Source organism: Anolis sagrei, chromosome 5 (assembly GCF_037176765.1).
Source record: "Anolis sagrei isolate rAnoSag1 chromosome 5, rAnoSag1.mat, whole genome shotgun sequence".
NCBI classification, from domain to species: Eukaryota; Metazoa; Chordata; class Lepidosauria; order Squamata; family Dactyloidae; genus Anolis; species Anolis sagrei.
This window is the reverse complement of record NC_090025.1, coordinates 31,715,899-32,004,256: the sequence shown is the minus strand read 5'-3', so window position 1 is coordinate 32,004,256 and position 288,358 is coordinate 31,715,899. Positions and strand designations below refer to the sequence as shown.

The 288,358-nt window shown below is 37.8% G+C and overlaps 1 long non-coding RNA gene across 1 annotated transcript; it reads right to left on the bottom strand.

Moving 5' to 3' along the window:
- Positions 1-75,003: 75,003 nt before the first annotated feature.
- Positions 75,004-243,002, bottom strand: LOC137097064 (uncharacterized). Its single transcript, XR_010909948.1, has 5 exons — positions 242,808-243,002; positions 236,120-236,278; positions 207,644-207,698; positions 75,930-75,971; positions 75,004-75,277 (listed from the first exon to the last, which is right to left on the bottom strand). It is a non-coding gene; the product is annotated as an uncharacterized lncRNA (long non-coding RNA).
- Between the last annotated feature and the right edge of the window lie 45,356 nt (positions 243,003-288,358).

Here is a 288,358-nt window from a genome sequence, read left to right as displayed (position 1 = left end):
ATTTTGTTACTGTATTCATATGTTTTTTCTTTTTTAATGTAATTTTAATGCTGTTGCTTGTTGCTTATGTTTTGGTTTTATCTTGTTGTAATATGTTGTCCGGGCTTGGCCTCATGTAAGCCGCCCCGAGTTCCCGTTGGGGAGATGGTGGCGGGGTATAAATAAAGTTATTTATTTATTTATTTATTTATGCTCCTTCAGATGGTGTTGCTTCCATTGAAATAAGCATTTAGAATGGTGCCTTAATTTAGCTTCATTGAAACAGTGTTGTTTGGTGTTTTGAGTTATTATTAACATGGTTTGTGTTTTATTTTTCCTTGATTTATTTTTCTTCTGATTTTCTGTTCTAGTTTTAATTTTCCCTGGATCATAAATGTGATTACTATTGTTTACATTTTTTCCCTTGTAAGCCACTCCGAGTCCCCTTGGGGAGAGGGGTGGTGGAATATAAACAAAGCTTTATTATTATATTAGTAGCTGTACCTGCCACGCGTTGCTGTGACCAAACTTCCCTCCCTCTTTCTCTCCTTCTTTCCCTCCTTCCCTTTTCTTCTTGCCTTCTCTCCTTCCTTCTCTATCTTTCCTTCCTCCCTTTTTCTTTTCCTTCCCTTTCTCTTTATTCCTTCTCTGCCTCTTTCCTTCCTTCCTTTGATTTTTGCTTCCATCCTTCCGTTTGTCTTTCCTTTCCTCCCTCCCTCCCTCTTTCTCTTTTTTTCTCTTCTTCCTTTGCTCCCTCTTTTCCTTCCTTTTCTTTTTTCTTTCCTTCTCTCGTTCCTTCTTTCTCTACCCATTTCTTTCCATCCCTCTTCTTTTCCTCTTTCTCTCCTTTCTTCCTTCTCTACCTCTTTCCTTCCTTCCTTCATTCTTTGCTTCCATGCTTCATTCTCTCCTTCCCTCCTTTCTTCTTTCTTCTTCCCTTCCTTCCTTCCTTCCTTCCTTCCTTCCTTCCTTCCTTCCTTCCCTCCCTCTTCCTTCCCTTTTTTCAGTATGTTATTTATCTTTTCGTCATTTATCTTTTGGGTTTTTTTAAGTCCTTTCCACAGTTTTTCTTTGGGGGGAGGGTTATAAGTGATGGGCACTCATTGGTCTGTTAGCGTTGCTGTGGCCAACCTTCCCTCCCTTTTTCTCTCTCTCCTTCCTTCCTTCCCTCCCTCGTTCCTTCGTTCCTTCCTTTTTTCTTTCCTTCTCTCTTTCCTCCCTCCCCCCTTTTTTTAACCTTTTTTCTCTCCTTTCTTCCTTCTCTACCTCTTTCTTTCCTCCCTTCCTTTGCTCTTTGCTTCCATCCTTCTTTCTCTCTTTCCTTCTTTCTTTCCTGACCTCTTTCAACCCTTTCTTCTCCCCCTTTTTCCTTCCTTTCCTTCTCTACCTCTTGCCTGGGCACTGGTAGTAAGGGAGCCTTTCTGTAGCCATCAGCCTTGCTTGGCCAGGCATGGGACAGGTGGGAGGTGCTTTTCGAGGCAGGCCTCACTCACCCAGCACCATCCCTTCTTCTTTCAGCCATGGCTGCGGGGCACCTTCCCTGTTTGGCGGGAGGGCACACAGGCAGGGTCATATGGAAGGCACCCTGTGGCTGAGGCAGAAAGAAGGGGCCAATGTGGGTGAGCAAGGCCCACCTCAAAAAATGCCTCCCACCCCTGCTGGGTCCTGCAAGGCTGAGGGCTGCAGAACTCCGTTTTCGTCGGCACCCAGGCAAGGGAAGGTGAAGCCTGGTGAGCAGCATCCACACAGAGCAGCCACCTGCCCGCCTCTTCAGGGGGGGGGGGGAAGAGGAGGAGAGGTCTGTGTTTGGTGGGGCTGACAAAGAGAGGAAGGAGACTGAGAATGAGGGAAGGAAGAGGGGCCCACGCATGGAAAGGGACTCCATGGCAAGGCTTCTCTTCTCTCACAATGGTTTGTGCTTCATTCTTCTCACGCAATGGGGCGAGGGGCTTTTGCACATGCTCTGTAAGGCATTTTTCTTTTTGGGGAGTTTTAAGTTATTTTCCCCTCATTATTTACAGTTTTTTTTTGTTTGAAAGACATAGATCAGATTAGAATGTGTTTTGCTGCCAAATTTGGTGACATTTTGTCCAGTGGTTTTTGAGTTTTGTTAATCCCACAAACGAACATTACATGTTTCTTAAGCCTGATGCATTTAACACCTTTCTGATGTTTTCTGCAACGAATATGGGAACAAGTACATTACTCTCATACATGACTAGTATACTTTGATTGATTGATTTTAGATTTTAACAATTTCTGATAGAAGAAATATCTGGGCATATATTTGCCACGCAATTCTCTTGATGAAAATGCTGATGACCTAAACTGAGATGTTTATTCTAAAGTGTGAGTCTGTGTGTTTTGTTTTTATTTGTTTGTTTGTTTGTTTTTTAAAAAATCATATCTTATATTACTGGGTCTCAAAGTAGTGTTCAGAAAAAAAATTAGAAACAAATTGAACAATTTAAATGTAAAAATAAAGAAATCTAGGAGTATATTAACAATTTAACATTGAAAATACATTGAAACACTTTAAATCCTTTATAAAAAGTTCCCTGTACTTCAGTAATCACATCTTCAACTGAAGGATGTTTTCTCATTTCATTGTTTAGTTAGTAAAAATAGTACATTTTATTTAAAAGGATATGTTATGAAATATAATTTTGTTGTAGGAAAATGCATTGTTTTACCCTTCATATTGCTGTTGTTTTCCCAGTCTACTGTTATCCCTTCTGTGACATTTTTGTCTTCTAATTACAGCTTCTTCTTCCTTCTTTCTGGATTAACCATATGGGCAACCCAATAGAGGGCAGGAAGGAATTGGAGTATAATTATGCTGATACACAGCCAATCACATTTAACCATGTGATAATAGCAGTAGGACCAACTGATGGAACAGAATACAAATGAACCAACATTTCTCAAAAAAGGGAACCAGTTTCCAAAATGGTCAAAATTGTGCCTGCAGAATAGTGCCTTTCCTTTTGTTGTACAAATTACACAAATAATTTAAATAATGAAACATTCTCAGAGCTCCCTGTATCTTTCTTTATTATTACAATGAAAGTGTAAAACAACAGTATAAAGGAAAATGCTTCTTTTTGGCACAACAGAAATGTAAAAACTTCCATTGTTAACCTGAAAAGAGCTGAGCTTGGAAAAGACTCAGGACATTTGTCCATTTAACTGCGGCTGGAGGCTTGCCACTCCCATGGAAGAGAAGGCTCAACAAAAATGAATTCATTAATTTCCTGAATGGGCAGCTGTAATGAACTATTCTACCTTGCAGGACCAGTGTTAGCTCTTTAAGAGGCCCAACAGCTAGGCATCCATTTTGTGTAGGAGCCCCCAGGCATCCATCTTGTGAATCCATCACATTGCCAGGAGGGGGTGGTGCCAGGAGGCAGCCTGAGGGAATGTGTGTAACTACCTGATTGGATAAGGAGAAAGTTGGCAGAGCTAAGATGAAGCAAGGGAAAAAAGGCAGTTTGAAAATGACAGCGGTTTGGAATTTGAAGAAGTCAGTTGACAGTTGGGGTCAGTTGGCGACTGTGGGAGCTAGGAGTCAGTTAGGGAGAAGTAGTTAGCAGATGTGGAGAAAGAGTTTGACAATAGTTTTAAAAACAGACCCTGGAAATTGGCCTGTTTGGGAATAAGGAACTATTTAGTTGAAGGCTAATAGTTTCCTGTGTATTTTGAAGGTTGACTGGAACCTAAAGTCTTAAGTGTTGAACAAGTTTTCAGTAACCATTAAGCTCTGTAACCATTAAGATTTCAATAGCTGTTCTCAGTAAATAAACATCTTTATTTGTTCATAACAACTAAAAGCCTCTGTGTGCCTCATCCAAACTACACACTTAAAGTATACTGTGGAAGACCAGTTGGTGGCAGTGTGCGTTACATATAAAAAGGGTCCCTCCTTACAGAATTTGGAGGCAACCTAGTCTATTAACCCCAGTATCTTTACATAATTTGGAAGCAGGGGTGAGATGACTAAAAGAAAGGTCCCCCCTGCCTGAAGATTTTTGGGTTTGCCCTGTTAATTGAATAATCCCTTTACAGCAGCCAAGCCCCTGGAACTGTCACCTTTGTTCTCTTGAGTCTTACACCCTTTGTTTTAATGGATCTGGACACTTAAGTTTATGGAGAAATCATCTGCATACCTACATCACCACTTCCTCCAGTTTACACCCTCCCAGGGATTGTCTCTACAATGGACTGGGCCTTTTAACTGTCCAACCACTAGTTGTTCTTCCTCCCTCCATTGGGATCTCTTTCTTCTTCCTGTGATGTCAGGGGAACCTCCGACCAATCCATGCACAGATCTAAGCCGAACCCACTCAGGAGAGAAAGTGGAAGTCTGAATAGCTGTCAGAACTGGATAAAATGTCACATAATTTTCTGTGAATTTGTGCTTGTAACATTTGAAACATATTGCTTGTACTTGCATCCCATTTGGTCAAATCGTAATAAACCTGTGTAGCTTTGCCTTCAACCCAGAGCACTTGTTCTCAATCTTGGCTCTGGTTTAGTGGTAGCTCACCAGGCATGGACCTCTTTATCTGCAGTTATAACAGAAATCTCTGCACTTTCCCTTTTGAGTGTCCCATCTAAATGGATGCAAGATCTCTAAAATGAAACTATCATTTTTGGGTAGAACTATCTCAGGAAAGACCATGACACAATTCAGTGCCACTGTTAACTAGTATACAAGGAAACACATTCCCTCCCCATCGCACCTTGCCCACGTTTAACTGCAAAAGTTCAATGATGTGTAAAGTGAGCCTTGAGCAGCATTATTAGATGCTATCAGCTTCTGAATGTGTGTGAGACAAGATCTGATAATATGTTGAGGATCAATGCCCTTTTCTTGCTTTTCTGCTCCCCTGAAGAAAAAAGCAACTGTCAGACCTAGTGAAGAGATCATCGTTGCCGAGCAACAGGAGCAACACAAATATGCTCTTGAATCAACTTGGAGAAAGAAAAATATATGATGGTTTTTGTTACCCTGTAGAAATGATACTCATTGATTGAGGAGGTGGGGAGAGAGAAAATATTTGAACCTGAGGATTGTTAACACAAAGGTATTAGTGAAACCTTTCTAAAGAAATATAAAGCATGCCACAGTTGTATCATCACTTTTGTATCCCTGCTGTTTGTTGTGGCACAAAATGTGTGCAATAACCAGGAGTGCTGCAACAAGGGTTGACTTAAAAGTAAATATTAACAACAATGTGACAACAATCTTTAACTAGGCATTATGTTAGAAAAATACATATGAAAATGTCTGTAGGACTTCTTGACATTTTTTTTTAAAGAAATCAGACCTTATGTAGTATAGCATGAACCAATGAGACTGGAAATATTTGTCCACCCTTAACAGGGATGCAGAAATTGCTTAGGGTTGACTTCCTTGCATTACCAGACATATGCCTGGAGGGAAAACATGGTGAAAGACATCAGTTCTGGTCATGCTAGAACAGTTAGGTATCAGGTCTCATTTTTGCTAGCAGGAATTCCCATAGTAATGAATATTAATTTTGTATGACAACCCAGTAAACTAGATTTTGTCATTAAGATCATTCATGGTAATGAAACAGTAAATGCAAGGAAGTCAGGTTATCATTTGTGTGATCTGATGCCTCCAGATGGAGGGAGTGACTACTGTTGTCACCCAATTTCATAATGATGATTTACTATAACTCCATCTATCTCTCTGTGTTCAGGTGTATTATGAGCCAGGTATCTTTTTATCCCAAAGTTCTTCTCATGAATATAAAGTGAGGTTTTATGAGAGTTTTACAAGTAGCATTAACATTAGGAGACTGAGCACTCAAATGTCTGGTATCTTTCTGGCATCTGCAAACTTGTTTAATGTTAAATCTCTTACTCTCATGTAAAGTCTCTTTGGTTGCATAACAATACGTGAACTACAAAGTCTCCTGCTTTTCAGAACCTCACAGTTATGTAATGATTACCCCTTAGCCAAACCTTCACAGAATGTTCCAAAAACTAGAACTGGTAGTTTTGTGTTTGACCAGAATCCAGTTAGTATCATTTGTTGTTTTTGTTAGCTGACATCAGGTTGACTTAAATTTTGATGACCCCATAAATGAAAGATCTCCAAGTCACCCTGTTGTCAACAGTGCTACTCAGGTCTTGCAAGCTCAAGGTTTAGCTTCCTGCCTTGCATCTATCTACCTTTTATTTATTTTTTCATATCAGAAGCAACTTGAAAAACTGCAAGTCACTTCTGGTGTGACAGAATTGGCCGTCTGTTAGGACATTGCCCAGGGGACGCCCAGATGTTTGATGTTTTACCATCCTTATGGGAGGCTTCTCTCATGTCCCCACATGGGGAGCTGGAAATGACAGAGGGAACTCAACCCACTCTCCTCGGATTTGAACAGCTGACTTGTCAGTCAGCAGTCCTGTCGGCACAAAGGTTTAAACCATTGCATCACCGGGGGCTCCTATCCCCTATAATGCGATTTTTCCTACTGCCTTATGTCTTGCTAAATTAAACATAATTTAAGTGTTATGTTTTCTCATGATATATCTGAAATCTCAGCTCAGTCATCTTGGCTTCTAGATTCATTACCCTTTTTGGCAGTTCATGACGGATGCAGAATATTTCCAGAAGCACATTTCAAGTGAGTTGATTCTCTTCTTATCAGCTTTCTTCACAGGGCAGTTTTTATAACAATGCAATTGGAACTATGATGGCGTGGACAATCTAGACTTTCATTTTCAAGGAAATTTCTGTATGTATCACTATCTTTCTCTGGTGGAGGATTTCCATGTTTCTGTGAAGCAAGAAGCTATGCCAGATGTTCCACCAAAGGTTGACCATGTAATCATGCTGGAAGCCTAGTCATTTTCTATGTTCTCCAGAATAATTCAATGGGATGTGTTTGGACACATCCCATAGAATTTTTATTATTTCAGATAATAAAAATAGTATTTCCGATTATGCAATGTAAAGGGTCCTGGAACTGATCCTGCACATAATGCATGGGTCTACTGTACTACACAAGTTCAATGTCAGATCACAGTAATTCTGATGTTGTCCTCTCTTCTTCATGCAGTTTCATATCTCTTCAGCAAAAGTTCAATATGCTAACCTCTATGGTATCCTTTGTTTGATGGTAATTGTATGCCCAATAATGGATCTGCAATGCATGTATGGCTGCTGCTTGATGTGTACGTGTATGCATATTTGCAGGTGATAGGTAAATTCCCTTCTCTCTCTGTATCTGTGCTCACAGAGTACATGAAGCTTCCCCAGCCATTGGTTCTGCTGGCTGGTTGATTCCATAGTCCAAAAATTTTCTCAAAGCTCAGATCACCTTACTCTAAAAAGTATTTTTAGTTCTTGATTATCAAATCCTTCTAAAATACAGAGAAATAAAGGCAGCTAAGAGTAATGATGGCATTGGAAAAGTAACTTTTGGAGTATAACTACATAATTCCTTAGCTGGCTGGCTATGCTAGTTGGGGATTCTGGGACTTCTACTCCAAGATGTCACATTCTTTTATCCTATTTAAGGTGGGACTAAATGTTGTATAAACTTCTTTAAAGTCTCTTTTTAAGATTACATCTTTAGGAGGTGATGAAGAATGTGTAATGCAATGCCTTTCTTCAGATAAATATTTTACACTCTTCATCACACTCTAAAGATGATACCTAATAGACTTAAAAGAAGTTTATGCAACTTTTAAGTCCCACCGTAAATGCCACATTAGTAGAAAATTTTGTAATGACTCTTTAAAAGAAAAAGAAAAATGAGGGGGAAAGGTCTGAGAGTAGAAAAAAATCAAACAGCTCAGTCTTGCACCTAATTCAATCCATTTAGAAGCTCTCTGCCTAAGCCAAGGATTACTGGCGATACCATCTACTTCAGGTTGCAGTGCTAAAGAAAGCATCCTTCTTATTTAAAAAAATGAGAAAAGACAAAGTTTAAAGCCAAATAATTCAGGCTTGCATAAATCTTTAATAGGACCTGCCCTCCCAGGATTGGCTGCATGTTCTTTTCTCTGCCCAAGGGAAACATAATATGTCTTAGAAGAGAATAATAGTAACCCCGTCTTGTGTGTTATATGATATCTTCAGGTAATCCTGAGGATTTTGTCTTTGTCTGCCGTAAACAAAGGGCCACCCATACATATAGTGTCCAGGCTTTTCCAGACTCCTTACCTTAGCAGGTGACACCTAGAAGATGGACGTGGAAGAGTTGGACAGGTAGTTGCCAGAGGCAAGTTACCTTACAAGGCTTTGGGGAAATATGAAACACATCAGCCACGTTCTGTCTCCAGTGAAAAAAGTGTGACTAGCTATTGTCCCAGTTTTCTTGTGCTCTGTTTCAAAATGCTGGGGGACATGATGCCAAGTAATTAGTCTACATTTCTTAGAGTAAATTAACTGAATGTAATTGTAATTAATGGAACATAGTATAGATGAAATTAAAGGTGGAAAGCAGGGGACACCAGAAAATCAACTATGTAGACTTCTGTCATAAGAGAGCCACTATCTAGTATACGAAAGGACAATAATCCAGTATGACAGCTTTGAGCTGTAAAAAGTATTACTTTAAAAATCATAAATGAATAACAAATACTTATGAGTAGTGTTACCTTTGATATTCTGGGATCAAAGTACTTTAGAAGGCTATGTTGAATGAGATACAATTGTCTACATCAGACAATACAGAACTGTCAATAGTCAATTAATGCCTACAAATAATGAACAGTGGCCTGTAGTGGCCAATATCTTATAGAGTGGCAGATTCTCCATAGGTATTTTTTTTAATTCAAGACTAGGCCTGTATTCATCTCAACATGGACATCCCTGTGAGTGGGATGTAACTATCCAGCTGTTGTACATATTATTGCTGATCTCTTACTATAGAGTATTGAGCAAATGAAGCTAGGTTGTGTGTGTAAGATCCTATGTGAATGGAAACATATATTACAAATGGTAACTTTAAAGTATATTCTAGAAAAGAAAGAACAGTTGGGTTGTGAATTTTCTGGCCATGTTCCAGGCTGGAAAAGTCACAGCAACCCAGTGATTCTGGCCATGAAAGCCTTCGACATCAAGAAGAACAGTTGTTTTGATATGCCAGGAATAAGATATCAACTGTTGAGAATCAGGTGACCAATGTGGCTTCATTAAAAAAAATGATTCTTAAAAATGAGGGAAAGGGGGAAATAATTAGAATTAAAGCCGAACTCCTTCGAAACCTTTGTGGAAATACACTGTGAGGTGACATCCTAAAATCTCACTGTGCATTTTCGTTATTGATATTATTATACTGTTATTTTTGCAATGCCAAAAATAACAGTATGAATTTAGCCTTAGAATCAAATTGCTGCTCATGAGTTCTTCGTTCTTACCAGCAGTTTGAGGTTCAACATTATTCTCTGTAGATATTCTGTCTACAGAGCTATCACTGCACAGACATACATGGAGCTCTATTACCCTACAAAGTTAACAGCCTGGAAACCTGGGATTTGTAGTTTGGTGAAGCAAAAGAATTCTCTAGTTGCAAATTCTAGATACATCATGAAATTACATATTACAAGATTGCAGATGCAATCGTCATGGTTGAGCAAATGGAATTATAGTGTTGTAATTCTTTCATGTGAGAAGTCCATAGAAAGTTAACCCCAGAAGTGCTAAACGTGTTTCCCAGTTATATATTGTTTGACTGCATACAGAAATGGCAGAGCAACAGGGACATTTGGCTTTGAAATTTCATGTAAAAATACTATTGGCTAGGGGATTCAGAGAGCTGTAGTCCCAAAAAAGCAACGTTTCCAAGGTCTTTGGGATTTTTGCCCTAACTCCCAAGTTTGCTCACAGAATTGATGTAGATATTTGTATCCTTTTGGCTACTAGAGAGTAGCTGATTTCTGTGACCTTTTGTCCAATCTGAACCATAGGCAGCTGCCAGAGTTGAGCCAGCAGCTGGGAACCAGGACCCAAAGTTGAGCCAAGAGATCAGAGTCAAAGACTAAGCCAGAAATCAGGCTGAGAGATCAGCCAGAGGTCTGAGCAGAGGAGAAAAAACAGAGTGAAGAAGATGTGCGGGGAAATAAATTGCATTGCAAAAATTGCAAAAGTAACATAGCCAGTAGATAAATTTGGTGTGTGGTTAACACATTCTATATTCCAGCTACTCTTCCTAAAAAATTAATGGACATTTTCAGTAGAATTTACACAAGGGGTGGGGTATTTTTCTTTTGAAAGTATCCTCTAGGTTCCAGTAGTTGATAGGAATGCTTTTTGAAGTTCATTTGAGTAGAAGATGGAAAGAATATTCAGAATCATTCTCAAAATGTTTGAAAAGTGTCTTTCATTAGTGTTAAGAAACCCAGGTGAGAAGAATAAGGAACTAATGAGAATCTTCACAGGCTGAGACATAAAATGTGTAGAATTGGCATAGGTTATTTTTCTGAACAAAAATACCATTTTCAAATGTTGTATAAAAGGACCCCCAAAAATATTAGAAAGGGCATTTTCTGAGCAGAAGGGTTTTCTACAAAAATCAAACACACAAATTTTATATAAAGTCCTAAATTGTTGAGGCAATTTGCAGACTGCTCAGCTTTTGTACTCACTATGGGAAGCAGGTGCTAAACTTACTGGTTCCTTTTTCAAATATAAAATTATCAAAGTGGTAATTAAGTAGTTCTAAGGCTACATCAACATGATAGAATTAGGCATCTTGACACCACTTTGACTGACATAACTCAATTCTGGGATTTTTAGTTTGATGAAGGAGCAGTGTTTTTGGGGAGAGAAGGCTAGATACTTTGTAAACTGCAACTCCCATGATTCCATCACTTTGAGCCATGGCAGTTAAAGTGCTGTCAAACAGCTTTATTCTACAATGGAGATACACCTTTAGTTTGTGTCTATACATATGCGTGGGCTTCAAAATCCAGAAGCCCGGCCACTGTGGCCGATGGTCATAGACTTTGGGGGGATGAAATCTTAAATATCTTATCAAAACTTGAGAATCACTGAGTCATCCATTTGGCTGATTTGGGATTACCTCCATTCTGCTTTCTAAAATTTCATAGTGACTGTGCAATATAAGCTAAAAGATATTGTCATATACATTTGGGACCCACTTTTGCTCATGAATGAGGCATATAGAAATGTAAAAACAAAGAAAATGGAACAAAAAACCCCCAAACAAAACACTGTTAGTGCATGGGAACATGTAATATTTGCCTAGCTGGTCTCTTCTAACAACCTAATCAGATAGGGTTTTATTTTCCCCCATCCTAACATACTGCTGGGATGGAGCTCATCACATGACACAGGGCTACTTCCAGCGGGGCTCCATTAAGCTCTGTCTAAGCAGTGTGCTACCAGCATGCTAAGAGGGAGCCCTAAAGATATGGGTGACTGCCCGTATCCTCATTGAAGAAGATGGAGACAACAGTCGAGGAAGCTGGGGACAATTGGGAAACATTGGGAGATGGCAGCTCATGACCAACCATGGTAAGGGGACAAATCTGGGTGCTACCCCACTGTTTCCCATATTGTCTCCCAGCTTCTGGATCTCCATGTGATGAGGTCCTTAATGAGATGAGTCTTGATATGTTGGTCCTTACCTTTTCATAGAATAAACACTCAAACAAATGGCCCAGATGATTTCAGGATGCATTAATTTTATGATTTCTTTCTTGATCACCCATAATTTTTTACAAGTGAAAAAACCCTTCTGCTTCTGTTCAGCTCCATAGGAGTGTGTGTGTATGTGTGATCTTGAGTCACTAAAGTGTTAATGGAGCTCATTATCTCTGAGAATATTCACCATTCTCTGCTTTGAAGCAGACAACTCTATCATTCATTTAATAGAACTCTGCTGGAAATCAAACACAATTTTTATTCAGGGGAATGATTACTGTGTCTTGTTTAATTCTCGCCTAACAAATGTCAGCACTAATGTATTACAGATTATTCAGTCAATTTGATGGTTCCAGGTGAAAGAAAGGAACACAAATCTCCTTTTTTTAGTGTAAAAAGGGTCAGCTGGATGACTTTCCACTGCATGAGCTGAGATGAGGCTTGACATGAATCAATCAATCAGGCTCAGTTTTACAGTTATAGTGCCTAATGCCTAAACATGAGCATATGGGTGGAAATTAGCACCCGATTATGAGCATACATGATCTTCCCCTGGAAGACAATAATATTGGCATTAAGCTCCTCAAGAGGGGAGATGCTGCTGGTTTTTAATATGTCTTAAATTATGTCAGGAAAAACACTGGAACATCACACAAAAGCCACAGTCGGTGTATATTGCTATCTCATAGAGCTGGAGATCTTTACAACAATATTGACACAAGAGCAGGCAAGCAAATGTCAGCCAATATAACATATGAAATACTTAACGTAACCAATTTTCAGCTGTCAATCAGCAGGGAATAATGACTGATGCAAGGAATCAATACACCACAATTGAATTCCAGCTCACAAACTTGTTTCGTTCGGCGCTATAAAAGACTGTCAAATGTCACACCCCGGGAGATGCAACAGGATTCCAAAGATTTATTTATTTCAAGCTCTGAAGTCTATTAGCAATAGTGCTCCTTTTTGCGAGTCGAAAAGGAGTTTTGATGGCATTACATTTTCAGCAATGACAATTTATTCTTGCTGGAGCCAATAAATAATTATGGATACCCCTGTACAGCTTTCCTATGTCCATTTCTTGAGTTTGCTAATAAGAAATGTCATCCAATAAAATCAGGCTGCAATGATCAAAACTGGACTTATTGTCTGCAATAGGATTAAGTAATTGCCTTGGTATGTTTCAAATATAAACACTGATAGAAAATGTTGGTCTATATAACCAAGTCTCATGTACTGAAAACTTATAATCCAATGTTTTTACCATTTGTAAAATGAAACATTATAGTATAGGGAAGAGAAAGCACAAATAAAATGGAAGAGTCAAAATAATCGCCAAAACAGTTGGTTCTTATTCTACAAGAATTTTCTTTATGGCTGGTAGGGATCACTTTGTAATGTTTTTCATTGAAAATCTGTTCCTGGGAGTTTCTTATCGCTAAAATCCCTGTTAACTAAAAGAAAATCCAATTAGTCCCTCACGTTTCCCCTTCTTTTCTGTAGTTACTTAATTCAGTATTTGAACTATTGCCTTTGGCCTGTTGAGTTAGTAGATTGGCCCCAATAAAACTATATGTGGACTGTTACCATTAGTGACATTATATTTACACTGTTTTGCAAAGAGATGTGATAGGCCTGAATCGAATTAATGATCCCAACAAAAGGGGACACATGAAATCAAATGGTTGACCTACATTATAACAATTGCTCAAATGGATCTAGAGTATAGTCTTGCTTATCCAACACAAATGGGCCAGCAAAACGCTGGATAAGCGAAAATGTTGGCTAACAAGGAGGGATAAAGGAAAAGCCTATTAAACATCAAATTACGTTATGATTTTACAAATTAAGCACCAAAACATCATGTTTTACAACAAATCGACAGAAAAAGCAGTTCAATACATGGTAACATTATGTAGTAATTTCTCTATTTACGAATTTAGCATCAAAACATTGCGATGTATTGAAACAGCTGTGGATCCGGGCAGGAGGCAGACTGTGTTGGATAATACAGAATGTTGGATGAGTGAAGGTTGGATAAGTGAGACTCTACTGTACTTCAGTTGGGACCATAGCAAAGCAGGCATTTACTATCTGGAATTAAACAGACTTTAGTCTGGAGACTTCATATAACTGTCATATGGATTTGGTCAAAAAATTAGTTTGGCCTCTACAAATATAATTCAAATGTATAGATTTTACCCCTCTCATCCTTGCTTATTGAACAATAACATTTTTGAAGTTTTCCAGCTAATATCAGCACAACATCTTGTAGAAGCTGCTTACCAAGAATAAGCATGTGTCTCACACTTATTGTAAAAATATGGTTTTGGAATTAACATAACTTCCTCAACGGGGATAAAACTTAATTAAAGGCTGTAAATAAATAATTTATTTACAATGGAATTGCTCTTTTGTATTTATTCAAAGCAAGCAAGGAAGGCAGAAGCTGGGCTTCATTTCATTGGTTCGTTACCAAAAGTGATATTGGCAAATTGCAAAAGTTGATATTGGAAGATCATGAGCTGGTTGTCTAATTTCATCCACTGAAACGGCTGTGCCCTCTGTGACTTTATGAGGGAACAGGATTACAGGTCACAAGAGCTTCTTTATTTCCCACCTGTAGCTTCTGACAACATTTTATTAAGGATTTTCCCATCTTCGCTCCCTGACCTCGAGGGACAACATTCTAACAGCTGTTGCCGGACCCTTACCAAAATGGCATTAACACAGATTAGCAGTTCCAAAAAGTAGTATCATTTTATCAGGGCTATATTTATGTCAGTCCACTAATATTTTCACAAGGCTTCTAAGATAAACACATGGGACCATTATATAAACAAGTGAAAGGATTTTTAATGCACCTAAAGATTTAAAGTGATTCAGCACTTCCTTTAAAATAAAAATAATACAAAACAATTGTTTAATGATCTGTTGTTTTTATGCAAAATAGGACATAAGATGCCATTCCCAGCATTGATACTGTAATATAACTATTGAAAGTTCTATAGGCAGAAAAGATCCAAAGAGAAGTCATTACAAAAGTAAGAAAATATATATTTAAAATAACTGAATTTTTAAATAATCTTCTGAACAGGGCACATTAACATCAAACCATAGCTATGAAAAGTACAAAGTATTATGTGAATGAAAATAGCTCTACCTTCCCACAGAGCAGAAGGAGTTTTTTTTGTGCAGTGGCCATTTTTGCTCATGGAAGGCAAGAATTAGTCATTTCTATGAATTCCTCCATTCCCAGTGCCATTTTAAAACCCACTCCACAGGGTTGGAAATCTCTTGGCAACTATGGGAAAGATGGCAATGGCTTAGAGCAAAGAAGGGGAAAATTAAAGGAAGAAGCACATCTTTCCTTCTCTGTAAACCGAGGTCTCTCCTATCTAAAGGACCCCCAAGGAAGGACTGAAGAGCATCACTGTATACATTTGATCCTCTGTATCATGGCATCTGTATCCACAGTTTCAACCATCATTTTGTGTAAGGGGCAATATCATTCTACTAATCCATTGTATATAATGAGACTTGAGCATTTGGATTGGGGTCATGGCACAGTTAAACTTCTTCATCTCCTATGGCTTAGGGCTACTTCTTTAGGAGGTAAATTACCTCAGGACCTCCAAATTTCTTTTTCGAATTTGTGCCAATCTCAAAAATGAATGGAGCTTATATTGTTGTTACTTATGCCAGCCTCATGGATCAATAGGTGCACCTGTGGGACCAGTACCATAGTTTGCTTCAATGAAATATACACTCTGCAGAAATGTTTGAGGTCATCCAGATGATTCTGTACAGTTACCCAGGAGGACACACTTCTATCTCTTGCATGGTAACTTCCAGCAGAAATCATTCATTTCAATAGGGTTTGCTATTTTCTATGGTTTGCTGTTTCCACAATAAGTTCAGAAATATACCCCCATATATACAATTTATATGGCTTTGTCACAGAATCCCCATCCCTTCAAAACTAATATGTCCAATTCTTGCTTTTGATATCATGTCAACTAAAGGGACAGATGGAGAAGAGAAGAAGGTTGGTTTGGGGTTTTTTTTTTGGGGCGGGGGGGAGTATGACCTTAAGTGTTGGGTTGACTAAATAACCTATATCTTAATTCTACCATTGTGCCTATTGCACCATTGCAGATGATTATTGTCATCAGCCTCACCCACAGATCAAGTACAAAACCTTTAATTCAAGATTACTGATTACTGTAGAAAATAGCAATTATGATTCAATGCATTTAAGTGGATAAGGCATTGTGTCACATCATCTATCTGGTTTGTATGTGGGGGATGTGAAAATACTTTCTTTAAGTCTGAAGTGGATATGATATTTATATTGTCACGGCTATATTCATCATTATAATAATAGCTCCTTGCAGTTATATCTGCATAACTGTAGCACAGATTACTTCACAGTTTCAACAGCTTTGCTTTATTCCAATTAATTTAAACCAATCAGAATATTTTTTTTCACTGGAGGGAAGTATTTTGTTTTTGTTTTACACTGCTTTTTGAACAGTAATGCTCAGAAGTCATTTTATTTGGGGCTAAACAAGTTCTAAAATGTAAATCTTAATTATTAGGGAGACATGTAGAAGGTTTTTAATTAATGAACAAACCTGCTGTCAAAGTGGATTGCGATGTTGCACCAGCATATCTAAAATTATAATGATGTGAACTCCATTGCATAATGGCAAATTGGAATGATAAAGATACAGTCGGGGAGTTATAGATTAGAACTTTCAATCAATAGGGACTTAAGATGTCCAGTCATTACTCTGATTACATTAATTATGCAGTGATCAAAAAAGTACAACTGCTGGTACTGCTGGGAGAAAAAAAGGTTAAAAGGGGACATGATAGCCATGTTTAAATATTTGAAAGGATGTCACATTAGCTATGTTTTTCTACCAGAGATATAGAATGGAGATCAATTGTCACATCTGCTCCTCAAGAATTTCGGGCCTTGTAGTTTAGGGAAGCTGAGGTTATCTCTAGTTGAGAATTCTAAAGGCTGTGTCCTGAACTACATTTCTCAGAATTCTGCAAGAGCAACTTCGAAGATTCGCAGACAATAGCTTCCATTCTATAACACTTGTGGGAAAATATCAAGGACATGTAGAAATGGGTTCAATCTATGGGGGGGGGGGGGGAGGACCCCTTTGTGATGGTAAAACTTATTTGACAGTGGAATATGTTGTGGAGTCTCTTTCTCAGGAGGTTTCTAAACAGAGGCTGGATAGCCAACTGCTGGAAGTGTTTTGTTTATGTGGTCGTACATGGTTGGACTAGATGGTCCTTGGAGTCTCTTCCAACTATATGAGTCTATTATTCTTTGAATTATTACAGAGGTATCTTCCCAGATTTACTTGCAGATAGGAAGAATTGAACCAGTCCTTTTTGTGTGGCTATAAATAACATGCTCTCCAGATTGAACTAAACAGAACGTTATTATCTTGATCACAGTACTCCTAATATGAGAATCACTATTTTTTTTAAATAAGTGTATTACTTTAGATGCCTCAAGAAAATTACTTTTCTCATTGCAAATTTGAATTTTGTCAAATGTTAAATATCTGACTGAATGCTGAATGTTCAATATGTCATTTGTCCCCCATGAAACATGGCATTTAGTGAGGACTTAGCTCTGTCTATAATTCAGGTTTAATGCTATCTTTGATTTACTAAAGAAAATGAAAGAAACTATATTAATTTGGGAAAGAAAATGCAGAGAGGCATAATCTCTTGCTTTTGAATGAGATCATTTCTTTTTCCTTAATAAATGGATCAGAAAAAAACCCTTTCACCATGTCCCTCAAATGACATGTATTTAAAATAACCCCAATTTGCTTGTAAACTATAATATTTTTTAAAAAAAGTTATGGTGATGCCTACACAATCCACTGTATTCCATGATGAATGTTGTGTGACTAAAAACCTATATGCAGCCATAATCTTGAGAAATGTGTGAATAAAGAGGCCTGTCATAATAATCTTACTTGGCCACAAGTGATAATCTATAATATGATGAATAATCTTAAGATATGGTTTGCTCCTTGCATTTGGTCAACCACACATGATTATTGTTGACATCACGCAGGATCACTGTGTATATGGCTCAGCACAGATTGAGACAGCAGAGGTGAACAATGTGTGTTATAAAACCTCTTTCCCACTTTTCTCCCAAAAGATTAAAATAATTAAAACAGGTAAAAATAAGCTGAATAGTTATAATGGTAAAACATATAAATAATCATAAGCATAATCATAATGCAGCCCAGGAGCAAGCCATCAGAACAAATGCAATTAATCCAGGATTGAAAAATCAGCTGATGACCCAAAATGCAGACTGTAAGAAAATTGAAGACAGACTACAAACAGAGGTACAACTCTGTGGCCCAAATTATTCATTGGAACTTATGTCACAAGTACCACCTGCCAATAGTAAAGAACTGGTGGGATCATAAACCTGCAAAGGTAGTGGAAAATGAACATTCAAAAATACTGTGGGACTTTCAAATCCAGACTGACAAAGTTTTGGAACACAATACATCAGACATCACGATTGTGGAAAAGAAAAAAAAGTTTGGATTATTGATGTCGCCATACCAGGCGGCAGCCAAACTGGGTGACAGTTGCATTGAGGGAAAACAACAGGAAAAACTCAACTGCTATCAAGACCTCAAAATCGAACTGCAAAGGCTCTGACATAAACCAGTACAGGTGGTCCCAGTGGTCATTGGAACACTGGGTGCTGTGCCAAAAGATCTCAGCCAACATTTGGAAACATTGACAAAACCATGGTTCATCAACAGCAAAAGGCTGCCTTACTTGGATCTGCATGCATCGTTCACAAATACATCACACAGTCCGAGATGCTAGGGAAGTGTTCGACTTGTGATTTTGTGATACGAAATGCAGCATATATATCTTGTTGGCTGGAAAATACTGCGTTTTTGTGTCAGTAAAATAATAATAATGAAAAACTATTCACTAAACACTTCTGTACTGCCATGCATTTTTAACTTCAATCAAGATTTATCTGATCTCCCATAATTCTATTCAGCCTTTGTCTGATAATCTGCAAGCCGAGTAGATGATCTATGAGAGAGAATTGGAAGCAGACAGATAAACCATACTTTGCTGTACTTAGAGCATAAAGAGTCAGTGACACTCCACGACAGGGCTTTACTCAAGTGTATATCAAAGGATATAGCCCCAACCCTACCAATAACGAGAATGACACAACTGCTGTATAACAGCAGCTCAAGCTGGCCTTTTGCCTCTCATAGACTACAGAAATGTGTGTACCAGATCCCTCAGGATTGTCAGGTGTTCCTTATAATAAGGAATGTCCCTTATTTGACGTCTGGAAAGCTGGTCCCTTACAGGACTGGCAGATATCCTTTATTACAAAGGAATGTCTTCTGTTTGAGTGTTGGGAAGCTTTTCTTTTTATATCGATGAAACAAGATGCAAAAAAATAAAAATCCTGTAAATTATGAATGTGGACAATGTGTTAATTTTATAGAGAAATATGGCTAAGTTAATAGAAACCAATGCTTCCATTTGGTATTTTTGGTAGAACACAAACTTGTTAGCAGCTACTTCCGGATTATCCAGGTTGCATGTCATGAATTTAGACTGCCCCATACTGCTCTTTTGAAAACTTGACAGCACTATGTGCACCTATACCAATCTAGGTATGATGCAGGTCTGTATCCTATTGTCTGAGTGGCCATCACATCAGTGATGTTTAAATGGGTTGCTCACATAACCAGCAAGAAGTGGGAGCAGCGGCCACACTGACACAGAGAAGGTGACAGCCCAGCAGAGCAGATGTAGTTGTGGCCCATCGGGACAAACAGCCTTGATTCAGCAATTATCATCTATAGCAGGTCTACACAACCTGCAGCCCTCCAGATGTTTGGGCTTCCAACTCCCAGAACCCCTAGTCAGCTTGTTCAATGTCCTAAAACCCCTGGAAGTCTGATCTATAGGATCACCTTCTTTTGCACAATCCACACCAGAGACATAGGTCCTCTGCGGGACAGCTAATCCAGCCAGCCAATGCCTGACTGGCAATTGTCGCCCATAGGACCTTTATATCAATTCTCCCAAGACTGTGGGATGACCTGCTGAAGGAGCTGTTACAGCTAAATCAGCTGTCAGAATTTAAGATACCACTGGAGGCCTTTCTCTTCTGGCAGACCTATCCAGTTAATTTTTAATGGGGAATTTTAAATTCACATTCTATGTCTATTGAATTCTAATCTTTGTTCCATGTATATTAATATGTGTAATTTATACAAATATGTTTTAATATATGCATTTTATTGAATATATTTTATTGATGATGATGATGATGATGATGATGTATTTTAACTGTGTTGTGCCACCACTTGACATGAGGCTGGTAACAAATAAAAAATTATTATTATTTATTGTATTATTATCTTAAGTCTAGCTGGAGAATTCTGAAAGTTCTACCCCAAACTTTACCCTATATCTATTACTCAAAATCACTTATGTCAGTCAATCTCCTCATGTATCTCTGTATCATTTTGCTTTGAGATTCTTGAATTGTCCCGCCTATGCACTTTTTTTCTGAAGTCAATCCCATTGAAATTACTAGCACTCACTGCTAGTCAGGTGAGTATGCCGAAGGATTGGAAGAATCTTAATCTTGGCCCACTTTTTTGTATCTTTCCCATTTGTTGACACATTCAATATCGGTGCTTTTGACCTCTCTGATAGATCTGCTTATTTCTGTAAGTTACCCTTGTCTTCCGAGTTGTATCCTGCACCTATGTCCACTTTAGTGCTGACAGTAAATAAGATATACACAGAGTACATTGTATATTTTTTCAGCTGTTCATGAATAGTAAATTTTACCCCAAACCTGTGAAACAGGTTTTATTTAATGTTCTTTTTCAAATATTCTCATTTCTGGGATCCTTCAATAAAAGAAGAGCAATAAACATGCCAAAAATGTGTTGTTATGATATTTTGCATGAGTCTTGTCACTCTCATGTGTGGGTCTATACTTCAGAGTCAGTCAGATTAAGATAAAGCACAAAAAGTACAGCTGTAGAGTCTCTTTGGGCAGCATGGCAAAATATGTGCAAAGTACTTCCAGGTGCATGAAAAAATATATTGGGGCAGAGCATAGAAAATAATTGGGACCAGAGGGGGTGGAAAAGAACATTTGTGCAAAATTTTATTTCCAGATAAAAATGTGAAAATGTAAAGCTAGTTTTCCCCCTTTCTCTCTCATTATGAACACATGCATTTCTATAAATACAAAATGTTACTTTACTTACAGTTGAGCTTTGGGTTTTGCGTCAAGATGATCACAGCCATACAGGCTAAACTAGAAAATAATTGCATAAGATGCTAGTACAATTTCCCCTTTTTATAGATGAGTGCATTCTCAGGGCCACCATAGATGAGTAGAAAGAAATTCTACTCATTTCCCCTCTAACCTCCCACTTGTGGGCTCTAAAAAAAGAGAAGGGACACTTACACCTGGTACAGATAGAAAACCCACTGAGTTATTAGATAATTTGAAGGTAAAGAAAACTTAACTAATAGTTTACACATTTAAAGTAGCACTTACGAGCAGGCCTGTAGCGAGGGGGTGGTTTTAGGGGCTCAACCCCCCCCCCCAAATGTTTCCGATTTTTTAAAAAAACCTGGTTTACTCATGAATTTTAACTGGTTAACCAAATCCCCATGCTAAGTCTATGAGATGCAAAAAATTAAGAGTCCCTCCAGAACTGTAAGCACTATCTCAAGCAAATATTGACAATTTATTCACACTGTCATTACTTGCAGCAATAGCCGATGTAGTGAAGCAACCAAGTTGGGGGTGTGTGTGTTGAATGCTCTCATTAAGGAGGCCAGACTTGGTGGAGATGGTTGACAGGGGCGGAGCTGCAGGCTATTGAAGGTTGCTCTGCCCCCTGCTGTGCTCTTTGCTTCAGCGTGAGCTAGGAGGCAGGTTTCAACCCCCCCCCCACTGAAATTTTCAACCCTCCCCAAAATTTTCAACCCCCCCCCCCGAAATTTTCAACCCCCCCCCCCCTGAAATTGTCAACCTTCCCCAAATTTTTTTTCTGGCTATGGCCCTGCTTACGAGGTATCTGAACTGTGGAATTAATGCAGTTGATTTGTTTTACATATACATGAATGCATACATTAATCCCCTATAATACAACTCAAAGTGATGGCTATGATTATATATCATAGAATCATTGAGTTGGAAGAGACCTCATGGGCCATCCAGTCCAACCCCCTGCCAAGAAGCAGGAAAATCGCACTCAAAGCACCCCCAACAGATAATAATAATTATTTGTACCCCACTAACATCTCCCCAAGGGACTTGGTGCGGCTTACACAAGGCCAAGCCCACAGCACATCAATAAAAAAAAGCAATAACAATAGTCAATACAAAACAGTTAAAATAAACTAAAAAACAGAAAATACACAATAGGCAATAAACAATAAACAATATTGAAACATACAGCATTTAAAACCTATGGCCGGGCCAAATGTAATAATTAAAATTTAGAATTTAAAAATGCTGGCCATCCAGCCTCTGCTTAAAAGCCTCCAAAGAAGGAGCCTCCACCACACTCCAAGGCAGAGAATTCAACAGCTAAAACAATAATTCATTAATTATTGGTTATGTGTTGCCTGAAGAAGTACTTCCATATGTCTGTCTTGCATCTCCCACCATTCAGCTTCATTGGGTGAATCCATGCTCTAGTGTCATGGGAGGTTGTATTCAAAACTAAAGAATTCCAACTATAACAAGCTTTCTTTACAGGAAACTTGCTCCTGGTCTATGTCAACAGTGTACCAGGATTGTCACTTACACACAACATGGAGGCATTCTGATAACTGGTATTTAAAACATATTAGACACATGGACATCATGCATGACAAATTGCTGCATTGGCATAGGAATTACATATGACGTTAGTCTTAGAATTCACATGGTACCAAAGTGGACTTCATGAGCTCTAGTCTTGGAAATCTGTAGTGGTCTTCCAGGCTTGATTTTGCCCTTGTTTTCCTGGAAAGTGTTGTCTCTTCTGAAGGTGAAAAAAATTAGCATTTTTGAAGGTCATGTCATCATCACTTTCTTTTGGGAGCCAATGCTTTTGTGAGGCCTGGCAGCACTTTATCATTGGTTCACAATCAGAATGGAAGAAATTATGTTTAAAACTGGAACTTACAGATTTCTGTTCCCCAGTCGGGATAACTAAAATACATGTATATCACTACTTACGTATATTGAATTGTACCAATTTACCCTGAAACCCTGGTTAGGAACACAATTGTACTTTTCTCCTAATAGCCCTGATGAAATGGACTGATGTTCATCCAGACTGACAGTATTTTATGAATTTAGCATCACGTGTATATTGTATGGTGTCAAGTGTGTGGCAATGAATTTAGACTATGTGCACTCTTGTCAGCGAACAGCTGGCTCTCTGCTTTCATCGCGGAAGGCGCACATGCTGGGTGTAATGACAGCCTGTTCTGTGATACCTGTATTGTACAGAGTTTGGAGAAGGACCAGCTGTTTGCCCACAGACCAAATGCTTTGGGGGGCATTGTTAACATGGTAACACTTTTGGCTCTTCATCAAAAGTCATTGGGGCCTCTTAATAATAGGCTGACTACAAAGCTGACAACTAAACCAGTGCTAGTGAATCTAATACATCTCTCTTAAGTCAAAAAGGAAAGGTTGTATTAAAGGAAGTTGATGAGAGGAAGAGGGTTTACCTACTGCAGCAAAAAACCAAAGCTACACATGATGTTAAATGGGGCAGAACAACATAACATTGTGTCATGAATTACAAACTGAAGTATTAGTTTCATACAGGGTTTTGTCCTACCACTACAACTGGCATAATGTGACAGAGTAACTTAACAAGGGTATTATGGAGTAGTAGTAACATTTTTTTTAAAGCTTAAGGAAAGACTTGATAAAATGGGGATGGAGCACAGACATGGGATTGACTTCCAGGAGCAGATTATCAGAAGCATATATGTGTTTAAACATACCTTTAGATCCTTAAGTATACACAAAATAAAAATTTCAAAGTAACTTGTGATAAGATTGTAAATGTCAAACTTAAGTGGAGAATTGTGTGCGTTGAGGAGTTTATTGTGAATTTTGAGATGAGCTCACATTTTCTAAATTAATGGAGAGATCAGCACAAAATAATCCTTCATGTTTTTTCAAACTTCACATTAGACACATTTATTTTAGTTACTGTGTCAGAAGCAAATTACAGTTATAATGTACTGAAAAATCACAAACAAAGTAAAAAAAAATGGCATACTAAATTTCCTTTGACCAGAAGCTGGCCACTTGGAGTGCCTCTGGTGTCGCTGTAAGAAGGTCCTCCATTGTGCATGAGGCACAAACTGCATTGTAGTAAATGGTCTGTGGTCTGCTCCTCTCCATACTTACATGCTGTGGACTCCACTTTGTAGCCCCATTTCTTAAGGTTAGCTGAGCATCTCATGGTGCCAGAGTACAGTCTGTTCAGAATCTTCCAAGTTGCCCAGTCTTCGGTGCACCCAGTGGGGAGTTTCTCATCTGGTATCAGCCACTGATTGAGGTTCTGGTTTTAACCTGCCACTTTTGGACTCTTGCTTGCTGAGGTGTTCCTGCTAGTATCTCTGTAGATCTTACGAAGCTATTTCTTGATTTAAAGCATTGGCTTGCTAGCTGATATCTAAACAGAGGATGGGCCAGAGATGTCTATGCCTTGGACCTTTCATTACAGGCTGCTACTTCCCAATGGATGTCAGGTTGTGCAATATCAGCTAAACAGTGTAGGGCATAGAAATCCTGTGATAATGTGGCATGTCTCATTAAGGGCCATATCCATTGTTTTAACATGGGCATGCATATTCAGCAACAGAGTAACAAAGCATAAGGGCAGATGTCTTAACTGTGTCTGGTTGTGATCCCCAGGTCATGAGAGAAGCGTCCCCACAGGATAGTAATACATCTAGTCTCAATCCTCTTCATTAGTTCAGTAGAGCTACTGAATAAATTTGGAAAGGTGAATTGACATGTACATTTCATCCATTTAATGATTCTATTCTTGTAGAAATTCATAATAAGATTCAATTCATTATCTTCACATAGCCAAAAAGAGCACCTCTGTATCACACATAAGCAAACAGAAATGGAAAGCATTTGCCTAACCCTTTCCTTTAAATTAATGGGGCAAAAGTCCACAACTATGGATCAATCACCCCTGTATTTTTCCATCAAATAGCCTTATGATCAGGACGTCTGTGTTTTTTCTCTTGTCTTTTCCTGTACTTAAAGACCAAGCCTATGTTTTAACACTACCACTGCAGGACAAAAAGACAGAGCAATATACTAACAACCCGACCCCACAACTCTGATTGCAGATACAGCTGTTGTAACAGGTGAACATTATCCTGTGTTGTGTCATAAAAGAAGCTTGCCAACTACTCCTTTTGTCAAGCTCACATTCATAGGTGAAGTTTGACTACAACAGTGCCTTCTGTCCAGTAAATTCTCTTCCCTACCTTCCAGAGATGGATTGGTTTTCACAAAGCAGACACAAAGGGGTATGCTTCCAAGCATTTCTGTTCAGCAGTGCCTAGATTTTTTTTAAAAAAATATATTGACCTTCCATACATGATAATTATACTTGTAATATGGTCTTCATTGTTCTCTTCCTGCTTGTATTTCAGTTAAGAAAATTCAGAGACAGATGTAACAGCTGCTGCAACTGCTGGAAACTAAGCCTTTTTTCATATTATTTTTTTTATAAAAAATTCCACCCCTACCAACCATCCATGCACTCTCCTACAGTTACAACACGTTCAGAGAACACAGAGTTCAAAGGCATACTGAAAGGTCCAATGTTAGGGAGTGGATATTTGAGTCCTTGCATCCAGACTTCGTGCCGTTACAGAACTCAGGTCAACTGTAAGCTTCAAATAACAATTAAAAATAGCACCTAAAAGCATTCTTTAGGTGCTTTCTTTTCTTGTTCTTTGCCTTTTCTTCAGTGTTGCACACCTGCTATGGAAAATGTCAGCTATGAATTCAGCACCAGACTTCAACACATGATTTCTCACATAGTCAGTGGCACATTTGGTTGATGATATCCAGAGGAAGAGGAAAGTCAAGATACCACTCATATCCTCTCGGGTTTCATATTTACTTGGATATGCATACAGCTCAAGGATATCTCAAAATCACAATTCAAATGTTACATTTCTGTAGTACAAATCTATTTGTGTGTATGTTATGATTTTCATTGATATATCTATCTGATCCAGATAAAACAGAGCAGTTTTGGCCAAGATTCAGTTTTTAAAGGTCTCTCTGCACTGAAGGTTGGATTAATTTTTATATCTTATACATCCCAGAGCTACATGTTATTATATTGTGCATGCAATTTATATATGCATTTATTCTTCCCAAAATAAATAAATAAATGACAGTGGGATTTTTTTGCCCAGGTCCATACTTTTCTCAGAAACCAATATGGGAGGGACACCAGCTTCTTAGTGCTATTGCATTATGATCTAGTGACCCTGAAAATAGGGTCACAAGGAGGTCTACCTGCTAACTGGAAAACTAATCAATATAATTCCACTATGGAGTTGGCACGTGCTCAACAACGTAAACACTCCCTCTCCCCACTCTTCATCCTTGTCTATGGGTCTCCTTTGACTGAATATAAATGCTAAATTGCAGCATTTGTGGGGAATATACTCTGTAATGTTTTTGCTTTGTACACTCAGGTGAAGACAAGCAGTAGCATAATTTTGCATTGCTATATATAATCATTTTTCTTCCTCTGATAGATGGCCTTGATTTGATTTGATTTAAGCAAAAGCTGGGACTTGACATCTTTTTGTGACAAGTACCATTATTATTTTTAAAATCCCTTAAATGCTGAAAACTCTAACAGTGCAATAATTGTGAATTTAACTACATACACTAGAGAAACTCCATCAAATCAACCTGGAGTTGCATTTGATTCAGATCAGGTGCTTTGACTGTGGAGGAGAGCAAGACAAAGGGTAAAAGGTCACTGGTGACTAATTTTCTGAAAACTAGCAGCTTGTGTAAGTAATAGAACATTTATTGCATTTCTCTGTCATCCCAGCAATGAGTTAGAAAATCCATAAGAATTCCCAGCTCTAGCCTTTATTAAGGTATAGCCCTGGATTAGTTTAATGTCCAATTTAAAGTCACTACTTGGTCCTACTTTGCTTACTTTTCTATACATGAATCATTTTCTCATCACATTATTTCCGCCAGCATCAAGTTACCCCACCTCCACCTGTAAAGAAAAAAAAATAGTTTAAATGTTTTTCATGAATAAGGTTTGGTTATTTTAAAAGTTCAAACACAAGTTTTCAGTAGAATATTATTCTGAAGTATACTAGAAAATATATTTCCTCTGCTCTACATAACATATAGGCTTTAAAGTATCTTGCATTAATTAAAAGCTATAACAGCTAGCTATTTTTGATTCAGGGTGGATAAATAAATGGTAAACATTATAATTGGATTTTGGAATTAAAAAATCAGGAATGATTTTTGAGTTATAATGCAGAAATACAGAACTCCAAGAGTTCATTAGCCTTCAGAGATTTGGCATCTGGGCAAATACCTTAGCTTTGAGCAATCAAACTATCTGTCTGCTTTACAGTATGAAGGATGCTGAGGTTATATGGAAAATAGCAGACAATATTGATAAATACTCACCCAGTCCTCCTTCCATCAGTCCCTCAGACTCCTATCCATCCAATTTATCTGTCTGTTTTAATTGTTTGATTTAGATTCCACATTGCTCCCAAATCAAATTCACATCAGCTTCTATGAATGCTATTTCTGGAAAACAGTGAGGTATAAATTATGATGTTATTACTACTAAAGGTAAAGGTTTTCCCCTTACATTAAGTCCTGTTGTGTCTGACTCTGGGGGGGGGGGGGGGAGTTGGTGCTCTTCTCCATTTCTAAGCCAAAGAGCTGGCGTTGTTTGTAGACACCTCCTCCAAGGTCATGTCACTGGCATGACAGCATGGAGTGCCGTTACCTTCCATCTGGAGCAGTACCTATTGATCTACTGCATGTTTTCGCACTGCTAAGTTAGCAGAAGCTGGAGCTAACAGCGGGAGCTCACACTGCTCCCTGGATTCGAACTTGTGACTTTTTGATCAGCAAGTTCAGCAGCTCAGTGGTTTAACCTACTGCACTACCAGGGATTCCACTGTTACTACTAATTCATCATTATCATAACAATAATCATCAAGTTCAGCTCTACCTAAAGTAACACCATCCCATCCTGAATGCATTTGATCTCTACCAATTTGAGAAGATAAGCAGGAATATACTTCATTAGAACTTGGTTATCAGTGATCTATAGGTACAGCTAGAAAGGAATTCTGGGTGAAATTCTGAAGAGTCAATGGATGATACCTGGCCAAGGTAGCAGTACTGGGCTAGATGGAGCTGTAGCCTGACTCTATGAATCAGTTTCCTATGTCCTAACTCCTAAGATGTGGTCACAACATTACATGCATGATATAATATTAGTCATTTGTGATTAAATAATTTTAAATAATGAATAATAATTTCTCCATCAAAGTGAATGGACTGTAATCCCAATGCTAAGTTATGGGGCGACATTTCAGTTCCTAATTTACATGCAATGGGGCATGCCAACTAAACATACAATAAAAATAGACCTCACAACCTCTGAGGATGCCTGTCAAAAATAGACCTCACAACCTCTGAGGATGCCTGCCATAGATGCATGAGAAACATCAGGAGAGAATGCTTCTGGAGCATAGCCATTCAGTCCGAAAAATTTACAGCAACCCAAAAATAGAGAGATTTTGGAGTGTAAAATACTCTATTTACTAATGTGTATGTGAAAAATATTTTCCAATTTTCTTTTAAAAAATGGATCAGAATACTTCTCTTGAATCTATGTAAGTGGACCTATGTATGTGCGAGTTAGAATTGGGCAATTATGTAAAACTCTGTATCTAGTAGAGAGCTGTTGTTATGTCTCTATATATCACAGTTGACAAAGTGTCCAATGACCATTGCAAACCAACATGCATTGATGTGCTTCACACACTTTAGCTGATGTATGAATAAGCATCTTCACAATTCACTGAGTAGCCTTTCTTAGTGCCTCTGAAACATAGTGAAGTATACATAAAATTGTGTTTGGTAAATGAAAATATATGATTATAGCAATGTTATGTAATAAGCTAAACACTTTAATTGTTGTCTATTAATGAACTATAGGGAAAAGATTAATGCTGCCCCATGATAACATCACTGATTAGGCATCTCGTTATTTTAAAAGGCTCGCCCTCTAGAAAAACTGGGTAACTTACTAGACTGACTTGGTAAAACCCTATTCCATCACATTTAGCCCCGATAGTGCATCTACCAACTAGATCCTTAGCTCAAAGGTAGCAAAAAATAATTTTATCAAGTTTTTCCTTATTGAAAGAATGTATTTGAAAACCACATAATTTGAAGACTTTTCACAATTGTGAACTTAATTTTTGCAAAATTTGCATGTGCTTGATTTTAATTGAAAACAGCATTTTCTGTATGGAAAGCAATATTTCAACACAGAAATATGAATTCCCTCACAGAAAATGCTAGATTCTATAAATGAATCATTATTCATTTTACTCTGAATTACAATTACAGCATTTTCTGGGGAGAAAACAGCATTTTCTGAGCAGGATTTAATATTTCTGCACTGATATTTTTTTCATGCAGAATGCTGTTTCCTGTACAGAATAACCATGTGCAAATTTTGCAGAGAATAAGTCCCAAATTGCAAAAATTCTTGAGTCTCATATTCTTCTCTTTAAAGTTTTTCAACACTTAAAAATGTTTTTCAACCTTTTGAAGGGATACTTTCAAATGCTCTTTCAATTTCTACTCCTAGCTCTAAACATATAATTCTGTCACATTGTCCCATTACTAGAATCTGTAACCTGCTTCATTCCAGAGAATTCTTTCATTTCCTCCCAAAGCAGTCCCCAAAGACCTGGTAGTTGCATATCTAAATTATTTAAATAATGTTGTTAACTATCCAAGGTTGTCCTTTCAGTCTTCTGTGTCTTATTGAGAAGTTGTGGATGGTGGTGTAGACTGGCCTTCCATGAAGAAGATTGGGCAAAGAAAGCTAATTCCACCAAATCAGTTATAATTTGAATCCATCTCAGTGTATTTGTTCTCTGCACAGCAGTTATGTCTGCTGTTCTCTGCACAGGACAATGAAATAACAGAATTGGGCAGCTAGGTAAAATCTGTATCTAGTAGAGTGCTGTTGTTATGTCACTATATAACACAACAGAGAACAGCAGATATAACTGCTGAAAGGGACAGCCCCAGTTAGTTTTGTATCACCCCATTTTTCTGCTGCTGACTGCCAACAAAGTGCAAAAATAGTTTTCACTCAACTGATCCATCAAGGAGGAGGGAAGGGGGGATGTCATCTTGCCCTTCCAAGTAGGCTTAGACAAAAGCAAGCTGCTGTAGCTTTTCCTATGTCAGGGGTTCCCAAAGTAAGGCCCATGGGCCAGATGTAGCCCTCCAAGGTCATATCCTCAGCCCCCGTCCTAAACTTTAGACTTAGTGATACTCTATGTCTGAAATGACTTAAAGTCACACAACAACAGCAATCCTAATTAACTTGACTATCTCATGAGCCAAAAGGAGGCCAATGCTTTCCACTAAAATACTGGTGAGTTCATGTTGGTTAAAATTGGTTTTTTTTATTTTAAATATTTCATTGTTCTTTCTTTCTTTCTTTCTTTTGCACTACAAGTAAGATATGTGCAGTCTACATAGGAATTTATTTATGTTTTTTTTTCAAACTTTAGTTTGCCCTCCCCCTCACCCAACAGCCTGAGGGAGTCTGAACTGGCTCTCTGCTTAAAAAGTTTGAGGACTTATATCATCCTATATCATCCGTTCTTTCTCATTAAAACTTTTGCCATTTTGACAAACTCTGAGGTTGCTTGGTCAAATATGTCCTAGTTTTTCTGTGAAATATTGGAGGGTATGCAGAAGTCTAAAAATTAAACCTCTATGTTTCTGACTCTATCAAATATGCACACACATTCAGAGGAAAGGGGGAAAGGCTTGCTGATGTTGGCTTAAGGATGTGGATCTGGTTATTTTTGGCTTTCTGCAGAATCCTGAGCATTCTGAACAACAGCATTCCAAACATAGTCAAAGTCGTACAGAAAGGAAACCACAAGCATCAAACCTGTTGCTTCTTAATAAGGAATAGGGTTTTGCCAATATGTTAATTTGCAACCTAAATCAAGGCACATCAATTTTCAGTTTGTCTCTAGTGGCCCAGTGATGCAAAGGAAGGAAAGAAGGTGTAGGTACCGATATTTAGTGGGCTATTAATAGCAGTAATTGAGAGCAATTTTATGAAAACCTCTCTAACAGTATTAATTAGAATGCAACATTAATGCTACTGAGAAATACCACTTATTAGTTTATTTCAGTAAAGGGATGGAGGGAGACATGGCACACCACATCCTGAACACTAGACCTTTTGCAAGGCAAATGAAAGGAAGTAGTCTCGGATTAAGAAGTGTGGAGTATCAACACCTCCATTTGAACTCAATAGCAGCTACAGTTGCCCAGCATCTATGAAAACTAAACCAATATTATTTAAAACAACCATTGATTTTGGATGGCCTTCTTAAAATGCTGTTATAGAGCTTGGGTTTTTTTTTCAACCTTAGATTGGAAGCACTCAGCAGTTTTTGAAAGACAGACCTTAATTCAGTGCTGTTTCTTTTTGAAATGTTGACCCATCCACTAATTCTAAAGTTTGAACTGGGATGCAGCAGTCAGAATTACAGTTTGCTTTTGATTTACTTTCTGGTTGAATTCAGCATACTTATCCTTAAGCTGTTGTTGTGGAGAGTGCAATAATATCCATGTTAGGTGTCCCCATTGATTTTTCAAAGATAAATATAGCCTTAGTCTGAATTCTGCCCCTAGATTCCTTTAAACTACCATCACTTGGGTTAGTAGTTGTGGCCCAAATACAATTATATTTACCTTTACAGAAATCCATGGCAGAACTGATCCCAAACCTGTTGGTTCAGAAGACCCATCCTGATGTTGGTTTTGAAGAAAGAACAGTAAATTTATTGTGAGTGTTTACATATTTTAAGACAGAGTTCATACAAAAATAGCATGTGGAGTACAATGGTGGGGGAGGGCAATATCGGATAGGGAAAAAAAGTAGCATGACTTGGAAAAATTCAGCCTGCAACTTTGCTGCAATTCCAATGTCTAAAGAGATTGGGAAAATATTTTTGAACAATTCCCAGAATCCTGTCCATGGTAGCAGCAATATTTTGAAACATTTACAAATTTCCTCCCCATTCTTCTAAACTCTGCATTTATTTTTCTTTTTTTCTCATTGTTATCTTAGCTTTTGCACCAGGGCCAGACAGGTTTGTTTTTTGTTTTTTTTTTGAAGATGCATAACCTGATGTATGTATAGGGTGGAAATATTTTCCAGGGTTATTTCAGCTATCAATAGTCTTATAAGAAAGGTTTACATTATGCCCATTTTACATACATTTTTTCACACCACATCTTTTTGCGGTCTTCTAGAAAGCAACAAACAAAGGACAGCTTCAAGCCTATTGCAGGGATGTGGATATCATGTTTTTGATTAATCAAAAGATAACTCTAATCACAAAATCTATGTCACTGGATTCATATACTATTAGTGAAAGAAGTTAGAATGGATTCCGCACTTCACATAATTTATTATTGCCAACTGAAACAAGAAGTTATCTGTTGTATACAAAAAATCCTGAGGTTTTAAAAGAATTTGGCACACATACTGACATTTGGGAAGGCTAGGCAAAAGTTTCCTCTTTTTTATACAAATCTCTCAGAATGCAATAGGAATGATTCGGATGATGGCTTCTTGCCTTTGATCAGTGTTTTTTTTTTTTTAAAAAAAAAGCGATAGTCAACATTTCATAAGACATTTTACTGGGATGTTAGGTCTCATAATAAAAAACACCTGCCACTTGGTTAACTGACATTATTAATAAAAGGAGCCCATTCAGTAAGATCAGTTAGAGATGGATGAAACATGAGAAAGTGTATGATAATAGTGCAGTAGCTCTTTAATGCATTTTTAAAATAAAATAATGCTATTTTGTTTTGTTTATTGTGCTGCAGAACATATATGGTCCTATACCAAATCATGCCTTCCATTGAGAGAGTTTCCTATTCCAAAACAGTTTGTAGTCTAGAACAATATTCATATCTTATTCATATGAAAAGGTCTCCTAAGGTTTTGCCTGATCCCAGGGTACACATATTAGGCATACCCAAGATAGATTTTCATGGGAAACTTCTATGAGAGCTAGAAACCTCATTGTGAAAATGTGTTGTTGAAGTCTTTCACGGCCAAAATCACTGGATTGCTGTGATTTTTCCAGGCTGCATGCTGTGTTCCAGAAGCATTCTCTCCTGATGTTTACCCACATCTAAGGCAGGCATCCTTAGAGGTTGAGGAGTCTGTTAGAAACTCACAGCAACCCACTCTTTGTGGGTTGAGAAATCTAAACATCAAGGCTTCACAAGAGGAATGCAGTTCAGAAAAGCTATGTCACTCCAAAAGGCAGTAACATTTGAACTAGGTTGATAACATGATCCTGGGAAATTAGAGTGAATTGTAGTTTAGGACAGAAGGACAAATGGTAGCAGAATAACATTAATTGGAGACCTAATAGAAGATGAACAAAATGGTAGAGATCTCTTGCTCAACGGGAAGATTTTGCCTTTATATTTGCCTACAATTTTTGCTCCATGGAAGTAGGAAAATAACTTTTTTCCCCAATTTTATTTATTTATTTTATTGTTTTACCCCACACTCACCTTCCACCCTTCACCTTGGACATACAGTTTGTACAATAAATTACAGAAATGGCATTTGAAATATCAGTCTTAATTTCATTTTTTCTGCTCCATATCTTAATACATTCTCTAAGTAATTCCCAACTGGATCTCACATACTCTTAATTATTATAACATTTTCTATTTTATCTATATTGTTCAAGAATAGTAGATAAAGAACTTGGCACACAAGCAGATTCTCAGTAGGAGTCATCTGCCTTGGAGCAGCTCCAAATAGTGATAAATCTGGGGCTGTTGACTACATGGCCTGAGATTACACTCGCTCTGTTGGGCAGTCCACATTTTAGCTCCTCTGTGTTGCCAACAACATTGTCCCTAGCAGGCTATAGTGCTCTAACCAACCTCCTGGCCCTCACATCTCTGATGTCCGAAAGAGGTGCTTGTATGACCAATAAGAAGCAAACTGTCAACAGTGTTTTGATTGTGTATTGCTGCATAGAAGGAGGTTGTACTGGAACGCCTTGGTGTTCTCTTCTGATGCTATATTTCTATGGTCTGTTTACCTGAAACCCTTTGGGTCTCCTTATGGAGAGAAAAAATGGGACATAAATAAACACAATAAACACAACAACAACAACAGTCCCAGTGGCTGCAGTACTTCTCTCATGACAACACTCGATAGTGCTGCTTAAGCCATGACTCACCTTGAAACCACTGTGAGCAATACACATGATGTGTTTGGCAACTCCAGAACAGAGTGTTTCAAATTATTTTGGCTGTTGTATATTCAGCCTATGTCAAATGAAAAAAAACACCTTAGGAACATATTTTAGGTTTCCAAAATCATCTGCTTTGTGACCTCTGGTCTCTCCAGATTCTAGACTGTTTAATTCTATATATGGTTGAAAATGGAGGATGAATTTACTTTTAGGTGTTAAAACCACATCTCTTTTTTAAACAAGAAAATTGGACTTCTGCTCACTTCTGGGACTTTGTTTTGGGGCATTTGGGGCAATCCATGATGATCTCAGAGAGTTCCATGGGGAAAAATATGAACCTTGGAACTGCTTCATGCTCATAGAAAGAGTGGCTCCAGATAGCTAGCCAGGATTATACATAGAATTAACTTATGGTTATTGACTGTTTCTCACATGTTTAAATGGAAATTCCATCAAATAACAACAAAGTCACAACAGAGCAAAAAAAAAAAAGTCAGCTCTAAACCAATGAGCTGGGTCCTAAAGGAAATTGCCCATAATACCAGGAACCAAAAGAGTCGGATTCCGAGTTAGTGTGGTTACTAAAGTTTGAGCACAGATAAACATCAAAACCTTTGTTGATTTTGAGTCATGTAAGTAAGTATTTAATCAACTATTGGGGTTTAGCATGTTCCATGATGCTGTTTTTCAGTTTCTGAGTTAGAAATTCCTTTGTAGTGAATGAAATAACTCACTTTACAAAAGCTTGACCTTAATTAATCCCAGTTTTGAAGATCCCTGGCAGCTTATAGCATCCTGCCATTGTTTTTCTTCAGCTATTGACAAAATTAAGGTTTTCTGTCAAGCCAAATCCAAATTACCTTCTAGGCTGTCATCCAGGTATTTTAGTAGGAATCACAACACTTTTCATGATTACTTTCAAATCCCAACTCCATCACAAAGCTTGTTGGTTTGGCTGATTAAAGAATGCATAAAACTACAAAGCCCATGATTCCATAACATTGAACTATGGCGGTTAAATTCTGGTTCTCAGCCTAATCTATCTCGTAAAGTATTTGTGAAGATAAAATGAGTAAAGAAGTCTTGAGCTTATCAGAGGGAAGTCAAAACAGATACATTACAAAGGAATAGGGCAAATAATGCAAACATTTTTATGGCTAAAATCATACGCTGTCCAAAGTACCTCTTTGGATATTTTACTCATATTTTAAAAGGGAAAATTACATGAAGGTAGAACAAGACCATTAACATTGACTACAAAGCACATATAGAACTTTAAGCTATAAAACTTTTAAGAAATTCTTTGGAAAGAGGTGTATTCTGTAGAATCCAAAGAAAGCAAAACAATAGTGGATAGACAGGAAAGTTCTAGTGAAGATTGGAAGTTCTGATTTCAATGCACAATTAGTTCACATATGCACTCTAATTCAATTAAAGAAAATGTAAGTATCTGTCTTTGCATAGTAGCAGTAGGCATTGGGATCATTTCCTCTAACTGGGCTGACTTCTGATCAGACATTTGAATCTCATCTACATGGAATAATATTGACTAGAATTGTACAAAGATCCGTTTTGAAAAATGGGCTCTGCCTGGTTTGGCTGACTAAAGAATGTATAAAACTACAAAGCCTATGATTCCATAACATTGAGCTATGGCAGTCAAAGTGGTGTCAGACTGCATAAATTCTACAGTGTATTGAAGGTGGTATCAAACTGCATCTTTGTTGAAGTTGTCCTAGAACTGGTATGAAAAGAAAAATTCAAATGGGATCAAAAATGTATACTGTTTACTTTCCCACAATTTACTTAGGATGCATTTGAACTAACCTTAACCAAGCCATATTGCTTTGTTAAGGTATGTTTTTCATTTTAAAAGAGAGCCAATAGGACCAGTTACAAACTGTTGTAGTAGAGAAAGAGTGAGAGAGAGAGAGTTCTATTTCAGGTTTCTACTCTAGCCAGCTAGCCAGCTAGAGTATCTCCTGAGTTTCTCCCTCCTCCAAAAGGTCTGTAACCAATGTGCAAGCTCATTCCCCACTGGGCTATTTTGGGGAGAGACAGCTTCCCATTAGAATTTCTTCCAATATATTTGGCAAGAGGGATACTTCTGCAAATTTGAATTCTCCCCAAAGCCTCTTCGGTATAGATGGTGCTGGTTCGGTTACATGAGGAACAGTATCCAGAGAATCAAGTTCATTATTATTACATAAGATGCTCTCAACTGTTATAGGATGTTTTAATTTTGGATTTTTGAATACTTTTTGTATGGGCCATGATTGTTTTGCTTAGTATTTATTGGGTTTTTTAAAAAGGCTTTTATGCCCAAATCCCCTAGGATGCCATTAAAAAGTGGCTGCATTCTGAACTCCTGACCAAAAGAACAAAGGCAATCGCTTGGTGGCTGCATATTTATGATCTGTTTTCACAGCATGGAACTTATTTCGAACCACCTCACTCATTCAGTTTTGCAGTGAAGTTTCCCTTCCCCTGGGCACAAGTCTACTGTCTCACTGGCTTCAATAAGTAACTTTTTATTGTGTCTAATCATGTGCAAATGTGTTAAAATTGGTAGTTTTTAGCAAACAGTTATGGAACATATTACCGTAAGGCATTTGTTCATGGCGTGACAATTATTGGCCCTTGGCCATTGAAATGTTTTATTTAATAATGTGGGAATTTCAGTGTGTTTTCCTTTCATTATTTTTAACTTGAAAACAGAAACAGAAAGCTCCTTCTTTAAAGTTAAAACTTTACCGCTGAGAGTCTGTCAAAAGCAATATAAGCATCTGGATTTTAAAAGGGGAGCTTTTGCAGGATGTTAATTTAATATACTGGCATATTTCATGCATACTTTTTATATTTTGTATGCTTCAAGCTACCTCGAGAGTGACCACCCAGGAATGAGACAACTTCTTTTCAAGATTCCAAATTTAGGAGCAAAAAAAAAAAGCTGTTCATGAAATGTTGTGACTCTAATCTAAGGTGATACTTGCTAACCTATGGGACTAAATTACAGTGTAACATTTCATCTGACCCCACATTGCATCTATAAAGGCCATAAACCAAGAGGAAAAAAGAGGGAGGGTGGTATAACAAACATTCTAAGCTCGGATTTCCTATTAAATAGACTTCCATGACAATCCCATTTTCAATCAGGAACTTGTACTGCTATCTTCAGCAAATGCTGAAGTGAGAGAACACTTCTCATTATTTTTTAATATTTATATATTTATTTATTATCTTTTTGCTGCTCTGCCAGCATTATGTGCCTGCCATGAACCAAACTGTGATGGAAACTCCAAGGAACTGACTACTCCTGACTACACATGTTACTCCTAATGTCATTTCTGTTTATCTTTTTGATTGTGACAGATAGAAGGTTGCTATCTTTTAATACACTTTTTGTTTAACTATTTCTACTGAGAAGTCACCTGTACATATGTTTAAGAGCATAGTGTGAAAATGGCAGAACTACATCATCTGGTCTCTTCACTGATGCTTTGTGTATCTTCTTCTCCCAGAATCATGTTCAGGGAATTTAGTATGAAAGTGTGAAGTCCCAGAATCTGAAAACATTCCTTATTATGTTCTAGGCTGTACAATGTAGTCCGTACTTGGCTGAAAAAACTCTGTTTGCATATTGAAATGATGTGTAATAGGACATCAGCAAGAGTGCCCCAATGCACATCAGACTCTACCAATGGGCAGCAGGATTGTTGTAGATTATATCACATTGTGTATCAGCTCATCAGTCCCTTTGTTGATTCACCTATAAAGTAATGCAAAAAAAAAAAAAAAAAACAACCCTTCCTGAACAACAAAGAATTCCTATCTGAATTCCTACTCCAGGTTAGCTGCCCCAACCCCAATTCAAGCATAAAGATGCACCAAATGTCTCCCCCCATTCCTCCATATGGGCAATAGCATGTACATGAACACAAATCTGTGAGTCCTTAGAATGCCTTTGTTTCTACAGAGCACAGAAATGAAGGCAAGACTTCTTCCATCACAAGGCCTGTGGTCGTTGGTGTAGGAGTGAATTTTCAACTCTTTTTTTCAAACCAAGGGGATATTTGATCCTTCATTGTCCAACCTAATGGTTGGCATTATCATTAAGCACAAAATAATCAGGCAGCAGATACTGTGAGGTTGCAGCATGATGTTAGAGAAGAACACAGGAAGTCACATGACTTCCTCAGGAAGTAAATGATACTGCACAATCACTAAGAATGAATAATAAATCACATGCTACTCTAGTCAATTTTTGTACATGAATTGGGAGGGCTACCATCATGTCATCTAATCTAGATTTGGATGGCTCTATTGTTCAGACAGATATAATGGCTCTATGTTTTTCTCTCCCTCTTTGTGTCAATTCCCTCTCTTCCACAACACTACCCTTTCCTTATTTCTTAAACATGCAAGTATTTTGTTGTTTTTTTTAAAAAAAATTAAGAAGTTTCATATAGAGGGAAAATACTGCAGTAGTCCAAGTAGATAGAAAGGGAATAAATGGGACACACTCAATACTTCATCCTTCCAGCAGCTCACTGAGGAGTGGAGAAGGACTCTCAATTTATATTTGTCCTAAACAAAAACAGATATATATATATATATATATATATATATATATAGGCAACATTATTTATAGAGTAGGGATATCCAATTTTTCTGGAGGAGCAACTTGCCAAGAGGGAAACAGCTGCATCTGATTTCCATAAAATAGAGCAGATTGTTTCAGCTGCCCTTTTATATGAAGGCAAGGTTCTCTGTGAGCATGCAGTTTTTGAGAGTCTCTTCTCATTCAAGTATTCTGGTATTTGATGATCCACCAGTGAAACAATGAGACCATACCAAAACATTCAATAAACTGGGCTACTTTTATTGAGTTACTTATTGTAATTGTGAATCAGAGATATCCTCAACCAAAGAAGGGGACTAATGTATTGATGTGAAAGGTGGGGGCAACACCTGTGTGCTATCTAACTCAAATGAAAACACCAGAGCTTCAAAGTAAGCCCAAACTTGGATTGTTCCCCAGACTTTCGACACGTGAAAGGCTTCCCTGGGTTCTCCCCCTTCCCAAGTTTCAAGCCTCAAGATCAGGGGAGTAAGCCTCAGGGTTACTACAAAGAAAAGTCTCCATCCTTGCCTCCTCAGTCCCAAAACCTAAGGGGTGATTTCAGTGAACTCCCTTCCACCATAAAGGGGTGCCATGGGTGTTCACCAATTTCCATATCAACAAAAACCTGCCAGTGACCAAAAGCTAATCACAGACCATACCTGAAGTCAATTTACTAGTTCCCAGATCACAGTGTTGAGTAGGCAAAACCCCTCTTGAACAGGGGAAAAATTCCAACCTGCCCCCTAGGTGACTAGTCAGGCTCACACTGTTGCAGAGGTGGGTGGGTTAACATCAAGATTGGATAGAGGGGGAGTGAGGCTGCTTTCCTTAAATAGCTTCCCTAAGCCCCATTCCACTATTTCATGGCCCTTCCGGACAGACCCCATATCCCAGGATCTGATCCCAGGTTATCTGCTTTAAACTGGATTACATGAGTCCACACTGACAGATAATCTGAGATAAACAGAAAACATGGGATAAGATCCTGGGATATAGGGCCAGTCTGGAAGGGCCCTCCAGAATCCTATACTCTACTCCCACAGGTGGCCTCATCTTCTTGTAAGCAATCAAATAAGGCTCCAGCTCAGCATGTTCATGCTTGCAGAACTGGATCCCAGTTTTCTTCTGTCCAACTAGGAAACTATTTCCAATAGACTGAGAGCCCATGCATTTAAAAAACTGTTATTCTTAAAAATTGCCATTCTCTGCCACAGATTCCAGTTGGACATACAACTGAAGCAATGTTGAAAACTAGATGTATGAATAACTGTTGCTTGTGTAGAATGGCTTTTGAAAAGATTCTCTTGGATTCATACACCTTTATGAAATTCTGGCTCTTATCACTACACTATGGATCATCTGTCTACACAAGGTCTATCAACATCTCATCAAGTTGTGGAACAGCACGCCATAAACTATGACTGATGATATTATGTCCATGGTGACTGACCACTTTTGCAAAAAGGGAAAGGGAGACGGGTGGAGTGATGATAACTGAGAAATACATCTGTGGCTTTATACTTCTTTCAGTTTTCCCCCACAAACACCCTCATTCCATGAAGCCTTTGCTAAAACAAACATTATCCACATATTCTCAAACTGATTGAACTGAAGTAAATTTCTTCCTGCCTAGTCCCATTTCTCTATCTTTTTTCTCTCTTCCCCTGTGTTCATTGTGGGTATTTTTTTTTTTGGATCAGGAATCTGTCCCTTTCTTCTTTGTTCATCAATAAATGCAAATATGTATTAATATATGTAAAACAATACATACATAAATAAAATTAGGAAATTGTCCTGTCATCTATTAACAGTGTAATACATTTCAACAACTGTTAATAGATAGGACAATTTTTATTTGGAAGTCAGCCTCACCAAATTGAACAGGATGGCCTCTCATGTAAGTATGTAGTCATTTTTATTTTTACATATTAAAGAAATTACATTTTAATCTACATCAAATACAATACATTGGTATAATGGTGTCGACTTCCTCCCCTCCCTCCCAAAATTTACACATATAAACACAATGTTATGTAGTCATTGGCTGTTTAATCATGTCAGAAAATGGAAAATGTGATTTTTTGACTAAATCTCCCAATATTCGTGTCCATGTTTGCTGGTGAAGTCCCAAAGTATACTGAAATCCATAGCACTTCTTGATTATCATAAAAAAATTGATTTATTTCAATGGGTTTACTATAGATAAAACTGGATTTGCTTTAACTAAAAAATAGCTACCTGTGGAAATTTCTAGAACATTTCATCTCGATATCATTTGATATCATTTGATGTGATCCATTGCTTTGGCACCTTGTCTTCTTTCACTCACCAAGCAGCCATCTTTTTAAATATTTTATATAGACTAAACTAATTGGTATGTAATATCATAGATTGTATAACAGTTCAAATGTGCAGATCAGAAGAATTATAGAGCAAATATCTGGATTCACTTTTACAAGCCTACAAAGTATTATTTATTGTTCCATGGCTGCTACCAGTTGGTTGATGATGTCACACTTGGCTTTTTCCACATCTTTTTCTGTCACCCTGATTTCAACTGAGGGAAACTTGATCCTGGAGCAAAAGCAGGAAAATGTCAAAAAGCATGTGCTCTGATTTATCACACCCCAAACATTCCAAGAACACAGACACTATGTAATGTGCCTGATAGAGTGCTTTTGCATACACGTATCAGCAGTTCTCTCTCCTTTTGTCAGCGGTGCTAGATAAACGGGAGAGTTCCTGTTCTCTAGTGTCTCAGTCAGGAAACCTGTCAGCAACTCCATGATGACCATCTGGGGGGAACAAACTCTTGGCCCAAAGCACAATGACGTAACACACCAGGAGCTTTGGCAAGGACATGGTGGATTAGGTTAAAAACCTATCATATTTGTTAGCTAACTGTGGATGACAGCATTGGAGTGTACAATAAAATGCTTTCATTGATGCTTAGTAAATCCCCCTGAGTTCACCACATTACGTACATGTTGAGCTCATCTATTAGGCTGGAATGAAGCATAGGGAACTCAGTCCACTTTTGTTCCTAGAATAAAGCAACTATTAAGTCCTGTTCAGGTGTTCAACATAAGACCTAAATCCAAACTGACGTTACCTAAGGCAACTCCTCTAGAGGAAGAGTTACAAATACCTGCCACCTCAACCCTCTCCCTTATAGCAAACCATTAGCCTAATTCACAGCCATGTCTCTTAAATCAGAGTCACACAGAAACTCAGATGTATTTGGATGTCACAAAGTACCGTGGTGTCTCCCATGAACAGAAGTTGAATGCTGGCTATGGCATGGCTTGCAATACCACATCTAAAGGCATCAAGCAATAGAGCTGGGGAAGGGTGTTTGATGTGTATGTGTGTCTTTGAAGAAAATATAATAGTCAAGGGGCACATCTGTCACCTGAGGTGGGTGACACACTGCTAACTGAAGGACCAACCCTAGTCACACATCATACACATCTGAGTTTCAGACGTTCTTCAGTGCTAAGCAGGATACTTAGCTATGTTTTCATCACTGGAAAGCTGAACTCTAAACCACATTCAGAAAAGTTAATTAGAGTCCTTATTTGTTCCATATGGTTGTTAGGTTGTTATTGAAACAGATTTTCTTTTATTTGAACATTTGGGCAAGTATAATTGACTTTAAAAGCAGTCCTGCTGAGCTGCATTTGCATAGCCTAATTAGTTTAACGTGTTCAATTTCAGCTAATACATTTTTCAAATACATCTTTGGAAAAAATAACAAAATGTAGAAAAAATCTAACATCTGTGGCTTTAAGGTCGCACACAAAAGAGTATTCTCTGCATGCTGAGTAAGGGAAAAAACACCATTTCGGAGTGAGGTAAAGAATGCATATTTTGTTTCTTTTTACACAACAGAGAGAGTCAATCAATGTACCAAGGAATTAGGCAGCTTTGGGGTCAGATTGCAAAAATCCATAACCCGAATAATTTGAATGGGAGGGTGGGATAAAATAAAAGTTCTAAAAAGTCAATAACACCACATGAATTCATTAGATCAAGTGCCCATGGGAGAAAAGGAGCATAGAAAGCATACACAGGAGGAAAAGCAGGAAAGATATGCATAAATAGATGACATTTGCTACACAGAGACAAAATGTTAGAAATCAACATCTTTCCTGGATATTAGGTGCACCTTTATTCAGGCACGGCACATGACTGAACATAAAATGTTTAATATATAGGACTGAACCAGGAAGCACCATTTTTTCCCCATGTAGCATTTTCTAAGATTGGTTCTGAAGAATAGGTGGTCATGTTGATTGGTGGGCACATCTGTCAAGGTTTTCTTTGCAGTGAAAATAGTAAAAAAAAAAAAAGAGAGAGAGAGAGAGAGAGAGAGAGAGATGTCATTTCAGCCCAAAGGTCTTTGAACTTTAAGGTCATTTGATGCTGCCTGGTTAATTAAAAAAATAAAAGTTTAGTATTAAATGGGTTTAACAGATCTTCACAACTTGTGATTTTGTGTGTGGCTGATCATGGCATCAAGACAATAACAGACTGCTTGGTCACAATTATCGTAGGTGACTATATATCCTCTGACTTGAAAGTTATCACTGATGGATAAGTCAATCCATATATCCAATTTGAGCATTTAGGCATTCAGTGTGAACCATGCATATATAGAGAAAGAGAGGATAGGGTTTTTGTTTCTAGATACTTTTCTTAGACTTATCCATAGCAATCTTTCACATCTTAATATCTGGATAAGATTGGGAGTAATGGTAGGGTGTCTAAAATCTCATCTACTTGTACCACTACAATCCAAAGTCACAATACCCCATACTGGCCCCAGGGACAGCTACACAGTTTATGTCCATCCTGCAGTAGTAGCAGGACAAATTGTGTGGGGCCAAAACTGGTTCAGCCCTGTTCCTGGCACTGTTGCTGGATAGCCATGGAGTTTTGAAATAATTGTTGGCCATTGCTCTCTTCCTTTGTTGACATCGTCAAAGGTGCCTATGTAACCAAAGAGATGGTGAGGGGCAATCCTCCCTATTTCTCTTTGATCATTAATGACTAGGAGCTTTCCAGAACTCTCGAGCTGTCTGCCACTTGGATTGAATGCAGAAGATGAAATTTTCTAAATTCTACTTTGATAGATACAATATTTGCACAGAGGTATGGAAGATCAGTTTACTAGTAAATACATGAAAGATCAATAGTTAATTAGGGATGATCAACCTAATTTTGGGCCATGATAGTTTTGCTTCCACATTAGTAAGCCTTTTCCATTCCATCCCTGCAATTTAAAAAATAGTACAAGAACTGTAGCAGAAAATTTAGAAAAATCCAATCTATAATTGTGTTCAAATCTGCACATTTGTCAGGAAAGTATGTATCAGCTTCCAATAAGGCTGAATTAAACATTTGCAATCCCTACCTGTTCTTAATAAAGCTTGATCCCCAATTAAATTCAGCTTTGTTGGCCCATCTCTTTATTTTGGAATACACCATACTTTCAATGCAAAATTCTCAGAGCAGTAATAATAACAGCACCATAGCTTAGAACATAAAAAATAGTGAGATTAAAAACTAAAAAAATGCATACAATCATGTACATATATGCACTTCACAGTTCTGAAATAGTTTTTATGCAATGCGTAAGCAATCCGCTAACGTACACATTTTTTCATAACATATACCCAGAAACTAGTCTTTACCTTTAGACCTTTTCAGTGTCAAACTGTGTGTGTATGTGTGTACATATGCATACATGTGCACATGTGTGTTTTGCCTGACAACTGTATTGGAATACAATTTTAGGAAGGACTACTTGATGTTGAGGCACTTACCAAAATAAACTATAGGTAAGTTGGACATAAGGACTGACATTTCTGTAGAAAAAACCTGCCTAGCCATTGTGTGTGGATTACCCAGAAATAAGCACCAATAAATACCCTTAATGTGAGGAATTCTCTGTAGGCCTATAAATAATTACATGAAAGGCCTGTAGAGTCTACATAAGGCCCTGTGTTATTTACCTAAGGGGTCATCTTGCTTGAAAAAAGAAAGGGCCTTTGCTTAAAAGCAAACAGACAAACAAACAAACAAACAAATCCACCAATTTATGGGGCAATCAAATAAAATGAAATGGCATGTGAAAGTGCACAAGCCCCTTGCCATGATAATATGGTGACTGTCTAAAGCACCATCTTTAGTCTTCCAATAATTTTGATAGATCATTTTGGCTTTAAAAACAAATGGGGGGATAGAATTGTTCAGGAAAATCTCAGAAAGTTTTTCTTTCTTTCTTCTCATAGAAATCTGTGCAAACTTTTGAACATACTTTTCCTACATGTGCATTATTTCAGCAGTACCATTTGGGGAACAGGTGCACTAAGGCATGTTTACATGTATTTCAGCAACATTTCCATTTCCATGCATGTATACTTTCCTTTTTCTCGGAAGACAACACAAGCCTGGAAATGTATATATATATTCAACAACTAATTGTGCTGTGCATTGTCAAAGGCTTTCATGGAAAGAATCACTGGGTTGTTGTTTCCTGGAACATGGCTGTACAGCCTGAATAACTTACAGCAACCCAGTAATTGTGCTGTGTTTGCTCTCATTATATTAACAATTTCTTTCTTTTGAAAAAAGATTGCCAAAAAAACAACAAATTAAAAAGTAGAGTGAGCCAGCATGATGTAGTGGTTTGAGTGTTGGATAATGATGACTCTGGAGACTAGGGTTGAATTCCCACTTGGGCATGAAAACACACTGAGTGACCTCCTAGCCTCAGTGATAGATTCATCTCAGTACCCCATAAGTTAAATACAACTTGAAAGCATACAACATTATTATTATTATTATTATTATTATTATTATTATTATTATTATTATTATTTTACTGACACAAACACAGTATGTCACAACAAACAAGATATATATGCTGGATGTTGTATCACAAAATCACAAGTCAAACACTTCCCAAGTGTTTAGGACTGTGTGATGTGTCTTTGAATGATGCATGCAGATCCAAGTAAGGTGGCCTTTTGCAGTTAACAGATTGTAATTTTGTCAATGTTTATTGTTTCCAAATGCCAGCTGAGATCTTTTGGCATGGCACCCAGTGTGGCAATTACCACTGGTACTACCTGTACTGGTTTATGCCAGAGCCTTTGCAGTTCGATTTTGAGGTCCTGATAATGGCTGAGTTTTTCCTGTTGTTTTTCATCAGTTTGGCTGCTGCCTGGGGACATCAATAATCTGATCTTTTTTTCTTTTTCACAATCATGCTGTTTGTAGTCTGTCTGTGCAATTTTCTTGCAGCAGCTGAGGATATGATCAATGGTTTCATCAGCTTCCTTGAACAGTCTTCATTTTAGGTCATCAGTTGCTTTTTCAATCCTGGCCTTAACTTTCCAGGTAATTATTCAAAACCCATTCTTTGACCTGTGAATAACAATTCTCAAGGCTTAATTTAGCCAGCACATAGACCACTTTGTTAGAATAATTATTCAATCAGACTAATTGCAACCTGATTCTAAAATAAAACTCATAGCTTAAAACATTAACTAAGGGAGAAGAAATTAAGATGTTCCTGGTAAGTGCAATGAGAAATATCCAATTATTTGTTCACCTTAGACTTAATGGGATGACTATAGCAACTAAACTTGAAGTTCAGAATTTTTGGAAACAGTTAACATTCACTGCAAGAAAAAGAAGACAAGTATCTATTGTTAGTCATGAGGAGAAGTTCAACTCAGACTATAATTTCATTTTCTGCAAGGATTACACTGGCCAAGACACATTTTGATACCTCAAATGTTAAACCTGTTTCAGGGTATATTTGACTTGCTGATTATAAAAATGGCACCAATATTCCCCTTCAACTCTAGTTTCTGAGTTGAAGGAGAATTTTCTAAATCAGCAACCCAAATAACCCCAGGAACAGGCCTAGAAACCATGACACCATTTTTTTAAAAAAAAATCGGCTTGTATTATGATTGTTTTTTTTAATTCGTAGATTTGTGACTGGAGATCAAGGATAGATTGCTTCTTTTTGTTTTATGGCCACCCTACCTCCCAAGACTGGAAAGCAGAATATATGAAGAAAAACAAGACATGCTGCAGCATTCTGAAAGAGATGGGATAGGATCCTCCATTAGCAGATGTAAAAATGGTGATAGAGACCCATAGCTGCAGTTAAATCTGACAATGCCACCCCCAAAATCCTATCTTTTCATCTTGGAAACATCCTGCTACCGAGGTGCTGCAGATCAGGGTTCAGGAAAATGTTTGCATTCACAAGGGGGTGCATAGAAAACAGAGAGCTGGAGAAATCTTTCAGGGTGCTGTCATGGCTGCATCTCTCAATATGCTCCCAAACTGGGAGAACACTTCATCTCCCAGTGCCTCAATTTGCAATACCTTAGAGTAATGCCAGGCTGACAATGTAGGTTTTCAGGGTCACATTCAACTATAATTACATTCAGTTACAAGATCACAAGCCTCATATATGTTCTCATTAAGTAATGAATAGGATGTCAGCCATGGTCTTTTTTGGTTAAAAAAACAACGGTGTTTCAGCCTGTGATTTTTTCAAGATCTTCTTCATAGGCTACTTCAAATCAAAGCTATAGCCACCTCAAAAGGTCCAGATTAAAACACTGAAATTAAATTAAAACACTGAAAGGTTCACTACAATTAGACATATTCTCCAACACAACAATTGTATTCCTGGGTTAATGCAAACCATAACCAGCAGTTTTACTTAGAAAGAGACCCCACACAGTGACTCACATTGGAGAAGGGCATTTTGGTATATTTGATGCTTGGAGATTCTTCCCAGAATTCCGGCAGCCTTCTAATGGAGGCTGGGTAAGTTCTTTTGTTTTTTTACATTGTTTTGGGGGTCTTTTGGGGAGGTGGTTAGAGTGTTCGGATGTTCTCCAAGAAAGTTCTGAGATAAAATCTGGACACTCACCCCAGAAAGCATGTGCTTTCTGGGGTGTATGTGGATAGGGGCCCAGGAACATCTGCATTTTTTAAACTCGGATGCTCCTGGCATAAAGGGCTGTATGGAAGGGCCATCGGAGAAAAATTAAAGCCCTGCCCAAGGAATTAATGTGAGTAATGAGTTGTATGCTTCTCGTCTGCTCTTCTAAGGGGGAAGACTGCTGTGTAGTTCCAGCTGAACAAATGATACAGCTCTCTGTTCTGCTGAAGGAAGATAGGGAAAGGGTAGTTCCAGATTTAGACATACTAACAAGTGATTGGTGATTTACCCAGTCTATCACATGTATAAACAGAGAATCAGAACTTAATAGAGGGAGAAATGTTATTCACAGGTATGGATCCCCTTTGCTGAATGGGAGCATCTGCATTCAGATTTTATAATGTGCATGTAACGTCCTGAGGATTGAGCTAAGAATGTGGCTTATAGGCAGGCGTGTAGAGCCCTAAAGACAAATCTCACATATCAAGGAAATCTCTGGTTTATAATTCAGTTGAACAAAAATAAATTATAACTTTATTCTAGCATTAAAGCTGCCAACTTATTTGGGACTTAACCCTTTCTACAATCAGTCCCCATGAAATTGTTATCTGCCTATTACCTTGCTCAAAGCATTTGTCTCTCCATTACTCATAATTATTCCAGCGTGCCCCTTCCATGCCCTTTTATTTCCACTAAGTCAGCTATAATTACTAAGCAGTTCTTGTATCAGACATCGCTGCATCACTAAGAGCAATAGACGATCATCAGGCTGTATCGTTAATCTTACCCATAATGACAGAACTTATAATATTCTAACATCAAATCCATTTTACAGCTCATTTTACAGCTCCAGGGTTAGTTGTAACACTGACAGCTCCTCTGAGCTGAGATTAATATATCTTTAACGAAATATGTAAAACACTTGTTCCACTAAGTTTTACAAGTGATTTTAATATTACATAGCACTTCAGCCACTGTTTTGCCAATATTGCATTATATGATGATAATAAAGTAATGAGATTGAGGCAGTTCTACTTTTAAAAGAGATGGTTGCATGCATATTCAGACAGACAGAATGACATACAAGATAAAGAGAGACAGACAGGCAAACAGAGACAGCTCACACTGGCAGCTGGGAAATTTGCAATGTCATTGTGTCAGTTTACAATTGAATTGTTCTTAACTCTGATCAACAAAAGAAAAGAACCCTTCTTGATTTCTCCACAACCTAATGGCCAGTTAGTTGTGTTTAAAATTGTTTTATTAGCCAGGCATGACGGAAAACAACATGAGACAATTGAGGCACTTTCTTCCAGTTGCTCAGAGAAAATAGTAAAACAATATATGTTACTGAGAAGCTCAATCTGAAGGAGTCATTGGGATGGCTGAGCAGGGGGACCAAAGAGGAGGAGTCATTGGGATCGCTGAGCAGGGGGACCCAAGACATAGCTCAATATAATGCAGCTGCATATACTCACAATGAGCCTGCGGAGTTGCCTTGCTCTGTTAAATATTTTTATACACTGTTCTTTGGCTTGGAAGGAGGGGGGCTACCTTTCCCAATATAAATTATGAAATCTATGGAATTCACTTTAAGAAGATATCATTGGAGCTCCAATGCTTTAAAGGGGAATTTTACATTTTATAAAGGTTATGGCCACCGTTGTTGACTAGCCAAGGTGCCTATATAGCATCTCCACTATGACAGGTAGTATATCCTATGTATTCATTGATATATAATGTGAGAAAAGGATTCCGTAATTCCATTCAGGTTTTGCTAGTGGATTTCCCATAAACAAATTAATGGTCACAGTGTGAACAGATTATTGGACAAAGGGGGCATTGGTTAGATCCAGTATTAATCTTGGATACACAGTGGAGGATATGCAACAGGTGAATTTTAAACCTGTAGTCTGAGCCTCAAGTGAACTTTGATCAGGTAAATAGATTCAAATGACAGGAAAAGAGATTTCACCTAAACATTAGGAAATGCTGTTAGGCAGTGGAATTTGCTGATTCAGGGTATGGTGGAATCTCTTCTCTTGAGGTTTTAAAACAGAGATTGGATTATTATCTATCAGGAATGCTTTGATTGTATTTTCCTACATGGCAGGAGGTTGGATCTCTTCCAAATCTATGGTTCAACCATTCTATGAAATGTAAGAGTAAGCACTATAGATAACAGTTTGATACATCCATTTTACTCTGAAACAAGATTAGAGCTTCTACATGGAAGCTGAACTAAAAGCTAAGGAGAAATGTGAGAATTTTTCCCCAACTATACAGCAGAATAATTTCTCATGCATTTTTTATTCCCATTCAACAGGGGAACACTTGATAAATCACACTTCTTGCCTATTGTAATTAGAAAACATGCAATCTCCAAAGGCTCTGTGAATATAATCAATAAAAGTCTTGACTCAGCACTTTCCCCAAGGGAGACAGAGAGGTGAGTGATGTTTTAGTGTATGTGTATGCATGAATGGTGTGTCATGCGATTATTGAGGCAAGTATGTTGGGACTGGAAGATTTGGCATGCCAGATGAAGGCATGTCCTCTAGCATGTTTGCCTAGATGTAGTTTAGTAAAGCATAAGGATAAAAGATAGACGTTTTTAAAAAAAAGTCAACCTATTTCAGAAATCAAATAATGGAGCTACAACACCCCCAGTTTCAAAATTTGAATAAGAACAACTATTCACTTATTTCTGAGACTTGGAAACCCAGCAAATAAGGCCCATCATAGAGCTAGATCCAACTGTTAGTCCCAACTAAGGTAATTCCACTGAATCAATGCAATTTCCATGCATTTTGACTATCCAGGTCCCATTGATTCAGTGGTTTACTGGATTTGGGATTACAACTGGGCCTAGATCATAATGTCCCTTTTCTAATTTGTCAAAGAAGACTGCGTCTACTTTTTGTGCTTCATTTTACAATATAAGACACTTCTGGAATCACAGGGGGAAATACATTTTAGCTTGACATTTTACCAAGACCCAGAGCATTTGTGTATATATCCAAAACCTGAATGCTACTATGAAAAGAAGCTTAAATAGCCACCCTGAGCCAAAGGTCACTCAAATTTGAACACATACAATTTATCTTCTGAATCAAATATATTTGTACATGATTTTCAAAGGCCTATTTCAAATGAGTATGATGAGTCTATCCATGCACCCCTCAAATCAATTTCAGCTTTAGTAAGGTTTTAAAACTGTACAACTTTTTGGGAATATGCCACTCTATGCAAAAAAACAAACAAACCAAAACAAAACAAAACAAAACCCCAATCTCTCAATTTAGACAGCCTGTCTAAAAAAGCCCAGTTCAAACTATCATTTTAAAAAGCTACAGCTAACAAGCAAATTAGCTACAGAACCTGAATGACAGCAGATCAATACTGACAGTAAAACTACAGACATCTTGCTGATCGCATATTGTCTGTAAATGCAAACTGTAAAAGAGGTCCCCAAAGACCTCACAACAATAACCTAAAGAAGAATGAGACACAAAGGGTTTTGAGCTTAAAGATGCTTCAATTTCCCTAGACAGTTAGCTCTTGTCACATCAAACCACCTATTAGTCACAAACTCGTACAACTAAGAGTTTTCAGGCCTCTTGAGGTCTCCTGTCATCTTGGAAGAGGCAATACCGATGAAAGGCACTAGCTCCTCTTGTAACTTGTTCAGTTTATTGTTTTTCAATGGGTTGAGCAATTTATGATGTCGTGTCAGATTCAGCATGACAGATAAATAAGTTTGGATGGCCGTTCCCCAGGAATGGATTAATCCATCCATTGCTGATGTTGGCATACTGAGAGATAAGGCAAGTAAAAGAACAGAATATATGGGAAAGAGAAACATGGCTGCTAAAGGATATAATAACTGCAGTATCTTCTTTCAGCTGGGTTTGTTTATGATGGCATATTCAACAAAAATGTATTGATAAGATCATTGCAAATTAAAGAGATTTTTCTGAAATGGAATTTTCAACACAGGCCAACTGACAATATCTTAATATAAAACTAACTCATCATGACCTCATAGGAAAATTTACCCATTGTGGTCGGTCACTAAAAAAGGAACGATCAATTCTCATGTGATTTGATGCAAGAAGTGCTGATTTTTTTAAAAAAAGAAAATGGACACACACATTTTTAAAATATATTAAGTACTGAAGAAAGGAAAAAAGTGGTAAACAAAGAAGAAAAGCCACATCCAAACCTACAGATATTAGGCAAGGTCAAACTTCAGAAACAGGTCTTTATTATGATGAGGTGCCATAATTGAGAAAATCTGGTTACGTTACAGAAAAAGGCAGATGGATTAAATGTGTTTGATTATGGACCTCATCACATGGAGGTCCTTAAGCCAGTGGACAGCAGGGGAATCCATCAGGCAGCAGGGCGAATCCGTCGGGCAGTGGCCCACGTTGCACCCTTTCAATCCCACACATTTTCTCATCTGTCCTGGATAACTCAATGAGAACATGGGTAGTCACCGATGTTTTCAGGGCTGTGTCTTAGCATGCTACTGAGATACAGCATGCATGGTGTCAGGATGGAGCACTGCTGGAAGTAGCCCTGCATCATGTGATGGGCTTTGTCAGGCTCCATGCCGGATGGCAAAAAGTCCCATGTGATGAGGTTCTATATAAATGTAATTGTAAATACATTTAGTTTGTATTCCTTTTAAAGAAGACAAAGCACATGTCTTTTTCTCTGCTAAACCCTGTGTTTATGTGGGTGGGTATGGAACTTGTTTGATTTTTTAAAGCTTCCATCTTGTAAATTTGATCACTTGGCTTGAGAGATCCAGTGCTATGTTTTACATTTGGGCATTCTCAAACAATGAAATAATGTCCAACCTAGCAGAGAAAGAAACAAGGCAAAATATTCTTGTAAAACACATGAAAATAGATTTATTTTCTGTCATTTGAATCAAATGGTCTAATAGAGGAAGTGGAAGGGAAAGAATGGCTGCAATTTAGAGTAATGCAGGAAGAGAGGAGGTGAGAGAGAGAAAATAAATAAAAAGCCATAAATGTACATTATGCCTAAACTTCTATTTTCTTTGGATTAAGTTTAAGCGAATTAGCTTGTCCTCATCCCAGTCATTACTGATGGCAGACACTAGTTTAAGACCAGGATAGCCTCTTTGGGTTGGATTAGAAAGGATTATTATTATTATTATTATTATTATTATTATTATTATTATTCAGAGGTAGGCTTACCATCTGTCAAGGGTGCTTTGATTGTGCTTTTGCTATATAGCAGAAATAAGGGGGTTGGACTAGATGGCCCTTGGAGTCAACCAAAGGAGGAGGATGAGGAGGGAAGGAGGCATCTGGGGGCTCTCCCTTTGCCACCATTCCGGCAATCCTCCTCCTCCTCTCTCTCTCTCTTGGAAGAAGGAAGGAAGGAGGGAAAGAAGGAGAGGAGGAGGTAACACATGGCACACACAACACAGAGAAGGAAGGAAGGAAGGAAGGGAGGGAGGCAGGCCACCAGAAAGTGAATGGGACAGAAAGGGACACAACATAGTGCCAATTTTCCCTCCTCCATGAGCAAAAGGTAATGATGGAGCTTTTTCTCAAAGGTACATTTTGGATCCTCCCACAAATTGTGTAATCGTATCATTTAAAAGCTGAGGATGACGAATACCATCACATGACAGAACTTGCTATTTTGCCCATATCTTTCTAGATCAGTGATTCTCAACCTGTGAGTCCCCAGGTGTTTTGGCCCACATCTCCCAGAAATCCCAGCCAGTTTACCAGCTGTTAGATTTCTCGGAGTTGAAGGCCAAAACATCTGGAGACCCACAGGTTGAGAACCAACTGATCTAGATAATTATAAAAAAGTCACTTGCTAACCAGCTTAGAAAGTGCCTGAAAAGATAAGCCTCTGCAATTCTTTTTAAACACCAAGATCTCTCTGCCCTATACTTGAAGTCTATATCATGTGATGAACACAGAAGGTTGCTGTTTTCTAAGTGGGTGGCTCAGTAGTATTTAATGAATGTGATGAAGTGGTATGTTAAACAGCATGAAGGACAAAACAGAACCCTGCGGGGGCCATATGTTATGGAATGCTTACCACCATCATCAGCCTATCCTTTGAAACAGCTGCTGCTTTTTCTGAAAGGTGGAGTGAAAATTTTACACAATTTTTTATTTTTTGAAAACCCCATACTTCTTCATGGGATTTTTAATTTACACAGTGGAGTGCAGTTTATAGGCCAATCACAAGATTTGGAATTGAGTTTGCTCTCTAAAATATAGCAGTGAAAATAAATCACACTGTAGATTTTCTGCATATATTTAGGATTTGCTTTTGCTTCGTTCTCAATGTCTTCTCATGACACTAGATAAAATAACATTTTGCAGCTTGAAAAGTGATAGCTATTTCATCATGTGTGCCACCGGAAGAGCCAAAATAAACATGCTACACTGCATGTTTATTTTGTAACAGCAACCCAAAATATTTCCACTATTCCATTTGTCCAAAATGATCATTAAACAATTTAGACATTTTGACTTGCTTTGCTCTGAAGATTTCAAAACAGTCTCATTCCACCTCCACCACACCCTCTGTCCACCTGAAACATGTACAGAGACCACTGTTCGGCACTGAATTTTATCATTTCGCCTGGTGTACGAAAACAGCAGTCTCTGTGAAAGAAAAAAAAACCCCTACATGGAGTAAAAGGTGAGGCTTAACTGGTAAAAGCACAGACTGAGATTAATTTTATGGTGGAATGTCACCACAATAAATGAGCAGCAAGTTCCTGTGGCTAAATCAAATTATACTGAGGCTGCCTTATAAATGGCATCTTAATTGAGTGGTGGAAAGGGCTTTGGGAAGAAGAAGAAAAAAACCCTTAGCTATCAAACTTTCCCAATAAGGGAGACATATTTCACAAGGAATCAGATAAACTTACTTCTGGCATACTCTTTAACCTAAGTGGTCGGGATCAGAATCATCACCAATTGTAGAACATTCTTCTTTAAATCCTTGTTATCAAACCCAATTGATGCAGAACAGAATGCCCTTTTAACGTTGTGAAAGGAAGGTTGTCAAAAAAACATTGTGATGAGCCACCATAGGGAGACATCCCTATATAATCAATCGTCAATCAGTCAACAAAACTGCTTATTCTGCTTTTGCACAGGGCTCTTCATTACTCTCTTTGTATAGTTCTCAAGAGGGAAAAGATAAAGTGTTTTTCTTCAATGAATAATAAAGCAATTGTTTCCTTGCAGTGGGAAAAAGACCTGCTCAAATGTTTTTATTCTATCTACAGAAATATCTTATGGAATACAATATAGACCAAATCTAATGTTTTTGGAATAGCCAACTCAAGACACCAAAACATAGGAGCAATGTACGGTATATCTCACTAAGTCAACAGATGAATTATTCCTACAAGCAAGAAAGGTATAGTAACGACTGACAAAAACGAGAGATTGATATGTGTTTTATAGGCAGACATTTATCCAAATTTTGAGAGTGGAAAATGACTCAATGCCTTTTTAAAAGTCAGGAAATGGCATTTTTAGATCTTTGTGAGAAACATACATTTAAAGTTTATTAAAAGGTTAATAATAACATTAGTTTAAGGTAAAGGTTAGCTAGCTAAATTAAAAAATGTATGATTCATCAAAGTAAATGCAACTGCAAAATACATAAACAGTTTGAATTTACAGGATTATTTTTTTAATGAATATATTATAATTCATTTCTCTTCAGAAACCAAATAGACTAATATTCAATCTCGCCAGAAGATGGGAGAAAGCCATTTCTTGTCTCCTTTGCTGTTTATTTTAAAATCATATGTGTTTTCTTTCCTATAAGTGAGCCGACCACCAATTTGGCACCCAATCAGCACCACTAAATAACAACTGGATGCTGATGCTCTGTAAGGGAAGGAAAGCAATTTTAAATTTATTTTCATAGTGGAAAATAGGTTTGCCAAAACAGCTTCAGTTTATGGAAAGGGAGGAACAGCTGTATTTGGTTTATAATAAATCTTTGACAAATCAGTAAAAGCAAATAGACAGCACAACTGCAACCCATAAAAGTGGAAAAATATTAAACAGGCAGTGAAGTTGTTAAACTTTCCCACAGATGCTGCTGGTAAAAGCCTTCACAAAACATATATCTGAAATGTTCATGAGGAGAGGAATCTGGGAGCAAAGGGGCATGAGAAGAAGATGAAATTACTTCTTATTAGAGGACTATCCCATTAACGTGATGATTCTAGGTATGTGGATGAAGCTATCTCTAGCAGTTTCCTCCTCCTATTATGGAATGTTGGTCCAGAGTAATTACTTGCTTGCTTGCAAAAAGAAAAAAAATGACAGGACATTGACACTGCAGACTTATTGAATTTGTATTGCGTGCCTCCAGGCCATATCGGGGTTATTCAATTTTGCCTGAGGAGGACAACCTATTATGAGAGATGAGTCAAGAAGGCACCTTCTCTGATTGCCCACCAAAACCATTATTGCTGCACTGAGAGGGCATCAGCAGCGAGTGGACAGACCAGACAACACTGATCTCGATTACCTGGGGACAAGATACAATTTACATTACTTGAAGCAATAGCACAGAGGGCAATCAGCCAAGGGAATAGGGCTACAGACCCAGAGAGTGCAGGTATTAACAATCCCGGGGAAGCTGAGCTAATTGCTTATGCTGGGCCTGATGACCTCTAGCCTGACAAGATATTAACTGATTGGCTTGATGTGTAATTAGATGAACTGGTTTTACATGACTAGGAGCCGATGTTTCCAGTGGAGATAATGGATGTGAAACGAATCGTTCATTTATAACCAGATGCATTTCTTCTTCTCATTATAGATTGTTATATGTCATATACATTGACACCTACTTGTTTTAGAGGCAGAACAATGCAAAGTTTAGCCCAATATTTCAATTCTTTAATTCCATCACAGCTGCGGCCACAGAATTAAATATGGTTTAATATCAGCATTAAAATCGTTCACCACAATGTTACTAAAATAAAATTGATTATGGTTATAGCAACATATGTCTAGATCAATAATTTTCTCCATCAAGTCAGAGTTTTCTGGGTGCAATGGGGTTCCACTTCACATTAGTAGATTTAAAATTAGATCTAGATTTACAACCCAAGATGCAAAACATATGCAATTTCTAGATCACTCCAAAGGAAAGCATATTCTGCTTCTCTGGGCTGCTTACACTATATTTAGAGGCTGAATTCCTCTTACTGTCTTACACACTTTTGCAAAGTATGCTATAGAAATTAATACAGCATCATGTGCAAGCCAGTATAGGAGAAGCATCATGACTGAAAGAGCTGGAAAGTCTCAAATGGATTCATCAATATCTAAAATATTGTTTCTTCTTATGTAAGGCACTTTGAGCATTAAGATATGATGAGAAGGGTTTCCTTTCTGTCCCACCATCTTTGTGGGCACAGCTGTGAAGGCCTGGGAGACAGCCTTTGTCCCGGCTGCTTGAATCATGTGGTATCGCCTTTCTACCACTAAGGGTGCATCTACACTGTACAATTAATGTGGTTTGATAACAATTGAACTGCCATGTCTCAATGCTATGGAACCCTGGGACATGTAGTTTTACAAGGTCATTAGGCTTCTCTGCCAAAGAGTGTCAGTTCCTCACCAAACTACAACTCGCATGACTAGAGAAGCAGAAAGCAATTGGGTGTTATGAAAAGATGTGGCGAAGGGAGGTAGAAAAGATGATTAGTCAAGAATTGGTTGTAGAAGAGAGGACAAAAATTGAGAAAGAAGACAAAAGAGAGAGAAAAGTATAAAAATTAAATAGCTATAAAATAGGAAATTCAGCCAAAATGTAGAGAAAGATGTATGCCTTGCCATTTGAAATCAGCATATTATTACAGTTTTCCCCTCTAAGGTGCTAGTTCTCAATAAAGCCCAAAGAAAATGTATTTCATATCAACTTTCAACTTAAAATCTTAAGACTAAAAAGAGAACATGTGGCAGAGAGAATCTACAAAGACTGTTGACAGGTTATCTAGGGAAATGCAAAATGACTTGTTATTTAAGAATCTCTGGTCTGGGAGCGGTTCCAGGAACTTTATAGGATAAGCAGCCTCCATTCTTCAGCTAACTTATTAAATATCCACTTTGTTCAGGAGAATAGTATAGAAATTTGAAGGTATAGAGAAAAAAATGGTTTCTGGCTGAATTTCACCATAAGATTGGAGTCACAAACATACTAACATAATAAGACCCACTGAAGAGATGGCCAACATAAATGTTGAACTATTCCTGCTGTGAACAATTGCATGAATGAACTGATTTACCCTGTCCTTTTTCATCACACCTCAGGACAGCTGTCTACATAAAACACACAATTAAAATCACAACCCAGAAATACCTACACTCACAGAAATATCAATATCTAAAACAGTAGCTTATAATTATAGATTGGTATATTACATATGTCAGGATTATTGAAAGTATGCATGTATGTTTTTCAATGTCTTCAATATGTTTAACTATGGTGTTCATATGTATTCAAAATGGATTCAGTTATGTTCAATTGTATGCTAGAATTGTTGTTGCTAGAGGCAGAGAGAGTAACGACCTTGACAGAAGTTAGATAACAATTTTTCCTGCCTGGGAAGAAAAAGGGAGGATCCACCCAGAGAGAAATGAGATAAGCACATGTTCTGGAAACTGCTGTGTGCTGTGCTTTGTAGTGTTCATGATGTAGCCCACTGAGAAGTAGATGTGTAGAGATGGATGTACTAAGTAAACTTTGTTATTTTTGAAACTGAAAACTGCAGTGAGTCCTATTTTGCGTCTGTGTGATCTGGTAACCTCAATTCCGCTGCGCATAGACCCCAGGGTCTTACTCTGACAATATATATATCTAAAATGACATAAAGCAATTGTTGGTGCAGAACCTAGATCACAACCACTTGAGGAGGGGACCTTCTACACAGCACCTAAAACATGGCATTTACTGGGTTGAAAGGAGGGATGGCTACATGATGCTACTGGTAAATCTGCACTGATTTGCTGCAGTGGATGAAAAACACATGTTTAAAAGGTTTGCTTATATCTTGATTCAGGCTAGAAAATGTGGATATTCACATCATCGTATTTTCCTGAACTTGCAAATTTCCTTCCCTCACCCCTGTGGAAACTGCTCCAGTACACATTCACTTTTTAAAAGCCCCAAACAGCTGATCAGCTGATTACGCTGTGAAATGGACACACAGCTGCTTTAAATGAAAGCACAAACTGAGAGCAATTAGAACTCTCTGAAATGCTTTATTTTAAACTTTATAATATATATAGAGAGAGAGAGCTTGAATTGGGAACAATTGGGATAGACAGAAATTTGGTGGAAGTTTTTCTAAAAAAATCTTTCCATTATGCACTGAACCACATACGTGCATATGTGAATCTGCTTGCATTTATATTAAAATATTCACATGTGTGTATGTACAGTCCAGCACATAATGGAGTGATTTTTTAAGAAACAAAACCTTCCTCCGGATGTTCCCTGTACGTCCTCCATCTTGTTCCGATACAGAGGAAGCAAACTTTAAGCTCTTCTGGGGAGGCCCTCCTCTCACTCTCACCACCATCAAAAGCATGGTGGGTGGGGACGAGACAGAGGGCCTTCTCGATGGTGACCCCCCGCCTCTGGAATGCCCTTCCTAGAGAAATAAGACAGGCCCCATCCCTCTCCTCCTTTCATAAGAATTTGAAGCCTTTGAGAACAACTAGTTCTAGCTCAGCCCTGATATTATTGAATATGGCCATATTGTTTTCTACTACTTATCCAGGTCACTTCCTCCTATTAGGCCCTGGAAATGAACAGCCATAGACTATACCTATTATTGTTGTTGCCTGCTATAGCAATGCACCTAATTTCCCGAGTTCTGTAGAAATTGCACTAGCCGCAGCCCGTCCTTTTTAAATTGCCATGAATAGGCAGAATTATTTTAAATGTATTCGTGCTATTGTGATTTTTTATGCTTATATTGCTTTGTTAATTTTATGTTTATGTTGTTTACTCTGTGTGTATTGATGATGTTACTTGGAAACCACTCTGAGTCCCCTCGGGGAGATAGAGTGATATATAAATAAAGTTTTGTTGTTGTTGTTGTTGTTGTTGTTGTTGTTATTGTTGTTGTGAGGACAGTGAGGGACCCAATCCCGGGACATACAGGTCCATGTGGGGACCTGTAATCAGGTCCCGGGATTTTTTAGCCCCCATTTAAAACCCACATTTTCATGCTGTCTGAAAGCACCTGAGGTTAGTAAGCTTTTACCTTTTGCTCCCTGCTGCACTCATTCTGTCTATAGTTTTAGGTTTGATGCATGTATTGGAAGGTGTGCTTCCATTGGTGCAAATGGGAGCATTCTTTCCAGTGCAGAAATGTGTGTGGATCTTGATCACACTGGGACCACATCCAAGGACAAAAGAACAAAGAATTCTTCTCTTCCTTCTGGCTCAAATCATGGCTTCAGTATTTATGCGTGATCCAGTGTCACCATTCCTAATTGCTTGAGAAGTGTCATTTATGTTGTTTTGTGCCTTCAGGTTGTTACAACCCTAATGTGAACCTATCATAGGATTCTCTTGGCAAGATTTGTTCAGAGAGGGTTTACCTACTGCCATGACTTTGCTAACCTCACTTTTGGTGTTGCAACCTCCTGGACTGGACCAGGTAGCAGAACCCTTTCTCTTAGTAATTGTTGAGTTTTTGCACTGCTTGATTCAGCAGTTTCCATGGTCAATCACATAAGACTGTAGTCTTTTAATTTGTTATGTGATCCTTTCATTGAATGCAGTCCATCGCTTTAGAAAATTTTCCTCCTTCAATTCTGGGAAACCAATGGAACTCAATCAGCACCTGATCTGGAAAAATTGACTTGCAACATTGATTCTCGAGGTGGAGGCTTAAAGGACCAAATTGATCATTTTTGTAGATTAGTGTCATGGCCTCTTTTTATATGAAACTTCCTTTAACTTAGTCCACTTACCAATACAACAGCATGTCCTTCAGTGAGGTCATGCTGAAGTTCTAAACAGAAATTATTGTCAACATGTTGCAAACCCCACATAATAGCTTGAAACTTACTTATGAATAGAATCGCACTGTAAAACATTTTTTTTGTTAAATACAATGTTTTTAAGAATTCCTGTATTTAAACCATATATGACAAGTGTACACTAAATAATTTAAGATAAATCCACAGTTTTATTTTCAAGATGCTTTGCTCATCAAGAAACCATGGATTTTAGTACTCTCTTACTGTTCATGGTATGGACCTGTCTTCATCTCCTTATCTTAGTTGTCAGCTTCTATATATTGAAAATGGGGTATATGGAGAGCAATTCTGACAAGTTCTTCTTTTTCAAATCTAAACAAAGTATCCAAGGCCAGGGACACAGTCAGAGGGAGGCACCCCAACCCGACTGGAGGAGGACCCACAGCCTGGACAAACTTGCTACTGCCTACCCACCCAGATGCCCCCTCACCCACCTATGCCTTCCTTGCCTGCCTGGTGGTCACACTCTCCTTGCACCCCTCTGTCTGGGTTGCAAGGTTGCCCAAGAAGTTGCTGGGACCTCCAAGGCCATTATTGCTGACCAGGTCCACCCGGGTACTCCCCTCCTCCCACATGTCAAGCATATTTCTTTCTTTATTTCTTTCCAACATTTCTACCCCATCCTTCTGGAGCCCCCGGTGGTGCAGTGGGTTAAACCCCTGTGCCGGCAGGACTGAAGACCGACAGGTCGCAGGTTCGAATCCGGGGAGAGGCAGATGAGCTCCCTCTATCAGCTCCAGCTCCTCATGCAGGGACATGAGAGAAGCCTCCCACAAGGATGATAAAACATTAAATCATCCGGGCGCCCCCTGGGCAATGTCTTTGCAGACGGCCAATTCTCTCACACCAGAAGCAACTTGCAGTTTCTCAGGTCGCTCCTGACATGACCAAAAAAACAACAACCCCATCCTTCTCAACCCCCGAGAGGGGGGGACTCAGAGCAGCTTACACAGGCAACAATTTGGTGCCACAATGTACAAAACAATTATAACAGCTATAACAGCAATTTAAAACAGTAAATAAAACAGTAAGTTAAAACAATTTAAAATATTAAATTGGTCAAGAAACCAATGGCTTTGCTCCCATGGGTTTCTTGATCTCTCGGACTGCTGAGGCCCCCATCCCTTCCACCCACCTGGGATCTTCCCCTATATCTAATTTTGTATGGCCTGCAAATGGTGTTATAAATATCCAAATGGTCCTTGGCAGAAAAAATGTTCCCTACCTATACTATCTAGGGCTACTGAACAAATGGAGAACCATGCTGCCCATCCCAGATACAAATTTCCAGCTGCACTGACTGCAAAATTCTCCCTGAATTCCATGAGAGTCTTTTCTTCTTTCCTAACCCACTATGCATTTCTGATATTCAACTACACAATGCCAGTTAATTCTATCCAAACCTGGTGTCCAGTATATACTTCCTACATACATATTAGCATTTCACCATGTGCTTCTGCTGTTACTGTTATTGCCAAGATAATGATAATATGGTGTTTGTGGTGGTGATGATTAGGATTTTCCTCCTGAAGGTAACTTCATTTACTAGAGTTGTCCCCCCAGCGAAAAAATGCCCAGTAAATATTACCTAGAATCTCTTTGACCAAAGATTTATTGCTTCAGCTGTCAAGACTATATCCTAGACAGCACAATACAAATATTCCATTGGTTCCTTGTGCTAAACTGTTTGAAGACACATTCAGATTAGCCATTGCCACTCAATTGCCTTTCTCCCACAAAAGCCAGCCAAATAAGCAGCAGTCCAGCCCATAGAAACCAACCAGTTATAGAGCTTTGTATAAACCTCTTTCTTTTAGTAATGAATAAAGATCCCTCTGTAACTCAGTGGCTCTGTGTATCCTGGCTACAGAGCTGAGTCTTTCCACTTGGCTGCTCTCATTAAGAGACCTGACATGACTAATGTGACTAAACATGATCTCATTCGCTGGTTGGCAGATAAACCTATTAAACACTGGCAAGAACCTCATTTCAAGAATAGGATCATCATCTCTCTTGCCTGGTTTGGATGACTTATTTAGAGAAAAACTTGGGATGTCTATTCCCACTCTCTCTTTCCACGCCCACAAAGTTGGCAGTGGTAGCCTGTACAATGCAGAAAATTTTAAAATGTAAGGATGTGTTATAGATCTGGCAAAGCTGTATTAAAGAAGAAATGGAAATCATGTTGCCCTCTGGATAATTGGGTACTACAACTCCCAGCATTTGTCACCATTCATTATATTATATTGACAAAGCTCTGGGACTGATAGTCCAAAAACATCTGTAAGACTAATTCCCACAACTGCTGTAAAGACTTTGAGGGTATATCCAGAATGAATGACATATTTCCAAATTTGTTCCTGTTCCTTCTGATTTTAAACTGCGTTAAATTAACTGACCTATGGAGTTAGTATTTAAAGAATCTATAATCTCCAAAATAAAATCAGAAAGAAACAGAATAAAATCTCAAACTTTTTTTAAAAGCTTGATAGGTTTTGGAGAGTTGTAGTCCAAAAATGGAACTTGGGAACTTTGATTGCCACCTAAAGACACCTACTTGAGAAGGAAGCCCAATAAATTTCACTAGACTTCTCCCCTGTGTAAATGGCTATCTGATGGAATCTTCATGAGTAGACTGGGGAAGTGAGTGAAGGGAGTGGAGGAGATGGTTTCCCTTAATCTCCTACCAAGAAATGGAGTATTGGCTCCAATTTGACTTGATGAGATGTGGACCTTTAAGAGGGTTGGCTGAACTCCCATAGCTTGTCATTCTGAAAGGCAGGAATGGAAGAATTTCTGTACCCTCCCTGGTACATAAATGAATGGAGCATCTGGTGAGGCACCAGAATCTCATGCCAAGCTGTAGTTGTGCCCTTCTACCAAGGACTGATATGCTTTCCACTATGAAAAAAATATTGGCCTACGGCCCTTGACCTTTTGCTGAAAGACAGATGCTTCTGTATATTTGTCATGCCTTATTATGAGTAATACATGAGAGCAAATGATGCCTGGGTATTATATGCTTTCACGGCCCTCTCTCTTTCATCTTTGCTCATCATCTCACTTTTATGAATGTTCTCTTCCTGTCTCCCCACTCCAAACTATCCCGCCCACATTTTTCACTATTCAAGAATCCTTTTAACTGCTGTTGTTACTTGTTTCAGCTCTGTTCCTATGTTTTTTAATGGGAAGTTGACACACACAAGAAATGGAGGCAGTTGTTGTTCTTTACCCCTGCATTGAAAGGCAATGAAATAAAATGTAGCACAGACTCTGCTTAAAGGCAAAGAGAATAGGAAAATGTGGTGGGATGATGGAACTGAATTGCACCACTTTAGAATGTATCTGCTTTTTCCCTTAAATATCAAACACAAAACTTCTTTTTTTAAAAAAAAAAATGTAACAGTTATGTCTGTAAACTGCATCCCTGAATGCAATGTGATAAAAAAGTAAAAACCTGGCTCTTTGAACATGGAATGGCTTGGACGATGCTACTGGAAAATGAGATTAACAGAAAGACATTGGTTATTATATGTCTTAATAGTTTTTGTATGGATTTTATAATGTTGTTTTAAATGTTTTAATTGTATATTGTGGATTGTTGTGGCATTGAATTGCTGGCAACTTGTAAGCCGCCTTGAGTTGCCTTCAGATTGATAAAGGCGGGATAGAAATAATTAATTAAATACATAATAAACTAATAAGTGTTGAAAATGAAATATTTTCCTGATGTGAAGAAGTGTAGGATTTAATGACCATCTTCCTTTGCAGAACAACAAGCATAATAATCACTGATGTTGCATGGATATATTTAGAAACACCATTTGAAGAAAGATCTCACAATCTATTGAATTTGAAGGTGCTTTCCACCAGTCTAATTCTCCAAGGTAAATGAATTAAAATATTTTGCTGGAGGGGATACTTTACTTTCAAGATTCAAGGCTTTGCAAATGGGAAGAAGAGAAAGAAAGACTCAAAGATAACACTATCTATCTCCTGGGATTAGAAGCTATTTTTTAAAAAAAGTTTTTTCAGCTTTTAAAATTCTAGGTGTATGTTAGTATTCAAACACATGGCCCTTAACAAAACAGATTCTTAACAAAATTAAAATTGATATTCCCATGCCTTCTGATACCATAGTAAGGAAAGAAAATATTCCTTGCTACTCATTTAAGACATCTGCTCTAGACAACTCCTCTGTTAATTACGGTGAAAAAAAATGAGAAGAAGCTTGTTTTGATGTGCTGTTATTCAGAGAACTGGGTTAACAGAAACAGATTAAAATAACCCAGAAGGAATATCTTGTTACTTCTTTGTAACACCATGTTTCATATTTCTATTATATTTCAATAGCAGGATCTCCTAATACCCAGTTTATCATAATTGGAAATAGAACTGAGATCAGCATTGGTAATATCCTAGCATGGAACTGCATACTGGGCCAATGTGTAGATATTAAAAATGCAGTAAGACAGTCTCGAGCAGATTTTTCTGACCATTTTGCTACCTCCATTTCATTTTTCTCCTCAGCCCTGCTGCAGTATCTCACTTTACCCTTAAACAATTATATTGAAAAATAAGCAATGCATGCTATTATTAAAAGGGATTCTTGCCAGGAGGTAAAGCAAACAAATAAAATCAAGGAAAATTTGCTCCCAGAAGATTTGCTTACATATTCTGTGGAGGGAAGATAGTATAGCTTTACACTTATGGAAATTATCTTTCTCCCCCTCCCTTTTTCTGGGTTCTAAGAAAATGTGCCTAAAGCTATTATCGTATCTATCGACTCTGTGGGATTTAACGGACGTGGCTCCTTTCCCCAAGTGGCAAGAAAATGACCTCTATGAGGCAAAGTTCAAGCTAAGCAAAAGCTCTGAGACCGACATTAGAGACCTGTCAGTTGCTTGGTAGGATAAAAGTGTAAAATTATATGGGACGCACAGTTCAGTCACATCAAACAGTACAGAAATGTTTACTGAATAAGCATCACAGTTGCTAATTACACTTTCCCCTTAAGTATGCACATTATCATGAGCAACAAATACCAAGAGATTCCCGTTCAGGAAAGCTTCTAATAAGTATGCAACAATTACACTGGGCATGTTTTTGCACCTTGATTTCTAACAGTACTCATTTATGTTAGACAATTTTGACTGGCCGTCATGTACACTATGGTTTACCTGCAGACCTCCTATGCAAAATCACACATTGATTTTTCTTTACATTAGAAAAAAACACATTTGTCTTTCACCTAAATTAGCCAGTAATGGGAAAAGAAACAGATTCCTCTCTTGCTCCATGTACAGAATATATAAAACCTTTCAGTAATTAAGTGACCTTCCAGTGTTCAAGCTATACAGACAGTGAAATCTGTCTAATAACCATGGAGACATTCAAATGAATAAATAGATGACTAAGATGACTACACAGAGAAAAAGATAGAAGGAGAGAGAAATGAAGGGAGGGGAGGGGGGGAGAGAAATTGAGGATTTTGTGCAGCACATCCTTCATGGCTTGCTAGTTAGCTCTGCCCTGAGTTTCACTCTGTTTTTAACTACAGTGGAATTTCTAAAACTAATGTTAGAAATTTAGCTACAAATGATGTAGATATTATTTTCTCTTTCCATTGATATATTGCCACTTGCTAAAGTGATATATTGGATTGCTTCAAGATTCCTTTCTTGGGATATTTTGCTGATACACAAGGGGTTTCTGCACTTTGGCAAGACATCAGTTTCCAAAGGTAGCCCCATGAAAAGCACAAAATAGTCCAAATGGGATATATCAGTAAAGACACTTTAGGAAAAGTTGTGGGATTTCTACCTCAATTGGCATACTACTACTTTTTTTTTGGAAGGAAAGTTCCATTTGGGACTCCTTCTTAAGGAGCTAAGAAGCTTGGGACAAAACTAAAGAAGCTCTTGTTCTGCAAGCAGAATGCAAGATGCAAATGCATTGAACACAAGTTGAATATCACATAGCCTCCAGAAGATGTTTACTTGAAGTTCCCAGCATTTTTCATTACTGTCTCTTCTGGATATAAGCAAGTATTTTAGCAACATCACAGTGATGTAAAGATGGTACAGTAGAGTCTTGCTTATCCAATCTTCACTCATCCAACGTTCTGTATTATCCAATGCAGTCTGCCTCCTGCCCGGATTCACCACTGTTTCAATACATTGCGATGTTTTGGTGCTAAATTTGTAAATATAGTAAATAATTACTACATAACGTTACTATGTATTGAACTGCTTTTTCTATTGACTTGTAAAACATGATGTTTTGGTGCTTAATTTGTAAAATCATAACATAATTTGATTTTTAATAGGCTTTTCCTTAATCCCTCATTATTATCCAACATTTTCACTTATCCAACGTTCTGCCGGCCCGTTTATGTTGCATAAGCGGGACTCTACTGTAATAGTTTGTTTCAGTCAGCCCACAATATCCACTCATTCTTCATCCATGAATTCAACCAACTCCAGCTGGGAAATACATGGGGAGGGGGATAGATAAAAAATCTTGATTTTGCCATGTACTGAAAACTACACAGAAGTATGGACATATGCAGTGTAGCCTCCTACTATTTCAAAAATCATCAAGGTTCTCTGTGCATTCATTTAAGTTATTTGTCATTACATATTTGAGTAAAATAATTTAATATACCATTTCACATAATAGGACATGAGGATCCATAAATTTTGGCATCCATGGGGGCTCCTGGAACTAAACCCCAGAAGATAATGAGGGCCCACTGTGTAATAAGGAAGCTAAAAGAAGCACACAAGCTAGGAGAGGCCACAGCAGTTTGCTTTTTACGTGAACCTATTGGAAAATATAACACTCTGCCTCTTCCACTTCTCTTGCGTTGAATTCAAACTACTTTTGCATTTTGGACTCAGTTTGCATCTACTGAAGTAAGTGAGGATGAAGGGAGATAGTGGCAGGTGGAGAAAGAAACCAGGGCATTTCAAAAGCAACAAAAAAGAAAGTGGACACAGTTTTAATCAAAACTGTCCCTGCCAAATAGAGACAGTTGGAGGGATATGGCATTCCTTCTACTCAGTGATCACCTGGCTGCTTTTTGATTTTTTTAATCATCTGAAAATGGTTATCTATTTATATAAAGGGAAAACATATGCATACAAGAGTCAACTAACCACGTGCCCATGCAACATTTAGTTGCCTAAGTACTTCTGGCAGTCATGATTTGTACTTAGTTTACTTAGTTAATTGGCACAGGCTAGCTTAAAATTACACTATTCATCCCCTGCAGAATATTTATTAGTCATGTACACACACACACACACAGTTGAACAACATATTAGAACAGCAACACACATGCAAGTTCTAAAAAATTGTTTGATTAGCCTGTGTATTGGAAAACATCTTTCTCTTGGCGAGTACTTAAGCCTGTAAGAGCTGCCAAATTCAGGCTTCTATGGTTCATGTCATAAGTCTTCTTGCCGTCCTCTGGGCCACTCTATAACAACAGCTACCATTTTGCTGTCCCTGTCACTTCACACATTCAGTCTCTAAAGCTCTGTTTGTTGTTTCATTCGGTTCTATGTCTCCCTTAGGAACTTCTTCATTTTAATATAAATAGAGCGCTTTATCATGCAGTGGCAAAGAATCGCAGAAGACACAACTCTCAATATTACTGGAGATGATGCATACAGATGAATTTGGCAGGAGGTCACAAACAAAGGAGCATAATGAAAGAGAACTCTGCAGGCGGTAGAGAGACAGATATGACTTCATGTGATATATGGTTATAAGGGACTAAATATAGCTATTTTTATATGAATTGATGTTTTATGCTTCACCTTTATCATTTAGGAAAAGTTTATGAAAAATAAAAAGAGGGGATATAAAATGCCTTGGTCACACCAATAATTCTTTTTTTTAATGGCACTCACAAAGATCAGAGTTATGACATATTTAGTGAAGCTTTTCTGAGAAGAACTTGCAAAGCTAACAAGCAACTCTTCTCTCTGCGAGGCAAAGGACATCTCAAGAGGCAGTGTGCAGAGAGGTTGCATCTATACTGTGGTATTAATGTAGTTTTACTCCACTTTAACTGCCATGGCTTAATGCTATGGACTCATGGGATTTGTAGTTTTATGAGGTCTTTTTTTCCCTTCTCTGACAAAAGAACAAATTCTAAAATTCCATGCCATAGAGCTACAGCTGTTAAAAAGGTGTCAAACAGCATTCTATCTACAGTGTAAATACACTTGATGTTTTCAGTCATCACCTCTCAGTCAGTAACTTTTCTAAAATGCATGCATCATTATTTGGTGTTGAAATGAGTCAAGCTCAAAAGGCACAGCCATGCAAACAACAAACAGAACAAACAAACCAAAAACACTCACCATTTCCATTCAGTAGTATTGTAATAATTGTAGTACACTCATCATAGCAGTCAACAAAACCAGAAGAAACAGGACTTCTTGGTCTTAATTTCCCATTCAAGATCAAGCTATTTCAAAGGACTACATTATAACAGAAGAAGCTTCCCAACAGCATATACTTACTGGTGAAAAATCACAATCCCATCCATCAGTTACTATGAGAACTTCAGCTAATCTTAAAGGAATTATAGAAGCAAATTCTGTACAAATTAAAAAAATAAATCCTGGGACTGAAATACTGTTGCTACACATGCCACCTAATTAAATAAATTGCTTTGAATGCAATTTTCCTGCTTCTTGGCAGGGGGTTGGACTGGATGGCCCATGGGGTCTCTTCCAACTCTATGATTCTGTGAAATACACGTGTTGTGATTTTTTTGTTGGTTGACTCAGTTATTCACTGTGTAAGGTATGCTTAAATCACATACTCCCAAAATCATATTCCTAATATATCCAAAACCCTTTTCTATATGCCATGCCTTGCCTTATAGCAAGAAACATCTTGGATGAGAGAGTCTCACACATCCAGGAACTATTCTTTTCATACAATCGTCATCCCCAATTTTTTAAAAAAATAAAATATTTTCATGTATATTATATAAAAGAAGTTATATTACTGAGCATTACCTTAGTAACTATTATTGTAGAACTCTTAGCAATATGTCCTCAAATACCCTTTAATATTGATTTAGGATTGTCTGTGCACCCTCATTTTCTCTGAAAACCCTATCCTAGTTTACCCTATCTTGTTCATGCCCAGCTTTTTAAATTTAAATTTTAATTATTACATTTGGCCTGACCATAGGTTTTAAATAATATATGTTATTGTTATTGTTTATTGGTTATTGTGTATTTTCTGTTTTTGAGTTTATTTTAACTGTTTTGTATTGACTATTTGTTATCGCCTTTGTTTATTGATGTGCTGTGGGCTTGATATCATGTAAGCCGCACCGAGTCTCTTGGGTAGATGGTAGAGGGGTACAAATAAAGTTTTATTATTATTATTATTATTATTATTATTATTATTATTTAACTGTAATATTATTATGCATTAATATTAATCACTGTAGGTGTGTGATATTAATATATCACATACTGTGGTATGTTTTCAACTAGAAATTGGCAGCCATGTAGAAGTATAAATGCTGACTTGTTCTACACTTGCATGGCAAAAGCAGGATAACATTGAAAAATATCTTCCTTGATGTAAGTGCTGCAAGGCAGTAGTTATTTAGTAGTTAATGATTATAACATTAACACTATTGCAAAATGCAGTGGCAGTTGCCTTGTCACAGATATAGAGGCACTAGATGAGTTGTCTGTTTGTTTCTAATCCACATGTGTCAAACTCAAGGCCCACAAGCCAAATCTAGCCTGCCACACCATTTTATGTGGCCCACAAGGTCCAGACGCATTTCATAGACACAGTGACCACAGGAAAAGAGTAAGCATTTTTAAAACCTTAATTTCAATCCATATGAACAGTTGTGAATTTTGCTTTGTGTTTGTTCTTATTTTCAGAACATGATCAATGGATGAGGATGGTATCTCAGGTTATTAAACTACTTGTTACATTTATAATCTTACAATTATAAATGGCCCTTTGAAGGCAACGTAAGACTGATGTGGCCTTCAGTGGAAATGAACTTAACACCCATGTTCTAATCAATCAGCCCATACTAATATGCTTTTTGCATGTGCCTGTAAACAAGCAAAAAAGAGGTGGTAGGATGCTGGTTCTGGGCAGAACCAGGAATTATTGCATGACTGCCAGAAGCCTTAAATTGGAAATGAGATCTCTTGAGGGGTAGGGTGATGTGGAGCCTAGAATCATGGCAATGGTGAGATTGGAAGTCGCCAAACCACTAATGCAGCAAATCTGGCCTGAGACCTCAGACTCAAAAGGTGTTATCCAAGGTACTGTTCGTATTTATGGGGTAAGTTAAGCACCTTGCATAGATCCCTTAATATCTGGTGGTGGTAGCCTAAAATCAATTAACCACATTTAATGATATAGAAACCACCAGATGTTCCTGATGGGATTTCATAACATCTCTATAGATTCATTTTCTGGTAATCTAAAGGTTACACCCTCTTGGACCCATGTGAAAAGTTATTAGGGCAAAAAGAGAAAGATCCCAAACTCACTTTTTGTTTACAACAGGTGGTTTTAATGATAAATGATATAAAAGAGCCTTGCAAGTTATATAAAAGGTAAATTGTTGTACTTATAAACTTTTTTTGGCCAGAAGAAGGTCTGGCTAAAGTACTGTTTCTCAATCTGGTTGTTGAAACCCCTGGGGGGGGGGGTCACAAGGGGTTGTCAGAGGAGTCACCAAAGACCATCAGAAAACACAGTATTTTTTGTTGGTCATGAGAGTTTTGTGTGGGAAGTCTAGCCCAATTCTTTCGTTGGTGGAGTTCAGAATGCTCTTTGATTGTAGGCAAACTATAAATCCCAGCAACTACAACTCTCAAATGCCAAGGTCTATTTTCCCCAAACTCCACCAGTGTTCATATTTGGGCATATTGATTATTCATGCTATGTTTGGTCCAGATCCATCATTGTTAGAGTCCACAATGCTCTCTGGATGTAGGTGAACTACAACTCCAAAACTCAAGCCTTCCAGTATTTTCTGTTGGCCATAGGAGTTATCTGTGCTTACTTGTGGTTCCAACTCCGACATTAATATTATCCCTCAAGGGAAGCATATGTGGTCAAAATAATCATTCTTTGCTGAATTTGAGGCTTTATCATCTTTCCCATTTTGCAAAAAAGCTGATGCTAAATATGGCAAACTAACATCTGAAAGCACCAGCTGTGAAGCTCTTCATTCTTCTTCTGTCTTCTCTGTGCAGGAAAATAAAAAGACACAAACCTCTAGGATCACTTCCATTCTACTCTATTTATACATTGATATCATTACACTTACTGACCGAGTAGTAAGTGCCAATTGGATTTACCTTTGATATTGGACTATAACAATCATCATACAGAAGCTGTGTCTTTACATTGTAAATAATACACTCAGATGACAAACCAAAAGATAATTTACCATTAAACAAAAGTTACAAGCTATTTTTCAAGGCTTCAATTTTTCTGCTCATAAACAGTGTTCTAACATCTTGAACAACTGTGATGCTTATATTTGTATAAAGTGATACAATATTCTGAAATGATATTGCATGCTTATTTCTAAGGAAAGAATGCTTTTTAAAAAAGAAAACTGCACAGCTGGCTAAAACAAATGCAAAATAATTTGTGCTAATTTAAAAACACAAGATAAAGTTACACTGTGCATCATACCCCAAATACTGCATGTGTATACAAATGTTCCAAATATTTGGAAAATGCCAAGATCCAGTTACAAATACAAAAGTAGAAAATATGAGACCATGAAATTCAGGCGTTACAATGCAGAACATTTGTATGTTGTAAATACCACAAGACTTCTTGTATTGCATGAATAGAATTGGCAAGTGGTTATTTTTCTAGTTTTATGTTTCTTTAATCTTTAGGTTTATTCGTTTAATGATTTCAGCTCCACCATCCCAAGGATCAGAGCAGTTAATAACAAAATGTACACATAAAAAACCCCAACTTGGATTTCCTGAAGAATATGATTCTAGGTTACAATTATCACATTGGAGAAAAAAGCAGAATGTATAGAGAGAAGAAACAGCAAATAAAATTTCAGTTTCTCAGAACATGGTGAAACAACAAGATCCAAAAAATACATTTTGGACAAAACTGCTACTTGTTTGTTGAGTGTCTGTTAATATTAATGTTTGGTTGTAGCGAAGCAAAGGAGTAGGGCTTTTTACATTGTAAATAAATCTTTGAGTCAATTTGGTTTTTTCTTTATATATAATATATAGGGCTGTCTTGCACTTTTAAAATATCTAGTGAAGTAGACTATAGTCCATGGAATATCATAAAGCTGCAAATCATATATATATATATATATATATATATATATATATATAGTGTACAGATTCATTATGGACGTCTGCCTTCAGCTTGTTTTGTTAGTTCAGAAGCCCGTAATAGCATGGGGTCCACCAACATTTTTTTACCAGCCACAACAGAACAGTGGCTGTCGAAAACCAGCTGCTTTCAGTTACACGTGGAGTGTGGGAAGGGAAGCAGCAGCTAGAAGGAAAAGGATCCCAAGAAGTGAGGTTTCTTCAACCCTCTCTTGATTTGGAAGCAGAAAGGAGACTGAACCATGGGGGGGGGGGGGAAGGAGGTACTTCAATTCTCTTTTCCAGTCCAGTGCCTCCAAATCAAGAGAAAAGAGAGGGCTTTTTAAAGGAAGCCAGAGTAGACAGCTATAAGTCAATCCCTCTTCCTTCCAAGGGAAGTGGGAGCCTCCTTAAAATGCCTTGGAAACCTGCCTCCTATAGGGAGAGAGAGGGCACGTGTGCTTGAAGTTCCTGTCTCCTCTAGAGTAGAAACAGCATAAACAAAGCATTAAACCCAGTCTCCGCTACAGATAGTAGGGAAAGGATCACAGAAAGAGTGGTATCTTAACTTTGATGCTTTTAATTGAGGTCTTAATGAGGGATATAAGGACAAACCATGCCTAAAATGATGGGGGAAGGGCAGCCTTTGGGAAGTGCCCCCCCCCCCCCCATTGCCACCAATGGGCTTAATAGAAAATAATATTTTTGACTTCCAAGATTGAAAATGGATTTATGTCCTCCCCAATTCAGGAGGCTCCCAAAAATGGATTCACAAACCTAATATTTATACTACCCGCTTTTCACTTTTTAAATGCTATTCTTCCTGTGAATATCATTCTAATTATCACAAATTATTTTGTTTTTAAAATTTTAAGACAATTAATACCATCTGCCAGCAACAAAAGAAGAAGCCTATTGCTTTTAAATCTAATATAGCCTTCTTGAAAACGTCTGTTTGACTCCTAGAGTTAGCAGGATGTGCAACTAGATATACCTTTGCTCTGGTCTAATAAAGGTCTTCTCAGATACTTTTATTCCTAAGCACTATTGTTCAAACAGTGAGAGGTTATGAAGCAGGGCTCTAATGTCAATTATCCTTCATGGTTATGAAACATGGGATTCTACATGGTGACTTAGGGACACTAATCTCCAGCCACACTCACTTCTAGATCCCTTGGCTGCCCTACAGCCCACCTGGGCCATAATGAGCTGGAAAAACAGGCTCTCTGGTGAAGCTTATTCCTAGTTGGGGTGGTCAGTGCTTTTATAGACTCATACAACTATAGAGCTGGAAGGGATCTCAAGAGTCATCAAGTCCAACAATCTGCCAATGCAGAAATCCACAGCTAGAACATCGTTCACAGATGGTAATCTAAAACCTCTGATAAAAAAGAGGCCACACTTTCTGAGGAAGTTTTTCCACTATTAAAAAAGTACTGTTTTGTCCCAAAGTATTCCTAATGCTTAGTCAGAATATTTCTTGTAATTTAGATTGATTGGTTCAGATCCTCTCCTATGGAGCACCAGAAAACAAGCTAGTTCAATCTTCCATGTGATAGACTTTCAGACGTTTGAAGACAGTTATCTCCTTTATTCCAGCTAACTATGGTATACCTACATTTCTCATTCTGTTCCTCATAGGGATTGGTTTTCAGAACCTTTGTCATCTTGGTTGCTCTCATGTGGATATGTTTCACTTTGTTGATATCCTTCTTGAATTTTGGATACAGTTGTCCAGAAGAAGTGTGACCAAAGCAGAGTAGAGTACCATTCCCCATTGAAGACATAGCTGTGTTATTTCAGATAAGTACGCCAAGGCTTGTTGCACTATCTTTGGGGCTAGGTGAGAAACAAAATAGTTTGTAACATAAGATGAAGTGATGAAGTGTACTGAGTCTACAAACTTCTTTCTCTCTGTCTTAAAGGTGCTACAATATCCCTTTGCATTTTTTCTTAAGGCATCTTTGTACAATATTACATCTTTCACACATGTTTAGCTTCTGATCTATTAAAATATCTGTATCCATTTTACATTTAATGCTGCCAAGGGATGTGGCATTTATTTTATACTTCTACATTTGATTTTTACTGCATAAATGTTGAAAATTTCATTTGTTCCTGTTGTAGTTTAAATACAAAATATGTACATATTTAAAATGTCCCAGATTCATGTGGCAATATGATGATCTGAACACAGGGTTGTAGTCGGTGGGGGGGGGGGGGGGGGTGTTAGGGGTTTAACACCCTTCCCCCAATTTTTCAGGTTTAAAAAACCTAGTTTACTCATGAATTGTAACTGGTTAATCCCCATGCTAAGTTTATGAGAAGCAAAAATTAAATTGATTTAATAAGTCTATATAAAATATAGAATGAACCATACTATTTATATTATTTTGTGTTATGAAACTACTCTTCATGATTCACTAAAAATATTTTCAAGCTGATTTTTTTCATGGTTATATACATATACATAAACAGATGTGAAACTTACATGAAGAACAAATTGATTGATTCAGCCATCCTTAGGAAAAGTCTGAAAAACAAAGCAATTCGACTGTTTTCCCCAAAAATAAGACATAGCCATAAAATAAGCCATAGCAGGATTTCTAAGCATTTGCTCAATATAACCCATACCCTGAAAATAAGACATAGTGATAAAAGCTGAGGAATAGAGGGAGATATAGAAAGTGAAATGCAAGAACTTTCTACAGCAGTGCCGAGGCGAGTACGGGCCTCTCTCCCTCTCACTTCCTCCTTTTCCTCCTCCTTTTCCTCCTTCTCCTTCTGTTCTTTCTTCCCTTCAGGCCAGGCAAGGCAAGACTTCCTCCCTGAGTGAGTGAGAGACGAGTGAGTCACCAGCTTCAATGGGGCCATGGTTGGCGGTGCTGCTTCCCTTCAGCCTGTCCCCTGGAAAGTCTCTTCAGTGAAGTGAGGAGCAGGACAGTCTGATTTAGGTATTGTGTATCCTCAGGAGGAAGATGTAAAGTTGTGGCTGCCATTTTACTCAGCACTATATTTGAATAAATCCAGATTGTTATACCATACTTTATAAAAATAAAGCATCCCCTGAAAATAAGCCATAGTGTTTCTTCTTAAGGTAAAATAAATATAAAACAGTGTTTTAGTTTTGGGGAAACATGGTATATGCAAAATACAGGAAGAAAATCAAAAATTGATGTAATTCCTTATCCATTCTGAATTATAATCTGCAAACTTGAGCTTGGAAAAGCATTTTCCCAGCCAGCATGGTTCTTGAAAATTCCTGGAACTGTAGTCTTAAAAGTAAAATTTCCATGTTCTGACACAAAAGATTTAGCACCTATAATTTCAAAAAAACAAAAACAAAAACCTTTTACTCTAAATATCAAAATGAAAATTATCTATAATAACAAAAACAAACTATATGGATAAACATGTAAAAATTATGCTATGAAATATGTACAATTAATTTTTTGGTTTCTTGATTTCTTTCATGTCCAGTTACTTCTCTTTTTTGGTGAATTTTGGTGCCTTCCTCTCTCTTCCCACAACCCAAAAAATTTGTAGTGAACTCCAACATATGAACAATTTTCACAACATGAATCAAATGAAATCTCACATTTAAATCTCATCTGGTAGCCAAATCCATAACACGACATATTCGTGGGTACAATAACTGTTTGGCTGTATCCAAAGCAAGAGAGAATTTAACATTGTGTACTACAAAAGAGTTACTTTCTTAAGCTTAACCTTTCTCTGGCTCTCAGGTTTTTTTCACCTGTGTAAAAACATCATCCCAACACAGCTGTTAACTTCAGCACAGAGGCGCCCTGAGCTATTTCTGTGGTCAGCTCAAGATGACATCTGACATTGTATGGCACAGTTTTCTTTTACTGGAGCCTAGTCTATGCTGAAAGTTTACAGAAATATCTCCCCTGTTGATTTAATGGGTAGATACAACTATGTCGATATAATCAACCACATATAGTGCTTCATAGAAATAGTGCTTTTGACAACATGCAATGCTAAAATTAGCTTAAGGATTAATGGGGATAATTCATCATGGTTTGTTTAGTCATATAACACAAAGCACAGATGCAACAGTAAATGACTGTTAAGCAGAACATGGATTGTCAAAGAAATGTGAGCTGGAATATGCTTTCTTGAAAATTGTAATAGATTATATTAGGAAGGGGGAGCGTCTAGCAAATGTGACAGTCTTTGGATTCCAATATATCCCTTATCGGTTTCGCCAGATAGCCCTACCTCTTTCTTATGACACCATTGTTTCAAGTCCCTTAACATGAGAAAAATCATGCTATTTTTCTCATATTAAAAAGTCAGAATGTTTCATCTCAGACTTAGTTATTTACAGTGGGAGTTTTAAGTTGAAAATGTAAAGGGTATTTTGGGTCCCACCCTTTTGCCTTTAGCACCACCCATAATTGGAGTGTGCCCAAAAAGATTTCTCTGAAACGAAATAGGGCTGAGAAAGATTCTCCTTGCATGACAGTATGCTAATTATGTAAATTGCTAGATTATCCATCCATGGCAGCAATATAATAAAATGGAACATTTCTTTGGTTACTGCTGCTGAATAATTGGAATCAGTAATATTGGGCTGACACACACTATACAGTTATAGCACTGTGAGTCCACTTTGACTGTCATGATTGTCTCCTGTGGAATCTTTTGTTTGTGATTTGATTGCGCATTAGAATTTGCTTATTGAGAATTCTAAATATATACCCCAAAATGTAAATTCCAGGGTTGCATTGGGTCTTTTAATGGCAGTTAATAAAGTGGAATCATGCAGTTAATCATGTGATGTATACAGGCCCACATTTTCTAAAGAGAAGGAGGAGAGTCACAGTATAAGCTGCCAATGCAGAAATGAAGGCAGCATATAATAGGAATCATAAAGGAGAAACCATGCATCAGAAGGGAGAAACCAGCAAACTTAAAATGCATATTCAATTTTTAGAGGGGGGCTTTTCTAAGTAACTAAAAAGTTCATTTGTAATATTCAGCAAGTAGAACATGTTCTTGACTTTTGTGAGCATGTTATTAAGGACTTTAAAACAAGCTCTAGTCTTGAGGCTATATGTGTCAAAACTTCAAACTTACCAGAAAATAATATCTTTTTGCCTATAGTGTGAGACAGGGATAGAAAGAATACTCACAGCTATTCATTTGTAGGTCAAAAAAAGTTTCCCTGGCATCTTGTTGTAAAGATTAATAGACCAGTAAGAATTTTGTGCAGTTTTCTCCTGGAGCTGAAATATCCAAAGTGATGTGGAAGAATCAATTTAAAGCAGAAAGCACAAAAATTTTGTGGGAAAAACAGTTTTCTGTTACTTCTGCAGAAAACACTATTATCTGTATAAAAATTGTTCTTTGAACAGTTTTTTTTTTCTCCACATATATTTTTATACACATTTCATTACATTCTGATACAGGGAGAATACTGTGAAGGAATATTCCTTTTCTCCCATGGCAGAAACAAAGCCATCATAGTTATTCATTCTTGCATCCAGGCGTAGAATAGTCAAAGACTTACATCCATAGTGTGAGATAGAAGAAGACATAAAAAAGAAGATGGAGTGTAAGAAGACAGATAAAGCTTCCTAAAATTAGTAGCATTCCCTAGGAGGGCAATATCTTCAGATGACCCACCTGGTGTTTGAGTCATGCCCATTGGTAAACATGTTTTCTGATTATCAGTACTAGAATGCAGATCAGGCAGATTTGAGTGCACATATGGGAGTTCAGAAACTGGACAAAAATTCAAAATCTCAAGCTTTCCAAAGGCATCTTTCTCTAAATTGTAAATAAAACTTTTCTTTTCCATTTTTTTTTAATCCATGGATGAACTCGAAGCATGTCTATTTGCTGGAGCCCCATCTTGTTCTTTGGTTAAGGTATGACTATCATCTCCTTTCAACTGATGTAAGCATTGAAGCACTTAAAAGAGGTCTAATTAGTTATTTGCTATACTTGACAGACAAAAGATGTATGCAAGCATGGGGAAAAGACTGCAAATACAGATATCCCTGATTATGTTATTGTCCAACATTTTAATTAATTTCTTGTGTTATCTGTATATAATTTAAAGGGTTTCTTAAAAGATGTAATAATAACAGGACCGTAGTGTTACTTTAACTAATCACTGTCACTGCAGGGTGCTGGAAAATTATGCATCACTTCTTAGATGTGCTCAAACCCTCTGAAGAGAATTACTTTTGCTTCTCCTGGACTTAATTTCTCTATTTGCAGAGCTGTGCTAGAAAAAGTGTGACTTGACTCAGTTAATGTACTGACCAGAAAAAAAAATGTTTTAGAAAGTGTCTCCTCTTTGGAAAGTGGGCCAATGGATGGTGCAGAAGTTGTCTTGGGTCTTCACTTCTTCGGTGTGAAATTTGTGTGCATCTGTGCTTAAGGGTTAAAAACGAACATTATTTTGCCTAATGGATAAGCAATAGAAGAAAGGCACCACATATGCATGGGATTAAGAAGGAAGCATGAACATTAAACATGAATATTCTTATGTGTTATTATCTGTTGGACTATACCAGTACTCTCCAAACTTTGATTCTCCTGATGTTTTGGAATTCCTCTCAGTTGGCCAAGCTGACTGGAGCTCCTGGGAGTTAGAATCCAAAATACCTGGAAGACCAAAGTTTTGGAACAGCTGAACTATACTAATGAATGCTTGAATGTTTCTCCACATCACAAACACATTTATAATTTCCAGGTCTGGTTATTAGCCAATAGCAAAAATAATATCTACTCTTCTATGTCCTTAACAAGTATAGCAATCCCTCATTACTGCAAGGAAACATAATTGGATATTCAAAGTGTTGTGCTGACATGCTAAAATTGTGTCAATGTTCTTGAAGATTAGCTCAATTTTAAGCCTTCCTCTTACTAATGTGTCCTTAACTGAAGGAATAAATATTGCCTGAAAGCGGTTTCACTAGCAATTAAAGTTAAATCCACTCTTAGGCCTAAAATGCTGCCTTTTAAGGCTACTTCTTGAAGTTACAGCTTCACATATTTCTCAGAATTGCACCACATTGATTGTTTTATAAGAATAGTAATGAGACATTGCAATTCTTATTTGTGATCAGAATTAAGTCACTATTTTTTCTATCTTATCTAGATTTGAAAGGGACGACATACTAGTGAAATATAACAATCTCTAGATTCACTTTTGGATTCAGGGACATCTAAAAATAGGTGTCTCCCAACCCTTAGAATGGCAAAGTAACCATTCAAATATTTTACCAGTCAAAGGATACTAACTTCATATGTAACTCAGGGACCTTCTACACAGCCATATAACCCAGAATATCAAGGCACTGTGCCCCCGGTGGTACAGTGGGTTAAACCCTGTGCCGGTAGGACTGAAGATTGACAGGTCGCAGGTTCGAATCAAGGGAGGGACGGATGAGCTTCCTCTATCAGCTCCAGCTCCTCATGCGGGGACATGAGAGAAGCCTCCCACAAGGATGATAAAAACATCCAATCATCCAGGCGTCCCCTGGGCAACGTCCTTGCAGACGGCCAATTCTCTCACACCAGAAGCGACTTGCAGTTTCTCAAAGTCGTTACTGACACGACAAAAAAAAAAGCAGAAAATCCCACAATATCTGCTTTGAACTGAGTTATCTGAGTCCTCACTGCCATATATTCCAGTTCAAAACAGAAAATGTGAAGTTTTATTCAGCTGTGTGGAAGGGGCCTCAGACACAATAACGATTTTCCACAATGGTCCTAAACAGAAGCAGAGACAAACTTCAGGCTTGGAATATCTGCTAGAATCGCTAGTTCAACCAACCTGTTGAGAAGAGATTAGCCAGACAACATCTGTTGCCTCTTACATTTAGAATAAAAGAATTCTAAGGAAGTCATTTTCAGTTTCTACAAAAAAAATTCTGTGACTGGTTTATTTAAAGAGTTTGAGTTCACATTCCATATCATATAATGATTTCTGCTATATTGCAGCATTGTGCTGACTAGCAATGGGTATGAATTTCAGTTCAGTTCATTTTTATATGAATTTTCCAACATGTACTAAATTCTTCACATTTCAATAAAAAGTGGAATCTAGAAGAAAGTGGAAAGGACCGATGAATCCATCTCCTACCAGGGCTTTGTGTGCTTAAAAGTCTTAAAAATCTGGGTTCAAATCACTAAATTTCAATCTTGTTAGTAAAAACTCCTTATCTTTAAGGCACAAAACAGCCATTTGCATATTGGGAATAGCTTAACCAGTGTTTCTCAAACTTTGTTGTGATTTTGATACAGCTCCCAGAAATCCCAGCCACTTTACCAACTGTTAGGAATTGTGGGAGCTGAAGTTCAAAACATCTGGAGGGGCACAGTTTGAGAAACTCTGGCCTTAGCCTATTGCATCTGGTTGGTGACAACTTATTTCTGTTTGCTTTTGAAGATTTTATGGCACTTCCACAAAACCATTTATCCTGTGCTAGAAAAAGTGTGACTTGATGTTAAGAAATGCAAATGTTCCCGAATCCTAATCTACACATGTCTCTGAATGCATGTGCACATAGAAATGACGTGCCAGGAGAATGGGGGAGAGAAGAAAATCACTCCCCCCCCCCAACTCTAATGGAGGCTGAGTAAGTTATTTTCATTTTAAAAGGGCTTTGGGGGGCTTTTGGGGAGTGAGGTTGGTCTCCTCTCAGTTTTCTGGGATAATTTAGCTTGGAAAACCACTGGACTACTGTCTGGACTGTCCCCTCAAAAGCCCAGGGCAGACCAGACAGCAGAAGTAGGAGGTTTATCCTGTGCCTTCCAAGAAGGCGCAGAATAAACCCACTAACAAATTAATTTGTCACAAACCTGGTTTGTGGTGAATTAATTCATGTTTGCCTAGGACATTATCTGGACAGCCCCTTTTTAACTGTGGGAACTCCCGTGTTAAAGGGGCTGTCTGGAGGCATCCTTGGTCAGATCTGTGAATGTCTTTGTGAATATTTGGTGTGGACACAGTGGCTGTTCTCAGGTTCTGGAATTTCCTCCTGTGAAAGGTTTTGCTGGCCCTTTCTCTCTTCTCTTTCTTTCTCCCCAGATCTGATTGATTACTCATAAAAACATAATATTAGAAAGTATGCAATAATGAAAATATGAAGTATAATTATTTTATGGATTCATGATGGCTTGATCACTAATGTTTGAAGTGGTGGAGTCCAGTGATAAGATAACATTCCAAAAGTCCTTAATCTCGTCTCTTCTCTGCTGGCAGGGAAAGATGTTTTTATTGGTAGGCCAGTTACATAATTAAAATTCACATGGAATTACCTTTTTAAGTTGGCTGTGTTTTTAATTTTTTTTAACATTGTGTTTTTAATCTAATTGTCTCATTGGTTTTTAAACTTTTGTACAAATAGACTTTTGTTGTTGTTTAGTTGTACTTTGGTTTTAGTTGAATGTAAACTGCCCTGGGCCCTGTGCAAGGAGAAAGGTGGGATGTAAATTAAATATATGTTCCAGAAACACAAATATGGAACATAAGGAAAGCCACAGATTTTCCTAGCCCTACCGATGACCAAATATACAAAGAGTGTAGTGAAAAGAGGAGGCCTCTACTCTGTCCCCATAACTGGGAGGAGTGAATTTCTAGACTAGAGTAATCAAAATACTCTTGGCCATGCTCACAGATTTTTGATTGTAGAAAAAGTAACTAATCTAGGCACTATCTCCCTCATTATGACACTTTTCATACAGTCTAAGAAAAAAAAGAACAAACAAGTGACTATATGAAGTTATAGCTATGCAAAATCAGTTGCACACTTTTCATACAATATTACCAGTCTAAGAAAAAAATAACAAACAAGTGACTATATAAAATTACAGCTATGCAAAATAAGTTGCACACTTAATTCTAAGCAAGTATTCCCAGCACTTGGCTTTCAGACCATAATAGCAATGAACACACACACACACACACAAATTGCTTTTTGTGGATTACACAACTTGCTAACAACAAAGAAAGGGAATGCTTTCAAGCCACAATTTGTTTGATAACAGATTGATATCTGATGGGCTAGTGACAGCCTCATTGTCAAGAGACTCCTGTTATAGCCTCAGCCTGCGACTTTAAAACTTCACTGGGGGAAAAATTACAACCAAGCAAGCAGCAGCAGGGCATAGCCCAAGGCACAATCTGCCAATAACAAAGTCCCCAGGAAAACTGATTTGTGGCTTCTGATCGCCTGCTCCTAAGAGCCTTCACTATTGACTAATTTTGGTTCATCTGGATGTAGATCTATCTTGGCTAACAAGAAAGCACTCGAGGTCTTCATTTAGCCATTGAGCTGGCTCTCTTGGGACTGTGTGTGCAGCTGTCTTTACCTTCTTCCCAATCGACACATCAAAAGCTCTGGAATATATTTTCATTTTCAAAAATGCAAACGGCAAGCAAGATAAACTTGCCAAACCAGTCTTGAAAAGGAGTGAATCATTATAGCTCTGTGCCAGATGCAAAAGATAAATCAGTTAGTGCTGTACAATTCGGTTCCATATATAAATCCAGGACAGATACAAGAGAATCCATTTATACCTTAGATGGGCAAATCATTTTATTGCATCTATGAAGGATTAAATCATTTTGTACTGAGAAAGCGGGAGAAAAGAACATAGAAGCTAATAAAATACACTTGCTCAGGTTATGGTTAGAGGACATGACTCTTTCATTTTTAAATGAATACATGTTACAATAACATTCATTTCAGCAAAGAGTAATGCATCTGACTATGCTGTGGTACTCATGACCTTATTCAGAAGAGTTTGTATCAATTACCCCCAAACTTCAGTACTCTTAATGGTGTTTTCACTCACATGGTGGGGAAAAAGTGGGAAGGATGCATTGCACCCAGAACAAAGCTTTTAAAAAATGTGTCTACCAAGAGGTCCAAAGCAAAGGATTGATGAAAAAAAATCTCCCTTCCAGAAGGGATAACGTAGCTTGTTAAAATGGATGCCAAATGGACTAGAAATGTCCCAGTCTTGCAAAATGTTTAACTGATAAACAAGTTATGTATCCCGTGTTCTTTATCTGCGAGGTAACGAGAAGACAATGTGATTTGACACAGATCAGACAACAGGAAGATCGATAAAGGAAACATCTCCAGACTAAAGGGAGAGTGCTAGAAGACTGAATTTGTTCCCCCCACCACCACCACTCCCCCCCCCACCACTACCACTCTTTGGCCCCCCTTTTATGCTTTGTTTCATTGCTTTCCCACAAACCCAAAACCTATCCCAACTCCCCCCTTAACCCTTACCCCATCAATACACCCTACCAGTTTTTCTTCCTTTTTTGTTATTCTTTCCCCCTTTTCCTTTTATGTATCATTGTCAAAACTTTAATAAAAAAAGAAATGGAAAAAAGAAATCCCTTTCAAAAGTCTCAAACTATATTTTCACTTCACTTCACTTTACTTCTTAATTAGTCGCTCTCCATCAAGGTGCTCTGAGCAACCTACAATTTAAAATAGCATTTCACAATATAAAAATATTTTATCACTATTTACATTAGATTACCACACCCGTAAGAGAAACTCATGGGAAGGAAGACATATTCAAATGTGCAGATAGTTTGGTGGCGGATTGAACAGACTATATACCTAGAAAGATCTCCCAGCACTATTAACAGTTGAGACTCCAACACTAACCCTAAGCTCACCCTGGCTAGCTCAGGAAGGGATACTGTTCAGCAGCAGGGTGGACAGTACACCAACAGAATCTCTATTCTGTCCTAGTTACTCACCTACAGAATTCAAGTTCCTTTGTATAAATAGGCTCCTAAAGAACCAGTAATGTGAACTACTTAGTTTTTGATTCCACATCACAAGATCATGTTATATTTATCTATTAGGACTCTTGTACCATTGATATATGAGAAACTGATTTTAACCATTTGGTAAGTAATTCCTTATTTGACCCCAATCCTGTCCCATTCTTTCCTAAGTAAGAACAAGCAAGGTGAATTTCATTTCCCTTTCTCCTACTTAATAACATTAAGGGATGGCAGTATTTTCAGTGAGATGTAAGGAAAGTATAAACGTTTTTGGTACTTTAATACATGCCATATCCAGTGAAATCTGAAAGTGTTAGATCATGTATTGTTTCTGGCCATGAATAATAGTAATTCAAAACAAAAAGCCATTAATCAGATCTGCCCTACTGCTCTGCGGTAGGGCACTTACCTCACATTTCTTTGGTCAAAGGTATTAAAGGTCGCTGATTCAACCTTCGCCATGTGTGTGACATATTGCCACTGTTTCCAGACAGCTTGCTCAATTCAGTTCCCCTTGAAGAATGTGCCCTAACTGTATGCACAGATTATGATACAACTGATTGTAATTTACTACAGAAAGGTTTAGTTGACATTGCAGGAATCAGCATGAAGAGTCCAATTACCAACTGTGATTTTCAAAACAAGTGCAATGCTCTTTTGAAGCAAAAGAGAGGTACTGGTGAACTCTGATTTCTTTGTAAGTTCTCCCCCCTCCCATTTTTCCTTTTTGATATACAGCTCTGTAATAATATTCAATTTTCCCTTACCCCTATGATTCCAAAGGTGGGTTCATTCCATTATTTATCAGGCTTTTCCCCATTATATTCCGGTTTGAAAATGATGAGTGAAATAGTGTCAAAGCAGTAGACGCCACCTTTTTTGTATAGGAGTCCCATTTTACTAACTTTGCTAAGATTATAGCCAGATTTCACAGTAACAGGAAAACAAAACACCTCAAATTGAGCAGTTTATTAATTCAATAAATCCAGCTGCTCTCAAGTGCCCCTGGGCAAAGGCAAAAGTTAAAAGCAGCTGCTCATTGTCGACATATGTGACATGGCCAGGGTAAGGTAGCTGGTTTAGCACATCATTCACCACTTTTAAGGCTGACTGCACTCAATTTCTTAGACAATCTACACACCATTTTCAGTTCTGTACCTCTATAATTTATCACAACAATACCTCAAGCATACAGATTGAGGGCGGGTTGTGTTGGGGGAGAAATGAAAGCAATTTACAGTATCAAGATGAAAGAAGCTGGCTGGATGGAGAAGACCTACTATGTAAATCATATCCACAACTTCAAGGAATGTTGACATAATATTCTGGAATTAATTTTTCCAACATTCCTATGCAGGTCACACAGAGGTAAATCAAGTGTCCCTCTCCCCCCACCCTTGATGCCAGACCCTATATCTGGAGTTGTTTATCAATATGTTAAAGAGGAAATTGATTCTGCCTCCCCTTTTTTCTTGCCTGGACAATAGAAACCTTATGCACAACTCCTGTTTAAAAATAGCAGCATGTGACTGGGGGCTTCACATAGTTGAACAATCTGTGCATTGGTCACCCAGTAATGTATGTGAAGCTGTATCTTGATGTTGCCCATGATCTGAGATATTTGAAATACAATGAATTGAAATCTATAAAAAATCAACTTGTAATAGAAAATTATATGTTGCTCACTTCTATTCATAACTGGTCTATCATAAGTCAACAGAGATCCCACTTAATTGGATCAATGCAAGTTAAAACCTCAACCTGAGGTTGATATGATCTTCTCCATTTAAAATTTATCTTTATTTAATGTAATCCTATACCTTTCCAAACTTTCCTGGCTAGTCAATTCCCATTAGGTGATAATAAATAAGTCTGCAATGCATATATTCTCAAAGAAAAAATGAACTGGTGCTGAGATATCATCTCAAAAACATGTTGCCAAACTCATGACTGCTCAAAGTAAAGTGAACGAAGGAATGGTTTGCCACATGGGTGGGGTGTTGTTCAAGTCATATTCCCCAGCTGGCTATAAAATAAAAAGACCATCTGGAAGAAACTATTCATAGGTTGAATTTTTAGGGCAGAATCAGTAGGTGATGGGAAGGGTTAGGAACCCATTCCTTCCTTTGTACTCTGCTAACATTCTTGTCCAGCATTTCTTTGACAAATGAAATACAGGCTTAGGAACTGCATTTTCACTTGTAATTTACAATTTCTAATACATACAGAGGTAATAGATTCATTGTTGGAAGTTGTATGTAATGTTCAATGATAAGCAAGCAATGAGAAATGTAGTTAATTGGTTCTTTTTCTTTTCCATACCTTGGATAAAGGGAACTAAAACACAGAACGGGAAGTTATACTAGCAACAAACCATGAGACCAGTCAGCTTCTTGAACAGAATACCTTTTTTGTCTATGTTTAGTCTTGTATTCAGAAAGGTGCCAGATACTGTTTCACTGCAAAACCTTCTCCTGCTGGTATCATACACTCGAAACCAGGGGTCCTCAAACTACAGCCCGCGGGCTGGATGCGGCCCTCAAATGTCATTTACCCGGCCCTCGGTCAGGGTCAACCTAAGTCTGTAACAACTTGAAAGCACACAACAATAACAACATGTGTTTAGTCTTGTAGTAATAGATGGATTTCTTGGGAATGTGTGGTGGGAAGTCTAACCTTCACTCCTTTCAAAATCTCATCAGCCAAAAGCAGGCCCACACTTCCCATTGAAATACTAATAAGTGTATATTTGTTAAAATTGTTCTTCATTTTAATTATTGTATTGTTTTTACGTGGTTTTTGCATTACAAATAAGATATGTGCAGTGTGCATAGGAATACATTCATTTTTTTTTCAAATTATAATCCGGCCCTCCAACAGTTTGAGGGACTGTGACCTGGCCCTCTGTTTAAAAAGTTTGAGGACCTCTGCTCTAAACCTTCAAATTTATTTATTTATTATGTCAGGAGTGAACCAATGTATTTGAGAAAAAACAAAGTTTAAAAACGTGACATTCTATTCAATGTCCTCTGGCCAGTAGATAGCCACTTGGAGTGCCTCTGGTGTTGCTGTAAAAAGGACCTCCTTTGTGCGTGTGGCAGGGTTCAGGCTGCATTCTAATAGGTGGTCTGTGGTTTGCTCTTCTCCACACTCGCATGTCGTGGACTCCACTTTCAACCTTCAAATGAACCTTTCAAAGTGCTTCCATAGATACTCAAATAAGGTTATCAGGATCAAACTTGGTTTCACAACTGAATCAAGACCCAGTCTCTCTACAGCACCTGCCCAAAGAGGTTCTTCAGCCATTCCAGGAAAGCAATGCTGTGATGTCCAATAAGACCAAAATGATAATCCTTCCTCCATTGACTTTAAAAACAGGTCAGTGACTACTAATCAAATCTCAGCACCATGACCAACACAGATATTTTAAGATTACAGAACTGTATAAAGCGTTTAAAACATGCCCCTTGAATTCAAATAAAACCTAATCTTTGGGAGTCTGGTTGAGCTCAATGAAGATTATTTCTCAAGGATAATTTTTTTCTTTTGTATTTTAAAGATATGTATAGAAAAATAGAGAATGATTGGGGGTGGGGAGGGAAACATTTAAGATATGAAGAAAGAAAAAAACAAGCTGTTTATTCCTACATGGATGGATATTGGACTGGATGACCCTTGTGGTTACTTTCAACTCTGTCTTTCTATGTTTATATGATAAGTGTTATTAATTTGGCTTCATAACAATCAACACAGGCAAACTTACTTCCAAGTAAATGTACATGGGATTGGGCTTTATGTGAACGAGCTATAGGATGACTGGTTTAGAGAACTGTGTATATTTAGCCTGATGAAAACAAGTTTGAGAAATGAAACCATATTTAAATACCTGTAGAAGCATCATGTAGAGAAGATTATGGTTTTTTTCTGCTGCTCTTGTAACTAAAACATTAACAAGTGAATTCAAATTACAACAAAATAACTTAAACGTAAACATTAGGAATAATATTTTGATTGTCAGAGCTGTTTGAGGGTAGAATAAATTACTTTGGATTGCTGAACGTTCCAACAAATGGTTGTATAGTCATCTTTTTGGAGTACTTTAGTTGTGTGTGCCTGCATGGCAGAAATTTTGACTAGATAGCCCTTCTGCTCCCTCACAGATCTATGATTTTATGACTTTATAATTCTACGGCAAACAAAGTTTTCTCTCTATTGCATCCATATTGGACTTCACTTCCATGAATCCAGAAGCCAATATGGTCAGATTCTGGGTGGTATAGTAAAAAAAAAAAAAGCAACTTCTCAAAGCTTTGGCTTTGCTTGTGGCTAATTAGTTGTCACAAAAAGGATAGCATTGAAATATTTATATCTTGGGACAAACTTTGGTATCAGACCATCTTTCAGAAATTATTTGTTTGTGTGGATATCCATTGTGGTCTATTCCAACTATGATCTTTTTATGAAATAATGTGATTCTAGGGTTCAATACTGCTTGGAAACAAACTTTTCTGTCCTAAAAAGCCCTGTGTCTAGCTAGATACTAGTGGGTGATGTGTGTACAAAAAAAGCAGCATGACCTGGTAATGTTAACAGGTTAACTCCAAATTGGACCCTTACACACAGTCATATAACCCAAAATATCAAGGCAGATAATCCACAATATCTGATTTGTGTCAGAATATAATGGTTTCTGGTGTGAAAATCGTGGATAGTTTAAAGTGCATGGTTTCAGAAATGCATGGGTTAAAACAATAGAGATGTGTAGAATTGGTAGAGTGCCACATTTGGAGTTTCCTGTGCAAACCAGAAAAGAAGGTCTGCACTGTGCTCCATGCAGTGTGCTAAGATGTGAACAGACATAACCAGAGATAGTAGTGTACATATTTTGTAAATAAAGATAAAGTGCCGCTTTCATTGAAAGCGGAATTGATAAGTCTGGTGTTTTTCTAACTTCATGCCTTCAGGAAGTTCCTTGTAAGTTTGAAACATCTGAGATAAGAATGGTGATTTATCTCAACTTTTTGTGATAATTTGAACTGGATTATCTGAGTCCACACTGCCATATAATCCCGTTCAATGTGGATTTTATGCAGCTGTGTAGCAGAAACAAGACTAGTAAGCAGTGGTTCTCAACCTGGGGTCCCCAGATGTTTTGGGCCTACAACTCCCAGAAATCCCAGCCAGTTTACCAGCTGTTAGGATTTCTGGGAGCTGTAGGCCAAAAACATCTGGGGACCCCAGGTTGAGAACCACTGAGTAAGAGCAAACAAGAGCATCTTTTGTTAAAGCTCATCAATGGCATTGTCATATTGGTTGGGTGATATATTCTGGCAGTCTGATGGTATTGCTAAAATATTTACGATTGTGTTCCAGGGTTAAACCATGTTTGATAATAACTGAAACGAAGATCTGCAGGTTTGTATGGAGCAAAGACCATTATTTTGAGAGCTTTGGCAAAATAAGTCTGGGAATCAGTTTGGAACCTCTCTCACACACATTATAATTCTGTATAATTGTTTTTGTCCCTATTCATAAAAATAGGGACAGATTTTATATAGCAATTTCACCAAGTGCTTCTGGGTTATTATGTGTTACTGATATTTACAGTCAATACCCAACACCTGCCTAGCTGTTGCTATGAGTAGATTTCTCAGACTTTACTGCCTCTTGGTAGGAAAGTGATATTAAAAATGAGAAATTTAGCTGCTCTTTTCCCTATAACTTACACTGTTTCGTAGGCCAGGAGGGTCATTCAAAAATTCTGCCCTTAATGTGATAAATTGCCATAAAGCTTAGTGTGAAATACAGTAAAGCATTTGTCTTTCTCATGCTCACTTTTTGGATGAACTATTAAAACATTTAATGCATTTTAAAGAAAGGAGGATGGAATCTCCAATAGCTGAACAAGTCATCCATATATTAAAGATGTTCTGTTCTTGATTGAGCATGTAGTTGTAAGTTTTCTTTATTTCTGAAGTACAGTGTTGCTTTTCTGACAACATGGATATCCCTCAGTGCCATTTCTTTTTATATGCAAATAGAGGTAATTGAAGATCATTTCCGAAACACAGCAGAGTAGGAAATTATAACACTGCTATACTGCAGCGGATTAAAAGACAGTAAGGCTGGAATTCAGTTTTTCTGCACTTCAAGGTCTTTGGGTCTTCTTCAGTAGTCATTTTAAAGGCGCAACTGAAAGTGGGTTTTTAAAAAAGCACAACTGTCATGGCCAAATCTCCTGCCACCTATAAATCTGGACTTTGGCTGCTTCTACACAGCCATTCAAACTGGGTCAGGTTATGGATTAATGAGAACCAGTTCACTGCAAAGTGCCTGCACATCCACCCCAGGAACTAGCTAGAGGCAAGAATGGTGGTCACAATGATCTGCTGATTGTGGGTAAATCCAATTCAAGGAATATTTTCCCCTATCTCATCTGTAGGGATGCACTGATAAGAAGCAGCCTGTTCAGTGAGGATCACCACTAGATGAAATTGGGACAAATGAAAGGAAAAGCAATGATTTCCATGGGAACACCATGGTTTCTTCCCCAAAGGGAGGTGTTTGTTTACCTCCTGGCCAAGCTGTGTTTTGGGTTCCAGCTCTGCTGTTCATTGATTGGCTGCAGAAGATTTTATGGCTTGATCCAGAATTTTTGATGAGTTTTTAAAAATATGCTGTTTCTGACTGAATGTGCATTGCAGCACACATCAGGGATTGAAATGCCTGTGAGGAAACACTCTTTGTCTCCTCTTAGGGCCCTTTCAGACAGGCCCTACATCCCAGGATCATCCCAGGATCTAATCTCAGGTTTTCTTTTTATCCCAGATCATCTGGCAGTGCAGACTCATATAATCCAGTTTAAAGCAAAAAACCTGGGATCTGATCCCTGCATATAGGGACTGTCTGGAAGGGCCCTAAGTAGGAGTAAGATTCTAAAAGTAAACTTGAAATGTGGGAGAACATTTTGGATCCTGGGGAATAGTAGTGCTGTCATTCCACAATTCTTATGGAATCCTGCAGTTTAGGGAGGTGCATTTAGTATTTCCAGTCAAAGTGCTCCAGTGTCTAACTAAACTACAAACCCCAGGATTCCCCAAAATTTAACTATGGCTGTTAAAGTAGAATAATAGCATTATAATTTTGTGAATGGGCCCCATGTTTTTTTTAGCAGCCATAATGCTTCCCTTGAAGACTAGATAAGTAGCTAAACCTTTGAATTGCGTGACATTTGCAGAGATCAGTGTTGCATGTTTCCATTCTCATCTATGTTCTGGTGTTCCAGGTAGCTCACTAGATTAGGTTTTAGCCTCCAGATTACAAGGTTCAATGATAGGGTTCCCATGCCACAAAAGCATATGAGAGTACAGTATTTGATTAAGAGTGGAGATAAATTTCAATGACGGAAAAGTGTGATACAAATCAAAAGACACCACAGGCTGTTGCCTATTACTCAATAGCCTAAAACCTCTTATTAGTCTTGACAAGAGTAAACTCACTGAATCCATGGGATCTGTCTATGTTTTGAATGAGTCTCCTCTAGTTAAGAGGAGCCAGCAGACTGCAAGCCATTGTTTTTCAACCATATAATTGTGTTTTGACATTGTATTTGAAGTGACATTTTGGGGGTGTGTAGGGGTGGGATAATGGTTTCCTCAGTAACAGTTACCATTAGCACGCAATTTGAAAGAGTATTAGTGAGGTTTCTTCTCACCCACACCAAAATCCAGGCCCACTGGATTCAATTTTTGGAGTCCCTGACAGCTGCACTCCTCCCCATCAATAGCAACATGAAATGAAATATTGGTCAATTTGTGGTATATGTGACTATGTGGGTTGAATGAATCCATCCTTTGCTGGCCCACAATTTAGGCTGATTTATCCCCTTCCTGTTTTGTCTTCCTTACCAAGTAAGTATTATTTTGACAACAACAATAATATAGAGTCAGAACAAGGAAACATATGAAAGAAATGAAAGTAGCCAAGGAAAGCACAACTTTAAGTGTGATGTTTCACATGTTCTTTTGACTTTAGGGACTGTTCTGTCATCACCTCTGTAATGTGACAGCTTCTTAAAATGTTTTGTCTTCAACTAAGGTTTTGATTTTCATATTGGGGGGAAGAGACTTTAGTCAAAAGCAGTACATGTGGTTTACACGTTGGCTACAGAAATCATAAAAATGAGTGAGGCGCATCTTAGAGAAGGAGGTGATGTGACACAAAAAGAAGAATAGCCTGCAAAGCCAGCACATTTATCTGATTTTCTGTTCTCTGCCAAGCAAGCTGCTTTCAAATTTGGCAATATAAGTTATTTTAGCTAAAAGCTGCATTAGACTGTATTTCATTCAGGTCTACTTATTATGGCTAATAGTTCACCTCTCATTATTTCTTCAGACCAATCTGTCTTAACAAGGCTGAATCATGACAAAAGACTGTTAATTCAGAATTTCCAAAGAAGCTAAAAAGAAAAGAAAAGACTTGGAAGTTCATCCTTGGATTTGTTGAATATTCTCTGAAATTTAATTGAAGTTTTTCCAAATTGACTCTGCTCGGATATTGAACAGGGTTAGGTGGTATAGTCTTCCTATGCAAAAACATTAAAGATGAAATGTACATTATAATAACATGGAATTTAGAAATGAGTAAAAGATTTTAAGAGTCATAAGCATGTTTGATTCCCTTTGACAGGCCCCATCGCCCAAATTATAATAGCATAGGTGGTCCTCCTTTTCCAACTCTGAAGTTAGGAGAGGCTGCACAGTTTGTTTGTTTTTTTAGTCTGCAGGGAAGGGCCAAATTCCACCTCTCCTCTCGTCTCCCTCCTGCTGGCTTAACTGAGTGCACACTACTTTTGCGCTTCGAATTCTGTTTGCAGCAAAATAAAGTGAGCTAAGAATGAATGGAAAGCAGGAAGAGAAAAGAGAAAAGGGGGACATTTTAAAAGCAGTTGAAAAGAGATACAACAGATGGTTAATCTGGACTGTCCCTGCCAAATTGGGACAGTTCTGGGTTTGTGCTGGTTGTTTTATTGCAGCTGCAAACTAATTTACCCTTCTTACCCTTCTACAGCCCTGTAGTGGTTATGATGGCTTCAAATCATCATTGAGGTATAAATTTAGGTCCTAGTATAAAACTGCTGCATTTGTAAACTGAAGTGTCTAAATTAAAACTTTGGTCAGCATTTTTTTTAGCATTGAAAAAAATGAGTTAGTGTAAGTTTCCCCTTCTTTGCTTTTTTGATAAGTATGAAATGCTACAATATATCACACAAATATTTTATTTCCCCACTAAACATTTTAAAAATGCATTTTTAAAGCCTTCAGCAAAATTAAGTGCAACATGAAGAACTGTAACCAGGCCTATCATCTCTGAAATAAAGGTAAATATCTGAGACACCAGATAGCTTGAACTATGACTAATCTGTTCATTTTTTCATGGTTGTCTTAGGTCTTTACTTCTTTCCGAGCTGTCCATGGGTATTAAATGATCATTTTGTCTGGCTAGCAGTAGGATTTCTCCCTGCAAGTTTATATTTTCCTTCATACTGTTACTGGATTCCTTGAACAATAATGGAGCATGTTTGGCAAGCATCTAGAGTCAGAAGTTGTCAGAAAGATTAAATTCCTTTTATTGACCCACCTCTTGAGTCCCACATAGTGGGTTTGCAAAGAGAAGTAGTATCAGCATAGATATTTAGTTACTAATAGATGACTTTTTCTAGCTAAAACTAAGCACTAGCAGTATTTCCGTTCCTTCCTGACTGCATCAATAATATAAAGGATAACGCAAATAAAGGTAATGCCAGTTAATGACACATCCCATTAATGATACTTAATATTTATATTGTAGTGTAGAGATTTCAAGGCAATTCAAACATATTGTCTTTGTAATCCTTATAATAATTTCAAAAGATAGGTCAGTATCATCAAAATGCAGATGCAGCAAAGGAGGATTCTGAGGCAAAGATCCTTGAATGTGCAAAGGGGTAAATAGGCACGAGGAGGTACATATGACTCACCGGACAACTCACACACCTAGAAGCATCAGTGAATATGTTCAGGTGAACTCTGGACTTTATTATGTGAGGCTGAAAAAGCACAATTGTGGCAAAATAAAGTGCTTTTGCTTATGTTGTTGTTGTTGTTGTTGTTGTTATATTATTATGGCTTATTGCATAACATCATAGCTGTCTTGCTTAATCATGCTTGGATCCTCTCTTTTCACTGATCCAATGAAATCCAGTTCTATCATTATTACTTGTGCAATAGTTTATTTCTGATGCAGTCCTGATAATGCAAAGTGAAGGAAGGTTTAGAGAGAACATTGAAGCTGTGAAACTGCATAATGTGGCAAATTGGATGAGAACGGATAGGAAGAAAGACTTGGTGGAATTTGCATTACCAAAGCAGTAGAATAGTGCGATTGTAGCAAGGTATGAAAATTATTGTTTTTTATATATTTCCATTTGGTTGGACAACACATTTGCCAGAAGACTATGGGCTGGTGTAATAAAGTTCAGAATGTTCATAATATGGAAGTTCAGAACTTCCATAATTCTGAACCATGGTAAGGCAAGATCCCAAACACCAGAGCTCTATATTCCTAGATCGAGATCCTCCTTATTATTTATTTATTTATTTACATTATTTCTATCCCGCCTATTTCAGCCTGAAGGCGACTAAGGCACAATTTGATGCTGAAACAAAATACATACATTAATAAAGCAAAAACATCAAGTGCAATTAAACATAAACGACAGTGCATAATAAACAATTTAAAAGAAACGATGTCCTCTGGCCCTTTAAGGTGTCTGTGATTCCAACATCTTCACTGGTTAGTATATGTACAATCACATACATGACAGAACCCACACAACATTATTAAGCCTACCCTGAAAAATGTGTAATAACATATTTTGTCCACCCTGATAAATGTGTGCCAAAGAATAATTATTCTAAATTAAGCAACCTTGAGTCTTAGAAATTAAAAAGACCCTTTAGAGAAAGAAAGACCAGTGAAGTATGGAAATGTTTGATATATTGCCATAACAAATAGGAAAATCATTATTATTATTATTTTGAGAAGTGATGAAGAAATAACTTAGAGGAGCACATTTGGCTGGAGTTAATATTTTATTTGAATTTGCAGATATCCTTGACCATTAAGAAACACAAACTAGATTTATGCTTGTGTCTGCAGGTGTCGGCATCAAATGATTTTTTTGCTACAGAAAGGGTGAGTGAGCCTTACTATAGAGAAGACTCTGCTCTCTTTCTCATACATTTTATACATTTTAATTCAAAACTACAGAGCCATATAATATTACTGACTGCAGTGTACGAGACCAGTAGACTGCCTGGCTCTCAGTTTGTGACAGTCGGCAGCCGTGCAGAAGTGCTTACAGCTGCAGTGATATGGTACTAAGCATGTTTTAAGAGGAGTCCCAGTTGAGCAGCATCTTATCCAACCAGAAACAATCCCACAATCCAGCTCTTTTTAACTGATCATCCTTGTATCATAACAGATTAAGGTTGCAGCTACTTTGGATTATGGTTAATCTAACCTTTATCCATTCACATCTTCACCTGAAACTTACAAGGACCAAGAGTCAATTGCCGGGGCATAATTCACAATGACACTGATCTTTGCTTCCTCACTCTAATTATCTGGATTAAGAATAACACTTTTGAGTAATTATTTTCACATTGGATAAACATTAAGCTTTCCTGGATTTATCTGAGCTTTTTCTTAACATGAAATAGATCCAACCAGGCTTATAAGACCATAACTGACAGCAGTGACAGCTTAATCAAGCAAAGCCTAAACAACTAAAACAATAGGGAATGTTTGTTTCACATTGTTTAGGGGAAATAAGAAAGTGGGGGAAATGCAGGGAAAAGCAAGGACTTGAAATTTGATAAACCCAAAGGCTAAAAGGAAAAGACCAGGGAGACTGATGGAGTGTTAATAAAGATGCAAAATTATCCCCATGTGGAAGGAAAGGGATGATTCTCTAGATCAAATGGAAGAGAGTGATTGTTTGTAATAACGCTAAACAATACAAGTGTCTTCATTTACAGTGGAGCTTGGCCAGTAGTCTGTAGCACTATTTCCATTAGAAGAATATGTTTGCTAAATTTATAATTAAAGTGAACCGAGTCATGGCCTTCTGACTTGAGTTATCTTCCCTGCTCTTGCTGAAGCAGCAGCATTGTCCATCAGAGGCTTTCATAGACTGCCCAATATTGCTATCACAAACCAGCTAGAAAAATCTTCCAAGCTTGTCTTTGAAACTAGCTAAGATCATATACAATTACACACTAAAATCACATCACAGAACCCAATTACACTTTGGCTTTGCAGATCCACAGATAACCTCTTAAAGAGCAAACTCCCTTACTGTGTCGACCTCTGACCCTAAGCTCTTTTTCCAATCTTCAGCAACACTGTGTGTTTCTCTTCCAGAGCAAATGGCCAAGGCTTGGAACAGGGGGAGAGAGAATATGTTTTGGATGGGCAGAAAATCTTTCCAGTGACCATAATGTTCAAGTTCCAAGGGGAAAATGTTAAGATATCTTATGTCTGATCATTTCTTTTAAGATTCCAAACAGGCCTGTTTAATTTAATACCAACATTATTAAACAGGAATCTTTAGTAAGTAGTTTTCCATTAACAAATGGTTTTAAGAATTTATCAGCAATTATTTTATTTGGCATTTTAAGAAAAATGCTGTTGAGAAAGAACTTTGCCACAATTGAATACTTTCATACATGTAGAACTGGACATTAAGATACTTTTATATGCCACTGACGTTTCTTATTCAAAATTTCACTTGTATATCCAGACCTTCATAGCAATATAATTATATTAATCATAATGATATAATAATTTAATATTTATAACAATATTTAAACATCATCATCATAAAATACTGATGCTTGAAATAAAATCTATTTTACCCAGTTCTATAAGGATTGGAAATATTTCAGGAAATAAAGCCCTACTGCTCATTGGAGGGAAGGATATTAGAGGCAAAGATGAAGTACTTTGGCCACATCATGAGAAGACAGGAAAGCTTACAGAAGACAATGATGCAGGGGAAAAGGGAAGGAAAAAGAAAGGGGCTAACCAAAGGCAAGATGGATGGATGGTATCTTTGAAGTGACTGGCTTGACTCTGAAGGAGCTGGGGGTGGTGACGGCTGACAGGGAGCTCTGGCATGGGCTGGTCCATGAGATCACGAAGAGTCGGAAGTGACTGAACAAATAAAGAACAAATAAGGATTGCTTGATTATTCCTTTTGCCAAAGATATTGCTTGTTGATTGTATGTTTTCCCTCTCATTTTCAATGGCAGTGTAAACAGCTGCATCCACTTCCTGAATAGGAAGTAGCATAACAGAGCTTGTCCCAAAATGTGGATGAACTCTGGAGCATTCTGCATCTTTAGTTCACACAGGTCAAGTCAGTGTGTATTAACTCACACCAGTACCATGCAGCTGTCATAGAGCTGATCCCCTCCTTCCTCAAATTTCGGGATATAGGGTCCCCATTGATGGGTTTTCAGGATCTGTTCCTGGTACGGGAGCTTCATTTTGGCAAGCAGAACTTTTAAAATGTTGTTTCAAGGGGGGGGGGGATTCTTGTTTGTAAAATTGCTGAAATGCAGTTTTACTTCCTATCAATGTGGCAACAGGGGACATTGCCCAAGAACCTAGGACAAAAGTACACAGTAGTTCAATTATATCCAGATTCCAATATTAAACTGAATTACCTTAATTCTCTATAGCATTTATTATTTCCCCCTCCAATTGTATTTGGAAATGGTATAAATTCATCACAATAGAGGTAGAATGGGAAACCTAAGTTCTCCCAGACGTGTTCTGACTCAATCTCTCATCATCTCCATTCAGTATGATCAATGAGTATATGGTGGGTGTTGGAGTCCAAAATATCTGGAAGGCTGCAAGTGTTCTGACCTCTGTATTACAGAAATGTTATGAATCATCAATGGAATGACTCACTGTTATTTTTGTGCTCTAGCCTGTATTTTGATATGTTTTTAATATGTTTTGTACTCACTTAGGCATTGAATGTCTGCTTTCTTATGTGTAAACCACCCTGAGTCCCCTTGGGGAGAGAAGGTGGTATAGAAATAAATTATTATTATTATTATTATTATTATTATTATCCTATCTATTATTATCCTAGTGTTCTACTTATCCACCTAGCATTTAGACTTAGGGCCCTTCCAGACAGAGCCCAAAATGTGGGCCCTGATGGACTTTTACCTGAGGCATCCAAACCCTGCTTTTTTCCCAAATTAGATACCCCTTTAGGCCATCCAGAAAGGCTCAAGTCTAATGGAGTATGGGCCCTGTGGGGACTGACCTCTGGGTAGTCCTGGAACTACTAAAGGGTTGGTTCCCACAGCCCAATTTGCTTCTTTGGGCTCCATGAGCCCAGAAAAGCAAAGAGGGCACTCTCCCTCTCCTCAAACCTCCCCCAAAAGCCTTTAAAATAAGAAGAAACTTACGAAGTGTCATGAGGCCTCTCCAGCAGGCCTCCTGGCATGTAAAATTATGCGCCAGGAGGCAGGGGTGGTCCAATCACTTCTCCCCCTGCTTCCTTGCACCTGATAAGTTTATTCTTGTTTTAAGGGCTGGGGGGGGGGGGTCAATGACTCCATGCCAACACAGAAGTTACCGTGCTAGCATGGGGACACCAACCGCAACAGCCCGATTGTTTTGTGCAGGCTGTGGGGACTTAAACTCACTTTGGACAGGTTAAACCCTGTCTGTAAACACCCGCAGGGTTTAAAACCTTTCAATATTTGCCCGAGGAAGTAATCGGAATCTTCAGTACCAAACTAGGACAGCAAATGGCACCCAGAATTGTATTTCAGTTTCTTAGTTAACCTTTACCATGACCATGAATGATATTGCCTTGATCACAACTCCCACTTTCAAACCCATTTTACCAGGCAACAGCTACATGTGTAGAAGAAGATCATCTTCCTGTCAATTGGAGCATGGATGAACTATGTTTCTATCACGTTGGAGTGCAGATTGGACTGGGATAGGTTAGTTAATTAGATATATTTCAGTTCCAGTTGAGCATACTTAACTGTCTGGTATAAGTTTCTCGTATCAAGCCATCTTCATCCAAATTCACTTGAACATTTGTCCAAGACTAATTTGAATGTTATAGTGAGCGTATGCAAAGGAAGAACTATATACAAATAGCACCCAGATGCACACTCTGAACGTTGAAATTAGGTTTTTTTAGTATTGTTTTCCAGACTGCTAAATGGAAACACTAGTAACCATAATATACTTCACAGAATTGCAGTAAGGATAAATAGTGCAGGGAGGTGTCGTTACCTGTCCCTAATGACAGGATGAGCTACATGTAAAGAAAATAATAAATGCAGCAGAGCAATTGAGATTCCCATGGGCTTTAGTGAATAAAATGAGCTTCAAAGCAAAAGACCAATAAATCAAGAGCCAAGGGATATATAAGCAGCAGCTGAAAAGCTGACTTAATATCCATTTGGCAGGAGAGTTCTTTTTGCACAAGACAGCACCATCTTCAGAGCCACTTCAGAGAAGAAATAGTACCCAGAGCCCAAGAAGGGATCCGTTTCAGGCATTTGCTACAGAACTAGAAGATGCCAATGATGGATGAAATAATATTTCCTAGAGTCATCTTTGTATTGGAAAATAGGAGAGGGAGTAACAGCGCAGTCTCAAGCAAAGTAATCAAATTAGCAAGGCAGAGGCAAAGCAACAACCAGTCCCACTTGGTCACAGGAGGAAAGAGCCTAGTTTTTCATGTAAAACACACAATAGCTTTACTTTCTAACATTTATGATACATAAAAATATGCTTCTAATATAGAAAAAAGAAAGAAGAGATATTCACTGCAGGTTAAATTGATACTGGAAGGTAGTGGTTATCACAAAACAAGAAGTCACCGTAATGCAGACAGTGAGAAAAGGCTGGACCACCAGTGCAAATCTATGGTAAATGACAATGTCCAGCAGAAGCATACCATAGAATTAGGGTGTTAGACCTAGAAAATGTCTAGAGAGAACACATTTTTGAGATGTGGTTAAGTAAAATCACAGATACCTGTCCCACAGTGGGGCTCAGACTTAATGTGAAAGTAAACATCCTTAAAAATGGGAAATGTATTGCAAAATCTGTGCTAATTCAGTTACTGTGCAAGATAACATTCCAGAGTTATTCCTGCCATGAGTAATACTTTAGGGTAGTTTTGGCCATTGTATATTACAAGCAGTCCCCAAGTTACAAACATCCAAATTACAAATGATTCATACTTAAGAATGGGGATGAGGCAACAGGAATGGAGAGAAATCTCCATCTAGGAAGGGGAATACACTTCAGAAAGAGTTAACACGGGGAAAAAGTGTCTTCACTGAAGCTTTAACACTAATCCTTGTTTCTATAACAAGCCAAATTTTTCAAAATCAAATTATCACAAGGACAGAGTGTGAGGTGATATTTTCTAAACAAGGGAACAGACAGCAAAAAAAAAAAATCCACAGGAAGTTTTGACTGGAGTTACACTTAAAAAATGTATCTGTTCCAACTTACATACAACTTACATCTCCAGCCAACCCCCTGTTCGGATATCAGCCAGCATGCCAATGCCTTAAATCAAGAAATAGTTTTCTAAGATATCTTCTTATCTTGTTGTGCGAGTAAGATTGTCCTCCAAGTTCGCTGTGCTGGCGGTGTGTACATAGGTGACTGTGGAGCCCTGTTCTTCATCCGCATGTTCTTCAACAGTGAGGGCATCGGTTTCCAGGTGGAAGGTGGTCCCAGTCAGGATTGGCTTGACGCGCCTTCCTCTTGGCACATTTCTCTATTTTGTCCTCCATTCATGTCTCTTCTACAGCACTGCTGGTCACAACTGACCTCCAGCTAGAGCACTCAAGGGCCAGGACTTCCCAGTTCTCAGTGTCAATGCCACAGTTTTTAAGGTTGGCTTTGAGCCCATCTTTAAATCTCTTTTCCTGTCCTCCAACATTCCGTTTTCCGTTTTTGAGCAACTGCTTTGGGAGACTGTGGTCGGGCATTCGAACAACATGGCCAGTCCAGCGAAGTTGATGGCGAAGGACCATTGCTTCAATGCTGGTGGTCTTTGCTTCTTCCAGCACACTGATATTTCTCTGCCTGTCTTCCCAAGAGATTTGCAGGATTTTTCAGAGGCAACGCTGATGGAATCATTCCAAGAGTTTCATGGGACCCTGTAGATAGCCCACGTTTCACAGGCATATAGCAGAGTTGGGAGGCCAATAGCTTTATAAACAAGCACCTTGTCCCAGTCCTCAAACACTCTCTGCTTCATTCGGAAAAATGCTGCACTCACAGAGCTCAGGCAGTGTTTTATTTCTGTGTCATTGTTGACTTTTATGGAGAGGTGGCTGCCAAGGTAGCGGAAATGGTCAACATTTTCTCATGTTATACCATTAAGCTGTATTTCTGGCATTGGATAGGGGTTGGCTGGTGACTGCCAACCCTTCAGTGTTCAATTCTTGTATGCTTCTGTGAAGGTGTTTAGAGTGGCTTGTAAGTCTTCTTCTGAATGCACACAGACATTATTATCATCAGCATATTGGAGTTCTATAACAGATGTTGTTGTAAACTTGGTGTTGGCTTTCTAAGATTTACAGAGATACTCGCAGGAACACCTCAGCTAGCGAGAGTCCAAAAGTGGCAGGTTAAAACCTGGAACCTCAACCCATGGCTAATAACAAATGAGAGGCTCCCTCCTGGGCACACATAAGACTGGGCAACTTGGAGGCACTGAACAGATTGTGCTCTAGCACCACGAGATGCAGAGCCACCCTTAAGAAATGAGGCCCTAAAGTGGAGTCCTCACATGCGAGTTTGAAGAGCAAACCACAGACTACCTATTACAATGCAGCCTGAGCCCTGCCACATGCACAATGGAAGATCTTTTTATAACACCAGAGGCACCCCAAGTGGCCAGCTACTGGTCCAAGGATGTTTAGTATAATGCAAAGTTTTTTTAAAAAAAAATCTGTTTTTAAATACATTAGAATTGTACCCTTGGTTAACTCCTGATACGATATATAAATAACTTACATACAAATTGAACTTAAGAACAAGCCTACAGAATCTATCCTGTTCATAATGGGATGACTTGCCTTTACATGTGCTTTCCTTTTAAACAACCTTCCCCAAACAAGTTTCATTCCTAGCTCTTATTTTTTACCCCACCATTGGTTTATTATATCAACATGACCTAGTCTTGCTCAAATTCAGCCTCAGGAAGTTGTAAAACCATGATCTTGTTTCAGTTATTAGGAATTCCAAATTGCAAATTAATCTTCCCCCTGGACTTTTAAGAAGTTCCTGTTATCATGAAAATAAATTTTGAAATCAAGCTTTTTCATGTCCACCTGCCATCTTTATAAAAGTCAAAACCATATGTGCTTCCTCTTTGAAGTTCAGTTTTGTCCTAGAACGATCACTCTTACATACCAATCTTTTTCCATTAGCACAAACCTTTCCTTAACTGTCTGAAACAACGAAAAACAAAAGACACAGCCAGGCCGATAAATGCTTGTAAAAATGCATGACAAAAATGTAACAAATTATTTTAGTCCATGGAGTGAGAATAACAAAATCATGTCAGTGAGCTGAAACCGGGATAAAAACACAAATGCACACAGACAGCATATGAAAACTTCCAGTATATGTTTCAATATCCAGGGCAATTTCTGGTTTGGATTATCAAATCAATTCTTTACTCTGCTTAAATTACTTATGTTACAGAAGAGCCATTGTTTATTCCTTTTTCAATGGATGTCACAGACTTCAGATTAGTAATTATGATTAATGTGTTCTGATTCACTCATTTTATACAGCGGACACGTTAGGTTTCATGTTTAATATGAGGAATGTAAGTGTTGTTGAGTTTGATAAGCCCACCTTTAATTTGTGATGAATGAAATCATCATTGCCAAAAGGTGTGTGTGTTAAATAGTCTTACAGCTCTTCCCAAATAAAATACACTTCTTTTTTAAAAAAGGCAAGAAGAAAAAGAAATTATTGTGGCATAACAGTAGCAATGTTGTAAGTTAAACACTCCAGTCTTTGCAAAATATTTAACACAGTTATAAGTTGTCTATCTTTCTTTAATAACATTTAAAGAAAGATAGTACTTTAAAGAAAGATGGTATTAATACCATTTAATACCATCTTTTAAATAATGGAAAAGAAGTAGGGTAAGAAAACCAAATCAACCTCACAAATGAAATGTCATGCAGCATACCAAAATGTGCAGGAGTCATAGGTGTTTTTGTGCATTTATAATCACTATAGAAATGTTAACAGTCTGTTCTATAGATATGTGTCTGCCACTACTGTTGTAATATTATATGCTGGAAACCAGATAGCTTTTGGAAGCTGATTATTTTTAAATGGAACTTGATTCTGCGGTGACAATACACATTCAAATAAAATGTATCTGATAAGCTGTAGTAGAAAGAGTCACATACTTACAAGACATCCATTTTACACTTCTGAAGTACAATGATCATACTTGTTTTCTAGCCATATAAATTCTAGCATTTTGCTAGTGTTCTCCTCACTTTGGAATATTTTCCTGATATCTTAATGCAGAGGAACCATTTACAGAGAAAACCTTGTGGTTTTTGCAATCACACACACCCACACACACCAGTTATATCTCTGAGCAGAAAACAGCTGTTTTAAAAGCGAAATCAATGTTTTTTTTCACCTACAGGTATTTCTTTTTATGCAGAGAAAACTTTATTTATTTATTTATTTTGCACACAGAGCGCTCATAATAATTTTTCCAAAAAACTTTGGGACATTTGAACCTTAGGAGTGCATATATATGAAAAAAAAACCCTGCATTCCTACTGTCTTCAGTGAAGATTGCTTTCATTCATCACATGTCCATGTTCACTCCAATGTAAATCTTAGGGTGCATCCAAATTGTAGAATTAATGTAGTTAGACACCATTTCAACTGTTGTGCCCCAATGCTGTGGAATCATGGGAGCTGAATAGTGTTGGTTCCTCACCAAACTACAACTCCCAGGACTCCATAGCATTGAACCATAGCAGCTATAGTTGTATCAAACTGCATAAATTCTACAGTGTAAATGCACCCTTATTTATTTGGAATAGACAAATGTTGACTTCATGCATAAATATACTTTCCACATATTTCCAAAACTAGAACAAGCAGGTTTGGATAGACAGGGCCACAATTTTAATAGAGTCCCAAATACTGACTTTATTTATTGCTGTGGGGAAGTAAAGGTCTTTTCCTTCTCTTGAACAAACCCATAAAGCATCAGCGCCAGGGAAGTGGTAGGGTAGAGATTCAAAACAACAAACAATTTCTCTTATTTGGAAAAAGGAGTACATCTTCTGATCCCCAAAATTGCTAATTTATTGCCTTTTACTGTGCTTGTCCCATTTTTGTTCTCCACTTGCTCTCTCTTTAGAACAATTCTTGCTATGTTCACTTCTCAGAAGCATATATGCCTTGTCAGCTCTGTTTCTCACCTTTTTCTGTTCTCCACATTATGCCTTTTGATGTATTAAGTAAAGGTAAAGGTTTCCTCTTGACATTAAGTCTAGTTGAGTCCGACTCTGGAGGGGTGGGGGGTGCTCATCTCTATTTCTAAGCCGAAGAGCTGGCATTGTCCATTGATGCCTCCTAGGTCTTGTGGCCGGCATGACTGCATGGAGCGTTGTTAACTTCCCTCCTATTGATCTACTCACATCTGCATGTTTTCAAACTGCTAGGTTGGCAGAAGCTGGGGCTAACAATGGAAGCTCACACAGTCCCATGGATTCAAACTGCTGACTTTCCAATCAGCAAGTTCTGCAACTTAGCGGTTTAACCCACTGTGCCACCTCTCGTGTATCTCACATTTCCCCCTTTCCAAGTATGAAAGTAGACTGGTCCCATGGACCCTGATGTAGCAACTCTCCCCTTCTCTTCTGTTATTCTTTTTAATCAGTTGAAATGCTTGACTTGATATAGAAAAGCCTTGATGAGAAGATAAATATCTCCAAATAACCCAAGCTTGCAATTGTGCATTGGTATGTGCATTAGTAACTGTTAGTACTTTAAAACCCATAAAGTGCACCCTTGCACTTCAAACCACTATTCCACTACATTCATGCTATCATAGATGATGGATACATAATGGGTTGAGCACCTTTGATATTGCACCTCTCCAGTGACACAATTGTTCTGCAATTATACTTCCATACACCTTTGTAAACCCACCCCCTTTTCTGGCACTACAGTGATGTGTGTATGTATAATGTAATCATTAAATTTCAGCATTAAAAACAAAAAAAGAGAGAGAAAAAATCCATATAAAATTAAAGGAAAAAAGTCACCTTAGGAATCACCTTGTGTGACTGCCAGCATGCTGTCATAGAAGTGCAAGGGACACACAGCATGAAAGTAGGTGATGAGAACTTTGTGGGATTGTTGTTAGTTATTTATGGGTCTTACCCATAAGAGGTGGAAGAATCACAGGGGGAGGCAAACTGGCAGCAGGACGGACAAAGCATCTTGTGATAAGAGCCATCATCAAAATTAATGCTGCAAAGCTTCTTTGTCTGCCTTGTGTGATAAACTCCTCTAAGTGCAGTTTTTACATTTTTCAGCTCCTGAGGTTTGATATATTTTAATAAATAAACCAGTTGTGCAAAATGTATTCATTCTTCAATAGTTTCATAAAGCAGCATATCAGGAACACATTTCACTCAAATATAAAGCTAATTATATATACAGCCCTCCGAATGCTGTTAGGAGGCTTCTCCCAACAATTCTAGCCAGCAAAGTGAGGGATGTTGCAACATCTGGAGGGCCACATTTTGCCCTCTCATGATTTAACCTGTCATCTTCCTCTATTAAAATGTAATTTCCTGTACTGGTGGCTCTCCTTTGCAAGAGGTTATGAGGTCAATACTGACAAAATTGCTGATGGGTGTTTTTTTTTTCTTTCTTCCAACAATTTTTGTAACATTTTTGGGTTCTCTCTGAAGATGGCCCATTTAAGCACTGAGTAGGCATGATCTTATTTGGTTTATACGTTCTGACAAGATCACTGCCCAATGGGCTGTAGTTGTTCAAACATCTTTAACAGAGCATTAAGTCATCACTGTGACAATATAAAGCTTCTGCTTGTGTGACACTTACCTTTTATGATGTATGGGTATTTTCAGTTCTTTCTTTCATGATTAAACTCATCACTTTTTTTTAGAAGTCGGGAAATGTAAACAGACATGATGTTGAAGAAATGTCTTTGGCATTTCCTTTCTGATATTCAAGTCTGCAGCCACACCTAAATATGCCAAATGGAGACTGGCCCCAACAAAGTACCTCACCAAATGTTCAAAAAAAAAGACTATCAACAAAGGCATTGTCTTTAAGAAAGTGCTCAAGCAATGGAGTTGACATTTGATACAAAGTAAGCCCAAGAAAGGATTTTGAAGATTAAACTTGCCTTCTGCTATAATCCCCTAACTTCTTGTTTCTAGTTTGTAATCCACTATCATGTCTAGACTGTTTCTTCTTTACCTCCAACAATGATCTGGAAGAATCAACAGATGATAGAATCATAGAGTTAGAAGAGACCTCAAAGGCCATCCAGTCTATCCTCCTGCCAAGACAATCAAATACCTCAAACCAGGCATGTAGCCAGGGTGGGTCTTGGGAGGGGCTTCATCCCCCCCCCCCCCCCCAAATTCTCATAGTGGTCTGCGAAAAGGCCTTACTGGTACATTATTTAAACTGTTATGTTTATTAATATCATGATCTGATCACCATGCTCAATATATTTCATATGCATGGGGGTATTGGGGTAACGATACAAAAGGTTTGCTAGGGTAGACCCTCTTTCACTCAGACTCACCCCCCCCCCCCCCCGCTCCCGAATCAAAGTCCTGGCTACGGGCCTGCCTCCAACAGATGGCCACCCAGCCTCTGCTTAAAAACTTCCAAAGAAAGAAGTTCCACCACACTCAAAGGAAGTGTATTCCCATGTTGAAAATCTCTAAATTCTTCCTAATCTTTAGGTACAATCTTTATTCCTGTAGTTTAGCTCCATTACTTTGTATCCTAGTCTCTGGAGCAGCAGAAAAACTTGCATCATCTTCTATATGACAACTTTTCAAATATGTAAACATGGCTGCCATGACACCTCTTAATTTTCTCTTCAAACTAAATTGACAAACCTCCCTAAAGGACTCCTCATAGGATGGGGCTTCACAGGTCCTTTACCATTTTGTTCACCCTGCTATTGGACACATTCCAGCATATAAATATAATTTTTGAATTGTGGTGATCAGAATTGGACATGATATTCAAGTGAAGCTTTACAAAACAGAACAGAATAGTACTATTACCTACATTTAAGTAGACACTATACTCAAACTGATGTAACTTTCTACTTTGTCACATGGCTGCCGGAAATGTTGTATGTTGTCAGGGGGCGTGGGGAACCTGACGCCCCACACCCTGCATCACCAGGCTCCGGCTGAGGGCAACCCCATAGGGGAAGCATTGATCACAAGACTTCCCCCCATGGATTCCCATGGCAACACAGGAAGCCTCCCATGTTGCTGTGGTGGTGACATGCACTGGCTCCACCCTACTTCACCCACAGAGCCCCACAGGCATCATTTGATGGAAGCCAGTGGGCTCCATGGGTGAAGTGGGGAGAGCCACCATATGCTGGCAAAATCCACCCTTTGTGATGACATCCCTAGAAACACATTGGCATTTTAGCTGCTACATCACGCTGTGCACTTATGTTCAATTTATGGTCTACTAAGAATCCTAGATCCTTTCACACATACTCTCATCAAGCCAGGTGTCACTCATCCTATATCTATGTATTTCACCTTTTCTGCCTAAGGACCTCAACACATGGAGGTCCTTAATGTGGGGAATCCACAAGGCAGTGGGGCAAATTGTGGGGCACTGGTGCAAATCTGTTGCCCAGCGTTCCACATCACCCACTTGCCCATCACACACTGGAAAACGTATCTTTTGGGCTTGCTCCTATGCTGTCCCCAGCATTTTCAGTCTGAACATTTTCAATCTGAACAGTCTCCCATGTTCAGAGTTCCCTATCCCAGAACAGTACACTGATGCAGCCAACACGGAGCCCCGCTGGAAGTAACTATATCATGTGATAGGATCTGGCCAGCTCCATGCTGGGTGTGCTGGTGAACTGTTCCAGGATGGGGAAACTTGTCAATGCGATGAGGTCCTTTGAGTAGTAGCTTAAATTTATCTCTACTGAAATTCATCACATTTGTTTTGGCTCAATTCTTGAATCAGTTAAGGTCATTTTGGATTCTGATCCTGTTCTCTGTGATATTAACTACCTGTGATAATTTGGTATCATCTGCTAATTTGATAAGCATGCTCTCTATTCCATCATTCAAACCATTTATAAAGGTATTGAATAGCACTGGACCCGGAACGAAATCCTGTGGTACACTACTGGTCACTTCTCTTCAGATGAAGATGAATCATTGGCAAGCACCCTTTGGGTGCAGTCAGTCAGCTGTTATTAATCCACCTAACAGTAGCAATGTTTGGTAGCCTTACTTCTTTAGGTGACATCAAGAGCCAAAATATATAAATGGTTTGCATAGTTTGAGTTTATACAAGTCATATTTAGGGTTGGTGATTGTCAGGATGAGATGGTGGATGCGAGAGAAAAAGTGTATCTATTCACCTCGTATTGCCTATTCCTGATATAGAATTCTAGATACCTAGAGATGGAAGATACCTGAAAAGACCATCCAGACCAACCCCCTTGCCATGCAGGAAGGCATAATCAAAGCACTCCCAATGGTCTGCAGAAAAGACTCCAGAGAAGGAGACTCCGCCATACCATGAGGCAGGCTATGGCATTCTCCAAGAAGTTCTTCCCAATATTTTCAGTCAAATCCTTTTCCCTGCCATTTGAAACTATTGCTCCCTTGTGCCTTAGTCACAAGAGCAGCAGAAAATCAGCCCCCCTCCTCCTCAATGGGACACCCTTTTAGATCTTGAAACATGGTTCTCATGTTTCCTCTCTACTGTCTCTTCTCCCAGCTAAACATCCCCCAGGAAGAAAGCAGGAGGGGGAAAAGAGAAGGAAGGGAGGGAGGGAGGAAGAGAAAGATGGAAGAAAGGAAGGGTGGATGGAGGGAGGGAGGGAGGGAGGAAAGAGAGAAGGAAAGACAGAAAGGAAAGAAGGAAGGAAGGAAGGAAGGAAGGAAGGAGAAAGCGGGAAGGAGGGAGGAAAGAGGGAAAGACGAAAGAGTGGAGGGGAGAGAGGGGGGAGGGAGAAATAGGGAGGTAAGGAAGGGAGGAAAGGAGGGAGAGAGGAAGGGAGGAAAGAGGGAAGGAAGGAAGGAAGGAAGGAAGGAAGGAAGGAAGGAAGGAAGGAAGGAAGGAAGGAAAGAAAGAAAAGGATAGGATAGGATAGGATAGGATAGGATAGTGAGAAAGAGGAGGCCCTAAGAAAAAAGCCCAAGGGGCCGCATCCAGCCCCCAGGCCTGGGTTTGCCCATACCTGTTTTACAGTGTTTCAAAATGGCTTTCTCCTCAAATGATTTTAAAATGAATTTTTAATTCAATATTTTATGTAAAGTCTTCCAAATTCCACTTGGCAATAGTCTGATATATAAATAAATTTATGATCATTATTAATTACATAGTTTTTTCTAGGACAACAACAATAGTGGCATATCAACATGCACATCACATTGTTAAATGGATGTTATTTTGCCACTGAATCCCTTTGTTCCCACTCTCATTCTGCAGGCAGGCTGGCTTTGATTTTGCTTAGAGGGAATTCCCCATTTCCCTCTGGCTACAGAAGTGCCTTTTCTTTGGCTCATATAATTCCTTCCAGATTTAGCAGGGTTATAAAGGTGTTAAATGTTTCCCTGCATACAGTTTGGCATCATGCCGACATTTCTCAACCTCCAAGGCCTGTTCACGCTGCCTCTGCACATTTGCAATATTTGTTGCCCATTGTACAGCTGTACTCTTTCATTTAAAACAATAACAGGGTTTGCTTGACAGTATGCATAGATGCAGTCTATGGGGAAACTGGTCTCATGACACTGTGATTTCACATGAATGGCAGGAATTATCAGAAAGGTTCCACATGTTTCAGTGCTATGCAAACACAAACAAGCAAACAATGCCAAAGTTTTTCAAATGCTTCTAATGCAGTCTACTGCATTTTAAAATGTTAGTCGAAAAACAATCAAACTTTTGTATTATTGATTACAACAGGAGGTGTTAAATTCACCATAGATCTCCATAGACCTGATGGTATTGAACAATGGTTTGACTGTTGCCTAAATCTTCGTTATGGCAAAGGTGTTCATTTTTCTAACCTTTAGACATTTATCTTATTTTCAAACCTCTTCCATCGAATTCTACAAACCCTAGAGTTTATAATGAGATCATGGTCTATCTCATAATGACTTTATGATTTATATGTCTTTAATTGTATTTCATGTGTATGTGTTTCTGCTATCTTTCAGCCTACAATGTGCACACAAATATTTTGTTAAGGATAACAGGTTTTTATCTTTAAGTTTTAGTATTAAAGAACTGAAGGGATTTAAATATGCCAAACATTTCTAAAATCAAACAAACAAATAACAATAATTAAAAGTTTGATACAGGAACCAAGTAAATTAGATTTGAAAATCAAAGTAGTGGTAAGAAATGGGTTCGTTGGACCATGTTTGACCAGGGTTTGATACTAATTGCTCTCTTTTTTGTGGGATTGATAAACTTATCTGTTAAAAGTTAAATTATGGAAAAAGCTTGAAAATATAGGAACAAGTCTGTGGAAGCTTCTTTTTGCTTAAAATCACATAGATGTCACTTCAAAAATAGCACTTATTACATGAAGTGCCACCACATTACTATAATTTTCATCAAAATGCATTCACAGTATATTTGAGTCTAGATGCTTTGTAGACCTTGTCTATAGAGAGTTAAAGATGGGCTTAAATCTAACCTTTAAGTCTGCGGCATAGACACTGAAAACCGGGAAGCCCTGGCCCTTGAGCACTCTAACTGGAGGTCAGTTGTGACCAGCAGTGCTGTGGAATTTGAAGAGGTACAAATGGAGGGCAGAAAGGAGAAATGTGCCAAGAGGAAGGTACATCAAGCCAACCCTGACTGGGACTGCCTTCCACCTGGAAACTGATGTCCTCACTGTGGGAGAAGATACAGGTGAAGAATAGGATTCCACAGTCACCTCAGTATCCATCATCAAGACACTGCACTTGGAAGGCCATCATACTCAGACAACAAGGGATCACCTATCTATTTATTTAATTACTTCATTTCTACCCCACCTTTCTCACCCAAAGGGACTCAAAGTGGCTTACATTTCCAGCAAAAATTCAATGCTGATAAAAACCAGTACTAACAATAAAAATTAAACTGTTAAAAACAATTAACATTAAGCCATAATAAACATAAATCAGTATACAAAATTTGAAAAGCATATAAGTGCATATTTGAAAAGCATATAATCCATAACCTTGCTCATAATCTTTAATCCAGACTGCGTCGAAACCATAGAAACTTATTCTTCAAACACTTGTGTACAGAGCCACAACTTCAGCTTTTTCCTAAATCCCAGAAGGGATGAGGCTTGCCTGATGTCGCTGGGGAGGGAGTTCCACAAGACCTTGTAACAGAATGAATAGGGTGATACATGGTGTGCTGTGTGGTTTTCAGGCTGTATGGTGCTGCTCTAGCAGCATTTACTCTTGACATTTTGCCTGCATCTGTGGCTGGCATCTTCAGAGAGATCCTCTGAAGATGCCAGCCACAGATGCAAGTGAAACATCAGGGGAAAATGCTTCTAGAACATAGCAATGCAGTCTGGAAACCACACAACACCCCAAGGATCATGGCTGTGAAAGCTTTTGACAATACAGAGTCATACATTTTTTAAACTATATAATTGCCATTCTGCCTATGCCATTCCAATAGCACTTCATCTTCTTTGACCATCTTATGGGTAAGAAGAATTTATGCAGAATGCTTGAAATATAAAAGATCATGCAAATTATGCTTTAGAGTGATCAAATAACTGTAAATATTGCAGTTAATCTCTGGTGTCCTACTTGCTTTAGATTGATGCTTGTTTTATTTTTTTTATCTAGGTATGGTCTTCTTTTCTTGTTACTGGCTTCCAAGGAATAAGTCTTTCTCTGTTTGCTTCCCAGTTCAGATCAAACTTCATAAACAAGTGCAGTGTTCTGTTTTTCAAAGATGTCATACAGCTCCTCTTAGTGATGTCAACAGCAGCTGTAGCTGCTTGACATTTCTGTATATCGTATTTTAACTGGCATAGTTCAGTCACTCAAGAATTGGTCTCTATATTGCTTTCCTTTGTAGCTAAGAGTTTTTGTTCAGAAAAGCAGCACTAATGTGTCATTTACCAACATCTGAAATAGGTTAGGAAAGGATGAAAAATCTGACACCCAGATGCAGAGAGAAAACAAACATTTTCACTTAGGTGTTGTTGTTTTTAAAAGAAATCTGTTTATTAAAAAACTAACCCCTTCCTGCTAATTGTTTCAAGCTTGGCGTTTTCCTGTGGGCAAGTCTCTTAATTGATGTAATTGGTTGCTAATTGTTTTTCTGTAAGGGATTCCAACAGACCTGGAGTTTCTGAAATGCCTATAGTATTTTCAGTACAACTAGAAAGGGAGGAAGACATTTAACTTGTAACCATGGACTGACGAGATGAAAAAGAAGGCATAGGAGGAAAGAAAAAGAAAAGTTGTCCCAAAAGCTCTTTGCTTTGTACTTTATGATTTACAATCCTACAATCCTACATACCTCCTGCCACATCAGCACTTTTAATCTTGTACCCATTACTCTGGCCCGGCCCAGTTTTATAGTGTCTTGATGTATTGTTTATTGCTTGTTGTTAATATTGCTTTAACTGTTTTTAATTTGCTTTTGGTGTTGTATTGTTGTATTGTGTTCTGAGGCCTTGGCCTATGTAAGCCGCATCGAGTCCTTCGGGAAATGCTAGCGGGGTACAAATAAAGTTAATAATAATAATAATAATAATAATAATAATAATTTATCTGAGTGATCAGAGCAGCTGAATCACTGCTGATGATAGGAAGAAAGAGGAAGACATTTAATGGTGATCCATTAGAAAGGAAGATAAAGCCATGCTTCTTTCCCATGTATCTTTCTGAGGATGAGAAAGGAAGTATATGTAATTAAAGAACAAACAAGACATGTGTGTTATGATAGCATACAGCATAGTGCAAAATTCTACTTTTCTGAAAATACATTCCTATTTCTATGCCAATAATACCACTGGATTCAATAAGGTGATTGCCTCAGGCAGCAGATGATGAGAGGCAGCAGCATGGTATTTGAGGATAGAGCTTATGTACCATATGGCCTGGCCTTCAACCTGCTTTGCCTAGTCTTCAGATTCAGTGAAAAATGTTGTCCCATCACCAGGCTTGAATAAAGATTCAATGACCAGTCGAGTTAGCTTATGCAGGTGGTAAGAGAAAAGATACCATCTTGTTCTTTGCCTCAGATGGCAAAATGGCTTGGGTCAGCTCCATCTCTATAAATGCTTGGGGGATTCCACTTGTGAGATGTCTACAAACCACTCAGAGAGGGAAGGGAAGGGACAGCCAGACCAGCAGCAAAATATGCTGGAATGAGAGCATTTGCTGTTGTCCAAATTTCAGCTATCTCTTTAAAAAGCTTGTGTTTGCCCCCACAGTAAAAGGCCAAAAAGAAACATGCATAGTGATATAAGGAGGAAGAGTAATCCTTAATTTCTCTGTTCCAATATGTGCTAAGTCAAGTTACAGTTTGCAGTCCAGTAAAGTACAGATTCTTGGGATGTCACAGAGGACCAATCCATAATGATTGGGTTTTCACTGTGAGCTAGCTGGACTGACAGGAACAAACACTCTTTTTCAGTTGGGTTCTGTTAAGCCCCTTTCTTTCTCTTATAGTTTTTTAAAAAAAACCCTGCCTTACCAACTAGATGTGTTTTGCCTTTCTCAGATACCTTCCCACTTATTGTCTTGGCCTCTCCTCTTATCTAGCATCATTACTTCAGTCAGTGTAAATATTTCCCCATTCTAACAGAATGGTGGTCATTTCTAAATTGCTAAAATGAATGGAAATAATTTCCACTATATTGTGTCTCATCGAAGCTGAGAGGTAAGCACCTGTTCCCCTTAGCTATTAGAATGGAATGTCTACAGGAAATTGACATATGCTTCCTTCATCTTCTCCTCTTCAGAAAGTTACATTGGAAAGGAGCATGGCTTTACCTTCCTTTCTGATTGATCACCATTAGGTTAGAAGTTAAATTTCTTCCCCTTTCTGTCTTCCACCAGCAATGGCTCAGCTGCTATGACTGAGTTATTACCCTACATAGAGCCAGTCTTAGGAGTTGAGATACCATCAAAGTTCAGAAAAGTCACTTTCTGGGAATTCTGGGAGTTATGCTCCAACTTTCCAAGCTAAATGATAACTCGCATAACAAGGAGCTGAGAAGTTAGAAGTCTCAAAGTACTCAATAGAAAAGGAAGTAGTATCTAATAGAGATGATACACTATATGTAGTTCCTTATTTTTGACCTTTTCAGCTATTGTGATGTGACATTTCGAATACTCAGATGATACATCTGCCAGCCTTTGTTGGCTTACAGAGAACATGAATAGGAAACTTTACAATTTCAAGAGGTAATTCTTACTCTCCTAGTTTTAAAATAGGGAAAGGGAAGAGGAACTAATGCTATACATGTAACATTTTTATATACTCCCAGTTGGTGAAAGATAGATTGACAGTAGCAGCTGCTAACAATGTCAACAATCAAGTGGGATGAAGTGTGGCAAGCCCCCAACTGTTTCCCATTCATATGAGTTATGAGTTCTCACTGTTCAGAGACATTCGGATAAAAGACCATATGAGCAAAGTTGTGAGAATTTGGGAATACCCACCTGGCAAGAAAATCTTGCCCTTCAAAAGAACAGTCAGTGTAAAATTTCTGAGTGAGAAAAAATAAAGCAGAAAGAATTAAAAATGCTCACTCCATCGAAATCTAGAAATGTGTGACCTCTGAGTGTTTGTAGGTTCAAGAAACAAGATGATGTGTTAGGGATGGAAAATTCCAGAAAAAAATGTGCTGGCATAGTTTGAAGTGACAGGAGTATTTCCATCATTGCTCATTGGAGCCTAACTGCTGAAAATGCTTGCTTTCTGTTACAGTCTACTGTGATGGAAATGTCATAATACCTTATTGTGTTGATTGTGATATATAATCTACATTTGGTTGTTACTCATTCAATCAAAATAGCAGAATAATATCCAAAGAAGATTTCTGACATGTATCTGACATACTTATAGATCCCAAATATTGAACTGCGACCAATGTGTCTGTTATATTGTTTAATTTTGTTTCTATTGTATTCAACTTTGAAATTGTACTTGAGCAAGTTAAACTGTCTTGCTAAAGCATAAAGTCCAGGCAAGAAGCTTATTCCAAAATCCAGTAATAGGATGTCATCATACTGACAGGGGGAGGATTCTCCAGGTAGCATGTTGAATCCATGGGGCAGCAGGGGAAACATTCGCCCTAATCACCACCACCTGGCTTCTCCCTGAGCTGTCCCCATTCTATCTAATGAAAACATGGGAAGTCCCCCATGTTCTCTGGGCAGCATCCTAGGACACTGCCAGGATGATTCCTGTATGCCAGAGGTAGCCTTGCATCATAAGATGGCTTGGTATTGACTCCATTAACAAATTATGTCAAACAGCCCCAATTAAACTTAGGAACAGTTTTGCTTTCTGAAGAAAGGATTCTAGGAGATGAAGCAGGTGATGTATATATCCGACACATTGGGTTCTGGCATCTATTTAGTTCCACAGAGCTCCTCTGTTACCCTGCCATGTACTATTTATCATCTCCATTAAAGCATGGAAAGTGTCCTATTTACAACATAATCCAGAAATGTAATTAAGAAATAGTTAGTACAATCTGTGGACTGGATGTTTCTAAACATATTGAAGCTGAAACTAGACAAAATAAAGGATAGTTGCCAAGAACTGCCATCTAGTAGAATAGCTGATCAGGGAATAGCAGTTCAATCTTTCTTAGAGGACAGAATTTCCTTGATAATTTAAGGAAGACATACCAGTTGTATTTCTGGCCAGATGTCCATGTGGTTGTGGAATGTCACATCTAGCCATTTAACAGCAACTCATGCTTTTAATTACATTCTAAATGGTTTGCTGTAATATGTTCTAGGAGGAAAGGGTTTGGAAATTGTAGATATCCCAGAACCTTGTGGTCAGGGTGACAACTGAAACTGACTATTACAGTAGCTCTAGTGGCTTATAGTTTATTTCTAGCTTAGCTGGCATTGTCAGGTTTTCAAAACAGCAATAAGAGAAAGACAAAAATAATGGCATGCATGGTAGATCAGGAAGGAACTATCAACAACCCATAGATCAATTTAACCTACAGACCATAGCATATTGTGCCACTATTAAAGCTCTAAATCAGTGATTCTCAACCTGTAGGTCCACAGATGTTTTGGCCCTCAACTCCCAGAAATCCTAACAGCTGGTAAACCGGTTGGGATTTAGAGCAGTAGTTCTCAACCTGTGGGTCGCCTGGTGTTTTGGCCTACAACTCCCAGAAATCCTAACAGATTGTAAACCGGTTGGGATTTCTAGGAGTTGTAGGCCAAAACACCTGGTGACCCACAGGTTGAGAACTACTGCTCTAAATGATTCAAGAATTGATAACGTCAGGAAACCCAGTCTCTACTACAGCCCTAACATTTCTAGTGAAATCTGCACAGCCAGTGCATGAGGCATGCATGGCTAGTATGGTGAGTCCTTCCACCCAGCCTCTGTAACTCCCTTACCGAAGAAGCCCTTTCTAATCCTCTCTGTGATAGCCTCCCAGTGCTAGGAAAAAACATTTGTTGGGTTGCTGTGAGTTTTCCAGGCTGTATGGCCATGTTCCAGAAGCATTGTCTCCTGACTGTTCAAGTACATCTATGGTAGACATACTCAGAGGTTGTGAGGATGCCTGCCATAGATATGGGTGAAATGTCAGGAGAGAATGCTTCTGGAACATGGCCATATAGCCTGGAAAACTCACAGCAACCCAGCGATTCCGGCCATAAAAATCCTTTGACAGCACAAAAACAGTTGTATTTCTATACAGGTTTGGATAATGAATTTATTATTTAAAAATCTTAGATGATGAATTTAGTTTGAACAGGGCTATCTGTGTTTGTTATTATATAATGAAAAAAATGGTTCTTAAAAAATCCAGGAAGTAAACAACTTCCTGGGGCAAAAATAGCATGAAATGAGCAACAAGATGACAAAATGCCATTCATACCCCTAAGAAGCATTTGGGACCAAAAATGACACCCCCCCCCCCCCAATGATGTTGTACTCTAAATTCTTCTGGATAACTAATGCTGACCTTAGCATCCAAGAATTTCCCACCCCTGCTGTATATGTATGTTTTATGGATACTGTATAAGTTGTTGGCTGGTTTGTATGCCCAGTGTTGAAAAGTAGCCTAAAACGTACATGGTAATGAATGTAGAATTCATCTTCTACTCATGAGTTCACTGATAATCCCATCTGAACCAACCACATAATGCAAAACAGTATTGAAGAAAGTAGTTTTGCTGTGCAGTTGATTACATAGGAAATCCTGGAACCAGTTTAAGGTCCAGATAAACAGCAGAACACTGATGCGCATTATGGGCTTTTTCATGCACTTTCATGAGCATTTATTGTCTGGCCTCCACAATTTGAACCAAATTTGAACTGCATTAAATGGTTAGTGTAGATGGGGCTTTAATATCAACTATAGCAGACCAACTGTGTTGATGGGATTACGTTATATGTTGAATTATTGATTTGGTGTGTTTAACTTTAGCTGAGCTTAACATTTAGATTTAGTCCTGCTCATGTCCACCTACCAATTATTCTAGTGCTAGTCCTGAGCAGAAATATTTAGACATTCCATCCCCATAGTCTCCATGGTCCAGCTGGGCCACAACTGATTTGTCCAACTGTACTGTCACCCTGACCTTTGCAGTTAGCCTCATCACCATGGCAGATGTCTGCAGAGCTCTAGAGAGCTCCTGACCATCACTAGATACTTTTGTTGACATCAGCAAAGATGCCCAAGCAACAAGGGAAAAGGGGGGGGGGGGTGACCCTTTTTCTTGTGCTGATGGGGTTAATGTCAAGGTGGTAAACGTGTAAATGTAGGAAGAAAAAAGCCAACAAAGCCTTGCAATTTGATATTAATGAAGAGGAACATTGGAATGCATTGTAAAGTTATATATACATTATAAACTAATTATTAAATTTGGTGGATCCTCTGGTAGTGCAATGGGTTAAATCCTTGTGCTGGCGGGACTGCTGACTGACAGGTTAGAGGTTCAAATCTGGGGAGAGCAGGTTGAGCTCCCTCTGTCACCTTTAGCTCCCCATACGGGGACATGAGAGGAGACTTCCACAAGGATGGTAAAATATCAAACATCTAGCCATCCCCTGGGCAACATCCTTGCAGACGGCCAGTTTCTGCTCCTGACACACAAAAAAATAGTAATTATTAAATTATTACACAGAGAGAGAGAGAGAGTCAAAAATTTGTCTATGCAAAAGACAATTACCATTTTGTGCAAATCTTCAAATGCAATATATTTTGTGTAAAAACTTTTGTACAAAAATATTTTTAGGCAAAACCTGACAAAAGGACCCTATAGGAAAATGGAAGTGTTTTTTTTTCTTCGTAATGAAGAAAAGATCAATAATTTTTATTAAGATCAATTTTGTAATGTGTCAAGATACTCTTTTTTATCGAGAATAAGAAAACATACAAAGATTGTTTATATTTCTAATTAGACCTGAATTGCTGTATTTTATATAACAGTTGGCTGAAGGATTGAGGGCATTTTAGACTTTAAAAGTACCTTTTCCAAGTTCCATACTGGTGCTCTACTTTCTTTCACATCATTATGTTGAATCCTTTTGTGCTATATTGAAATAATTGGAACTACTTGTGTGAGTAAACTTCTGTGGAAGAATATGTCATTCCCTCCCATGAATTTAAGTGGATATCTTATCTAGTAAGCTTACTCAATGTTTGGTTACAACCAAAGGGTTTATTGGGTTTGCATTAGCCATAGGGGAGCTCTCATTCTAAATGAAATAGAAACATATTGAAAATTACAAGAAAAACAATTAATCAAATAATCAAACAAATGGGTGACAGTTCAAACACAATCTTATTCATGTTCTACAGCATGAATGACTTGCATCTTTATGATATTCAGGATAACTCTGCCAACAGGAGTCTAGTGAAAAATAATTTGTTGCGGGTTGAAATTGTGTGGGATTGATTCTTTAATATTTTCATTTCTCTGTTGTGTTGAAATGTAACTTTTTAAGCATAGTTTTTAATATACCAATTGAATCATATTTAGTGGCATTCCTGGAACGCATATAATGTGCATGGTACATTGCTTTGTGTTTTAATCTGGATCTGCTTTGTGGATTTAAATGTTAGTGTGTTTATAAGTGAGCGTGCAAAGTAGCATTTCATCCACCATCAGATTCAAAATCTGCTGGCTTCCACCAGTATGTACATGTCTTTCCCTGTCCTGCATAGTTCTTTTTCTCTCCTCTCCTAGTCTCAGCAGGAAGATTATTTACACCAGCTCAAGGATCATATAGAAAGTCTCCAGTCCTGGAGACTTTCTGGCCCACACCATTCAAAATTCAACTGCCATGCTCCTCGATCTCAAATTTACTTACCTTATTTATACCCCACCTTTCTCAACTCTGTGGGAGACTCAAGGCAACTTACATATATAGGCAACAATTCATATATCCATCAGAGACTGGTGAAACATGTTTGCTTTTTTGGTTTTTAGCTAATTCATTCATTCATTCACTTTATATCACACCTTTTCCCTTGTATAGGACCAAATTACCTAGATTATAGCCCTCTTTTGGTTTCTTCAGAAATGATCCAGCACATCAAAAAGGATGCATCTGTATAAATTGTCTGGAAAAAAAACAATTTACATATAAGACTATGATTTTCTATTAGAGTTTTCCCCACCCATCTGTCTAGAAACTATTTTTCCAGAGTTCTTTCTGTGATGTAAGGCAGGGTACATGGAAGAAATCAATACTGCTTCTTTCCAAAACTTATGTGGTCTCCTAGAAGTTGGAGCAATACTAGGAGCCATATTGAAAGAGCCATGTTGTGGGTTACTTTAAAAATAATCTGGGGTTATCTTCATGAATTTAATAAGGACCCATACTAAGCAGCAATCACAAAATACAGCAAATATTAAAATAATTTCATTAAAATGTATTTATTTGCTTGTTTCATTTCCATGCCCCCTTTTCCCACATTGAGACTCAAGAATGGCTTTAAAAATACACACAATAAAATATGAAACAATTAAAATAATCATATTAAATTTGTAATGTATGAACATTATCATGGTGTAGAGATCATGTATTTTTATGAGTCATTTGTTATTATGGCTTACATGGAAAACACAGAATGGACTTTTATGCCAAATGTTGGAAACATTTTGGAGTTAATTTGGAAAAAGAATCATTCAATTTTTCTGAGCACACTTTTATTTCTTTTATTGTGATTGCATAAATCCATTGATATGATACATTTGAAGGAAAAATCACACTTTATGGACATTTCAAATTAACACAAGCAAAATAACAATTGCAATTTTTAAACACTTGGAGGGACAGCTAAGAAAAACAGATGAAAATACTTTGTAAGAAAGTTTGCTTTAAACTCCTTAAATTGTTAATCTATAGCAAAATATACAGGGTTAGTCAAAATGCATAGGCCAATAAGCCATTCAATTGAATGGCTTATTGGCCTATGCATTTTGACTAACCCTGTATAATTTGGCTGATATTTTATAGACCTGATATTTAATAATTTTGAATTATTAGCTATTAGGGGAGTAAATGCTAATTCAATAATAAATAGTATTTTGGTATTTTATGAAGCCACAATAACAAATCCTCAAATCTGTGTTTGGATAGTTTTTACCTAGGTGTTCTGTCAGTTGGAATTAGACGTGTTAATATGACAGTCAAAGGTCTCAGATTGCTGGTAGCTTATAGGCTTGGCTTGTCTCAAACAATGTCCACCAGGAAATTGCCCTGTCAGTTACAATTAGACATGTTAATGTGGTGTTTAAGGGTCGCAAACTTTTGCCTGAATGAACTGACTTGCAGACAACATTTGGTTTACATCAACAAGGTCAACTAGTCTTCATTAAAATGGGATTGTCTTTGAGGGTACACCTCCAAAATAAAATTGTAATGGATTGCTTTAAATCAGATCTATAACTCATACTTCTCCAACTTTGCCATTAGTCATGTAAAAAAATAAACCTATTGATTGAAATCTTAACCAAAATGAATTTATTATGAAGAAAGGAAGATGAATACTGGAATAAATGGAACCAGAATGGAATATAATAAGTGAGAGTGCAAATTTTGCTTTAAACATATTTTGATCAAATATTTTCTTTTTATAACAGAACATGTGTTGCAGTTGTATTGATAAAAAACGAAGGCTTGTGTAAACTGGGATCCTAAATAAACTATTTAGAGACAATATTATATAGCAATCAGCACTTTGAATAGCAGGAGTTGGATAGGAACTTTCAAGGTCCAGATTCTATTCCTACAAAGTCATGGAACTCATGGATGACCTTCTCTCTCACTCACTGGGTCATTGTGTAGATAAAAGGTTAGAAGTACAACCCACATATCTGAAGGGTATATCTTGTGAGACATACACATTCCAAAATGAGTACCTGAAATATGCCTTGAGCTTAACAATTTTATGATAGGATAGAAATGTGACCAAAACAAACATAGAAAAATTAGAAACTTATCATATAGATTTTAAATGTTTCCTTCAATAATGCAAGTTTTTAAAATGTATTAATGTATGCTACATGACTGAATTAAGTATTTGTTAACGTATTACTAACACCGCTTTCAGATAATCATTATACAGGTCAATTCTACTTGGGACGAACAACTGGATGTAGCCCAAAGTACTGCCCTAAATTTCCTAAAGGCACCAGATCTAGTCTGTTCTTGGAAATTAAACAGGCTCAGCCCTGGTTAGTACTTGAATGGGAGATCACCAACAAATATTATGTGATATAAGAAAAGCCACCTCTGAGGATTTCTTTCGTAAGAAAACCCTATGAAATTTGTTGGGCCATCCATCAGTGAACAAGTGACTTGAAGACATATACTTTTCCACTCATTCCTTTATTTCTCTTATTGCCTTTTGAATTGAACTGATATAATACTGCATAATAACAACTAGGACATACAGCTGCCTATCCCTCTGGACAAGTGTGTGCCTGATTCATTACTTGGAAGATTTTCTTTATCACTATTATTCCTTTACAATAAAAAATCAAAGCCTCTCCTTCCATTTTTAAGTAAGCTGGCAGCAAATCTACTTTCATTAGAATATCTTCATAGTCATCACAAAGATTGCTGGGTGGGTATGTCCTATCTTGTGGATTGGAGAAAAACCTCGAAGACAAAGATCTATGTCTGAAAGTTATGGCATGGATAAATCATGTTTGTTCTTTCATCACCAGATACTTCCACAATGGAAGAGAGAAGAGAGAGACTCTTAACAGACTCCGCAGTGGTCCTGGCGGTTTTAAAGAATTCCAAATAAACAAGTGTCTTTCATTCCATCCAGCCGCAAGGAGTTAACAAGCTTCTTCCAGCTCTCAAACACAATACCTCCCACCAGCAGCCCACACTCATCCATACACAGAAGCCCAGATATCACACACCAGATCCTGCTGTGCTGAACAAAAACCAATCAACAGCCCTATTAGCCTCCAGAGGTCTGCTAAGTTTGTTTACAGTAAATACTCCTGCTCAGTCAGTACAAAGATGGGTGGAAAATTTGGAAGGGAAGGAGAAATTTCCCTGCTTCAAATGTGATGCACTTTTTAATCTAGGTAGAAAACAATATTTTTTACCTTTTTGTCTAGATCCATTCATTTTTTTAGATGGTTTGGAGCAAAGCACAAAACTCACAGCTGTATACTCCTTCAAGGGTATGGTTTGATGTAAATATTTATAGAAACAATTTTGTCATTCAGAAACTTCCCAAGATGTTTGATACAATCCAATACATTTTAGGAAATCCTATGAATGTGTCAAACCTAAAAGTATATTTATAGTTATGCTTTATGAAAACAAGGCCTCTTCTCAGCAAAGGGGGCTAGCTTTGGTACATTAAGTTGATTTAAATCCAGCTTTGATAACTACTTTTAAGAATATATATATAGAGAGGGGGGGGCATGCTAAAGCTAGAACACCAGGTTTCAGAGCACTATCATGTTATGTCATTATATTGATTCTTCATAGAAGTAACTTTTCAAGCTATGAATGGAGGATACGTTATATTTTAATTAACCCATCTTCCTATAAAACAATTTAAGGTCTTTGAATAAAGACTATGTTCATATTCCAGGAAGCTAGAATATGACAGCTTAGAACATGATCATGGTATCCATGAACCCCGTGTAGGTTTAACCTACTGCTTCCATCATCTTTCACTGTTGTCCAGGTGGGAACTAATGGTCCAACAACATCTGCAGCTCAGTATAGTTTCTAATATGAATTGAGCCATTCTTACCATTATTAGACAACTTTTCCCGAAAAGTTATAACCTTGTAATCATCACCCAAATCTAGGTTCAACAGTGGAGGGGGAGAGTTGAGTCAGTGCCCCTTCAGATGTGATTTAATATAACTCTAAAGATAAATGTCCTCTTGACATTAAGTCTAATAGAGTCTGACTCTGAGGGATGGTGTTCATCTCCATTTCTAAGCCAAAGAGCCAGCGTTGTCCATAGACTCCACCTAGGTCATGTGACTGCCATGACTCCATAGAGAGCTGTTACCTTCCTGCCAAAGTGATACCTAGTGATCTACTCACATTTGCATGTTTCGAACTGCTAGGTTGGCGGAAGCTGGGGCTAACAATGGGAGCTCACCCTGCCCCACAGATTTGAACTGCTGATCTTTTGGTCAGCAAATTCTGCAGCTCAGCAGTTTAACACGTTGCACTACCATGGCCTCTAGTCACTACCAATCTTTGGTCACACTTACTGGACCGGCCATTGTATTCTGGCAATATACAAGTTATTTTTCTCCTTTTACATTCTGGATCACAGTCTTATCCAGGAAACCAAGGATTCCAATTTAGACATCTGATTAATAATATTCCTCCTACTGTCATAGCTGACTTATTGCCAATCAGCTTCCTACTCAACAAGAGGTCAGGAATATTGGCAAAGCCATAAAGATAACCTGAAGTTTAGAACATATCTTCCAAGATCTAGAACCTTTTTCATAGATGCTTCCGGTGAACTGAGGTCTTTTGTAAGCTCCACCAAACATGAAAAATTTGAGACTGTGGCTCTAAGTACTATTCCAATAGGTGGCAGCAACAAATGGGGTGTGTCTCTATAATCCCAACTAGGGTAGCAGAAAAAAAAATCCCTAGGGAATCTCCTTTATATAGTTTCTGTTCTTTCACCAATGCAAAATGTAAAATAGGTTCCAAGCTTGAAAACTCAGCTACAAAAGCCTCCATCCACTTAGGACTGTTATCTTTAATAGTTATCTTTAAATGCACACCACATGTTGATTTCACATTTAGGTTTTTAAGCATTGGATTTTTTTGAACATTCACCTGAACATCAACCAGTTCATTGTTCTTCAGTGCAAAAGTGTTGAGAGCTGCTGATCATTGCCTTAAACTGCATAACTGTGTCATCTCAGTCACAAATTGTTCAATATCTCCTCATGTAGTAAATAGAAATAATACTTGTATATCTGGATACACACATGCGTGCACACACACAAACACACACACATTAGTGGAAAAATAACTGTGATGAATTAATGAATAAGTGGGAAATATTATACTGAAAATATCTGGGATCTCTCAACATGAAATCTTCCAAGCGTTTGGGGTTTTGATTCCTTTTATCCTTGGCCTTAGGCCAGTCCAAAACATCTGGAATCCACTTGTGTCTCTGAAAAGGACTAGAATGGGTTCATTCCACACATCCTAGCTATTCCATAGTAACTAACCACACTTTTTGCCATTCTGTGGCCCCTTCTATACTGCTATCAAAATGCAGTTTCAGATTAATTGGATTGAACTGGATTATGTGAGTCTACACAGCTATATAATCCAGTTCAATGCAGTTAATCTGCATTCTGAAACTGGATTCGATGGCAGTGTATATGGGACCTTAGTTCTCTTAGCCCATCCATCCTGCAAAAGAGCTGGCTTCTCTGCATAAACAATATACTGGGCATGCCCAGCTCAGAGGATAAAATAAATATTTTCTAATTAAAAACTAAAAATATTCTAAGCTGCTGCTAGGGCAAAGTGCATGGTATACTACCCCGCTCACTTAACAAAATTTGGCATTTCTCAATGGCAGTGTAGAGATAAAGAAAACATAATCCCACATCCATGACAGATAAGGTGGGTATCACATATGACATTACAATTTCTAAAGACAGTCCATCACTGAGATTTTGTGAAGATTATCTATAAAGCGCAATGCTTGAACGATATTGCTTCCTTTCTATAACAATCCTATCCATAGGCCTCATTGAGTTGTGGGGGTAACAATGGTCAATCCGGCTAACACAGAGGATGCTCTGGGTAGGACCAATCCTTCACACAGAGTTCTTCTTTTCTTTTCTTTTCTTTTCTTTTCTTTTCTTTTTTGTTTTTTTCTTTCTTTCTTGTTTTTTCCTGGTTCTGTACAACATTAATCTCTGCCTGCATTCTTTAATGGCTAATTGGAACAATGGCATTGGTGCCGCAAATAGAGGCAATCCAATCTTGGGACATTCTTTTTTATACCATCCAAATCAACAAAGTGCACCAAGAACATGAACAAGAAGAATGGATCTCAGAATTTGCACATACAGTTGTCGATTGATCACATCCCCAGTACAGCTCCATCTACTAGTGGAAGAGACACATAGAATTAGGTACGACATTATTGGAGGAGGCACAGATGGTTGAACAAGCTAGATTCTGTTGCTCATTCTCTACCACTGATCATGTCCTGATTGTTGAATATTGGAAGCTGCCCACGAATACCAGATGCCACTCATCCTCACTTTTGTTGAATACGAGAAGGCATTTGATAGCATGGGGCCAGAGTACATATGGAACAGTCTGAGGGAGCAAGGAGAACAGACAGAGTACATCAACATCATCTCAAGCATGCTATAGCAGATATGCAACACTAATGCCTTTCAAACGAGTTGTTATACCTGTAGAAAAAGGTGTATCCCAAGGGGATCCCATCTCACATAATTTTTTTTGCTTCTCTAGAAAGTGTAATAGGAGGCTGTAACTGGTCAGACAAAGGCATACTCATCAATGGGTGCAGGCTTAATCACCTGTGCTTTGCCAACGATGTAATTTTAATCAACTATACAGCCTCAGAAGCATCTAGCATGCTTAGCGAGCTTTGTTGCAGAAGTCTATCAATTGGATTAAAGATAAATAAGTGAAAGATGAAGGTACTCTGAAAAAAACTTCACAGATAGTGCTGCAGTGACAGTAGACCTCGAAAATGTAGAAAGGTTATTAGTATCAAGGAATGAAAGCCAGAATTGAAAAGACACAGAAAAGCAGGATGGGCTGCTTACTAATTTGTTGAAGCTGCTGTGGACTCAACCAGAAGTATATCTCTATGAGCTCAGTTGTTTGACTCGACAATGCTATGGTGCAGAGACAAGGACAATGATGAAGGCTCTCTTGGAAAAACTACAGATTGTGCATTCCTCCCTCAAAAGACAGCTCCTTGGGATGTCTTTCCAAATGCAGACTACACAACAATAATGTTTGAAAAATATCAAAAGTGAAAGATCCACTATGCCATGTTGCCCAGCTCAAACTTTGCTTTGCAGGCAAAGTGATGTGCAGAGCAGATAGGCAGTGGAGCAATACCACGCCAACATGGACAAGACCTCTTGGTCGTCCTCCCACCCAGTGGTGTGATTCATTCCATATGGCGTATAATTTGAGAGATGACCATGGTCATACAATGGTGCACTGGTCAATGTGCTCGAAATAGATATGAATGGAGGCAATTACAGATGTTATGATCCGTTTGAAAGCTGATCATCTAAGTGACTAAGTCTATAACAATAGTTTTAACAATGCTATGGTATATGTTGATAGTTTGTGTGTTTGTTTCTTAAAAACACATCCCTGAGTGGTGATTCTGCACAACATGTTTAGACAGCTCACTGGTCTTTATGGTGCTGTTTGTTTAGATATGGTCTTCAACAAACTCAGGTGTCTTCATTTTTTTTGTTGTGTCAGGAGTGACTCCTGGTGTGAGAGAATTGGCCGTCTGCAAGGACATTGCCCAAGGGATGCCTGGATGATTTGACGTTTTTATCGTCCTTGTGGGAGGCTTCTCTCATGTCCCCGCATGAGGAGCTGGAGCTGATAGAGGGAGCTCATCCGCCTCTCCCTGGATTCGAACCTGTCGGTCTTCAGTCCTGCTGGCACAGGGGTTTAACCCACTGCGCCACCGGGGGCTCCTAGGTGTCTTCATGAAACAAGGGAATTTAATTATGTGAATGTCATCCTTTTGATTGTCAAAATCAAAAGGGGCCCTCTAGTCATTTCCAGTTTTGTTTTCATTTTTTGGTGGTAGTGTAAAAGGAACAGAAAATTGATTCCTTGTAGCTGCTGACATTGGCAACCCCTGTTTTATGTCACAGTTTGAAACAATATAAAAGAGTTGTCCTGAGAATGCATATTGAAGAAAGAGAAACAAACAATTCAAAACAACAACAAAAGGCATGTTAATTAGAACATTAATTTTTGTCATAATATACCCATGCTCTGACCTATTTTCGACACTCAAGTGTTTTCCCCTCCAAACAAGTCATTTGCTCTACACTGGCTATTTGATACCAAACATCAGTGACTATTGTTAAGCTTTCATACTATCACCACACCCAATGGACTTTGTAAATCAATGTTCATATTTGCCCCCAAGCACTAGTCAACAAATACAAGCCTGAGAAAAGGTGACCCTTTTAATTCCTTAACAGAGGCTACAGTTTGATTTGATTTATGGAAGCTGAAGAGTCTATTCATAAAATATGTATCTGCAAGAGGCAGTTTATGAGAAACCCGGCTTTTGGGACACATTAATCCTAAGTGAAGGTCCAACTTTCATGTTTTATAACATAACTCTGACAGCTGTAATTTCAGATTAAAGATTTTTCATTCACATTCCCAACCTGATTGCTTGGCATGGGCCTTGTATTACCTTATTGTCAATAGCAAGTGTTCATCCTATTGGGAGTCATTTAATAACCAGCTGCCATTTAACGTGGAGACAGAATATTTGTCTCAGGCAGCTCATCTCAAGGATCGTTTCTCTTTACAGGAAGCTCGGACTTCTTCAAGAAAAACAACAGCTGGATCCTGACTATTGTCCCTTATTGTAGAGACTAGTTAAAACAAACACCAATGTGCTTTGTGGGTTAGCTGTGTGGATTTTTGTTTTCTTTTAGTTATACACTACTACTTTCATGATGAACACTTTTGTCTCTCCATTGTGCAATACTTTAGTGCTCATTTTGTAAATCCCCTCAATATACTCTGTTTATTTAAAAATCTGGCAAGTTTGAAGTTTTACACACCTTCACTGATCATTGCCTTTCTTTTTGGTTATTAATCTATTTTTTCCATGTGCCTTTCTAAAAAGAAAATAGGCAAAAATCAAGCTATATATGCAAGCACACAAAAAATAATAAATTGGTTATGAAAGATCCAGATTCTGATAAAAAATAGTTTCATGAGGAGTAATGTCTTTATTTAAAAGCTACCTTTTAAATTATCTTAACTTGACATCAGGGGATTATCTTTTATGGCTGTGATCTGTAACAAAACAAGCAAAGTGGGGGGGGGGGTGTAGGAGAGGAAGAGATTTCAGGAGGAAAATGGCCTCTTTCATGGCTAATTAAACTGGAAAACAAATCAATCAGCAAAAATAGCTGATGAATTTATTATGTCTTTGGAAGCTTACTCTATCCTAACATCTTGATTCACAATAAAATGACTATTCCCAACATCTTATAGGGCAAGCATTTACTTTAAGCTTTACATCTATCTATAATATTGATTGGAGAGTCTCGAGTAAGTAATAGAAGCTTGGATTTACATAAGTGTTCTGGATATAAGCACAAAAGCTGTGAAAACTAAGGAAAGACCTGAATCTAGTGATTTTTTTTTCTTTTAAAGACCATTTTTTTCCATTTTAGTGTATGTTCTGTAGCCTGTGAACAAGCTAAGTGAAACCTAACAGCAGAGTGGAAGAAGAGGTGTAACCGCCAAGTACAACCTTTGCCATGCATCCATAAGCCATTTGCCTCATTATTATTTGCTAGTTTTCCAAGTGCCCATGTATGTATTCAGCACAAAATGAGGTTCTGAATGCATTATTAAGATACCCTGGGAAAATACTCTGCCTTTGTGGGTTGCAGTGATAAATACAAACCATGACATTGATGTTTCCCATTGAAATGCGATTCTGGCTGTTTTCTGAAATAGGAATATTGTGGTATTCTCTAGGCTGGCATGTAATTTACTGGTTTGTTAAGTATAACAACACAGGGTTTTTAAAAAGTTAAATCTTTTACAGATGAGGACAGGATTTCATTCTACATATTGTAAACATGCCTTGGATCGTAGTTCATAGCTTTTATGAAGTCCAGAGATTTCCAACCAGGAAAATTATATTTGCCATATCTATTTCTATTTTTTCCTATTTTTTTATTTAAGCAAACCAACTGTTAGGTTTTGTAGACTATCCATCATTTTATATATGACATGAGGTAAGCAGGAAATCTGAATAGCTAGTTAAAAATATGGTAAACGTAATGCCTCTGTGTGGTGTCTATGTGGGTTTTCTGAATCTCATCATCTTAAACAAATGACTCCTTCTTTGTTTTACCTCTATAATTAGTCTCCATCAAATGGCATATTTCATTGCTCTCTATATCTCCTTTTATTCTCTATACATGCCCCAAAGAAATATCTTTTTATATCTTGTCATTATTAAAATAATAAATCCTAATAAAGAATTGCAAGATATTCTAGGAAACTGCTTTGGAGAGTAGTTTGAGTTTCCCCTTCTTTTTCTTAAAATAGGATGCCCATTTGCATAGCATTTTCACCACTCCACTGAGTGTCATGTGATAAGGCTAATAAAGAATCCAATCAGCTCCTTGCTATGTAAATATCTTAAGATATGAGGAACATCTGCATTTCAATTACACATATGTGTGAAAAATAAATTATGTTGTCTTTATTCTCATGACAGAGAAGTTGCCCCACTCCTTGTGTCACTAAAGCATTGGATCAGATTAAGGGACTAACACTAAGGACATCCTTGGAAACAAGAGAAAACAAAATAGGGTAAATCTGTCATAACAGAACTGTCATAGCCATAGAACAATCTCAGATGCTGAGGGATAATATAGTTTTCCTGGAGTCTTAATCCAGCCAGAGAGTTTCAGTCCAGCCCGCACAGAAGATCACATATTTTTCTCTATATCTGTAATATTAGTGATTTCCAAGTTTTTGTAGTCTCACCCAGTACCTCCCCCATCAGAATGTTTTTCTTAAGGCTTATCCAGAGAACCAACATGGTGTAGTGGTTTGAAAGTTGCACTAAGACTCCAGGAGACAGGATGTGAATCCCCTCTCACCCACGGAAGCTCATTGGGTGGCTTTGGACAAATCATACTTACTCAGTCTCAGGGTAAGGCAATAACAAAACATCTCTGAACAAATCTGAACCAATAAAACTTTGTGATAAATTATCCTTGTGGTTGTCATAAAATAGAAATATCTTGAACGGAGTGTGAAAACTTGGCAGTGAAGAAAACTTCAGGTAAAGAAATCAATGTGTCTGATGTGTTGCTAAAGAAGAATTCTGTGCATATCATGGACTTCCAAAAGCATAAGAGCAAATCAAGTCTGTACTGTCACTAAAAGCCTAGCTTGCCAAACAGGGGCTATCAAACCTTGGGCATATCATGAGATGACACAAACCCTTGAAAAATATAATGCTAGGTAAAAAGAAGGACAATAGGAAAACTTGACAATCCATTATAACTGATTAACTAAATTAAAGGTGTAATGGCCCTAAGTTTGCAAGGGCTGAGCAAAGCTATTGACCAATGAGGTCTCTTGTTGATAGCTAACAATAATTTAGTCTTAATAAATTGTTTCTAGAACCCTTCAACTTGATTTTTTTTATTATAAAGGACCAGGCATGTAGTTGGGGGGGGGGGGGGGGACTTGGGCAGCTTCAGCCCCCCCCCCCCGAAATTCTCATGTGAAAAGGCCTTACTGGTACATTATTTAAACTGTTATGTTTATTCATATCATGATCTGATCACCATGCTCAGTATATCTCATATGCATGGGGGTATTGGGGTAATGATACAAAAGATTTGCTAGGACAAACCCTCTTTCACTCAGACTCAGCCCCCCCCCTCCCCCCGAATCAAACTCAGTCCCCCCCCCCCCCCGAATCGAAATCCTGGCTACGGGCCTGTAAAGGACAGTTACAACACTTTTCATTAGCCTGAAAAAGGAGACCAAAAATGTGTTTGGTACATGCCCCTAACCTTTACACTCAACTTATCCAAAGCAAAATCCATTATGTTGTCCCTAAAACCTGCCCTTGATATATACATGAAATTGGCTTACACACAAGTTTTACCATAAATTCACATTCTTGAATGCCATGGCTTACAGAATGGTGGTTTCTTTCACTAGCTTTGACATCCCTTCCTTAGTATGTAATTATAACAAGGAGAAACTTGTAATTGCAATTTAAAGTTGGTGTTGGACACCTTGGAGGAGTCATCGAGAATGTATCCTGCTTTGAGTATGTTTTGTATTCTTTTCTTTAGCTGAATAACACAATCAAGTTGTGTTTGCTTTTATAGTCCAGGGATCACTACTACAGGCAGAAAAAAAAACCCCGCACCTTCAAATATTTTCTTGAGTGTTGGATGGCTAACTACCATTTAATTTTCCTACAGTCTCTAATGTAGCATTGATCCAGGGCATTGTGGAACATTTAAAGTATAGCTAGATCTAGCTGCCCAGTGCCGCTCAAAACATTACTGATTTAATCTACTGTTACTATCATAGAAGTCATGCCAGGGCCTACCAATTGTTGGAAGAGGCCTCTAAATCTGAATTAGCCTAGGGACTCCTCAAACATAGAGCAGAATGGTGATATACTTCATTATCACTTTGCACAGTTACAACGCTATTATTCCAGTAACTGCCATGATGGCTAACTGCCTAGAAATTCTGGCTGAAAACTCCAAATGTTCCTCCCTAAAATGTAAATCCTAGGATTCCATAAGAAGTTGCTATGGTAGTTAAATATAGCTATAGCAGTGTAGTGTGATAAAGATCTATGTCCATATATATTTAAGTTAATATGGTTATCATTTTGGAAATATAAGACAGCAAATGGAATCATCAAGATATAAGACCTGCTACAATTGTGATTAGCAAGTCTTATGATATGTTGGATAAGTTTCAGCGTGAAAATGTTTGTGTACTAAGTCACAAAAAGCATGACCATGAGGTATCCTTTTGCAATTTGAAGAGGTGTGCTTGGTATTGTGTGGGGGTGGGTGTAAGTTTTAAAGGCCATTTTAAGTGTATTTATTGTATTTAAATATGTTTTATCACACTGTTACTATTTAATTGATTTTTAAACTTGTCTAATTGTGGGATTGTAGAACGGCTTGAGTCCCCATGGGGAGGAAGGTGGGGTATAAATAATAATAATAATAATAATAATAATAATAATAATAAGGTACATAAATTAAGGAGTTCTATATGTTTTGTATCTGTTCATTTTTGTTGCATTATACATTCTCTTAAAACCGTGATCTTATTCAAGCAGAAACAACATACCCCTGACTTTTAGCAGCTATGAAAAAAAAACCCAACTTAACTTTTCTACCTGACTAGTGAACACAAAACACCTGGAAAAAGGGAGTATCTTTATTCACAGTATTTAGTGAACATATGGTCTAACTAGGAAAGTGTCAACACCTTCAGAGACCTCATTCTTATTCAGTGATCCCATATTATTGTTGTCTGTCTCGTTATTTCGGGGGTGAAGGGGCAATAGAATTTGCTCCATTGGTTGTTTATCTCACCTTTCATGGTTACATATTATGTTAGCCTTGGCTTTGCTTAGTTCCCAGGGCCTTCTAATTTTATGCGGAATGAGCTGCTGTGCTCAAAACTCTAACATCTCAAAATAAGTATCTGAGGATGTGAAAAGGCACTGGGAGCCCAACACTTAAATTTATTTTGTGTTTTTTTTATTATATTTACTTAATGAGTGTGACACCTTTTTCTCCAATGGATGCAAGGTGAACATGTGGTTTTCTCCCATTTTATGCACTCAACAATCCTATAAGGCACATCAGGTGGACACTGATTGGGCTAAAATAACCTCATATGTTTCATAGATTGGGCAGCCAGGAAAATTCAGTCCAGCCCTCCCACCACTACTTCACAAATGTTGAGAAGAAGCTTCCATTCATTACCTTGTCATTCTTTGCATTAACATAGATGTTCCAAATTATAATGGTAAAAGCAGAAAGCAGGTGCACCACAGATAAAGGGCAGGTAAAGAGTAGTTTTTCCTCTTTCATGAGAAAAGGAAAAGCTGTTCATAGAAGGCTGGATATATTTTGTGGCGGGCAGTAATTCCCTTGCATTTCTGACATTTTTGTGGATAAGTCTGCAAATGGGGTGGTGATGATTCAAGGGAAGATAATATCAGCAAGAATGAGATGTTGCCACATAAGAGGAAGCCAGAACCACAGAAAGATTTTATTTTAAAAAGATGCTTTGACTAGATATAGTGGGAGTGCATAGGAAGCTTCTATTTGAAGTGTAAATAACAGCTTTAGATGAGTGATTTTTGTTCAGACTGTGCTAAAGAGACAAAAAGGTAGGTTCTGCCCTTGCTCACACACAATTGTGGTCTGGATGTTCCTCGGGTATACATGCAGCTTTTTACAGTCAAATTTGGTTTGGATCTGAAAACGGTCAGGCAGACAAGCCCACAAAATCTGACTACCATTGAAACAGTTATGAAGCCCATTATTGAGCCTCATCACAATGTTTTACACTGTAGGGTTCATATGAAGGAAGTCATGAAAAGGGTTTGGAGACTCTTCTAAAGATGATGGTCTTGGCCTAACTCTGGGATGAGGTATCTCAACCCTTCAAAATGAATAAAACATCTGTACAAAGGTTGTGAAGCTACGATGTAGTGGTGTAAGAAGGATGGTCGTGGACATCTATAAAGATCCAGGGGACCTAATTAGAAATTCCAGGAAGAATAGATTCAGGTCTCTTCTACATAGACATATAATCAAAGCAAATAATTCAGATAATCTTCTTTGAACTAGATTATATGAGTCTACACTGCTATATAATCAAGTTAAAAGCAGATAATCTGGATTTTATATGGCAGTGTAGAAGGGGCCCTAGTCTCAAGATTGTTAGCTCTCCTATATCATCAGACCACTTCCTTCAATCCATTAATGTATTCTACAGATACGCTTGAAAATACTACAATTGATCACAGTGCCTGACATGAAAAGTTCCAGTAAAGTTAACTGGGCACCTGAAATGCAGTCCAGCCATGAAGGTCCCTGTCCTAAAATATGGACGAAAATATGGATGATGTTTAGTCCAGAGCCTACTCAGTCATATTGAATTTAGCAAGGAAGGGGGTTAAAAATGTCCATATCGCTCACTAAATTCAAATAGATGAAGGAAAGGCTTCAGATTTTTACATTAGCCATGACACTGCTTTGCTTAATCTGGATGGCAATCATACAACTGGAAGAGACTGCAAGGCCATCTAGTTCAAGACTTTATCATGCTAAAGCACTGAAAGATGGTCCCACTGTTGAAGGCCCACTGTTGAAGAGCATTTACAGTAAAAAAAAAAAATCTGTTAAACTTACCTCAGAGAGACACTATTTTTTTATTCAAACCATCTCTTTCCCATAATAACACACTATTAGCTAAGAGAAGCACAAATGAAGCACGTAGGAAAAGGCGAAGATCAGGGATATAAAGAATGTTTGTAAAATGTATTGTTCTGAGTAAGAGTGGCTACCTAGATCTGTTAAGGAAAGCCTATTGGGATATCTCACAAGCATTGTCACCTCCAGAAGCAAACACTGTCCTTTGTGAGTCAATGCGCAAACACACAACAAAAACAAAATATTGGCTGACCAATCAGAAAGATTCAAACAATTATATTTTTTAATCCTTGCAATAAGACAACAGTCTAATTTCAACAATTTACAAAAATGTACACAACTTGTGAAAAAATCTTTTTCATGATTCCAAAAATAATTTTATGAATGTTCTCTTAGATTGAACAAAGATATCTTGAAAGAAGGTCATTCTCACATACAATAATAAGCCAAATATGTATTTATACCTCTAGAACTAATAGTAACCAAATTCCCATCATAAGTCTTAATACTTGAAAGAAAGTGAGAAAAATCTATGTCATAGGTTCTGGAAAAATCTATGTTATGATTAATACTGCTGCTATATGCTTGAATTTGACAGTGGTACTGGATTTAATCTCTCACACATAAAGAGAGAGAGAGAGAGAGAGAGAGGCAATACGGAGATTCAAGTTCACCAATACTCTGTTGAAATTAAGTATAATATGATGTACACCATTCAAAGTAACTTAGCGATGCAATTATGAGGCGACAACGGTAACAGAAACGTATACAGTCAACCTTCCATATCTACAGGTTTAACCATCCACAGCTTGGAAATAATTTTAAACAATCCAAGAAGCATATTTTAATTTTATATATTTATATTAGGGTTGTCATTTTACGACAACGTTGTATATAATGGGATCTGAGCATCCACACATGGTGGTATCCATCGAGGATCTTGGAAATCAAACTCCAGTAGATACCAATGGCTCCCTGTGCACTTTTGCAGCCATCAAAGTTTGTCACAGGCTTTCAACTGTGTTTTAATCCACTATGTATGTATGTGATGTAACTGAAAGACTATATTCTCACATATAAGCCTGCCAGGACTTTAAGAGCTGCAGGACATGCTCTTTTTTCAATTCCTTTGAATGTACATTTGGAGGGAATAAGGGGCCTTCTTTTAGTGGATTAGCCCCTATGTTGTCTTTCACTTTTATTTGGACAACTAATGCTCATTGCAATCAGACAATCTAAAATGAATGTGTGGAGAAAAAGTATTGGGAAAAGAAGATGGGAATTTACCTCCAAATAAAGAATTGAACTTTTGGTGGGACTTTAGAAGAAGAGATGGCTCTGGAGAAGGGGAGCACAGGGGTGAATCTAAATAAAAGACGTGGAAATGTATAGTGTATGTCTATATAACTATAATTTTTTTCTCAAATAAAAAATTATTAATTTAAAAATGGATGTGTGGGGCAGTTACATATTTTGCTGCTTATTTATTGTTAGTCTGGAGTTTTTAAACTGGCTTAATATTTGTTTTTAGTGTATTATTCATTTCATGTCTACTTTTGGTGATGTTTCTTTATTCATTGTTTGGATGCCATCTTGTACCCCATCCTTGGTAGAAATGCAGGATATAAATATATAAATAATCATTGCACAATTTTTATTCTAATGATTATTCCATTTGCTTCATTGCTCAAATCCAGGTAAAGAGAAGTAAATATTTTTTGAAGTGGCAGAAGACACCACTGAGACATCCTGTCATCCTGCCAGGTTAGCTCCCTATTTTGGGAAGTTGCTAGAGCTTTGTCAGTATAGCTTCCTATGGCAGTGGTTCTCCGTCCTTGTGGGAGTCAAAGTCCAAAATGTTTGAAGATCCAAAGATTGGAGACCAGTGCAAACAAATTGAAAACTCAGCCTTTGTGGGTTGCTTGGTTGGATTATCAGTCTTAAAGAAACACAAAGAACCCAAGGAATGAGTAATTCAAAGCATGACATCAAGAAAGTGTTTCCAGAAGAAGAGTTTCCCAGACTAGCAACCGCAAGGCACAATGGCTTTCCCACAATAAAGAAGGATTAAAAAGAGGTGATGGGGGGGGGGGCAAAGGAAAAATATCAGTGCAGCACCCAGAATGGCCTTAAAATTCACTGAATGGGAGAGGATGATTGCATGACAAAAATTGTGTTTGGAACCATCCTAAGATGTCTTGGATTCCATAGCCAAATATTAGTTTTCTCCAGTTCAGTAAATATGTCAAGTGTGGGACCTGCTACAGATATATGAAGAAACACATAGGAATATCCCATGGCCATTATAACTATGAGTTATTAACATCACAAGAGTATTAAATACTGGTGTCATGAGGTAGTGAAATTCTTCACCTACAAGGAGCTTACTAGATATTTGCATGCAAGATGTTTGATTTGTAACCCACATGTAATATTTTCTATATATGAGAAACACCTCCCTTGTGGGGGAGGGGGGGAGTGGGAACTCTGATGTTAATTCTGCACATAAAAGAAATGCTACATATTTTAAATACATTCTTTGTCTTTGTGTTCCAAAGCAAGCTTATCTTGCAAACTTCTTGTTATTGTTTCAATTAAATGAAACAAACTCCACCATGAGACTGAATTACCAAGGAAATCAATTACCAATAAACCAATGGCAAATTTGTATTACAATTTGCCGTTTAAATAATGAAATGCTCCTATCTAAGCTTTAGATTATTTCCTAAAAAAGGTTGACAGAGCATTTTAGCCGGTATTTTTTTTTTTTTTTTGCTCTTAATTTGTATTAGACAAACAACCAAAAAATGAAAGGGAAGCTCCTTGCCCACACTTCCCCTCCTACGTCTTTGCCATGTCAGCCAGCAGATAAACCATGCAAATGTAGTTTGCCGGAAATTCAACATCTCTATTATAGATGAAAGGTAAACAAAAGCAGATGAAGGATTAGCTCAATGCCGAATTTAAGATATTGCTCTCAGTGACTTATAATAAAGTGGTGTTGCAGACGGTGGCATGTTTTTCGAATGACATTTCAATTGTACAAGCCATTTGCATTCTATCTGACATTAAATAACGTTATCACTATTATGAATTCAGGCAGCACGCTCGTCTCTACAGCATAAAGATATGAACTACGAGGCACATCTTAATGAAGGGAGTAAGTTTTCCTGTCAATCTGCAATGGGAGACAAGGCTGCGCCGAGGCTAAACCTCCAGTAACATTATTGTGAGTTGCCCACTTCTGACATAGTACAAATCTTCAGCTAAAGCATTCCTCTTATTAAATAAAGATCTATAACTGAACACATGTATCTGTAATATCATGACAATCCAAAGAAAATTAAAAGACAGATTATGTCCAGGATATTACATGCACCACCACAGAGCACTGCGAGAATCTGGTATGATCCTGTTGCTAAGATACCTGGCTAATGCCACGGAAACAAGCCCCTCTTACTAATCTAGTACAATCCATGCATGCTTCCACATATTTTGGCAGGGGAAAGTAGGAGTCCACTGACAATGGTTTGGGAAATTGGGATATTACTAGCCAGTGCTCCTGAATTTATACATTTTTTATCTCTTTCCGGTAAGCTTCGGGAATCTTAGCGAAATAAGAATTGTAACACTCTGTTAATGGCATTTGGACACTTTATGCCATTTAAAACAAGTAAGATTACTTTTGATCCTCCTGCATAGTCAATAAAAGTTGCTTAAAAAGGTAATTATTTAAGTGCCTTTGGTTGCAAAATTGCAGTGCTCCCACATATGATTCCTCTTAATCTTGGCGATTTATACCGTAATATGCACATAAATGACTAACTGCATATTTCTGTCTCTCTCTTGCTTTCTCCAAGGAGAACATCGCACTTTCTCATTCTTTGGGTGCATACCAAATAAGAAAATGGGAAATAATGAAGTGGGATACTTTTTCATCCAGCACGAGATCTGCACTGTTAAAAGCTACTTTGGAAGTTTAAGCCTGGCTAAAGCTCACCAACCTATACAAGGAAAGCCAAACAAAGGACATTGGAAAAACTTGCATCTTGTTTCATATCTTTGGTGTAAAATTCATATGTGACCCAGAAATTGGAAGCCTAAAAGTGAATTCAATCGCTGCATAAGGTATTCTTAATATATATAAGAATAGGGGTCAGGGAGAGATTCAGAATACAGAGAAATAAGTTCCTTCTAGAAACCTGAGATGATTTTTCAAAAAACAAAAAATAGAAGAGGGAGAGGCTGTAATGGACTCCTGGTCTTTACTGCAATATGATCTGTTAAGCATCAGTACCAGTAGCTCTGTTGAGCTCAAGTTATGATAACAATAACTTTTGCAGATGTTCGTAGCTGTCAAAGATTATTTGCAAAAATGTCAAAAGATGTGATAAAAAGGGTTTTTTTTTAAAAAAAACAGAGGTCAAGTATTAATCCTCCACTATAAAACAGTAAGCTAAAAAAGAAAGAGAAATGTTATATTCAACAAGGAAGGAAGCAAAAGTGTACACAGAATAGAGACAGATAATACTGGCCTTAAGTTCTCTTTCATTTGCACATGCCTTCATTCACACACACTCACTCCCAGGCGGAATGCAACAGCACTCGGGCAGTGAATAATATTAATTTTATTCATGGCTTTGTAGTTTCCCTGTGCAAGGATCCTCAAGGTCATGTTGCAATGGTTATCTGGCACCATGCCACAGAAAGATGGGGAATCTATGGATTTGAAGGGCTACTTGCAGCTTTAAGACTGACCATTGTGTTATTGTACCTTTTATTATTGTTGGGGGGAATAGGAGTTATAAACACAGATAGCCACATAAGATTAAAAACATACTCATATCCATTTCCCTACTCTATTCAGAACATTTCATATCTTTCAAACCTCTCCACACTCACTCTGACTTTTCTCAGAGTAAAAAAGTATTTCTAATTAACTACCTCAGGGCAGCATACAAGGGTATTATAAAACAGGAGATTGTTCATGACAGAGACGAGATAAATCAATAACAGGTGCAGAAATCTCAGAAAACAGTTACTTCAACTTAAATTGTCCCTGTAAGAAGGACAGAAAAATGTTTTTACAAACCTTTGGCTTTTTTTCTCTTTCTCTCTCTCTTCAATTCTCACTGGAATCCAAGTCAGGAGAGAAAATGGCTGTTTGCTTAGAATAAAGTGCCTGAGCTATCTATGTGAACCTGACTGTAATGGCAAAGGATGGGGCAGATCAATATCCATCTTCTTCATTCCTGAAGTAATAACTTTCAATAGGAAAATCTATTTACTTTTACTTACCTTTATTTTATTTCATTTTGCTTTAAAGAAGTTCATTCCAGAGGGAGGGTTTAGATTGCAAACAGCAGTTAACAAACTGATGATTTAACTAAGGACTGCGGACTACTAGGTAGGTTGCCATTCCTGAAAGATATTGGCTATCTAGACCAAACAAGTTGGCTTGGACATTTTATTATATAAATGGTGGGTATATAAAGTCATTTACAGCATGTGATCAAGCTCTATGGATCATGCTAGAAAGGTTAATCAAAACCAAGAGGGTCTGACCCTTATTTGCAATATACACAGAATCACTCACTTTCACTTATGAAATGCAGAGGTACTGTGAGAATAAAACATTTGTAATCATCTAGCACACACCATACACAAGCCATTGACAAGTTATATTGGGAAATATAATGTACCCATATATGACAAAAATGTGGCTAATTTATCTATTTATTAGAACTGCAAACAGATTATTATTTATTTGAATATAATCTTAACGTTTCAGGGGGGGAAAAACTTATGACATTAAAGTATCCACTTGTTCTGATCTATTCTTTATGTTCCTGAAACACCTGGGACTTGAATTCCATCTGTCTGCTGCAGTCTGAAGGAAACCTATGTTGCATTAAAATCCACTCAGTTTACAACTGACTTCCAAGTATATAGCACACAGTACATCAGAGGGGGCTAGGCTCACAAAAGAAAGCAATAAAGAGAGGTCTGGAGAAAATTAGTATACCTTTTATTTCACAAATATCCCTCTGCTTCCTCATGTAAGAACTTAACTTTATAAAGGCTTTATCATGTTCACTTAATCTCTTCAAAATTCAACCCAAATATGACCTCTAGGCAGCAATCCTATGTACGTTTACAGATGCAAGTCCCATTAAACTCAATGGGGTTTACTTCTCAGTTGGAGGATTTTACTATAAATCTGCTGCAACTTGCCTGAATCTCTTCTCTAAACTTATTGTGAGCATAAGAAGGAATTCCTCATTCTGAAGAGATGCCTTCCCACAGACAATGCCTCCATTACAATCAAGATGTTCCTTATATTCCATATCTTAGCATGGTTTTACAGTCTTCCCCTCTCATAAAGCAGATATCTTATTAATAAATGCACAAAGGTCTTTAGAACTGTGTTCAGTATTGATTCTATTTCACTGTTGACAGTGTTTGCAAAAAAAAAAAATCCCAACAACAACAATACACAAACGTAAGGATCAACTTGTTGTCTCAGAAAAGAGGTCTAAATAAGACATCAGAAGAATAAATCCAAATAAAGTTAACTTAGCACATTGTTCCCAGTTATAACTAGTCAAGAGGCTGCCCAAAAATGGGTAGCCAATAATACTCCTCAAAGGGATTTCCTTTTTCCTTTTTTCTCTTTTTTTGCTGTTTCTCACATCTGAAAGCACCTCTTCCTTTCATTCTTACTTTTATCTGTTTGTTTCTTTAGAAAAGATGGAATATATATATATATATATATATATATACACACATGTCAATGCATGCTGAAATGTTTTAAGCTAATGTTAATCTCATTTTTAAAATATGTTTTTATATTTAGTTCAAAAGAATTCCTTAAGATTTATTGTATTTTATATCCCATAATACAAATTTTATTACTGAGTACTGAAGCTTTTTTTTTTTTTTGCTGGATATTTCTGATCCATTCCATCTCCTCTTTCCCCAAAGATACTTTCAATTATGTGCCTTATAGATTTTGTGGTATAAAATGATAGCAAATATCTCTCCTTCTATAAAGCATTTCAAGCACAGAAATAAAATGGCTTCATCAAATGTCAGTTCTGAAATCTAAATAAGAGAGATAGTGAGACCACAAAGATAACATTTTACCATCCTCATGAGTTTTATTAATAATGACTAATTAATCGTAACTGAAAAGGTGCTTTAAACCCCTGATCAGGATTCCAGTTGCTTATATAAAGCTCAGAATGCTCACTGTGTGTATTTGTAACTAAGGAAGAAATCACCAGCATTAAGTCCCTGCTTAAAACAGCTCCTATGTGGGAAATAAATTAGAGGGACTATTCTCTTTAGAATTTGAGAGGAAACATATATTAATATAAATGTAACCTAGTAAGATAATTAATTGCAAAGGAAAATACAGAGAATGTAAAAGATGAATATATTTAATCATCACTGATGGGCACATCTTTATTGGAAGGGTTTTCATGTGTGGAGCGACTAATGAATAAATAATTGCTCAGGTTTTTGGCTAGACAATTTACACTGGGGTTCCAAACTTTTAATTAGTCTTCCTTAGCTAAGTAAAAGAGGGAAATGCACAGCCACAAACAGATGAATCATTAAAATGTGTCCCAATATACAAAAGCCAAGGAGCAAGGCTGAACAGAAGCCTCAATAAATCTAGAGAAAAGCCATTGACAATTTTATAAAAAAGATAAAAAATAGTTTCACTTGTTAAAAGGCACCAAGGGATTACAAAAAAAAATATTCAGGGGTTTTAGAAGATTGGTGTGTTTTCATCTTGAAGACACAGTAATTTTTATGCATTGGATTTTTTACCTGCAACAAATTTTGTTATGAAATTTCATCCACCATTTTATTCCCTTCTATATTGAACTGAAAGATAAAATTGGTAAAGAAACAGGAAAACATCAGGAAATAATTAAGGTGCTTGCAGGAAGATCACAATATGTAATCAGTGTTTCTGAGCTTAAGATGACCAGGTAAAGGATTAGTCCTGCTATATGGAAGGAGACATATTAAAGCAAAAAACACATGAAATACCTAGTGAGGTGAGGGCAGAGTCAGCGGCTTTCAAAGCGATTATGTTATATATAAATCAAAGTTCAAGTTTAAAGTAAGTGCTATTAATTATCCCTTACCTACCATAGCTCTTAAAATGTCAAATTTTTAAAAATCTATTGATAATTGTATAAGTTATGACACAACTAGATGCCTCCAGCAAATGCAGGAGACAGCTTGAAAATGAAACAAAATATATTCTCTTTGACATTGTATTGAGCTATTCATTCATTCATTCAGAAGGGGAAAAAACCACTCTAAAACACCAAATCACATTGATAACAGGAGAGCCATTATAATTTATTGGAGGTCACAGATTTCAGCTATTATTCATGCACGTAATTCTACACTAACTTGGGGTTAGAAGAAGCCTTTGTTTTCCAGATTCAAGAAATATTTTGAGGCACAAATATTAATTGCACTGGAAGAGATCCATCATTATTTTGAGGCATGTTGTGTGGTCTTTAGTCAGCACGGGCATGCAAGATTCTTCTGGGGTTTTTTTAAAGAAAAAAAACAAGCTGTGTCTTGCTCTTCCTTTATTGAGAACATGGAGGGTTTATTTGTGATATCAACCTCAGCAAGCTCCTGGAGCAGGTCTGATTGAGAGACTGTGGATTTTGCAACACATTTATAGCATTCTTGTGTTGAAACCTGGAGACAGCTCCTGTACATTTAATGGTTGTGTAGGAGAAACTCACCAAGTGTTGCTTGCTGCACAACCAACCTCTGCTCTTCTAGACAAAAATTAAAGATGCAGGAACGTCTTCAGCATAGTAACCCTGACATGCCTCATTGAAGGTACATAATACAATCTTGCAAATCTCTCTACTATCTCCTGTTGTCAATTTGAGCTCTTATCATTACCTGAAAGGGTGAGAAATGACCTTCAACCCTCTTGGCTGAAGGTTTGGTCAAAGATATTTTGATGCCTGAGGTAAAAGGTATGATGGAGCCTCCTTCCACCTTCCATTTAGATACTCAGATTGGGTTGGCAATGAAATCTTTATTCCACTTTGACAGAGGAATGCTCTCAACCACTGATATTACTAACCTAGATTTGGGAATTCACAGGGACATCTGGAACACACACTTCTGTCCTCAAACACATTATAACTCCTTATTTGCCTCCAGCCTTCAACAACAGAAGTGGTTGCCTCATCCTGTCTAATAAGAGAACTAGATTTGTTTAGCTACTCTTTATCTTATATCAGAAGTAGAAAATGTGACTGCGAAACCCTTTCAGAGATTCTGCCTTTTTAGAGTTGCCCGCTTATTTATTTAGGAATTCATGTATGCATTCAATTGATATCCCACAATGCTTTTGCAAATGGAAGATGGTTTGCAAGAAAACTAATGCAAATAAGAACGTAAAACAAACATAAAGTACCAAAAGGTTTTTTAAGCGTACTAATAAAAGAAAATATAGCACCCATCCAGTCAAAATCCCTTCCACAATAAGTGAAATCAGTTGCAAAAAGCTTGTAAAAAGGGGAAATAAAGGGAAAACCAGCCCAGCCTCCCTCAATATGCATTTCATACACTTGAGAACAGCCATCAAGAAAGGCTTCTCTCACATCTACACTAAATGTGCTTCGGTATGTCGGCAGGACTGAAAGAATAGCCTCCCTCAAAGCAGGCATAAGCTCACAGACAAACCACAGCTAGCTGTCTGTGAATGGCTGTCAGTAGGAACTGCCTAAAAATCACCAAGCAACAAAGAACGAGAAGAGACATGGTGTTGATTATTTGAGCTGGTCGGTCTGTTTTTGTTTTGTCGTCTTTTGATACACATTTCTTTGGGGAAGTTAACAAAAAGTAGTGCCTGAGATTATTCATGACAGGTAAGAAAACAGGAGCTATCATTTGAAGAAAGGGCAAGGGATGGGGACAGGCAGCTTTAGAAGTTAGTAGGACATTATCTTTCTCAGGGAAATTTGGGGGACTCTGCCACCCACTGAGTCCTCAGAAAAAGAAATGAAACGTTGCCCCAAACTCCTTCTAGAGGGTAGAGATGACATTTGCTCACGGTTTTGCTCTATCTAGGCCATTTTAGTTCCAGTTAAGAAGTCCTAAATGTGTGGTTCATTAAAGATTAGTACATGAGGTTTTTACATAGGTAAAAACACTCGATTCCTGCAGAGTGATTCTGGCCTCTGGCATCTGATAACTTATGACCTCCATAACTCACTTAAAGTGATGAATATCAGTTCCCTTTGTTCCTTTCTTTTTAAAATGAGAGTTAATTAAAGGTTGTCATCCCCCATAAATACCATAATTACACTAAATGCACAGCTAATTTGGTGTGTGTGTGTGTGTGTATCTCCCTAGGTCAAGGTGGCACTAAATTCCCTTGTCTGTGTACATGCTACCAATCACAGAACTAAGCCTAGGTTTGCCCTTGACTCCTAAAAATATCTCTACATGTGAATGGAAACAAACATCAGATATTTCCCCATACAGGTGGATTACAAACTACAAAACTCCACCTCATCCCCACACTCACAGTTCCAATTTGTGTTCATGTATTTCTTATTTGCCACATATATGCCCAGCAAAAAACTAAAGTAATATGCCCCAAAGTGCAGAGTATAAACAAATTAGTGGATGAAATGCTTTATCTGTATGATTTATTTAAGTAGAATTTTACACTGAATATGAAAATTTCTAAATGCATATCTGATGTTGCAAATCCCCGATTAGGACGAATAAAGAGGCATACTGTGCATTCTCTCAGGATCTTTTCCTCTTCAGAACTTAAACTTTTGAAATTTACAATGGTACTGTGACATGACGGGAAAGGTTAGACTGTAGATCACGCATGGGCAAACTTGGCCGGCTGTTAGGAATTATGGGGGTTGAAGTCCAAAACACCCAGAGGGCTGAAGTTTGCTCATACCTCTGTAGGTTGTACACTAATAGCTCTTGCTCCAAATTTCATTACAAATAGCTACCATGAAATGAAAAATATCTATACATACTATTATTAAAATAAGGTGAAAAAAATCTTTCCAAAAGGAAAGAGGACTATAATCAAAATAGCCTTTCAATATACATAAACATAAGGAACAATGTCAAATTTATATACTAATTGGTATATAATTTTACTGGGGTTAATAGTAGTATCTCCAGGATCAGATTTGTTCAGTTAACTAGTTTAGAGCATCCTAGGGCAAGCAACGTTAAAATATGAAAAGTAATATATGACTTTTCATAGATTATCTTTAATTTATTTCAGGTACTGATCAGGCAAAATCCACTCTCAATTTCGCATGTACAGGAGTCAAAAGTAAAATAGAGTCAGTTATTACAAAAGTAGTATGACATACCAGAGTCACAACAAATGGAGAAAGTATAGTAAAGGCAAGGAGCCCATGAATGTATTACATAAAAAAAGATGTATTTCCCACATCTTCCCTTATTAGTCTACATTTGGATCTTGCTGTCTCAACCATCATGTTTATTTAAAGTTGTCAATATAGGATGGTCCCAGGTTGAGATGTTAACAGACCAAAACCTAATACCTAGAAATGATGCTTGGTGATATCCCTAAGCATCATGTATTATGTACCAACCACAATTGCCCATAGCTTGTCATTCAAACACACAGAGAGAACATATTTTCCTGTCTAGAAATAAAGACAGAAAGAGGTTGTTCCCAAGCCAAGGTGAAATGTAAGGATTATTCCTTACTAGAGAGATAGGGTAAGACCATAGGACAGTTTATTTCAGTGTTTCTCGACCTTCCAAATGCCGTCACCCATTAATACAGTTCCTCATATTGAGGTGACCCCCAACCATAAAATTATTTTCATTGCTACTTTATAACTTATTTTGCTCATGTTATGAATCATCATGTAAATATCTGATATGCAGGATGTCTTTTCATTCACTGGACCAAATTTGGCACAAATACCCAATACACTCAAATTGAATACTGGTTGGATTGCGGGGGATTGATTTTGTCATTTGGGAGGTGTAGTTGCTGGGATTAAAAATTAATCTACAATCAAAGAGCATTTTGAAGTCCACCAATGATGGAATTGAACCAAACTTGGCACACAGAACTCACATGACCAATAGAAAATACTGGAAGGGTTTGGAGGGCATTGACCTTGGGTTTTGGGGTTGTAGTTCACCTATATCCAGAGAGCACTGTAGACTCAAACAATGATGGATCTGGACCAAACTTGGCACAGATACTCAATGCCCCAAATGTGAACACTGGTGTAATTTGGGGCAAATAGACCTTGATATTTGGGAGTTATAGTTGCTGAGATTTATAGTTCACCTACAAAGAGCATTCTGAACCCTGCCAATGATAGAATTGGGCCAAGCTCGCCACACAGAACCCCCATGACCCTAAAAAAAATACTGTGTTTTCTGATTGTCTTTGGTGACCCCTCTGACACCCCCAGGTTGAGAAACGCTTTTAACCAGAATAACAAAGGGGAAGGTGAATTCTGATGTTGCTTCAACAAAGAAGGAAAGAGGAAACAAAGGACTTTATTGCAAGAACATGGCATAGAGGCAAAAGTGATGGTTGCTATTGTATGACATTGTAAAACATTAACTGCTGTAAGTTGCCAATATCGTTTATTGTGGGAATGCCACAGAATAGTTGCTTCATTCAACGAAGTCTGAAATAAACACATAGACACACACCATGTGTCTTTGCAAGTTGCAGAAACACTCCCCTCCCCCCCCCCCCCAAAAAAAAAATCAGGCCGCTGCTACCTGTTTTGGAGATTTGTGGCTAGGTGTTTCTTCTTGCCTGGAATGACAACTACCAAAACCAGAGAATTTGTACCCTTATCTCCAGCCTGGAGATGCTTCTTGAAAACTGGAAATTCAGAAGCAGGGCCTGAGATCTGGAAACCCTACTCCCATTGTTCAGTATGAGCCAGCTAATCCAGATCATGGCCTGCTACATTGTGGGCTCACCTTTTCAAATAAAGGGTTTCTTCCTGACTTCCAAGCTAGCTTGATTGGCTGGGATAATAGGAGATGATGACAGACTAGGCAGAAGGGTTTCCTGCTATAGGATCCATAGCTTTCTGTCTAATACACTGATTGAGAAGCATTATCATCTGTCTTCATGTCAAATGAACAACACAGGGGATCAATATAAAGTCTCTATCTCCTACAACTTAAAATACAGTGGATTTCATTGCACTTTTCTGAATTTGTGATAAGCCATTTTTTTCCACTTCTCCACTGATGTGATCAGTGCATGTTTTAGTCAGACTAAGGAAACTAAGTAGGGCTCTTGGCTGACACAAATGGGATACAATCAAATATTACAGTAAGTCATCATACTACAATTTAAATACTGATTTAATGCTGTTAATCTGAAACAGAAGTGTTCAGTGCTTATGAAAAAACTAATAATGGAATCCTATATATGTCTGCTTTGAAATCTCACTGAATTAAATTGGTCAGACTTTAAAGTAAGTATGTATACAACTAGGAACTTATTCGCTGAATGTACCATATTTCAGGTTATATGGTTGTGAAACTGAGGAGAAGTTTCTAAAACAGCTCTTCAATGTAGTCCTAACTTTTTTTAAAAAATGAAATTAAACCAAACTATAAATGACACTGAGTCAGAGATGCTGGGGCAAATTATTTTTGTCACTTTATGAAGAAATAGTTCTTACAGATAAAGTATCCTTCAGCAATGAAGAGCTGAATGTTATTCTTGGTTGTCATCTGATCCATCCTCTCCATAATTGTTTGAGTATCCATGAGGGTTTTATACTCTGTGCTATTTACAAAGTTTATAAAAGTATATGAAATGCCATCTAATTTATCTGGGTCTTTACTATTCCTAACACATCATATGAGGGATGGTTTTAACATGTTGCACAAAATCTTTAATATTCAAGACTCTGATAGGACATTTTACCTTTTCTTTCTCTCTTTTCAGAATCCATGTAGCATTAGACCTGCTATTTTTGCATTGTATGATACTGCCATATACAAAATACCCAACATTGGTTTGATTCCCATTGCTAGTTTGAGCTAGAGTAGACCCATTAAATCTATGGGATTTACATAAGTGATGCTTTACCCATCAGCAAATGATTTCATAGATTTACTCAAGCTGAGATTTGCATTTTGATTTAGGTCACAGCTGGCAAATTTCATCTACTAGCCAACAACTTGTCCCAGCAATTTTTTTGGCTATAGCTATTCAGGTACTTACTTTCTATAAATGTTACATGTGAAACCAAAAGAAAAATTCTAACTTCATTTTCAGTTAATCATGATGCATAGAAAGAGAACTGTTGCACTCTGGTTGTTAGCGATTCGGCTAGATTCTATGGATGAGAACAAATTTCTCCATGAGGAGACAATGAAATTCCATTTCTACAAATTTCTCCATAAAGAGAGAATGGAATTCTCTGATATCATAACAGAAACATAAAAATGCATGCTTTGTCTTCTCCAGCTGATCATATCTTAACCTTCTTTGATTTATTATTTTCTGTCTCGGAGTGGAAAATACTTAGTTCTGCATACACACAAAAATCCCTTAGGACACAGAACATTTTTTACTATATAGTGCTCTGGAAAATTGTTCAAAAATGTACAATTAATGCATATGTTTTTTAGAAAACTAAATAATACAAAAGTATTATTGCATAATACAAAAGTATGATCCCCAGTGATTTCAGATATTGCAATGTGGTATTTTGGATGATGTTGTCAATAAATAATGGGTGACCATTAGGAGTATTAATATGAGACAATTTCCTCATTGAAAATTTCCATAATTTTCCCTCTGCAATTCTGTACAATTATTATCCAGTTTTCACACACTTTCACACATTTTTCACACATTTCACACATTTTTCTGTGTAGGTTTTTTTAACATGAGAATTATGTTTTGTTCAAACACCCCACTGATTACAAACAGCCATATGTATCTCTGCTGTTTTTTTCAAAATGCTGTTTTTTTTCAAAAGTAATAATCTTACATAACAACATAACCAAAAAAATCTTCGATAAGAGTTCTCCAACCATATAGTCTTCCCTTTTAGTTTCCTAAATATCGTGATAACTGCTTTTCAGCCTAGAAAATGAATAATAAGTAATATTCTTTCTATTGTGAGTTATCATTTACTTTTCAAGCAGTCAATGAGTTTGTAATAGTGGCATACCCCCCCCCCCCCCAATGGTTATGATATGGTAAGGTTAGCTACTTTTAGAATATCCCAGCTTTCTGACCCTGCTTCTTCCACTTTCCCTCTTTGTCCTCATCTTACTAATATTGCTGTAAACAAAGGACACTCCCAGACCACACTTAACCCCACTCCAAAGTAGGTTTAAGTCCCCTTCCCAACCTCAAAAAATTGTCCCCATGCCTTCCCAACAACTTTCAAGATGGCATCAGGCCACACAACCCCTCCCCTCAAAAAAAGCTTACCAGGGCGCAATTAGGCCTCTCTGGAGGATTCCTGGAGTTTACCAATGACGCACCAGGAAACAGAGGTTTGGATAGGAGCGAAAGGCCTGATGGCAACCTGGTAAGTTTTTCTTTATTTTTTAAGGCTGGGGGGGGGGGGGTTGGGGAAACGGGGTGCCCTCCTCAGTTCTCTGTGCTTTTGGAAGCCCTAAGAACCAAGGTGAGCTGTGAGGGCAGACCCCTATGTAGTCCCAGAACTACCTGGGAGTGAGTCTCCACAGGGCCTACACCTCATTTGAACTGGGCTTTTCAGGAAGGCCCGAATCTAATGGCGTAGCCAAATAATTTACCAACTTTGTCTCAAATTACTTTGCTTTTACCTGAGGCGTCATTTGGATGCCTCAGATAAAAGTCCAATATGGCATTCAATTAACTAAATGGCGGTAGAGGAGGAGATACAATCTTGTCCTTCCCAGTAGGCTCAGCAAAAGCAGAGTACTGTATCCTCTCCTGGCTTGTGTATTCTTCATTCTTGATACCTTTTCCAATCTTGACCACACTCCGGCATTGCTTGCCTACATGTGTGCCAGTTTTCTTCTGAGAATTGTAGAGGGATATGCAATCCTGAACTGGAGGCCTCTGTTTCTAGTACCCAAGTGATAACAGCTTCCCTCTTTCATAGACTAATGTCAAAATAACACCAAGATATGGGGTGAGTATATGGGCACTATCCAACACACTTGGGATTAACTATCTTACATTTTGCCACTTGTGATAGCAGTATTACAGTTGCACTTACTTACCTAATTGGACCTAAGCTGTTTAGAACTTTAAAACTACCAAACATACACACATTGCAGCAATAATATGTTTCATTCTTATGTCTATGTTTGATGTTTTTATAGTTTTAATGGTTTTAATCTACAGTTATATGTTATTGGTTTAGATATGTGAGATATGTGTGTGTGTGTGTGTGTGTGTGTGTGTGTGTGTGTGGCATTGAATTTGCCATTTATTATGTTGCAAACCATTTTGAGTACCCCCAGGGGTGAGAAAAGTGGTATAGTAATGTGGTTAATAATAAATAAACAAATAAATGCTAATTTTCAAATAGAGATAGCTCTTTATTATAAGTCTAGAAAAATGAAGCATTTATTTCACTGGATAATTGTAGATATGGTTGGAGAGAATGCAGAAGCATGTCTTCCTTCAAATACATCTGAAAAGAGAATACTTTAGCTTTCAACTAAAAGTAAGTTTCCTTTGTTCCTTATATTAATGATGTACAACATAATTCCTTGGATCTAGCGGAATCCAGCCTCTACCACTGTATCACCAAATGATATATTCAGCAAATATTTATCATTGTCCTGGCTGTAATCAAGAAGTGATTTATGTTGTTCAGATGAATGGGGATGCTGACAGATATCCATAGAGACATGCAGGAGGTGAGAATATAAATTTTAAGCCATAACAATTGCCAGGTGAAGATCATTATTTAGAATGAGACATGATTATCCAAAATGGGGCCAACAAGAAACCCATTCTTCTTTGTCTCATCTGTAAATAAAACTGGGCATTTGGGATGATTAACCTGTTTCTGATTTCAAAAGGTTCAGTTTGGTTTAAATAGCATTTTCTCTTGCTGTTCTTTTTGGTTATTTCTACTGCATGGACTAAAGTGTTAGGTTTGGGCTTCAACATAACTACATTGATGTGAAAATTCTCCTGGAAAAGCAAAGCTTTTAAGAAATTATGAAGAAAGAGCTAGCAAGGCATGGCCAATAACAGCTTGCTTTCTCTTCTGACATAAAATAACTGTAAACATGCTCTCAGACACGCACCTCATTCAAAGGGTTTTCACACATGCATTTTTAATCAGGATTATATTTCAAATACATCTATCATCTCTCACAACTGCCTAGGTCAGAACTGGAAAACATGTTGTTGAGCTATAACTTCTGTCATGTTTAGCCATACTTAGACTCAATATTGAGGGATTATGGAAGTTGCACTTTAAATCTGGAGAGTAAGGCATCCCCATCCATGGCATAAGTCTAGTTTGCCATAAATGTTTATGTTTCTTTGCTTTTGCTAGCAACTATATTTTCCTATAATTCAAAATCTGCTACAAAGTTAAACTACAATAAATCATAATCTTTATCTCCCCCTTCCCCCCTCCTCCTCCTCTCTCTCTCACATGAAACTGCAAGCAAGAGAGAAACATTAAAATCAGCTGCATGGCTCAGAGGGCATTTCACTAGATGAGATCTTTGGGTCAAGTAAACAACAAAATGGTCTCAAGTTATTTGCTAAATTCATATGCTGCTAAGAAATTGTTCTCATCAACAAAACACATTTTCTGCCAAAATAAATAAAGAAATCCTTCTTTAGTCATTATACTGAGCAACATCTTACTGTTGGAAATCTATATTATACATTTGCTGGAAGCATTTAGCTGCTTGGAAAACAATATGATGGCATTGAGGGTAACTCCAAGCATATTATCCCAACAAAGGGAGTAAAGAAAAATGAGGGGGGCGGGAAATCACCCCTTGTATTTACAGTATTTAGAGATTTCTTGGACTTTAAAGGCAAATATATATTTAAATATAAATTCCAATGAAATTAAAGCAATCAAATGTATTATTTCTGTTCCATGGCTTCTTTTTATATGAGAATTTGCTCCATATACACATCATTTCATTCACTGACATATCATAGGAGAAAAGTGGCATGACAAATCTGTGCGCTGAATGATTCATAACTGCACTACCTACAACATTTTGCAGGTGAAAACTAGGATATCTATGACCAAGTTACATCAGAGTGTGGACAAGATGGGGAAAGTTATTAATTAAGAAGGATAGACAAGTTTGGAAAGGCTGCAGAAATTTGTTTTCTCCTGAAGGATATGACCAAATCTTCAGAAGACTCTTGAAAAGGACAACACAGTTTTTCTGTCTCTTGCTTTATTTTTGCTCTTTTGGAAAGATGCTTACGTACAGCCAGCAGGAAAACCTAAGGTGTGGGGTGGTGGTTAAATTGGAAGACCCCCTTGAAAGAGGACAGACTTGGTGGGCTGGTTGGCTTCTCCAGTCCCAATACATAACTGAGCTGCAGGCTACTTAAGGCTACTCTGCCCCTCTGCCATCCTCTTTGTTTCAGCGTGGGGTAGGAGGCAGGTTCCTAATTGGAAATTAGGCTTTTCCCTCTTCGCTTCCTCCCCTTGCTCTTTTGGGAAGATGCTTACCAAATAGTTTGCTGCATGACATAGGCGGCACTAGCTATTAGCCATCCTCCCATTTCATTGAATCTATGATATCTGCTGAAACAGTTTTGTTGAATAATAATAATAATAATAATAATAATAATAATAATAATAATCTTTATTTATACCCTGCCACCATCTCCCCAAAAGGGACTCGGGGCAGCTAACATGAGACCACGCCCAAAGATATAATACAACAGAATAAAATGCAAAAAAATGACAACAAAAATTACTTCAGAATAAAATACATACAGTAGCAAAGTAAAATAAATAAAGCAAATTAACATAGCATAAAATCAGACACAATGGGCAGGCCAAATGAACAAAGTAAAATGATAAAACCCTGGATGAGGTAGGAATAAAAAAGTGTAAATTGAAAGGAGCCCACAAAGGATGACCAGTGGGGTTAGGTTTTCAGTTTAGAAAGGGGGAAAGTGCATCATAGGGGCAACACTATAGATGGAGCAGACAGATTTGGGATAAATGGTCACTCTCCAAAGGCATATAGGAAGAGCCAAGTTTTCAAAATTTTCTTGAAGGCTGATAAGGTGGGGGCTTGCCTGATCTCACCAGGTAGTGAATTCCAAAGTCTGTGGGCCACAGCGCAGAAGGCCCTCTCCCTCATTCCAGAAAGTCTTGCCTGTGATAGAGGAAGGAGCGAAAGGAGGGCCTCCCCAGAGGATCGGAGGGATCATGCAGGTTGGTGGTAGGAGATGCAGTCACAAAGATAGGTGGGTCCCAAACCATTCAGGGCTTTATAAGTGATAACCTGCACCTTGAATTGGGACCGGAAATTGAAGACAGCCAATGGAGCTCCTTAAACAGGGAAGTTGACTGCTCCCTGTAGTTCACCCCAGTTAGTAATCTGGCTGCCAAATGCTCGACCAATTGAAGTTTTCAGGCCGTCTTCAAGGGAATTACCACAAAACATTGCAAAACTTGTGGATATGGAAAATAGTGAAGTAGGGAGACTCCTCCGCTACAGCAATGACTCTTCACATTTCATATTCCTGCCATTGGGTTGTTGTGGGTTTTTCGAGCTGTACGGCCATGTTCTAGAAGCATTCTGAGGATGCTTGCAAAACGTCAAGAGAGAATGCTTCTAGAACATGGCCATAGAGCCCAAAAAACCTACAACAACCCAGTGATTCTAGCCATGAAAGCCTTTAATGATACATTATTCCTGCCATGTTCAGTTCTCTGCTGCTGGTGGAGCTGGGTTCTCTCCTTAGACATTGTAAAGAATTGTTGTTACTTGCAACTTGGAACATTATTTTTTGGATTTCAACTCTCAATCATTCACCAACTGAGGTAGCAGAAGATTCTGGAGGCTGTAAAGTAGTCCAGAACTAATTTCTTCAATCTCTGTTGTTGTTGTTGTTGTTGTTGTTGTTGTTGTTTAAAATATTGTTTCTTTCAACCTATATCAAGCAATCCATTATGTAAAGATGTTTATGCTAAGCAAAGTGGCACTGGCACTTTATTGCTAGCCATGTGGCAGGAAATTCAATAGACACTGAATTACTGAACTTCTGTAACATTAGAATAGACACGCTCTACATTAATAAAACTTTACTGATAAAACAGATGCAGTCCAAAGAAATGTTGCGTGGAAGTGTTTCCATGAAAACATCACTTTTGCCACACCAATTTCACTGCTTCAAAGTCCTTTTAAACTCTCTTTCAGATGGGGTTTTTTGTATATATTGACATCTATGCTTTTTAAAAGATCATACCAACAGCAATTGCACAAGGGTATTGTTCACATGGAGTAACTATATCTATACGTTGTCAAGCAACTGGTCATAAAAGCATGGAATAAAAGGCATTTGAAATATGATACAACTGAAAATGGCACAGCTGATTTTTTTAAATATTCTCAGACAGTTAAAAAAACATGTTCAGACAAAGAATCTATGCACTGCTGTGTGAAACTTGATTTCTATTGAATTGTGAAAAATACTGTATCAGTTTTTAAGTGCTTACCAATATTTCCCTTACATAAAATGTCCATCAGATTTTAAATATGCCTGGAGATTTTTCAGAAACATCATGATATAACTCGATATCTTTTAACATTTCATATTTCTGATATTTCACAAAGAAGGGAAGAATAACCTGTGATAATGTCATAGCTTTATTGCAAAGGCATAAACAGGACCACAAGTTTAATTTTCAAAGACTCATACAGCAAATTCATTTGCATGTCTAACAACTAGATTAAAACACTTGAAAATTCTACTGATTTATGCAATTACATCAACATCCATCAGTCACACGTGCTACCCAGTCTCAAATATCAATAAAATAATGGGAGGGTTAGATTTTTGTTCAGCAATTAATCATTTTCAGAATTATTGTTCTTAGATATGTAATATGCAGCATGGCTACATACATGACTTTTCATTAAGTTTATGGGACTTACTCTCAAGTAATCATGTACCCCTCTCAAGACATCTGGAATGTTTAAATTTTCCAGGAATTCCATCTTTGTACATAGACGATCTATAGCATTGGGATATCAATGGTTGTCTTTTGTGTACATTTCGTGTAAATTTCACAGTTTTATCTTTAAAGTTGAAAAATGAATGCTGTTCAAGATTTTGGATGCAACGTATTATTTCTTTCCTCCATGCAAGAATGAAAAATATTGTAAACTTTCTACCAAGGCAAGGGATTCTGATCGGTTTTCAGATATGATTCCTCTTTTGGGCCTGTGTTGAGAAAATTCATTTCCACAAAAAAAATATACTTTTTTGTTTAATGCAACACAAATATTGTATTTTGTGAACAATAACATTACTTTTGCACATAAATATACAGAAGACCTGAATTATGTTGCTCCCTTCAAATAATTGGTAGTTGTCAAAGTATGATCAGTCTGCAAGTAAAGTTAATAAAATGGGCAATTATTTATCCTTACATTTGCATTTGGCCTTGTTATTTCATGGTGGGACTTCAAATAGATATCTGGGAGTTATCCCAATGGCCTTGCTGATGGATGGTGATGGTTCTTTTCACCCCATTACAGGAAATTGGATAGCTCCAAGTGTGCCCCCAAGAATTTCCAGCTGCCCCTGAACCCTGGGAGCATAATTAACTCTCCATAATCTGATTTTACTACATGAAAAACAATATAAAGATTAAACAATCGTACTGAAACTAGAGCCATACCATTTTTACAGACTGGTGAATTTCCTGGAAAGCAGAGGCTGCTATTCTGTTGCCCAAATAGATGGTATGACCCATTTCCTTAGAAGTGGGGTTCAATTTCTGGTTGCCACATCTATGCCAGATACGTTCAGAATGATGTCATCAATATTTCTTGAGCTCATTCTATTTATTTGTCTGTTTAAACATGAATCACTTACCTTCTGTTATACAATCTCAGCTTGACTCCCCCAAAATACTATAAAACAGTTCAAAACAAATTAAAACTATTATGTGTATGGATATTTAAATTAAATCAAATTGATAAGTGGCATGCTCTGCCCAAACCCCAAAGTCTTTAATAGACACATTTTCATTTGCCATGGGATAAGGAAAGATTATTCCACTACTGGCATGACACAGCAGAGATGACAACTAATTCACATAAAATAAGAGTGTACATTGGAGGGAAACAAAGGCAAAAAGAAGGAAAAAGAAGTCTTTTAGCAAGTTTGAATTAAATGTAATGATTTTTTTTTTTTGAGAAACAGTGGCAAAATCAACCAACAGGTGATTCTTGTCTCCTCTTTGGATCTTTGACTTCTAAAGTAATTAATTACATTTATAATTTTCTTGCCCTCCAAAGTAGCACGCATGCTTTTGCTAATTAATATCCACACAGCAACAGAGAGGTTAAGCTTAGTAAGTGACTCCCAAGATCATCTAGCAACCTTCATGGCTGAGTGGGGATTTGAACCTAGACTTCTCTATTCCTAATGAACTACTGGTTTGCCTTTGCTCCATCTAATGATTCTTCTTATATTCCTAGGATTTATCTGCTGCTCATAATCATATACATGAAGTTATGGAGTTTTCTTTACTTCATTTTGCATGTCTGTTTCTGACCATCGAAATAGGAATGCAAATGCAACACTTCCTGTTTGCAAATTATAACACTTGGATGAAAACAAAATAGTGTATTGGAATTTGTGTAATGTTATTGCAACCTCTTAACATTTTTATTTCTGTTTGGGTGGCAAGTGCCTACTCTTTTCTTTACAGTAAAAAAAATCAATAATTTCTTCTTCAAACACATCCAAAGGATTTGTTAGCAATAATTATTAGAAGCAGAGTGATAGCATGGTTCTGGAAGTCAGCCAAAGAATTCTCAGTATTCAATTAATACAAAAAGATCTATATTCATGAAGTTTCAAGAACACAGTGAAAGTGTCAATGTTTTACATTTACACCCAAAGAGTTGAACCATTTAAATTGAGGGTTTGAATTATGTTCTCCTTCAAATTAACAAGTGATTCTTACCTCTCCAGATTGATTATGATTCAGTTCAAAAACACATTTGGTAATCAGTGTCCCACCTACTTAGATGCAAATTAAATAAATATAAATATGTGGAACACTGATAATGAAATTATCAAGAAATTGCCATAACTTTCTTAAGGAAATCTAGAGATTATGTTTTATTTTATTTTTTACTAGCCGTCCCCTGCCACGCATTGCTGTGGCCGAGTCTGTGTATATGTGTTGTGTGTGTGTGTGTGTATTTGTTAGTATGTGTACATATGTGTGTTTGCGTTTATATATGTGGTTTTGCACATGCGTTGTAATGTTTGTTTGTTTTTTGCTTTTTAAGTCTCTTCTGCTGTGTTTTTCAGTGTTTTATAAGTGGTGGTCACTCGTTGGCCTGAGAGATGTATTGTGTCCAAATTTGGTGTCAATTCATCCAGTGGTTTTTGAGTTATGTTAATCCCAACATTACATTTTTACATAAATTAAAAATGACAGATGTATAAAATTATGACCTGAGCCCACTTACTAGTTCCAGTTAGAAAACACCAACTAGAAAAAAGAAATTTACATACCTTTCAGTTATTGATTTGATGACTCTGTTCTAGTTCAAATTCACTATTGTATTTAAAACAATTAATGTATATAAAATGCTGTTGTTTATTGCTATTTCTGCTTACACTTGAGGATACGCAACTATCATAAATAGTTTGGAAATGGATTCAAGATTTTGCCAATGGGGTAGTTGATTCATAACATTTCTCATCCTCCAAATAACGTTTTAGAAGATCAGGAATTAGTCTTATATTTGTGTGCCACCATATCTCCCACACCATTAGATTAAAGAATTATTTTGATTCATGAAACCATCATGTTTATGGGTTTCTATATGCTATAGCTTTTTTCTGTTAGACTTCCATATCAGTATTGGCCACATTTTGTAGTACTAATTTGGGTTGCATTTCAAACCACAGCAGACATCAGGCATAAAAAATATGAGGCCCACCAAAACATGTTGAACTTCAACTTGCAACATTCCATATTATTGGCAATGCTGACTAGAACCTTTGCGGGTTTGGAGTCTAACAACATCTAGGGGCCAACATTATTCCCATTTCTTGCTCTTCACGAAGTTTGGGGACTGCAACTCCTCAACAAGCACAGCCAAGATCAAAATACCAAAAGGAAAGATTGACAAAGTTTTTTTCTTTAGCTGAGCAAAGAATGGACTAGGTAAAGGTGGAGCAGAAATTAGGACAGGTCTTATACTTCACCTTCCAAATCATTGCCTAGAGTAATAGATGTACTGTCCCACTTTGGATATAATGACTAATAGAGAGAATAGGTTAGGTATACATAAATAAACCTAGGCTTATATATTATACCCTGTCCTTCTCTGCTATGTTTCTGTAACAGTTAACTAAGAAAAATATATCGTAAGACTGCTCTCTCTTGTATAAAACATTTGTTCTGAATTGTAAATTGGTCAAGACTAATTGTGTACAGTATCCTGTGCCATTTTTGTTTTTTTAAAGATTTCTTGCACACAATGGCTCAGTTAAGATGAAATGGCTCTGTTTGGATATAATGCTAAAATGATCCTGGGTATCACCAGTATTCTTTTCCTTTACCAGAAGAATAATTAGAATAATTAGAAGTTTAGAAAAACAAGTTTCCTGATAGAAACTAACCCTAATTTGTAGCTATTGTAAAGTCTAATTTAGGAAGCAATGATTTGACCTTGTATTGGACTATTAAATCAGAGTTGAATTTAGTTGGAAATTAACGATGAAGCAAATAAATCTAAACTTCCTTTTGTGGCCGTGTCAGAGAAATAAATACATAAGCACAAGACTTTTCTATGACCTCTTCACATGTGGCAAAAATGCCCCATTTTGCTGCCTTCATGCAAGGCTTTGACAGGGTCTGCCATGTTCCGTTCACATAATGCATGGCAGGCCCTGTCCACTTTCTTCCCAAAAGGTGCTTCGCCTTCCACTATGGGGATGAAAACGTTGCGTGGGTGATGGTAGAAAGGACGATGGGGCAATGCATGTTGCCACCCTTTTTGCCATGTGATGGGGTTGCCACCCTTTCCTGCCCTTTATGTGTGATGAACGGAAGAGGGAGGGCACACAGGGTGCCATGAGTTGCCCCGACACCTTCTCTTTCTTTGGTGAAAGCCAGTAAGATGGAACGGCCCAGCTGGGACCTGTAACAAGGACCCTAGTCTCATTCGTGTAGCGGACAACCTGTCAGTGGTCCATGTTTGAAATAGGGGCGGGTTTTGTCCTAACATTTTAAAATAATGTAGCATTCATGCAAATCATGATCCACTTACAACCAAAGCATATTTCAGTACCATGTTGGAATATACCTATTACATCCGGCCTAATCCAGTATGTGCAACATAGTTCAAGGAAAACAATGAAGTAGACAGGAAATTGCTTATCGGTGTTTGGGTCATGAACTGAACTAACAATGGAAAACAAAACTGACAGTCACTCCACAGAGTTTTTATCATATAAGCATGGAAATAGGCACCTTAATTATATTTAATTATATACTCCTGTAATTTTAAAGCACTGTTAAAATTGTATTCATCTATTTGAACTTTCCATATTGCAGGTACTATAATTTTTAGTCATGACTGGTCACTTTAAAATTATCTCGTATGCTATCTTAACATTCATGATAATATGACTGAAGATTTTTTTTGTTATTTTACTGACTGTGTTAGAATTACAACATAAGTAGAATTCAGAAAGGTCAGCTGCTATAAAGAAAACTCTTTTGTACCATCAATATTTATCCACCCCTCTCTGTCTTTGGTATAATGGCAGATTATGAATAGATTATGATAGCAAAGTATTGGTACAAAATATATTCTTCCCATATTAAACAGGGATATTCAGATGAAATGCTATATGGACACTACATTCTACCCTCCAACTGATTTGGCAGGGATAGCACAGATTAATGTCATCCTATTTCTTCAGCTGTGTTTCAAATGTCTTAGTTTTTTACTCTTCCACTTGTCCTCAACTTACTTCCATTGATGCAAACTGAACTCAAAGTGCAGAATTCCTTTGCAAACTATTAACTCAATAGAGGAGAAAGGAGGGGAGGGATCAAAGTCTTCTCAGTAGGGTCAGGCAAAAGCAGACTGCTTCAGCCTCTTCAGTACACTTTTTCCTCATTAATAACTTTTGGCAATGTGACCACGCTCTGATGTTATTTTGCTACACATCTCAGTTCCTATTCATGGAATTTTAGAAACTGTGTTCTATCTTTATGTAAGACAAAACCACTAATGAACAGTCACAGGGCATGCTATTGTTACATTTTTAAGTAACTTGTCTAAGCAGACAAAGAGCAGGTGGGCACAAGCTGTGTCATCCTTCCATATTCAGTTTTAAAACTATGACACAGTATGCTTTTTTACCTGTTTACCATTTTCCGTCTACTAGATATTGAACTACTATTCAGTCTTTTCAATCCCAAGATGACTTTTCCAGTAACAAGATGCTACATTTTCATTATTTACTATATGCATTTTGTTGCCCTGTTTATTTATTTATTTACTATATTTGTACCTCGCCCTTCTCACCCCAAAGGGAACTCAAGGAGGCCTTACAATAGGCAACAATTCAATGCCATACATACATATATATTTTTTAAAAACCCAGTTACCATTAAAACCAAACAATTAAAACATAAATTAAAATCACACCATCTAAATCATAATTAAGAGCCGTTCTATTTGTCAATCTCATTGTTTCATGGTCACTTATTGCACTGCTCCAATTAGTTGTCAAAAGCTTGGTCCCAAAGTCACGTCTTAAGGTTGGTTTTTTTTCCTGGAGGTCAGGAGGGAAGGGGTCAGGCCCGTAGCCAGGATTTCGTTTCGGGGGGGGGGGGCTAAAAAAAATTTGGGGGGGTTCAGGGGGGCTGAGTTTCGGGGGGGCTGAGTTTCAGGGGGGGCTGAGTCTGAGTGAAAGAGGGTCTAGCCTAGCAAACCTTTTGTATCATTACCCCAATACCCCCATGCATATGGGATATATTGAGTATGGTGATCAGATCATGATATGAATAAACATAACAGTTTAAATAATGCACCAATAAGGCCTTTTCGCAAACCACCATGAAAATTTCGGGGGGGGGGCTGAAGCCCCCCGAGCCCCCCCCCCCCCGGCTACATGCCTGGAAGGGATTGATCTGATTTCATTGGGGTGGGAGTTCTATAGAAGAGGAGACACCACTGAGAAGGCCCTGTCTCTCGTCCCCACCAGTCACACCTACGAAGGCAGTGGGACTGAGAGCAGGGCCTCCCCAGATGATCTTAACCTCTGAGATGGGTCATAGAGGGAGATACATTTGGACAGGTAAGCTGGGCTGGAACCATGACTATACTTAATTTTGTATTTTATCCTTTTCCCCAAAAATGTGGAGTAAGACAACAAAAGACATCATGGTGAAAACTACTTTAGGTCAGTGTACAACCCATTTTGTGATCTTGATCTGCAAGATGAAAACACTGAGACAAAAATTAATTTTCAGGTAACAGGTGTGAACAAAAATGCTTTTTACCACCCTTAAATGGTTCACCATTTGCTTACATGAATTCCTAATATACCTCTGACTTTATCCCAGATCGTTAACCAATTATGATCTCTAAAGCCCCAAACAATTTGTCTTCTGGCTACCTCAGTTCAATCCCTTCATAGGATAATTTGAAGGCCTGTTTCGGCTCCTCATTTTCACAGCCCCTATTATTTTCAGTGAAACAAATGTCAGAAGTATTGCTGAGAAAATGAAGCTTGTGAAGGAGGTTCTCATTGAATAAGCAAAACCACATACGGACAGTCCCAGAGTTACAAATATCAGACTTACAAACATCTCGTAGTTAAGAACAGGAGTGAGACAACAAGAGGTGAGAGAAATCTACCCCTCGGAAGGGAAATTAACTTCTGGCAAAAAGATGTCTCAACTGAAGCCAAATTTTCAAAATCCAATGATCACAGGGACAGAAAGAGAGGTGAAGTCTTCTGAACAGGGCCATAGACTGCAAAACAAACACCATAAGGGATGTTCACCCTTCCCTATGCAATCTAAAGCTGGAAATATATAGATTTTTGGATGAAGTTACACTTTAAAAATGTTACAACTTTAAGAACAAACATTGAACTTGTTTCATTAACAAATTGATGTTTGCAAACAGCTTGTGGGCATGGGATTGGGAGCGTGGCATATAACAAATAAACAGACAAATAACTACCCATTCTAAACTTCTTTAGTAGACAATACAATAAGACAAAGCTATGGAAGAAGTTAAGAATTTGCTTTGTATATAAATAATTTCTACCTATAAAAATATTGATGTGAACCTTCCCGATATATTATTCAATTACAATGGACAACACTATGCTTAACCTGACCTGACAAAGCAGTTTCCCATGTTCCTAATTTACTCCCCAGCATATAAACATGCACATGTCCCAAACTAAAATGTCCTATTCTATTTATAAAAGTTTACTGGATACAAGAGAAGCAAGGAATGGAGATATGAGCACTACATATACTGCAGTAAATACTTCAAAGCCATATAAACATTCATGGCAGGACTGTGTTGCTTACTTGATGCCACATCCTTCTTGGGATCTATCATTTTGTGATAAGAATGAGAAAAAAAGACAAAGATGGCTGAGAACATTTTTTTAAAAGCCTCAACATAGACCTGGGATGTTTTAAAAGACTATCCAAGACACAATACAATTATTAGATGCATAGATATGGAAAAGATCTCTAAAGATAGAAAGGTTGACTTCCCTGAATCTTTGCTTCTACTTTTGGGATCACAAATAAATCAATCAATTTAGCATCATTTTCCCTGCATAAAAACAGGAGATGGAGGGAATACAGTGTCTTTTATCATCTTTAAAATGAACTAATTTATTTCAGCACAAGCTTTCATGGAATATAGACCAATTCAGGTGGATCATTTAGGTTATGATGAAATAAGCTGCCAAGTACCATAGGTGTTACCCACTCTCCTTTTCCAATTCCCACTCTCCCTTGTTTTATACTGAAACAAAATATGGTTTCTTTACTCTTTCTCAATGGGTTTTTGGATTAACATCACAAATTGAGATGTTAAGAAATATCTTTTTTCTTCATCTGTCAAAAGGGTTAGTAAGCCTTCAGAGTTCTTGCTCATCAATAAAATTGAGTTTACATCTGAATGCAAAACTGCAAATGTTGCATATCACAATAATACAACAAATATGTACAGGGAGCATACAACCCCTCTGTTACGTCAGCTCTACTGTCTTTTAGTCTGCTACCAAGCATGATTCAAAGTGCTGGCTTTAGCCAATAAAGCCCTAAATGGTTCTGGCCCAGTTTACCTGTCTGAACATATCTCCCCCTATGAACCACCTTGGAGATTAAGATCATCTGGGGAGGCCCTGCTCTCGGTCCACCTTCTTTGCAAGTGTGACTGGTGGGGATAAGAGACAGGGCCTTCTCAGTGGTGGCCCTTCGACTGTGGATCTCCCTCCCTAGCAACATTAGATCAGCCCCCTCCCTGGCTCTGGGACCAGACCTTCAGAGAAGTAGTGCAATAATATAATATAATTGGAAGTTGTACAATGACTACGGAACAGCCTCAGATTACAATTTTTAGATGGTGTGATTTTAATATTGATTGTAATTTTATTTTTTAAAATATATATATTCATTTTAATTCAATGGATTTTAAGCTTAATGTTGTATGTGTTTAAGGCATGAATAATTGCCATACGTAAGCCGCCTTGAGTCCCGCTTGGGGAAGAGAAAGGCAGGGCATAAAGAGGGTAAATAAATAAATAAATAAATAGTTTAAAAATAAGTCTGAAACTTTTATTTCATTTATTTCATCTAAGGGCCTCTTTTTGTCAAACAATAAATCTAATAAACATTGTTCTTATTAAAACACCCCCATTTCAAATTGAATTCTTGACTTATTAAAAGAATATAATGCAGATTTTGATGTAGTTTAGTATGCAAGAGTGAAGATTGTTTGACCTGTCTTTTAATGACTTAATTAGCTGCTCCAAAACCCAGCTGGGCCTCTGCTGACAACATAGCTAGATATTTCAATCAGGCACTGTTATGGAGAATAAGTAATAAATGCTACCTTGTCGCCATACAGTCCCAAACCAGAATGCATGCTGGTAAAGCTAAATTTGATCACTATGCCTCATATTTCAATTAGTCGTGGTCTGAATCACTAAAACTGTGTAATGTGTATGAATTCCTGTTATCAGATACAGAGCTACAGGCTCCCACAGTTAGAAACAGTCGAGTTTCCTTTTATTAGCAGCCAATTAATGGGCAAAATCTGCATTGCTTTTAAAATTTATAACTTCAATTCCAGCTGCATCCATGGCTCCTTAGCGTTCGGTGTACAATTGGATCCATATCACTGTCACAAGTCAAACAGCTGCAAACTGTACTTGCGTCTGCAGGGCTGAAAAACCTTTCAATACAGAAGCTCCCCTCCCCCTGAAAGCCCCCTCAGAAGTTCTTTTGAAAGCCCAGCAGCACTAGTCATTTTTTTCCCTGCGACAATAAGCGATTTAATACAGAGAGAAAGAAATCTACACCAAGGTAACCTCTTGGGATGTGCTAGATTTTCAAACAAATGAAACCCTATCACTTTGGCACAACACAAGAGCAAGCAAGCCCAATTCTCCTGACCAAGGCTAAGAAAATATAAACATAAAATCCAACCTTCTTCGAAGAATTAACCTGTTACAGTCCAGACAGAGTCATTAAAAGATTCGGCTGCCCTAAATAACGTTTTGCAGAATGTTTTACAAATACAATGTACTGGAATGTCCAAGATTCACAGGGAAGTTATTACATTAGTTCTGCAATAATTTATTCTGTAAGTATCCTGGGGGAGGGGGGCGGGGAGGAACCAGGTGGAATAATTAGATTATAAGGATAAAGGGGATTCTTTATTCATTTAAACTTCCAAAGAGAAAGATTAAAATGTATAAAAAATAAAACAAAGATAGATAAAAATACAATGAAAGATGTAGCCAAAAAAACCCACTTTAAGAAAAGGTTATTCTGAAAATGCCATTCAACGTACTATAGAATTAAAATTATTTTTAACTATTCCATTAAAAAGGCAAAAGTAAAGTCAGCCAAATGGCACAGTGTTTAAAATCCTTGCATTCAATCTGTAAAAATATATCTATCGATTTCCAAATGAAACTATATCCTCTACATAATTCACCAATATGTAGCTCTAGATCAAAGATAAGTTTTAAAATCTTATCATATATACTCGCATATAAGCCAACCCGAATATAATCCGTGGCACCTAATTTTACCACAAAAAACTGAGGAAATGTATTGATTCGAGTATAAGACAAGGGTGGGAAATGCAGCAGCTACTGGTAAATTTCAAAATAAAAAGAGATACCAATAAAATTACATTAATTGAGGCATCAGTGGGTTAAATGTTTTAGAATATTTACATAAAACTGTAATTTAAGATATGACTGTCCAACTCTGATTAAACCATGTTTCTAACCTTCTTCAGTGTAAATGTGCTTACATATCCTTCCAATAATAATAATAGAGTAAAATAATAAATGTAATAATAATAATAATAGAGTAAATTAATAGAAATGTAATAGTAACAGTAATAAATAGAGTAAAATAATAAATGTAATAATAATACTAACAACAAAGTAAAATAATAAATAACCTTGACTCGAGTATAAGCCAAGGAGAGCTTTTTCAGCCTAAAAGGGGGGGCTGAAAAATGTATACTCAAGTATATACCGTAATTCACTAATTACACACACTAAGAATGTGGATTTTAAAGCATCAGCCAGTCAGAGTAGCTCCTAGTGTTTGTGTGTAAGTAAAGATAACTGCCTTCTTGTTTGCAAATATTTCCTTTTGAATCCATTTACTTCTGATAACACATACCTTAATATTGTGGAGTATGTACACTTTTAATTCATACCATCAGGACACTATTGCCCAAATGCTTTCCCCCTTCCCCCATATCCCATTGTCTACTCTCAAAACTCCACAGAGCTGAGTGCAATTGGAAGTCTGCAAAGAAAATGGGGAGCAAATGGATTCCAAAGAGGGAAAAAGAGAGAGTCCCACTGTAAAAATTCAACTCTGCTTGTGTGATGTTAGATGGAGCTCTAACACATGTTTAAAAATAATCCTTGATTTTATGTATATTGTAAGGAAAGAAATGATGTTACTAAACAGCCTGAAAACACTGAAATAATGGGAAAGTCTCCTGTTTATTTTAATCAGAATTATTATTACACACAGAAACACTTTAGTGAAATGCAATTTTGTCAGAAGGCTAAAGTCAGTTCCAAATTCATCTATTATAGTAGTTTACTGATTAAAAACTATCGTATTACTTAATACCCTTAAACACGTATATATATTGGGAGAGGGAGAGAGAACATATTTTCTGAATGGATCCCCCTTTGTAAAAATCTAACATCATTTCATGAACTAATAAAGACACTATAGTAAAGACCCTGTCAATGTAACATCATACTTTTTAGGATAATAGCTGACTATAAAGGGAGTTGTTTATTGTTATGGAAAATTGTTATTTGCCACCAGCAAAAAATAAGAAATACAATTGCTCATCCTATGGTCAAAATGCCCCACTTCACTGGTGGTGTTCTTTTAAATCAGCAAGGTCAATGACTTCTTGAGGAAATGAAACAAAATTTGCCTGCCTTTTTAAAGCAACGTCAGCTATGTATGTGGGACAGTAAAGCAAGACTTTGCCAACAGTAACATAGCAGCACCAGAAATGTTGTGCTTGGCTCAAGCAAGACTCTGTCATGGCTCTTTGAAAGACAATAAAATCCAATTTTATAAAATTCAAACCCTAATGACAAGCATTCTTTCTAACTGCTTAAATACTACAGTAATACTCATAATGCCACTGTGAAATTGTAAGCTAGTGTTTCAGACGTGCTCTATCTGTTACAAATTTAATCTTCGCTGGTATGTCACAACTCATTTCATCCCAGCAGCGGAGAGATTCAACATAAAAGTATTCTTGTTATCCTACACAACTGGAACTCAACTGTTAAATACCTGCTTGATGGTCAAGAATATTGTGACAGTATTACCTATTGGATTTGCAAGAACAACTATCCTGAAAATGCACAATTGTGCTAAGTTAAGCTGTTTACTAAGTGGGTAATTTGTAGGATCTCATTTTTTTCAACAGTTTGGCCAAGTACTGCTGTGTCTTTAAAAAAAGAAAGGAAACGCATATAAATTCAAACAAGTGTGTGCATCAATTATTCAGATGGAATCAAAATGCAGATGGATGTATGCCATCTCAGTACTAGTAACATGGTTCAAAACCCAGAGCTTTGTAAATATATTTAGGTACTAAAGGAAGACACAAGAAAACAGACTTCTAAATTATTCCAGCACCTGAAAAGTCCACGTCCACATGCCTTTCCAGAATGTTTGGATGGGAAATAAGGGTCTATAACCTCTCCCTCAGCTTCCAATGCCACAACCACCCTCACTTAGAAGAGATGGGGGGTGCCATCTGTTACAGCCTCCCTTATGAGATAGATATTAATGTCTTGGAATGTGCCTGCTTGAAATGTAGAGTACAACAATGTGACAGACAATGCAGGAACATGCTATACCTTAGCAACAATTCTTGTCGTAGGCAGATCTGAAGATTTATAGTTCCCTATGGCTTAACAATAACAACAATAGAAAAGTGCCATGTCTGCTAAACCAAAATATACAGAATCAAGTGGTGTGACCAGATCTTTATGGGTCTAGAAATATTTGTCAAAAAATCAACACCAAAAGCCCTGGATTGACTTATCCATGGGTCAATGTGAGTACTGTATCTTAACACTTTAAAAAAAAAAAAAAAGAAATCCCCCCCCCCCTTCTCTGAATAAAATGTCAAAAGGCAAAAGCTTGGTATACCCTGGGAGTACCTAAAAGAAACACCAATTTCCTCTACTCTCTGCTGCTTCTGCCCTGGGTGAGAAAATGGTGGTGGTTGTGCCTGCCAGGGGCAATTGGCCCCTAAGGGAGTGCTGGCATTTCCCCCCTCTGCAGAATGACCCTTGATATGTCCATGAGTCATATCAAAATCTATAATTTTAATTAAATTGCAATCCAATAAAAATCTGGCTTTCAGCTCTTAAGATCTGTGTTCAACAATAGCAAATTGCAAACACTGGGTGGATTGGGGACCTTCTGGGCATACACACACATACACTCAGCAAGGGAGGGGAAGACAGGGTACCATAATGTAGTCATTTTAGGGTTGTACTAGGATTCTGGAAGATCATAATTTCAATAGCCGGCTCAGCCATGAAAACCGGATGGATGATCTTGGCAAGTCACATCTTTTAGCCTCAGTGGGAGGTGATGGGAGACATGCTCTGGCCAAGTCTTATCAACAAAACTTCATGATAGCTTTTCCTTAAGAGTCTCCATAAATTAGAAATGACTTGAAGGCACATAGCAACAACATAAACCGATTGAGAGATACAATGTGATAAAATGAAATGCAATTAGTTTAGACCTGAAAGAAAGACTACAGGATTGGTTTTGATTAGGTGTTCTGTTCAAATGGATATGGATCAGGAACTTTGTGAAGATTTGCTTCAATTTTCTCTGTGGAAGGGCAGAGTCTCTTTCCTTTTCCCTCTTTTTTTGTACAGATATTGACCCACAATACCATAGAATTATCTGTCTTGTCATTTTTCTTCCAATCTAGGAAGTAGCTATGCCTCTGCTGCTGTAGATGAGTTGATTTCGGACCAGAAAGAAGGCTGTGGGAAAGGGCTGGTTTTCTTCTCAGGTCTTCCCATCTGTCTTTATAGATTCAGCTTGGACAAATTAACATACATAAATGCTGCTCAAGCCAAATGTGCCAAATACAATAACATATAGCCCGATATATGTGTTGCTTCCATGATTTCTGCTATCCCTTCAACAAGGATGTGGAAACAAAATCTGGATGGTTGAAAATAGCTACACAACTAGTAAAAAAAAAGACAGAATCTTCAGTGAGCATTAGGAGACTACTCTGCTACTGATATAGAATGGGCTGAAAATATGCATAAGATCAATAAGTTTCAGAAATGTCAGTATTATTTCTCAAAGGAAGAGAACAAAATGGGTTACAAGCAACATCAAATGTGTATGAGAACAGAGTGGGTTACAACATCAAACCAATAGAAAAGGGGAATTTTCTCTAGAAACAGATAGTATTTATAATCAGTATATAATTTCAGTTCTTGTGGGTTTTTTCGGGCTATATGGCCATGTTCTAGAGGCATTTCTCCTGACGTTTCGCCTGCATCTATGGCAGGCTTCCTCAGAGGTCTGCTGGAGCTGGGAAAAAAGGGGGTTTATATATCTGTGGACTGACCAGGGTGAGACAAAAGGTTTTTGTAAATTGGGCTAGGTGTGAATCTTTTCAACTGACCACCTTGATTAGCATACAATGGGCTGACTGTGCCTGGAGCAAACTCTTAATGAAAGGTGCTTAGATGTCCCTGCCTGTTTTTTTTCTCTGCTGTTTTAATTTTAGAATTTTTTAATACTGGTAGCCAGTATATAATTTATCCTGCTTGATATTAATTTTTCCAGTTAAACGAAAAATTAAAGGAGATGCAGATCAAAAAGCACATAACAAAAAGACTTTTGTGAATGACTTCAAAAGGTAGACAAGAGTAAGATTATATTCAGTTCATAATCTGAAAAGTACTTTAAAATTTTAGACTTCTCAAATCAGTATCTGAACTAAATCGCTATTCTCTTCCAATATTTTCACTCCACAGAATTGTTCAGTGTGGCTCTCTAAATGAGAATATATATTAAAACCTATATGTTAGCAGAAAGAAAGAAAATTGGTATTTTAGTTTCAAAAAGCATACAAAAGCATTACATAAAAGGATTTTGGAAATTCATATATTACAGATAAATGTATGTATGAGAGAAATGCATAGGAAAATAAATACAAAGGTTGCAGAGCAGGGAGTGCCAAACTGATGTTGAAATGGGGCAGAATGGAATGAAGACTGGAGAAATGGGGAATGGATAGAAATAGATGGATTCATTCATCTCTTGTAAAAAAAAATCACTAATTGTTCTCAGGCAGCACAAGTAAATGAAAATGATTTTCTGCAGAGATGAAAAAGCTTTTTGTGTAAAGTTTAGCCCATTATTCTATTATGGGCATAATACCATCTCTTTCACTGTGTAAATTTGGCCTGCAAACAAAGTTTGGGGAAATATATTTTCTATTGTCTGTATTTATCTAAAGATTAAGCTATATATTAGCAGCAAAATATATGTGATAACAGGCTTAATACCTTTTCTAAACTGGGCAAGGTTATTTGGGGAAGAGCCAACTCTGATGGGGTAATTGGGGCAGATACCTAACACTTTCCCCCACATTTTTCTTATTTATTATCTCCTCATGATGGTATTTCCTCCCAAGGCAAGCCTGTGTTTGTCTTCTAATAAGTTTTGTGCAGCAGAGAAAAAGCAGATGAGGAAAAGAGGGAGCACTTCTGTCCCTTCTTCTTGTCTATTATCCCAACACTTTGTCCCATGTCTTTCTACTTTTAAAAAATGTTGTTAAGCCAATGTTATGTAATATATAATTTGACCCCAAGTTAAATGTGGTGTCAACAGCTACATGGTCATATACATATCTTTATACATAGAGGGCACAATGTAAATCCTCATAATTTGCACCTCAGTGACCTTATGGAAAAATACCTATACATTGTATTTCAGAAAGACAAGTAATAGGTTTTCAATCTCTTATCCTTCTGTGATAAAGATATGAAAAATTGCAAATTTTGAAGTAGTGTCCTATTAGCATGCTGCTTTAATACTGTGTTGCTTCTAGGTTTCCGGATAAAAGTGCCAAAGCAGAGTGGCATATGTAACTGAAAGCTAGATTGCAGATTTTCTATATGCGATGCTTAGTACTAATTTTGCATAACTGCAATACTTGAAACAGGAAAAGAGAAGTTCACAAATGGCACACAAAATGTGATTACAAAATATCTGCTCATTCTTAGCTTCTGAATATTTTCTGTGTGTACATTCAAGTCACCTGTTTATTTGACTTATGGTAAACCTATGAATTCCTTAGATAATGAATATTCAGGTTTTGTCAGTTCCTTCCTTTGAATATAGTAGGAGGTCTACCATCAAAGAACTAGCCAGGACAGACTTGGATTAGCTTCCAAGATCAGACAAGATCTGGTGCCATTAAGGTATCTGGGGCTTAACTAGATTTGAAAGATTTCACTGGAAATCTATACAATTTGAAATCAATTTTATGAATTTATCATATTGGCATATCCTTAAGTATGGAATCTCAAGAATGGATTCTCACCAGGCATGTAGCCGGGGGGGGGGGGGGGGGGCTCGGGGGGCTTCAGTCCCCCCCCCCGAAATTTTCATGGTGGTTCACGAAAAGGCCTTATTGGTGCATTATTTAAACTGTTACGTTTATTCATATCATGATCTGATCACCATACTCAATATATCCCAGATGCATGGGGGTATTGGGGTAATGATGCAAAAGGTTTGCTAGGCTAGACCCTCTTTCACTCAGACTCAGCCCCCCCTGAAAATTTTTTTAGCCCCCCCCCCCCCAAAAAAAACGAAATCCTGGCTACAGGCCTGATTCCCACAATAACATTAAGAAGGGAGGTTGGATTGATGGGTGAACATCCTGAAAGCCTAGAAGGAATCTTAAACCAAGCTTTTCCAATTTAAGCAATTCCCCATACTTGATATCTTTACAGCCTTATGCACTAGAAATCTAACTAAGAAACTAAAATCAATGCCATTTTTCTCAGGTTGCTTATTTCATTGAACAATACCCATTTCTGAGCTTCCATGAAGCCATCATTGAAAGCATGCTTTCTCAGGACTAAACTGGAAAGCACTAAACAGTAGGCATTGAATGATGATGCATCCAATTCCCTTCTAGCAGTGAGTTGTAGTGCAAAATGGAGTTGTAACAAGATATTGGGAAGTCCCTTCTGCTTTTTACATTGCACCTCACTGATCGGAGGAGGCTATAGCATTTATCATTACCTTGCTCCTTAACACTCTGAACATCTTCATTTGCCTGATTTCTAAGGTAGATTGTGGAGCCTGAATTAGTATGTGTAGGTATGACCATAACTGTGATTACATTGGAAGATCCAAGAGATCAGCTTGTTTCTTTCATCATGAGGAAGTTGATTGACCCATTTCTGAGTAAAGTTGGGAAATCACTATAGCTCAATTTATGTGGCACACATCTCTGAAAGTGGAAATAGAGAAGACAGAAAACTGCAAAAAAAGGAAGTAAAATCCTGCACAACAGAAGCTCAACTCAGAAGGTGCAAATAGATGCTTTAACTTGACATGCCCTATCGTATCTCTTCTTCAGAAACAGAAGATGCAAAACAATAGCTACACATATTGGTTTATGAACCTATCAAGTCTTTTACTTCAGTAGTAGGATATTGCCTTGGTACTTTCCCAATACAATCTGGTAACTGGCATTGTGCCAGTCATGAGATATTTAAGCTAAACTTTCATTTAAGGCCTTGCCGCGCGGTTGCCGTAATTGCCCCCTCGTTGTCAGAGGGCATGGGGAATCTGTTGGGAATCAGGAGCTTTTAGGCTCCAAATAACCCTCTCTGGGAGTGATTCCACCAAAAATATAGCAGAGTGCAAGATGCACAGTTCATAAGCAGCAGAAACTTACATGTAGGATTGGTTTCCATTCAACTGGATGGAACAGGATTGCAGATGCACAACTCATAGGATCAAAAATAATATGTTTATTAAAGATAAAAGAAATCCATTCTAGACAGGAAACTTGGAGCTAACTAGCTTCACTGAGCTATCTTCTAAGGAAAAGGGAAAAGGAAAAATAATAAAAGTAACTATGTCTACTACATCTTGCTTTAGACAATGGAAAGATAACTCTTTGCTTTAGAGAAGACAAAAGGAGAAGAGGCCAGAAAATGGTGACAGGCCACATGGCCAGCCCAGGGCAATAAAAATACCTTTAAAAAGAGGAAGTTACATTTCCCTAAAGAGAGCACATTCCTAGGTATTCAAAGGGGGAGGAGATAGTGTCATGCAAAGATGAGTAAGACAACCCCCCTTCTTAAAATCAACTAGCTAGAGGAAATTGAGGAGGAATCCCTCAGTCTATCTAGGCCAGGGGTCCACAAACCTTTTAAACAGAGGGCCAGGTCACAGTCCCTCAAACTGTTGGAGGGCCAGATTATAATTTGAAAAAAAAAACATGAATGTATTCCTATGCACACTGCACATATCTTATTTGTAATGCAAAAACCACTTAAAACAATACAATAATTAAAATGAATGACAATTTTAACAAATATAAACTTATTAGTATTTCAATGGGAAGTCTGGGCCTGCTTTTGGCTGATGAGATAGGATTGTTGTTGTTGTTGTTGTTGTTGTGTGCTTTCAAATAGTTTCAGACTTAGGTTGACCCTGAGCGAGGATTGGGTAAATGAGCTTGGAGGGCCGTATCTGGCCCACAGGCCTTAGTTTGAGGACCCCTGATCTAGGCTAACTACTCATTGAGAGCTGGAAACTTGTGCAGACAGGGATGAAACCCAACAGAATCCAGTGCCCCACACTCCATATTACCTGGCTCCTGTTCCAGCTGATCCCATGGGAGAAAGTGTCAATCGCACGGCTTCCAACTATGGCTTCCTATGACAACATGGGAAGCCTGCCATTTTGCAGCAGCGGCATGCACCAGCTCTGCCCAACATCATCCACAGAACCCCGCCGGTATTGTTTGATGGGACCTGGTGTTTTCCGTGGGTGATGTAGGGTGGAGTTGGTGTATGTGGCTGAAAAATGCCCTTTGTGATGAGGTCAGTAGGTGAAGCATCATGGTGAAGATTGGAAGTAGTAACCAAGATTGTGATCTTGGAGTCCTGTCAACAACATGGTTCCTACATACCATAAAAGCCAAAATTGGGAGCAAGTGGGGTGGGGGGAATCAAAGGCGAGGATGTAACAAACATGTTTTATGTACTAACAAACTGAAATCAATTATTTTTGTATTCTTCATTTAATAGCAGATGTTTTGAAACTTAAATTGTAAGATAGACATAGTCACTATCATATGTAACATACCTGCAGATATTTTTTTTATCTCCTGTCTCAACACTGGTGAGTCACAATTCAGTCTCATCAATCTCATACAAGGCAATTGTCACTAATGAAGCCAACAGCCACAACAGAAAGGTCTATTGTTGTTATGAATATTATTTCTTCCATTTCTCTCCCAAAATTGGGACTCAAGAAAGTCAACAATTATTATTCACAATATTAAAAGAATTTAAACCTTACAACAAAATATAAAATTAAGCTGAAACATAGTCATTCTGCTATTTTTGTTTTAAAATGCCATCATCATTGATTTTAGTCCATTGATGGAAGGACAGCAAGAAGGGGTGCATTCTGGCATCTGTAAAAAGAGAGTAGGCACTAACTTATGGTCTCACTAACTTGTGCTATAAATGGAATACCACTGGGTGCAGGAAAGAAAGTGGTTTAAAAGTGGAACTATCCCAAACTTGTAAAAATGTGTAAGCCATGGGGTATATGCAAGCTCTTGGGAGAGGCAATGCATGCAAGATGATTCAAGATTGAACAGAACAGCCACAAAATTAAACATGCTTAGGTTGATTGAAAAAGGTTGGCTTAATGCATGCTTAACTTTGTGCTGGTTTGCTACAACTAATGAATCCAAATTCACTTAAGTGCAACTCAATTAGCTTAAGGGGCTTGAAAAAATAACACCATAAAGTCTGATCTTATTCAACCTAAAAAAAACAAGGTGTGAGTCTGCAATGAAAATCTCTTTCTCTATTAAGTAGGAAAATCCAGTGAAACAAAATTAGTCTTCAATTTATTCCTTCTTTATCAAGATTCATTCTTAGTCTCATCTAAGGTTCTTCAAAGAAGCCTACCTGTTTAATGGGTGCATTCATTTGCAAGATTGATTATGTGTTTTATCTAACAAGTGACCTTTTAATTAATGTCACACTTAACATAGCTGCTGGATATTTTAAAAAACACACACTATATAGGGGTCAGCCGGCCTCTGATTATGAGCGATTTATAATTCACGGACTCGAGGACATTAGGAATGATTGAGATCCTCTGAGCGGAGGTTGATGGATCCTATTCCTTAGGCAAGAATCAAATCACCATGGATTGTGGTCTCAGTTCTAGTTAGGCTGTAGAATGAGCACCCTGGAAATGGGGGAAATCCTCCTCTTTCTCAGGACGGCCTCATTAAAATGCAACTCCAGTATGCATTTATGTGTAATTATTTCTGATATAGCATACAATAGGGGATTCTCTGGGCTTCAATTATCCCTCACCACATACGGAATTGTGCTTTTTGAAGTAATCCTTTGTAATAAAGTAGAATGCATTTTGTCAGATATCTGGGTTTTTAACTATGCTGCAATAAAGGTGCTTAAAATTTTTGCCTCAGGCAACTGAAGCAGGATTCGACTTCTTGAAGTGAACCAAAGTAAAATAAAGGAGATTTCCCACACTGCAAAATTTAGTCATGAATGTTCAAGCCAGTGTTTTCACTCAGTAAATGTATGATTTGACCAATATTGCCTCTTTAGTTCAGGATAATTCCTGCTAAATATTTTTTGGGGGGTTTTGGTTGCCGAATGAACTATGATTCATTTTCATCACTTTAGCAGCTTTTAAAGATATGTTTCTTGTCCACAGCAAAATATTCTGCCATCTCTTCTAATCTTAATATATGCATATCAATACACAAATAAAATTGTACATGTATCCCTCAATATAAAAACATGTCTGTATTATTAATTTTAGTCATTCTTCTAGAACAAGGATGTTTCTATAAAAACATACTCTACAGTGAATATTCTAGAATATATTTACTTCTTGCTTACACCAATATGAAGTAAAGTGCTGGTGGAGGTCTTTTCCCTTTGCTCACTATTTTCTAGGAACTTTTTAGCTCTAAAAATTAAACATTGCCAAATTATGAATTGAGCAAATACACAGATATTTCTGCTTATAATCTGATTTAAAATTGTTTTGATGTTGCCAGTTTTCTTTATTTCTTTCCTTTCATTTAAATGCATTGGGCATTTGCTGCACTTCTGACCAAAGCAAAGTATACTGGAAAAATAGTCAAGTGATTTGCACCCTTATCAATATAATGGGAAAGGAAGTTTGTAACACTTCTTTAAATAACAATTTCCTTCTTAAGTTAAATTTATCAAGTCTATATTGCTTTCCAACTGTGAAATTAAAAGTGTGTGCGTGCGTGTGTGTATGCACATACCAGTCACTTTTCTTCATCAGCAGCTCAGAAATACTATATCTGAGATTCCTCAAGAGAAATTCAATGTTTCATTAACATAAGGCACATTGACTTAAATGAGGTGTGACCAGCAGAAGGCACTGTTACAGTAAATATATATATGTGCTACTGTTTCTTTACATGCAGGTTTTGGAAATTGAGCCTTGGAAGTCTGAATAAACTTTTCACAATATGGTTATTGTGGTCTCCCAACACTCAGTTGCCCAAGCCACCCTGTCAATGAAAATAATCTTGCAGAAGTGATTCCCAAGAACTTTGCAGACAATTCCTTTTGTTGCTGTTTTTATTTCCCAATCAGAGAGCTAACCTGGTCAGTTTTCAACACACATACATTGTTTTCTGCCTAGCAAAGAATGGTATCCGCACTTACCAGTTAAGCACTTCTTTATGCGGAGTTGTGTCCTCCTGAAATGAGACCCCCATGTTGTTGAGCAGTCAAACATTGCCTTCAAAGAGGGTTTAGCTTACATAACTCACTTCAAAACAAGCTCCTAGCATCCTTTCTTATTAACCTTTAGTGGTTTAGCTGAACTCTTGTTTCTAGGAGTCTCTAATGGAACTGCTGCAGATATAGTCAAATGTAGCTTTTTAATTAAATCTCTCTGTCTTTCTCTTACTCTGCACCAAATAAGTACTAATGGCCTTCAGTGTGTTATGTTAGTATACAACATCTGTAGAATGCCTGTTCAGGTTTACAAAATCCATGTTAAAAGAACCAGCGTAGAAAAAGGGGGGAAAATGTTACAGCATCTGTTTGGATTTTTGTATTTCAAAGTCCTGACGACTTTATCTGAATTACAGATTTAGGGCTTTGTTATGTGTGATAGGTATGATAATATGATCACTAAAGGCACAGAGACAGGGAGACTCAAATCCCTTCGAAAATCCCTTTCTCTATTTCCTACAGCTGCTTCTAGAGTTTAATATCTGATAGAATGATGAAAAAGAACAGGCCAAACTCCAGTTTTAATAAAAATTTTAACAGGTCTACATATAGTTATGAAAAATGTTATTTGCAATGCCAATCTTTAATAAAAATTTCTTAAACCAAAGAAAATTCCCTAAGGGGAACCTGATATGAATGTGTTTTTCATATGTACTATTTAAGGCTCTTTAAAGGTTATGAAAGTGACTGGTAAAATAAGTTCTTTCACTACACAACATCATCTTGCATGCAATCTCGGAGGTTTTTTTGCATTTAATCAGATAAATAACCAAGACCTTCCTTCTGCATGTTTTGTCCTAAAACAAATATTTTCACTTTGCATAATAACAAACTTCACATCAGTAATGAAGTCAGGTGTGTCTTTGCCTTTCTTGAATAAACTACCACAAATCCAAACTTATTATACAATCAATAAACCCCAATAACTCTTTTAGAAACAAGAAAAGAAGTAGCAGTGCTGAAAACTTTACTACTCAATGAAAAAGTTGCATTTTTTCACATTCTCAACAAACAAAATTTCTCCTAACATGTGGGAATGCTCTTAGAAAAAGTAGCCTTAGATAAATACGTTACTCATTTTTTAAAAAAGAGGCATAATTACATTTTTTTTAAAGAAATCGCTGGATTAATTTTGATTTTGAAAATGTTATGCAGTTTCTTAGGTCCATATGGAGATCCTTGTTAACACAATTGTCTCTAACGTATTATCTGAAGTTTTCTTAATTCCAAGAGCTTGCATTATTAAAAATGGCACATTTAGTTTATTAAAAACTTCTACTTATTTAGGGGGGAAACAGTGAAAACTTATACACTTGTCCAACAAACTAGATTGAGCTTTTAAAATGTGTATTCTGGTTTTATCATTTGCTCAACTAGTAACCCTGTGTAACTAAATGCATAACTAACTATTTATTCAACTTAACTAAAAAGGCAAATATTTCAACATGATTTTACATTGCACACACCTCCAAACAGGTATAAATTTAAGTATGATTTTATGGGTCCATTTTTTATTTATACCATCTGCATGGCAACCATGTCTGTAAAGATACAATATGCATGGAGAGGCTTTTAAAAATCAGAAAACAATTACATCTATGGAAGGGAAACGCTGCTCCAAGGTTGGTGAAAATTTATAAGCTTGGGGACATTATATTTTGAAGCTGCCTTCCTATGCACACATTCCTGGGAGTAAATCCTGTTGAAAACAATGGGATTTACCTCTGAGTAAATGTGTAAATAATTGCACTGTTGAGTGTTCTAATACATTTCTAAAACAAAAATACGCCTGCTGGTGATTTAAATGTATATGTAGCTTTTAATTTTCACAACTAATCCTTTAAAGATCATTAAAAGGAATTGGGAATTTGTCAAACAAATCCACCTCACTATATCTTTACTGCTATACACTGTAGCATCTTATGCACCTTTTAACTTGTCTATTGTTATTAAGTCAGAGATTTATAAAAGTTGGGACAAATTAAAGTAACAAGCAGGTAAAAGAGAATAATTTATTGCTAAAACCGTTTAGTAATCTGTTTCTGTTTGGGGATTATTATGGATTATCATTGTCCTGAGCCAAAACCTTTCTCCTGCTCCCAAAGCAGTGAACTGACAAAATAACAACAGCCAAAAAGAGCCTGTCAACTCCAAAGTTCAACATGTTGAATATCAATATGTGCAGAAAAAATTACCTATAATGACTGCAGGCAAATGAGAATTATAAATTGCAATATGTATCATAGATTTACTACATTATTGAAATAGTTTTACATCTATACATTTTATTGGATAGTTTCTTTTGGAACAGTAACACTAATATGGATTCAAATGACAGGTCTTTTAAAGTGTGCTGTTGAACAGGATTGTTGTTTGCCCGAACAAGTCACTGTGTATCAAAGTGATAATTACTTTGAAAATATTTATTGTAAAATCTTTATGGACAAAAGGTCTATAAGAAAGATCAGAGCAAATTCAAAATGGGTACAAGAAAACCGACAAAAGAAATTCTATTCACTTGAATACAAAACTGATTTGGACGGAGGAAATTGCAGGGGATTCAAAGGCATCCTTTATTTCCGACAAGCAAATATATAGACTGAAAGAACAAAACCAATCATTTAGCATCTACAAAACAAATGAAAAACAGTTCTAAAATTCAGTATATCCCCTTATTGGCTGGGTCCAAAGTAGCATAAAATGCCCAGGGTGTTTATTCAGCTGAACAATGCTGATGAAACCAATAGTTCAAAGCAAATCACAACACACAATTTTGTCAACATGTGTTTAAGGTCTTAACCTTTCTCAGAAAATAAATTTATCTATTTTAATAAATCTTTGCTATACAAAATTAGAGACAGGGAATTGTTTTATTATCTTGTATAAATTAAATTGGCTGCCAGGCAATCAAAGTAGCTGGAGGTATATATCAGCAAAATACAAAATCTGGTTGAAAAGTGCAACCCTCCCCCTTTAATCCTTAAAAAAATAACAACCTAGGAATTAATTTTTATTCAATTTTTCTCATTAGCATATATTGCTTTGCAGAGAAAACCTGTAGTTGTTGAAACATTAACATGAATGAAAAAATAGGAAGAAACAATTAAATACAGTATATTGAAATGGGGAAAAAAATTTAAAACAGTGTGCGCAATTTCAATATTTTTAGACAAGGACCAACAACAACAACAACAAAACTTTATTTATATACAGCTCCCTGAGGGGACACAGAGCAGTTTTCAAGTAACATCATCAATACATACAGAGTAAACAACATAAACATAAAATTAACAAGGCAATATAAGCATTAAAATTCACAATAGCACATATATATTTAAAACAATCCTGCCTGTTCAGGCAATTTAAAATGTTTACTTTGATTGTTTTGAATTTTTGTTTTGGAACAGTCAATCCAAAATATCCACTCACAAACACTAGTGGAAAGAAACTTTAAAATACACATCATTATTACTGCTTTGCTGCACTTTGTTCCTTTTCTTCAAAACAATCACTATTTCATAGTTTAGAAGTGTATTGTATATGTGTGCTTGCTTGGAGTTAGAGTATATGGGAAGAATATACACAGTTTAACAAAATAAATTATAAATAAAATATAGTAGTACATTCAAAAGTTTTTTTTTCATTTCAGAGTTAGCATGCTTAAAAGCTTTCTCCAAGAATGCTAATTATTAGTTGCATTCATGACCGACAAAGGTTTAGAAAGTGCTCAACAATTATGCCAATTAGAACAATTATGAATGTGCACTTCTAAACACTGCCTCATTCCACACTTCTACAATACTTCCATGATATCAAGTATTAAGCAACCAGCATATCATGATTCTCTTCATAGCACTCAGAAAGTGAGCTAGGCTAACAGAGAGTGACTTGCCCAAAGGCACATAATGTACTTTACAACTGAGCAGATTTGATCATGAACTTCCCAGCTGCAAAACTAAACATTTCTATACATGCTACCATATATTTAAAGACACGAGTTACCTTCAGGAAATTGCCTTTTTGTGACCTTGTGTTTGAAGAATCCTCTACCTTTCTGGAAACCCAAATTTAGTAAACTGTTTCCTGTTTTCAAAATAGTAAAGGATAAATCTGTGTATTGCCATCATTATCTTTGTGACATGACCAAACCATGACAACCAAAATTTCAGTTTGTTAATGGATATATCTCTTACTGATAATCAGAGAGATGGCGACCATATTCCACCATGCAAATGCATGCTAAAGGAACAATATAGTAAATGATGCTAGCTAGCTAGCCAAACAAACAGACAAACTTCAATTGGCTTCATTTCAAATAGATATAAAAATGCCCTTACTTGGAATGCAGAATAGCAAGCATCAAGAGTGTTGCAATTAGCTTATTTTTAAGTAATCAGATTTAGGTGCTGAAATAATACTTTAAAAAAATAATTAGGAAAGAATGCAGTTTACAAAATTACAAAGACAAAATTATGTTTTTTCAGGTAAAGAGAGGACACAGTTTACAATGTGTTCAATGAGCATGTGTTCATTGGAAATGAAAAGCGATAGGCATTAAAAATGCAATTCAAATTATGAGCAACATAATTGTGCTCCCGCTGAAATGATTCCAGTTAATGCATGTAGACAGCATAGACAATATAGAAAGGAAAATGAAGGGCTTCCCTCTTCCCAGCGATGCTGAAACATCATTGAATCTGCCAACTCTAGCAAACAGGTGCACAAAAGGTAAATTTTGGGGAATCTCTGAGGGAGCAGTTTTAGGTTTCTAAGAAGTTCCACTTTTCTGCTGAAAATGTCCACTAGTGTACATTCCTATCTAAGATACACAAAATGAGAAAAAGCTGAAGATACAATACTATTACTTCTCTGAAAGACTAGTATTACGTGGGGCAGGAACAGGCCCGTAGCCAGGATTTCATTTGGGGGGGGGGGGGCTGAATTTTTTGGGGGGGGGGGCGGGGGGGCTGAGTTTCAGGGGGCTGAGTCTGAGTGAAAGAGGGTCTAGCCTAGCAAACCTTTTGTATCATTACCCCAATACCCCCTTGCATATGGGATATATTGAGTATGGTGGTCAGATCATGATATGAATAAACATAACAGTTTAAATAATGCACCAGTAAGGCCTTCTCGTGGACCACCATGAGAATTTGGGGGGGGGGGGCTGAAGCCCCTCAAGCCCCCCCCCCCCCCCCCCGGCTACATGCCTGGGCAGGAAAGAATTACTCCCCGGTTTCTTTGACAACAAATCCTCTACACATATCATCAAGTGAATGATTCTGAAACTCCATTCTGGGGCAAACTGGTATGAAAAGGAGTTGCTGCTCAAAACCGGACACAAGCTTATGACTGAAGAAACCAGTCATTGGCTTGAACTTAAGAGGGGTATTTGGCTTAGAACAGTCTTTCCAATGTGGAAAAGCTAAATTCTGCATGTCTTAAGTTCTACTTGAACATCATGAGAGAGGAGCTAATAACAACACAATCTTCACTGCCTTTACAAAGCAAAGAATTATTTCAAATTCAAAACAGGAGATCAGTTGATTTCAAGGTCATAAATTCCTCCCATTTTCCAGTTAGATGGCTGAAAACGAGAAAGCTGAATATTGCATCCAGCAATGTTTTAGAAGATAAGATGAATGTAGCATTCTAACTTGTATTTCAGTATCTTTTGAGGTCAAATGGTAAGGTTTTGTTGATTGGGATAGGACATGGCTTGTCATGAGTTATTGGGAAAAATAATTTTTTAAAGAAGAGATGGAAAATATTTTCATGGTATTTGGTTCATAGAAGACTAGTACTGAGAGCTAAACATATTGCAGACTTTCTGTGGGAGTGAAGATCTCCCAGGTGGTTTCTATGATTGATCATGGGGATCCTGGATCCTAGCAGCTGTCATAACTTGCTGGCCTTGGGTTAGTAAATACCTAAAAGATATATCCCAATTTATACACCCTTTAACTTCAATATGGCAGATATTTCATATTTTATCCCCTCAGAAATATAGCCTTTACATAGGCTACTCTATAAATGGTGGTGGTAATTCAGTTTTAACAAATAAAAAGAAAATCCAGTTTAAATACCTGATGTATGTGTGTGTGTGTGTGTCAAATTATTAATTTTGTGCAGGTCATAGAATCATAGTTGGAAGATACCATAAGTACCATCTAGTCCAAACCTCTGCCATGCATGAGCACACGATCAAAGATGAATTATTGCCTAATATTTTGGCCTGTGATTGTATTATCCAAGAAATGATAAGAGACACCCTTTCAAGGAAGTGCACGTGGGGTAACAGTTGCTATTTGATATATTTGTAAGTGCAGCAAAAAGAGAAAGAGAATGAGAGAGAAAAACAAAAATCTGCCACTTATGTTGGCAGGTATCATTTTATAGGGTTCAGTTGAAACAGGATGTGTCCTTTTCATAAAACAGTTTACCTTCTACCAAAAAAATTTTCAATTTTAAGAATGTATTTTCAGAAAAAAAAAATCATTCCCGATACTGAAGATCCCAGTTTTTCATATTTTGCTCCTCTTCACTTTTCTCAAATTTGGACTCAATTTACTGCTAGCCACAGGTGGCCAGAGAAGAGTTGCCCTGCTGACCATAGAATGGCCGCTGAGGCTGATAGCATGCACACAAATACTGTCAAGGTTATGGGAAGAGTGCCATACGATGAATTTCTCCAGCATACAAGTTCAAGAAAGTCCTGTTTTCTGAACACAAAGAAGTCCTCTGCAGACCTGTTCAAGGGCACATGTCCTGAGCAAGTGCAGTAACACTGGGCTAATTCCCCCCCCCCCCCCCCCATGTCTTGCCTGTGAACTTCCCAGAGACATCTGATTGATTACTGGGTGAAACAAGATCCTACGATAGGCCCTTTATGTTCTTCTGTTCAGAATGTCACTTTTTGCTGTGAAATATGATCTGTACAAAAATCCAGCTCAGCCATATAATTCTGGAGAGCACATGGGTTGCATGATCAAAGGTTTTTGATTATGCTGTATAAAAGCTTTATTTAGTTGCCAGCCAAGGTGTTTTGTTATAGCAACTAGCTAGTCTTTACCATAAGCTAGACACTTTTAAAACAGCAAATTAATGATTTAAAATCTCATTCTGCCCCCCCCACCCCCACAACTCCTTCAGTGCTTTGAAATGTATTTCAAATCAGCTCCATTTCAACCAATGTAACCTGACTATGAGAGTCAGAAACTGGATCCCAAGAAACAAAATAGCTGAAAATAGAAATGATCGTGTTATAAAGAGATGTTCCAAATGAAGTTTGAGCTGAAGTGCTACCCCATGTTGCTTTTAGCAACCCATTTGTGACAGGCAAAAAAACCCAAAAAAGGACATTTCAACAATTGAGGACAAATTAGAGTGTTGAATCAGGCAAAGCTCACTGTCACCCATTTCTTTCCCTTCCTCAGGAAGTTATGTCCCTATGCATCATCACTGTAAAAGCTTTGGAAAAGAAAATGGAATTATGAGTTAATGAGTATATCTTCCCAGCTGCAGAAAGATTTGAGCCAAAAAGTCCTCACTGTAAAATGATCAATTGATATGTTTCATTCCCATATCCTAATTTCAAGACAGAATTCCTTTATTGAATGTATATTCAGAAAAGTAACTTTTTGAACTACGAGGGTTATCAGGAAAATAAGGTTACAAGATTTAAAAAAAATACAAAAAAGAATATATTTTAATAAAACCTTCATTGATTGTAGCATAGGTATTACATTATTTATCCACATAATCACAATTCAATTCAATACATTTTGTCATCAGTGGGATGAGTTTTTGATGCCTGTGTCATAGAAATTTCCCTCTGCCTTTTTCTGTCAGTTCATCACTTTGATTTTCACCTTGTTGTTATTGGAAAAGTGTTTTCCACCAAGGTGTTTGATCAAATCATCATCCAGGTGTCCCCTGGGCAATGTCCTTGCAGACGGCCAATTCTCTCACACCAGGAGCCACTCCTGACACGACAAAAAAAACCCAAGGTGTTTCTTCAATTTAGTGAACAGATGATAGTCACTGGGTCTGAGATCAGGGCTGTGAGAGGGGTGGCTTAAAACATCCTAATCAAATGAAGTCAACAACTCTTTTGTTGCATGAGCAATGTGCAGATGTGCATTGTCATGAAAGAGACAGACTCCCACCATCGATGGTTCTGTGAAGTTTCTTCATGGTCTCTAAATATATTCCATACCCATTTTGTTACATGTTGTCTTGACATTACATCCTCTCCATAAACTGAAACAATTTCATGATGAATTGCAGCGGTGTTCATGCCCTTAGCATATAGGTAACATTGCAGCGCTAACTTCGCACTTGGAGGGAAACAGAATGAGGATGCTCATCTCTAACCTTCACCACAATGTCAGTTGATGAGCTACTAACAACTGGCATTGCTCATTTGCTTCTGCTGGCTTCCTGCTACACAGCAATGATACCTACTTTCCCCAAGAACATTCCCTGTGAGAGCTACATGCCTTGTAACCTTACTTTCCAGCTAACTCTTGTACAACTTACAGGATTTGTGCAGCTAGCATTAGCAGTTTAAGTGCCTAAATTAGCTTCTACAAACTTTAACATATCTGTATCTTGTGTGCACCCCAGATAAATCAACCAATGCCATGTATATTTCAAGAACATAGCATTCATAATTTCACACATTCCAACACTTCACAGATGAAAATTAGACCATATCCTTCAAAGTACTAACCAGGCCCAACGTGCTTAGCTTCCGAGATCAGACAAAATTGGGCATGTTCAGGGTGGTATGACCATAAGTAGGCAAGGAATAATATACTATCAAAAGTATGCAAGTTATTAATGAAAAAAAGAACACACACTGAAAAAAAGCAGTAGTGGTTTGCTTTTGCCCGACCCTGTTGAGACGTTCAGTATTCTACCCTCATTCTCCTCTCACTGAATTAGTTGAGTGCAGACTACTTTTTCATTTTGAACTCAGTTTGCAGCAACTGAAATATGTCAGAACAAAGGGATAGAGTGAGAGGAGAAGAGAGACAGGTGGATCTGAAAAAGTGGGATAACAGATTAATCAAGACTGTCTCTGCCAAACTGGGGTAGTTGGAGAGTTTGTAATTTCATGATTTCTAGTTCCATGCATTTATTTTTCTCCATTTAATAACATAACTAATTTCTGCTAAAAATTTCAAATTTTAATACTAATGCAATGGCTACATGAACATATCTTCCTTTATGCCATGACAAATATTTTGAAAATAATGAACAGGTAACTAAAACACTAAAAATTTCTTAGTCTATTGACAGCAGTGTTTTCCTATAGAGTGCTATTTAAAACTGGCTATGTTTCTGCTTGCGAGATCCAACACACTTTGGAGTTCATCAAAAATATATCACCATTAAGAGCAAATTTACAAAGGACTTTCCCTGACCTGTCCCTGAGTGTTTTATGTGTCCGTATCTCGCAGTCTCTGTGGACTCATTATACCTTCCCTGCTGTTGTTTGGAATGCTAAATTGTTCTTGCTAGAAAGGGTGATTTAAAGTCTCTGATGCAGTTTTTTTTAAGTTAGTCAAGACAGCAAATTGTCACACAAACAGCCAATAAACAAATGTTATTAGCAAAAATCTTCTTTGAAATCCTATGTGGGGGTTTTTTTCAAATACAAAAAAGATTTAAATCTGTGTCTGTATTTCTATTTTGCCAAACCAGCATTTAAGGATCTAGTATCAAACTTTCTGCAACTTCATTGACAACTATCAGAATATAATCTGGTTCTTTTTCTTCTTGAAATTATTAAAATGTATTGAAAAGATCCACATAATCAAAGCTGGGCCTGTTTGAGTGCCCAGCTTTGATTATGGGGAAGGCCCTCTACCCAGTCCCATTACTATTCCAGACATTTTTAGTAGAAAAAGAAGGAAAACCTCCTAGGAGGCTGCTTCCAGACTTTGGGCTTCTCTCCCTAGAGAAGCATTTCCTTATTATTTTTCCACCATGGCAGCAGTATGTATAGAATTAAAAGCTCGAGCCATGTTAGTCTGAAATATCAGTACGCAAAGAGATATAGGCTAGATCAACACTGCCTATAATCCAGTTTCAGAACACTGTTGGACTGAACTGGATTATATGAGTCTATTCTACCATATAATCCAGTTCAATGCATTTAGACTGCATTCTGAAACTGGATTATATGGCAGTGTGGATCCAGCCTTGGAGACTAAAGGTGCATTTCACTGTAGAATTAGCATCGTTTGACACTAGCTCAATTGAGCCATGGCTCAATTCTGTGGAATCACTAACACTCTTTGGCAGAGAAGACTAAAAACCTGGTAAAACTGCAACACCCTACCCTCTGTATCCCTAATGAATGAAAAGTAATGCCTCCACCTTCGTTACTTGGGTTTGGATGGGAATATTTTAAAAAATCAAATGCAGAAATAATCCTTTGAATGTGCTCTTTAATTACCACTATTATTTTTTCCACATAATCACCAGACAATTGGATACATTTCTTCCAACGATGAACAAGTTTTCTGAAGCCATCACGGAACAAGTCAACAGTCTGTTTCTGCAACCCATCATGCACAGATCTTCTGGTAGCCAAGTAAAGCAATAATATGATCCACACGTTCTTGTGAAATGCTGTTTATGCTTGAAATTTCTCTCTTGAGTGATACGATGATTGTTCTGAATCAATCTGTCAACCTTATGCTTGTGAAACTTGGTAGTTGCTGTCACAGGATGTCCAACTCTTTGTTCATCATGCAAGTCAGATGTTCCCACCTTAACATCTTTAAACTTACTCACCCAATGATGCACAGTACTCACATCAACACAATCACCATAAACAGCTTGCATTCTCTAATGAATCTCCTTTGGGGTGACACCTTCTGCTGCCAAGAATTCAATGACTGCATGTTGCTTAAATCACATTGACCGACCTTCTGCGCAGGGTTCCATACTTTGCACTTTAACAACACAACCAAAATGGAACTGTAGAGGAGAGTCTACTGAACAAGCCAGTATCTGCTGCATACCAGTACTGCCATCTGTTGAGGAGTTACAAAGGTGAAGGCATTACTTTTCATTCAACCGTTGTATATATGATATCAAAAAAGCATTATAGTCTACTATGTATGTTACACAAATGCTGCTATTTTAATGGAATAACAAGATGATTCAAGAAATATAGAAGATGTTTGCTTAAAATGTATTAGAAGATGCCCTACTTCAAATGTTCCTTCCAAATTGTGATTAGTCACTGCAATGAGATCCTATGCAGTTTTCGAACTTGGAGTCACATTAACTTCAGGTGAATAATGAAAACATCTTGCTTTTGCTTGTTAATGGTAGTGATTATTAGATAATTGCTATCAGTTACACAGTAGCAAGTCAAAATGGCTGTATATCATCTCCCATATGAAGTGCATCATTCCTCTCTAAATAATTTGCTGGCTAATGAAGTTGAGGGTGTTATTGCACTAATCTCCTATGGCTAGTTTTCTATAAACAACTAGTTTGGTCCATGTATGAAAAAAATGCTTGTCTAGTCCAGTCGTTGGTCTGGCCCAGCAATGGGGATCATTGTATTGATGCCAAATGTAGTGCAGACACTCACTTGGGAAAGTCCACTGAAGTCCAAATTCCCAAGCTCAAGATGTAAGATTAACAGATGGTACAAAGGGTTAGGCCTCGGAAATTTTTAAAAGTCAGACTGATATATCTATTTTTATATGATTTTTGCAAATTTTGCATAAATCGGTGCCTTACTAAATATGTAATAATTGGTTTACTGAAAAATTACATACGATACTTGAGAACTGTGTATGTGATGATTCCATTAATGGGTGGTAATGAAAGGTATATAGATTTCTTTTTTCACATGCCCCTGTCAGCATAGATTTGACTCTACGCTGGTGGGGCATAAATTTGCCAATTGATCATTAAGTCCACCTTGAAGTCCAACAAGAATAGGACCTACTAGGTCCTGGGGAAGGTGTTTCAGTTATTCTACTGGTAGGTTTTGCCATGTTCAAATATGATGGTTGAATAGCTGTGGGGGCCGGGGCTCCCTAGCATGGTTGATTATGATTTCTCTAAAATTTATTATTGCATTATATAGTGCCTGGTATCAACCTTATACCCGCATGGCTTTCATTTCCAAAGCTGGTATTCTCTTCTAACCTCCTCAGTGACCAACACATTTACATGGACTAATACTGTTGCAAATGCCTCTCCAATGGCCATTTTGTGGCTAGTGCAGAGCAAGGAAAAATTTTCTAGCTATCATATGTCTTCTTAGCCAGATAATGACCAACAACATCATTCATTGAAACACACAGATCAGAGAGATCACAGCAGTATATGCATGCAGGAATATTACTGTATAGTGTACCATTTCATTTCCATTTCTTTAAGAAACTTTCTCTCAAACATATAGTAAATTTATAATCTGTAGTGACAAAATTATGCATTTGCCTGTCTGTCTGTTCCCTACACATTTCTAAAACCATGAAATTTAAGACACATAGAGCATGGATACTAAGGGAACTGTAAGCATGTACCTCTTTGGGTTATTTTGTGTTACAAACAGGTTATATCAATTGCTTTCATTTAATTAAAATGGTAATTTTAAATCCCACATTATATTTGTCACTAGGTTCCTCATAAGCAAGTGTTATGAAAATAATGCTATCTGGATTTGTGGAATTAGAAAGCTAGAACTCTGAAAAAATGAAATTGACTGCTTCCTTTTGAGCTCAATTAAGAAATAAAAGCTAATAATAATAATAATAATGGACAAATCATAAAATGCAATCAGCCTGAAGCCCATAAATATATGGGCATACTACAGTTGGACAATATCCAGCATGGGTCAGCAAAAATGTGGTCAGCAAAGAATATATCCAAAGAGTCAGAAAGGTTTGGAAGAGCAAATTAAATGGCGGAAATACATTCAAGGCTCTCAAAACTTGGGCCATCCCCGTCATTAGATACACTGCTGGAATTGTGAACTGGACACAAGCAGAGCTGGATGATTTGGACAGAAAAACAAGAAAACTGATGACAATCCACTACGCATCACACCCACGTAGTGATGTCGACAGGGATGAAAGGAGATAAATGTCTGTGTGAAAGAAAAAACAATTGGGTGTGGGTGGAGGGGAGAGAGAGAAAATAAACAGTGTTAGAATTCTAGTTCCCTCTCTGATGTATTCATATTCTTTAATGCAAAAAGATGGCCATAATCGGCCAATTTGATTATAGTAGACCCTTGGTTTCAGCTGGGCTTTGGTTCTAGCACCTCCTGTGGTTCCCAAAATCTGTGGATCTTCAACTCTCATTATGTACAATGACATAGTAAAATGGTCTCCCTTGTGAAAATTGGCAAAAATCAATGTTTACTTTGGGGGGGGGGGGGGGTTCCCAATATTTTCAAGCCATGGATGGTGGCTGCAGAATCTGTGGATAGGAAGGGCTGATTATAAATGCTTAAATTTCTCACATTTTGACATCTTTCATTTTGGCTGGATTATTCCCCATGGTAATAAACAAGACTGAAGAAGGTGAATGGAGATGATACTGTCAATCGCAAGGAAACACGCAGTATTTCTAGTTCGAAATAGTATAACCATGTTTTGTCTCCTGTCACAATTCTTGAAATAAGTTTCCATTAAGTACCAGGCCAAGTACCAGGCCAAGAGTTTCCTTGTGTGCAACTTCCTCAGGGCCCAGCTTGCACAGACGTTCAATTGCAACTGTTTTAGTACTCTACACACACTTGCTTTCCCAATGCCCAGTTGGAATGACATTTCTTTAATAGTTATGCATCTATCAGCCTTAAGCATGTTGTTCATGCACTCCACATTGTAGTTGTTTGTACAGTGTATGGTCTGCCACTTTGTGAAGCATCCTGAATATTGGTATGCTCTTTTTCATCAGATAACCTGTACGCCCAGTGACTAACAGTACTGCGATGGACACGATAATCTCCATACACCACCTTCAGTCTCTAGTGGATGTTCCCCACTGTCTCATTCTCACAAATCAGGAACTCAATTACAGCTTGTTGCTTTTGATGGATATCAAGAGCAGCAGCCATCTTGGAGGAGTGCTGTGACAATGACAATGGTTTGAATTAAATTTGAATAGAAGTGAGAAAGATTCGTCTGAGCCCTCAGCAAATAGCAAAGATTTAAACTAAAATTTGGATTTTAAAAAATGTTGTGCATTACTTTTGGAGTGACCCTTGTTTATAATTCCTATTCAACAGTATAATATTCCATGGTGCAGTAAAGTCCATTTAAAATTTTATATTATTTAATAATCCATATGAACAGAAAAAACGTGCTGTGACAAAATGGCACTTAGATTCCACCTAAGCAAAATTTCCATGAAGTACACAGGTTTTATTCAAGAACCATAGCATAGAAGGTTAACGTAATCATGCACACCATCGAATCATTATACATTGGGGCTACAGAAAAAGCTCAGCACAAATAATAGTAAAGGAAACAGAGAAGGTAAAGAATGCAAGCATCATTAAGGCAGCAGACAAAACATCCGTACAATGTCTCCCACTTCATCCCACACACTATATACACACGCTCCCCAGTGACCGCCCATCACAAGCATTTGCAGAGAGTGCTAGAATGCTGTTATACTTGTGTGACTGAAGTTGAACCAAAGGCAGAACAACCCTAGGGATGGCTGATACTCTTGATCTAAACTAAGGAAATTGATTTGTAGTCCGGAATATTTTTACTCAAAAATTCCAACTAAGTTCAATAGTTCTTGATTCCAAAAAAATATGCATAGGGTTGCAGCCTTGGTGTTATTAAGTATTCTGGTATCCAGACCATTTTTTCTAAATGGAACAACAGAAATATATAAAAGCATATTATTCTTACTTTTCAAAATTTACACTAGAAAGGATTTATCAGTCCTGTGATAGATCAGCCCAAAGTACGAACTCGCTGCCCGTGACTGTGATTTCTATGGGCCCATGAGCCATTCTTATGCAAGTAACATTTTCTAGATTTATTACAATACAGCTTGATTTTCTTCTTTTATGGAATACTGATAGACTGTACATAAAAGTGGCATTGCTACTATTGCTGTAAAAGTTAGTACTTATTTAAAACTATACCAAAATGTGAACCTGCAAAGACTCAGCCAGATTCTATTCAGGATAGTACATTCCTTTCCCAATCAAGCCAGTCTGAGGGCCCATCCAGACAGGACCTTTATTGTGGTATATACCACAATAAAGGAGGATCTGTCCAGACATCGTTCTGGACAATCACAAATTAATTTGCTACAGCCCTGGTTTGTAGCAAATTTAATAGTGGATTTATTCTGCCCCCCCCTCCCCCCGCTCTTCTGGTACATCATTTCTATGTGCCAGGAGAGCCTGCCGAGACTTATAATGGAAGATGGATACGTTTTTATTACTTTTCTAAGGTGTCTGGGTGCTTGGGGGAGGGGGTGGGCCTCCAGACATCTGGACACCCACCCCAGAAAGCATGTTCTTTTTGGGGTGGTTGTGGACAGGCCACCAGGAAAATCCGCCTTTTAAAATGTAGATTCTCCTGGGATAAAGGCCTGTCTGGATCCGGCCTCAGTTTTCCCACCACCATCGGAGGACTGTGTGGTGAGGATGCAGGAAAGCGCTTTCTCAGCAGCTGCTCCTAAGCAATGATTACAATGCTGCATTTAGACAGGCCTTCGGCTTTTAATCATGTGGTAGCATAATGTTTGAAAGTTGTGCACCTTTTTGTTTCCTTGTATATTTCTGGAGTAGCAATAAAAAAATCCATAAATACACAATCAAATCCAGGGGATGTTGTAAGACAAATTCAAATTCGTCCAGCTTTAATATGAAGACAAAAAATTACAGCCATGAGCCACAATTCTGGCCAACCAGGTTTCAAAAGGGTAAATTAGAATCTGGGGGAAATGATTTTTAGCAACCTACTGAGGGTATTGATTTGGCAAACATCCCTGGGAAAAGGTTTCAGTAACTGCAACACTGGCATTGAGAAGACTTTTACAGACATATGTTGAACTTCAGATGATTGGACAGTAACGGAGCCTCTTTTTTTTTTTTTTTTTTTTTTTTGGAAAATCAAATGCATTTATGGAGACATTGAAGAGCATTTATTCAGACAAATAGGCATGGATTTAAAGGTTAAAATCAGCCCCTTGATTTGTTCTTGGAAACCAACAGGTAAAAACAATGAGTTCCTTAAGAACTTGTGTGATATAGTCCCTAGTATCAACCGCAGCTGGGAGTCTAGCTGAATTCTGGAACTAAACTCCACTGGGTGTCTGGTTGTTGAATTCTTTAACAACAAGCAAGATTTAAAAACAGCTGTAGACTGTAAAGCCAAAAGCCAGAACAAAGAAAACAGCTGCATCAATATTCTTCCTTGGTGACTTAAAAACTAGGCAGTTCCAAGCAGCTCTTTAGGAAATCTTTAGAAGTTAGTGAATTTCCCTTGATAGAGAAACACAACTCAAAACACTATATTGGTGCAGCTGTCCTTTTTGTTCTGGTTGTTGAATTCTGGAGAATAGCGCTAGCATATGAACAGTCTTCCAGGGCAATGAAGAATAGAGGTGGGCAGACTTCAAACTGTACCATTTTTCCACACTACAACCACAACCTATTGCAATATAGGTAAAATAAATACTTAAATACTTAACAAGTGGAGATACCTAAGCATTTAAAATTAATTCGTAGGATATTATATCCATCTCAACCCTTTGGTTTGTTTTTAGTACCAAAATGAAGGTCACACTTCTTTAATGCATAAGAATCCTTTCTTCTTGAGCTTTCTTTGTTTCAGCAGTGTGGTTTGAGAGAAAATAGTCATTGAACTGTGAAAGTTGGTAGCCAAAAAAATCTTGGTAATCTACTAAAAATCATATAGAAATCTAGTAGTAAATTCTGCCTTCTGGAGAGCACATTGCAGTATATGAATTTAGAAGTGCAAGCTTTGCTGTAGTCTGATCCTTATTTTTATACTCTTTACATTCTGATACTGGCACTTTCAGCAATACTTGTTGTTTCCACTTTAGCTGGAAAATGTTCAGTTTCATGAATCTGTTATGCGTTTTTTTAAAAAACAATTAATTGTATTGGGCAAGTCTCAGCCTGAATAGTTATAAATAACTCAATATGGGGGCAGATGATACATTTTGAAATCTGGATACTTTCATTGTCAACATAAAAAAAACTTAATTAGGTTCACATGAATCTATTATCTGGCTCATATGAAGTTCTGATCTTTTGCATCTCATATTTAAAGATCAGTAGAGGTCAACAGAAGCTCATAAAAATATTTTCTACTTAGTTTTTTTTTCCAGGCGCATATTTGAATCCACATAAAGTCACACTCAAATCTTATTAAAATCAATTGGACTTAATTTGAGCTGCAATCACACATAAAGTTAAATGGTAACAGGTATCCTTGAATTCAGTATGATGTACTACTGTACACTGTTGCATTGCACACATTTTCTATGGCCAGTAATGCAAGAGATACATGGGAAGGAAGGGCAGCAATTGGAACCCAGAGCCTTGCTGGGCGAAAATCATGTCTTCCCATATATAATCCAAATCCTTTATAAAAAAAAAACAAATCCAGAAATTATTAATAATTTCTACATTTTGAAATCAAGACATAAATTGAAATACTGTATGTTGGGAATAAATCCTATTAGATTCAATAGAATTTAGTTTGAAATTGGCATTCATAAGATTGCACTGTTAATTGTAGCAATAATTTATCCCCTTGTAGCTCTTTAGAAAGTAAGTGTGGTGAAGTGGCTTGACTGTTGGACTAAAACACTTGAGAGACAAAAGTTCAAATTCAGAATAGGCAACATTTAGGACTCTGATGCAGCAATCAAAACCACAATATAGTAGAAATAGAGATGATACATTAAATAAATGATGGAGAGGCAGTAGCAGCACCCTCTTGCGCCACACAATACCCTTCAAACTGTCCTGATTTGACAGGGGCAGCCCCACTTACTCCAAAATAGGAAATAAGGATTGTAGGGTCTTTCTTAAACTCCACAGTGCTTAGTCAGCTAGCAGAACCTAATGGAAATTCAAGCAGGAATGGAAAGAACTATCAACATATTTGAAGATGCCTGGAAAACCCCTATTGTATGAGTGTCAAGAACCTCTGGTGAGAAAAAGACTGGATTGATGAGAATTTTTATAATTTAGGGATTCTGCACAAAATTTGTATACTAAAAAGAGCAGTCTTGAACTGAAAATGCTCTTTTCTGCACAAATGTCTGTATGTGAATGTTGTGCATATTAAGTCTCAAATTATGAAAATATTCTACAGAAAAAAATATCCCCAGGCAAAAATATTATTTTCCATGCAGGAAAAACTTCTTGCACAGAAATTCTCATTGTAAATCAACAATGTATGCTTTTTGTGTGGAGTACATCTTTTCTGCACATAAAATGGCTTTTTCTGTAGTGAAAAAATGCCTAAGATTCTGCATCAAGTATGTTGCCAAAATGGCACAACTGTGCTTTTGTCTGACTCCTGAAACCCAAATTAAAAGCCAGTCAGCCATCTAGAGCAATGAAAGCCTGTGGTGCTGGTGAGTAAGGGGTTTCAAGATCATGTGGCTGGCCCACTCTCACCTAACGTCCCTAATGGGTCTTTGCTTCTGCTGCTAATAGCATCACTTGCTGGTAGGATGGAAGTGGTCATGCCATCCTGCAGTGCCTCCATTCAGGAGCAGCCCAGTTTTCATCCACTTCAGCTGTCTGACTGGTTTTTAGGTGGGTTTCAAGGATTACCCTGGGGACTATGCAATGGTTACTAATGAAAATGCAGAACATTTACAATGCCCCAAGACTAACTTATGATATCATAACTAATGTGATGCCAGCTATTATTTCTAAACAGAAATATGCATTATGCAATCCTTGTTTAGTAGTGAGCTTCATAAGAGTCTGGATAAGCAGGCTGATAAATAATATCAACTAGAACTGATATTTACATACAAAAGTATGTATGAAGCAATGTAAGTGCCCTCTTGACTTAATACAAGTGGAAGAAAATTTGGAACATCCCATTGTAGTGGGCCTGCAACAATACACAAAATACAAGGGGGGTTGTGTGGAGGCATATATTCAAATAATACTTTGTAAATAATCTGGATTTCAAGAATACAGGAAAGCATAACATGTGGGGAGTAATTGGAGGAGCAAATAAAAATATCTGAAGATCAAGAAAAAATATTCAAGACCTTAAATAATCATATGATAAAGAATGTTTAAAAGAACAAGTTCAGTGGTTACATTAAAATAGGCAGTCCATAACATTTTTTCTCTTTCCCAAATCTAACATGGTTTCAACAAGTTTTTTTAGATTTATTCTTTGGGGGGAATGCTGTTAAAGATATTCAGAAGAGAAGGCCATATAAATGCAGAGGAATCAAATTTTCACAGTCCCTGCCAGTTCTCATTTTAGTTAAACACACTAAATCTTGTGGATAATAGATCTTTTATCCTAAGCAAGTCTGTGGAAGTCACTAGACACATCATTAAAATGTTTCCAGTTCATTACAATGATATTTAAACATGTATCATATATACACTTTAGAAGAAAATGTCAAGACTAAAGGAAGAAAGAAACATAATAAAGTCTGAGCCCAAACATTTAAGTCAAATTATAACACTATTCAGAAGGATAAAAATATACCTTGACCACTATACCAAAATAAAATCAGGAAACTCTTATCAGTACACTTGCACTGTAGCAGGTAACTGCCAATCTTTAGGATGCTTGTGATTAGGAGTGTAAATCTTCATTCATGTGTGCAAAAACAAGTAATTTTAGACTTCTCTTTTTAATGTTCATATTATGAACATTTTTGTGTACTGTAAATTTGAAAAAAAAATGTGACACTTTGCAAGAAAAATATGCAAAACAATTTTGCAATTTTACACGTGGGAAGCAGTACATTTCTGGGGCATTTTGCACAAAAAGAGATTTTTAAACGTCTCAAATATTAAAATTCTTAGGCTGGTTCACCATTTTTTAGATGGTTTGTTTCAATGCATCAATAGGTATACATGTCTTGATAAGGATTAGAACATTTGTATTTACATTATTAATTATGATAGCACAAGATATTATTCCAAATGGCACCACTCTGCCATATTTTTGTTTATAATTCAGATGAGGAAAAAGGAAACATTATTGAGAGTATCTTTACTTACATTTTTCCAACACTACTCCCACATTTTCACTTCACATTCTAGTCTGCAAATTCTAAAGCATAGTTTGAGGATTATACAGGCAATATGACATTATCATGCTATTGTGCAGACAATTAGATTTGCCCCACAGGCAAATTAAAGAAAAGGTATGACACACTCCTACTTTGAACACCCATGCAGTCAGTCATATGTATGTACATGAATCCTATGTTTACCCTTTCAGAGATATTACACAAAAATTACTAATTCTAAGTCTGTGGAGGTGTGTTCACAGTATAGTCTCACCATGTTTTTTTCTGCTTTAATTGGAATAACTACCTATTTTAACTAAAGTAGGCAATATTCCCTATGATTTTTTCCCAGATTATAGTATTTGGAGAGTTCAAATACATATCAATTAATCTGTTTAGTCTTGCGACCCATTTCCCATCATCACAAACTGTATAACATGTTGAACCACCCCCCACAGATTAGGAAAAGGTTTAGAATTACAAAATGCATATTTATTTTTTATTAATATTCAAATTGTTTGTAGGGACTGTGCTTATATACTTTGAAAATGTGGAAATAATTGTCTACTCAACTGCAAACCCGCACATAGACGAAGGCCCAGTCTTGCAAGTCTGTCAACTCTCAGAGTGTGTTATTCTTCTGGGAAAAATAATACTAAAAATGAAGGAATATGGGTGAATATTTGTTGGGATGAGTTATGTTCAAGCTGTTCTGGTAAGCTAAAAGTGCTTTCAGCTTTCTAAAAGCAGTTACAGAAAGGATTGGCTCAATAAAAAGAGTGGCTATCCAGGCATGTTCCAACATTCAGCAAGACAGGTTTGCAACTTCAGGATCCATTTTCAGAGCCCGATGAGGTAAAGTCGTCAGATGCTTTGTGAAAAGATCTTATTTGCCAATATTATGCCCGTATCTCTTTTAAGAGTTCCAGAAACTTTTATGTTTCACTTATGTCTTTGAAGTGGGTCTTCCAACTTTGGGTTCCCTTTCATATACACACATATACAATATTCAGTTTCAATACATGATGAGCAAAACTTGAGCACAGTCCTAACATTTGCTAGGCAATAACCATGACTCTGTTAACCTGATTCATGAAGGCTCAATTATAAAGCTTCCATCTTCACATTCCCTGAGTCACATTAATGTGGAGTTGGATACTGGGAGAGTGGAAAAGAATGTTGGGAAATAAAATTATATAAATAGTTTTCTAGCCCATTCTGTGCCAAGGGCTCAGTGTGGATAGAAACACTAAAACCACAATCATCAAAACAAATAACAGAGTTGAAATTGAACATTTCATTAGAACTGCCCTCGCGCTGCTTAATTTTCACTGTCAAAACAAATTGTTGGGATGGGTTCTAATAGGTATAGGAAAGTGGGGAACATTATGTTTGTACTTTTGTGCCACTGAAAAAACAAGGCATTTTTTTTTCTGGATAGTGGGCAAAGATTGCTGGATTTGTTTCATTTGTTGGTCTCTTCCTAAACCCTTCTCTTGACTGTAACTTTGAATTCACCCAAGAAAATAACTACACATATAATCTAGTCTGAATATGATCTCGCTTCTTTGCTCATCTACCACCAGAAGAAGGGTATAGCAATTAATCATGGTTTGGCTACAGCCACTGGTCATTGTGTGTGGGGTCTGGTCTGAAAATTACACAATGAAAACACAAATTATATTTGCTGGTAGTAGATCCTTAACATCAGAACTATTAGTTGCTCAGTACCAATATTCAGAATTTCCCTCTTAACTTCTTTCTGCATTGCCAAATTGTTTGATTGACTTCTATAAAAGCTAAGTCATGACAAGCACTGAGCATGTAATTATTTTGTTGTTGTATAATAAAGCCTAGAGGATCCAGTTATGTCAAATAATAACAAAAGATAATTAAGCCATTGCTAATGGAGACAGCTTTTTCCGCTTTCTCCTGGCTCCCCCGTTTTACATATGCTCCAAAAATATAAAATGTCTTCAGTTTAGGAAATGTTTTCTGTTACTATTTCATGGAAAGTAACTGGAATTTCCAGAGAGGCTGTAAGTTTTTAATGCACTCCTTCTCTTCTTCTTCTCTCCCCCCTCCCCTTCCATGTTCTGCTTTTACTTCAATTGCGTAGTCATAACTATTTTCTGAATGGGCCTGCCTATCAGTGCCAAATATCCTCCACACATCTCAAAGCATTTTATCAAAACATCAACCAACTAACTTGAAATGCAGTTGCAGCCCTGTTTTCCCCCTGTCCTGAGATTTCATTCATTAGTGGATAAAGAGAAGTGACAGCAAACATGAAAATATACTATCATTGCACATCTGCCCTTGCGCTATGCTACTCTGCTGCTGAGTATGCATGCCCAGTGTGGAACACATCTCACCACGCTAAAACAGTGGATGTGGTTCTTAATGACACATGCCACATTATCACGGGGTGTCTGCGCCCTACACCACTGGAGAAATTACACTGTCTAGCCAGTATTGCATCACCTGACATCTGCCGGGAAGTAGCCGCCAATAGTGAAAGGACCATGGCAGTGACATCTCCAGCTCATCCCTTGTTTGGGCATCAGCCAGCATGTCAACAACTTAAATCAAGAAATAAGCTGCAAGCGAGAGTCCAAAAGTGGCAGGCTCAAACCCAGAACCTCAATCAATGGCTGATATCAAATGAGAGACTCCCTCCTGGGCACACAGAAAACTGGGTGACTTGGAAGGTGCTGAACAGACTATGCTTTGGCACCACAAGATGCAAAGCCAATCTTAAGAAATGGGCTACAAAGTGGAATCCACGACATGCGAGTGTGGAGAAGAGCAAACCACTGACCACGTGCTGCAATGCAACCTGAGCCCTGCCACATGCACAATGGAGGACCTTCTTGCAGCAACACCAGAGGCACTCCAAGTGGCCAGCTACTGGTCAAAAGACATTTAATCAACTACCAAACTTGCAAACTTTGTGTTTTGTCTGTCTGTCTGTTTGTTTGTTTGTTTGTTTCGTTTTGCTAAAAATGTAATACAACTGTCTGGTTGCTCCTGACATGATAAATAAATAAATCATTGCAAAAGGATGTAGCAAATTAATGAAATACTTTAAACCACTGCATTATACAGAGAATTAAATTCCAATAATAAATCAAAAATATACTAGATCCCGAGGAGCCAACTTCCCAACACCTATTCCATGTACATAAACTGACCAATATGGCAGTCAGAGCATGCTTAACACTTGCGATAAGACAGTATCTTTCATTTCACCTGAGAACAGCAGCTTAGAGTGTACCAGAAAGACTATGTTTAGGTCATGAATGCTAGAAAAGAGACCTTGGAGAGGTGAGTGCCTAGTAATGAGACATGATTTTGTATGATTTTGTAATCATACAAAATAAGATGGACTATCTTTCTAGCAATCTAGAAACTACGTTAATATATTAATTCAATTCCATAACCACAGTGTCCTCAATAAATTCAATTTCTCACACTGAAGTATCCCTCACAAAGACAACTTACAACTAAGGCAAAACATTTGACTATTTATACTGAAAATGTGGCCCAACTACCTAGGCTTGGTGAAAACAGTACAAGCATTTGTAATATTGCATGCATATAATGAACAAGGGCAAAAATAGATGTGAATTTAAAAGCATAATTATTTTGACTTTATACCTTTTTTTAACAAAATGTATTAACTTGGGGGCAGTAGACCAAATCATACATGCCTCCCCAGCAGGCATGGACAGATAATTTGACCCTATTTCTCCAACTGTGGCTCTGAAGAATATCTTTATACTGAAGCTAGTATTTCCCCACTACAAACAATGAACCCCCCCACCACCACCTCCACCACCACCACACACACACGCACACACCCCTCCAAAAGCAATTTTAAGGAGGTTTGGTAATGGTAAAATTAATGCCTGTCTCTTTAAAACTCATATTAATAGCTGCAGCAAAGCAGGGGTGTACTGACTGTGTAGGAATGTAAAATTTTATTTATGATATTTCATTCTCATATGTATGAATGAATAATTTCAGGTGTTTTTCCTTCCTCTTGGATGAGATTACCAGAATTCTTGTGCTTCTTTTCTTTTTGAATTTTGGAGAAATCATTTGTACAACACATCTGCTCACCATGGATATTAACATTTGCAAGCATTGTCCCTCCTGATGACAGCACTAGGGGAAGAGGATTGAATTTTCCCTCAATTGTCCTCTCTTTCCTTGTCTAAAACATATGCAAACTCCACCAATGAGAGGACAAATCAAATGGGATTCCAGAGATAATAAGAAGGAGTTAAACTTATTTCTCCTTTACTCTTCACAACTCAATTTATATGGCTACTGTTTATACAAGTTTGTTTTTTTTTAAAGAGAGAGAGAGAGAGAGATGTATTCAAATATGTCCTGAGGTTTCACACAGGTGAATTTTTGTATGCTGAATTACACAAAAGTGTGGAAGATTTTGATCATCCATTTAGAATGCGATGGTCAGAAATGCAGTTCCTTGCAGCATTAAACAAAGATCTTCACTTGGTGTGTCACTTGAAAGCTCTTCAACACTCAAATGCAGAACTGCACATACATGCAAGGATTGAATAAAACAAACAAATGTGAAAATACCAGCTGTCAAGATTCATTTTATTTCAGAGGGATATTCTTAAAGTATAGGCTTGAAGTACAAGGGATCTTAAATGATTGACTTTATCTGGACCTGAATATCAAAACATGGATTGTAAGGAGCAGAATCCTCATTCATTTTTCATTCCCCTCTTTCATACAACAAAGAAAATGTTATGGATGTCTCTATTGGAGGCAAAGCCTTAACTGTATGCAACATTTACTTCTTAAGCACAGAAACACATGTGCAGTAGTTGCCGGATTTTAAAAAATGATTTCCTTCTACTTTTACATGTTGTACACCAGCCTCACTTGCTCTGATGCCCTCCAGATGTGTTTGGCTAGAGCTTCTTGGCAGAGCTGGGAAACATTGTTTTTTGGGACTACAGTTCCCAAAACACCCAAACCAGCATGGCTAGTGTTATGTTGGCATTTCAGATGAGATTTTTTTTGGGGGGGGGGGGAGCTGCAAGCCAAAAAGAGAACTTTTCTAACCCCTATTTCTTCCATCTCCAGAATCTGGACTTCCCTTCAGTGAGAGAGTTCATTTTATGGACATTTCTTCCACTGGCAGAGAAGGATATATTATTCTACAAAGTCTTTGACACAGTGGTTCTCAATCTATGGGTCCCCAGATGTTTTGGCCTATAACTCCCAGAAGTCTCAGCCAGTTTACCAGCTGTTAGGATTTCTGGGAGTTGAAGGCCAAAACATCTGGGGACCCACAGGTTGAAAACCACTGCAAGTTTGGCTGGTCTGTTGTTAAAGGGAATCCCATGGGTTGGATGCTGGCTACATTCTCTCTTGCTGTGCTTTTAATTGTGGTTTTTATTTGTCTTTAATGTTGTGTTTTAATCAACATGTTTTTAATTAGTAGTTTATAGCAGAAAGTAAAGAATAAAAATTAGGTTTATAAAAACTGTCCTTGGTCTCAACTATCAATGAGCATGCTGGCTGATAATGATAGGATTTGTAATCCAACTCATCTAAAGGATTCAAGGCTGAAAAAGATTTCTGTACAATGAAAACTCAGTCATAGTTTTAAATCTGCTCAAGAGCAAAAATATGTACTGTAGTGTTTATGTGTCAGGAGGAAGTGAGGAAGGACTGGGATGTGGGGGTTGGGAAAATAAATTTGCACAAATACATAATTGATCACAAATGTATTTTGTTTCTTTAATAAAAATGTTTTCCTTGATTGATGAGCAATAAGGATGAATGCAAAAATGAAATGTAACAATAAACTAAAATCCTCATAGTTAGCCGCTCCGAGCCCCAGGGGAGAGGCGGCATATAAGTATGAATAATAAAGAAAGAAAGAAATAGTAGAGAAGCTGAGAGGCGGGTAAATAAATAGGACAGTCTTAGCAAAGTAAAATACTTGACACTGAAAATTTTATGCTGATGCCAAAGTTTCAATACCAGACATCTTTCTGTGAAAACTGGGATATTTCATAATCAAAGTGACACCACAGAGAAGACCTTGCTATTACTATAACATAATATATTTCCCCAATAAAACTTGTTTTGAAAACATTAAGAAACAGGCAAGCTGATATAAAGAATAGATTGTGATGTTTAAGCTTTTTATGATGTTCTTATATGTGTTTTATTGTTTTAATTGTTTTTGCCTGGACTTGGTCCCCATGTAAGCCGCCCTTCGAGAAGATAGTGTAGGATACAAAAATACAGTTGTTTATGATGATGATGATGATGATGATGATGATGATGATGATGATGATAGCATTATCATTATAGCACTGAACAAACATAGTATAATGCTTTGACTTTGACTCTAGTGGCCAGAGTTCAAACCCTTTCTCGGCCCTGGGAATCCACTGAGAAGCCTTAGGCATGTCACACTTTCTCAGCTTCAGATGAAATACAAAGATAACCCTCCCTCTGAATATATTTTGCCAAGGAAACCCAATTATAATGTCATATTAGGTTCACTGAATGTCAGAAATGGCACAGTTGACCTTGTCTGATTTAGGAATAAATGCCATCCTTTTGAGTCCACCTCGCTGAAAATTTGGCAGTTTCATTCTGAACTATCTGAAATTTTCAGATCATCTTCAAGGTAAAGATGCTTATTCATTAAACTAAGGTTTCATCCTTTGGTTTTCAGCTGTATACTTTCCCCTTTTTATTGAATATAAATGTGGTTTTAATTTGTGCTTCCCCACCCCCCAAAAATCCCACCCCTCTTTCCAGCATTGACTGTTGCATTTTCTATTAAATGTCTTGCTAGATTTGCACATTCGGCTGACAGCTGTCAATCAATATGTCTCACAGCTACCCTACCGTGTCAGCCATCAGCTAAACCACACTTTCCCAGGAACGTCTTAGAATGGCATCTTGGTCCTGTTTTCAGATAAACAGATCCAATTTCTCAACAAACAGACTGCTACAGTCCTTTTGATAACAATGTAATAATTCAAAACAAATGATTCCAGGCTTTGATGATAGCACTTTTATGGGTCATGGAGAAATCCTCCCACCAACATCTGTTTGATTTTATCTACTTGAACTTTATCCTCCAGTTGAAGATTTATAAGCTGAAATCATCCCAGCCTATTAAAGTCAGACTGAAGTTAAAGCACCAACACAGAGAATGAAAGTGCATTTCACAGGCATCTACATTTGGAAGGCCTGTTTGGGGGAAAGATAGCAGAAGTTTTGAGAGACGTATGCTTAACTGCACTGGAAGTCCTGCATTCTACACAGATCCAAGCAAGACAGAGAGAGTACACATTCCATTGCTTTACAATTGGAAAAGGCTATTTACCCCTTCCTTACAAAGGCATTGCAAAAAAAAAATACAAATGCTGTTTACATTTGAAGCCTGTTTTCTTAGCAAAATTCATGGTGGGTGATGAAAATTCATTCCAGATTCATATTTTTCCCTTTTTTCACCCTTATAAGTTTCTCACATGTTGCAAATAAGGAGCAAAAGAATATGTTTATTAGAATCATTTGGTACTTACTGGCAGATCACACTGACAGGCTGGGCTATTTTCATTGGCAATGGGATTCCCCCCTCTGCAAAAACAAAGCAACAAATCATAACAATACTTTAAAATCTTTTTTAAAAAAAAACAACAGTTATGCTCCATTGAAACAAAAATTGTCTGCCAGGTACATTGCTAAATGCTATTTAATTTCTCTCTCTTGCTCCACATTTCTATTTGAGAGGGAAGCAGCATTTTCCCAGAGGACCTGATTGAATTTTGTAGAGCTTCTGAAGTCTGCTGCCTGTTCTGTTCCAGATATATTATGAGAAGCATTTGTGAGTGAAGAAAATGACAATTTTGTAACTTTTTATATGCAATGCCTCCCAGAGTAATTATTATAAAAAATATTTATGCTTTTGTCTGTAAATGCTTTCACATACACTTACCAAAAATAAATCTCACAAAGCTATGACTTCTCTTATTTTGAGGAAATTTGCAACAAATACAATGCTTAAAGTAATATTTGATATATGCGAGTTCCCAAAAGAAACATCTTAATCCTTGCCTTCCTTTCATTCTTCATGAATACACACTCTATATATGACTGTCAGTCCTTTTTTGTATGAAACAACTCAAACTACTTTACACATGCTAAAGTTATTTTACTACTGTAGGAAGAGATGACCCCAGAGATTAGGAGATGCCCTTATCACTGCTAATGTACACAATGCAACTGGAAATCATGCTAACTAGCACAGTTCAGAGCAAAGTGGCCTGAAAGAACATTTCTTTGGCTTTCTGGAGCCACAAATATCCACATAAAAGACATTTAAACTTGCAGCATTAACTCAATTAAAGTAAACCAAATGTAGAGAAAAGAAAAATTAAGATAGTACATTCTGTAGGACCTAATGAGCAAAGTGACCACTGACAATGTAAATAAAGTTCTGGCAAAAAGGCCTAGGTTATTAAAGAAGATATTAAAGCTATGATTTTTGTGCTTTCCTATGGCCCTGGTTGGAAAATAATATGCAGATAAGTATTTCTACCTGAATATTAGAGGAAATTTCCAGGCTATAAGAGCTGTTCAGTAATAGAATATGCTGCCTTGGAGCATGCCGGAGTCTCCTTCTATGGGTTTTTTTAAAGACTGGAATGGCCATCTGTCAGGAGTGCTTTGATTGTGTATTCCTGCATGGCAGGGATTGGGTGGGATAGCTCTTGTGATTCCTTCCAAATCTATGCATTTCTAAATAATAATAATAAAATAATAATAATAATAATAATAATCAACTTTATTTGTCTCCCGCCACCATCTCCCTGAAGAGACTTGGGTGGCTCACAGAAAGCACTCAATACCACAAAATACAGAAAGGTAAAATTAATAACAATAAAGTTGAACCAATTATACTTAAAACAGGAATAAAGCCCCTATTAATTTAAAAGATATTATAAAATACAGCAATCTACAAAAAATAGCAGCTGTGTAAAATATCAGTCACCATAAAGTGCAGATGTGAACACTCACTAAGTTCTCAAGTATAGTGATTAAGACCATAATCCCTAAACATGGTCAAAAGCTTGTTTTAAAAGCCATGCTTTCAGGTGTTTCTGGAAAACTTGGAGAGTTGGCGCTACCCTAATCTCTCTAGGGAGGGCATTCCAAAGCCAGGGAACAACCATTGAGAAGGCCCTCTCTCTTGTCCCCACCAGCCACGCTTGAAGTGGAGGTGGAATCAAGAGAAGGGCCTCCCCAGCAGATCTTAAGGCTCGCATCTATGACCTATGATTGTATGACTTTTGCCTTAAAAAAGAAAGAATCTGTTCTCCTGGGTTTATTATGTACTGTGTATTCTCTTCAAAATCACCTAAGAGTAAATGAAAAGAGTCACCAGAAGTGTGGAATTCATCTTCATGTGGTACACTTGGACAACTATCGGAGTACTGCATTGAGTGAGGGGGCACTTAGATTGAGTATGGTGGGCACCCGTCCTGCTTTGCAGCAATCAACCCTGTATTTAAATGTCCTCTGTTTAAGAACATTCTTGGATTGGTGAGCTGTCCTGTCCAAGTCTGATTGAAAGAGAATCATAACAAGGAATAGCCAGAACCAATATGGTTTAACAACCATGGAAACTCTCTGGGTGACCTTGGGTAAGTCACATTCTCAGAGATAGACAATGGCCAACCTCCTCTGAACCAATCTTGCCAAGATAGCTTCACTTTAGGGTCATCTTAATTTGGAAATGACTTGAAGGCACACAGCGAAGGATCCTTAAAAGGGGTTCATTCCTTTCCCTGACCTTGGCCAAAGGTATGCATATTGATATGAGTCACTGTAATAATAGGTATGGTTAGAAAACATATACTGGCACAACACATTTTATTGTCTGAAGTGTGGATCAAAATTGCCTCCACAATGTCTTCCTCTGTTTCTCTACTTCTAACGTTTCTTCCTTAACCCCCACTACATCAAGGGCCCATCCTGACTTCAAATATGATCAAATTCCAGGAACTGTACAGCTTCATTCAGCACTACTACCAGATATTTTGAAATCTCAGTTTTTAGACCTAGCCTTGTCTGGCCTAAGATCTGTAACATTAGAATCCTTACTCAAAACAGTCACTGAAATGTACATATGATACAACTAATTTTCTAGGAAAAATGTGTTAAATGGGAATTTGTTTATGTTTTCATATTCACTAAAAGGCCAAAGACATCGCATATAGGAATGTAAAAACACCACCAAAATCACAGAAAAGAGAACTGCTGTTTTGAAATAATTACTGTTGCAATCATGCTTCCTCACGCATTGAGGATTTGCTTTAAATCTGATATGACATAGTGGCCTAATACTGTATCGAAATGAAATACACGCATAGGCAGAAAAACGAAGACGCATACACCTTTTGAATACTACACATGACTTTCTCTGTTCCATTATAATCAGATTCTATTTGTTAAAAAATTGAGGATTTTTTTTTAAAAAGGACATAACTGGGACAGAAAATCATTTGTAAGCAGACCCTGTTTAATGTTGCAAGATGGCACAATTTACAGCCAAAGTGTGTGAATATGGAGCAATGATCATTTCTTGAGATATCTTAATTTAATTTAGCTTGAATAACTACCACCCAACTATATACAAAACCAACAAGGATTAAAAATCTCCATTTAAGTATGCACTGCAAAAAGTGAGGAAAAACTAGTCGAATTTTGTCTTTTCAGAAGTAAGCCTCACTAACTTCAATTGGGATTTATTCTTAGGTAGGTGGGTGTGTAAAAAAGGGCTGCTGCCATCTTTATTTATGGTAAGAAACAAAGCAGAATGGTAAAAAAAATAACCAACCCAACTGATGAGACTGGTTGCACTTTTTTAAAGTATTTTATAATTGTAAGCAAGGACATTCAACATCATTAAAGGGAAACAGAAGCTCTCTGTACTACTACGTGACTTGGTTGGAAGCGCAACTGCTATAGTACAGCCATAGGATTCTGACCATAAAAAAGAAAAGGGGACAAAAAAATAAAATTTAGGAAAGGTAACTTAAGGCACCCTAAATCCAATAGAAAGGAAAATCATGATATGCATATATTCTTTAATTGGGATAATGTGTGTGTATGTACGTACCTTCAAGTCACCTGTCTATGTATGGCAACACCATGAATTTCATTGGATTTTCTTAGGCAATGAATGCTCAAAGTAGTTTTTCCAGTTCCTTCCTCTCAAATATAGTCTCTAGAACCTGGTACACCTTGTCATTCTCCCATTCAAGTGCTAACTAGGGCCAACCCTGCTTAAAATCCAAGATCAGATGGGATCTGGTGCCTTTAGGGTAGTTAGGTCCTACTAATTGGAATGCTGGTGGACAGGATAAGAGATTGAAACATAGGCTCAAAGCCAACCTTAAAAACTCTGGCATAGACACTGAGAACTGGGAAGCCCTGACCCTTGAGCACTCCAGCTGGAGGTCACCTGTGACCAGTAGTGCTGCAGAATTTGAAGAGGCACAAATGGAGGATGAAAAAGAGAAACGTGCCAAAAGGAAGGTGCATCAAGCCAACCCTGACCGAGACCACCTTCCACCTAGAAACCAATGCCCTCACTGCAGGAGAAGATGCAGAACCAGAATAGAGCACCACAGTCACCTACAGACCCACCAGAACACTGATTCTGGAAGACTATCCTACTCAGCCAATGAGGGATCGCCTAAGTAAGTAAGTAATTGGAATTAGTGGGCCTTAATGTTTATCTTGTTCAGATTACATTGTTGTATAATGTTATATTGCAAAATGAAAAATTTACCAATTTTAGAGCCCCCACCCCCAGCTATGAACCATATCTTTCAGAGGAAGAGCAACCGCACATAGAGCAGACTGTGCTCCCCATCCCAGGTTGGTTTTTCTACTGATTGGCAGCACTTCAAGACTAACTGGAATAAGTGTCAGTATATTCATCTACATCCAGTCCTTTAATGCATCCTAACAACGACACAGTGCTACCACATTTCAGCTTATCATAATTTGAATTCATTTTACCTCCACCCACATAATTACATTACCATTATCTTGCTCACATACTTGTGCACTCATGCATGCATGTTCTCTCTCTCTCAAACATACATAGAGAAAGAGAGAGACTACGCATGAAAAATATCACATAAGTGTCCAGTTTATTAGCACTCAATCTGAAACTGAATCTTCCATCAGCTGTACTAACAATGTATTTTCTGCCAAGTTGCTACGGGTGACAGAAGTGTATGATGACAGCAATAAATAACTTGGGCGACTGCTGATAAGATCATGGAAAGGCCAGGATCAAACAAACACAGAGATATCATTCAAAGGTTGACTAGCTATTACTGAACATTGTATTCTGATTCAGTTGCATCTAAAACAGGCAGTATCTATGCTGATATCCGTATTGCATGCCAAAAACTTCAATAAACTGTTGAAGACAATCTGACAATATCATTGCTGCCTTAAAGTGTAAAAAAGAAAACACAGTTCTTTCATTGCTCCACCACTAGAAAGAAGGAAGAAGAGTGTATCCTTGGGTTAAGGATATACTTCATAGACCACAACAAACAAGAGCTTAAAATATACAAGGGGGCAGACACCCTATTGCTATGCAAGGATGCTGGAAAACCTCCAGCAGACTCCTGCTGGGCAATACCATCCTGGCTCATAGTAGCGGATCAAATAACTTGCTGATCCTTGCCTTTCATTGCTGGCTGCCATGAAGGTGAACTGAAGGGTTAGTGGTTGCTTTACTTCACTCTTACTGGCCAATGTTCGATGAGCTAAAGCTCCCGGGATCCAAGAGTTGCTCTCTTCCTACAATCCTTTGGGATAGTTGGCAAGGAGAGGTAAGGAGGACAAGTCATTCCTTACTGCCAGCTGCTGTGGTGCTCACCAGGATAGCCAACCCATCTGCTTGGATGTCAGCACAACTTGCCAATTTTGATTAAAGACAGCAGGTCAATGGCTAAGTCAAGGTCTTTTACCAATTTGGTTCCAGCTTGAATTGTGGTGCCCAGAACTGGACACAGGTGAGGTCTGACCAAAGCAGAACAGAGCATAGTACTATTACTTCCCTCAGTCTAGACCCGTGGTTCCCAAACCTTTTTTGACCAGGGACCACTTGACCAAGGACCACTTTGACCAGGGACCACTCTCCAACATTAGTACTAAAAGGGTTACAAATCGGTTTTTGGTCCACTTTAGATCCAGTTTGGTTATTTGGGGTGCTGATTCAGAAAATTGCATTGGATAGACCACATCCGCTCTGTTTTCTGATACAGAACATATGCCATCCAGTAGTCACCATCTGCTCACCCACAGTAAACCATATTTAATAATCTAGAGCCGATGTGATAGTAGCAATCTTTTGTGAGTAGTCAGCCTCCCCCCTCCCGACATCCCCATTGCCTTGGCACTATAGGAGGGTTTCATGAGACCAGTCGTTTTTGCTGCCACGTGGTATTGAAGCAATGGTGTAGTAATAGTGAGTCCACTGGCCATATTTTCATTCTTGCAGACCACTGGTGGTACATGGACCACAGGTTGGGAACCACTGATCTAGGCACTACACTACTATCGATGCAGCCTAGAATCAGTCTGGCTTTTTAGTTGCCTTATCACACTCTTGACTTATGTTCAGTTTGTGATCTTCCACATGTATTGTTGTAAAGTCAGGTGTTACTCATCCTGTATCCATGCCTTACTACTATATCTTATATTTCTCTGTGCTGAAATTCATAGCATTCATTTTGGCCAAACTTTCCAATCAAGTGAGATCATTTTGAATTCTGACCATATCCTCTGATGTATAAATTATTCTTTTAATTTAGTTCATCTGCTGATATTACTTTTTTTGGACTAAACTTTCTAGCATTCCAGCCATGAGGTTCCTCAGATCTCTTCAATCTGGTGACACACAATTGTTTTTTCAAAAGTTGTCATTCTATTGTTAGGAGGAAATCCAGGTGCTGCTATAAATGCTACTTATTGATGTATTACCAATTCAGAATAAGCCAAGCATGCCTTATTTATGGCAAAAAAGATGTATATGTGTACTCCTATGATTGCTTTTTTTCTACAGGTTCAAAATCTGTACCATTGGATTATTTTGATGGTGTAAACAAGCCCTCGGATTCAATGCAAATGGGAAGGAAAGACAGTTGATTGGCCTATAAAAAAAAACTTAAATGTTTGAGTGTACTATCAATAATCAATGTATGAAAGATTTAGAATCATTTATCATAAGAAAATTATATGTCTCTCTGTCTGTCTAAGAACTTGGCATGGATATTATGTGAATGTTAGAGGTGTATACTAAAGAGTTAGCTGTGCTCTGCACTTGAATGTTGTTGTTGTTGTTGTGTAGCTTCAAAGCATTTTCAACCTTTTCTGACCTTATAAAAGGGATTCCCTGGAATGATCTGCTCAGAAGAGTTTTCCCTGGGCTTCCTCTAAGGTTGAGAAAGAGTAGGACTTGACCAAGGTCATCCAGTAGCTTTTTGTGGCTAAACTGGAATTTCAGTTCTGGTTTTCCAAAGTTCTAGTCCAACTAGTATACCACACCGGCTCCCTTGTACATTTAATATGAATTTTAATCAACGCAAAAGTGTCTGTAGTAACACCTTCAGTCACTTGGTGACAGTCTTCCCTATCCAGTGTGCATGACTTATTTTTCTTTTAAAGCAGTTTGAAAATGGGGGAGTACTGTTACTTTTAATCCCTCCCCAACTGTGAACAAACATCCATCTCATGGGCATATGGTGGATAGCTGATCTTCCTTATAGAGCTATATGTTTACACCATGGCTGTGGGCAGGCCATGGTAAGATCCTAGTAGCCATAGTGTTCAGTCAGATGGAGTAGAAACAATGCTCTGGATTCTCTTATTAGTCCCAACGAGAGTATACCATTGAAACAGCATTATTTACATTAATAATAACGCTTGAAAGTATTGATATAACAAAATTAGAACTATTAAAGGACATTTCGCTTATATGCTTCCAGATGATGTTGGACTACAACTCCAATCAGTCCTGGATAGCATAGCCAATAGTGAGGGATCCTTGGAGTTGTAGTAACATCTCAACATTTGGACAGTCAGATTGCCCAAAAGTAATATATTTCATCTTGTGAAAACCTAGGATATTCAATAAATACATAATAACTGCATACATTGGCAGGAACATGGCTTGAGAAAATCAGTTGAAGAATTGTGGGTGCTCAATAGATCAGGCATTTACATCTGCCTCTTTAACTCAAAATGTCATTTTCTTTCATCCACCATGTTATATGGACTTCCACTACACTAAGCTAGGGAAATTTATCATAGTCAATAACGCTGTTCTGTGTAAAGACACGGCCTTTGTGGAGATAATCTACAATTATTATTTTTATGCTTTGGAATTTTGACACAAACTTGACCTTATACACAGATCTTCATATTTCATTGTGCTATGCAGAATAGACATACATAAAGGTTTATTTTATTTTAACTCTATAGCAATCAAAATACTTTCCTCTTCCAAAAAACCAAAGCTATTTATGGAGCTTGTTCTAGTGACCTTCTTAACCTTTAACATATGTTTCTAAAAAAGACAAGCACGTGAATATACCTGCTTGCATTTTGTTACAAGGATAATTCTATAAAGAGCTTTCACACCTTGAGAGAGCCTCAGATTACTCCCAACTACAGTCACAGATGAAGCTGTGGCTATAGAGAGCAGCCGATCAGAAGTAAATAAAGATACAACATGGCAAATTATGCTGGCTCAAGAACTACCCGCTATAAAAAGACGCTGAGTGCTCACTCTGCACCTGGTAAAGCTTCTAGTACATTTCTAAAGGATTTACAGCTATCAAGCATATGAGGTGGCAGTAGCTGGATCTGTTTCTCCAGACATCCTGAGTGTCAGTATAGAAGATAGAAAGCATATTGCATATACGGCCAAAGGCATTAAGTCTGAGAGCCACATGCAAACAGTCTTGAGATGATCAGAAACTATAACACCCAATATTGTTTTCCTGACTTAATCATCACACTCTCAAGAAACACACAATCTTGATCTTTTCCAGGTTTTGCTTCAGCCTTTGATTTGACTTCCTGTCTTCCAACCAACATGGGGCCTTTGACCAAGATCCAATGCCACCAGCAACATTTGTTCTTCCTCCTTTGCTCTATAGTACCACAAACCTGCTTTAGAAGATTCTCCAGCCTTCTGGAATAGGTTTTTAGGATGCAGTAGGTTGGCAATTTTGGCCAGAAAAAGCAAGAAATAGTGGAATTCTGTCCACTACATTCTGTCAAAAGAATGTAAGCAGCTACCTAGCCTAGAAATCTTTGACTTGTACTATGTGAATACTGTCTCACATTATTTACATGTTTCTCTCTCCCAGTAAGGAGGACATTATGAGCTAAAACCTATTGCAAATTTTGATTATAGAAGGCAATTTGAATCAATAGAAAGTTGGTAAACTAACACTTATGTAAATCCCACTGGATCAATAGATCTACTTCAGCTGAGTTTAACAACCAGATTTAACTCTGTGGCATTTAAATAAAGGGATACAGTAAACAAACAAAGAAGCTCGCCCCTAGTTAGACCAGGATAGAGAGAAATGAAATCCATAAAATGAAGAAAGGCAAGAAGAAGTTTTCCTCATTTGTAAATATAGTACCTCTTGCAAATACTGGCTAAGAAAGTTCACTGGTATTATGTATCATAAATCAGCACCCTACAGTATTACACAAAAATGTCTCTATGCCACCCTTATAGTAAAAAGTGTAGATGTTTCAAATTACTATCATCGTTACACAGTCACTTGTAAGAACAATGAAGTTGACATTTTGTCCTTCCTACATATCTGCTCTTCATTTACATCATGTTTGGAACATTCTGTCTCTTGTTCCTACTACTGTCTAACAATAAAAACACACAGTGGCTAGGATGTACAATTGTTGGTTTAATAGTTCACCTCCATTTCTACTCACCTTATTAGAAGCACAACTCTTCTATATCCATAAAATGAGTGTGGCAATTGCACAATGGATGAAAATTACATCCATTGAATGATAGATGTAATTTCATCAGCATGTGGCTGATAAAAATACAGCCACATGCATAGGAAAATGTATATATACAGAAGATAGCAACAAAGATCAGGGTATAGGTTTCCACTTTGTCCATATAGAAATAACTAGGTGTTTTACTTGGCATTGGGAGAGTGCATCCTAAAGAAAGTAGAGATTATAACTTTGCTTTTACAAATATATGACAAGTTTAAAAGTAGGATCAAAGACTCAAAGGTTTTCTTATTTATTTCCAGTGGTGGCTGTGAAATGTCAATCAAGTGGTGAATCTGTTTTAAGTTCAGCTATATTTTTTATTATTCAATTCTATGTTTTTAAAAAGTTCAGCACCTTGGATAGCTCATTCAAAGATTGCACTAAAACCTAGATTCAACAGCCCATTGACACAGAAGCCACCAGTGCTTTTGTCTACATAATCATAGACACTATTAACATTGCAGAGATTATTAACAAAGCACTATAACAAAATAATTGTTGAACATATAAATAATCTCCACTTTTTAAACAACTCCCTAGATATAGTGTCCCCAAAAAAAGGGCTTAGCTCCAAAAATCTTTTATTTACTGGAAAAATTAAGGAATTCTTTCCAGGCAAGAATCATTCAGAAGCTACATCTTCAGCCATTCTCAGTACATTTTTAATCAATATTTCCAAGTGCTTGAATTAATGAAGGACACTGAAGGAGTACATATTCTGTATAGGTAAAACACTTCTTATTCACATTTTCGTTAACATTCTGGAGCTCTCAGATTATGTTTTGTAAATAAGTCAGTTTCCTAGCCAGAGATTAAGGTAAATTCTGCTAAGGACTAAAAGTTGACTTACAGCATTAAGAAGGATTAATGTTTAGCTGTGCCGAAGCTGAAGCACTAGGTTAGCATGTTTACGCAGCGCTGCAGATCACAATTAATCCAAAATTAGTATAAAAGATCAACAGCAACTGCTCTTGCATGCCAGCTTGGCTTAGTCCTAAAATCAAGACTTAGTTCGGGGGCAATCTGTGTGCAAAGTTGCTGTGTGCCTGTCCTAATAGGTTTAAAGCTTACAGAGCAATTCATGCATTTTAAATGTTGAGCTTCCATGCTCTCCACTTGGAAGTTAAAAAAAATGAAAGTCATCACACCAGGAAGTCCCCTTTCTTTATCACTTGTTTGGCACATTTATCTGCAAAAGATGTGCCATATCACAATCCAGGAAAAGTAATGCATTCTATAGGTAGATCTGACTTAATACTATAGCTTTTGTGTAATTACTTTTCTTGGCCTAATGTATTTTTACTTGAAACTATAGCTCAGGGGTCCACAGACTTCTCAAGCAGAGGGCAGTTCATGGCCCCTCAGACTGTGGGGGGGGGGGGCAGACTGTAGTTTGAAAAAAAAAACATGAACAGATTCCTATGCACACTGCACATATCATATTTGTGGTGCAAAAAACATGAAAGAACAATACAATATTTAAAATGAAGAGCAATTGCAGCCAACATAAATTTACCAGTATTATAGTGGGAAGTGTTGGCCTGCTTTAGGTTGATGAGATAGTCAAGTTAATTGGGATTGTTGTTGTGTGCTTTTAAGTTGTTTCAGACTTAGGTCAGGGACTGGGTAAATGACCCTGGAGGGCCACATCCAGTGCACGGGCCTTCGTTTGGGGACCCCTGCTATAGCCTATAAAGTATGTATAAAGGGGAAAGTAAGGAAACACTATGGCACAGAGATTGAAGTCTGTCACTATTAAAAAGTTCTCTGTGCCTTAGTTACAAAAGAATTGTTGCCCAATTATGACAACTGAATGAAAATTTATTTTAAAATGGAAGTTAAGACAAGAAGATATGGGACATGAAACAAACAAAAATGCAGATTTCATTACCACACAGTATTACTTACTCTATAAGTACAAAAATTAAAATTCCTCTGGATTTTTGTGATGCTGCCACTTCATTTTTCTCATAGAAAGATAAAGAATTATATTCTGGCTTCCAATGTTATGCCCACATTTTCTAGCCTACTAGCTTCTTTAAGCAATTGCTTTTGACATCCAAGTAATAAAACAATTTAGAGGTAAATAGAAGGATAGATAGATTATATATTACAGTATATGATGCTACAAAAAGGTTCTACACTCCCAAAAGGCTTCCTTGCAAATTTGGGTAAAGGCAAGAAAAAAATGGGGAAAAGTATGACTTGAGAGCACAAAACAAGGAAACTACTATAAGCACAGTTATCATGATAGATTTTCCTCCTCTCACCTCTGGAGACATTTGCTAACAGCAAGAAAGCTCAGTGGATTCCTTCTATTCTTGGATTCCTGTGTAATTGACTAGACCTGGACATCAGTAGTTGGCTTCCTTAGCCCTTAAACCTTCATCCTAAACCTGAGGGCCCTTCCACACAGCACTAAATCCCAGAATATCAAGGCAGAAAACCCCACAATGTCTGCTTTGAACTGGGTTATCTGAATCCACACACAAATAATGTGGGATTTTCTGCCTTGATATTCTGGGATATAGTGCTGTATGGAAGGGTCCTAAGTCTGTTACCTCAAGGCTCAGAGTCAATTTTATATTGGAAGTCTACGTTCTCAGCTGCCTTCCACCCAGCTGCTTATGGAGGTATGGCTTATCTCCTTCTGTAGAATTCCTTCTGTCCTAGCTCTTTGGTCTTATTATCTCAGCCATGCATGAACAGCCCCACAAATGCATACCCTCCATACATACTGTCCTTCCTCAGCTGGTTATATGTTCATCATACAATTGCCTAGGTTACCAGCTGGCCACCACCTGTTGTCCCCTTCTGTGACATTGCACATTACACAACCTTTCCACAGAGTTTTAAATACTAACATTGCTTTCTCAAACATGGCCCTGAACATTGCCACCGGACAAACTATCCCAAAGTATATTAAAGTGTATTCAAACAATTTAACCATTTGTTGATTGTTTCTCACCTCCAGTCCAGTTTCTATACTTTGATTTCATTGGTTTATACGAAAAACACAAGACTCCAAATACTATAGATATTAGGCAAGACACACTATGTCTGTTATGCCCTCATTTTATAGCCATAGCTCTTGTTTTAGCAACATGCTATGACACTTGAGTAATCTAAGCAACACATTCACTGGTCTCAGAAGGGATAAATGGCAAATATGATTGAAGCGCAAATATGTAAAAAAAAAACCTTAAATATTTAAAAATGGAAATTTCTCATCCTTTTTGGTATTGCACTAAACTATATGATGTACTTCATTTTACTTAAAGCTAGCATTCAAGAATGTAACCACTAGAATCTAGAAGAAGGCATTTTTCAGAGCCAGGTATATTTGGCAAACAAAAAAATGTGTTGGATGTATTGGTGTGTGTTTTCTCTCTCCTTACTTTTCATAGAGAAAACTGTGAGATGTGTTTCAAAGCAAGATTTAACAGTGTTTGTGTGCTGTCCATTCCTCAAGTAAAGGAAACAAAGTCAATTGCTCACCAAAATTACAGGCTGTAGTCTCAGCAATAGCTAATGGAGAAACCGACCAAATGAACAGTTGCTGGGTACAGAGACAGTAGTTACATCAGCCTTGCAGCCAGCAGGAGTCTCAAAGCAGAAGGGAAAACAAAGCTTCCCTTTCCACTAGCCTCTGACAGCAGCTGCTTCTTATATCCCAAGACCAGCATACAAATCTTCAAAGAGAGACAGATTAACTAGCTGCTTACCAAAAGCAAGGGCTATAGATTCAGTCATTTTGTTAAAATCTTCTTAGCCTTTGGTATCCTTTCCACTCTCTGTTACAATGCCACTTTTTAATAGATGTTTCAATTAAAATTCTAATTAATTTAATTTAATCTCCATAATAATTAAGCAGAAACTGTTCAAGGTCCTATTTATCTCTGGTGGAGAGAGAAAAGAAAAATCCCATTATTGTTCTATCATGGGTTTGAGAGGAGGCAGAATTTGGTTGGCATGACAGGCAGTGTTAGCATCCACATGTGGCTCATGGGGAGGGTGGAGCTGAGTTCAGATGATGTATCAGTCCTATTGTGAACCAGATATTTTCACAATGACCAGGAATCACCCAGTGAAAAGATATCAATGATACTTCTTTGTGAAAAGAATATATAAATGGTTATGGTGTATGATTTTTGGATCATGTGATTTTTGTTTATTTCTTATGTTTAATGATTTTAATGATTTTAAGTCATAGTTATCTATAGTAATTAGTTATTATGATTTCTTTGAATTACTAGATGTGGCACTGAATTTTTGCCATTGGTATGTTATAAACTGCCTTGAGTCTCCCTGGGAGTGAGAAAAGCAGTATATAAATACATTAAATAAATAAATAAATGTTCAACTAGGAGTTGCATGAACAATTTGCCTAAATAGATATCAAGACAAAACAAAAAAAACCAGACATATACCTATTTTCATTCTTGTTTGGGTTTTTTCTTCAAAATATGCTGTTATTTTTAAAAATTGTATATAGCATTTAGTGGTGACATATTAATAATATGTGTAATAATATAACATTATTCTATGTGCTAACTAGCAACCTATTGGAAGCACGATCCATGGGTAGAGAGGCTGGCAAGAAATGATGATGTCTAGATAGTTTTAATGTTCCAGCATTCCATATTAAGATTTCATGTGGTAAGTGATTTTATGGGCACAGTCATTTTTATTTATATTTTATCCTCCCTCACAAAGAACCCAGGGCAGATAAGACCACAACATGCAAAGATCACTAAAATATCTAAAATATGCAAATTATATAAATATTTTAAAATCAGCATAAGAGATCATCAGTTAAATAAATGAAGCACTTGCTTCCATTCTGAAAGTTTAAGCAAATAAACATATTTCAATTATACTAAAATGACAACAGTGGGAAAACAACCAGAAGCAAGTTCCATGGCTTGGGTGTCACCACTGAGAATGCTTTGCCATGTGTGCTTTCCCAATTGGTTACACTTGTCAAGAATACCACAAGCAAATTCCTTGCTGTTGCTGTTGTTTGGAGATCTCTCTACATGAGAGATCTCCAAATGACTGAAGTCATCCACTGACCTGCTTAGGTTTTGCAAACTCAGGACAGCCATGGGGTCCCCCTCGGGGTGAGAAAAGCAGTCAATCAATCCATCTGTAGTGGATCTTTTCTACTGCTTTCCAAGCATTATCTTTTCCAAGCAGGCACATTACCACATGTCATGATATGTCCAAGTTACAACTGCCTCAACTTCTAGGGATAGTTCAGACTTGATTTACTCTAGACCCCATTCATTTGTCTTTTTAGCAGTCCAGAGTCCACAATATATATACTAGATGTGAGCCTGAGTCAGTTTGAATGAAAAAAAAGATTTGTAGTATTTGGTGGCCCATTTTATATAATCTCTGAAAACAGACCAGGAAGGAGGGAGCCGAAAAGCCTGGCAAAACGGATTGAGAGAGCAGGATTTTATCCGGTTCCTGGATAGGAGGGAATTAAATCTGAATATACCTGAGACATGGATCTGCCACATCTTTTTCCCTCTCCCACAGGAGCAGCAGCATCCCTCCATTTTTTTAAAAGTTTCCTAGGCTCCTCCTTCAGAGAAGGCCCTTCTGGGAACTCACTTTTCCAGCAGAACTTGCATAGGGCAGGCACTGAAAATTTCCTCTTGGAAACATCAAGACGTTTTCTCTCTCTGCTTTTCAGTCAATAAAAAACCTGGTTGTGTCCATGCTCTGATTGACTGAGAATGGACACAAACAGCACCTACAATTCCCAGAACCCTCTCTTACAGTTTGTCTTATTTTTAAAATATTGTGGTTAAAACTTAAAATAATTCTAAAAATCAGTAGATTAGTGAATTGTTTTGAAACTTGCCAGGCCTGCAGTTGTAAATGGGGTCTAAAACAGAGGTAGGTTTCATGCAGATCAACCTTAAAATGACAGGATTGACCCTTTCAATAATAATAATAATAATAATAATACTTTATTTGTACCCCGCTACCATCTCCCCAAGGGACTTGGTGCGGCTTACATGAGGCCAAGCCCAAACACAACAATACAATTAAAATAAAAAACATAGACAATAAAAATATATATTAAGTTTCCCATTGTAGCCAATGTGCCAAATCTTTGTTGAATGAAAACAGAAACACCCCTCTCCTTTCAAATAACTTCTTGGTAAACAGAATGAGGGGCCAGCTGGCAATGGAACCCAAAATGGGATGCCTTTTGACCAAACTGCACAAGCCTAATATATACAACTTTCCTCCAACATTATATTTCAAATGAGTTTATCTTCTTCCTGTCAGATTTCTTCACTGTTTAGCTTTCACGTTAACACATAAATACATACATAGATGCATAGGAAATCCTAAATTCCAAAATCTTGAATTGGACTATGTTAAGAAGGGAAAGTAGGAACTCCCTCACCTCACCTGTGCTGGCTCTAAGTGCAGGATCACTGACTTAGTTGACCTCTACATTTATCAAATTATATATTCTATATAATGTTATAAAAGTCATTTTCAGAGGTTGAAAAAATAAAGGTGCAGCAGCATTAACTGGAGAGTCACCAAAGATTTCACCTTTTCACCAAAAGTCTTGAAATGTTGTGTTAATGAATAATTTGAGGAGCTATGGTGAGTTCCATGTATATAGTATAGTTAATTCCTCACCTTTCTGCTTCTTTAAAAAGAACCTTATGCTTTGTATTGCTAATAATAAAATCATATACCTATTGAGTTGGAAGGAACCCCAATGCCCAGCTAGTCCAAATCCCTGTGAGTGCAAGAATAGGTACTGTTCCATTATCTGGGCAGAGGCCACTAGGGGGAACTAGAGAGAGAAGGACTCACCCTCCAACCCCCCCCCCCCCATAGACCATCCTTCTCTCTCTAGTGCCTCCTAGTGGCCTCCACTCAGATAATGGAACTGTACTTAAGAATCCACCATTAATAATAACTCTATGTGTGTTTAAAACTCTCCAATGATAATCCACTACTTTCCAAGTTAAACTGTCTAATTTCTGATTCTTTATCTGTCTTTGTGAGAGCCAGTGTAGTGGCTTGTGAGCAGGGGCGGCTCAACCCATTACGCAAAGTAAGCATTTGCAGTATAGTTGATTTTGCCCAGGGAGTGCTCTTGAGGCACTCTTGGGGGAAAATAGATCTTGACATATGCGAGTTGTAGTTACTGGGATGTATAGTTCACCTACAATCAAAGAGCATGCTGAACTCCACCAGTGATGGAACTGAACCAAATATGGCACACAGAACTCCCACGATGAACAGAAAATATATATCAGTGATTGGTTGGGGGAGGACACCAAAATACTGTTTGCTTACAGTTGAAAATTACCTAGGGCCTCCTCTGCTTGTGAGTTGCATTATAGCTCTGGAAGCCAGGGTTTGACTCCTCACTCAGCCATGGAAAGTCACTGGGTGACCTTGGGTACAGTATTTCAGCATCAGCTGAAGGCCATGGGAAATCCCGTCTGAACAAATCTTGCCAAAGAAACTCCAGTGAAATAGGTTTACCTTAGGGTTGCTATACATCATAAATGACTTGAAGGCACACAACAATTTGTCTGTAGCCTACTTAGCTGTCTTTTGGTACTATGAGTTTTATTATGTGTTGATTGCTGTATCCTTTTAGAAACCATCTTGTTAGCTTGAAATTCTTCAGTCAGCATGGTAATTTAGATTTAGTTAATTCCATGCCCTCTGGCAATCACATCTCTGTGGGGCTGGCCAAGCTGTACAAGCATTTGAAGCAGTCACTTGAAGCAACATATTTTTAGATACAGTGCCTTTGGGGCTTAGAGAGGATTGGGAATACTTTCTGCAGGGCTGCATCTAGGCCCCATTCATTCTCAATAATGACTGACATAAATAGGCATTGAGTCATGTCCTAGAACAGCTCTCCTCTTTTTCCAAACAAGATCTGAAATATGTGGTCCTGTGAGCATGCAGATGAGCAAGCTTCCTTAAAGGATCTTCTGAAGAGACATGAAGATCAGAGTATAGGCAGAAAATCACAAGAGAGGATTCTGCTTATCAGTTGTGTGGGTGTGCATGTGCTGCACAAATTAAATGATTGGTCAGAGCAGGATGGGAGGTGCATGTTACAATTCTTATTTAGGACTGTACACACTGACCAAGTGTGCAGACATCAGAGTGCTGTATGTTGAATCTCTGTAGATGGAATTACTCATTGATTGGATTGTGCTTCAGAGAGCTTGCATTGAGAGGGACAATTGCTTAACTGAATACATACCCAACTTACAGCTGAATGTCCTAGTATATACACACAACTGCACAAATAATGGCACCGCATTCAAAATTCCTCTTTTGTATTCTTGAACTAAATGCAGTGATAAAACTGAACTGTGACAGATCCCAATGCTCAGAGATCTGTCCAACCACTGCCACCTGTATTTTTTCAGTGGTTACTTCTGCCGGCTAACCAAGTAGACTTGACGCCTTGCTACATAGAAGTCAGGCATGGCCAGAGACTCTTGAAAGCCCTTCTGGCTACTTTCCAGAAATGCTGCAGCAGGGAAAAGGCCAGTGTGAGTCTCCATAGTGGTTGGGGTCTCACAGTGTCTGATTTTATTTATTTATATCAGAACTATGTATTAAGTGGCTATTCCAAACAGCTCTGAGAGTTTTAAGAGTTTCACACACACACACACACACAAAGGAGCCAGCAGAGCTGTCTGGAACTGCAGACAGATCCAATGCTTCATTTTCAGAACTTGGAAATGTTATTTTTAGGCCATGGTGACTGGGCATTCTGGAAGGTGTGATCTTGAATTTTTTTTAAGTTCATCTTGATCCCTCCGAAATGACAGCAGCTCATCCCATCAAAGAGATGGACCTCTAAAGGTCTTAAAATATGGAAGGGCTGGGGTGAATCCAGCAGCTTTTTCAAGATATGCCCGCTTCCACATTATCTTCCATGTTATCACTATTAGCCATCATATCAACTGGGCCAGAGGGTGGTGGACTTTCTTGGTGGCTGCTCTTAGGCTCTGGAAATATTCACTAAAGTCTGTCTAGAATGGCTTTTGCTTGTTTTCAGTGGCATGCAAATATATTACTTGGAATATCTTTAAAGATCACTTGTTTGATTAAGTATTTTAAGCTTATGGATACTATTTATTTCATTTTATATCTATGCTTTAACTGAGTTATTTCTATATATTTCTTATATTTAATTTGTATTTTATTGTGGCTAGTTTCCTTGGATACTTCATGTGGAAAGACGAGGTAAAAACATGAATAAAGAATTGGCTGTGACCCTAGACACATCTAGCCAAATGAAGTCCCAATGAATACAGTTCTCCTTGATATATATTTTTTTTCAAGTACACATGCATAGGATGTTTATTGCATTTAGATTTTCTAGCAGAGTATTTTTTTTTCATCATCCTGAGTTTTTAAAGATAAGTTTAGTCTTTTTCTTTTTCCTCCAATACAGCAAAAAGCTTATTTTCAGCTGTGGGTGAATGTTATAAACTAATGCATTAATTTAAGACCCTTCCACTGATGTTCTTATCAGCTTAAAAAGAATGAAAGGAAGCAGGTACTAAAACAAGGAGACAGTGTGTCTTGGATGAAAACTGCTAAGTGGATTTCTTTTTTACACAAAGCCGAAAAACATCTTCTTAGTTGTCATGGGCAGCACATCCAAACCAGCCTTAATTATATACAGGTGATGGGAATTTGTCTAATGTTTTATGGTGAATCGTTGATGAGGCCTGCAGAAGGGAAATTTGTAGAAATAAAATCACCTTGACAGTAAAGCACTCAGGTCAAAACGCAAAGTAAAGTCTGTGTTCTCGGCTTTAATAAGAACAGTATGATCTGTCATCAACACAGCATTTTTACACTCCTGGACAATGCACTCTTGCAACTCCTGCTGGGTTTCATTTGATTTTTACTAAAGCCAACAAAGCACTGCTTAGAACTGGTAATTCATTATGACAGCAGAAAAGTTATAAAAATACACATGTTGCTCCATTGTAAATAAACAGAATGCCTTTGGGTTGAATTTAACTATAGAAGATTTCATAGAGATACCATATTAAGGGATGGGTCATGCTTTTAAAAACTTAAACAATACTCATAAAAGAGTTATAAAATGTTAAAGAAAAGTTTTCATCTTTGTTTAGAGTTGTACACCAAAGGAAAAACTAACACCAGCAAGAACTATATACGTTTTTAAGAGAATCTAAAGGGGGAAAAGATACCATATGTGAAATGATCAAACAAATGATGCACTTAATAAGTAAAAATATGCAATAAGGAGAACCACAATTAGATTCACTATGAGAAAATGAGCATAGGATAGAGTACACGAGCTTCCAGATTTGGACATCCTTTCAAATGCAGTGAACTATAAACTGAATTAAAATTTCAAGTTACCATGTGTGTGTGTGTGTGTGTACACACACACATGATATATAAACAATTGGATTGATGTACAATAGACTTTGCTTACTTTAAAGTCAATCAATCAATGAAAAATTGAGATAGGGTGAGGGAGAGAAATGTGTGCAGGGAGAGATGATCACACCATCCAACATTTCACAGACATACTAGGATATAGGTAACCAAGCAACATTGGGGTGTGGTTAAGATGGAAAAGTTATTAATGAGGAAAAACACACAAGCTAACAGAGGTTGCAACAATTTGCTTTTGCCTGAGCCTACTGTTCTTTTAACACCAATTGAAGTAATCTGAGGACAAAGCGGGATAGTGGAAGGAAGAGAAAAACTGTGCCATTTTAATGGGAGCTGAGAAAATGGGATGGCAGGGCTGTGCCTGCCAAATCAGGACAATTGGGGAGTATGGGGGCTATGCAGAAGACAGGACTGGATATGTAAAGTGGACACATCAGCACAAAGGAGACAGAAAAGGCATTTTTGGAGGTTGTTAACAGGACTTTTTCAAATTTCTCTTATTCCCCTATCAATCCTTAAGTTGATGTTTTCCCCCCTCAAGAAATGCAAAAGAAATTAAAGGCAGGAGTACAAGCAGCCCAAGAAGTAACAGAACAAGTTACATTGTCAAGCATTGTCCTAAGTAACGGCAACAGGTTACTTTATGGACACTGCAATTGAATTGTGTTCCCTGATTTACATTTTGCTGCTCATGGCAGGTGGGATATCCAAAACATTTTCCAAGACCACCTTCTTCTTCTCAAGATCTTCCATATCAGAGTTTCTCAGACTGTGATCCTCTAGATGTTTTGGAGTTCAGCTCTCCCAATTCCTAACAGCTGGTAAGCATGCTAGGATTTCTGGGAGCTGAAATCCAAAACACCTGGAGGAGCACAGCTTGGGAAACACTGCTCCATGTGGTTTCATTGTCCCTAGAAAATGGCAAGAGAGGGGACCTCTGAGTAGGTCATGTTCTAGTCCAGAAGAAATGAGGAATTAGGCTTAATTTCTGCTCCTATGATATTTAAATTGGTTGCCCATCTTCCTGGAATAGTCACTTCAGACTTTCATACCCTCTTTGCATCTGTTGTATCTAGTCAACTGAAGATTTTATTACAACTTTGGCAATTTTAAAATGGGCCCCAGATCCCATTGGATCTCTTACCTACTTCAGAGTTCTTTCCCCTTGGGCACAAAGGCATAGGGCATCAACTCCAGCTTCATGGCAGATGGTTCCACCACACTTCCAAGTGGACTGCATTCTGGATGTTCCCAGCAAGCAGGCTGTGTGTGTGGTCCTTCCCCAGTTTATAAGCCAAACTGGTCTGGACCATTGCGGGACCCAGGTGTCTAAAGCTGTAAACTGTTGTGGCCTTTTCCATTTCAATAAATCTACTGTCTTTGTGTTTATTGTGAAATAGGACCCTGCACACACACTTGCTCCTAATCCCACAAATTAATTACTTTAAAGAGCAACACTGTAAGCTTCGCACATGCCAGTGCCATTTCCCCTATATGAGTGGCATGCATGTACCAGCAAAAGTGGTTTGTGAGCCGTGATGCTTGTTGAAAGATAGGGCTGTGTGTGCCATATGCCTTCTAAGATAGGCTACTGCCCTCAGCTGCAGGGAACGATGCTGTCAAATTGCCAGTGTTGAAATTAGATCTAACTAATTCTGTACATACATGGCTTAAGTATGTGGAATGGAAGGGGCACCAATTTGCCCTTTGTCTCCAGCTACAAAATGCCTTGGGCCTTCTCTAATCCAAAAATTTCAAGGGGGCTCAGATGGTTTTACACTGTACTCCTTCAAATGAATGAAGACTGTATCACAGTAGAGACTGGGGAAATAGATTTTACATCCACATACCCAAATATATGACATATACATTCAGGGCCAGTAGCAAAGGTTATTATCACCCAGGACTGACACCTCATCAAGGAGGAAGGGCCACAACTGACAAACAGCTCTATTGCCACTGCTAACTGGATCTCAAGTATAATACCCAACCCTCAAGAGAGGAGGACTTGGGAGACTTGAGGTGGGCTTTAAAGAGGCATACTTCAGGTGTACTGACTAATTTTAAGCTAGCTTGGCAGCAAAGATTGTTGTCCAATATTCGTATTGAGCCTTGCCTTTAACCTCATGAGAAATAGGAACTGAACTCAGTTGGAGAGGGAGAGTAGAAGAGGAGATATTCTGCCCCTCTAAAACCTTGAGAGCCGGTAATTACATTACAACTATTCTAGTTTAGAAGGGACAGCTCCAGTTTATCTTCTGCTCACCCACTTTCACAATTTTTTCTAAAGTGTCCCTGTTTCCTCCTCATGTTCCCACTTTCACCATTCGTCCTAGCTTTTTTCAATTACTGCAAAGTCAATTCAAAGTATAAAAGTAGTTTGCACTGAGATAACTCAAAGTGGAAACAAGGAGTGGTGAATTCAGAATCTTGCCATTTATCAAAAAAGTCTAATTTGCTTTTTCTTATATGAACATGTGCTGCAATCTTTTACATGACTTGTCAGAAGAAAATCCTATCAAAATCAGCAGAACATATACTCAAGTTAGTGTATGTCACAGGACTGCAGACTTGAGGTCTGTCTACATAGACAAAATAAATTGTGATCACCTTGTGCTTCCCTGATGCTGACATATGTATAACCCATTTATCAGTAAAAGCATTTTAATGCTTTAATGTAATATACCAAAACTTGTTCTGAAATATACAGGAAAATCCAGTCTTTTGCTGTGTTTTGCTAGGTGTGTACTATCTAGATAGTGGTAGCTTCAGGGCAGGACAGATTGTTCGGTGGCAAGCACTGTCTTCTTTCTTTTACATGTCCAGTGCTACTTGTTGGGGTGTTTCTTTTCTGTCATTAAAAGATCCCCTTATTGTTGTGAAGGAGAACGGTGAAGGAGGTGAGTGGGACAGTGGAGCAAAGTCCCTAACTCTATCTGTCCAGGTCCACTATCCCCACTGCCTTCCCAGTCAGATAGCTTCCTAGTGAAGACCTGCTGAGGAAGTCGCTTGCTCAGACTGAGTTGTCCAGCCATGAGATTAGTGTTGAGGAGGTTGATTGGGCTACTTCCCTACTATTCATCACATGGCTGGGTGTTTCATTCTGGTGTGCAAGAAAGGAACTTCCCCAGCAGGGCTCTGCCAGAAAGCAGTTTGGGTGAGAAGGCAGCAGTGGGCAAATCACTTTGGAGGAGAAGAAGAAATAAAAATGGTGCCTATTTGAATTGGTGGTATGCACATCAATACAATTAAAGTGTGGTACATTACAAATAGGTGTAATGCTAAAGGGTGAATCTAGGGCAGTTCTGAGGCTGATTAATCTGAATTACATCTGGGTTATTTGAGTGCTGTAGGCAAGCCCTATGATGATTTCAAATTATTTCAATCCAAGGGGCAAGCAGATGAAAATGTGTAATGCACTGATTCCTCTAATTCAGCTACAAGAGAAGGAAATCACTACTGTATTTTAGAAACCATTGTGAATGGGAATCAGAATGTTTCCTATTGCATTTGCTGCTATTCTTTTTAAGCAGAAAGCGTTTACATGTAATATTGTAATAATAATAATAATAATAATAATAATAATAATAATAGCAACAATATGTTACATTAAAGAACTAACGTTTTCTGTAAGCTCACCAACAGCACTCCAGAGCAATATATAGATAATGTCTAAAGTATTGTATATACCAGGGTCCTCAAACTTTTTAAGCAGAGGGCTAGTTCACAGTCCCTCAGACTGTTGGGGGACTGGCCTATAGTTTGAAAAAAAAGAATGAGTTCCTATGCAAATTGCATATATCTTATTTGTAGTGCAAAAAAATAATAATGAACGGACAATACAATATTTAACATGAAAAATAATTTTAATCAACATAAACTTATAAGTATTTCAATGGGAAGTGTTGATCTGATTTTGGCTGAGGACAGTCAAGTTAATTATGATTGTTGTTGTGTGCCTTCAAGTTATTTCAGAATTAGGGTGACGCTAAGTCTAAAGTTTAGGACTGGGGCTGGGTAAATGACCTTAGAGGACTGCATCTGGCCTGTGAATCTTAGTTTATTTACCCCTGATGTATATTCATGTATAAGTTGACTTCATGTATAGATTGAGGGCAGATTTTTTTTGGGGGGGGGGGGATTAAAGATTTTGATAATATAGACTGAGGCTGGTGCCACCATTTGCTCACCCAAACATTCTAAAAGCACAGAAGCAGTGCCACGGCAGAGAAAGTAAAGGGAGCTGATGCTTCCTTTTGGTGCTCCAGAGATGGACTAAGTTCTTGCCTTTTGCTACTCATTGATTCCTTTTTATGAGAGTTAAGATACAGTACTCATGTTGACTCATGGATATGTTGAACTGGGAAGCCTGGCCCTTGAGCACTCTAACTGGAGGTCAGCCTTGACCAGAAGAGCTGCAGAATTCAAAGAGACACGAATGGAGGGAGAAAGGGGGAAACATGCAAGAGGAAAACATGTCAAGCCAATCCTGACCGGGACCGCCTTCCACCTGGAAACCAATGCTCTTGCTGTGGAAGACCATGCGGATTAAGAATAGAGCTCTCCAATCACTTATGAACCCATCACCAAGACACTACACTTGGAAGGCCATTATACCTGGACAACAAAGGATCACCTAAGTAAGTAAGTAAGTAAGTAAGTATGTTGACCCCATTTTGGGGGGTGGATATTTTACTAAACCTTTTCGACTTATACATGAGTATACAGTGTACTAAAACCAGTATAAATGTGTATTTTCATCCATGTGCTATGAACAGAATAAGATGTATTCAGATTTAATATTTTCCACAGTTGGTAAAAGCAAAAAAGGAAGATGCCCAACATTATGATTATGCTGTTCAGGAAGCATGGAAAATTGGACATAGGTACCTTTCATACAGGACTATCGTGAGCATTGTAGATGAACTCTGCAATCAGGCCCATATTTTTCCTTTTTAAGGGAAATGTTCCCTAGTAAATCACTTCCCAAATAGGGACAATTACTTTTCTTTTTGTTCTTCTGAAAGAGGAAAATATGATGATGCTTTTTAGCTGTCAGAACATGCCAGCTGTATAATTCATAAGGTGTTACATTAACACTCATAAAACGTAATGAAGAACAGCTTGGGATGGTGACCTTTCACTTTGCCAAAAGCTGTAGCAAGTGTACAGGGGGCAAAAGAATGTCCATTTACTAACCAAATAAATTCAAAACAGCAAGTCAAGAAGCAACTTATTTAAGACTTTGTAAATAACATTCACAGTTCTGATGTTCCCCTGTATACTGGAAAACCAAGAAATAATATCCAGCTTTGTGGTTTCCACCACATTATGTGACTAGAAACAAAACAAAATAAAAATTTTGTCAAGGGAAAATGTGCCCGCTGTTTTAATTCACAGCTTCCCAAAACAATATTTATTTTTACAGAAATCATGAGCTATACTGAACTGCAAGACGATGCCAATCCTAAGAAATATAGGCCACACTGATCAGACCTCAAGAGTGGTGCCACAAGTAATCCAATTTAGTCAATCAGTTAATTCAAACTTAGTGGGCTAGTAATTTGTAAATGCATTGTAAGTCCTTGTTTCATTCCTATTAATCTATTTTTTTTAATAAACTGAACAGGGCTTAGTGTATAATTTCTAATGTAATAATATATCCTTTTATAAAGCATTACTTTTAATAATTTGTTGTTTTGCCAGGGCAAGTCCCTGCCATTCATGGTAGGTCATCCAGAGAGGAGATGCAATTCAATCTCAAATACAATACGTTTTTATCATGTCAGAAGCAAATTGAGAATATACTGCAAGTTGCTTCTGGTATGAGAGAATGGCTGTCTACAGAGACATTGCCCAGGAGAAGCTGGGGCTGACAGATGGGAGTTCACTCCATCTGAAGGATTCAAACCACCAACCTTCAGGTCTTCAGGCACAAGAGTTTAACACATTGTGCCACGATGGCTCCTTTTTTACAATACATTATTAATGCATTTCTCAGGGAAGGGAACTTTCCATCCTACTTAAAAGAAGCAGTAGCTAGAGAGTTACTGAAAATCCCTTCCTAGATCTCCTTGACAATAATTACAGACTTGTGTCTAATCTTCCTTTTTTGAGGCAAAATGATCGAGAGGACAGTTACCCACCAACTCTCAATAGTCTTGGGTGATGCATACTTCCTTGTCCCATTTCAAACTGGCTTCAAAACAGGAAATGGAGAGGAGACTGCTGTGGTCACCTTAGTGTATGATCTCTATATCAACACTGATGAGGGAGTGTGTCCCTGTTATTGTTCCTAGATCTATGAACAGTTTTCGATACCACAACCATTGCATCCATCTTGAACACCTGGGAGATTTGGGATCAGAGGGACAGTGATTCCAGTCATGCCTCTCAGGCACGTTCCAGAAGGTGGTGCTTGGAGATATCTGCTCCTCAAAAAAGGAGCTGTCATGTTGCATCCCACAAGGAACCCGCCTATTCCCAATGCTTTTTAACATTTACCTAAAACTGCTGTGAGAGATCATCAGGAAGTATGGGGTGGGGTGCTATCAGTATACTGATCACCCAAATACTTTCTCCAAGCCTTCCAAAACAGCAAGGGTAGTGTGTCCTCTGAATTAATGCCTGGAGGAAGTAATGGGATGGATGAAGAATTGAAGCTGAATAGAGAAGACTGAGAGGAAAGATACTCCATGGAATCATTTTATTTAGGTTACAAATTTATATAGACTTACCTGGGAGAAATCCTTATTTAATTCAGGATGCATTAATAGAATTAATGGAGTTTGACACAACTGCCATAGCTTAATGTTGTGGAATCATGAGAGTTGTAAATTTGTAAGATTTTGGCCATTCTCTGCCAAATAGTACTGGCACCTCACCAAACTACAACTCCCATGAGTTTATAGCATTGAACACTAGCAGTTAAAGTGGTGTCAAACTGTGTTAATTCTTCAGTATAGATGCACTCTCAGTCAGTCTTTCTTCTAAGGGAATGTGCATAGAATTGTGCTGTTGACAGGTGAAAGATATATATTAGCCTTCCCAATCAATAAACAAATAGTAAAACGGCATTAAATTAAATTTCCAAATTGAAACATCAGGATTTCTATTTGGATGAACAATATTAGTATCACAGCCATCCTTTAATGAATCCACATGACTTTTTAAGTACAAAGTGTGTACACAATCTCATGCTGATACATAAAAAGGAAGTATATTTTCCACACAGGAGGCACTTTGCTGCTGCTGCTGCTCCAAAGCAGATATCTTAAAGTTTACTTTCACATGGGTTTTCACTTTTTGACCTGCTCTTGACCTGGGTAATACTGGCAGACCTGTGAGTTTAAGAAGGCCTGGGATCTATTAAAAGAGTAGTAGCTTGACTTTTACTGAGTAGCATGCTGATGGTTTAAAGTAAATGTTATGGTTTGTCACAGGAACCAATTTGGTTACCGTTTGTTCTTCCTGCTCCTGCCTGCTGATATTTTCTCAAGTGTTTTTCATTCCTTAAATTCTAAAAAGAAATCTGCATGCTGTTATTTTAAACTTCTGCATCTCTCCTTCAGCGGTTCAGTTTTAAACAGAAGGCGGTGCACTCAAAGTTTAATCAAAAGTCCTGTTTGGCAGAACTTGAACTCAAAATGGAGCTAACTTTGGGGTCATCTCTTTCTGAACATCCAACAGATCTTGCGGAGGTCTGGCTTGACCCATTTTTGAAATCCTAAACTGCCTACAAATCATAGAGTTCATCTGCTTACAAGGCTGAGAAGTCTGATCGATGCAGAACGTTTCATGGAGATTATGAACAGATTAGTTTTATTGACTTTTTCTGGTCTTGGGTTTGTTCTCTCTCTTCCTCATCCACCCCACTCCAATATTTGGATGTTTTCTCCAAATACATATTTTGCATTTTCTGCCTCTATAGCATGAAAAAAGTGTAGAATATAAAAAGTCACTGGCTAAAAGATTCTGTAAACTGTAGTTCAAAAATGTAACTTATTTAAACTCTGGATTAGAACATATGTATTATTATTATTATTATTATTATTATTATTATATTTATTTATACCCGGTTTTATCTCTCCCGAAGGAGACTCAAAGTGGCTTGACATAAAAGCATTAGAATATAATTTAAAATATACAAATATGCAGGCATTAAAACAGAATTCAACACAAACAGCACTGAAATTTTCAATTAAAATCCATCAAAACACATTCAAAGTTAAAAACCACAGTGTCAGCCCAACTGTAGTCTCTCCATCAATATTCAGACAGATGCAATTGTTTTGAAAATGGATAGATCCTCAATGAAAAATGTTTGTCGTAAATCCTAATTTGCAAAGCATTATCTCTTCCTGTTCTAATCCTCAATTAAGGTCTGAGAGGTTCCATCTCTTAAAGTGGCAAAAACACTTTCTAAAACATTCTACACATTACGTTAAAATACATACCTACTCCAAATAGATGATGCTGAGAAATCCACACACAATTGCTCTATCTCCTCTATAAAGTATACGGCCAAAGCAATTTGTTTTCCTTGCATTCTGTTTCCATCATGTGCTCAAAGAATATTGTAAGCCAGTTCTCAGTCAGGTTTAGCACAACAGAGTCTAAGGGGACATAGACAGGATCATTTTTTAGAGCATGAAGAATTCCTGATTATTTATTTCTCTTTAATAGCCAGAATCTACAGCCTGAGGCAGCTGTCTCACTCTTCCATATGGTAAGGACCAACTCTGAAATGAAAATGTGTTTGACTTTTTGTTTCCCATTCCAATGAAATGACATTAACAAGTGGTAGGTTTCAGATGAAAAAGACATACTTATTGTCGCTTATCATACTTCTCTGGCTGTCATTTTCTGCAGTATTTATACTGTACAAGAATATTGTATGACAGTATTGGTGCTCAGTTGAATATTGTATAAGTTTGTTTTGGTTTTTTTGAATGAATGAATGAAACTTTATTTATAGCCTGCCCGCCCTATCTCCCCAAAGGGACTTACAACAAAATACACAGTGGCAAATATCCAATGCCAACAATAATACATAAACAAATAAAAAGCAACAAAATAAGTAAACCAGATGTAACACAATACACATAATTACAAACATATTAAGTCCTTAAAATCCCATTAAAATCAGGCTAAAATTGTTGGAGGGGGGATGGTAAACCGCAGATTAACAGGGCGGATATTAGCAGCTAGGCAAGAATGCATATAGATATACTTAATCCTCCTCCTCTTCATAAGCTAAACTGCATAGATGTGTTTTTAATGGATTTTTAAAGGAAAGGAGGGAAAAGGCCATTTTCTTTAGAGAGGGGGTTCCAGAGGAGGGGAGTTGTCATGGAGAAGACCCTCTCTCTCGTTCCCACCATGCACACTTGAAATGGGAGTGGGACCGAGAAGAGGACCCTCTCAGCCAGTTTGTATATTGAGATGTGGTCTTTTTTTGTATATATTAATCTTGATATCAAGAGTTTCTGTTTCATTGAGGCAGATAATAACTTATACGAGCAAAATCAACAGCATCCCAAACTAGACCTTGGCAAAACTCCTTTTTGACTACAATTTCCAGACCTCATTAGCCAGTTGTCTCCAAGCTTTGAAACAAGTAGAGCAGGCACATCCTCTAGGCTTGCACTCTGCTTCTGGCTTGCCATACTGGGTCCAGGAGGAGATGGCAAATGAAGTTGTATTAACAATATTAGCAATGAGAGGTGATCCTTAAACAGAGGGGGCCCAGTAATGTTATCATTTCCAAGACTCTCAAAACCAGAAACCAGCTCTCGTCTTATGTGCTGGTCCTCCTTTAAACATGAAGACCCTGTACAGACTTGGATGACTCGTGGATTCTCAGAAAATGTGAGAGTAGTAATTTTACCCATTAAAATCATGTGCCGGGAACTCACTAACAGAACTCTAAATTCAATCCCATGGTTTATTGGGGCAATTGAGATAAAATGACCATGTGGGAGAAAATATATATTTGTGTATCATCGTGAGAAACACCAAACATATCACCATACTTGTGGTGTCATGTTTATACAACTTGTCTAGCGGATAGAGGCCAGTCCAAAGATGTAGAAAACAGGTCTTCATTCTCAGCATTCCATTGGCCATATCACGGAAAACAGCCTATCAGTAATTGTTTTACTTAAAAAATAAGTCAAGTTATTGGGACACAAGATCATATTTGCAATAAGAGTTCTGCAGTAGGCACAGCAAAGCCTATTTCCATTATAAAAATGTGATGGCACCAGGTAGATGCATAATTGGCAGTTATTACATGGATTTCGTTGCCACAAAAATACAGTATTGCTTATCTCTACTATAGAAAAGATTTCTGCTTGACCTACATTTTTGAGCAAACCAATCCACACTTCATGTACTAATGTGCGGGCTGATGCAGTTATTCAGATTGTGCAAGTCTTCACATGCCGTGCTTGGCTCAAAATCTGTATATAATGATGCATGTCTTTGGGAATGTTGTGCAAACAATTTTAAAAAGAAATAATCATAGAGTGATGCAGAAATTAGAAAGGATAGATTTATGAATAAATATAGATATGTGGCCTGGATAAAGACCAATTTTTCCATTCCTACTTGTTCAAAAGCTTGGAAAAATATATTTTGGACAACTCCCAGAACATTCCAGCCAACATTGCTAGTAGCCAGACTGACTTTTATCCTTGCTGGAAACTTTATTTATTTTTGTATTTATTTACTTAATGTATATCCCCACTTTTATCTTAAGGCTAGATTATTAGAACATTTTAATATGTAAATGTGAGATCAATTGGTATCTTAATGTGATACAGCAATTACTTCCAGTGATATAAAATGGCTTTGGTTAATTTTGTGACCTTATAACTGTGAACACTCGGATACTACAATGAAATTTGATTTCATTTGATTTGGCTTTTGCTGTCAGGTACATAGCAGTTACAGTGGGATTAAATGAGGCTGTTGGTTCCCCTACCCCATAAGATTTTTGTTATCTAATAAACTTTTCCTGGCATTGTTTCAGAAGATGTCTGAAGAAAATGTAGCTGTAAATTCTGAAAGACTTGTAGTCCAAGAGAAAAGAGTGGCAGAAGGAAACAGATAGGTTTGTCTCAGGAAAATCTGGCACTGCCCAAATGGCACCAGAGTAGAGGGTAAGAAGAACCAGATTGAAGTCAGAAGTTAGGATGTAGGAGAGAAGGGAAAGTACACCAGCCAAAGGTGGGATTAATGTGTTTTTAATCCAAATGAAACTGGATACTGTGGTTAGTATTTAAAATAATGATATCAAAACATTCATATCAGGACCTTCAGGAACTTCCATTTCTACATCACTCATTTTCTAGACGCCATAAACTCTGCTGGACTGGCCATGTTGTCCAAATGCCTGATCACCACCTCCCAAAGCAGTTACAATACTCCCAACTCAAGAATGGGAAATATAATTTTGGTGGACAGGAAAAGAGAGTCAAAGATAGGCTTAAAGCCAAGCTTAAAAACTGTGACATAGACGCCAAGAACTGGGAAGCCCTGGCCTTTGAGCACTCTAACTGGAGGTCAGCTGTGACCAGCAGTGCTGCAGAATTTGAAGAGGCATGAGTGGAGGGTGAAAGGGAGAAACGTGCCAAGAGGAAGGTGCATCAAGCCAACCTTGTTTGGGACTACCTTCCACCTGAAAACCAATGTCCTCACTGTGGGAGAACATGCAGATCAAGAATAGGTCTCCACAGCCACCTACGGACCCACCACCAAGACACTGCACTTGGAGGGCCATCATCCTTGGGCTACGGGGGATTGCCTAAGCACGTGAGATCCATCCCTTAAAGAAGTAATTCTAAGAGAAACCACCAGAAACCATGAATATCTTATGGGGCAGAAACAAATTGGTAAAATCGGCATAACCTGACTTTAGTGTGTGTTTGTTTACATACATACATGAGTATAAAATGTTATATATATCATCACACTTCCTTCCCGGGAATATCACAACAATTTTTTATCCACAACAGGCATGGTGATATGACAGTTAAATCAAATAGTTTCAGTTCTTTTTCAAAATAGAAATTGAAAATGAACGTGTAGTGTGCACTTAAAGATGCTATATTTGTCAAAATGGTGCAGCTACAACCAGACATTCAGAATGCAGAGGGGCTATGCTTCAATACATTTTGTTTCATGATGTTAATTAAAGAGCCATGAGAAAGGTTAATTAGTACAAATCTGTGGACATTCTGACATATGAAAAAAATCAAGGAACACAGGAACACCTTGTGAATGCCTTTTGACTTACATTTTAAGAAAATCAATTTCCTGTTATAATAAATCAGGGATGCTTGGGTATAGAGCGGACTCCTGGGTATTTCTCAGTTTGTGTATTCATCTGTCTCCATTGGCCTTTTGGAATCAGAGCTTGCAGTTCAAATTCCCACTGACAAACATATAAGAAATATAATGTAGCAACTACTCTGATTCATGTTTACTGCTTATTACGTTGATTGGGTGTTGAACTGATTATTTTATTCTGACACCACTCAAAAACCTGATTTGGCACAGCATCACATGGCGCACATAAAGGTCTAGTGCACAACATAATGGATGAAAGAGAGAAGGAACAATTTCCTAGATTTTAACAGTTTAGTACATATCCCACAAAAGTACTACAGTTTAAACCAATTTGTATCTCATTAAAGTTTATCACTTGTGCAGCCTGATCCTATGAGTTAGCATGCTCAGGCATCAGTACGGAGTATCCAGTTTAAACAATCAATGCCAATTAGGGATACCAATTAAAGATGAGTGGACTCTCCGCCAGCGGGCTTGAAGATTCTTAAAGGGTTTAAAAGTACCATAGTTCTCAGTGCTTTAATATTTTTAATGTTTCATGTCTACATTTACATATTAGCACACATATTTGGGTTGTTGTAGGTTTTTCGAGCTGTATGGCCATGTTCTAGAAGCATTCTCTCCTGACGTTCTGCCTGCATCTATGGCAGGCATCCTGGGTTGTTCAACAAGACATCAAGCTTGGGTTCTTGTCACTCACTTTCCACTAAAACTGTCACTTCCTGTTTTAGTAACCATTGCCCTAAGGTAACTTTCCCACTGAATAAACAATAGTGTTTTCAGCTGGGTTCATGTAAGAACAGGGGTGGCTCAACCATCACAGTATAGTTGATTTTGCCCAGGGGTGCTCTTGAGGCACTCTTGGGGGAAAATAGACCTTGACATATGCGAGTTGTAGTTACTGGGATGTATAGTTCACCTAAAATCAAAGAGCATTCTGAACTCCACCAATGATGGAATTGAACCAAATATGGCACACAGAACTCTCATGACGAACAGAAAATATATATCAATGATTGGTTGGGGGGGGGGGCACCAAAATACTCTTTGCTTACCATTGAAAATTACCTAGGGCCGCCTCTGCATAAGAATCGTAACTCTCAGGTAGAGATGTAAAATGAAACAAGGGAAGAGGATTTATTATTTATTTTATAACAAAAAGGTCCAAACACAAAGCATTTTTGTTGCTCTATCTTTATTTCTGTGAATAGAATCAAAATATAGGTGGCGCTCTACTTTTGAAGGGGTTTAGGACATAAAATTACAGCAAAAATGGAAAAACCACAAATAAATATTTCTCTAGGAAAAGTTCCTGCTGGAACTTGACCAGAGAATCACTTTGGAGGACCCTCAATCTGGACACTATAGTAAATTCTTGAACATGTGCTTTATACAAGCCTGGAAAATTGGATTTTGCACTACAGTTTCCAGAATAATATCAAGGTTTATCATAGCATGTTTAAAAGTCTGGTTGGGTTTGAACTGCGATTGACAAATGTCTCCTTTGTTGGTTGAAAGATTCTATTTAGATTCTCTCCCACTTGTAATTATTATTATTATTATTATTATTATTATTATTACAATAATATAAGATGCAGCACACAAAGTTGGTTTATTTTTCCAAATGTACCCAAGACATACGCTATAGCACAAAGATGTTTCTGAACTGATGAAATGTGTTATCTGCAATTTCTATTATGTTATTGCTCATCCCAGGCATGAACCTGAACTGAAGTATTTATTGGTTCTTAAGCACTTTATAACATTGATCAAAGCTTTTCATATAACATTAGAAAATATGGCTCACTTGCATATTAACAACATCCTTAGTCAGCTTTGAAAAGGACAGGAGGTATTCTGCATTGTTTACATTTTTTTTTTGCCTCAACAAAGGTTTGTGTGACCTGTGAATATCTGTAAATGAAGCACCCTCTTTTAGATGTCATCATAAGGAAATAGGTTAGTTTTTTATATTACAAATCCCTAAAACATTCTTAGCCCCCCCCCCCCCACTCCCCGCAAATAGAAACCAAGCCAGCTAGGAGGTTCTGGGAGTATATATTACAAAAGGGTACATTTCCCAATTTCTTTAAATGATGGTTGTCCAGTGTGATTTAGTGGTATGAATTTTGGATGATGACTCTGGAAACCAGAGTTCAATCTCCTGCTCAGCCATGGAAAACCCCAACCCCCTGGAAGGCCTTGAGCAAGTCACACACTCTCAGCCTCAGAAAATCTTGTGATAGGGTCACCTTCGAGTTGCCATAAATAGAAACTACTGGAAGGCATAACAACAACAACAAAACAACAACAACAACACTCATAAAAATAACAAAATATGTGATCAACATATGCTATCAGTCAATAGACCAATTTAGAGGCATTTTTTTAAAGGTGAAAGTTATTAAAACAGATAGATAAAAATAATGGAAATAAGGAAGAAAAAAGCATTTATACATGCAAAACTTTGTTGACTGTAGTATAAAGAAACAACCATAAAAGAAAAATTTGCAATTCTCCTAGAGAACCTGACTCTTAGTATTCATTGTGAGTATTATGATGCCAAATCATGCGTTAAAATAATTTGATTTGTATTAATTATCCTGGGACTTCCTTGGCATTGATCCATTAAACAAAATCTAAGGCCTCTTTTTAAAGTAAAACAACAACAACAGATGTGAAGTACGTGAGCAGAGTTTAGAATAAAAGCCTTCAAGAATATTAAAACCCTTCTACCATACAGATCAGTAACTTTACATTGCAACACTGAATTGGAATACACATGCTCACCTGTCTGGAAAAGGTGAATGAAAGGGAAACGTTGCAGATGTGTTTTGTTTTTTCCAGTTAGAGCACTACAGGGAGTCCTTCAGCCCACTTACAGCTAGGGGAATTGTTGTAGCTGTGGAAGCAAGAGGAAAATATGCAAGAGCTCACATGTTGCAAGGTCAAGCTCCAGTGTGGGAGTTCGACTTCCTCTTCCCAATCTTGAGAGACACTAAGCATTGCTAAGGTATCTGGTGAATCTCTAGGGATAAAGTTCATGCCTTGTCACTACAAATCACCCTCTGCCAAGCAATTTGTGCAAGCAGCATAGAACAGCTGTTTAACAAAGGAGTCCTGGGCTATCCCTTTGGCTAAAGGCATGGTAGCAGTTGCTACTGAGAAGAGTCTAGAGATGAAAGCAAAGCAAGCATGTTAAAGCTAAGAGGACCTTCTTTCAGTCACCTACTCAGTTAAATGATGAAAAAAAATCCAAATGCAAAAGCATATACGTATGACAGCGTGAATTCATCCAATTCCTTTCTCATTAAGGCAAGTTTATAAAAGTTTTCATTGTTTCCTTCATAGTAAAGTTTGTGTGAACTTGGATTTTTTAAAAGAGTCACATTCCTTGGAAAGTAAATGAGATAATAATAATAATAATAATAATAATAATAGCAGCAACAACAACAACACTTTATTTATATTCTGCTCTTTCTCCTCGAGAGGACTCAGAGCAGATTACAACATACACAGATAGGCAAACATCCAGTGCCTTTAATACAGTGGAAAAACAATGACATACAAATAAACAGAACAAAGGTAAAGGCTTCCCCTTTCATCTCCGGCTTCCTGGAGGCGGTGCTCAGCTCTGGCCATGGGGAAGTGCTCTTGTTCCATTTCCAAGCCGAAAAGCCTGTTATCCGTAGAAACCTCCTGGTCGTGTTGCTGGCATGGCTGCATAAGTGCCTTTATTACATTCCCTCCAAAGCTGTACCTATTGATCTACTCACATTTGCATGTTTCGAACTGTTAGATTGGCAGGAGCTAGGGCTAACAGTGGGAGCTCACCCCAACCCATGGCTTCAAACTGCTAACTTTTAGGTCAGCAAATTCAACAGTTCAGCTGTTTAACAAAAGAATGCCAAGCTCAGAATACATTTCTCTAGCAAGTTGATATGGTTCTAGAGATAAAATAAAGATGAACAGCCACAGTTACACCACTTTAACTACCATGGTACCATCCTTGAGAATCCTGAGATGCATACTATGGTTGGAAGAACTGGTATTTTCTGCTTGAGAGCTCCAGTCCACTCTCTTGAATTGGAAGAAACTTGTATTAGATGATTCCTGAATATCTTCTCAAGGCTAAAATTCATTGAAAGTGCAGTCTGTGTTCAATTCAGTGTCTTACCTATTGTTATTTTATCCTTGTTTGTATAGTCGAGTGTGCTGTAAGAAGCAAAGACCACCAGCATTGAAGCGATGCTCTTCCGCAATCAACTACGCTGGACTGGCCACATTGTCCGAATGCCCGATCACCATCTCCCAAAGCAGTTACTCTACTCTGAACTCAAGAATGGGAAATGGAATGTTGGTGGATAGGAAAAGAGATTTAAAGATGGGCTTAAAGCCAACCTTAAAAACGGTGGCATACACACCAAGAACTGGGAAGCCCTGGTCCTTGAGTGCTCTAACTGGAGGTCAGCTGTGACCAGCAGTGCTGCAGAAATCAAAGAGACACAAATGGAGGGTGAAAGGGAGAAATGTGCCAAGAGGAGGGACATCAAGCCAACCCTGACCAGGCCCGCCTTCCATCTGGACAGCCCTCTACATACCTACCACCAAGCTGCCACATCTAGAAGATCATCAACCTCGAGCTACGAGGGATTACCTAAGTAAGTAAGTACAGTCCTGTTTTCCCAGGAAGAGCTCTCAACTTTTTCCCCACTTAGAGTAAAAAAAAGTCTATCTGAGCTGGGATCGTCAGCTGTGTGGTACCTGCAATATGAGAATGATCTCAAAGACCCAAGCTATGGAAACCATAATGGTTCAGTCCAACTAGTTTAATAAGGATCCCCCGGTGGTGCAGTGGGTTAAACGCCTGTGCCGGCAGGACTGAAGACCGACAGGTCGCAGGTTCGAATCCAGGGAGAGGCGGATGAGCTCCCTCTATCAGCTCCAGTTCCTCATGCGGAGACATGAGTGAAGCCTCCCACAAGGATGATAAAAACATCAAAATCATCCAAGCGTCCCCTGGGCAACGTCCTTGCAGATGGCCAATTCTCTCACACCAGAAGCGACTTCTGACACGACAAAAAAAAAAACCCTAGTTCAATGGTCTCTACTTTGGCCTCTCACATTCTTATAAAAAACACTTGATACTGTAGCTGTGACACTCAGTTTTCACAAAAGTCCCATTCACTTTACAAAATAGATAAGTTTACATGACAGAAAGAAGTGAAATAATTGCTTCAAAAGAAATAATAGAGGCATGGAAATTTTGTCAATTTTGTTATCTATAGTGCTACATATAGTTTGACCGAAATCTAATTAGCTTTGTACCTAAGGGCATCACAGCAGTTTGGGGAGAAAAGGTAGAAGGAAATGAAAGGGCAATAGATCAACCTTGTTGAATAATGATCTAAAGAGGGAGGGAGGTTAAAAGTGTCTCATATAGAAGAGGACAAATAAATTAATGCAAGCTGTCTAAAATGTTGATAAGTGCTAAATTAGAATTGTGCTTATTTTGATGCAATTGGTTAAAAAACATATTAGATATATTTGTATGATCAGCAAAATAAAAAGGACACTGCTGTTATAGGTGTCAACCTATGTAGACATTTAGCCTACTCATGTGATAACTGAAATTAAGAATTTAAGAAAATGCAGAAGAACATGCAAGGATCGCCCTGATGTTCCAATCCTAGGAGCTGAATCCGCAGCCTTTTTTCAGTTGAGAGGACGTGTCTGAAGACAGGTTCACCACACATTAACTTGAAGTGGAGGAAAAGCCCTATTCAATCATTCATGAAACATGTTGCTTTCCAAATGCAAAAAACTTACTGCTTTATTGCTAAGGCTATAGAACAATTTTAAATAGATTAGAAACAGTGAAATGGGGCATGATAGGAAGAAAAAAAAACAGAGAAGAGGATGGAAGCAACCGGAAAATGTGGTGGGATTAGACACCTATTTTAACTTTCACAATTCATAGAGTTGGAAGGGGCCGAACAGACAATCAAGTCCAACCAACTGCTCAATGCAGGATCTCCAGCTAGAAGGTATCTATCAGGTAGGTATCTATCAGGTAGCTATCCAGCTTCTTTGAAGATGTCCAGAGAAAGAGACCCTACCATCATTCAAGGTAATCCTTTCTGGTTTTTAATCAAAACCTGTAAGTTAAATTTTTTAGAGCTAACAGAAAAGAGTAAAGCTGCACCCTGATCTTTGAGAGAGCCCTTCAGGTATTTAAAGAGTGTGATTATATCACCAATCTGTTTTCTCTTTTCCACGCTGAACATAGCCAACTCCCTTTACCTTTCCTCATTATAAGACTTTGGAAACTTTGGTTCTGTTAATAGTTATTTATTTATTTATCTGTCATATAAGGAGCGAACCAAACAGTTGTATTGCATTTTTTAAAAAAAAACAACAAAGTTTGAAAACTTGGCATTCTATTAAATGTCCTTTGACCAGTAGCTGGCCACTTGGAGTGCCTCTGGTGTTGTTGTAAGAAGGTCCTCCATTGTGCATGTGGCAGGGCTCAGGTTGCATTGTAATAGGTGGTCTGTGGTTTGCTCTTCTCCACACTCACGTGTCATGGACTCCACATTGTAGCCCCATTTCTTAAGGTTGGCCCTGCATCTTGTGGTGCCAGAGCGCAGTCTGTTCCAAGTCTCTAAAGTAGTATTTGGCTTCTTTGCTATAGCATTTAACTGCTTATTCAGTTTAGGATCAACAACAGTGCCAAAGTTCTTTCACATGAACTACTGCTAAGTCTAGTATCCTACATCCTGCCACTGTGCATTTGATTTTGTGGACTGTATTTCTCTTTCTTGAATTCCATTCTATTTCCACCCATTTTTTGTTTTATCAAGATTCTGTCACATTCTTTTCTTATCTTCCAGTGTGTTAGCTAGTAGCTACCCCAGTGACAATTCATTTACAATGCATTTCTCCGGCCTTTAATGCATTTTTAAAAACCTTGCCTTTAATCCCAATGTTTTACAGAAAATCTAGATGTTTTGGCATGAGGCCAGCCCTCCATGAAGTATTGTTTTGCTATGGAATTGGGAGGAGTTAGTGGTGGGCAGAACATGGTGGGAGTTGATCGTTCCTACCAGGGAGTGGCTCTTTCCTGGTTGAATTTTAAAATTGAAGTTAACATGTTTTTTTAAAAGAAAGTGCACATGTACAGATAATTGCATATCAGTATATCACTATTAGAGCAACCTCATGCATGATGGAAATAAAATGGAGCAGCCATGACCATGTGTCTCAGCAGGGGGGGGGGGGGGGACAAATGGTTGGAAATAGTGTTTTGAGATGGTTTTAAACAACTGATTTTAAATTAGATGTAACTGATTTTAGTGTTTATGTATAGCTACAGTTATTTAATGTTCCGGCATGGAATGCTTGCTGCATATATATTGTGCTCTGCCCTGAGTCCCCTTCGAGGTGAGAAAGGCAGAATATAAATGTTTCAAATAAATGACCTACTGGAAAGTAGGGCTGTGCTTTCAGGGTAAGCCTTGACCCATTTCATGTCCTGGCTTTTGGTGGGGGCCCCGATCTGTTTTTTGGGAGTCTTCTGAAATTGTGAAGGCAGATATCTGTTTTCACTCTGGAGTGGCAAATGTTCAATTTTCTATCAGCCTATTATTTTTTTTTGGGGGGGGGGGGTTCCCAGGCTCCCCTTCCCCCACACTTTAAGGAGGCTTCTTCTTACCTGCTGTTTCCACTCTAGGATTTTGTTTTTATAGATATTATTGTTCTTCTATGTTACATTTTAATGTTGAATTGTTTTTATAATTGGTTTTAACTGTACTCTGATATTTGTTACGGCATCGAATCTCTGCCGACGGTGAACCACCTTGAGTCACCTCTGGCTGAGAAAGGCAGTATACACATGCAGTAAATACATAAATAAATTTAAAAATTAAAAATAAAGGAGGTGCTCGGCTGCAGGCATTGGTGAGCAGGCATGCTTTCTCTCCTGAGCTACACCACGACACTTTTTCCGAGCCATTTTAAGGAGGCTTCCCACTTCCAGGTAAGGAAGAGTGATGACCTCCTGGAAGAGGAGCATAGTTTTCAGGGAATTAGGGTTTACTTTTTGTTTGCTGGGGGATTGCTTACATGTCGAGCAGGTTTCGTACCGGAAGGGCCCTTACCATTACGAGCTCCCAAAGTGCCGAAAGAAATGAAGAAAATGGGGAAAACTCTACTGGAAACCAACCACTGAAACTGAATTCTATTAAATATTCTCACACAGGATTGGGAAAGAGGGAAGCTAAACCCACAACAATGCTGGGCACATGGTAGATATGGATCTATAAATAGATCCCTAGATGGATGTGTGGTAGATCAGCAAGGATACTATATCAGCTTCAACAAAGTGATCTTGGCACTCACTCCCAAATTATAGTGCTGAACCGAAGAAAACATTGAGTATTTGGACTAGACTGGAGTTTTGCTGTAAAAAAAAAAAACCCATGAGATTCATTCAGTTCTGGATTCCACAAAAAGGATTAATTCTAGGTGCATGCTTAACACCAGGTCTTTGCTGCTGGATTGGAGCAAAGGGGGTAGTAAAAAAATACCAAGCAGTAAAAGCTGATATCCTTGGGCCTGAAATCTGCCCAATCTTTATAGATAGAGCGATAGAGAGATAGAGATAGAGAGATATAAACAAAAAACTAGATATGAATCAAACAGACTACTGAACTGACATTCTTCTTCCACAGACACCAGGTTGATTTACAGCAGTTGAAGATTCTGGCTCATATTGATTTAACTTATAAGTGGAAATATTTCCAAAAGGCATGTGTCATTTCAGCTGTTATACGTTCATGCATAAATAGATACTGCCTAATAATCCATCAAAAACAACAGAGCTACTGTTACAGTAGGTCCACGTCCTTTCAATTTAACAACCCGAATTAAAATAAAAGAGATTTAGCATAGAAAATTTATGTTTCATTTTTTTATTTTAAAAAATAAAGAGTTTTTATAAACCCTTTACTGAATAGGGAAGTCTTGCTTTGTGATGAGAAAGGGGATGAGTAGATCTAATTAATATATTTCTATCATATTATGACATTTGGGTTTTCCCCTCTCTTTCCCTTCTCTTCTTTTTTTTTCTCTCTCTCCCATAAATACTTGTCAGGTTTATGATTTTTCTACTCATTGGCCAGGAATTGTGTTTCACCAGCTCAGACTGTGGGTGCTCATACCAAGTTTAATTTCACTCACAAGTAGAGTTGACAAAAGATCACAGCCACTAAGCCCTGGAATTACCCTAGATATTGCCCTCTGTGCTCTGCAAATGAAATCCTACAGAAGACCCTTTGGAAAAAAAGAACATGATGGTTAACACTCAGAAATCCATTTTGCACAGGGCAGCATTTGTACACAGACAAGCACTGAATGACAGGCAGAGCTGCCAGTTCCTGGATGAGAAAAGTCAGATGTTTAGCATCTCTCTCTCTCTCTCTCTCTCTCTCTCTCTCTCTCTCTGCCCTGACCCTCCCTTCTCTCTTCATCTCCCTCACCACACACACATCCACACGCTGCCCCATGCCCTTGATTGACTACCAGGTCAGATAAGAAATTAAGACCAGTGAAATCAGAACCAGGCCGCACCTGTCCCCAGTGCAGCCGAAGAGAACTGAAATAAAGCACTTATGAAACTCCTGTGATCATAACCTTCAAAACCCTGCACTCACTCCCCCCTCTCTCTCTTTCCCCAGCTGTCTGCTTTCCCAAACCCAGATTGGAAATTTCTACAATGGAAGTCCTGGCACAGAGCTCTCCCGATCTATTTCGAACAGAACGTTGTCATTTTGAGAAAAGGTGAAGCATCTCAGCAAGCAAGGAGTGCCCCTTTTAGCAACAAAGCAGCTGAAAATAAGTCCTGACTTCATGGCTTGGTCAGCCTGTTCGGTACGCTTTCCAAGGGCAATTTACATCTATCACTTTTGGTGGTGGGAAATATCAGTAAACAAATGTGAAATGGAGGAAAGGTTATGAATAAAACTGAGGGTGCTTTGACTGATTCTTCAGGTATACCCATATATAAGTTGATCTCATACATAAGTCAAGGGCAGGTTTTGGGACCAACATTATAAATTTGGATAAAATCCATGGATAAATGGAGGGCCATTACACGGAGAGGGAAAAAAACACCAGTGCTGACTCAAGGAGACCACTGTCCCTGGCTGGTACCATTTTTTAAATTGTTTTCTTGCCTTTCATCACTCTATTTAGAGAAGAGGGATTGTTCCCTTTTTTTTGAGTAAGAATTATGGGACAATACTTCCATTGACCTATGGATAGGTTGAATCAGGTTTTGGGGGGTTGATTTTTTGAGTAACATTTCTAGACCTATACATAGGTATATCGTTGTTTGCAGTTTATAACCAGACTTAACTATAGTCCAGGTTCATCTCCAGAATGGACATTAAAGTCCTGTTAAGTTCCAAAACATATTCTGAGTGGAGCAGATCAAGGAATTATGATGACAAGGGCACTTATGAGCAAGAACAAAGTCCATGTCCTTTTCTGTTGAAATCATAGGTCACCACAATGTCAGCATGGCATAGTGGTTTGGGTGTTGGACTAAGACTCTCGGAATTAGGGTTCATATCTTTTACCTGAGCAATAAATAAATTGATGAGTTGGCAATATTGTGAGGAGAAAAGATGCAAATACCAAGTGAGTACAAAGGTGAATGGCACAGCATGGCATTTTCTAATCGCAAGGAGACAATGGAGCAGAACTGTAGTTGTAATGAATTCCAAAGAAGAAAAATTTTCTTACAGTGTCATACAGTGTTACAGTATACGGTGACAGTACAGTGTTACAGTATGATTTTATATTATATGCAAAATATTTTAATTGTATTTATAATCTGTTTTTATTTTATTTTATAATTGTGGAGGCATCAAATTGTTGCTGACTGTGAAACGCACTGAGTCGCCTCTGGGCTGAGAAAGGCAGTATACAAATGTGGTTTAAAAAAAATGAATAAGACATTTTCATTCTAGACCACCAAACTCCTTTCCTTCCAAGTAATAAAAGGCCATAAAGGAGCAACCGCCATGTTTTGCTCTGACGCAGGAAGCCATAGTGCACAGGGCAGGCAAACAAAGATCTCCCAAAACTGAATCCAGACTGAAATACTTTCTGCTTCTGTCCAGATGGTTCGTTACAGAATCTACTCTTTCTTACAGAGTGAAAAGCCTTAAAAGATGAGGCATCTGGCTTGAAGTCTAGCATTATTTCATATCTCTGAAGATATGGATCTGTGAAAGCTAAGAGCAACTACATGTTGGTGTGTTGGCCTATTGTTGGAAACAGACTTGGGGGCTGTAGCTGACAGTCCGGATTCCAAGGTATCTGAATAAAGACTTTATAAGCTCACTGCACATGAATCCAGAACCTCTTTTGCTAGTATAATGGAATCCTTATCCTCTGGGTTAGTGGTCCTCTGGCAGAGGATCCTACTTCATTTTCATTCAGTCTCCTCCAGACATGTTGCCAGTATCAGTGAACAGAATCAGAATCCTTGGAATTCTTTTTGTGGAAGTAGACAGCTTTGCAAATAGCGTGAAGGTTATTGTTTCTGTGTGTTCCAGTTGAAGGACCCCTGACTGACAAGTCTACTAGTTTACAAGATGTGGCTGAGACTCAGTTGCCCAGTACCTTTACCTACAGTGCCATTGATCTAAATTATCTTGCTGATAGGTGTGAAAGTCAGTCACCTGGAGGACCTTTTCATCAGCCACCCCAAGACTGGAAAGACCTGTCGGAAGAATTTAAAGACCTATCTCTTCTGGCAGGCCTACCCAGCCAGTTTTAAGCATGATTTTTAAACCTCTGTCCTGTGTATTTAATATATATATTATAGAATTTTAAAATATGTATTTTATGTTTATACCATTTTTGCAATGTTTGTGTGTTTTGACTATGCTGTGACCTTCCTCGAGCTACAAAGCGAGGCAGGTAAGAAATTATTATTACATTATCATTAAAATACCACACCTCAGTGGACTGCCATGCTGTGCAGGGATTCAAATCATGGCATTTCAGATTCCTGTAGAAGTCAAATAATTCTACAACAATTGCTCATTTTAACATATCATAGTGCTAAACAAATACTAAACATAGGTGCTGTGATAAGAGACTAGTCTATGTAGATCTACTTCCAACAGAAACTTGGGTAGAGATTTTTATCTTGATGCATACTGTTTTTAAATTGATGTGCTTTAAAATTATATTTTTACAATCATTTTCTGATTTTATTCATGTTATAGAATCATGAAATTGTAGAGTTGCAGATGAACATAAGGGCCATACAGTTTAACCTCCTGCCGACATACACACTTAAAACACTCCTGACAGATGGTCATCCAACCTCTGTTTAAAAACCTTCAGAGAAGGAGACTCTACCACACTCCAATGCAGATCTGATAAATGACTGTTAATATAATGTCTGAAACAAACTAAAATGGTGACTTTCTTTTTTTATCCCATTGTAACTGCATTAGCCATTTTAAAAATAATAATAAAGTGCCACGGACATACCTTAAGCATTTGCAGAACATGAATCTGTATTTGCAGGAATTTAGCTTCCCCCTCTTCCCATAGAGGACTGATCTGGGAGTAAATACTCTTAAGCAACTGCATTTCTTTTTATCCTCTGTACAGAACTATCTGTCACGTAATTTAAATGTCTCCATAAGTTTACTGTCATGTTACTATAGAATCTGTTTTGAATTTGAAACAGAGAAAGAGATGGTAAATTCTCTCCCCTCTGTTTCACTCTCTCTTTCCCACTCTCTTTCTCTCTCTCTGTTTCACTGTCAGTCTCTGCCTTTGTGTGTTTTCTTTATTTTACAAAGTTTATCACAACAGTCAAAAAATATGAGCGTGGCAATAAACTGTTACTGTTGCTCAGAGTAATGGTATGTGCTTGAAATTCAACCCATTTCTCATCATTCGCTTTGTGATAGCGCTTGGCAACCTGGAAGAAAGGTTTATGTGAGTGTCCAATATTTTCTGTTTCACTCACACAACTCATATTATTTCTACATTTAATCTTTCTTGATACTGGGGGGCGGGGAGTTGGTTGATGTCTGTTTCTTGTCACTTTATCACATTTCCCCCTCAGCTTTGGACCTTTTTATGAAGTGTCATGGTGTCTAAATAACATTTAAACGTCTTACCGCCAGCTTGCATGGGGAACATTTGGACTAGACACACAGGGTCAATTCACACCACCATTTTGTGGGACTTATTTTCCATTTGATAGGTTTATTTTCCATCCATTGTTGCCAGACAGGATTGAAAATAGATGTCGTGAGATGGTCACCTGAGCACCCAGATACCAATTTAGTGCATCACTGCAAATCCAGCAGACACAGAAGCAGTTATACAGAGACAAAGACTACACAAGGTGCCTCCATAGATATTGCACAATGACAGGATACTATTATTTCTTCTAATTCCAATGAAATCTCCTATGAAAAGTGATTTTACAATTACAGCATAAAATTATGTATTCACCTTTGATGGCTTCCCTGAGAAACATGCCAATAATAAAGTTAAAGGTTTCCCCTTGACATTGAGTCTAGTCATGTCTGACTTTTGGGGGCAATACTCATCTCTATTTCTAAGCCGAAGAGCCGGCATCATCCATAGACATCTCCAAGGTCATGTGGCCGCCATGACTGCATGGAACGCCGTTACCTTCCTACCAGAGCTGTATCTATTGATCTACTCACATTTTAATGTTTTCGAACTGCTAGGTTGACAGAGGCTGGGGCTAACAGTGGGAGTTCACCTTGCTCACCAGATTCAAACCCCCAACCTTTCAGTCAGCAAGTTCAACAGCTTAGCAGTTTAATCCACTGCACCACCGGGGGCTCCAGTAAAGGCAATATGTAGTGATATGATAGGATGCTACTGTTTGATTAGCAAAATAATCTGTTACTCCTTGGCTCACCTGTGTGGACACGTGTGTTGACTGCCCATAAATAATAGCTATTACCTATGGGCAGTCAACACACATGTGTCCACACAGGTGGGCCAAGGAGTAACAGATTATTTTACTAATCAAACAGTAGCTTCCTATCATATCACTACATATTTAAACTCACATGTTCAAAAAGCATTTCATCACTTTAACTACATTATTGGAACATTTTTATTTTATTTTTGTAGTATATGATGTGCTTGGGTGGGAGGTAGTAAATTTAGGAGAGAAGGTATGAGTCCCTTACCTATACATTATGAGTTTGAGCCAGAGTGAGTAATGTACTGAACAAAAGAAAAAGGCCTTTGGAAACGTAGCACAGCAAAACAGAACCCTAAATTCTCTGTCAGTTGGGTCTTTTCAAGAGAAGCAGACTTTTATTGCATTAGGGGAAAACTGACATTCATTGGGTTCAAATACGAGCCCACAATAGGAGAAATGTACATTTCATTTCATACTGGATGAGATTCTGCATCAGGATCATATGGCAGAAATCTCAGCAGTTATGCATTGATTATATTAAACTCTTGTGATCAATACTGCTTAATCCAATGGACAACCCAATATTCAACCGAAAGTGCATCCACAATAGCAACAGCACTCACTTTCACTATTTCAGTCTGAATGCGGATCTCCATTAGAAAACAATGTTTAGTCATTTCTGAAAGGGAGCTTACATATGTGCAAGAAACGAACAGGATTCCAGACTCTTTTAAGTTCTCCAAACCTGGTTCCCTGGGCAAAGCACACCTTATGCAAATACAATCACGCCTGTGGACATGAGACAAAACAGACTTATGTCTTCTATATAATTGGGCAGAGGCACAGAAACATCCCTACAAACACAGAGAAAAAGTATCTGAAGAAAGCAATATACTACTGCAAAATGTTGCCATCACCACTTTTTCCATCACAATGACTTTGCTAGTCCTGTGCATGGAAATTGGGATTATTTAAATGTTTGAAATTGTGTAGAATGTGATAGAAGTCTACGATCCCATTCTCCCTCCCAAAAAAATCATGAGGAAGTGTTATTATTATAAAACTGTGGCCCTGTAACCACCTAGGATGTTGGAATCATTTATATATGCAGAAAACACCATCTGCCAATAAATATCTTCCTTTTACTTTGCCCTTCCTTTCCAAATTCTCTACTTCCAATGATCTGTGCAAGTCCAGGAACATCACAGGGTTAGGCCTTCAGGGATGAGCATAGCCATTCATATGCATGCTGAGTAGTATAGAGAGAAAACACTGCCAGATAAGAATCAATAATATATGCCAATATGAGGATCACTGAGTTTGTAGCATGCACTCCACCTATTGTTGCTGTTAATTGTTGTCAAGTTGACTTAAATTTATGACAACCCCGTGGTTGAGAGACCTTAATGTCACCCTGTTATCAGTAACCCTGCTCAGGTCCTGCAAATTCAGGATGGTAGCTTCCTTGATTGAGTCTATTCGCCTGTGAGGCATGCTGCTTCTTTTCCTACTTTTTTGCACCTTATCAAGCATTGTTGTATTTTTAATGAGTCATGCCTTGTCATGATATGTCCACAGTACAAAGGTTGCAGTTTTGGCTTTTAAGGAGAGTTCAAGCTTGCTTTGCTCCAATAGACTTTTATTACCATTCTACCTAACCTGGTTTTACTGACTGTTCCAGGCATTACATATTTTAGCTAATAGACACCTTCATCGTGTCTTTACTCAACAGATCACTTGTTCATGATCTCAGAAGTCTTTAACATTTTCTCTCCAGATGTTATAAACTCTACCCCCCCCCCCCCCGCCAATCCTTAACTATTGACCATTTTAGCTGGTCCTACTGGGAGTGATGATGCAAAACATACTAAAACCCAAACAGCCCAATTCCTGCACTAGACATAAGAAATGTTGGACTCATTGGTTAATCAGACCACTTGAGAAAAGTAGTATTTTTCCCTGACAGGAAATATTTATTTTAAAGTAATTTTATATTTTATTAATGTTATTTGTTTTGTAGTTTGCAGTTTGTATAATCTCTTTCCCAGCACTGGAGTCCACAAAAAATTAAAGCGGATTACAGACACAAAGACATATAGATAAGGACATATCAAAATCAAACTATATTTATAATTAAGAATAATTGGAAAGATTTCTGTTAGAAAGGTGACATAATGTAACATATTAAAAAATCCTTTTTAAATCAACAGTTTCCCCAAATCTGCTGGATAGGAGAGGGATCCAGTTTAAGTTCCCAATGAAGAGAGGTCCTGACTCTCAAAGCACTCACTAAAAAGACCCTTTCCTGCCTTCTCAACACTGCAGTCATAACTATGAAACAGCTGAAAAGTAGATTTAAGCAGTGAACTCAATTATTTCATTATAACATCAAAGAGCCAATGTGAGAAAGCTGGAAAGCCACTGAGTTCCAGATGTGACAATCTGGGGAGAATAGCTTGCTTAGCACTGACAAGCAATTTCAAAAATGAAATGTGTAATGCACATCTGACTTGCCTGCCTACGTTCCTCAACTCACTGATAAGCAACATTAACACCTCCTAAGGCTTGACTGCTGGAAGGCAAGGTTTTGGCTTGATAAGAACATCTAGGGGCCATTCCACACAGGCCTATATCCCAGAATATCAAGGCAGAAAATCCCACAACATCTGTTTTGAACTGGGTTATCTGAGTCCACACTCAGATAATGTGGGGTTTTCTGCCTTGATATTCTGTTATATAGGCCTATATGGAAGGGCCCTAAGATAGTCATTTGTACTCCAAAAAGGGTAGAATGCAAGGAATGACATGGATCTACTTGATGTTGGCCAGAATCTGCTGCCTGCTTAATGGTGGACCAGTCTTTCTTTGGACTCCTAGAATTCCTCATTTGGAATTCCCCAATAATATTTTTCCCCAGCCCTGGATAGGACTCAGTCAAGCCAATGAAAAACAGCCCAATGGGTAGAGCAGGAAAGTCTGTGAGTTTACCTTCGCAAGATATTGCACAGACTATGGAGCACAGGGCAATGAAGTCTCCATTATCTTCCTAGGTCATCTTGTCCTTGTGGCCTGACCAGAAACAGCAGTCATGGTGCTGTCACTCAACACAGACATTAAAGATGGCCTGGTAGTCTGGCTGAAGCTGAGGCAACTTCATGTGTCCATATCACTATAAAAATCACTGCATATTTGCCCTTAGAAACAATGCTTAAGAAGATAATCTTCTTAAGAAACAGTTCAGCTCAACCCTATGCACAATAATCTCTGGAACAAATGTCCGGGTTGTTATTGTTGTTGTTTTTATTTTCTTAAAGAATTAGAAGAGTTAATGTTCACAAAACTACCATACATTAGTAGGATGCAATACTAGGTAGTAAACCCAGGTTACATATACTTTAAAATAGAAATGCAAAATGAAACAAATGAGGAATTCTAGTCCAATTCAGTTAAATGCCCATCATTTCAGTAGCTTTCCAGTTACTCTTGGATGCTCAAAAGCTTTGCCTACTTGGCTCCAATATAATTCTGAAAGTCACGCCATGCTTTGTTTTTCCCTCCATTGCTCAAAGGTCAGAATGTGTGTCCTGTTTTCATCTCTGAGTAAAATGCAGCATAGATAACCTGTACAACAGGCAAAAAATGTGGCCACTAGTTTCAATTCTCATTGGACTTGGCAACCTTTCAGAGGAAAGACTTTCGAGATTTAGCATTCAATCAATCACATTTTATGATATGCACCAGCTGGCAATACAAAGCAAACATACACTACTGACTTGCACAAATACAACAAGAAACAAAGTATACCTTTTATTAAACCTTTGCCAAAATATAGGAGGCGTGGGGGAAGATGATATTAAAGCATCTCCGAATCCTTTTATGCCAAATTGTGATCAACTAATAACTGAATTCACATGCCCATTGACATGTTTTACAGCTCAATGAAATAAGTAGGACTTATTTTAAACATGTAGGTATATATTCATCAAATAAAGTACTGAAATAGGGGTAGGACTATTCCGGGTAAACTGTAGAAAATAGCTCTGGACAAAAGGCAACATCTGTTGTTCAGAATAATCTACTAGAACTGTAGAGAACCTCAGGTCCTGATGGTGATTTAGGGCCTCTTGGCATCATAGTCAAACCCTCTGAGATTGCCCAAAAGGCCACATGTTTTCTTCTCATGATACCACGAGTTGTGTGGGTTTTTTCCCCATTCTAAAGTCTTGCAATACCTTCTCTAGTCTTACTTATTATTAATTACCAATAAAAGCATACTTTAGTTTAAAGTTTTGCCTACCCCACAAGGGGTGTGGTAATTGGCTTTGGGTGGAGTCACTTCAGTTGGCTTCCCTGAGTAAATGAAAAAAGGTTCCATAGCATGATAAAGGTGAAATAGTCATTGTAGGTACTGTGGCACCACCACCACCCCTTTAGGAGGTGAAGGATGGATATTCCTAACAGTTCCTATAAGTTTTGAGAGTTGGGGGCCTGAAAAACGGGCTACCCTTGCAGTTGGAATGGGGGTTATTATTCTTCAAAAACTCTGAGGTTTGGGGTGAGTGTCCTCAGTATGGCCCCCCAGTTATGATCATCTTAGAGGTGCAGCCAAATAATTTGGGATGGGCTTTGGGATCTTTGGTACCTGTATGGAGGTGGTCAGAGGAAGTGACACCTGGTCCAGGAACAGTTCTCACTAGGTGTTAAGTCTTACACCTAGTGTTAACACACTATGTGTTAAGTCTTACAGATTAAATTCCCTTAACTGTGTTTTTAACTGTTTTTTTTCCTTCATTGGTTATTCTAGAAGTTTTTTATAATAAATAATAATAACAACAACAACAACAACAAGAACAACAACAACTTTATTTTTATACCCCACCACCATCTCCCCTAGGGGACTCAGGGCACCTTACAAAAGGACAAGCCCAAACATTACAAATAAAAACAGAGACACAATTAAAATCAATCAATAAAATAATAAAATAAACACAGTCATAAACTGTCATAAACAGCACCAGAAACAATATGGCTGAGATAAAGTTCATAGCTGAGTTCAGGCTCAATGAGTGCAATAATTCCTAAAAGGAGCCCATGGAAAGTGCAGAACTCAAATGAACTAGTGCTAGGGAATACTATTGGCAAAAGTGTTGAGGTAGCCGATAAATGAATAGGTCAGGATATGGCCCTTTAGATCCATTTTCCCCATGTCTGGTCTCTTTATTTCATGGTGGGGATTCAATGAGTGTTGGACTCAGTTTCTGAGAGACCAGGGTTTGAATCCCCACTCGGCCATGGAAACTCATTGGATGACCTTGGGCAAGTCTAAAGAAGGCAAACACCTTCTGAACAGTAATTGCTAAGAAACTCCCATTAAAGCATCACATTGGGGCTGTCACATGTTAGAAACAACCAAACACCCACAGCAATGATGAAGAATAGACCTGCTTTCCTGTATATTACACTGAACCATTTTAAATACATGGATAGCATTTTGCAATCTTCATATGTATCTTTACAATGCAGATATTTCTATATTGTACATGCATGATACATTTTACTGTGTACTGCATAAGTAAACTCTGTTTCACAGTAAATACAAAATACAACTGTGTTGAATCCAAGAAAGCGTGTTACTGTTAGTGTTCTTAACCTATGAGTTTCACAAAATATATAGGCCTCTGAAAGTAGTAAGTAGTAGATGGGAATGGGGGAAATACCTTACATTTTGTTGCAGTGGGTGAGATTATTGGAAGTTTTCTTATTTGGTGGCAGTGGGGGTATAAACAAAACTTCAAATGTGTCTCACTGTTTTTGCAACAGACTAGCAATTATTCTTTTTTTTCTTTTTTTTGGAATTCTAATTTAATTCTTCCTTTCTAAAGTTATTGGCATTCTTTCAACAATATGATAATTTTGTTACAATCAACTGGTCCTCAGGATTAATAGCACTCAACCTTTAATAGATGGAGAACCACTTCATAGTCAATTGCCCCCAGAATAAGCGAAAGAAATAATGGATTGATGCCCTGGCATTTGTTCTGCTGTGTTTGCATCTGGGCACATTAATGCACAATGTTGTATTGACACAATTCAGAGTCAACATGTACTGATGCCATAGTCATTAACAGCATCTCTTCTATTTCTTTATCTTGCCTTGGCTGAAAGATGCTGCCTCACAAATACACTCTTCTCCTAGAATTTCTTGATATTATTCATGGCAATCAGCAACCAGAGAGGGACAGGAACATTTACCTACAAGGTACAAATCATGCAATAATCATAAAGGTATTTTCATTCTTAGTAAAGTCACAGACATTCAGCTGAAAACTTTTGCACCTCTAGATTTCGCAGGTCTGAGACTGATGGAAGGAAGAAGGGCTGTCTGGTGAGGATGTTAGCTGAATACTGTCTCACAAGGGCATCTCAGAAGTTAGTGGTTTCAACGATGTGACTAGAGGAAGTCCTTACATTGGTGGCAGAGATGGGAATGGAGGAAATACCTTACATTTTGTGGCAGTGGGTGAGATTATTGGAAGTCTTCTTATTTGGTGGCAGTGGGGGTATAAACAAAATTTCAAATGTGTCTCATTTTAAAACTATCCCTGTTGGAAGCCATCATTGCATCTAAGACAAGTTTTCATAGTTATGTTATGTATGGAGACTTGCTTATTCTAATTTCCCACCATTTTATTGGATGACCACAGTTTCAAGTACAATGACAACAGAGAAAAACTTTTCCCTATCTGCTTTCTGTACACCACAGAATTGTGTTATTCCATCTTTTTTCCTAACTTAAAATGCTCCCAATGTTATAATGGGTTTTTTTTATTACAGACTTGCGGCAGCTGCTTAAGTTTCTTTTCAGCTTCAGAGATACAGTTTTCTGTTTGTTGTTAAACTAAAGTCACCTTGATGGCAATTACGGCAAACCTGTCAGTAAAAGGCTTCTAACACTGCTTCATTGGTCTTTTTAACAGTTTGTGGTTTCCACAGATCGCTCTTCCAGCACCACATTTCGAATCAGTAGATTATCTTCTAATCAGCTTTCTCTATTGTCCAGCTTTCACAACCATACATGGAAAAAGAGTCCAACTCTTTTTTGAAGTGTGATGACTATAACTGTACATAGTATGCTGAAGGAATCCCTAAACATTCAAGCCAATGCATAAATATCTAAACAAATTAAAAAGATATCCAAATGATGTCATTTCCATGTACCCAAACACTTCAGGCCAATTCCTACTCTCAGATGTGGATGCACGTCATTCACTATCTATTCACTCAACGGCTCATCACTCAAAAAATTCACAGCTGACCACGCAAACAGCCTCTGTTGAAAATCTCTATGTCTGTGGTGACATCAAGTAATATGAAAACTGTCTGGAATGCTGGGGCAGTGATGGATGTTTTAAATATGCATCCAGTTCTGGGCTGAAAGTTCTCTATATGAATGAAATTTGATGGAAGGGAAATAGAAAGAATAACCCCTCCTACTTTCTTCAAAATTATTTCTCTTGGAAATGGATGCCACCTTTTCTTTACCTTCAGAGTCCTTGTGTATGTGCCGTTATATTGTCTTAACCTGGATTAATAGCTCTCATATGGTTAAGATGGAGATACAAGCTGACCATGTATCTTGCATCGTCACACTCCACCCTCATGTTTCCACCCCTTTCCTCATTTCAGTTTGGGTTTTTTTCAGTTTTATCATGACTGATAACTTCTTAAAGTTTCTCATAGTTTCCAGATATGAACAAAAGCAGCATCTGAAACTAATCTGAAATAGGGAAAACCTTCAGTCATATAATGTGGGGAGAGAAAAGAAAGGAAAGGGTTGTTATTATTTGGCTTGAAAAGCTAGAAATGCATATCCAGGGTGGATCATGATGATATGATGAGGGTAAAGGGTATTTTGGAGGGTTCTTTCAACTCAATTTACATCTCCATTCTGAAAAGTTATAACATTCTACAACCGGAAAATATGACCTTTGGGAGCTGCTAGTCCTGAAATTTCCCCCTAGCTGGGAATTCTAGCAGCTAGGGTCCAAAAAAAGCAGCTATTGCAAGCTCGGCAAATTCCTGTATTTTTGCACATATAAATGGGGATGGAACAATGGTTTTTCTCTAAAACTTCTCTAACATGTGTCAGATGATGTTAGCAATGGAAATGTATTATCAAGAAAGTTGGATAGCCTTATCTGCAGCCTATATTTTCTGCCTCAGTTTCTTTTTGCCTAGCTAGCAGACATCTAATACACTTTCACAACATGATCATATGCACATTAACACAGAAGTAAACGGACTGACTGTCATTTGAGTTAACAGCATTTCACCCTTAAAGTGCCTTACATTTTGAAACTGTCAATATTAAGCTTTTGATTTGTTGGGTAATATACATATCTTAAGTGCAATAGGATCCTTCCTAACTCCTTGAAAGCAATGGACACCAATTGTTTCAGAAGACAACATCAATATTTCTTCAACTGGTTAGTTATTAAAGGGATGCTATAAAAAGCAATAGCCATTGGCACCTTTTTTTTTTTTGCCTGTCAGCCTTATATCATATTTTAATATCTGTCAGTACGAGGGAGGAAAGGGTTGTCAGAGTTCCATCAAGGGTCTGTGACTTGGCGTGAACTGTTGAGCTTACTGTGTGTGCCAGTCATAGGCTTGGAAAGGTTACATTTTTGGTCTATGACTCCCAGAACCATTGTACCCACTCCTACCAGTATGGTCACTAGCTATGCCAGCTAAGTAATTCTGGGAGATGTGATCCAAAAAATTGAAGTTTTCAAAGTTCTGTCCACATCATAAAATGTTTAAAGCCAGGCCAGTGATTATTGTTTGAGCTACAATGCACGTACTAATCAGAAATAAATCTATGGAATATCTGTGACTAAAGATTCTAAATGTAAATACAGTCAGATTTCCATATTTGCTGGGGATCAAGGTGCAGCACCCCATGAAACTGGACCTAAGTCTTCCATCATGGCTCTATGGTCAACTGGAAGCTGACCTCTGAATTGCACTGTGGGATAAGAGATCGGTGTTCTCTCTTTAAATCTCTAAATCCTCCAGCATGAGGTCTGAAATAGTTGCACTGGGTCATTATTTTATCTGAGAGAACATCTCTCCATCTTCTTACATAGCTCTTGGGTCAACTTCTGCTGGAAGCTTGCTATGGAGTCACACCAGAGGACCTAGAAATTCCCAGAGATAACATTTTAATCAAATTCATGAGTTATCATATCCTGCAAATGGGAAGGGCCAGCAGTAGCACAGTTCCATACATAAGACGGGAAATAACCCTGTGGTGAAATGCTTAACTCCATGCACTAAATATATGATAAAGCACTATACTAACTGGATCAAACCATTGGACTCTTTAGATCTGTGTTGTTCATCGTGACTGCAAGTTACTTTCCAATCATGCTGTCAGTTCACCTGGGGTACTCTGTGTGCAAAATATGTCTTGTGCCATGGAGTCATAGGCTTCCCTTTGTAATAATAGATCAACATAGTTACATGACAAAGGTTGTCCTGGGTGGTTAAAAGCAACAGTATCTGGCTATTGTCAGAGACGGGACACTGGACTAAGCAATTATTGGTCTGACTGCTACAGCTGTTCTTGTGTTCTTCGGCTGTTTCCTTCTGTCTGCTGTAATCTTATTATAGCAACATTCTATGGATGCTTGCCCATGTCTGAGCATTCAACAAACCCTTCCTATTCTCAAATTATAGGTATAGGTATCAAAAAATGCAGCCAATGTAACCTTTGACTTCTCACTCATGTTTTCAAATACCTCTCTAGAATTTCAGTGAGCAGAGTGAGAAACGCACAAACTGACGTGCTAGTCATTCAGCAATCTGACATTCCAGTCTAGCTTTTTGTGATAAAACTGTAACATCTGGATGAAGCTATTATAAAAATGGAGCACCCTTTTAGTAGAATACCTACCACTTATTATTATTATTTCGTATCAAAAGCATTGCATAAATTAGTATAAAACTGATAAAAATAGAAGAAGCGTGGGCAGCTAGGTATCTTTTAACCAAAAATGGGCAACAGCAATGACATCGTCTGTAGCATCCAACAATTCTTCCTCTGTACATGAGGCAGGGCATAGTTGACAAGTATACAGATGCAGAGTTGTCTGTTCTGCTCCACAGTCACACAGAGTGTGGGATTCTTTTAGGTAATGCTATTTTGCCAGGTTGTCTTTTGATCTGCCCACTCCACTTCTGAGTCTGTTCAAGAACTTCCAAGTTGCCCATTCTTGGTTGGCCCCTGGAGGCAGACCCTCGTGGGGGGGGGGGGGGCATCTAGTTGGGATTTCCTGGTTTAGCTGCCCAGAGGGATACTCTTGCTGTTGCTGGAGGGACACCAAGAGGAGTGGTAGTTCTCATAAAGCTTTTCCTTGATTTGAGTCTACTGGGAGGAGGCTGGTAGTCATGTAGTTGATGGTTTTCACAGTATTCAACCTTATTTCTCTCACATTTAGCAGCAACTTCCCATCGCACATCAGGGGGGCAATGCCAGCTAGCCTGTAGAGTTTATCAACAGGTGTAGGTTTAAGACAGCCTGAGATTATTCTGAATGTTTCATTCAATGCTATGTTCACCTGCTTTGCATGGGCAGACGTATGTCAAACAAGGCAGGCATACTTGGCAGTTGAGTAAGACAAGGCTAGGGCTGATGTTCTTATTAATTTTAGGTCTGCACCCCATGTGCTGCCAGTAAGTTTACCTACCACTGAACTGGTGTTATGAAATATGTGCTGCATTTCAAAACTGACTCTGTATTCTTATATGCAGTATAACATTGGTAGGGTTTGCTAATAAGATATTGAAATGCTTAGAATGAAATCCACTGTGGTTTATTTCCAGGATATCAAAATCAATGGATGCCAACATTCATGGATGTTCAAGCCCTATTATATACATAATACACACAGCATAGTAAAATGGTATGTTTTATATTAAATGGCAAAATAAAGGTTTGGTTTTTGGCATTTTTAAAAAAAAAAATTTTCAAACAGTAAATTATGGAATCCATGAATGTAGAATCCATGGATACAGAGGGATGACTGCATAGTACTAGCAGTACTTGGTGCTTCTTCTAGTAGCAATGAAACTAGTAGTAGCCACATTGCCAATTCAGACAAAAATATTATTATTATTATTAGTAGTAGTAGTAGTAGTAGTAGTAGTAGTAACAGTAGTAGTAAGGTAAAGGTTTCCCCTTGACATTAAGTGTAATCGTGTCTGACTCTGGGGGGTGGCGTTTATCTCAATTGCTAAGACGGAGAGCCAGCATTGTCCGTAGACAACTCCAGGGTCATGTGGCCGGCATGACTGCATGGAGCACTGTTACATTCCCGCCAAAGTGGTACCTATTGATCTACTTACATTTGCATGTTTTTGAACTACTAGGTTGGCAGAAGCTGGGGCTAACAATGGGAGCTCACCCCATCCCACGGATTCGGTTTCTATCTACCCCCCACACACGTTTTCTCTGCCAAAGAGGTCTCAAGTAGGCATACTACACCAAGTAAGCAACAACAATTTGCGCTTTTCATTATAAAAAGCTTAACATCATCTCCAGAGAATAAATATATTTATGGATCTGGTATTGTTTCAAAATACACATGAAATTGATACAAGCTGTAGATCTAAAGGCATATGTAAAAAGTGAACATCTGATAAAGCTAACCATAGCTTTTATTTTGAATGAAAAGAAGAAATTGCCGTTAATGTTTCTATGTAAGCTTGTAAGAAAGATTTCATATGAACTCATGGCGTATTTGACTTTTAAAAGTAAATGGAAGACTAATTAAGATGCAACCATATTCTTAAAATGGAGACTAAATTTATGAAGCATATTAACCACAGAGCTTTGCTTTTGTGCCTTATGTGTGTACATTTTTTTACAGAGACTGGGTAATGTGAATTTAACCACATCGTTTCACTTTAAAGCTAAGGGGAAAATCTGGATTCTTTCTCTATCAGCAAATAAAGATAAGAGTAGCATGCTGAAAATGCCAATTTTACTGCATGTTTTGAGAGGTGATAATACTCTTTCCACAGCAAACTCTCTTGATATCTAAAGAATCAGTAACAGTACAAAGTTATTCCCCACAGAAAGTTCACCATTTGAAAATGTAAGAAGCAAGCAACTTTTAGAAAATCTTGGAGCAATTTTTATTTTTAATAGCATATCTAACTATCAAATTAAAGATCATGGGCAGGGAATGTGTATTCCCCCAGAGATTGTTGTATTGCAACTTCCATTTGCCCTAGCTGCCATAGTCAATGATAAGGGATAATGGGTGTAGCAGTCCGATATTATCAAGAAGATCAGATGTTCCCCATCCTTTTTCTAGACAATGAGATAGAGTTTCCATTTTGTATAGGAAATCATGCCTACATAATTGATGTCCCCATATGGGTCAAATGAAAGAGAACCTCATGCCAGAAAAGCTATCTCAAAGAATGTGGAGCTAGGGAGCTAACCACTGGATAAAGAGATAACAACTGGAATGTGGATGAAAAGCTCAGAAATGGCCAAATATGCTTCCAAAAGTTTTACAAGGATCTGTAGAGGAGCTATGTAACAGTACTCCATTGTATGTATTTTGTTACATTTAAGTACCTGATTTGTTATCTACCTGTTTAACCCAATAGGTGTTATATGTCAAATCAATGTAAGGAGCCCCCAGTGGCACAGTGGGTTAAACCCCTGTGCCAGCATGTCGCAAGTTCGAATCCAGGGAGAGCGCGGATGAATGCACTCTGTCAGCTCCAGCTCCTCATTCGGGGACATGAGAGAAGCCATTACTAACACATCAAAACATCCGGGCATCCCCTGGGCAACGTTCTTGCAGACAGCCAATTCTCTCACACCAGAAATGACTTGGAGTCTCTCAAGTCGCTTCTGACACAACAAAAAAAAGTCAAACCAAACAACCAATAAATACAAAGATGGACGCAAGTAATGTGATCAAGTTGTAATCAAATAGCACATGAAGAAAACTGGAAAATTACAATAGGACCTCTGTATATCCATGGAAGATACATTCCAAGACCTTCCGTGGATACCTAAAATCATGGGTAGTAGTGAACCCTATATTTTGACTATACTTGGGCTGGAAGCATATGATAGAATTAAAGTGGATGGCTTAGAGCACATCTACACTGACCATATAATACAGCTTGGAGGCAGCTTCAAACTGCAGGGGTTACAAAAGGCACACTACCAAAGTGTGTCGCAGTGTGAATCAAGGCCTTTAAGTTGCCTTATGGAGCTCAATTCAGGAGACGTCCAAGTTAAAACCAATAATAATAATAATAATAATAATAAAACAACAACAACAATTTATTTGCTACCAGTATCTCCTCTCATCTTGAGGCAGAGTACAGCATGGTTAAAGCACAGAGATGAGATATAATACTATTAAAATTCATATATTAAAATAAACATCAGTAAGCTCCAAATCTAAGTCACATCATATGGGGAAGTTGTCTCCACAGAACTGAACTCCCATTGAAGACATCCACCCCAACTGAAGCACTTTGTAGAACTCAGAAGGCAAGGGGTAGAAAGCTGCCAAAAACACCCCAAGGGCATGGCTGGGCAGCAGGAGGCTAATTGATCCCCAGAGACAGGTAATTGATTACCTGTACTGCTAATTGTCCCCCCTCCCCTTTTTTTCCTTTTCCAACTCCTATGCCTCCAGAGCACTGGTGTGAATCTTATTGGGATTTTTTTTTGGGGGGGGGGGATAGTAGTTTGAGGTCACTTTCTATGGAAGTGGATATTGCATCTGTAAATAAATGGATTATACTGTACTCATAAAAAGAATGAAAATCATTACACACTTAGGCTATCCATTATGAAGGCATACTGGGATGATACTCAAAAATCCAAAACACTACCCTGCCACTACTCAGTTAAAAATAACACCAACATGCCAATATTTTCACTGTTTGTAGAACCAATAGACTGCTTGCTTCCCTCCTCCACCTGTGTCACATTGATTGATTCAATGTTACAACAGCCGTACTAACGGCCTAGCTATAGGGAGCATAACATGCTCCCTAGAAAAGCATGTTATAGTAAAGCAGCTCCATTGGCTGCCTATATGTTTCCAGTCCCAATTCGAAGTTCAGGTTATTACCTACAAAGCCCTACACAGTTCAGGTCCAGCCTATTTTCATGACATGCCCCCATGAACCTGTGTGAGCTCTAGAATCTGCTGGGGAGGCCCTCTTCTCGGTCCCACCTCCATCACAAGCATGGTTGGTGGGGACGAGGGAGAGAGCCTTCTCGGTGGTGGCTCCCCTGCTTTGGAACACCCTCCCTAGGGAAATTAGACAAGCCCTCACATTACAATGTTTCCAGAGGGTGTTGAAAGAATGGCTTTTTGAATAGGTCTTTGACAATGGCTAAGACACCAGATAAATTAGATGCCCAAACAAATTGATTATTATTTGATGTATTGTTGAAGGCTTTCATGGCCGGAATCACTGGGTTGTTGTAGGTTTTTTCGGGCTATAGGGCCATGTTCTAGAGGCATTCTTTCCTGACATTTCACCTACATCTATGGCAAGCATCCTCAGAGGTAGTGAAGTGAAGTCACTTCACTATCTCTGAGGATGCTTGCCATAGATGCAGGCGAATCGTCAGAAGAGAATACTTCTAGAACATGGCTACATAACCCGAAAAAACCTACAACAACCCATCGATTAATATTTACTCTGCACTTTACATTACTTGTAATTTGGTTGTGACTGGGATGCTCAATGTGGTTGTTGCTATTGCTGAATTTTATTGAGTATTTTATTTAAATTAACTTGGGCTTTTGTTTTTGTAAATGTTGTTTTATGCTAATTGATTTTGTTACTGTTATAAATGTTGATTTATTTTATTTGTACTTTATGTGTTTTATGGCACTAACATGTGCTTTTTTGTAAGCCACCCCAAGTTCCTTCTGAGAGATAGAGGTGGGATATAAATAAAGCTATTATTCTTATTATTGTTATTATTATTATTAATTGCTATTATTTTTAAAAATAACAATGTTCATTTCTAATTGCCTAGAACACAAAATTACAGAAATTCTGTGAAATCATATGTATTTTCCAGGTGTTTTTAGATTACAATCCCCTTAATACCTGCCTATTGGTCATACCTCCTAGTGCTGATGGGAGTTAAAACCCAAAACATCTGGATGATACCAGCTGGCAGAAAACTGAATGACTGAATCCATTATTGCAAAGCCCAAACACAAGCCGGGTCTGTTGACATTAAATTTGAAACAGTTTATGGAGTATAAATAAAGAAACTTGAAAATATTAGCCTCACATAACAACTTCCATCTACTTCTTGCTGCGATCCATTCAATATGTTGGTTGAATATGATAGGCTGACTTCCTGTGGATGGGGCGATGTTGTCCAAAAATCTGAAACAATGATGTTATTCTTGTCTTGTATCTTCGCCACAAGCATTTTTTGTGCAAAAGAGTGAAGCTACGAAATTTTAACATTATTGAATTTGGGACGTTTACAAACAAAAGCAGCTGGTTATTACAAGTTGCTTAAACAAATCAATTTTCCAATATCTGTCACCATGCCTGTCAAAAACTCATTGATGCAGGTTTGTAATGAGCATGATCGAAAATGAAACATTGTGGTTTTCCTTGTTTGGGATTCTGACCATCCATTTTGATTACAATGAAGAGATTTCATTCCAGGTATTAAGCCCTCCTTTATGAGTTATGTAAAGTTTGTGAATTTTTCCCTCCATTTATGCCTTCGAATCTCAACAGCATTGTCTCACTTATGCATAATCCATCAGCCCAGGTGACAAATAGTCTTCTATATTTGCCCGCTTGGAATATACAAGGAGTGCATTGGAAGAGCAGCTGAAACTACAAACGCTTCTGTCAATCAAAGCAGCTGGCAGAGGACCATATTTCTTGTCACCAAGAGGCTTAAAGCAAAGAATCTGTGCCTAATTCTCTTAAACCTTGCAGGTCAAAAGGTTTTAAAATTATTTTTGACACCATTTCTTTGCTTTGTCAACAGGCCTGAGTACTTTTTAGCATGTAAAGGATATCCCCCCAAAAGAACTTCATATTGAACTAGTCTAACGTTAGCAATTTATGAGTGGAAGATCTTTGGTAAGCAATTGGTATGGTATGGTATGGCATGGCTGCATAGCATTTGCAATAAAGTGCAGGGAGGGGAGAGGAGGAAGGAAGGGAAAAAAGAAGGAGAGAACTTATTTCTGCAAGGAGGAGAGGGCCATTCCTCAAATAGGCAGAGAACTCCAGGGGACCAATCTGCGGTGGGCCAAACCAAATTGGAGTGATCCAGCAAGAAAATAGCATATCAATTCACTTCTTACTCATAGCTTTTTAAGATTCCTTCCTCATGCTCCTCCCCTTCAAATGAACTAAAGCTACATGGTGGAAAATGTAAACATGAGATCTAATTCATGTACTGGGGACTTTGAAATGCTATAACCGAAATTGCAGTGGTGGCACCATTTTAGAAGCAAAGCTTCCTTACCCCCCAAGAGGAAAGCTATACAGTGTGAATGGGTGAATTTGCCACATTTCATGGTAAAGCACAGGGCTTATGTGCAGAGAAAAATGGAAGACTTTAAACCATCCCTGTGGTCTTCCCATTCTGCTAATGCACTTACAGGCCTTATTCAGTCATGGAGGATTATTGTATGGAAGGCAGTCTGTGGGTGCCTGTGGGTGGTATCTGCATCCAGAATTGGTATAACCAGGGCGATATATTCAGAACTGAATTTAAGCATGGGAAGAGGCTGTTGAGTTGATTCATATCCTGAGGCCACATCCATTTGCTTCCAATGACTGCATTTGGATTGGAGAATTTCACAGAGATTGGTTATGGGAGTTACATTCACCATATAGCAGTTGTATTGTTGGTGAGTAGCAACTGAACATTTTGAGAAGACTAGCCATTTCCACTAACTTGTCCCTTGCAATTAATTTTGTCATGCAATAACTAAAGTATCTGTATTTGGCATTATAACTGTATTAGTAACTTAACAAGGAAACCTCTTGAATTACATAACTCTAACATTTTAAATTACCGTTCTAGTTACAACACTGTAGCTATACTAAATGATACAAGTGCAATAACATATGTTTTCATTTATTAATCATTTTAATGTGCTTATTCTTTTTATTCTTACTGTTATTACTCCCCTTTTTCTCACTTAAAAAGCCATTCAATTGCAAATGTACAATTGTCTTCTTGTGTTGCTTTGTTAGGGATCATGATGGGGACATCCTCTATTCAGATATCAGCCAGAATGCCAATGCCTTAAATCAAGAAAGAGCTTCCTAAGATCTACAGAGATATTCGCAGGAGCACCTCAGCAAGTGAAAGTCCAGAAGTGGCAGGCTAAATCTCAGAACCTCAATCAATGGCTAATAAGGGATGAGAAACTCCCTCCTAGGCACACAAGAGACTGGGCAACTTGGAAGGCACTAAACAGACTGAGCTCTGGCACTATGAGATGCAGAGCCAATCTTAAGAAATGAGGCTACAAAGTGGAGTCCACAACATGTGAGTGCAGAGAAGAGCAAACCACAGTCCACTTACTACAATGCAGCCTGAGCCCTTCCACGTGCACAATGGAGGACCTTCTCACAGCGACACCAGAGGCACTCGAAGTGGCCAGCTTCTGGTCAAAGGAAATCTAGTATAATGTCCAGTGTTTAACTGTGTTTGTGTTTTCTAAATACATTATAACTGTACCCTCAATTTGCTTCTGACACGATAAATAAATATGGATCACGGTGCAGCAATAGAATAAGAAGAAAGTATGTATCCTAAACAGCTCATAATTTCTGCATTAGGATTTTTAAAAACATTTCAATATATTTGAGTGTCACTTCAACATTAGAACTATGATAGCAACTAATTTCTTGGTGCCCTTGGAACTTTAACTATAAATATTTACTTTTAAAAGGTAGTTTTGCTGACCCTGGTATTTCAGTGCCATTAAAATAGTCAAGGAAATGGTGTCATTTCACATTTTCATCTCAGGTGCTAAATTATGCCAAACCACCAGGGCTAGAGCATCAACACTCAGCATTCATGAACAAGTGCCAAGGCCTAAGCACTGTGCTATGACCCACTGGCAGAAGTGACCACCTTGACAGCAGTTTTGGCCCTCCTCATGTTTTAAATGTCTATCTAAAGGCTTAGCTGGCTGTACAAGCTAGGTACTGTGGGATTACCACTATTTCAAATAAATACCCATTAATGTGCCACTACCAGTGTGATGTAAGATCTCAGCCATTATATTTATATCAATTTCATCATAGGTCATATGAGATATGTAGTTGATTTAAATTGCACAATCCAAGGCCATCATTTTGTGTCACAACAATCTATTAATGGGTTACAAACATCCAACTAAGCATGGATTTAATCAAGGTTGCAGTGATGAGCATTGTATTATTAATTCATAAGTACAAGATACCTCTTTTATGTATATGTATACATATAATGTTACATAACACCATCTATTTATTTATTTTGTATGAGAAGGAGAACTGCTAAGTTCAGCAGCTAAAGAAGAGTTAAGCAAGAAAACAATGTTGAGAAAAGCCATTGCTACAATAAGTCCCTTCTCCATTGCCTCTTTAAAAGCGAGGAGGAGCTGAGGAGCCTTCTAACCAAGGTGAAAGAAGAAAGAGCAAAAGCTGGGTTGCAGTTAAACATTAAAAAAAACAAGATTATGGCAACCAGACTGATTGGTAACTGGCAAATAGAGGGAGAAATGTGAAGGCAGTGACAGACTTTGTATTTCTAGGTGCGAAGATTACTGCAGATGGAGACTGCAGCAAGCAAATCAGAAGATGTTTACTTCTTGGGAGGAGAGTAATGACCAATCTCAACAAAATAATGAAGGGTAGAGAAATCACTCTGGCAACAAAGAACCACATAGTTAAAGCAATAGTATTCCCCGTAGTAACCTATGGATGTGAGAGCTGGACCATAAGGAAGACTGAGCAAAGGAAGATAGATACTTTTGAACTGTGATGCTGGAGGAAAATTCTAAGAGTGCCTTGGACCGCAAGAAGATCCAACCAGTCCATACTCCAGGAAATAAAGCCCGACTGCTCACTGGAGGGAAGGATATTAGAGGCAAAGATGAAGTACTTTGGCCACATAATGAGAAGACAGGAAAGCTTGGAGAAGACAATGATGCTGTGGAAAATGGAAAGAAAAAGGAAGAGGGGCAGACCAAGGGCAAAGTGGGTAGATGGTATCCTTGAAATAACTGGCTTGACTTTGAAGGAGCTGGAGTGGCCACAGCCGACAGGGAGCTCTGGTGTAGGCTGGTCCATGAGGTCACGAAGAGTAGGAAGTGACTGAACGAATAAACAACAACAAAATCCGTATCCACAGTACTATTACCAGTGGGTTCATTTAGCTACCTTCTGACAAAATTTGGCTTCTTTAGAGAGATTTTCCATGTCTTTCAGTATAACTTTATGGTATTCCTGGACTAAAAGTCCTTAATTTTAGTAGAGTTTGCTATTATTCACAGTTTTGTGTGTCTATGCAGAGCATGGGAACATGTCCTCCAAAATACAGGGATCATATTATACATGTCTGCATTTTAAAAACTTCATGGCCACCAATTGCTTCGTCAACCACAGGTAGATTTTCTTCTTCCAACATGACATGGAGGTCATTGGTATCCTGTTGATACCTCCCAAATTGAGTACTGAATCGAGTACTCAGTTGCTGAATGGTGAGTCAACATGTAGATAATTTCTGCTGATTCAGTGGATCAACTCTACAACAGGATTTAGGACAATGCTTGTTTATCACCCAATAATTTCACAACTATAGCCATTTTCTACAGAATTTCATTGGCAAACCCCTTCAGTGATAAGTCATGCCACCACATTTAGAGTCCACCATCATTGGAGGCAGTTGTTCCACTCCTGGATCACTCTTGCTGTCAAGTTTAGATGAAATCCTTTTTCCTGGATTATGAATTAATTGGTTCATGTCATGAAGTTAGACAAAGATTTGAAAAGTCTATTGGAAATTCCATAACCTATTGGAATTAACTGCACCATTACCTTATTGAAAAAGGTAAAAATGATGTCACATCCGTTTGGCAAATGTGAATATCCATGAACATGTGGAGACCACCTTTCAAGAAAAGCATGACCTTGTTAGAAGTCAACTCTTTGAACAAATGATATTCATAAGCATTCATGTAATGGCACACAGTTAACTCAGCAGTTAAACTGACAAAACATGTCTTTAAACTGCCAAGGATAAAGACATGCCACTACAAAAATATATTGGTTAGCAGAGGCTGGTTGTTTCTTTGAAGTAGAATTTGCAGTTGCAACTGCCTAAAAAATGTACACTCTCAGGTTTACTAACAAACTTTTTGTATACATTCACCATACAGGCATATTTCTTATTAGAGTTCAGTTAGGTAAAATGCAGTTTCTTCTCTGTGTTGAGTGCACAGGATATAATTCTTTTTCATTTGTCCATAGTCTTTACATATAGCTGTACTCACTGAAGTCCATAAGTATACATGTATCCATTGAAGTCCAAACAGATACATCCACCTTCACTGAGGTGGGAAGCAAACTGAATACAAAATGGAGATCTGAGTCTGAAGCCCCTCCCACATCGAAGAGGTACAGTCAAACTGGCAAACCAAAATGTACATACAGTATAGGTTAACAGTTATACACATTTACAAACAGTTAGTAGAGGTTTGGAAGATTGTTATTTCCAACAAAGTCCTCATCAACTGACAACACTCCTAGGCTGAAAGGGTTTGGCACAGTTTCAGATGGCCTACCATGGGTTTAACTGTTGTCTGACCATCTTTGCTAGTATTTATTTATTTATTTACTACATTTATATTCCATACTTCTAACCCAAAAAGGGGGACTCAGAACGGCCTTACAAAAAGGCAGCAATTTGATGCAATGCACATATGTACATACTGTAAAAATAGACATATACATTAAAACAAAAAATCAACAGCAATATTAAAACAATTATTAAAATCACGTCATCCAGAGTCAAATCCAAGGCCATTCTATTAGTCATTTCACAATTCCATGTACTCATATTGCACTCACTTGCTAGCCAAAAGCATTATGGCCTGTTGATTTTTTCCATTGCAGTGAATATCATGAAATTAATCTTTGGAATCAATAATGTTAGTTCCCAGACTGCCAGGTATATGAAAACTGACCTGCTCATCAGTTGTTGATATTAAGAATTTTCTGCTTTTTATTTCCAAACACATTTAAAAAACTCACATGTTGAACTTCTCTTGGCCCACCACTGAAACAAAGATCAAACTCTCTCCACAGCCCGTTGTCATGCTGTAGATCACCATCTCAAAAAGAATCTATGACATTTACCATTGATATTTTAGCATGGATCCATATGTAAAACATTTGTAATCTTAACACAAACCATCTCTGATTCCTATATCCACTTTATCAGACTGAAACCAAAAGGCAACCCATCAAAATATAGGAATTGTTTTTTTAAAATCTGTTTTGTTTGAACCTTTCCCCATTAGCCTCCATACATCCAGTGTTTTAAGCTTGTTATGAAACATGATTCTAACAGTTATAATGTCAGCAGTATGACAAAGATGTCGGTTACTAGAGAAGTTGGTCTGCTGCAAATTTCTATTCCATTGGACAAGTTAAACAGCCAATGAAAGGAAATAGGAAGTGTTGATATCGGTGACAACTGTCCCAGTTCCAGAGTTTCTCTGCTTACAGTGTTTCTCTTACTTCCACAGTTGCAAGTGGAAAGGAGAATGATATGTACTGCCTAGCCCTCCCTGGAAACATGTCAGTGAGTCAAAGAAAGTGAATTAGGTCTGGACAGTGAAACAGTTACCTTCTATGATCAAGAAAAGAAATTCCTGTTTCCCCATGTTTGAAATGCACTCTCCAATAGATCATCAGCCCAGCTCTTTCCAGAGGCCAGTTCTCAGCCACATACTTAGCGTGTTCGCTCCAAATTGGACACAGGAACATTCAGAACATAGCGCTTCTCCACATCTGTCACTGCATCTCAAACACAGGACAGTGTAGGTACTCAACAGTTTTATGGAGACCATTTATGAGCAACTATGCAAGGACTAATCCAATTTGCCTGCAACACTCATGGCTATGATCACTCACAGACTTGCAACAAAATAGGTAGGTATTCCCTTAAAGGGAACAATGCAATCAGGAACATAGGATGTACGTACACTTCAAATGGGTGCTGCTTTTAGAGAATGGGGTGTAAACAACTGATCCATTTTTCTGCATGTGTTACTTTGCTCACTTTTGAATATCAAACCTTTCTTATTTTATCCTGTGTTTATGTATTATGCATAGTTCTTTTTTAAAAAAATAGTGCTATCAATATACTTTCCAAAAATAGGTAAGCTTAAATAATTAAAAGCCAATATTGCTATTCCATACATTCTAGATCTCAGACATTATAACCTTCTTCGTAATAAACTCTACATTCCAAATGCACACACACACACACCTTATCCCTTCTTAATACAAAATACCCTCTGCAATATGTAAATTATTAAACAAAATTAACTTAGTTGTCATTTTTTGGGAAAATAAATTTACTGTCACATTCTCAATAAATTCTAAACAAACAGGATGCCGGTCTATATTTGTGTCAAAATTATTCCTTTATGGTTTTTTACAACCATTATATCACTCACTGTAATTCACTGACGAGAGCTTATCCTCATCAGCTTTGCATGCTTTCCCTCCAACCAACAAGAATGAAATGGAACATTAGAAATCAAGTACAAGTACAATCTGTGTTTGTAAGCTGTATACCATCTTAGCTCAAAGAATTACTTTTAGTCAAATGTTTAAAGTATTTAAAGAATTTATTATGTGCAAAGTCTGAGATGTATTGTGTCTGTTATTTTATATTGTTACTTTAATTTAATTGAGTCTGTCTTTGTTATATGTTACTACTGGCATTGAATGTTTGTCATTGTGTTTTATTTTACTGGAAGTCGCCCTGAGTTCCCTTAGGGAGATAGGGCAGACTACAAATAAATTATTATTATTATTATTATTATTATTATTATTATTATTATTATTAAGTAGCATTGCAGGGTTGTACTGACATATTGTGAAATATCAAGAGAAAGCTATCTTCTTTTATTAGACCAAATGTTGTCAATGTCAGATTCTCCAACTGTTTGAATTAATAGAATCCACTGGTTCAAAAGCCATAATATATTTACTATATGTAGAAAGACACACATTATTTTCCCTTTTATTCCTCATGCTCAGATTCTATATGGTATTGCTTATGTATCCAAAATGGTAACCAGCCTCATGTACAAATTGATACATGCTGTAAAGAAGCGTTAATCCCACCGAATGGGACCACCAAAAATGTAAAGACGTTGTTAAATCTGCCACCAAATTATGTAAGGATGTTCCGAGACTGCTAAATTAAACTGCCACCATTTTGTATAGAGACGCTGGTATTAAAGTCTCTGTTTATCCCTATTTGCGTTGTGAGGCAACTTTGGTAGAGTGGAATGCACCGAACGTAAAATCAATGGAGATGAGGCAGGATTAAAATAACAAAGAGAACAAGTTTATTGTTAAACAAAGCGTATTGTTGCAATATTGAGATGTTGAGCTTGGCATATGCTTGATGGTTACAATATGGCTTGGTTGAGATACAATTGAGTCTTCTGATGTTACAATCTTATAAACTCCTTCTACAGTGAAGTGCTTTATTATTTCAGTGTTCCTTGTTGTGAATATTCTCACTGTTTGTCCTATACCGGATCAAACCACTGATCTCCAGTCTTCCACTACTGGCGATCCTAAACCGCTTCTGTTAGATTCTTTTTCCTCAAAGTAATCTAACGAGGTTTCACCTTCAGCTCCTTTGCTGAAGAAATATTCACAAACACTAAAAACTAACTGAATCTATACTGCTTCACTCCACAGAGCCCTAACTGACTCTGCTCCTCTTCTCAGGGTCTCTTCCTCCTGACTAAACTACTTTCTCAGAGTCCCTCCTGACTCTGCTACTTTCCCAGAGCCCTAACTGACTCTGCTCCTCTTCTCAGGGTCTCTTCCTCCTGACTGAAACTTAACTGTCACTTTCAAACCTTTTTCTCCTTAAGCTCCGCCCACCTCCTCTTCTGCCTTGTCTCCATGGCAACCTATCTCTCACAGCTAGGCCATGGCAACCAATGTAAAACACAAATACAGATTCAAACACATTATAATAAACACCTTATACTAAACATTTCTCTACAATGCTTATTTAGGATTTCTCTCTCTCTTTCTTAAAGAAGTGCGCGCACAAGCACACACACACACGTGTGTGTGTGTGTGTGTGTATGTATGTATATATATACATATATATATATATATATATATATATATATATATATATATACATGCATATATATATATATATAATATGAATATACTTGGGCGGAAATAGCCAAATACTTTACTTCCAGAAAGATCATAAAGGAAGATAATATTCAAATCAGTCCAATGTATATGTACAATTTATCTTACATTTACTTAGGTGATCCCTTGTTGTCCAAGTATGATGGCCTTCCAAGTGCAGTGTTTTTCCCTTTTGCCCTCCATTTGTGCCTCTTTGAATTCCACAGCACAACTGGTCACAGCTGACCTCCAGTTAGTGTGTTCAAGGGACAGGGCTTCCCAGTTTTCAGTGTCTATGCCACAGTTTTTAAGGTTAGCTTCAAGCCCATCTTTAAATCTCTTTTCCTGTCCACCAACACTCCATTTTCCATTTTTGGGTTGGGAGTATAGTAACTGCTTTGGGAGACAGTGATCGGACATTCAGATAATGTGGCCAGTCCAACGAGGTTGACAATGTATCTATACTACACATGTCAAATGTAAGGCCCGTTGGCCAAATCCAATTCACCACATCATTTTATGTGACCTGCAAGGCTTTCAATGCCTGGGCAATATAGTTACATTTATACAGTCTTACAATTACAGACAGCCCTTTGAAGGCAACCATAAGGTCGATGTGGCCCTCAGTCAAAATAAGTTTGACATCCCTGATCTACACTATATAGTTGAAGAAGTTTGATGCTACTTGAACTGCTGTGGCTTCATCTTATATAATCCTATGATATATAGTAAAGTTCTTAGAATTCCCCTCTAGAGAGCTCTAGTGCTGTATTTAGGGGACTGAATATTGTTCTTTAGCAGAGAATTCTAAGCATCTCACAACACTACTAAACCCAGGATTCCATGGGATGGAGCTATGGCAGTTTAAGTGATATTAAACTGCTAAAACTGAAAGTGAACAGTGAACACAAGATTCTCAGTAACTGTTGGCAGAAGAGGATGGAAACGTAGGGAAGAGGAGAGTGAAATAGCATATGTTGGAGAAGGTCAGACTGACCGACTGGAACACTAATAAATAACGTGCCACAAATCATCATTTTCATCGCAGGTCCTACTTGTAAGTTTATTTTATCTCTTAAGGAGATCCTCAGCTATAAGTACAAATTGACATTAACATTCTGCATTTTAGCAATATCCACGTTATAAAAATGCTAGTTTTCTACATAAGCATTCAACTAGGAAGGGGCCACCAAAGGGAATTTAAAACATTGCAATGTGAAACCTGTAGTGCCGTACATTACTGGAATTTACATAATGACACCTCTGGATTTTCAAGCATTGCTTATTAGTATGTGCCCTTCACAACATCAAGATGCCGGTTCTCATTGTTTACTTTCCTATCTGGAAGAGCAAATGCTTTTTATTATATTTCATAATGACATTACATTTCAGTAAGACTGATTGATTGGTGCTCAATTAGACCCTGCATGAGGCAGCTATTCTGAAGTCTAATTCATTACAGTCTAATGGAAATGTCATGTCCATCAAATTGGAGTTGAATCTTAAACAGGTTCTTTTTGCTATTAACAGAAATTGTTTCTCTAGGATCAGTTTGATGCTGGTTCATGCTGTATCTAAAATTGATCTTGTTTATGCCCTGAATAAAATTGATCTTCTTTCTTTTTAACCTGATGTGTTGAGTTTTCTGCTGCTTATACACGCAGAGATTGAGAGAGGGGTTATTACAAATAGAGAGCTCTGCCCTTTTGCTTCTGATAAAACAATCATCACCTATAGACAGGCAATTATAGGCTTGGCTACTCAGTTACACCTTCCTCCTTTGCCTCCACTTCAATTGATGCTCACACATTTGGCAATGCAGGACATCGCTTGCATTTAAAAAATGTTCCTCCTGACTGGAATATCTTGAGGCGGGTGAGGAGAGGTTGCACGGCACTACAGACTTCAAATAAGGTTTGTAGGATGACCATAAATAGCCAGAAACCTAATCAAGTCATTCCCTATAACAATGGATTACAGAATTTGAACCAGAGAAAGGGGAAGTAACAGTATTCTCAATTAAATTGTAAGAAATGTGGCGTGCAAAACATTTTAAGAGCTCAAAAAATTGCTCTCCTCCCCTACCCACCACATAAAAAGGCCTAGTGAAAAGTATTCACCTTCAAGCTTTTGGTTCCCAAAACATGTAAGATGTCATCTCTAAGAAGCCCTAGGCACTAAGGTTGTGCACTCAGGGTAAACCTTGACTCATTTCATGTCCCGGCTTTCAGTGGGGACCTTGATCCATTTTTGGGAGCCTCCCAAAATTGGGAGGGCAGGTATCTGTTTTTGCTTTTCTATCGGCCCATTGTGGGGTGAGGCTTCCCACTTCTCAGTGAGCACTTTAAGGAGACTTCTTCTTACCTGCTGTTTCTACTCTAGAGGAGGCATTCAATTGCAGGCACTGGCAGACGCGGGTACTTTCTGGGTCTGCACACCACACGTGTGTGATGTTCAGGCCCAGAAGGCACCCACACCTGCCAGTGCCTGCAACCAAGTGCCTCTTACTCTGTTATGCTGAAAAGCAGGCCAGGAGCCAGGACCTGTTCCTGCTTGCTTTCATATTGAGGAGATTTCGTTCAGGGATGACACTTCCTGTTTCGTGCTCCTGAAGAAATGAAAGAAACAAAGAAACAGGAAAAATGAATTCCACACACAACTCTGCCAAGTATACTGGCTAATGGTCAGGAACTGTGGGAACCAAAGTCCAAAACATCTGGAGTACTGAAGGTGGAGGATCATTGCTATAGTTGCTCAGTGGCCATCAAGAGCCCCAGGATATTGAGGGTAACCTCAAAAAAGTGGGCAAATGCAACGAAAGAGTGCTATGAGATCTCTGAAAAGGAGAAAGCCAGCAATTTTCACCCCAGCTTTGCATTCATCAAACCCTAAATATTACAAAAATCCCAATAATGGAAACAGCGACAAATATTCTGTGGGCTTCCCTTTGAAAGACAAGATCTACTACCTAAGCAGAATGCGAGCAAGGATACCAGGTGGTTCTTTTATGTCAGTAGAAACTTGAGAAACTGCAGGTCACTTCTGGTGTGAGAGAATTGACCATCTGCAAGGACATTTCCCAGGGAATGCCCAGATGTTTGATGTTTTACCATCCTTGTGGGAGGCTTCTTTCATGTCTCTGTATGAGGAGTTGGAGCTGACAGAGGGAGCTCAACCCACTTTCCCTGGATTTGAACCACTGACTTGTTGGTCAGAAGTCCTGCCAGCACAAGGGTTTAACTCACTACCTCACTGGGGGCACTACCAGGCAGTGGGATGATGGCTATGTGATAGCACCGGTACATGGCAATGGTGAAGCCAATGCATTCAGCCTTTGTGCTCTACATACAGTTTTAAAACCAAACTGAGTTTCCCCTGAAGTTTAACTCTTAGACGCAATCCCAGCTGCTTCCAACTGAAGCCACATTTTCCTGGCTTCAGCCTTTCTCAAGAACAGATGTAGGGAATGTATTATTGGGTGTGGAATGACACTGTTGTTCAAGATGGGTGGTGTGGATGATTGAATGTACATGCAAATTACAGAGCAAAGGACATGTATTATTCTTCAAGTTATTATAATCAAGCACTAAATGTCTGCCTGTTTTTCTTTCTCGTTTCGGGGGGTCTCAGTATTTTGTTTGATGGTCTTGTTATGCGAGTGTATGTAGTTGCAAAAAAGAAATAAAAATCCCACTGAAAACAAAATTGTATCCAGTGTTGTGGAATACGCTTAATCCACATGCAATCCTTCAGTCATTGTAACTGTCAGATCTGTTTTAGAATAGGAAAATCTATGACATATGTCACCAGGGATATACAAGTGTCCTTTACAGGATTTGAATTGTATATATGAAGAAGCTACAAGGATTTAACAAAATTGCTGTACTGACAGCCCTAAAGCCAGCTGAATATCTATTGCCATTATATACGATATGGCAAAATACCACCACACTGAGGTTAGCTACATAAAATGTATGCCTGTATTTTGAATAAGACATCATAAAGTATGATTTATATTCACTTTTCTTGTGGTTTCCTTTAACTAGAGGATAAATAACAAAAATCAAGCATGTCCCATTTTGTTTATTCATATTTAGGGCCTCCCAGCCAAACATGTCCTTAGTCTGCAAACATTTAACATTTTTAACAAAAGTGTTTTACCACAGAAGACATCTGAAGGTTATACTCTTCCCTTTACTCTAATAAATTATATAACGCAAAGTCCTGATCAAAGCACTCTGTAAAACTTGAATGATGCAAAGACAGAAATAGAAGCCATTTCAAATTCCTCAGTTGCGAAAACTTTTCTTTTTTTCTTCTTTTTATACAGACATATTCAAGGCTTCTTTAAAGTTACAATTAATTCTTTGTTTGTTGGGAAGGGGGAGCCATCTGGAATAAAATTCTCTTTGGAAGGCCTGTGTTTGCATACCAGCTGTATGATTATTCTTACCACACCAGAAACTTCCTAATTAATTGCAATCTGCATTACTATGCTGAACAGATGTAAATATGAGGCTGGGGTATGTGGGTTTTGTTTGGTCTCTTCTGGGAACATTTCAAAGGAAGACCAAAAAAAAAAGGATTTAGGGTATAGTTCTACACACACCTACCTGTCATCATTAGTGCCTTAAATCAATGGGATATTCTTCTGAATAGATGAGCACAGGATTGCATGATGAGCACAGGGTTTCATGAAGGCAATTTTGTGGTCAAAATTATGAATTTTGATATGACCCATGGATAAGCACATCACAAGTATGGTTGGTGGGGATGAGAGAGAGGGCCTTCTTAGTGGTGCCCCCCCCCCACCTCTGGAACACCCTTCCAAGGGAAATAGGACAGGCCCCATCCCTCCCCTCTTTTCGGAAGAGCTTGAAGACCTTGTGGTTTCACCAAGCCTTTAAGAATGACTAGTACTAGCTCAGCCCTGGACATTGTTGGAATCCGGCCTTGTACCTCCCACCTATTATCCCGGAACATCCTCTAATAGGCCCTGGAAATTAGCAGCCACAGGCCCATAATTACTATTGCTGGTGGCCGGTTATAGCACTTTACCCAATTCCCTGGCTTTCCATATCCTGGTTTGCACTAGCCTCGGCCTGACTCTTCTTAATTGCCTTGGCCCATTTTTGAAATCTTGGCCTTAACAATAGGCACAAAGGACAGGCAAGATTACTTTTAATGTATATGTGTTGTTTTGATAATTTTATGCTTATATTGTTTACCCTGTATGTTTTGGTGTTGTGGTATATAAATAAATAAATAAATAAATAAATAATAATAATAATTATTATTATTATTATTATTATTATTTGAATCACAACAAGATTAGTCCACAGCAGACACTCTGCTGGCTACTGAATTGGATCACACATTGGACACTTCCCAAGTGTCTAGGACTGTGTGATGTATCGGCAAATAACGCGTACAGATCCCAGTAAGGTGGCCTTCTGCAGCTGGCAGATGGTAATTTTGTCAGCACCAATTGTGATTAAGTGCAGGTCAAGGTATTTAGGCACTGCACCCAGTGTGCTGATCACCACTGGGACCACCTTTACTGACTTGTGCCAGAGTCTTTGCAATTTTTTTAATTTTTAATTTTTTTATTAATTTAGGGTCTTTCTTTAGACAGAGGAAAGCACCAATGCCACCTCAGAGGGCCAATTACCCTGGCTGCCATTTCTCTTCCAGAAGTGGCATCACAGCTGATCAGTGCAGAGAAACACTGATGGACAGAGTGTGCAAAATGAATTGAGACAAAATGGACCTAATCCAATTGTAAACTCTGAAGTATCTTCCAGCTTTGCTTAGTGCAGAGCAAAACTGGGTTAAGGTCTAAAAACTCAGAATGCTTGTCAGAAGTTCCCATGCGTCATGAAGATTGCTAGGCATAAATTTGATTCAACTATGGGGGAGAAGCAGCTGCTTCTTCCTAGGGACCATGAATTTGGGAATTTCTTTAGGAGTTCTGGTTAAGGTAAAATTTAGCTTCAATTAAAATGCATTTTGTGCTATTTTTGGAACTTCTTTTTGAAAAAAAATCAAAATGACCTCAGTGTCAATTAACAGTAGATTGCCCAATATTGGTATGTATTTATCAGTGTGAGGTATTTATTGCATGATTATGTAATTCTTGTGTTGCTACCATTATTGGAAATATGGTTCTGTTGCATTATATAAGTTTCTTTCTGATGTCATCATAAGCCATTCCAAACATGGCTATAGTCACAGAAAGATAACATACAAATGAATATGATGCCAGCACCCGTGATTCTGCACTTGGGCACAGTTAGGTGTTTCCAGATGCCTCAAGCAATATCTCAAATGGATCACTATTTCTGAGAAAGCTACACATGTAAATATAGTGGTATCACCTGAAGCTCTTAAAAGCTCAGAAACAATATGAGGAGAAAATATTGTTCAAAGGTGATAAAGAATAGGGTTCATGGGCTCACACAAAAAGAATGTAAGAAACCTGACCTCCTGTTTTTGTCTATGGAGCATATTTAAAATGATTGCTTCCGAATGGGAAATTAATGGTGTGTGTGTATTAACCAATCCCTCCAGTTCCCACTACACACTTTTTATGATGAATGGCTAATTTGCATTACATTGCAATATAACTATTTGCATTTGAGACTCTCTTCTTCTCTCCACGTTTTCTTTTACCAAAATCCACCCAGTATTTTACTGTATTTCCAGATACAGTTTGCCAGCTACTTTATTCATTGGCTACATTAATATAATTCATATTCTTCCACTAACAATTCTTCAAAGTTAACATTTCTTGGTTTTTATTATATATTTCTTTCATACTTCCATCAATAAAACTTTAATCCTTTTTTTAGACCTCTTTAATTGAAACTACATCAGTTCAGCACTCCAGCTGCTTTCACATATAGGGAAAGCAATGATTGAACTTCAAAAGTTCTTGCCGCATAAGAGCAAAATCATTCTGAATACACAGTATGCAAATGCACTGGCAAAATGAAAATTGCTTTGACATAGTTTTCATTTCAACCTGCAAAACAACAACAACAAAATATCCAGTCTATTATATGGTGGTTACAAGCAAACACCCTTGTGTAACCTGAATCTATGTAGCCCAAGATGCAATCGGAAGCAGCGCAAGAATGATGTACTTTCGCTGTGCTCCCCCAGTGTGACAGCTAATAGGTTAAAAGGGATCCTGCTGGCCCGTGTTGTTTCAGGGTCATTGGAATGTAATAGAATTTGAACCGGAAACTGCAGTCAACAGGAGCCATTTAAAAATTAGCCGATGCAATGACGGACCATTTTGTTTACATGGGACCCCTGGTGTTCTCTCTTAGGTTGTAACATAGATCACCCCTGCTCAGGTCATTAAGGTTCTTTTCGTATTTATGAATATAAAATTCTTGCAATTATTTACACAAAGCATTGTGTAGTACTGTGCCAAGATTATATATACAATCCAGAAAATCTAGTCATTAAGACAATACATTAAAATTGCTGCCAAAATGTCAATAATTATTTTAATGAATGATTACCAAGGTCTGAGGCTCACTGTGTAAAAATACTTGGCCTCATGATTCCTTTACAAATGGGAAACTCTGAAGGTACTTGCACGATAGAAAGGATATGGAACGTGTCCAGGGTTGGCAGACAAAGTGAAATATAGGACTTTACCAGCCATCTTTGAGATGACTATGCAGCCAGGACTCCATTACTATGTAAACTAAGGAATTTAATATAGGACTATTAAAGCCTCTGCTTTAAGAGAGTTGAAATAGAAGGCTCTGGCAAATTTGATGTGACAGTTAAATAAATAAATATAACAGTAAGACAAGCCAGGTCCTAATCATTCCCTTCAACAATGCTTGGATTACTCTGGGCAATCTATTATTTACACATGCAAGATGCCACCTGTATTGACTAGAAAGTTTGAAGGATTTTTTTTTTTACTTTTCTTTTTTCAATTACACATTATTATCTTCTTTCAGGCTTTCAAAGCAGTCACACTAGATTTCACAAGCAGATCTCCTATTTCCTGATCACCACCCTCTAGAACTAGACATACAAAATAATTCAATCTGGAACTAGTATTTTGCCATCAGTTTAAGATGACGAGTACTGTCTGTCTCTTTCAAACATCTTATTTTAATAACAGAATCAGACTTTTTAGTTATGTCAGCACTGTTGACCCAAAGCATGCCAAGTTCTAAACAGTTTCATGAACCATCGATAAAAGTCTCTTCTAATTTCAGATACCAAGATTTTTATACTTGATCATGATTAGTTATGATGTATTTACTATATAAAACCACAGAGGGCTTCAGACATTGACATGAATCCAGTTTGGTAGCAGTTAAAAATAGTTAGCGTAAATGGGATATACTTCATAAAGTATTCAAGGAGAAATCCACACATAATGAAGTTACTTTCTTTGCAAAAAAAAAAGTCTGTCCTCTGATCAAAACCACAAGTTAAAAGATGAATATAAACAAAGCTTATGTCTGTCAAGGGTTTGCAATTTTGATTACTGATGTGATTTTTTAAAAGTATCTATATAATCCAATAAGCATTTCATTCAATATAAAGGATATAAGGGATATTTCTAGAGTGAACACATGCAATGTTTTTTCTTACTTTAAAAAAACAAATAATTCATAATTATATTTTAATCCTGCTTTTAATAGTGTTTTTTTGTGCCCAGAAAAACATGGCCATAAAAAACCTCCAAAACACAATCAGAACATGGATAAAAACTTGGAATCCCAAATGGCCTATTAGAACTTGATTTTCTTTAACCATGGCTTATCAATAGGTTTGGGAAAAACTATAACTTAATGGTAAAGCAAATTATTTGCATGCAAAAGGTCCCAGATTCAGTCACTAGCTTTGAGGATTATATTAAATAAATATACATCTAGATACTACTGCCTTAATAAAATGTAAATGCAAAGAAAGGACAAAAGGAAATGAGTGAAAAAGAGGAGAATGTGTAATGTGTAAGTTGTACATACATCCAAAATCATATCTGTTTGAAGATTTGTGTGTGTGTGTGTGTGTGTGTGTGTTTGTATTCAAGTCCAGTCGGAGCCATATTCAAGTCCAGTCAGAGAGACAGTTGAACACCATACAAGAAAGAGATAATAGTAAGAAATAAAGATTCAAGAGTCTCAGTTTGGCCAGAACTGTGTCTATCTCTCAAAAACATTACCTCTCATGATAAAGAATTTGTAGTGAGACTCAAGAGTAGATAAATTCTAAAATTCTTGTCAGGTAATAAATTCTTGTTTGATTCAACTATATAGCCTCTGATCTGTTCCCTGTACAGCCAGTTCACTTTTCAAGTAGTTAAGATTGCATGGGGGCAGAGCATCATTGAAATGAACACTCTGGAAATAGATAGGGCAGTGACTTCACAACTGGCATGCAAGAACCACCTATCAGCATTCTGAACAGTCAATCCCACCTGAACAGAAGCAAGAAGGCAGAGAGAAATGATATGTGTCTCTATCAACCACGATCCTGTGTGCTCTTTGTACTATTTTGATATGTGAATAATTTCCTTTCAGATAATTACACTGAAAAATGACAGGTGAGTGTTTGTCTTTATACAAATTCATTTTGGGAGGGTTGCTTTTTTGGACTGTATCTCCCAGATGACATGGGCCATGCTGGATGAGAGGTTCACACAAATACACACACAAGCATTCTCAGACTTCTGGGCATGTCTATGGGCTATTTGAGTCTTAGAAATCAGTTAAGGAGTCTTGGCAACTATATTCATAGTACTTTCCACTCTAGAATGTCAAATATCCTTCTTAAGAGC